The sequence below is a fragment of the Mytilus trossulus genome, chromosome 8, assembly GCF_036588685.1.
Source record: "Mytilus trossulus isolate FHL-02 chromosome 8, PNRI_Mtr1.1.1.hap1, whole genome shotgun sequence".
Classification (NCBI taxonomy): domain Eukaryota; kingdom Metazoa; phylum Mollusca; class Bivalvia; order Mytilida; family Mytilidae; genus Mytilus; species Mytilus trossulus.
Genome location: NC_086380.1, coordinates 57947956 through 58228725, shown reverse-complemented (window position 1 = coordinate 58228725; position 280770 = coordinate 57947956). Strand labels below are relative to the sequence as shown.

Genomic DNA, 280770 nt, shown 5'->3' with positions numbered 1-280770 from the left:
ATATCACTAAAATTCATATTAAATATTGACACAATATAGTTTGAGACATTTAAGTATTTAAATGGTATAAGCTTCCAAGTCTCAAGTTTACCATTTACCAATCTATTTACCCATGATGCTTTTAAAGCCACAAACTAACTTTTAAAGTCTACCATTTTAAGACCCCCCTTCTCATATGGACCAATCATCATGTTTCTTTTAATCTTGTCTGGTTTCCCATCCCAAATATATTTATAGCTACTGTTTTCTATTTCTTTTATATAATTTTCTGGGGTTAGACATACGCTTCCCAAGAAAGTAAACAAAGGCAATATTAAAGTCTTTATAATTAGTTTTTATTGGTGGAGAAAGCCGAACTCAGAGAGCCCAGAGAAAATTACCGACCTTATGAGAAAAACTTACAATCATTGAGAAGTGAGTCGGGCGCACCTATCACTTGCGGGATTTGTATTCACACCTCAGAGTTGACTTTAGTTTGACTACTTATACCACTCAGACGATTTCATATCTGGAAAAGAAAAAACAAGTTAAACAGCTCATACACATTTGCAACAAATATAAAAGAACCAAGTAAAGGCAATAGCTGTATACCATTGTATCGTCAAAACAAGAATACACGACCGTTCTCTCAATATGGGGTAAGATTTGCGAAAAATAAAAAACCTAAAGACTGAAAATAAATCAAATCCACAAGAAAAAAGTACAAAAGATGGGCAACAAAATCCATGTACTAATACCATTATTATTACTATGGTATATATACTAGTAAGTAATCTTGCAAATTGATCGGCATCTTTATATGTACTTTAATTCCTGTCAAACGGGAAGATTCTAGGTGATAATTTATCAGGTTTTTATTAGTAAACTGTTTTTAAGTTGACGACCAGGCAGATCTGCGCAAATTACAGATACCAAACCTCGGCATACATTCTTTCATTTAAAACTGATATGAAATCAAACGTAGTTTACCCATTTACAAATCTCTTAAATCGACTGAGAAGAGACACTATCAAGTAACAATAAAAAAATGATGGAAGGTGTAATCAATAAAAATCTGGCAATAATTGTATACATGAGAGCGCTAACAAAACAATTTATTTATAATTCAAGAGGCATAGCTCTTATTTATCATGCTAAATTACGGAAATCTTCAAATTTTTATCATTTTAGTTAAATTTTAGACGGATTTCGTGTAGAACGAAAGTGGCCGCATTCGTGTTCATCCTTAATATTGAAATGTAAGTTGTATTTCATGATAATACATAACAGGTGTTATCCATTCGTTTGATGTGTTTGGACTTTTGATTTTGCCTTTTGCCTTTTGATTTTTGATTTTCCTTTTTGAATTTTCCTCGGAGTTCGGTATTTTTGTGTTTTTACTTTTTATCAGCACTGATTTTCGAATCGTTACAGACATTGCTAATATAAACCTATGATATAAGTTTTTAAAAAATCTGGCAAGAATTGTATACGTGAATGCGCAAAACAACTGGACGTATGGACGAACTCCAGGGATTTCTAGGCCTCCCTAGCAACTCGTTCGCGGGAGACAAAAATAAACCACCATAATTTTAAAAATACAGAAGAGCATACCTAAAGTTGGATTTGGTACGAAAAAGTGAGTTCATATGGAGAATTGCATTTTTTATATCTTAAACTAGACTAGACTAACATACACACGAAACGAAGCTACATATCATCGAGCACATGTAAATTTTTTTACGTGGAAAAATGATTTATAACATTGTTATAATTAAGTATGGGAATTTGATTCAAATCTTTGAATATGAAATTGACAGCTAGTGCCGGAGAAAAAGAGTTGCAGTGACGAAATAGGACTGGTTACATATTTAATCTGTACAGTATTTTTGAGATGTGACATTTATAAGAACACAAACGCTTTTCACCACAAACATGTTTATACAAAGAAGTTCATGTCAGTCATTGTAACAATTCATTTCGAAACGTCATACAGAAATGTGTCATTGTATTGGTTTGCAATAAGTAACTTGCTACTTTTTTTATCAAAGCACAAAGCTTGTGGGTTTTTAATACCATCTTTCTTTGACAGTGGTTTCATCTGGTGAAATAACGACGACATTGTTAGCCCGATACGTAAACATATCCATAGTTGTCCACTGTAATACCTCGTGCCGTTTTAAGAAAAGTGTTTAATTTTAATTTCCATTTAACTACCTCTTGTAGATAACAGCATGTTAATGAATCATCATGACCTATAACATAAAGTTGATCTGACCATATTGCAATGCTGCTATGTCGTTACAAGGTATACTAACTGTGATGTAGAGCCATGATCTCAACTTGCAACACACAATCCTCCCGTGAGGTCATTATAGAAAAATTTCCCATCTTTATGAACTTTTCTATAAATCGCTGATCCAACATCAATCGATTTCTCGATTTTTCTGTTTTTTATATTAATTATTGTCATGACCGGATGTTACAACGAGTCTTTGGCTTTCATCAATATAGCAGATATGCGTTGTTCGTGATGCCGATTTAAATATAATATCTAATGACTCGTCAGTTTTCAGATAGTTTTGTTAGCTGCAAAATCACAGTCTGCCTTAAAGTAAGTTTTAAATCATCAATGGTTTGAGCATGTACAATAGGCGGCATTGTGTGTGCTTGTTGTTCTTGTTTCCCATCTTTTTTTTATTGTGGTAGGTAAGGTCTCCACAGCGTTTTCATTTCCCAAATAATAGAAGCATGGTTCATTTTTTCTTCTTTTATTGGTGATTTTAGAAATTGTTCGTAGTTGTGACATCCCGTTGAATGTGCTTCAAAGCTAAAAATGTCTGTAGGTCTGAAGCATGCTGTTTTATTGTATCAAGAGTACTGAGATAGTCTGTGATCATTTTTAGTTCTTTTGTATTGATGATATCAAATTACCTATAATCTTGTGTTCCTTTCTTCAGCGGCACACAGCTCTTTCATAAGACTTTCCTGTATCTTATCCAGATGATCGTTAATCATCATTCGTGTCTGCAATCTCCGGCGCATAGTTCATACTCGTTCCATACATGCTTTGCAGTACTAGGTATTGCACGGAAAGGATATGTGATCTTATACCAAGTTGGAACTACAAGCTTTTGACTTTCCACGATAAAGTATATATACGATGTGTATTTTCCTGTTAATGTAAATTCCAAAGTCCTGTCGGTTTTGATTACGCTAATATTTTTTTTCTGGATTTTGTAATTGGGTAAACATGTTTTTTTTTGTTGGTCTTAATGATTTTAATGTGTTTTTGCCCGTTAGTCAGGTTTCATTATACCTTGACTTTTTTATGGTTCCATGAACAATGTTAAATTTATGTAATACTTTTATTAAACTATGTCTCTTACAGATCTTCAAAATAAATTCAAAATTACGAACATTCAAGCAGTCACTACATGTCAGTGTGTACACTCTTGTATAAATAATACATAGTATGATCTTATTAATGCTATTTGTTTGAAATGTCCTTATTTTACCCAATTACAAAATCTAGTTGACCTATTACTTATAATTGTATTATAGATACGGACTTGTGTTACATATTTGTTTTTCTCGTTTGAATTGTTATAAATTTGTGATTTTGGTGCCTTTTTTAGCTGAATATGCGAAATTTGCCTAAATCATTGTTGAAGCCGTATGGCGATCTGAAGCTGTAAATTTCTGTGTTATTTGGTCTGTACTCATTGTTTATCATACCACATTTCCTTTTTATTTTTATATTATATTGAACACAAAATGTTTACCTTGATCATGAATATCAACCATTAAGGAACAACCATTTAACTTCCAGGAGGGGGTATGGTATGTTTTCTTCTCTAAAAAACTTATCTTATCCCCAATTTGATGGGAAAAAATCTGAGTCAAGCAGATTACAAAATAAAAATATTCTGAATGCAGATTCCCCCCTAACTTACAGTGTTCAATATTTAAAAAAAATCTGATTGATAGCATTGAGATAACAGAAGAAATCTTTTCGCAAAAAAAGGTCAATTACGGGTAATGTCCATATGACAGATAGAAACAACGTAAGGCATAATATACGTGTGCGAAGTTTGTTGCAGTCATGCCTTCTCGTCTCTGACATATAAAGGCTTATATAAATATTCAAGCCGCCATGAATTTGCATCCCTTGGTCTCGCATTTCGACGAATCTAAAATATTAATATGAATTTTAAGACTTAACATGATAGTCCTTCTCACATACATTCAGTTTCGCGGGTTAATTTATTTCTTAAAAAAATCTAAGAAGGTATACGATTTAGATATATCATATTTGTGACGAATCTAGGCGGCTTATAGGTCACACGATCCTACCACACCTGTGATGGCCCTAAAACAATAATTATTGTTTTCAATAATTATTGTTTTAACACTTTTTTTGTGCTTAAAATCGTCTCAAATATATTTGTATTCTTATCATGTCTTACAATAAACATTTAGCCTTGAGAAGAACTATTTAAATCGATCATAAGAAAGATTACACCCCTCGGTATCGGGGAGTTACGTTTGCGCAAATTTGTCCTACGTTTGTGCCAGTAGATTAAATTACTTTTAATGATAGCCATCATGTTGTGCAAAGACCTCAAATGTGCGTGTTCAATTGTTAAGACCGTAAACTGTAACTTCAAGTTTGATCACTCACATTTACATAGTTCATATAAAAAAACGTATAGAAAACTTAAATCTCAATTAGCGTGATAACCTTCATTTCTATAAATTTCGCATTTAAGATTGTTTTATTTTTACTTCCAATAGCAGGAATTCAAGTGTTTAAAAATTCAAATAAAGTGATAAGTTTTCCTTTGAAAGAAATTGTTTTCCAAAGAGCCATTAAACGCCTAAGTTCAATTATGTTATGCAATTATGCATTTTATTTCTTTGACAGGACCGTGTTCTACCTTAAGAAATATAGGACCAAACCGGGTTGTAAATATTGCCCGAATCGGCCTCTTCTATTTTAACATCTGACCAATTTCTTTCATTCCATACACATAAACACAGGGATGGGTCCGATTACTTTCAATGTAATTGATTAAATTACAATTACTTTGTCATTTGTACGATTAAATTAAAATAATGATTACATCATTTCTGAAAGTGTCTGATTAAATTAATGATTACATTGGCAAAGTAATCATGATTACATCTGATTACAATGAATTAAAAAAAAAAACATTTTGAATGATGTGAATGAATTAACGTTTAATATAACTATAGTTCTTTCGAGAAAGTTTTTTTTTTTACATATTTTAAAATGATAACTTCAAACTTGATCTATTTAATAAACCACAAAAGTTCACTACAGGCATACATGAACATTGTGCCACCCATTAAACTTTTATCATCATTGATCTCTAAATTATTTTGTCTTCAATGGAATATGGCTTTATAACATGTATAAAGAGTTTGGTGGTTGTCGTTTGACCTCTTTCAGACTTTATATGTATTTCAAGGTGCAGTTTTTGGAAGTTAAAATATGGATGAAATAAAGTTACCAGATAAAATTATGTAAAAATTTAATAGAATTGTTTAAACAAATTGTAAAAAAAATACAATAACTATAAGTCAATGCATTTTACATTTCCAGGCCAAGTACATACAAAAATTTGCTTATTTTAAACAAAATATTTGTCCAACTTTTAATTTAGTTTGTGCTAATTAGATAAATTGTCACATGTCTGATTAATCTTTTATCATATACATCCTACAGCTATACTCAATTGGAAATTGCAATAAAAACAAACCTTAATTGGTTTCCTACCTGACAATTCAAAGTTGAAAATAATCACAAAATTAACAAAACATTATTATTCAGGGTTAATGAAAACAGCTTTTTTTTCATATCAAATATATATATGTACATCTTTAAATTGTGAATAAATGTACATGTCTTTTACTATTAAGGCCTTTTTATGCTAATAATGACTTTTTAATATTGTAACAGTTTTTTTTTACTGAAGTATACAAATCAATTAAAATGCTTGATAAAGTTAGACACAGTGATATACCCCTATAATGATTGAGGCTAACTTCGGTTTAATATTAGCCCCATGATTTTATCAAATACAGACGACTTTTTTTAAATTTTACAGAAATTACCAATAACTTCATTGAAATTGTACAACATGACTTTATAAGGAGAATGAAAAATCAGCTACAAAGTAACATTCATCGGTTAGCTCTTTAAAAGAAACACTAATACAAGGTTTAGTTTAATTCCATGTAGTGGTTCTCTAGAATGTAAAAAGTAAATGACGACGACGAAGACGGACACCAAGTGATGAGAAAAGATCTTTTGGCTCTTCGGACTAACAGAACAGAGTTTAAACTTGTATTGAGAGTGACAACGAACAACTATCCGTACAATTCCCAAATGTATAACAAGTAAACATTAGTAAACAAGTAAAGGTCAAAGTGTTAGTACGGCCTTCAACACAGTGCGTCTTTTGAAATGTGTTTTTTTTCAATTCTTAGTATGATATTTTCAATTCTTAGTATGTTATTTTCGATTCTCTGTGTTTTCATTTTTGGTAATATAAGTTCGTCTTTAGAACATCAATCTAAGTGAGTGATTTTCAAATCTCGTTGTGTTTTGTTTTAAAAAAATTTTAATTTCAATTATTGTTGACTTATGACACAAAATAAATTGTAGATCAGGATAAAATATGTATAACGGATATTCACACCTTCAAATCATTCCATAGCCACACATTATTTAATTTTTTATCTATTATAAATTTCATCATATGAGACAAAACAAAAATAATGGGTATAATTCGTCATTAAAGGACAACAACTCAGATAACGAGTCCTCGTACAATTTCTGGCATCATTTGTCTCAATTGTTGAGCTTGTCTTGTTGGTCATTTTGAAACGTCATAAACAAATGCGTTAGTTTGTTGATTTGCAATAAGTAACTTGTTGTTTTTTTCGATCGAAACACAAAGACTGTGGAATTATAAGGCCGTCCTTCTCTGACAGCAACTCTCTGTGTGTGCTTCCATCTGGTGAAATCACGACGACATTGTTAGATGTATAGCATGATACGTAAACACGTCCGTAATTGTCCACTGTTATACCTCGTGCGTCTGTAAATGATGTTCTCTGTTCTAATTTCCATTTAACAACACCTTGAAGATCACAGCATGATACTGAATCATCTTCGCCTATATAATAAAGTTGATCTGACCATATTGCGATGTTGCTATATCGACTCAATATTATGTTTACTAGCTGTGTTTCAGAGTAGTCATCTAAACGTACAACACATAATCCTTTAATATATGCATTATAGAATAATTTCCCATCTTTGTGAACTATTCCATATATCTCTGATCCAACTCTAATAGATTTTTCTATTTTTCATATTAATAATTGAAATGCAAGTGTGGTCATGACCAGATGCTACAGCGAGATTTTGGTTTTCTTCAATATAGTATATATGCGAAGTACGCGATCCTGGATTTAATGTAAAATCTAATGATCGGCTAGTTTTAAGGACATGGATTAGTTGACTAATGTAACAGGAAAAAATCATCCTGCCATCGGGAAGAAAGCAGCAATCTGTGATATCTTGTCCAGTTGTTTTCACTGTATGTCTTAAAGTAAGTTTTATATCATCAATGGTAGGGATATGAACCATAGGCAGCTTTATCTGTGCTTGTTGGTTCTTCCTGTTGGTTAATGTTACTTCACCTGCCGTCGTATCTAATATTATGGTTCCCATCTTCTTGATTTGGACAGGGAAGATTTCCAAGGCAGTTTCGTGTTTCCAAGTAATGGAAACATTGTTCATTTTCCTTTCCTTTATCAAGGATTCCAGAAAGTGTTCGTTGTTTCTCACTTCTTGCTGGAAATGTGTCATTGCCAGAAACGTCTGGAGGTCTGATGCATGTTGTTTTATTGTATCTAAAGTAGTTTTGCATTCGGTAACCTTTCTTTCATTTTCTTGAATGGATGATATTATGTTTTTAATTTTTGTGCTTTCCTTTTCCTCAGTGTCATACAACTCTTTAATCAGACTTTCCTGCAACTTATCCAGATGTTTGTCAATCAGGATTCGCGTTTGCTGAACTTCTTTTTCTATTTTGGCTCTTTTCTCCTTTAGGCTTTCAATGTTTTCATGTCGATCTTTTCGTATTCTTTGCAAATTTTCTGAAAGTTCTGTAAACATTTGTTCCATCTCTAAGAATGCACTTGAAGATTTTACATTCCTAATGACGTCATCTATCGCGTTTAAATCTTTGCAATCGTAATGGGTTTCAACAATACATCGACTACAGCACGGACAATCATGCTTATTACAAAATATAACGTATTTTTGATCGTGTTTTGAACATGTTTGAGCAATTTCCATTAAATTTGAAGGAAGCTTCTGGTACTCCGAGATTTGAACGATCCTATGGTTTCTGGACCCTTTTGAAGCTGAATGGTGCACTTTACATTCTTCACAAAGTCCTTCGTCACATTCAAAACACCAGACTACTGATGGCTTGTTAATGTGCTGATAACTGCATACTCCACAGACAGTATATTTACTCGACATGCTGCAAAAAAAAAGGAATGTAAAAAGTAAAATATTGCTTTTAAAAGTCTGTAAAAGGTTAGACAAATCCTTGGCTTTGATTTTTCCCATTCTTATAAACATTCAACGGATGCTGGATATACATATCCATTAAATTTCATAACAGGACCGATACACATATCTAATTAAGTAAATGCAAATAAAGGTTCTATGAAATCTTGTTGATGCCAGTCATGTAAGCTTATATGCTTTGCACAAAATGTGTGAGAAAGCATGTTTTTCCGTGTCACTGATATTTTCTCTGTTTGTTTAAAACTATCAGGTGATATGGGTAGTTATGCCAACTAGGAAATTCTTTTGGCGGGCTTTAATTTATCGTCATTGAAAATCCACTGTAATTTCCTTAACGGTCGTTCCTCCTACAATATTTTGTCATAAAAACGTAAGTTATTCTTATTACAAGATAAATCTGTATCGCCTATATTTCACATGGACTGTTCTTTTTAAGTGTAACCTACGAATATCATAACTTATGATTCAAGTTTACATTTTTTGGTATTATCACGGGATAAAACATGTTAAAAATCTCAAAAGTACATTTTGAAGCAAGTTCAAAGGGCATACATGAGTGTTTGAAAAAAAATTGTCCACTGACAACTTCAGGTCGAAATAAGGGACCTATAAGACGAATTTTAAGTTATCAGCAAGTTATTAAAAAAACTCTCTGAAAAAAACTATATGTGGCCTGTTATAACACCAAATCAGTCACCCCAATCACTCATAGCATGTTCCTAGTTGCGTCATTTCAAATGTCCGGCCCTTGATAGCGATTAGCCAATCTTAAAGAACTTATTTATTGTAAACATGGTTAAGCTCCACAATATTCAAGTACTAGTATAAACGCTGTAGGAGATACATACATCAATGTAACACAATGAATTTATAATTGTCAAATAATGATTGTATATGCTACTCTTAAGATCTAATTAAGGATGTACTTAGGTGCTCCATAACACCCCATTTATTTTTTCATAGAAGTATTAATAGCTCATCAAAGTTCATTCACAAAAAATTTATAAGATGCTTAATTTTCTTTGGTTTTTTTGAGACTTAAATAATACCAATGCAAATATAAGGTAAACTTCATATTCAGCTTTTTCCCGCCATATTTTAAATCTGATATATCCCAAAGGAGATGACATTTTAATATCTTTAGCTTAGTTTTATCCTTAAAGAATGCTCTTCCAGCTTTTAGTATCAATTCCAAATTCTTAATTTATTAATTTTCACCTAACCTCACCTTGATGCACCTAACCTCACCTTAACATTTTACATGTTGACATATTTGTCTGTACTCAAAATAACATTTGTGGTTAGGGTAAAAAAAGTAAAATCACAAAAACTGAACTCCCAGGAAGGTCCATAATCAAATGGCAAAATCAAATGACAAAACACATCAAAAAGGAATGGACAAGAACTGTCATATTCCTGACTTGGTACAGGCATTTTCAAATGTAGAAAATGGTGGATTAAACCTGGTTCTAAATCGCTTACCCTCTCGGAAGAAGAGCATACATAAATTAAGTTCGATTAAAAAAAATGTATTAAGATGGATACAATTTTATATGTGAAAAAAAATGGATTATTTACATAAAAACAGTCGTTTAAATATGTGTCTCATTGTTAATTCTTACTATTATAACCTATGCTGCTCTTAACTTTTATTCGTAACTGCTTTGGAATAATTAACTGCAATACAAGGGATAAGTTAGACTTGCACTCGAGGACATGATTGTGTTTGTATCTATTGGATTAACAATCACCTGTTTTTAAAACACAAATTCATATTTTTTTTATCATTTTTAATCATATCATCACAAATGGCAAGTCCTTTCTTTGGATGTGCAATTAGCGTATATTGTTCATGTTTAATACTTTGGGGAAAGAATAATTGTATGATAACAAATGTTGTGATTACATAATACATCTGTATAGTTTTTGATATGTTACATTTATAAGAACTCAAAGAGCACAGTCCAACTTTTTTTAGCACACGCATATTTTTTACAGATAAGCTCACCTCAGAGCCAGTGTCTTAATTCATTTTGAAACGTCATAAATAAATGCGCCTTTGCATTTGTTTGCAATGAGTAGCTTGTTATTTTTTCGATCAAAGTACAAAGGTTGTGGATTTTTAAGACCACAATTCTCTGACAGCAGCAATCTGTGTTTGTTTCCATCTGGTGAAACCACAACGACCTTGTTAGATTCATAGCCCGATACGTAAACATGCCCATAGTTGTCTACTGTAATACCTTGTACTGTTTTAAGAATAGTATTAAGTTCTACTTTCCATTTCAATGTCCCTTTAAGAGCACAGCATGCTACTGAGTCATCTTCGCCTATAAAATAAAGTTGATCTGAACATATTGCAATGCTGCTATATCGATTCAAGGTAACGTTTACTAGCTGTGTTATAGAGGCGTCATCTAAGCATACAACGCATAATCCTTTATTATATCCATTATAATACAATTTTCCATCTTTGTGAACTATTCCATATATCTCTGATCCAACTCTAATAGATTTCTCAGTTTTTCTATTTTTCATATTAATAATTGTAATGCAAGTGGGGTTATGACCAGATGATACAGCGAGATTTTGGCTTTCTTCAATATAGTATATATGTGAAGTACGCGATCCTGGTGTTAATGTAAAATCTAATGATCGGTCAGTTTTAATGACGTAAATTAGTTGAGTAATGTAACAGGAAAAAATCATCCTGCCATCGGGAAGAAAGCAGCAATCTGTGATATCTTTTCCAGTTGTTTTCACTGTATGTCTTAAAGTAAGTTTTATATCATCAATGGTAGGGACATGAACCATAGGCAGCTTTATCTGTGCTTGTTGGTTCTTCCTGTTAATTAATGTTACTTCACCTGCCGTCGTATCTAATATTATGGTTCCCATCTTCTTGATTTGGACAGGGAAGATTTCCAAGGCAGTTTCGTGTTTCCAAGTAATGGAAACATTGTTCATTTTCCTTTCCTTTATCAAGGATTCCAGAAAGTGTTCGTTGTTTCTCACTTCTTGCTGGATATGTGTCATTGCCAGAAACGTCTGGAGGTCTGATGCATGTTGTTTTATTGTATCTAAAGTAGTTTTGCCTTCGGTTACCTTTCTTTCATTTTCTTGAATGGATGATATTATGTTTTTAATTTTTGTGCTTTCCTTTTCCTCAGTGTCATACAACTCTTTTATCAGACTTTCCTGCAACTTATCCAGATGTTTGTCAATCAGGATTCGCGTTTGCTGAACTTCTTTTTCTATTTTGGATCTTTTCTCCTTTAGGCTTTCAATGTTTTCATGTCGATCTTTTCGTATTCTTTGCAAATTTTCTGAAAGTTCTGTAAACATTTGTTCCATCTCTAAGAATGCACTTGAAGATTTTACATTCTTAATGACGTCATCTATCGCGTTTAAATCTTTGCAATCGTAATGGGTTTCAACAATACATCGATTACAGCACGGACTATCATGCTTATTACAAAATATAACGTATTTTTTATCGTGTTTTGAACATGTTTGAGTAATTTCTAATAAATTGGAAGGAAGCTTCTGGTATTCCGAGATTTGAACGATACTATGGTGTCTGGTCCCCTTTGAAGCTGCATGATGCACTTTACATTCTTCACAAAGTCCTTCGTCACATTCTGAACACCAGACCACTGATGGTTTGTTAATGTGCTGATAATCGCATACTCCACAAACAGTATATTTACTCGACATGCTGCAAAAAAAAGGAATGTAAAAAGTAAAATATTGTTTTAAAATTTCTGTAATAGCTTAGACAAATCCTTGGCTTTGATTTTTCCCATTCTTATAAACGTTCTACGGATGCTGGCTATACATATCCAATAAATTTCATAACAGGACCGATTAACATATTAAGTAAATGTAATTAAGATTCTATAAAATATTGTTGATGCCAGTCATTTAAGCTTATGCTTTGCACCAAATGTATGAGAAAGCATGTTTTTTCCGTGTCACTGATATTTTCTCTGTTTGTTTCAAACTCTCAGGTGATATGGGTAGTTATGCCAACTAGGAAATTCTTTTGGCGGGCTTTAATTTATCGTCATTGAAAATCCACTGTAATTTCCTTAACGGTCGTTCCTCCTACAACATTTTGTCATAAAACGTAAATTATTCTTATTACAATATAAATCTGTATCGCCTATATTTCACTTGGACTGTTCTTTTTAAGTGTAACCTACGAATATCATAACTTATGATTCAAGTTAACATTTTTTTTGTATTATCACGGGATAAAACATGTTAAAAATCTCAAAAGTACATTTTGAAGCAAGTTCAAAGGGCATACATGAGTGTTTGAAAAAAAACTTCAGGTCGAAATAAGGGGGCTAAATCCATGGAATCGTATAAGACGATTTTTAAGTTATCGGCAAGTTATTAAAAAACTCTCTAAAGGAACTATATGTGGCCTGTTATAACACCAAATCAGTCACCTCAATCACTCATAGCATGTTCCTAGCTGCGTCATTTCAAATGTCCGGCCCTTGATAGCGATTAGCCAATCTTAAAGAACTTAATTATTGTAAACATGGTTAAGCACCACAATATTCAAGTACTAGTATATAATATAGTCACATGATTAATGACGTATTTTACTTTCATTTTAAAGTCTTTAACCAGCATATTTCTTGAAACGAAACCAAAACTCTTAATTTGGTTAAACGCTGTAGGAGATACATACATCAATGTAATACAATGAATTTATAATTGCCAAATAATGATTGTATATGCTACTCAAATGGCAAAATCAAATGACAAAACACATCAAAAAGGAATGGACAAGAACTGTCATATTTCTGACTTGGTACAGGCATTTTCAAATGTAGAAAATTGTGGATTAAACCTATAAAACTATATAAAATAGTCAAAATATGGGTACAGCAGTCATCATCGTGTAACAATTTTAAAAGGAACAATTTAACCATGTTAACAGAACACAAAAAGATCTATCTACAAATACATGCATTAAAAAATCCAAAAAATATAGGTGTTGTTAACAATTAAAAAGAGGGACGAAAGATACCAAAGGGACAGTCAAACTCATAAATCTAAAACAAACTGACAACGCCATGGCTCACATTGAAAAAGACAAAGTAACAGAAAAAAACAATAGTACACATGACACAACATTGAAAACTAAAGAATAAACAACACGAACCCACCAAAAACTAGGGGTGATCTCAGGTGCTCCGGAAGGGTAAGCAGATCCTGCTCCACATGCGGCACCCGTCGTGTTGTTTATGTGATTACAGATTAAGTTTCAAATAAGATAAAGACGAACAAAACTGTCAATAATATACTATGTTCGTGATTTTGTTTAATTATCAATGTGTGCTATTAAATTACGTACCCAATATTTGGATATTTTAACCTTATATGTTCTTATGTTGATGTTCTAAGTAATAGATTAGAAAGGTCATCTCTGTGTAAAATTAGATTGAGTGCACACAATCTTGCTATTGAAAAGGGGCAATATTTAGGTTTAGCCACCGACGAACGAGTTTGTAATGTATGTAAATCAGGTGAGGTAGAAGATGAAAATCACTTTTTACTGAAATGTGATTTTTTTTTCAAACTATAGATTTAACTTTAAAAATAAGATATTAAATATACTTCCTACATGTTGTAGTGAAAATCAGCTAAATATTAATAGTTGTATTAATAGTAATTCTTTAAAAGTCCTAAAAGTGACTAGTTCTTATATATATAAATGTCTGATGTATAGAAACGAGATTTTAGCTTCTTAATTATAACATATTTAAATACTAGTAAATGTATGCTGTATTCATTGTTGTAATGCACTGTAATATGGGCCTTTGCCAATTATTGTAATTGTGTTTGTGCCAATAAAATATTTGTGTATTTGTGTATGCAATGCGATAACGAAAGTAGAATTTATAGTCATTGTTTTTATTGACTTGCATTAGATATGAAAATGAAAAGATATAATAACTGATTCAATATGCAAGAAAAAATCAACTAATTATCAAGTATGCCATTGCAAGTATTCAAAACATCGCTTTACCTGATATCCAGAATATGTCTATCAACTGATCTTTTGTTGGTATGTGCACACGTGACCGGTACATACTTTCTCCTAAGTATAATACCGCGGTAAATTCAAAATAACGAGCTTATCTGTGATTCTTCTATATTCTGTTTTGAGTGAAAACTGTAAATTTTCGCTATACATTAAATAGGAATTTTGCACTGAATACTTATTTAAATGTGTGATCTCATTTTGAGATTAGATTAATAATTTTTTGATATTTAAATGCATCTCAGTGCAGGCACTTGTCTCAGAAAAAAATTCTCACTATATATATCGGGAAAAATTTCTGAGACACGTGTCTGTGATCATTACTTTTTAATGAGTGCGTATTTTAAAGTCTTACAGTGATAGTTGTTTATAATACGTACTGCCCGTTGACCCTTACATACAATGGTACATGTGGATCAGAATTTACTTTCGAAACAACTGAGATCACACCAATATACCGTATAGCGGGTTATTTTCGCGGGTGTAAAATTTCGCGATTTTCATTGAATAAGGTATACGAAATATTTTGGCGGTTATTATTTTGGCGGATTCAACATTTTTGACATTACCTTTGCATGTACACTTTTAAATTGGCGGAATTTATTTTGGCGATTTTGTTCTATCCGCGAAAATAAGCGAAAATTTACACCCCGCGAAAATAACCCGCTATACGGTATATTTGTGCGTTTGTTATGCTCAGCTGTATTGTTTTAAAGACACTCATTTAATCCATAATGTGTCTGAATCACTTTGCCCCTTATAAGAAAGCTATATCATTAAATTGTTCAAGTCAGAAAATAAAAACAAATACTTATTGAAAGAATAGAAATTGTAATTGTCACCATGGCATAGTAAAATCTTTAAATAAGATGGTTAGACTAGTTTATAGTTTTGACAAATTGGATTAATAAATCTTTCAAAAGAGAGACAAAAAACACATTAGGCACAGTCTAACTGATAAGTTGTAAAAGAACTGACTTTTCAGCACAAATGATAGACAAAACTTGTATCATTATAAATATCACAGACGTAGAACAAATAAAAGCACAAAGAACTCTAAAGCAAGGGCATGACGAATTCATATAAAACGAAACTAAGGATGATATCTACGTTCTGTAAGGGTAATCCGAAAGTTATTAAAAATTATAACACCTTTTTTTAACACTAGGACATTTCTCAAAAGCTCTTCAATTTTTTTTATCTTAAATTCGCACGATCATAGACAGAAGCGTGTACTTTTATGATTAAACAACTTTTTTTTTAAATTTAATTTTTGAAATGAAGTTTCTGTATTCCGAATGCAATATTTCTAGTTTTTTGTTTAAAATATCCTTTGGCCTTGTTCGAAAAAGCTACTGGTTCTAGAATGAACTATGAAAGATCAAAATGCTGACTTGTATTGGCTACTTAAAAAGTTCATAAAATCAAATGGGCCACAGGTAATGTTTAAACATAAGGAGCGTGGCATGGATATGAAATAGAAATGAATACACGTATGGAGAGATAGGCAGCTTACATTTACAAGTAAAACACTAATAGATAAAATATGATATGTTGCCTCTTTTCTAACGAGATAGTAATACGAGGAATTACGGACAATTTTACTAAATATTAGCTAAATATCATAATTTGAAATTCAATATGGGATTGAAATGTGAATCAGGAACATATGTCTAAGTATAGATAAATATAGATAAATATCATCAAAAATTGTCACGAAAGAAAGATATAAGCAAAAAAAAACAATTTTTTATCAATTTTATTAAAAAATCATATTGGTCAAAATAGATATGTCTTTTTAAAACTCTACTAGGCTTTCATTTCCTGTTTCAACATTTTCAGCAGTTGTTTTACCTGTCTGTTTACTATATAACCGTGATGTGTATGTATCATCTATCTTACACTAATAGTTCCTACCTGGACAGGTTGAATTCAGCAGACAAACATCAAAACAGTAACAGCTCTGCATGATTTACAATTATTGCAATTTTTCGAAAATTTCCTTTTATCTTACTTTTTGATTATTTCTTTCCTCAGCACAGATGAGTGATTTGAAAAAAGATTGCTAGAAACTAATTGCGCACCTGTAGTTTTCATTGAAATTGAAATTAACAACGTAATCATTGGGAAAATAGCGATTAACAGATTTGGTTATCTCAACTGGATTGCTTTTTAACCTGATGAATTGGGCCACATATTGTTTTTTTTAATTTTTATAAAATTCCTTAAAAGTTAAAAAAAAAAAAAAATAGGCAAAAAGAAATACAGAGTACTAAGCTGTTTCACTTCATTATCAATAAACTGGTATTAACACATTATCAAGGAGACTAGTTAACAGCTATCTGTTTGATGATTATATTTCTACTTGTGATTTCTTATGTCAAACACAGACATTTGGAGAAATTATCTCTGGAGTTTTTCCCTGATAACAGGCACATTGCTAACCATATAATACACATGCAGCAGAGTGTCCCTTGTTGATGAACCTTTGGTTTCATTCAAACAGTGTTGTTGTAAACTGTATCTATCTACGAAATGTTTTTTGTCGATCGGTTACCGTCTCTTTCAGTATTTTTAATGTTTCGTTTCATTCAAGACTATACGCCCACTGGATTTGATATTGATATGAATAACAATGGACTGTTTTTTTCGGGTTTTCGAACCAAGAAACCCCCTTGTAACACCCTGAAGTAAAAATGCATTGTTATCTGAACAATAGATCTATTTTGTTTGTTTCAGAAATAGAAACAATGAAATATAACAATGGAACTGATGTGTAATTTTGAATCTACGACATTACTAAGTCTGATTAGAAAAGTCTCACGAAAATCTGCACAGCTAAGAAGTGATATGCTTGGGAGTTGCATGACCTCTTTTTCACTTTTTGGGGAATGACGTTGTCAGTTTCCCACTATCAATTAACTAATCAAATGTTTAAATGTTCAATATCTATTGGTTGGTTTTGTGGTTTGTTCTTATTGACAAATTCCTCATACCATAATTTACATCTGTCTTATATATATTATTTTTAAAGTCCTTTTGGTATCTTTCGTCTTATTTATATACATCATTGATCATTTTTGTTTTATCTAGAGAAGAATGTTTGAACACATAAAATTGACGGATATGTTAACGTACTTAAAACGAGTCTTTACAAAACTTGGTTTGAACAAAATACGTTTCTGTAAAACATGGACAGATATAACTGAAAAGCTTTAGGTGCCCAAAAATGACCAATCTTACCGATAAAGTACTAATCAGAACATTCCATAACACATTAGCATGTTATCATAATGTATATAACTATTGTTTTTCAACCTGGTTAAAATTCGACTATTTATTAACCAATCAAATTTTAGAATGTTCAAAATCTTTAGGATATGTGTTTCGTTTGGTCTCAATGACAATGAGTGGTATTTGCGAAAAATTCAGGCCGAGAGAATGTTAAATTTCCCTCGCCGTAATCAAGAACATGCAATATCTGTTAATAAATTACACCGAATGTTAACTTTCAAAAACGCTTGACGATCCTTGTTTTTGGCACATACCACAGCAGAGAGAGAGTAAAAAAGGCAATATCGTTTTTGCATATACCCAGGTAGCGTTAAGAAATGAACGATTTTCATTTGATAACAGTACATTGGTGAAAAATACACTGACTATCAACCACTTAAAACCCAGGATTATTACATAAGATGTAATTATATCTCAAATTTGATTTCAATTTTTTGGTTTAAACTTTAATCAACTATTTCGTTTTTTTATAAATTGATGGCCTTCTAATATTCTGCTTTAACTGTTTCTGCACTGAAAGGTAGATCCCCAAACACGCTTCGGGCACTTGCCATTTTTAACGTTTTGTTTTTTTATTTTTTAGTGATTGCATGCCGATCATATACTGCCTTTTATAATTGATCATATATACCAGAATTAAATTTTGTATCTACGCCAGACGAACATTTTTTTTTATGTCAACGATAAAAAGGATCAAGTTGAAGTAACCAATCGAGATGGTAGTCTATTTTGGAACCGGAGATATAAATATTGTCACTTGGGTGACATTATGTTTGATGTTGATACCTCCAAGAGGGGCTTCAATGATGGTAAATTGACGGATGATTTGAAAATGCTGCCTGGGGCCTAGTCAGAAAACGTTAGGACATATGCATGTAAAAAGGATCCATTTATCCATATACTAGTATCGTAGCTCCGTTTGGGGTCGGTGGCCCCTTAAATCCGCTTTTTTTTTAAATAGCGACTAAAAGAAAACGGTGAGTATTTTTGCATTAATATGAATAGTTTCGTATTTGTTCTTTTTGCATTCTTAATGTATCGTACGACAATCAACTTTGAGCAAAGTACAAGGTGCAGTCCACATGGTGTGTGTTAAGAGAGTCATACGCTGTCTGTGCTATGATTTAGCCGTTTTGACCATTCACTAATGTTGCTGTCGAAAAAATAGGACATAATTAAAGAGATAATCGTAACTGAAATTACGACTATCCCAATATGGCGACGGCAGATATAAATATATATATATATATATAAAATCTTTACAGTCATTTTTCTCAAATGTTGCATGTTTTGGTCAATAGTTACTCAGGCTGGGTCAGCTGCAAGTTTTTTTCTATACCATTACATCATATTTGAATCGTAACGGTGCACTGGAATTGTCTAAGCGCTTTGAAATTTGCAGTTGAATGCATGTTTTTGTAACTTCATAGAGTTGTAAAAGTCGGTTGACCATGCGCACATTTTTCTATGTCTTGTTCTAAGCAAGGTTTCAAAACTGAACAGGCACACTCTAGTGGTCGTCTTTCTAGGGAAATATATCCATGCAGACAAATGGATGTTGAGATTGTGCCTATGTTCTGATTATAAGTTATCACGATATTTTGCTGTTTTATCATTTTCAACAGATCGAGTGTTCATGCAATGTATAATTAAATGTGACTTTTTTCCCAACCTTACCTATTTGTCAAATTATTGTTGTAAATATAATGTAAATGAACTACCAAAAAGTTGGTCATCAGTAAATAAACACATAGGAAAGATGTTAACATACCTGGAATATCACTTTATATGATACAAGCTAGAAAACTCTCTTTCTAAGAAATGAACGCCATGGAACTCTTGATTTAATTGTAACATAATCGGAGTTTTCATCTCCAGAACTTCCACTTGCTCGATTGTAATTTATAATTACCGTTTCACAGATAATATCGGATATGTTCCTTATGTAGTAACAACAATCCCCTTCCGTTTTCACGAATGTGACTTACCGAATTATACTATATACTGAATTTGTAACAATAACATAAGTACCACGGTAAGTGCCACATGTGGAGCAGGATCTGCTAACCCTTCCTGAGATCACTCCTAATTTTTGGTGGGGATCGTGTTGCTTAGTCTTTAGTTTTCTATGTTGTGTCTTGTGTACTAGTCTATTATTTATCTGCCTTTTGTCTTTTTTTTTTTTTTATCCATGACGTTGTCAGTTTATTTTCGATCTATGATTTTGACCGTCCCTTCGGTATCTTTTGTCCTTAATTCATTCTTAAACAAATAGGTAGTCACATAACAATTATGGCCGGTCTCGTAAGAAAGTTGATTGCGAGGGAGTGTCTGTTTGTTTTATACAAAGTCATGGTCTGGTCGGAATGGGAACGTTGTCTTAATTCGTAAAGCTGGCGTTCGGAAATTTCCGATTACTCTTCTCCTGTTCTAGATGTCCATTTCTTACCATTGTGCCTACCAAAATTGAAACACGTTGAAATATGCTAGCGTCGATGATTTTGGACTTTCCTTTTTGAATTTTCCTCGGAGTTCAGTACTTTTGTGTTTTTACTTTTAGCTATACGCTAACGTGTAATTCGACGGCAAACTACTATTGCCTTCATACCTATTTTTAAATTCATGAATGTATTTCGAGGTTTGCTATCTTAAATTTGCAGAAAAATACATTCTCGAAATACATTCTTTGATTTAAGTTTGTTCTTATTAGGGAGCTACCATTTGATTTTTAAGGGGAAAGGGGTTGGCTAGGTTGAAAAATTTTGTCCTGCATTTTTTTAGCTGTAATTTCTGTCCTGCCTTTTTATTTTTCTCTCTGTTCAGTCCTGCCTTTTTTTTTAGTTTAACCTGCCTTTTTTTTGCAAGTATCTTATCCTGCCTTTTTTTTTTACTCAAAACTCCTGTCTTGCCTATTTTTTCAAATTTCATCCTAGCCCCCCAGACCCCCCCCCCCCCCCCCACACCCCACCCGCTCCATAAAAATCAGATGATAGCTCCCTTATATCGCAAATCGACAACGAATAGACAAATTCAGGTAACAATAAAATACCGACGGAATTCTCCAAAATGAGTAAACAGAATAAACATGCACAATGTTCAATGTAACGCATTTTTTTTCAGTTTAATTTTCTGTGGTTGCGTTTGAAATACATTAAACTGTTATCCTAACTATGGTCCTGACACAATGCAATTAAACTAATGTGGAAAGCCGAACTGGGATAAAAATTTGTTAACACTCTTCTTCTCCGTTTTACTTTAATTAAACTATTGGACAGTCATAATCCACATCTCCTCTTTATTATAACAATAGATCACGAAATATGCAATCTTACTCTAAGCCGATGTCTATTTCTTTGAATGATCATTTTATAGTTTGGTATTATTATAGATATAAAGAAGCCTTTCAATAGACATAAGAAGATGTGGTGTGAGTGCCAATGAGACAACTTTCCATCCAAATGATACTTTATAAAAGTGACTCATTATAGGTCAATGTACGGCCTTCAACATGGAGCCTCGGCTCACACCGAACAACAAGCTATAAAGAGCCCCACAATTACTAGTGCAAAACCATTTGAACGGGAAAACCAACGGTATAATCTAGGTAAAAAAATCAATGCAGGAATACAATGTTAATACAACGAAACGTCCATTTGCGATGTTGCTACTAATGTAAAAAAAACACTCAAAGAAAAAAAGAAAGGAAGATGCAATAGAATAGAATAGAGCAATGAAAAACAAAGAGGAGAACAAATGAATTTGGCATGAACTTTAGTATGAGAAATTTATGAATTAATGTCTAAACAAAAGTGCACAAATATTCAGCCGTGCCAGACAGATATAATCAACTTAAAATCATTAATATAAAAAAGAAGATGCATAAAATAAATTATTAAAACATTTTTAAGCATAACCCTAATGGCTTTATCTTTTTGTGTTGTTGAATGGGAAAACAAGTTATACAACTTTTTATAAATAAATAAAAAGGAATTTGAGCGACTACAGCTGACTTGATTACATAATACGTCTATAAAGTATTCAAATATATAATATCTTTCATTCAACAGAATTGCCGATGTTCATTTGTAAGAAAACAAAGAGCCCAATCCAACGCTTTTCACTACAATCATTATATTATAACTACTAAGAAGCTAATTTATGTTATGTTGTATCAATTCATTTTAAAACGTCATAAATAAACGCGTCATTCTGTTGATTTGCAATAAGAAGGTTGTTGTTTTTTCGATCGAAGCACACAGACTGTGGTCTTTTAAGGCCATCTTTCCCTGACAGCAAAACTCTATGTTTGCTTCCATCTGTTGAAATCACGACAACATTGTTGGATTCAAAACCCGAAACGTAAACACGTCCATAATTGTCCACTGCTATACCCATTGCGTTTGTAAGAAAAGTGTTAAGTTCTAATTTCCATTTCAATGTCCCTTGGAGGTCACAGCATGTTACTGACTCCGCGTTTATAAAATAAAGTTGATCTGACCATGTTGTTATGCTGCTACAGAGAGTTAAGGAAACGTCTGCTAACTGGGTATCAGAGCCATCATCTAAATTTACAACATGTAATCCACGACTTTCCCCATTGTAAAAAAAATTTTCATCTTTGTGAACTATTCCATAAATCTGTGTTCCAACAGCAATAGATTTCTCGGTTTTTCTGTTTATCACATTGATAATCTTAATGTGATTGTAGACACAGCCAGATGTTACGACAAGTGTTTGACTATTCTCGATAAAATCTATATGAGATGTTTTCGATCCCGGCTTCAATGTAAAATCTAATGATCCGTCGGTTTTCAAGACGTGGATTTGATCATTAGCGTAACAGGAAAAAAACATTCTGCCATCAGGAAGAAAGCAGCAACTAGTGATATCACCTCTAAATGTTTTCACGGTCCTTCGTAAAGTAAGTTTTATATCATCAATGGAAGGAACAGGTGATGTAGGTTGCACTATCTGTGCTTGTTGCTTCTTCCTGCTTGTCAATATCGTATCACCTGGCCTGGTATCTAATATGATGGTTCCAATCTTCTTGATTTGGTTAGATAAAATCTCCACAGCATTTTCGTTTTTCCAAGAAATAGATGCATTGTTGATTTTCTCTTCTTTCATCAACGATTCCAGAAATTGTTCGTTGATTGTGACATCTCGTTGGATATGTTTCATAGCCAGAAACGTTTGGAGGTCTGATGGGTGTTGTTTCACTTTATCTAAAACAGTTTGGCTTTCGGTGATTTCTCTTTCTTTCTCTTCTATTGATGATATTATGTTTATGATGCTTTTGTTTTCCTTTTCCTCAACGTCATACAACTCTTTAAAATTTATCAAAATTTCCTGCAGTTTATCTAGATGATTGTTAATCAGGCTTCGTGTCTGCTGAACTTTTTTTATTTGTGTTCTATTCTCCCTTATACTTTGAATGTTTTCTTGTCTATCTTTTCTTACATTCTGCAAATTTCCTGAAAGTTCTTTCAACACTTGTTCCATCTCTGAAAATGCATTTGATGATTTTACATTCTTAATGACATCCTCTATCGTGTTCAAATCTTTGCAATCGTTATGTGTTTCAACAACGCATCGTCTACAACATGGAATATCATGTTTCTTACAGAATATAACGTATTTTTCACTGTGTTTTGGACATGTCTGAGTAATTTCCAATATATTGGTAGGAAGCTTCTGGTACTCAGAGATTAAACAATACCATGATCTCTGGTCCCCTCTGAAGCTGCATGATGATCTTTACACCCCTCACAAAGTCCTTCGTCGCATTCTGAACACCAACACACTGATAGTTGTCTAATGTTGCGGTAGTCGCATACACCACATACAGTTAATCTACTCGACATGCTGCAAAAAAAAAGAAATTTAAAGAGTAAATATTGCCTTTAAAGTTTGACAGAGCTCGAGGTTACACAAATCCTTACATATGATTTTTTCCCCATTTTTTATAAACAATCAACGAATGCTTGATATACATATTCATTATTTTTTCAGAACAGGAGTAAGTTGTGAAATGTCAGGTAATACTGCTGACTAAATAATTATTGTGGCAGGCGTTAACTAATTGTCATCCTTTTATTTCTGTAACAGAAGTTCCTGCATCAACTATTTGTCACAGTATGTAAATAAAACACCAAGTAAACAAGTATATTAAGACAAGTATACAAAGTTAATTTGACAAGATAAATCTGGAACATTTATCTTTGACATAGAAATGTACTTTTTCGTGTGCCAAACTACAAATATCATTACTTATGATACAAGTAAACATTTGTTTGTATAATCACAGGATTAAACTGGGGATAGGGTAAAGACCAACAGAAGTACATTTTGAGGCAAGGTCAATTATCAATTGTCAATGCAGCTTTTAAGATTTTAACATTTTCAAGATGAACAGTTTAGTGTGTACTCAAAATAACATTCAAATAAGTCGTTTGAACAAATTCAAATTTTCATTTAAAAGAAGATACATGAAATACAAGAAAAATGAAAATGATTTTATCAATACTACATGTTCGTGGTTTTTTAAGTAGTTATTTCTACTATTCTTTCGCACACCCAATGTTTAGATATGTGATAAGTAATATAAACTATTTAAACCGTATACATGTTATTTGCTAAGCGAAAACGAAAGAGGAATCTTTAAGTCTTTGATTTACTTGACTTGCATTAAATATGAAAATCAAAAATTATAAAACTTGATTCTATTTGCGAAAAACAAATCTACTACTTATCAATCATGTCATTGTAAGTGTTCAAAATGTTGTTTTACCTGAGATCCAGAAAATGTCTATCAATTGATCCAATGCAGATATTTGCACACGTGACCAGTACATACTTTCTGATGAGTATAATATCGCGGTTAAATTCAAAATGACAAGCTAATCTATGATACTTCGACTATGAGCGATTTGAAATATGCATTCTAATCTAGATCTTTGTGTTCTTTTTGTTTTTGAACAGTTCGTTTATTTCTACTGTAGTATGTTTTTGAACAGTTCGTTTATTTCTACTGTAGTATGTTTTTGAACAGTTCGTTTATATCTATTGTAGTATGTATTTTTATAATGAAATGTGTTTACCTCAATCATCACTGACGATATTTCATTGTCAAAAAGTTATTGGCAATGAACATATACTAGTATATAAATTTGTGGACTGAACTCTCCAATGATTTTGAAAATAATTACAAAATTCTAAATATGTTTTACATGATAAGCAACGTTTGTTCCAGGTTTTTGAAAGCGAACTGAAAAAAAAATGAAGACACCATTTGCAGCATTTCTGGTTTTAATGAAGGTCAAGAATTTACAGGTAGCGAAATATGATTTATCGCGTTGATAAATTATATATTAAAGACATTAATGTTTTGTTCTTTGGGCGTCCTGAAATTGAGTCTAAGATAGATTAAAGATACCAACGGGACCTCTAAACTCTAACATGGAATTGATCTGATTACGCCATGATTCAAAAAGAAAAAGACATACAGACAAACAATTGTACACAAAACACATTTCAGAAAACTAATGACTGCCATTTAATACAAAATTGTCCGTGTCGAATTATCCTTCGAGTTCGATATTTTGTTATTTTACTTTTGATGAATTTATTCATCATAAAGCTCATAAGGATCAAAAGTTAAATGAACCCTTGACACCAAATGTAGTTGACGTTTTGGGTATAGTGTCAAAGAAAAGAATTGTATCACGAAAACTTGTCGTTGACCAATAGACCATTAAACGTTCGTTCTCAACTTTGAATATCCAAAATATTTATTATGAGCTGAAAATAATAGTCATCCTTGTAAGACTATACCACTTATTCCCCATTGACCCAATGCTAAAGCCGCCATTTTGTTTGGAGGAGGGAATTTTCGACAAGGGTAGAGTGGTCATTTTTTTTAAATTAGTTAAAAATTAAGGAAATGTTGTGTTTTCTTAATTAATAATATATTATGACAATAAATAAAATAATTAAGTATATTGATTAAATTTTAATCAATATACGAAACAGGTGTAATGTGAGCTGTTGCGAGCCATTCCTGTGTTGGGATCGCAACAGCTCACATAACACCACTTTCGTAGCCTCATACACATACAGCTGATTTTTAAAGACACTAACCAGTTATTGCCTATATAAATTGAAACACTGGAAAGATATATCAGTTAACAGCTGCCTTCGTACGAGAATAGATTGATGATAAAATGTGTCCCGTATGTAAACTTAAATTTCTAGAAAAGACGTTATGATGCGGCATCATAGAAACAAACATGGAATCACTGAACCATATCCGCTGACCAGTCATGCGGACCCGCCGCCGCCGCAGAGGGAAAGAATATCACCTCCTCCGCCGCCGCCCCAGGAGGAGGAAACAGAACACTTGGTTTTTAAGCATCCATTCACAATGACAGTAAGTGGACCAACATCATGTGGCAAAACATTGAAATAACTTCTCCAAAATTCAAGATTTATTCAGCCTACTATTCAGAGAATAATATGGCTATACAGACGTTGGCAACCACTCTACAACGAAATTCAAAAGACAGTTAGACCGTATATCGAATTTATACATGGGATACCAGTTGAGTTAGAGAAGAATAGCTTTATTGATCCAAGTGTAAGAAATATGATAGTTTTCGACGATTTAATGTCAACATCAGCAAAAGATCCTAGAATCACTGACTTGTTTACGGAAGGTAGCCATAATAGGAAGTTATCAGTTGTAGTATTAAATCAGAATCTTTACTTCAGTAAAGATCCTACACAAAGAAGAAATTGTCATTACTTGGTATTATTTAACAAACCTGTAGATAAACAACAGATAATGACTCTAGACAGACAAATGTATCCGGGAAAAGTATTATACTTTTTAGAAAAAATTGAAGAATCAACTAGTAAATCATTTGGATATCTTCTTGTGAATTTAAAACCAACGACATCAGAATCGAACCGATTGCTTGGAAACGTTTTAGAGCAACAATTAACAAAGACCAATGATGTAATTCCTTCTTCAAATAATATAAATACAGAGCAACTTTCAGCCGCTACTTATTACGAAGACAACCCTGGTAAACAGACGTATGACAATATGCCCTCTTGTGACGATTGTGGAGTAGTGCTTGACAGCATGCGCGATTTACAAAGACATATCAAACATTGGTGTTCAGAAAACGAATCTTTCAAAAGAAAAAGAGACAACGAAGACCTAGATAACGAAAATCCTTAAAAAAAGTCAGCCTTAGAATGGATTGAATATGATAGTGGTTCAGACGATAGTAGTGAATATGTTAATATAGACGACAATGAAGGATACAAAACCATATTACATGCAGCCATTGATACAGCGAAAGATACCGTACTTGGGATAAAAAATACGAAAAGTACGAGAAAGAGGGTATGAATGAGGAAGACGCAATTCAACAAACATGACAAAGCAATAAAAAAATAAGCCCTATAGTTCAAGGTCAGTTTTTTAAACGCTATACTGAATTGTTGAAACTGATTGTTCCCCTAGATAAAAGCAATGTGCGCTCTGACATTGTACGACAAATTAAGGATGTTGTTGAAAACAATACAGATAACGAAATTCAAATTCGGCGTATTCTCATTAAAAATCGACATCAATTTAATGAATTATTTGATGATGATTACCTTGAAACGTATAGTGACACTGAGGATAAAGACGATGAGGACGATGAAGAGGACACTGACAAAGATGTACAGGAGAAAGACTAATCCTTTAAAACATACTGTATCACACGGATTTCATTATGACCATTTCAATATTTGTATTGACAACATGTCTGCATTGGAGAAACATCTAAAGGAAATCTACTATATTCCATCAAATCCTGCTAGTTTTTCGGGACAAGACAAATTTTATAATTATATACAAAAAGATGGGAAATTCAAAATTAGTAAATATAAGATAAGAAAATGGTTACATAGCCGTATTTGACACAACCTTTTTCAACTTTTGATCTTCAGTGCTGTACAACTTTGTACAACTTTGTACTTTTTTCACTTTCGATCTTTTATATCTGGATGTCACTGGTTAATCTTGTGTGGACGAAGCGCGTTTTTGGCGTATTGAATTTTAAACCTGATGCTTTTTGTTATCTATTAATCATGTGTTTCTTTGTCTAATATGTTCTCCTATTTATTTGTATTGTAGTCCTGTAATATTATGTTGTCATTTCAATGTTATATTTAACATGACCATTAAAGTGCGAGGTTTGGCATGCCACAAAACTAGGTTCAACCCACCATTTTTTCCGCTTTAAAAACATTCTGTACCAAGTCAGGAAGATGGCCATTGTTATATTACTGTTCGTTTCTGTGTGTGTTACATTTTGACGTTGGGTCGTTTGTTTTCTCTTTTTTTTTTAGTGTAAATTCACATGGCAATAAGACGTGTCCCGGTACTTGTTTATCCCAAATTCATGTATTTGGGTTTGATGTTATATTTGTTATTCCCGTGGGATTTGGTCTGATGCTTGGTCCGTTTCTGTGTGTGTTACATTTCAGTGTTGTGTCGTTGTTCTCCTCTTATATTTAATGCGTTTCCCTCGGTTTTAGTTTGTTACTCCGATTTTGTGTTTTGTCCATGAATTTATGAGTTTTGAACAGCGGTATACTACTGTTGCCTGTATTCACAAAGCCAGGAACCATACAGTTTACAACGAACATTTAGGAAACCACAGAATAGAACGGAAATCGTTGTTGCCGGCATAGATGACCAATGGTCTGCTGACCTTATTGATATAGTGAAATTTTCAAAATACAATAAAAAATATAAATACGTATTAGTAGTCATTGATGTGTTTTCAAAGTATTTATAGATACGTAAACTAAAAGACAAAAAAGGAGAGTCCGTGGCAACTGCATTTCAAGACATATTTAAAACAGGCCGAATCTTAAATAGAATAAGAACGGATATAGGACAGGAGTTCAAGGCAAAGAGAATTTAGACAGTTTTTAAAAAGGAAGAGATTAATCATTTTTATGCGTTTAATGAGGTAAAAGCATCAGTGTTCGAGCGTGTTATAAAATCAATAAAAACGAAAATATTTCGCTACTTTTCGTACAATCAGTCTTACAGATACATAGACAAGCTTCAAAGCTTTGCAAATGGATATAACCATACTTTTCATAGCACTATCGACATGTCACCTCTAGAAGTGAAAAAGGAAAATGAAGAAGCTATAAGCTTATCGACATATTTTTCAAGACCGCATTCTTGAAAGTTAAAGAAACACTACCACTTCAGGTTTAAACTTGGAGGTGGAGATAGACTTATATATTTGAGAAATATTTTTTCTCGGGAATATGACAAAAAATGGAAGGGTGAATATATTCACGATATTCGGACGATTCTGGAGAAGCATGACATCGTTATATCGCATCAAAGATTACCATGGAGAATTAATTACTGCAAATCAGATCAATAATGCATTACCATAAACATAACATGTTATAAACTATCATTTATAAATGGTTAGGAACAAATATGCAGTAAGAGAGGAAACGTGTTGTGGTCGTCCTGAAAGCCTTTTGAACTGTCAATCACTTTAAAACATTTTTCATAACATTTTCAATCAAATCAACACTAATGACTAGTCCACAATTAGCGTAAGTTTTTATGTTTATATAAAAATAATTGTTGCGATTACAAATGTAATTAGAACATACCAAATTTGTACCGTATTTCACATGTTTCATTTATAAGAACACACAGAGAACAGTTCAACGTTAATCGTTGATAAAACATACTAAAACAGCCCATCTCAAGAATAGTGTATTAATTCAGTTTGAGACGTCATAAAGAAATGCTTCATTGCGTTGATTTGTAATTAGTAGCTTGTTATTTTTTCGATCGAAGAAAAGAGACTGTGGTTTTATAAGAACATCTTTTTCTGACAGCAACACTCTGTGTTTGTTTCCATCCGGTGGAATCACGACGACATTGTTAGATGCAAATCCTGATACGTAAACACGTCCGTAATTGTCCACTGTTATACCTCGTGCGCTTGTGAGAAATGTTTTCTGCTCTAATTTCCATTTCAATGTCCCTTTAAGATCACAGCATGTTACTGAATCATCATTACATATAAAATAAAGTTGTTCTGACCATATTGCAATGTTGCTATAGCGAGCCAAGGAAACTTTTACTAACTGGGTATCAGAGTCGTCATCTAAACTTACAACACATAATCCTCTTTTATATCCATTATAGAACAATTCTCCATCTTTATGAACTATTCCATAAATCTCTGATTCAACTTCAATCGATTTCTCTGTGTTTCTACTCTTCATATTAATAACCATAACACACTTGGGGATCATCCCAGTTGTTACGACAAGTTTTTGACTTTCCTCGATAAAGTATATATGCGATATACGGAATTCTGAATTCAATGTAAAATCTAATGACCCGTCGGTTTTCAGTACGTGGATTTGTTGACGAGTACTGCAGGGAAAAATCATTCTGCCATCAGGAAGTAAGGAGCAATCTGTGATATCTTGTCCGTGTGTTTTCACCGTCTGTTTTAAAGTAAGTTTGATATCATTAATGGTAGGAACATGTGTAGTAGGCACTTTTATCTGTGCTTGTTTGTTCTTTCTGTTGGTTAATATTGTATCTACTGACCTGGTATCTAATATTATGGTGCCCATCTTCTTGGTTTGGACAGGGAAGATGTCCAAAGCATTTTCGTTTTTCCAAGAAATAAATGCATGGTTCATTTTCTTTTCTTTTATCAACGATTCCAGAAATCGTTGGTTGATCGTGACATCGCGTTGGATGTGTTTTATAGCCAAAAACGACTGGAGGTCAGATGCATGTTGTTTTACTTTATCTAAAGTAGTTTGACATTCGATAATTTCTCTTTCTTTCTCTTTGATTAATGTTATTAAGTTTGTGATGCTTTCGTTTTCCTTTTCCTCAACGTCATACAACTCTTTAATCAATTTTTCTTGTAGCCTATTCAGATGATTGTCAATCAGGCTTCGTGTCTGCTGAACTTCTTTTTCGATTTTTGTCCTGTTCTCAGTTAGACTTTTAATGTTTTCTTGTCTATCTATTCTTATTCTCTGCAAATTTTCTGAAAGTTCTTTCAACACGTGTTCCATCTCTAAAAATGCACTTGAAGATTTTACATTCTTAATGACATCCTCTATCGCGTTTAAATCTTTGCAATCGTTATGTGTTTCAATAACGCATCGTCTACAACATGGAATATCATGTTTCTTACAAAATATTTGGTATTTTTCATCATGTTTTGAACATGTTTGAGTAATTTCCAATAAATTGGAAGGAAGCTTCTGGTACTCCGAGATTTGAACGATACTATGGTTTCTCGACCCTTTTGAAGCTGTATGGTGCACTTTACATTTTTCACAAAGTCCTTCGTCACATTCCGAACACCAGACCACTGATGGTGTGTTAATGTTCTGATAGTTGCATACTCCACAAACAGTATATTTACTCGACATGCTGCAAAAAAGAATAATTCAAAAGTAAAAAAATTGTCATTGAAAATCTCCTTTTATTTTTGAAAGAAAAGATCCGGCTTCAACTATTTCTAATAGTGAGTTAAAAAATACAATTAGTAAGTATGAAAATACACGTAAACACAGTAAATTTGACATAATAAATCTAACATTGATCATTTACATGGAACCCAAGTGCCATGTTACAAATATGATTACTTATGATACAAGTAAACCTTTGTTAGTTTTTATCACGGGATTAGATTGAAGACGGATCAAAGGTCAACAAAAGTACATTTTAAAGCAAGGTTAAAGGGCATACCAAAAGCATTTGCCTAGGTATAGAAATATGCCCATCCCTTTACTACTCCCGTTCAATAAGTAGCATCCTCTCTAATGATGAAAGCCCAATTGGCTGTCCAGTGTTTACTAGCACGAACACCACATCTTCCTATATCTAATTAGTTTATAAATACACTGACAACTTCAGGTCAATGATGGCGCTAAGTCCGATGACTCGTGAAAGGCGAATTGTATGCCTGTAGCACGTCATTGAACCCTTGCAAAAACTCTCTAAAGGGACTATGGGTGGCCTGCAGCTGTTTATACATCATTAAAGCTGTCACTTTAATTCCCTTTCCAAACTATCATCCAAAGGTCTTTCAAATTCCTGCTCTTGCTAAGGAATGCATTTATCTATTGAAATTATTTGGCCTTCCACGTTAACATTAAAAAGCGTGAAATAAATAATAAAGCAACACAATACTCAAATATACAATTAATTTATTAATATATTCATGACTTGAATTATTTTAATTTTGCATCTTTACCTTTTGAAGGAGTAAAGAATTTCGTATTTTGGGTAAAAATGGATAGGAGATGTTCAGTCAGTGTTATACAATGTATTTTTAATTGTCAATGATTTTATATATGCAGTAACATTTTCAAGGTGGCCATATTTTTCTCAACTCAAAATACATGTAACATTGGTGGTGTTAACAAGTTGGATTTTTATTTGAAATAAGATAAAAAAAGAAAAGAAAAGAAAACAAGAATGTGTCCAAAGTGCACGGATGCCCCACTCGCACTATCCTTTACCATGTTCCAAGGACCGTGAAATTGGGTAATAATCTAATTTGGCATTAAAATTAGAAAGATTATACTATAGGGAACATATGTACTAAGTTTCAAGTTGATTGGACTTCAATTTCATCAAAAACTACCTTGACCAAAAACTTTAACCTGAAACTCCCACTTTCATTTTCTGTGTTCAGTGGACGGTAAAATTGGGGTCAAAAGTCTAATTTGGCTTAAAATTAGAAAGATCATATCATAAGCGACAAGTGTACTAAGTTTCAAGTTGATTGGACTTCAGCTTCATCAAAAGCTACCTTGACCAAAAACTTTAACCTGAAACTCCCACATTCATTTTCTATGTTCTGTGGACCGTAAAATTGGGGTCAAAAGTCTAATTTGGCTTTAAAATTAGAAAGATCATGTCATAAGCAACAAGTGTACTAAGTTTCAAGTTGATTGGACTTCAGCTTCATCAAAAACAACCTTGACCAAAAACTTTAACCTGAAACTCCCACTTTCATTTTCTATGTTCAGTGGACCGTGAAATTGGGGTCAAAAGTCTAATTTGGCTTTAAAATTAAAAAGATCATATCATAAGCAACACGTGTACTAGGTTTCAAGTTGATTGGACTTCGACTTCATCGAAAACTACCTTGACCAAAAACTTTAACCTGAACGGACGCACAGACGGACGGACGGACGGACGAACGGAGGCACAGACCAGAAAACATAATGCCCCTCTACTATCGTAGGTGGGTCGTAGGTGGGCATAAAAAAGGAGAACGAAAATGATTTTGTCAATGCTAAATGTTCGTGGTTTTGTTTTTGTTATTCATTTGTTCTATTTATTTACATACCAAATGTTAGAATATTTTAACCTTATATGGGAGGCGGAGACGAAAGTAGATTTTAAAGTAATTCATTTTATTGACGACTTAATTGCGTTGAACATGAAAATTAAAACATATAATAATTGATCCAATGTGCTAGAAAGAAATCAACTACTCATCAAGCATGTCATTGTTAGCAAGGAATTGTATATTTAATATATACAATTCCTTGTTGTTAGGGATAAAATCGTTACTTCTTTGACTGAGTATTTGAAATATGCCATGACTACTCCGGTTAAAGTATTAACTTCCCTTCTTATGAGGAAAGTCCACATGGTCGTGCAGTGATTACTAAAGTATTTATAAATACATTGGCAACTGAAGGCGCTATATTTGATGACGCGTATAAAGAGACTGCCAAGCTCGCTGCAAGCTATTGAACCCTTTCGAAAACTCTCTGTAGAACGGTAGGTGGTCTGTTACAACACTTAATCTGTAACTTGTTTTTAATCTTTACCTTGTATATTTTTTGAAGGAAAGAAATTCGTATTTTGGTAAAAAGCGGTAGCAGATACAAAGTGTTCAATCAGTGTTTATACAGAGTATTAATAATTGTCAACATACTTAGTCTAGTCTATACTCAAAATAGTATTGGTGATGTTAACAATTTCGAATTTTCAACTCAAATAAGATCAAGGAGAACGAGAATTATTTGGTCAATGCTACATGTTTGTGGTTTTACTTTTGTAATTTATTTGTGCTATTTTTTTTACATGCCTAAAGTTTGAATATTTTAACCTTATATGCTAGGCGAAAACGAAAGTAAACTTTAAAGTCAATGATTTTATTGACTTCGATTAAATATGAAAATTAAAACTTATTATAATTGCTTTAATATGCTAGAAACAAATCAAGTACTTGCATGTTATTGTAAGTGTTCAAAACGTTGCTTTACCTGAGATCCAGAAAATGTCTATCGCCTGATCTAATGTAAGTATTTGCACACGTGATCAGTACGTACTTTCTGATAAGTATTAAAACGCGGTTAAATTCAAGATCTGTGTTTAATGATTATGTCCTGGAATTTCTGACAAGACGTGCAATGGATTCATATTATATAGACGTTACGCGCGATGTTCGTATCGTTTACGTTTTTTGTATGTTTCGTTGTTAAAACTGCGCTGCAGGTGCAGGAAAAAACGTATTTTAATGAAAACAAAGATATCAATGTGATGGATATAAATGTCCTTGTTCATTTATCTCCATTAAAATGATTTAAAACGCATTAGTTCGAGTTGATAATCATTTCATTCTGGATTTTGGAGAAATAATGGGCTGTCCCGGGTAACATTTGCTGATGAAAACTGAAGTATATACCCTCTTTTCGACCTTTTTTTACCGATTTTTATTGTTATTTTTTGTTTGCCGCGTATTGCCATGAAATGACAACACATTATGATGTATTAGTTTGATGGTTAATGTCGTCTTATTCTGTTACACCAGGCAAATCTTCAAAATATCAGTGTGTCCCATCTCCATTTTCGAAAATACTTAAACGAAAACAAATAAAAAATACGGATAACTGATGTTATTATGTGAGAAAATGATTTGGCTAGTATAATGTTGTTTTTCTATAATTAATTAATTTCAAAGACAAAATCTATCAAACACAAAAACAAAAAAGATTCTTAATCTTTAAATTTGGTGAATACAATGTCACACGTTATTTTTTTTGCAAAAACGTTGCGTACAGTCGTAATTAAAGTAAACTATGTTTAGTTTTGCACTTGGTTGTCGACAATGAAAATCTAATATAGACATGTTATTTGTCTAGTCTTTTCAAAAAATCTATATTGTTCTCCACAGCATTCGTACTTTCCAAAAACAGAATGTTTAAAAAATGGTGAAAAAGATGTCCCACGCATAAAATTTCTTACGGCGGCAACCTGACGTCGTTTCGAAAAGTCAAAACAACAAAAAAGGCGGCAACAGAAAAACACAAAGAAAACTTATTCGATTGTCGGTGCATGCATTGTTCAACTTCATATATAGAGAGAGACCTTTTGAACTACGATTTGATTTATCTATTTGTTACTGATTTTTCGGATGATTCTTTTTGTTATTCCGTGAAATTTATAAGTGTTGCCCTCAACCCGGAACAGATTGTATGTGTTATTTTTACTCGAAACTTTTAAATTAAGTGCAGAGCTTTCAAAGTTTTAAAACGAGTAAAACTTTGGTGCGTAATTGTACGAGCATTTCTTTTATGCATTTTAATCTTATAGCGCTAAACAGGCGTCTTTAAAATTTACGGACGATGAGTTAAATGTTTTGGATGATGTTCTAGACTACATGTATCTTTGGAACGGTACTAATATATTACTGTGAAATTTAAGAAAAAACTTACGGTTGTCAGAAAAAGCACTAAACCGAGTGAAGTGTTTAATTACTTTGGAGAACTTTTAGACAATTCACCAGACATCATTTCCGTGCATATTGGCAAAATGCACAACTTGAATGTTTGAAAGAAAACTTATTATCTAATAAGTGTATTAAAATGGATGACTGTTCCGAAAAGTATACAGTTGCAAAGAAAAGTTTGAACTTCAACAAACTTATTTTCAGCACACCGAGGTACCTATACATGTGTCCGTAATTTATCGACAAGCAATGCTGGAGGTAGACGGAGTGGAAAGTTTTCCAGATATTTCGTGTATGATCACTTAACATTTCTTTGTTATAAGCCCGGATGAGAAAAATGACCAATTGTTTACACAAAAAGTTCAAATCCTAGTCAAGGAGTATTAAGATTCGATGATGTAAAAGTATTCATGAGATAACTGACGGTTGCCCGGTTCAGTATATATAAGTCACGAAATTGTTTTCAAACACGGATATGAAATTATTTCGAAACTTCGTGAAAGGGACCTCAGGACGCAGGCAGGGGCTTTTTAAAGAATCAAGTAGACATGGTAGGATGTCGGGAGTATAGATCGTGACACAATATCTTTCAAATCATTCCTGGTATTAGAAGTCAACACCAGGCGTTTTCTTCTTTGAAGATGCTCATTTGACAGTTTTGTACCTGTCATGCTATTCTTGTGAAAATGCTTTGATTGGTACTTACAAAGACTACATAAATAATTTCATTTCAAGTTTAAGGGGACCATATCGATAGTTGTCGAGAACAACTTATTCCGCCATTCGGGTCCCGCACAAGAGACAAAAAAAAACCAACAACACAGAAATTAATATTTATTGGTCAACGTATGGCCTTCAATAACGAGCAAAGCCCATACCGCATAGTTAGCTTTAAAAGACCCCGCAATGACAATGTACAACAATTCAAACGGGAAAGCTAACATCCATATTTAGAATGAACGAAAAACAAATAGACATAAACAAATGAAAACCACTGAATTACAGGCTCCTAACTTGGGACAGGCAAATGCATACATAATGTGGTAGGGTTAAAGATGCTAGCGGGATACCAACCCTCCCCCTAACCAGACAGGTACACGGCTAACTTAAGTTATTCTAGAAATATTTTTGTAGCGTCTAAAACATGAAAAACGTTATATTTTACCGATAACGTCTGTTACGCCTATAGGTATGAACATCGCGCGTAACGTCATACAATTTCTCATATGTAAATAGATAATGTAACATAATTGGTTTAAATTATACATGTACTATGTATAATTGAATTTGATATTGATGTTTTGAGATTGAAGAATTGAACTTGAAGAGTCTACGAAAGTACTTTTATTGATATTGTCTAGTTGTTTGTTTCAGGCGGAAATAAATTGTTATTTGGGAAGAAAAAAAAATTTCTGTATCAGTTTGTCTTTTTATGGGGAAATTCATTTGTTGTTCTGATTGCAACTTTTCTATGACATATAATGTATAACCTAATTAATCCTGATTCCTTTCTTCAAATATTAGAGAGACTACGCCATTCAAGGCTGATCTGCCATTTCTGTATTTAGTGGTTACAAACGAAAACAGGGAGCTATCATTTAAACTCTACCAATGCTGTCTTTGTTTTTTTGTAAGCACACTCTAGTGATCATCTTTCAAGGAACTTAATCAGACGCATGATTTTTTTATTAGTTGTTAGATGCTTTGCACTAGCTCTCAATTAACTGCGAGTACTCTTAGATCTGTACCTAGTGTCTTTTTGTGGTGAGAATATATAAGTACCCGTCTACGTCCACTTGTATTTTTGTACAAAAATTAGGCTGGTAGTTTTCTCGTTTAAATTATTTTGCATTGTCATTTCGGGGCCTTTATAGCTGACTATGCGATATGGGCTTTGCTAATTGTTGAAGGTCGTATGGTGATCTATAGTTGTTAATTTCTGTGTTATTTTAGTCTCTTATGTAGAGTTGTCTCATTGACAATCATACCATATCTTCTTTTTTATAGTATTGAATTGTTTACATGAAAACTTTTTATAACATGATAACATAACCAGTTGTACACTCTTATTCATAACTGTTAATGAATAAAACTGCAATAAGAGGGGATAGGTTAGACTCGCATCATTGTTTACTTTTTGAGATCCTGAGTTCGTCTCTGTTGGAGTAATAATAACCTGACTTAAAACACTAATGCCTATTTTATTTAACATTTTCAATCATATTAACACGTATGGCTAGTCCTTTCTTTGAATCTTAATTAACGTATATTTTTTATGTTTAATACAACAACAAAAATGACTGTAGCGATTACAAATGCAGTTGTTTCGTAATAAATCGATCTGTATAGTATTTTAGATTCTCACAAAAAGTACGTGTTTTCATAACAAAAACATTTATCACAGCTAAGATCATCCCAGGGATAGTGTATCTATTCAATTTGAAATGTCATAAAGAAATGCGTAATTGCATGTATTCGCAACAAGTAACTTGTTATTTATTCGATCGAAGAACAAAGACTGTGGTTTATTAATACCATTTTGTTGTGACAGCAACACTCTATGTTTGCTTCCATCTGGTGAAATTACAATGACATTACTCGTCCAATAGCCTGATACGTAAACACGTCCGTTATTGTCCACTGTTATACCTCGTGGAACTGTAAATGTTTTCAACTTAAATTTCCATTTAATTCCTCCTTGTAGATTACTGCATGTTACTGAATCATCTTCGCCTATAAAATATAGTTGATCTGACCATGTTGCAATGCTGCTACATGTAGACAATGCAACGTCAACTAACTGTGTTAAAGAGTCGTCATTTAAATTTACAAAACATAATCCAGCTCTTTCTCCATTATAAAATAATTTCCCTTCTTTGTTAATTATCCCAAAAGTCCTTGTTCCAACTCCAATAGATTTCTCAGATTTTCTACTTTTCATGTCGATTATCTCAATGCGTTGGTTGTTTTCCCCAGTTGTTACGACAAGTTTTTGACTTTTTTCGATAAAGTGGATATGAGATGTTGTGGATCCTGTCTCAAGTGTAAAATCTGAAGTCCCGCTTGATTTGAGCACGTGAATTTTGTTACTTCTATAGCAGGAAAAAATCATTCTGCCACCAGGTAATAAGCAACAACTTTTGATATCCTGTCCAATTGTGTTCACGGTTTGTCTTAAAGTAAGTTTTATATCATCAATGGTAGAAACAGGTGTAGTAGGCATCATCATCTGCGCTTGTTTGTTCTTTTTGTTTGTTAGTGTTGCATCACCTGCCCTGGTATTTAGTATTATGGTCCCCATCTTTTTAGTTTGGACAGGTAAGATCTTCAAGGCAGTTTCGTTTTTCCAGGTAATGGAAACATTGTTCATTTTGGTTTCTTTAATCAAGGATTCCAAAAAGTTTTCGTTGTTTCTGACATCTTTCTGGATGTGTTTCATTGCAAGAAACGTCTGGAGGTCTGATGCATGTTGTTTTATTGTATATAAAGTACTTTTGCATTCGGTAATCTTTCTTTCACTTTCTTGAATGGATGATATTATGTTTTTAATTTTTGTGCTTTCCTTTTTCTCAACGTCATACAACTCTTTTATCAAAATTTCCTGTAGCCTATCAAGGTGATTGTTAATCAGGCTTCGTGTCTGCTGAACTTCCTTTTCTATTTGTATTCTGTTCTCCCTTATACTTGTAATGTTTTCTTGTCTATCTTTTATTATATTCTGCAAATTTTCTGAAAGTTCTTTCAGCACTTGTTCCATCTCTGAAAATGCACTTGAAGATTTTACATTCTTTATGACATCCTCTATCGCGTTTAAATCTTTGCAATCGTTATGTGTTTCAACAACGCATCGTCTACAATATGGAATATCATGTTTCTTACAGAATATTTGGAATTTTTCATCATGTTTTGAACATGTTTGAGTGATTTCCAATATATTGGAAGGAAGCCTCTGGTACTCCGAGATTTGAACGATACTATGGTTTCTGGTCGCCTTTGACGCTGCATGATGCACTTTACATTCTTCACAAAGTCCTTCGTCGCATTCTGAACACCAGACAACTGATTGTGTGTTAATGTTCTGATAATCACATACTCCACATACAGTATATTTACTCGACATGCTACAAAAAAGACATTTTAAAAGAATAAAATTGCTTTTAACAAAAATCTGTCTTATGTAAGACAAATCCTTAGATATGTTTTTCATTCACCAGTTGTTACCTTAAATAGGTAAATGCAAATAAAGGTTCTATGAAATCTTGCTGTCGCAAGTCATGTAAGCATAATTATGCTTGGCACACAATGTGCGTGCAAACATATTTTTTCCCATGTAGTTGATATTTTTTTCTGTTAGGTTGCAAATTTGGATGTAATACTGTCGACTAAAATATATTGTTGCGTTTTTTAATTATCATTTAAAATCACCCTTTTTTCTTAAACACAAGTTTCTGTTCCACTGTCACGGTAATTTTAAAAATACAGGTAATTAATAAGTATCATCAGTTAATTTGACAAGATAAATCTAACATTGATATTTCACATAGAATTGTGCCATTTCAAGTGTCATGCAACAAATATTGTTACTTATGAAACAAGTAAAAATTTCTTCGTATTATCACGGAATTAAACTGAGGATTAAGGGTCTTAGATCAACAAAAGTACAATTAGAAGCAAGATCAAAAGGCATACTAAAAGGGTTTGACTATGCATGAAAACATGATTATTCCATGGCCTCTCCCGGTCAAGTAATAACTATCCAATGTTTAAATATTTTAACATTATATGCGAAGCGAAAACGAAAGTAGAATAAAAAGTCATTGTTTTTATTGACTTTCATTTTATATGAAAAATTAAAACGCATTATAATTAATTGCATATGCTAGAAACTCATCAAGCATGTGTTAGTGTTCAAAGCATTGCAGTCATATACACAGCCTTCGGTTATGAATATATGCTCATCGCAAATAGATATAGGAAGATGTGGTGTGAGTGCCAATGAGACAACTCTCCATCCAAATAACAATTTAAAAAAGTAAACCATTATAAGTCAATGTACGGCCTTCAACACAGAGCCTTGGCTCACAACGAACAACAAGTTATAAAGGGCCTCAAAATTACTAGTGTAAAACCATTCAAACAGGAAAACCAACGGTCAAATCAATATAAAAAACCATGGCTTTCATATAAAAAGCCATCGAAAAGGTATTGAAATATGCTCATCCCATGACACCTCCCTTTCAAGCAATACATTCTTGCTTATGATGAAAGTCCACTTGGTTATGAAGTGATTACTAGAGCATGCACAGTGTTTATAAATACAATGGCAGCTGAAGGTACAACATCCGATGACGGGTATAACATGTATAAGGAAACTGTCAAGCTCTCGGCATATGTTATTGGACCCTTTCGAAAACTCCCCGAAGAACTATATGTGTTCTGTTAAAACACTTAATCTGTTTATTATTAGTCTTTACCTTGTATATGTTTCGAAGGAAGACATTCGTATTTTGGTACCGTAAAAAGCGGTAGAAGATACAAAGTGTTTACTCAGTGTAATACAAAGTACTTATAATTGTATCAATATCAGTCTATAATGTATTTGTATACATAGAATTGGCTCATGACTTGTTACATGAATCTTTATTTCATTTATATGTTGTTTTAATATTATAATTGTCTGTATTTGGATCACGCCTCTATTGTGCTCTTTCCAATAAAATATTGAATTGAATTGAATATAATTGTCAGCTGAGCATACCTGCCTGTGCTCAAAATATTATTGATGATGTTAACAATTTCGAATTTTCATTTAAAATAAGAGAAGAACAAGAATTATTTGGTCAATGCTAAATGTTTGTGGTTTTGCTTTTGTTATTTATTTGTGCTTTTTTTTTTTTTACATACCTAATGTTTGAATATTTTAACCTTATATGCTAGGCGAAAACGAAAGTAAACTTTAACGTCAATGGTTTTATTGACTTCGATTAAATATAGAAATTAAAACTAATATCATGTGATTTAATATGCGAAAAATAAATCAACTACTAATCAAGCATGTCATTATAAGTGTTCAAAACATTGCTTTACCTGAACTCCAGAAAATGTCTATCTCTGATCCAATGCAGTTATTGGCACACGTGACCAGTACGTACTTCCTGATAAGTATAATATCGCGGTTAAATTCAAAATAGTCTCTGACGATTATGTACTAGAATTTCTGACAAGACGTGTATTGAATTCATATTAGATACAATTTCTAATATATAAAGAAATAATGTTACAAATGTATAATTGGTTCAATATACTATGTATAATTGCTTCAATATACTATGGATAATTGGTTCAATATACCAGCTAGTACTATGTAAAATTGGTTCAATATGGTCGGAAATAAATTGTAATTTGGGAGAGAAAACAAAAATTCTGTATTGTGCTCTCAGATTGTGCTATACAAGATGGAATGAGGAAACTGTTTGATTTTTGATGTTTAGTATGTCTTTTCATTGGGAAATTCATTTGTTAGATATAGGAAGATGTACGTGGTGTGAGTGCCAATGAGACTACTCTCCATCCAAATAACAATTTATAAAAGTAAACCATTATAGGTCAAGGTACTGCCTTCAACACGGAGCCTTGGCTCACACCGAACAACAAGCTACAAAGGGCCCCAAAAATGAGTAAAAATGTAAACCCATTCAAACGGTACCGGTAAAACCAACAGTCTAAGCTATATAAAAAAGAAACGAGAAACACGTATGAACTGCATAAACAGACGACAACTACTGTACATCAGATTTCTGACTTAGGACAGATGCGGCAGCGGGAATAAATAGATTAATGGTACCAAATAGTCTCCCTTTTCTGAAACAATAGCATAATATCACAACATAGAAACATACACTAATATGAGGAAGGCGCTACCTTAAATGCCAGCTTTATACTAAGACAATGTCCTATGTATTGATGGTGGTTTGTTGTTTAACGTCCAGTGGCAAATATATGATGCATGTTCAGAACGAATGTCGAAGGCTACATTAACGTATTGTTTATGTCTAAAAGAAAGTTCAGATGGAAAATGTTTAGGGAACAAACATAGAACTTGAAAAGGCATGAGGGGTTATGCTATTTTTCCTGAAAAAATATTCTGATTCCAAAATTGATGAATAAAAAATCTGTTCAAGCATAGGACAAAAAAAATATTTTGAATCCAGATAATTACCAAAAATGATTTTATCTATCAGGTATGCAAAATAAATTTAACTTTTATGTATCTAAAAACATAAAAACTTCCCAAACTGCACATATGTCAGTTTGTACACAGTATTTTTTTAGGTGATTATTATTATTAAGGTCATATTTGCCAATTTGACTGTTATGATAAACCTTAATACTAGTGTTAAATTTTGACTAAATAATTTTAATTGATATCGCTGAAGGGTTTCGGTAATAAAAATCTGACTCGAATAAAAACCATTTGTATTTCTGATCATCTCAAGTTTGTGAGTTCTACATAAATATCATGTACTATTAAATTCTGAGTCGGTTTTAGGCCATAGTTATTATATTTTTAGTTTTACGAAATTTTTTGACAAAACCAATGGGTAGGAGGACGAAAAAAAAAAAAAAAAAAATGCTGCTGCTGATTTTTTTTTTAATACCAACCGTCAATATCAAAAAAATTTTTTTTTTATTTCACCAGGAGATTTTCTACTAGTGTAACAACTATTTTTTTCTTTTCTTGACAAAGTTTGAATTGAAAATCAATGTGCAACAACTTACTAAATCACCAAGAGCATAAATTAAGATTCTTTCATGCAGTTATGAACTTTTTTTGCATGAAAAACACTGGGTCAGAGGAGAAAAAAAAATAAAAATCAATATTTTTAATTTTTTTTTTTTTCCTATTTGGCAAAAATTAGGGTAGGAGGGTTCGTAAAACTAATAATAAAAAACCTATGGCCCAATATGGTTTTATGTCCTTTCTTGCATATATTTGTTTTTGTTTATACATGTACATGATGTAGCTTACTTTTCAAGTTCTTATATGACAGCAAAATAAAATTGAGAATGGAAATGGGATATACAAGTATGTCAAAAATTTGCTTTCCAGTAATGCTTAATCATGTCATAGTTGTTTTCAAGAAGACACATTTGGTTTTAGACAATAACTTGAGTATAAGATAATGGATCTCCATGAAATTTCACTAGGAGGTTCAATACACAAAAGGAAGATTAGAATTGATTTTGGGGTTATGGTACATTATTATTGGGGGTATTTTATTTTTTTATTTCGGGATTTTCTTCCAAAAATTACCTTATTTACATTGATTATACTTATCTAGTATATATATAGATACAACAAATACTGATTTGGCAGGAGATGCACTTAAAATAGGGTGTTTTTAATATTTTATCTGTAATTTGTGTATTTTTCCTATGATATGTACTTCTTGATAATGTCTCTGTGAGTATCAAGATAAAGAAAATATATTTGGTAAGTATATATTCACAATTGACATGCGCCAGTGCAAGGCAAAAAGGATCTTCTTTCCCTTTAATTCCAAATATTGCACAAGATTTTTTTCTCTCACAAAAAACACACGAGTGGTAAATAAAACACTTGTCATTGTTTGACACTTTCAGCAATAAAAATTTAGTTTAGCCTGTTTAAATGTTTCACTGATTGTATGAAAATTATAACAGAAAATGTACAAAACTCTTGATAAAATTGCATTATCTGCAGATTTATTGATAATTACTTTCCTCAAGATATATTCACAAGGACATAGAACTAACATATTGTATTGAAATTGAAAGGGGGGTTCCAGGGGTCAGAACCCCCCTTTTTTGGCCAATCAATGCATTTGAATGGGCCCCCCTCCCCCCTTTGTCCTGTGTTGGGAACCCCCCTTTTTAAAAATTGCTGGATCCGCCCCTGTATTGTCCATGCTATTCTGATCTGAGTTTTTATTCATACATACATGTATACTGGCATGGCTGGTGCTGTTTCAAGTTGCCCCTTTTTCGGTTTCTTCAGAAGTATTTGTTTAACCTGTTCGGTCACTATGAAGTGTTACAATTCTTATTTAGACGCAACACATAAATAGTGACCAAAAAGGTACTGCTTTCACATGAGAGAAGCTACAAAAAAAATTAAATGTACACATTTTCAATATTTTTGTAGGACTTATTATCATATGAAATTAAGGAGATATGTAGTTAGAGACTTCTGCTGAATAGAAATATTTGGGTCTACCTGCTAACTGTTTTCAAATTAGTCCATATTGAAGTTTAAAGGATCCAAAATTAAAATATGTTTGATTTCAACTGACAAAAAAAATTGTGTTATTTAGGGACAACATCAAAAGTTTAATGTAGGATAAAAAACTAAATTCAGATAGTTTTATTTACTGACCCCCCATCCCCCCTCTTAACTTAATTTGGTAAAAATTGATTGACCCATATGGATATATGTAAAATCAATGTAGGTTAAACAAAACTTGCAGCAAGTTTAACCCCCCACCCCCAAACTATTTGAATTCAGTTTTTTATCCTTCATTGATCTTTTGATGTCGACTCCCTTATATGCTCAATATACATCTGCGGTCGTATCAGGCTGTGCATGGCAAAGCATTTTATTGCCTTTAAGTTTGTACTTTTTTGTTTGTTTTGGTCATAAAAATAAATTTGCAGTTCTGTTGTGAAGTTGCTAACATGAAAGTACACACATTGCATCTATATTTTTACAATATAGTTACACGGTCACCAATTTAATTTTAAGTTCATCCAGAGTCATAGAAAAATGGGTTCCGACTGACCTCCAAACATTCCATGATTCTGTAATGAGGTCAGTACCCAAATTTCATACATCATTACATTTTATTTCAAATCCTTAAAACTGGAATTAAACAAATATTTTGTTTTATTAATTTATTTCTTCAAATATTTCAATAAATTTGACATTATACCATGCTTAAACTTTATGTTTTGAAGAAAAGGATGCTGGTAACAAATTTAATTTACTCATTATAAGAAGATGATAATTAGATAACTTCACATGGTGAAAGAAAACTTGTAAGATTTCCAGGTTTTTTTGTTGAATAGGTGCAATTTTAGTTACTGAGACAGAGTACAGTTTTGGTACTGTAATGTTATATAACCATAAGTGTGTATTGCTAAATAGGTTCAAATGTGAACCTGATACAGATAGTGATAAAGTACTTGGTAGAGTGAAAATGTTTTTTGATCAGGTTTAAACTGATGCATAAAATATACAGGTGACTGTTGCAGCTTGAATGTTTAAGGATGTAGCCCACAAATATGATAATCTCCAAAGTAATGTATGCCCTGTACATGTATATACCTATCAAAGTCATGGTATTATCATGGGTTATATTATGAAATTAACTCCCATCTTCCCATAAATCCAATTTTGGACAATATGAGAGCATACAATATATAGTTTGTACTTAAATGTACTACTCAGACTCAAGTCTCCAAGTCTCCTTTTATGATTGAACTTAGAAAGAGAAAACAAAACAGTTTCCATCTCCTGGGACTGTATCTATTAAAGGGATCTATGTGACATAATCAGTGAAAAGATTTGTTGAGAGTTTGCCAAAGGAAGTTATGAAAATAAATTTGTAGCTGTGAAGTTGCTAACATGAGAGTACCCAAATTACAAATTGTGAATTAGGGGGGGGGCTAATCATTAGTTTTAAATTAGTCTGTGGGTTTCATGACTTACCGTGATCAACAGTATAACCAACGTCATTATCACTGTTCTTTGGTATGGGGAATTATGTGGCAGGTGAACATAAGTAGTCATGGTCAACCACAACCGGTGCACTGGAGTCTACCCCGCATGCCGCATGGCCATTATAAAAAAAAAATCCGAAATGTATTACTTGCAGAGTTTTTTACTGTGTTCCCATGACTGGACGGAACTTTTACACTAAATATGTTATCGTTTACTATGATTTTGTGACTTTTAAATGCAGTACCTGTTCTTATTTAGGTGATTTGTTTTGACCTCACTGATAATGGAATGTTGTAGCAGACGAAACATGGCGTCAGATGTTGTTGTCCTAACTTCGGTAATTTCCGTGGTACGATAAACTTTAAATAAACTACAAAAGTTACCAAAATTTCTGAATTCTTGTTTTTGCAAACAAATAAAAATTCATGACGTAATTAACATCGAAATTATTCCGATCTGTCCCGTTTTTTCAAGATCGCGTTGAAACGAGAATTTTGGCAGCCATTAAAAAAAAATAATCGTACGAGATTTAACGAGAGTGACGAAACTTTTCAGATGGGTCGTCTAGCAAGAGTTATCGTTCTTTGTCCCAAAACGATGCTTCTACCATAAGTGCCAGCATAGCTGGCATATAAAATATCAGTTGGAAGGCTAACTCAATAAAAAAAAACGCGATATATCACACAATAAACGATTAATTTGATCTACGATACCTGAATGCTAACTCATAGTTAATAAAATTTATAAGGGATAAAAAATATATCAAAAGTAAATAAACAGGTTTAAACAAAGTTAAAGTAAAATATCACTGTGAAATAGTAAACAATTTATAGAAAACCATCACTTTTGAAAACAGCTGCGTCATATCCTACACAGGTAAATGAAAATAATTAATTTTGTCATTACGTATACTTAATTGTCTGTGTGTATAACATCTTTCGTTTAGAAATACCAGAGAAATACCAAGATATTTCTGTAATATCAATAAAACTAATCTAACACTTGGTACATATGGGGTGAATATCAACAATAAAACTATACAATTAGAGCTAGATAAAACTTCCTGTACAGGTGCAAGAACAGTATTTGAGGAGAAAGGAAATAATGTTGATGTTCATAGTACGAAGAAGTGAAAATTGGTAGTAATTCAAAGCTGGTATATAGACACGCTCTTTATAAACATAAAATAACAAAAAGCATTACATATAGTATCATATAACCTATTTAATCATGAATATGTTCTTTAAATATCAGAGAGTCAATCAAGGCTGAGATGTCATGTCTGTATTTAGTGGTTACAAACGAAAAAGTGGAACAACCATTTGAACTCTGCCAATACTGTCTATGTGTTGTTGTAAGCACACTCTAGTGATCGTATCCTTGCTGGTAAATGGCTGTTGAACCCTGATGTTGAGCTTATGTCCATTAATTATGATTATTACCACGATTAATCTTGCTGCTTCAAAAGAGTGATAATGTAGTGTATAATTGAATTTTCTAGTGACTGAAATTGCATTGAATTTATCCGGGTAAAATGTCATTGTGCATGTTAAGTCCCATGTTACCAATTTGTCAAATTCTTTTTGCAATGTAAATGAGTCAGAATTGGATTTTTGTACCAACATTGCTTTGTTGTCATCAGCAAATAACCACCTGATCATTTGTACATGTTATTGAATACAAGAAAATTATCTGTCTAGGGAATGAACCCGATGGAACCTCCGACTTAATTGCTACATAATCAGAATTTTCCTCTCCAGAACTACAATGAATTACTACTTGCTTCATTGTGATTACTTGAAAAGAAAAATCCTTCCGATTCCGTAATGGTAAAGTTTATTCATGAGAAGATAAAGTGAAGATGAGTGGTTACATGGCAATCATGATCGCTTAGACTAGTTTAAAAGGAAGGTTATTTTCGAGGGGATGTCTGTTTGTTGTTTTACACAAAGTCATGAGCTGGTCGGAATGTGAACATGATTTGTTTCAATTCATAAGCTTGATTTTCGAGATTGTCAGCCCCTTTCTCTTTTTCTAGTTGTTTGATTCTTACCCTTGTGCCCACATAATTAGCCTACAAAATTGAAATACTGTAAAATATACCTGCGAACTAAATTTTGATGAGATATTTCTTAACAATGAACGTAGAAATAAGATAAACAGCAACAATGTTTTTCGTTGCGATCATGTCTTGGTCGATCGTTAGATCTTTGGTTCTGAGTTTAAAGTATGTCAGCAGTTTTAACATATACATATATACACATGTATTTATGTCTCTGGTTTGTTTTAGCACATGGCCGTTTGAAACCTTATTTTGGTCACTGTTAAAAAATCTGACGAAGATAAAATCCTTTATTTACTGAATGCCTATGCTTAGCAACAGTACGCAAACCATATTTTAAGCAATCAAAAGTTAATATAAATTCTTATACACTTTCAGATGAAAAGAAATTAATTTGGATGTTATGCAACGAAGATATATATATATATCATTTATGTTTTAATAAACTTTAAAAACAAATGTCAAAACAAAGAGAGCCACTATTATTGAAAAAATTACTTGATAGCTGCCCCCTTTTATTATATTTCTATTTTGTTGGAAATTTTTATGTTCCAGGTGAAATCCACATGTCTGGGTTTAATTAGTCAGTTTTGTATATTTTATGCAATTCTTTGCCTAAAATAATGTATATCTGTTCCATGATTGAAACAACTAAATCATTCAAATCATGTTCAAAGTATTGTATGTTTTGTCTTGTAGTCATAATTTAACTGTATTCTGCCCTAGTACTGGCACTGTGATTAGTGAATAAAAAGAATATGTGTATTTGTACTCCAAAGGGAGTATACAGGAAAACTTGCAAAGTCGCTGCGCTAGTTCAATGCTATATGAATGCAAGTTAAATTAGTTTTCTGTTGTTGTGGTAGAATTACAAAAACATGGTATTATCAGGTTTTGACAGATTGCAATTGAACTTAATACTTATGTCAAGATTTAAAGTTGTTAACATTCCTTACCATTGTACTTTGATCGAAACATTGAACATTTATATCACATCTCGTTATAATTTGTGTATCAATAGTTCACGAGATGTCGTGACTATAGTTACTGGTGAACATGTGGATATGTTAATGATAGAATAACCGCTTCACAGATGATATCGGATATGTTCCTTACGTCGAAACAACAACCCCCTTCCCTTTCATCAATGTGACTTACCGAATAAGACTATTTGCCGGATTTTTTAGAACATGAACAACACGACGGTTGCCACAAGTGGAGCAGGATCTGTTTACCCTTCCGGAGCACCTGATATAACCCCCAGTTTTTGGTGGAGTTCGTGTTACTTATTCTTTAGTTTTATATATTGTATCATGTGTGTTATTTTTTGTCTGTTTGTCTTTTCATTTTTAGCCATGGCGTTGTCAGTTTATTTTCGATTTATGAGTTTGACTGTCCCTCTGGTAACTTTCGCCCCTCTGTTAAGCTTGTTATTAAAAAAAATACCCTTGTATGTCGACTTCAGTTAAATTAGAATATGTGCATACAGGAGATTAAATGAGCAAAGCAGACAATTTTGAGTAAATAATTAACATGATCAATAAAATTGAGAAAGGAAATATAAGAACATGATAGATTAGCAAAACTTTATTTGTTAAAGCAACCCACATTCTGCCTGTTTCTGTCACAAGTCCATTTGTTGCCGTGTTAAGTTTTTGTTTTTCTTTCATTATATTTTACTTAAATTAGGTTATTAGTTTTCTTGTATGAATTGTTATACATTTGTCATTTCTGGCCTTTAATAACCGACTATTCGGTATGATCTTTGATTAAGAAAGTTGTTTATTTCTGTGTCCCGTGGTCTTTTGTGGAGAGTTGTCTCATAGGCTATCACAACAAATCTTCCTTTTTTATACATATTTATATATATAGATGCTTTAAATGCAGGAAGGCACGATCCTGTGCACTACTTCTACACTGTATGACATAGTTAAACTTTAAAACCAGCATAATGGGTCAGCTGCAGATCTACAGGGATGTTCTTGTTGTATTGAGACCGATCAGTGGCCTTTGGATGCTTTCTGCTCTTTGATTGGTTTAATGTCTCTTTGAGACACATTCCCCGATTCCAGTCCCAATTTTATAATTTTAAAACAATTTTAAACATAACATGATGTGTTTTTTTAACCAATCTACCTTTACTTGTACAAAAAATTGTAGCGACCTAAACTGAAGTGATAGCATATTGAATCCGTATAATGTGTGGATGTACCATAGCCTCAATTTAAACTCATTTATAATTATGTGCATTAAAAAAGAGTGCAATTCATTTTTTTTTCTCAATAAGAACAGATTTATGTCTAGATAACAGAGAAGCTCATCTTAATTTTTATTGAAACGTCATTACGAAATGCGTGATTTTGTTCTTTCACAATTAATAACTTGTTCGAGAGAAATTTATAACAGTGTTGAGGTTGATATTGTAACAATTTATTTTGAAACGTCATAAATAAATGCGTCATTTCGATGGTTCGCAATTAGTAACTGGTTATTTGTTCGATCAAAGCAAACAGCTTGCGGATGTTCCAAACCATCCTTCTCTGACAGCAATAATTTGTGGACCTTTCCATCTGGTGAAATTACGACGACATTGGAAGTTGTATAGCCTGATACGTAAACACGCCCAAAAGTGTCTACTGTAATACCTCGTGCCGTCTTAAGAACAGCTACAGGTCCTAATTTCCATTTCAAGGTCCCTTGGATATCACAACATGTTACTGAATCATCATTGTTAATGAAATAAAGATTATCTGACCAAATTGCAATGCTGGCATATTTTGATAATGAAACTTTTACTAACTGGGAAACAGAGTTGTTATCTAAATTTACAACGTTTAATCCATCGTAATAGCCATTATAAATCAATTTCCCATCTTTGTGAGCTATTCCATAATTCCGTAATCCAACATCAATCGATTTCTCAGTTATTCTGGTTTTCATATCGATCATTTGAATGCAGTAAGCATTGCCTGATGTTACGACAAGCTTTTGGCTTTCCTCAATGAAGAATATATGAGATGTACGTTGTTCAGTCCTTAATGTAAAATCCAAAGTCCCGTCACTTTTTAGTACGCTTATGTGTCCGCTTGTGCAGCAGGAAAAAATCATTCTGCCATCAGGAAGTAAGAAGCAACAAGAGATATATGTTCCAATAGTTTTTACAGTCTGTCTCAAAGTAAGTTTTATATCATCAATAGTAGGAACGGGTGTAGCAGGCATCAGTATCTGTGCTTGTTGATGCTTACGGTTTGTTAATGTTGCATCACGTGACTTGGTTTCCAAGACAATGGTTCCCATCTTCTTCATAGTGGTAAATAGGTTCTCAACAGATGTTTCGTTTCTCAAAGAAATGGACACATGTTTTATTTTCTCGTCTTTTATTAAAGATTCCAGAAATTGTTCGTTGCTCCTGACATCTTGTTGGATGTGTTTCAAAGCTAAAAATGTTTGCAGGTCTGAAGCATGCTGTTTTATTTTATCTAGAGTGGTTCGAAATTCTGTTATCTCTTTTTCTTTCTCTTGTATTGATGATATTAAATTGCTTATTTTCTTGTTTTCATTTTCCTTGGCCGAAAACAGCTCTTTCATCAGACTTTCCTGTATCTTATCCAAATGATTGTTAATCAATACTCGTGTATGCTGAACTTCTTTTTTTATGTTTGTTATGTTCTCCCTTAGACTTTCAGTGTTTACTTCTCGATCTTTTCTTACTCTCTGCAAATTTTCTGAAAGTTCTTTCAACACTTGTTCCATCTCTAAGAATGCACTTGACGATTTTACATTCTTAATGACGTCATTTATCGCGTTTAAATCTTTGCAATCGTTATGTGTTTCAACAACACATCGACTACAACATGGAATATCATGCTTCTTACAAAATATAACGTATTTTTCTTCGTGCTTTGGACAAGTTTGAGTGATTTCCAATATAATAGAAGGTAAATTATGGTAGACGGATCGTAGTACAATACTATGGTCTCTGGTCGCCTTTGAAGCTGTATGATGCACTTTACATTCTTCACAAAGTCCTTCGTCACATTCCGAACACCAGACCACTGATGGCTTGTTAATGTGCTGATAACTGCATACTCCACAAACAGTATATTTACTCGACATGCTACAAAAAAAAATATACTTCATAAGAGTTTTTTTTTTTTTTTTTTCTTTAAAGTAAATGCAAATTAAGGTTAAACCCCGCTGCATTTTTGCGTGCTTGCACCAAATTAGAATCCTCTGGCGTTTGTTATTCTTGAATGATTTTTAATTTTAATTTCTTTGATGTTTTTCGGAGTTAAGTATGATGTCCATTATAATTGAACTATTACACATTTTGTTAAGGGGCCAATTGAAGCACGCCTCCAGGTGCGGGATTCTCTTGCTGTATTGAAGATCCATTGAAGGCCTTCGACTGTTATCTGCTCTTTGGTCGGATTGTTGTATCTTTGACACATTCCCCATTTCCATTCTGAATTTTATCTATTTAATCTTGTTGTTGCAAGTCATGTATGCATATGCTTGCCACACAATTAACGAACAAATAGTATTGTTTCCGTGGCACTACATTTTTTTTCTGTTTCAAACTTTATGTTAGTACTGTCGACTGGAAAATTAGTGTGACGATCTTTGATTTATCTTCATTGATCTTCCTTTATTTACGGAATAGAAGTTCCTCCTCCAACTATTTGTAACAGTATTCAAAGAAAAACCAACAATTAAACATGTTGAAAAGTATGAAAAAGACAAGTAAATAAAGTTATTTTACAAGACAATTATTGATATTTTACATGAAACTGTACTTGTGCACAGTGGTGTGCTACAAATATCATTACTTAATATGATACATGTAAACATTTATTTGTTTTATCACGGGATTAAACTGAGAACGGATCAAAGGTCATTAGAAGTACATTTTAAAGCAAGGTCAAAGGGCATACTAAAAGTGTTTGACTAGGTATAGAAATATGCTCATCCTATGACTTCTCCCGTTCAAGTAGTAATGTAAAGCTTGCTAGCGAATGCATCTATCTATTGTATGTATTTGCCCTTCCACGTTAACATGATAAAGCATGAAATAATCAATCAATCAAAACAATACTCAAGTGATCTCAAGTATATAATGCATTCATTACTTGTGTTTTTGCGTATTTACTGAAAGAATTTCGAATTTCGGTAAAAAGCAGTAGGAGATACATACTGTATAATCAGTGTTATACAATGTATTTTTAATTGTGAATGATTGTATAATTATGCAGATCTTAAGATCCTAACATTTTCCAGGTGGACATATTTGTCTGTACTCAAAATAAAATTAGTGGTGTTAAAAACTATGTTCTTGGTCTTTTTTATCATTAATTTTGTGCTTTTTATTTACAAACCCAATGTTTGGATACTTTAACATTAAACGCGAAGCGAAAACGAAAGTAGAATTTAAAAGTCATTGATTTTATTGACTTGCATTTAATATGAAATTTAAAAAACATAATTATGATAATCATATTTGTTAGAAACAAATCAACTACTTGTATTACAAGCATGCCATTGTAAGTGTTCAAAACATTACTTTATCTGAAATTGTCTAACTGATCCAATGCAGGTATTTGCACATGTGACCAGTCCGTACTATTTGATAAGTGAAATATCGCAATTAAATTCAAAATAACAAGCATATCCTTGATAATTCTTTTTGTTTTATATATTAGACATAGTTACTACCTTTAGCAAATTACTGATTATGTACTAAAATTTCTGACAGGACGTACATTGAATTCATATTATATTCATTTTCAAATATAAATAGAATTAATGTTACAAATGTAAAATTGGTTTAATATAATATGATAAATTTCATTTAACATTGATGTTTTGAGATTGAACATTTGAACTTGAAGAGTCTACTGAGGTACTATTTATGATGTTGTCTAGTAGTTTGTTTCAGTCAGAAATAAATTGTAATTTTTGAAAGAGAAAAGAAATAATTTGTAATTTGAGAGAGAGAAACATATTTTCTGTATTTTGCTAAACAAGATGGAATTAGAAAGTTGTTTGAATTTAAATGTCAAGTTTGTCTTTTTATGGGGGAAATTCATCTGTTGTTCTCATAGGTATTGGAATTTTTTAGGTTCTGTTGTGTATAACTTGAAAAATCATTTTTTTTCCTTAAATATCAGAGAGGCTGCGTCATTCAAGGAGATGTCATTTCTATATCATTATATATTTATAGCATAATACCGTATATTGGTAATCTAGCAATTTGGACGACAACCTCATTCGTTTTTTTTTTAATTTTCTGTCCGATAGAAGAAGTAACGTTTTTTATTTTTCTGTTTTTCCAGTAAACATTTTGAATGACGGCCAGAAAAACTTTCTTTCAAACTTAAAAAATTCACAATTCATGTACCAGTATAATGGTACTCGTCACCAATGTCGTTTGAGTCACAGAGACGGCAGATTCTGTCTTCTTTCGCTAAATCTTGTCACCTTCCATGCAGACTCAACCGGCAAGTGGTGACTACCACATATATATTTGAATAATGTAAAAATGGATTTGTAAGGTAAAACAGAAAAATATTTTTTAAATTTTCAAAATACGATAACATAAAGTTTTAAGTGATTCTGCAACAAAAGCTTTCATTCTTGTTGAAACTGGTCTTTGAGTTTTTGTTCAATACATTCAGTCACCCATTTATGAGCAAACTGTGCATTCCATATATTGGACATACCACAACTATCAATGAATATTTTTGATATATGATATCTACTTAGTTTCTATTCCGTTATCATTATAATATAAAAATACAAGTATATATGTAATACAGCACAAATTTGACTTTCTTTTCCATTAAGTAGTCTACTCCAGAAAATAATCATTCGCAGTTTTACAGACACAGTAATGGGATATCTGCTAAGTTCTGCATACATCATGCAATTTGGAGTAGACTGTTTTAAATGTAAAATCATTTTACAAAATTGTAAATGTACACGTTCAAGTATATCTATATTTTCAAAACCCCATATTTCTGATCCATATAACAGTATTGGTAAAACCATTTTGTCAAATAAATCAAGTTGACATTCTATTGACAAATTGTTTTGTAAGACATACAATGCGTTGTTCGGCTGTGCGGTTTCTATGTGCTAATCTAAGTTGTTTTATGTATTCTTTTTTATTCTGGAATTAGTCCCCACTTCGTTGTTAACAAATATATCAATTATATGGTAATTCTACTGATAAATTTACTGTTTGCAAAAATATGAATTATTCTAAATACTAAGGATTTTCTTATCACAGTCAGATAACCTTAGCCGAATTTGGCAGAACTTTTTGGAATTTTGGGTTATCAATGCTCTTCATCTTAATTTGTTTGACTTTCTTTGCTATTTTGACATGAACGTCATCGATGAGCCTTATGTAGACGTAAAACGAGTCTGGCGTTTTAAATTATAAGCCTGGTACCTTTAATAACTATTAGCTTGTCGTAATGTTCTATTGTATTGTTTATGTGTGTGTTTATCTGTCCTGTATGTTCTTCTATTTATTTGTAATGTAGTCCTGTCATGTAATGTTGTCATTTCAGTGTTATATTTAGCCATAAAAGCGGGAGGCTTGGCTAGCCACAAAACCAGGTACAGCCTACCATTTTTCTTAAAATGTCCTGTACCAAGTTACGAAAATGGCTATTGTTATCTTATAAATTATTTCTGTGTGTGTTGTATTTTAGTGTTTCTGTTGTGTCTTTGTTCTCCTCCTATATTTGATGTGTTTCCCTCAGTTTTTGTTTGTAACCCGGATTTGTTTTTTTCTCAATCGATTTATGAATTTCGAACAGCGGTATACAACTGTTGCCTTTATATACCGTGAAATAAACGTGCACAAAAGCATTGCAATTATTTGACCGTTAATCATCAATTTTATGAATGTTAGTAAGTATCCATTCTTAATTTTATTTTCTGATGTGGTAGAAATACAAAATAGTGTTATTCTAATGTTCTGAAAATTGCACTTGAACTAATGTGGAAAGTTAACATTCTTTGCCATTGTTCCTTGATCGAATCATTGGTTCGTATTATTTACATATCAATAGTTCACGAGATTTTAAAATCTCATGCAAAGCCGAAGTTATTTATTTGAAGGACCATTTAAAGTTGGATATAAATAAAAGTAGACACGAAGTAAACGTTGTAAAATAAGTTTAACAATATCTTGATATCATAGATTATTTTCTCGAAACAAAAACTAACGACATCAAAAAAAGATATGAGCTAAGAGAAACACCACACACGACTTTCGAATTTATAAGCTAGTGAATATGTCAGTAGATTTGTTCTGTTTCTTTTTTTATTATTTTTATTTTCATTTTACCTTGATTGTACTTTCACTTTCACTTTAAAGTTACTTTTACTTTCATATTGTTGATTTCTTGTTTCCTTTTATGAATTGTAAACTATTATGATATTGGACTAATGTTAAACTTGATCGAGCTACAACTTTACCATCTGTTTTGGCAAACAACTATGCAAGTTAATTTTTTATGAGCAAGGTTTGTATTGTAAATGTGCAATCTTTTTTTTTATACAAATTAGTTAATCATATGAATCACTAAACTTTGCAAGCACGTTTTGCATATATTGCCCATGCTCAATACCGGGGACACATTGACTGTAGCGATGACAAATGCAGTGGTTACATCATAAATCTGGTCAGTATTTGAGATTTTTCATTAAAAAGAACACAAAAAGCATATTTCCAAGTTTAACAATATAAACATATTCATGACAGATAAGCTTATCTGAGAGATAGTGTATCAACTCATTTTGAAACGTTATAAAGAAATGCGTCATTGCATTTGTTTGCAATAAGTAACTTGTTACTTTTTTGATCGAAGCACAAAGCTTGTGGGTTTTTAATACCATCTTTCTTTGACAGCAACACCCTGTGTTTGGTTCCATCTGGTGAAATAACGACGACCATGTTAGATCCATAGCACGATACGTAAACACGTCCATAATTGTCCACTGTTATACCTCGAGCCTTTGTAAAAATATTTTTCTGCTCTAATTTCCATTTCAATGTCCCTTGGAGATCACAGCATGATACTGTATCATCATAGGTTATAAAGTAAAGATTATCTGACCACATGACAATGCTACTATATGTAGACAATCTAACGTTAACTAGCTGTGTTATAGAGTCGTCGTCATATAAACCTACAACACATAATCCACGACTGCCTCCATTATAGAACACATTTCCATCTTTGTGAACAATTCCATAAATCTCTGATCCAACTTTAATAGATTTCTCAGTTTTTCTATTTTTCATGTTAATAATTGTAATGCAGGTGAAGTCATGACCAGGTGCTACAAGGAGTTTTTGGCTTTCTTCAATATAGTATATATGCGAAGTATGCGATCCAGGATTCAATGTAAAATCTAAAGACCCGTTGGTTTTCAGGACGTAAATTTGTTCACTATTAAAACAGGAGAAAATCATCCTGCCATCATACAAGCAGCAACTTGTGATATCAATTCCTATTGTCTTCATGGTCTGTTTTAAAGTAAGTGTTATATCATCAATGGTAGGAACATATGTATTTGGCAGCATTATCTGAGCTTGTTGGTTTTTCCTGTTTGTTAATGTTGCTTCACCTGCCTTCGTATCTAGAATTATGGTTCCCATCTTCTTGATTTGGTTAGGTAAAATCTCTAAAGCATTTTCATTTTTCCAAGAAATAGATGCATTGTTCAATTTCTCTTCCTTTATCAACGATTCCATAAATTGTTCGTTGTTACTGACATCTCGTTGGATGTGCTTCAAAGCCAGAAACGTCTGGAGGTCTGATGCATGCTTTTTAACTTTATCTAAATTAGTTTGACTTTTGATAATTTCTCTTTCTTTCTCTTCTATTAATGATATTATGTTTGTGATGATTTTGTTTTCATTTTTCTCAACGTCATACAACTCTTTTATCAAATTTTCCTGTAACCTATCAAGATGATTGTTAATCAGGCTTCTTGTCTGCTGGACTTCTTTTTCTATGTTTGTCCTGTTCTCTCGTAAAATTTTAATGTTTTCTTGTCGATCTTTTCTTATTCTCTGTAAATTTTCTGAAAGTTCTGTCAACATTTGTTCCATCTCTAAGAATGCACTTGAAGATTTTACATCCTTAATGACGTCATCTATCGCGTTTAAATCTTTGCAATCGTTATGTGTTTCAACGACACATCGACTACAACATGGACTATCATGCTTCTTACAAAATATAACGTATTTTTCATCGTGTTCTGAACATGTGTTGGTGATTTTCAATATATCAGAAGGTAAATTCTGGTAATCGGATTGTAGAACAATACTATGAATTCTAGTCGCCTTCGAAGCAGCATGATGCTCTCTACATCCCTCACAAAGTCCTTCATCACATTCTGAACACCAGACCACTGAAGGTTTGCTGATGTTTCGGTATTCACATACTCCACACACAGTCAGATTACTCGACATACTACAAAAAAGAAAATTTAAAAAAACATAAAATTGCATTTTAAAAAGTCTGTCTTAGGTTAGCATGGTTAGACAAATTTTCAGATATGATTTTAATCCATTCTTATCAATATTCAACGGATGCTGGATATACATACTATCGTGTTTCATAAAAGGACCGATTAACATTATTTAAGTAAATGCAAATTAAAGTTCTATGGAATTTTGTTTGTGCAAGTCACGTAAGCAAATGATTGCCACACAATGGGCGATCAAACAGAAACTGCCAACTAGAAAAATAATGTGGCGGGCGTTAATTCATTATCACTGAAAACCGTCATTTTATTTCTAGATCGAAGTTCCTGCTTCAACTATTTGTAACAGTATTTAAAAAAGTATGAAAAGAGAAGAAAACAAAGTTAGTTTGACAAGATACATCTGTAACATATAACTGACTGTACTTTTCCAGTGCCATGGTACAAATATTTTTACCTTTTGTACAAGTAAAAATGTGTTCGTATCATCATGGTCTTTAACTGAGGAATGGTTAAAGATCAACATTAAAAATCCAGGTCAAATGACATATTAGAAGCCTTTGACTAGGTATAGAAATATGCTTATCCCATGACTACTCTCGTTCATGTAGTAACGTCCTTGTTTATGAGGAAACTCCATTTGTCCGTGCAGTGTTTACTAGAGTGTCTATAAATACACTGGCAACTGTATGAGCTATTATGATATCAGATGACGCGTGTAAGGCGACTGTTAAGTTCTCGGCATGTTATCGTATCCTTATAAAAACTCTCTTGAAGAATTATAGGTGGCATGTTACACCACTTAATCTGTCACTTTATCCCTTTTCCAAACTATCATGTGTACGTTACATTTCAAATGTCCTGTCATTGATAGCGATAAGCCGACCTTGAAGAACCCATGTGCCCTTCCACTTTTTCATGGTCAAGTACCACAATACTCAAGTATATTTATTCATGACTTGTTTTATTTTTATTTTTGAGGCTTTACCTGGAATATTTTTTGAAGAAATTCGTTTTTGGGTAAAAAGCGGTAGGAGACACAAAGGGTTCAATCAGTGTCTATACAAAGTATTTATAATTGTCAACATAGTTGTGGACATACTTGTCTGTACTCCAAAAAACATTGGTGGTATTAACAAATGTCGAATTTTCATTAAGAATAAGATATGAAAATGATTTTGTCAATGCTACATCTTCGTGGTTTTGTTTTTTGTTATTTATTTGTGCTATTTATTTACATACACTATGTTTGGATATTTTAACCTTATATGAAAGGGGAAAACGAAAGTAGAATTTAAAATCCTTGATTTTATTGACTTGCATCAAAAATGAAAATTAAAAAATAATAATAAATCATTCTATTTGCTAGAAACAAATAATTTTCTTATCAAACATTTCATTGTAAGTGTTTAAACATTGTTTTACCTGAGATCCAGAAAATGTCTATCAACTGATCCAATGCAGGTATTTGACACGTGACCAGTATGTACCTCCTGATCAGTATTATATCGCGGGTAAATTCAAAATAACAACCTTATCCGTGATCATTCTCTGTTCTGTTTCGAGTAAAAACTTGACGCTATACAAATGTACATTTAAAAGGGATTTTTGGCCGAACACTTTTCGTGGTGTTTAATTTAAGTTTAAGATTAGATTAACTATTTTTAATATTCAAATGCATCTTTACTTTCTGATGTGTGCCATTTTTTATATGCTGTTACAGTGATAGTAGTTTATACGCCCTGTCTGTTTATTCCTACATACGATGGTATATATGAAAAAGAATCTACTTTCAAATCACCCCCAGATTTTAGTGTGTTTTCATTGCTCAGCTGTGTTGCTCAAGGCCTTCATATATTATTAAGCATACCTCTATTTACTTGAAACCCTAACGGATAGTTAAATTGCTCAAGTCAGAAAATGAAATCAATCACTATTTTGTATAGAATAAAAGCAGGTTTACATATTTTTTTGGCTTCTTCTAGCACATACTAGAAGATTTTAGTAGTACATAGTTGTATTTAATCTCATACACATAAACTTGATTACAGAACTTTATTTTTATGAATTTTTTGTTGTTGCTGTTTCCATGTAAACAACGGCTACTCTAAATGTTTCAAAGACAGATAACATTTCAATAACATTTAACCGGGGTCGAACTTAAAATTTGCTAGAAAATGTTCATTTGACGTTTTATCTGATATGGGTCAATATTACACTTTTAGCCTAATCTCCATGGTAAAGCAGCAATCTTCAAAATTCAAACGGAAACCAGTTCTACAGTTCATATTATTATTACGGCGGGGAAGGTTTGGGTTGTATCTGTTACGGTTGGGTTGATTAACGATGAGTTTATAAGGATTTTTTTTTCTTTCATTTTTTCACATTTAGACGGTTTCCATGGTAACGACGGTTATCTTGAAAATTCAAAAGTCTATGTGCACCTCTACAGATGGGGTATGTCTTAATGGCGTATTTTTATCCATGTGTGTCAAGTAATCTCCGAGAACTAAGCTGGACAAAAAAGTGGAATGTAAAATCGGACCAAAAACAATAATATATCAAACTTTTAGGAATATTGGTATTCAATGCTCTTCAACTTCGTACTTTATTTGGCCTTTTGAACTTTTTTCAGATTCGAGCGTCACTGATGAGTCTTTTGTAGACGAAACATGCGTCTGGCGTTAATACAAAATTTAAGCCGGGTATCTATGATGAGTTTATTCACCCCTATTAACATATGGGTGACATAATTATCATAAGATAGGAAAGTGGATTTCGTGAAAAGATCCAAATCCACAAGTTGTGTTAAATGCAATTGCAACAGCGTCGGGTCATTGCAGTCAGAATGTAATAAAAAGGTATTAACAAAGAACAATTTTTAATGTAAATTCGAAAAGGGGAATGAAGTTCGTAAAAACTGATTAAATCAAACGTTTAACATTATCAACCAACATTTCCACTTTGCCAGATAAATGAGTCTGTTTTGTGTCATGGAGACTTCTTAATCAATTTTATTTATTTGAACAGAGAAAACCGTCATGAACGAATACGGTCCACAATTAAATTCTGCCCCATAATGACAATCATTACTTTGAAAACATATGAAACGATTTCCTGGAAATTTTAGTGTTATCGAAATTATTGAACTAATGCATGCATTTATACTTAACTAATTCTTGCATGCATATTTTTTTTATATTTATTACACATCTGTAACGTATCATTGACATATAATATGTCATTTAGTGGTTGTTGATCTCAAGCTTATCAAATCTGGAGTTTTTTGTCAAAGTTTACCAGATCGTGACAATGATAAACAATAGATACAGAGCACTTTTAAAGTGTGACAGATAAGTGAACTGAATGAGCCATGCCATTTGTTTTTATATTTTCCATCTGTTCCCATTTGCTATTTAGACTATTACTTAACAGTTGTCAATGATTTGCTGTATTAAATTTCTCTAAAGATGTCCTTGTTCTATTATTAATATTACTTTTACTGTTTGTGTTTTTTTATGATATCCATTTGACCTGGCTCGGTAATGATGCATCCTGTCAATTTGATGTTTGTACTATCTTTCATTTCTGCCGGTGTGCTTTGTATGTGTGACTTTATGTGTTTCTTTGGTACGTATGACGTGGCTCTGTTCTTTTAAACATCCCGCCATTATGTTATTGTTCTATTATAATTTTGAAAATTCTTTGAACGACAAAATTATTTGATATTTCTACCTGTGTGACGTTTGTAGTTATGCGATTCTATACCAGAGTTGATGTGAACCTAGACATTTATTCACAGGACTCCAAATATTTCAATCCTTTATGGGTCGATTTAATATTCAGAAATAAGTAAGCTATGAACGTGGTTGTTAACTTTACTTCTTATTTAAATATTGTTTGTTTTTTTAATTGAGATTGTGACATGGTAATAACTGCTGTACCCTGATTTTTGCAATTTGACCTATTATGTCTGTTTTGTTCTCGCATCGTTTTAAGTATAACGGAATTGGATACGACTGTCATACAAGTGAGAGTTTTGGCACTTTAAAACCAGGTTCAATACATCATTTTCTACATTTGAAAATGCTTGAACCAAGTCAGGAATATGACAGTTGTTGTCCATTCGTTTGATGCGTTTAATCATTTGAATTTTTCATTTGATTAGGGACTTTCCGTTTTTAATTTTACTCGGAGTTCAGTATTGTTGTGATTTTCCTTTTATCCCTAAATCTGGAATATTGGAGTGTTGACCACCAGAGTATTAGGTAACAACTTGTTCGAATACCGAAAATATTTTTTTTAACCATGGCATAGTCGGTTATTTTCGGTTTTGACTTTGACTACCTCTGGTAATTTTTTTCGTTCCTATTTAATAGGTTTCATTACGAGTAAGAATTGGGTATCGCTTCATCTCAACTCGAGTTCTTTAATTTTTCAATGATAAACGACCCTTTACTACTGTAATTAAATGAGTTGATATCATTTAATATCAGATTTTCACAAGTTGTTACTTATTACTCTGGTTGTCAACACTCTCATTGTGTTTAAGGAAAATGCAGCGAATCTCTTTATCAGCAGACATTTAAAATCTTTTTATACTCCTCAGAATGTACTAAAATGTGACAAATAAAAGATCTGTATCTTTGTATATTATTTTTGAAATCACAACTGTCGTTTGCCACTTTACCACTTTCCTAAAAACGTCATCAGTGACCTAACCAATTATTCAAATAATCTTATGAAACGGGATGAGCCAATGCAATTAACGCAGAGTTTCGAAATACACTCCGTGCAGAAAAAAATATACACACTGAGATTATTATGCACATAACTAATGATCATTCATGAGATGAGAAATTCAACCGATTAATATCGATGTCTCAAGAAATCTCGACGTTTATATGAAAAGCGTTTTTTTCCAACAAAAAAATTCTAATAAATTTCAAAACTTAACATCGAATTTAGCTTGATCATATACATGTATACATAAGTTTGATGTCTACAATTCAGATTATTACTAACAGTGTATTTATTAATTATTATCATTATTTTTTGCTTTAAACTGCTTAAGCATTGGTCTTTTTTCAAAAATCTGTATTAAGGGTTTTTTCAGCTGTTACCCTGATTTCGCTAGGTATTTTTATTTATACTTTTGTTACGTTATATGCTATAATAGGCACTTAGGAAATATTTCAATCCATTTGACAGATTGTTTCAAACTTTTTTAAAATTTTCCCCATTTGGTTGTATCTTGTAGCATGTGTAATGAGAGTAGAGAGGTATTTTTCTTGTTCTATTGGTAAATAATTACGTATTTTTGCTCTCCGTTGTATTTTTACTGTTTTAAATAAGCATTTGGCGCACAGTATAGGATTTACATGTTCTGTACATAAGTGGTTTTGAGCTTGTAATAGATTAAGGATAAGAATGCTAATAAAAAATGTGCACAAATCTCAGTGTTTAATGTTAATGTCCACTGTATGTTTACACCTTACAATCATTATATAATAGCCATATAGTGTTGAGCCAAGGTGTGTACCATTTGTTACATACGTAAATGTCTGTGCCAAGTCAGACATTTGACAGGTGTTTTCCATTTGTTTGATGGGTTAAGGCTTTTGATTTTCCATTTGATAAGATTTTAATTTTATTTATAGTTAATTATATTTGTTTTTACATCGAAATAAAAAAAATCAAAATGACAAAATCAAAAGTTCAAACGAATGGATAACAACTGCCATATTCCTGACTTATTACAGGCATTTTATAATGTTGAAAATGGTGGATTGAATCTGAAATTAGTTCGAGATCAGGAAAACTCTCTTATTTAAAGTATTCAGGTGCGTATTGTTATGCGTTTACAGTACTTTTCTACATTGGTTAGATGTATAGGGGAGGGTTGAGATCTCACAAATATGTTTAACCCCGCCGCATTTTTGCGCCTGTCCCAAGTCAGGAGCCTCTGGCCTTTGTTAGTCTTGTATTATTTTAATTTTAGTTTCTTGTGTACAATTTGGAAATTAGTATGGCGTTCATTATCACTGAACTAGTATATATCTGTTTAGGGGCCATCTGAAGGACGCCTCCAGGTGCGGGAATTTCTCGCTACATTGAAGACCTGTTGGTTACCTTCTGCTGTTGTTTTTTTATTTGGTCGGGTTGTTGTCTCTTTGACACATTCCCCATTTCCATTCTCAATTTTATTCATTGTTGTCTTGGTTTACACAAAATACATTTGAGATATTGATATAAGTCAATAAGTATCTGAGATTCGATACTTATCAAGAAAACGTAACCTTGATCACTGACTCATGATTTGAAAAAAATAAAAGCCATATGATAAAAAAATCATCGGTCTATATGTATATCCGTCCTTCCTTCAGCATTGTAGACGAGAAAATATTTCAAAAGAAAAATCTCTGCTTTGTTTAGTTTGTATTGATGATAATTTGGTCTGTTTAGTTTCTATCTATCTTCTTTGGTTTCTGCTCAAAACATACAAAAGAGAGGAACAATAACCTGACTTAATGACAGGTACTCGGATAAAGATTGACAGTCTTCTAACTATCGACCTGTCAATAGATTTTGTCTTTATGATAATTTTTATTTATTTAAATTTTTGATCTAAGATGATTTTATCATATATAAAAAAAAACGCAAAAGTCGCCGCACGATTTCCACTATTCGTCTCAATTGTAGAGCTGGTCTTGCTGATCATTTTGAAACGTCATAAACAAATGCGTTAGTTTGTTGATTTGTAATAAGTAATTTGTTATTTATTTGGTCGAAGAACAAAGACTGTGGACTCTGAAGACCATCCTTCTCTGACAGCAGTAATCGATGTTTGTTTCCATCTGGTGAAATTACGACTACATTGTGAGACCAAAATCCTGATACGTAAACACGTCCGTAATTGTCCACTGTTATGCCTCGTATGTTTGAAAGGAATGGTTTCTGCTCTAATTTCCATTTAACACCACCTTCAAGATCACAGCATGATATTGAATCATCTTCGCCTATATAATAAAGTTGATGTAAACATATTGCAATGCTGCTATTTTGTTTCAAAGTAACATTTACCAACCGTTTACTCAATTGGCCATCTACACTTACAACACGCAACCCACCATGATATCCATTATAGAACAATTGTCCGTCTTTATGAACAATTCCATAAATCTCTGATCCAACAACAATAGATTTCTCAGTTTTTCTGTTTTTCATGTCGATAATCTTAATGCATTGGTTGTAAGGCCCAGTTGTTACGACAAGTTTTTGACTTTGTTCGATAAAGTGGATATGAGATGTCATGGATCCTGTCTCAAGTGTAAAATCCAAAATCCCGCTGGTTTTGAACACGTGAATTTTGCAACTGAGATAGCATGAAAAAATCATTCTTCCATCAGCTAATAAGCAACAGCTTTTGATATCATTTCCAATTGTTTTCACGGTTTGTCCTAAAGTAAGTTTGATGTCATCAATAATAGGAATAGGTGCAGTAAGCGCCATTATCTGTGCTTGTTTTAACTTCCTACTTGTTGATATTGCTTCACCTGCCCTGGTTTCTAATATTATGGTTCCTATCTTCTTGATTGTAGTTGGTAGGGTCTCCGTAATATTTTCGTTTTTCCAAGTTATTGAAATATGGTTCAGTTTCTCTTCTTTTATTAGAGATTCCAGAAATTGCTCTTTGTTCGTGACATCTCGATGAATGTGCTTCATAACCAAAAATGTCTGGAGGTCTGAGGCATGCTTTTTTATTCTATCAAGAGTAGTTTGATAGTCTGTAATCTCTTTTTCTTTCTCTTGTATTGATGATATTAAATTGCTTATTTTCTTTTTTTCCTTTTCCTCTGCGGTAAAAAGCTCTTTCATCAGACTTTCCTGTATTTTATCCAAATGATTATTAATCAATATTCGTGCCTGCTGAACTTCCTTTTCTATGATTGTTTTGTTCTCCGTCAGACTTTTAATGTTTTTCTGTCTATCTTTTCTTATATTCTGCAAATTTTCGGAAAGTTCTTTCAATAATTGTTCCATCTCTAAGAATGCACTTGAAGATTTTACATTCTTAATTACATCCTCTATCGCGTTCAAATCTTTGCAATCGTTGTGTGTTTCAACAACACATAGCCTACAACATGGACAATCGTGCTTCCTACAAAATATCTGGTATTTTTCTTCGTGCTTTGGACATGTTTGAGTAATTTCCAATACATTAGAAGGTAGATTTTGGAAATCGGATTGTAGGACAATGCTATGGTTTCTGGTCGCCTTTGAAGCTGCATGATGCACTTTACATTCTTCACAAAGTCCTTCGTCACATTCTGAACACCAGGCAACTGATGGTTTGTTAATGTTCTGATAATCACATACTCCACATACAGTTAATTTACTCGACATGCTACAAAAAAGAAATTTCAAAAGAATAAAATTGCTTTTAACCAAAATTTGTCTTATGTAAGACAAATCATTAGATATGTTTTTCATTCACCGGTTGTTACCTTAATTATGTAAATGAAAATAAAGGTTCTATAAAGTCTTGCTGTCGCAAGTCATGTAAGCATAATTATTCTTGGCACACAATGTGCGTGCTTAGGTTGCATATTTGCATGTAATACTGTCGACTAAAAAATATTGTTGCGTTTTTTTTAATTATCATTTAAAATCTCCTTTTTTTCTTGAACACAAGTTTCTGCTTCACTGTCACGATAATTTTAGAAATACAGGTAAAAAAGTTAATTTGACAAGATAAATATAACATTGATATTTCGCATAGAACTGTGCCATTTCAAGTGTCATGCAACACATATTGTTACTTATGAAACAAGTAAAACTTTGTTCGTACTATCACGGAATTAAACCAAGAAGGGTCTTAGATCAACAAAAGTACAATTAGAAGCAAGGTCAAAAGGCATACTAAAAGGGTTTGACTATGCATGAAAATATGATCATTCCATGGCCTCTCCCGTTCAATTAATAACTCATTCACTATTAAGGCTTGGCTGTGTAGTGTTAATACTAGAGTGTTTATAAATACAAATTTACATCGACTGACAACTGCCGGTCTGAATGAGTGCACTAAATCTGATGACTATGTTAAGGCGAATGTAAAGCTCTCGGCACATTATTCAACGCTTTCAAAAACTCTCTGAAGGGACTTTAGGTGGCTTGTTACAAGACCAAATCTGTTACTTCAATCCCTCTACTAAACTATCATGTTCATGTGACATTTCAAATGTCCTGTCATTGATAGCGAATGTACATATCTATTGTATTTGTTTACCCTTCCACTATAAACATGGTTAAGCATGAAATATCAACCACGCAACACAATACTCAAGTGATCTCAAGTTTGTAATTTATTCATTACTTGTTTTGTTTTTCTGTATTTACTGAGTGCATACTTTTTGAAGGATGAAAGTATTTCGAATTTGGTAAAACATCAAATTGAATAGGAGATACATACTGTATAATCAGTGTTCTTAATTAACAATGTAATTGTGAATGATGATATATGCAGATCTAAAGGTCCTTAAACATTTTAAAAATTAAGTGAAACTTCGTGGTTTATTTTTATCAATAATCTGTGTTTTTTATTCACATATCCAATGTTTGAATATTTTAACATTATATGCGAAGCGAAAACGAAAGTAGAATACAAAGTTATTGTTTTTATTGACTTGCATTAAATATGAAAAATTAAAACTCATTATAATTAATTTCATATGCTAGGAACTCATCAATCATGTGTTAGTGTTCAAAGCATTGCAGTCATATACGAGACAATATCTGAAAAAGTCGATTTTTTGGCAATGAGAAAAAACCCAAAAAAAATTTTTTAGACCCGGTATTTTAATAGCACGAATCGAAGAACACACATTGTAGATCTAGGAACTGTTGTCTGTAATTCAAACAATTGTTTAATAAGAAAACAATGGCTATTTTAAAAATGGTTAAAAAAAAAATCCAGTTCTTTCCTGTTACCAAAGTGAACCAATTTTAAAAAGTTTCTAATGGGAATAAGGAATAAGTTTAAGACATTATTTGTGGTTTACTAGTATATCCTGCAATAGTTTATCAAATGCCAATTATTGATTTTAGCATTTGCAATACAAAAGGTTTAGAAATATACTTAAATATAGTCAAATATGTCGGTAACATGAAAGAGTCTTGAGTAACAGGACAACGGTAACAGGATAGAGTTGGTAACAGAAAGGATTTTTCTGCTTTATTTTAAAGTTTAAGAAAAAAACATCATTATAGATTGGTCACAATTGGAAGATAACAGCAAACAATGTCATTTATCCTTTGAAACTGTATTTGCAAGATGAAAAATCTGCCTAGGTAATGAAAAATTCTAAAATAAATTCCTTGCTGTTACTATCTACTATACTAGAATTGCACAATGTTCTCTGCTGTTATCAAAGGGAAAAACCCTATTTATTTATTCAATATACTGTATATTATTTTGAAATTTATTTGATAAGGTGGTGATAACATAAATTAAATGAAATGGTTGGCATATAGTAGATAAACTTTTTGATTCTTTAGTGAAATTGTCTTTAGCATCCTTCCTGTTACTGATGATGGTTATGCTGTTACTTTTTATCAGGTAATATGACAGAACGTAACAGAAAGGAATTACGCGATAGTTTTTGTACTTTTTATCACATTAAATGTAAGTGTATTTCCTGTGACATATAACATTTAAAAAGATGACATAAAAACACACCTCATGTTGTGGTGCACACTTAAAATTATTCTCAGAAAGTGTAAAAAAAGGTTATAACAGGATAGAACACCATAAAGTATTTTCCTATAAATTCGTACCTTGGATGGGCTTGAATTTTCAAACCTGGCCGCCTTTCCATCTATTTCTTTGTACTAATGCATTCAGAAAATGATGCTCTTCAAAATACATAATGGGAAAATAACTCTTGGTCTTGTAAACGTTTCCACTGGTAAAAAAGACCTAGTGGTAACAGGAGGGAAATCACCCCTGGGGACAAATTTTTGTTCTCTTAAAATTTGCAAAATTTTATTACATGCTCTAGTTATAATATAAAAAGACAAATTAGGGGCAAGTTTATTATATAATTTATCATATATGTGAGAATCGGACGCCTGTTTAATAAATTTGGATATTATTTGAATGATTTAGTTTTCCAAAAAACACAGGGGACAACATGATTTTAGGGGGGTTGAACATTTAAATTACAATATTTTATTGGAAGAAATATAAGAATGAGTGTTTAATTGTCAGGGGTTGGTGCATTATATAATTTAGTTTATACTGAAACTTGAAATTTTCAAAAAAGATGGTTAAATAAAAAAATAATTGCTGGTGAAGTTGGGGACATGGAAAATCGACTTTTTCAGATATTGTCTCATACACAGCCTTCGGTTACGTATTGAAATATGCTCATCGCATGTGTTTGTGTTCAAATAGGTATAGGAAGATGTTGTGTGAGTGCCAATGAGACAACTCTCCATCCAAATAACAATTTAAAAAAGTAAACCATTATAAGTCAATGTACGGCCTTCAACATAGAGCCTTGGCTCACACTGAACAACAAGCTATAAAGGACCCCAAAATTACTAGTGTAAAACCATTCAAAAGGAAAAACTATTAAATTACTTAATTACAGTATCTATTTAAATCAAAGTCTGTTTTACATATTAAAAAATTGTGTAACTACATAAAATCTGCGTGGTCAATCAGATCACATATTGTTACTTAATAAAATTTGCTTTCTTGTAATGATTTATAAGTATTGTTCTCTGCTGTTTATCATTTGTCATGTTGTAAATATGTTTTTCGTTGCTATAGCATATGTAGTATTCATTCATTCAATACAAAGTATTTATATTTGTCAGGCTAGCATACTTGTTTGTACTCAAAATATTATTGGTGATGTTAACAATTTCGAATTTTCATTTAGAATAAGATAAAAAAGAAAGAGAATTAATTGTCAATGCTAAATGTTTTTGGTTTTGCTTTTTTTTTATTTATTTGTGCTAATTTTTACATACCTAATGTTTGGATATTTTAACCTTATATGCAAGGCGAAAACGAAAGTAAACTTTAAAGTCAATGATTTTTTATTGACTTCGATTCAATATGAAAATTAAAACTGATAATAATTGATTCAATATGCAAGAAACAAATCAACTACTTATCAATCATGTTATTGTAAGTATTCTTCACAACTTTGTTTTACCTGAGATCCAGAAAATGTCTATCCCTTGATCTAATGCAGTGATTTGACACGTGACCTGTACGTACTTTCTGATAAGTATCATTACGCGGTTAAATTCAAAATAATCTCTGTTCTTTGAGGATGATGTCCTAGAATTCCTGACAAGATGTGTATTGAATTCATATTAGATACAATTTCTAATATATAACGAAATAATGTTAAAAATGTATAATTGGTTCAATATACTATTCTATAATTGGTTCAATATACTATTGTATAATTGGTTCAATATGCTATTTATAGTTGAATTTAACATTGATGTTTTGAGATTGAATATTTGAATTTGAAGATTCTACTGAGTACTGTTTATGGTGTTGTTTAGCAGTTTGTTTTAGTCGGAAATAAATTGTAATTTGAAAGAGAGAAAAAAAAATCTGTTTGGTGCTATACAAAATGGAATAAGAAAGCTGTTTTAATTTTGATTTACAGTTTGTCTTTTTATGGCAAAATTCATTTGTTATGCTAATTGCAACTTTCATATTATATTGTGTATAACCTAATTAATCACGAATCCGGAATCGTTTCTTAAAATATCAGAGAGACTACGTCATTCCATGTTAAGATGTCATTTCTGTATTTAGTGGTTACAAAGAAAACTGGGAGCCATCATTTGAACTCCATCAATGCTGTCTATGTCTTGTTGTAAGCACACTCTAGTGATCGTCTTTCAAAGAAACGTGATGTTGAGCTTATGTCCATGTTCTGTAGGGTAACATATGATTATGACCACGAGATATCTTGCTGTTTTAAAAGAGTGATCATGAAATGTATAATTGAATGTGTTTTTTGTTAATGACTGAAATTGCATTGAATTTATCCGGGTGCTATGTCCTTGTGCATGTTAGTTCAGTCCCATGTTACCAATTTGTCAAGTTCTTGTTGTAATGGAAAATGAGTCAGAATTAGATTTAAATACCAACATTGCTTTGCTGTGAGCTGTCTAGGAAATGAAAACGATAGAACCTCCGACTTAATTGCTACATAATCAGATTTTTTCTCTACAAAATTACTACGTGGGTGTTTGTTATTATTCAAAAAAAATATTAATATAATTTTAACTCCCTTCCTATCCCCTAAGAGTGAAGTTTATTTCATGAGAAGAGAAAGTGAAATTGTGTGGTCACATGAGTGTCACAATCATGGTCGCTTAGTACAGTCTCGGGATGGGGATTTTAGAGGGGATGTCTGTTTGTAGTTTTATACAAAGTCACGAGCTGGTCGAAATGTGAACATGATTTGTTTTTAATTCATAAGCTTGATTTCCGAGATTGCCAACGTCTTTCTTCTGTTCTAGTTGTTCAATGCTTTATACCATTGTGCTAACATAATCAGCCCGCACAATTGAAACACTATAAAATACACTTACGTGCTAAATATTTATGATGAGATATTTTTAAAAATGAACATAGAAATAAGATAAAGTGCTGCAAATATTTCGTTGCTACAAGAGATGTACAGGAAGATTGATATTAGTATAACCTCATTGGTTAATATCTTTGGCGGAAGTACATGTGATACATCCTCATTCTTTCAATATCCAAGCTGTGGGAAGGTCGTGCTCCACGTGTTGTCGGCAAAGTAACTATATTCTTTAACTTTTACTTACATTTGCCTTGGTGGCTTTAAGACCTTGGTGGTCATTTATATATGCCTTGGTGGCAATATACCTAGGTGGTCATTTATATATGCCTTGTTGGCAATAGACCTAGGTGGTCATTTATATATGCCTTGGTGGCAAAAGACCTAGGTGGTCATTTATATATGCCTTGGTGGCAATAGACCTAGGTGGTTATTTTTATAATTTTTCATATTTGCTTTGATGGCAATATTAAATTAAAAATACTAGCCTTGGGGGCGTCAAGACCTTGGTGGACATTTATATTCGCCTTGGCGGCTACTTGATAGAACTAGATGGTAATCACGGTTTGACCTTGGTGGCAAAATGTTTTGGGATTTGGACCTTGGCCGGTAGTTATTATCAACCCAGGTGGTCAGATATATGTTATGCCGTAAACGCAAGGCAAAGTGCTATCGCTATATAGAATATATGTGGAAGTGGGGGCTCTGGCCATTTTGGAGACCTGTAATTGAAAGGAGAATAATAAATTGTTTATAGCGTAAATAGTTACTTTTGTTTCTTTTGAGTGTTTTGGACTTTTCATTGATAGAAAATGCTCTTTAACGACTGTGTTAGAAAAGAATAGAAATATTGAGAAAGTGGAATAATTTAGTGTGACATGTCACTTGATATTATTGTTGTTTATCGGAGTGATGTGTATTGAATTATGAGGTGTCTTCATCGAGGTCCGCGTTCAGCGGTCTGTTTGATTGTACATAAAATTGAATAGAATGTTTTTGTTTCCAGATTGTGTTACCTCTGATGAATGAATAAGAAGCAATATGACATTGCACGATGATTCATGTCAATGAGTTCTAATAACCTAAAAGGAAAGCATTTTTTTTATCAGAATATGGTGAGAACAAATTGCAATTAATATTGAAGTAATGTTTTGCTTTCTGATAATTATAAAAAAAAAAAAAAAAATGAATGGGAAAAATACGGATATAACACTTAATTATGCATGTCTGTGTTGAGAAAGGCAAAATATGTCAATATGGCACGGTACTTAAAAACAAATGTGATGGAAGCAGCTTTATGTTCAAATGAACCTATTAAGTAATTCTAATAATTTGTCCGTAATTTCATGTTTACTATTGGATGTGTATATAATTTCATTGATGTGTTAAAATATGTCACATAAATCTTTTGTCTTGGCAGATTAAATAATGATTGAACTATTTTTTGTTTTGTTTTATTTAATAAATATGATGTTGAATGATTTTGTATACTAGTACAAATGTATACTAAAATTTTATGTATGGTTAATTTTTTTAATTTAAATGTCTTTGTCTACAGTTCGAGGGACACTGATTCCCTAGTGGTTTTCCACGTGGATTGTAGGCACAGGGATTTTTCCTTTTCAAAGTGTGACTAATGCTGTCTTTAGTACAAATAAACAATTTGTTATTGGTTAATATTTTTTCAGCAGACATGTGAAGAATCGAGTGGAAATACAATTGTCAATGTTCCTGATTATGAAGTAAAGAGTGTGTTTGATTCAACAACAGTAAAGAAAGAGACAAGCCAGCATAGTTTACACTTGGAGGTTAAGTCCCTTTGCTTACAAGCTTTCCACATGCTGAAGATGTTATTAAAATAATGACAATGTTCATTTTGATATGAGTTCATTGCCTTAACTCAACTTTTAAAAGTCCGTATGTGGTCAAATTCATGAGAATTTATTGAATTATGAACTATTTATAAAGAACTGTGTACATGTATCTTTAAATGTTTAGAAGTGTTTAAAGTAATTTTAAAAAGAAAAATATTTAATAAAAGTGTTGAATTTGTTTTGAGTATTGGGAATACTATTCCTTAAGGGAAAGCCTTGCTATTGGTGTATTTTGAGATTGGCCTGCAAATATGCTGTATTGACTATAGAGTTTTCTATGACCATAACTTAACATGAACTGGATGCAAGATTATATCAATCACTGAGGATATGTGTATAACCTCATTGGTTGATATCTTTGGCGGAAGTACATGTGATACATCCTCATTCTTTCAATATCCAAGTGGTGGTTGGTTTAAGGGCTATGTTTGGTCAGGCAATACATATTGCCTGTTATTGCCTGTTTGGGTTGATGAGGTTCTTGATAAGTTCCCCCCTCTCCCACCCATAAGTACCAAAATGTGGATATGTTTTTATATTTATATTTTAATATTGGTATTACATGTATGCATTTTGGGTTGATGAGCACAAGACAACATTAGAAAAACATAAGCATTATCATGGGATCATGTTGACAAAACAAACCTTCGCTTTATCGATTTTCAAGGGAAAGGTCAATTAGGGCAAGTGTATTGGTATGTTTGTGTTTGCTTTTTCATTACAATGGTAAAAATAAAATTATATATCTCGGATGACAATAATTTTGATTATAATGCTTCATTTTATGAGCTCTAGAGTAGTTTTATAACTGAAAAACAACTGTGCACTATATCCAGTGAGCTCTTCTGTATTGCATTGTGCATAGTAGTCCACATTTTGGTTTCTGAAACGTTAAGATATTATCTTGTATTCGGTTCTTTCCTCTAGAGTTTTCTATGCCCATAACTTAACATGAACTGGATGCAAGATTATATCAATCACTGAGGATATGTGTATCATCTATTCGCCAATCGTTATATTTTTGGGTCTGTGTTTAAAGTATGTGGAAAATTTTACCAAAGACATGTATATGTATACATGTATTTATGTCTCTAGTTAGTCAAATTACATGATCGCTTTAAACCTTATTTTGGTCAGGGCCCGGGTTTGTTCTTGCTATTAAACCAGGTATAATCTACGGTATTTAATATAACTTCATAAAAGACTGCCTCTACCACACCAGGAATATGACAGTTGTTATATTCATTCGTTTGATGTGATATGAGCTCTGTTTTGCCATTTGATTAGGAATTTTTCCGTTTTGATATTTCTTCGGAGTTCAGTATATTTTGGTAATTTACTTTTGGCAGGTTGTACTGTAAGATTTAGTTGTTCCCTTGCGACATTATCACGGTAACCGGAGATATAAATGACTATTAAAAAAATTCACAAACGTTTGCAACAAATGAACTAAAGCAGGACTACACAAGTACTGACAAAATCGGACATTCGATACTAATAGGGCAATCAAAACCACAAGAAAATCTTATAACAAACTCAATATAGATACCAGCACTAAAAGTTTACACTTACACCAGACGCGCGTTACGTCTACAAAAGACTTCTCAGTGATTCTCGAATAAAAAATGTGTAAAAGACCAGTTGAAGAGCATATAGGACCACAAATACCTAATGCTTTGCCAAATACATCGAAGGTAATCTATTCCTGAGGTAGAAAAGCATTTCAAAAATTCAAAGTTTTGATGTTTTAAAACGGTTAATCTATTTTTGTCAACGTATTCTATTTTTTTATGCCCAATTTATGGGCATTATGTTTTCTGGTCTTGGCCTCTGTCTGACCGTTTGTCCGTCTGTTCGTTCATTCGTCCCGCTTCAGGTTAAATTTTTTGGTCGAGGTAGGTTTTTTATGAAGTTGAAGTCCAATCAACTTGAAACTTACTAAACATGTTCCCTATGATATGATCTTTCTAATTTTAATGCCAAATCATGGATATTATCCCATTTTCACAGTATACTGAACATAGAAAATGATAGTGCAAAGTTCAGGTTAAAGTTTTTGGTTAAAGTTTTTGGTCTAGGTAGTTTTTGATAAAGTTGAAGTCCAGTCAACTTGAAACTTAGTAAACATATTCCTTATGATGTGATCTTTCTAATTTTAATGCTAAATTGGAGATTTCACGGTCCATTGAACATAGAAAATGATAGTGCGGATGGGGCATCCGTTGTACTTGGGACACATTCTTGTTAAGTAAACATTTGGGATAACGATCAGTAAAATCTGTACCAATTTGATATAGAATCGGCTTTTACTCTTTGGTTTAAAATTGATATAACGGCGAAAGTAGTGAAGTGATGTTAAAGTCTCGCAAATCGTTTTAGAAGAGACAATAGGTAACGTTGAAATTAAAAAAACATAACATGTCCATGAAAATGAAAGAAGATTGTTAAAAAAATTAAGAGTAAGCTCACATAACCTTAATATTCAAAAGGGAAGACATTACAACTGGGATATTAGTGAAACAAAATGTAACGTATGAAAAAATACGGTCGATGATGAAATCCATCTTTTAATTCAATGCCCATTGATAATATCAGTCCGAAAGTCATATTTGATAAGTTAATAAGAATTTAAATAGTTATCAAAAGTACCAGGATTATAATACACTTTCAAATGAAAAGAAATTAATTTGTATGTTATGCAACAAAGATATATACATCATTTATATTTCAAATAAACTTCAAAAACACTTGTCAAAACAAAGAGAGCCACTATTATTGAAATTTTACTTGACAGCTGTCCCCCTTTTATCATACTTGTATTTTGTGGATTTTCTTTTGGCTTTAGGTTGAATCCATAAAGCTGGGTTGAATTCACCAGTGTTGTATATTCTATGCAGTTCTTTGCCTTAAAATTGTATACTAGTATATGTTCAATAATTTAACCAACTTATTAATTCCAATCATGTTAAAATTTGTATTTGTACTACAAAGGGTAAATAGTCTCATTCGGTAGGTCACATTTATGAGAGGAAAGGGGATTGTAGTTACGACGCAAGAAACATATCCGATATCATTTGTGAAACGATTATAACATAACGTTCAACCAACTGCAACTCGTGATGGCGTTAGTAAAATTTACGATGGGATGATTTCAACTTCACCATTTAAGAATCTTAATTTAATAGCTATCTTGTGAGCAACAACCCTCTATCGAGAATATCCTGATAGGACGTGCAAGCACGGGAATATCGTATCAATTCGGTGATATATACCACGTGTGCAGGTGCTACTGGAATGTTGCTACTTAGAAATGGAAAAGTCACAATTGGAAAGCTGATAAAAGCCTTACTCAAACACAAATACGCACAAACACATAACAGAACACAATAGCTACCACTTTATCCTAGAAACTTCTAACTTACACCGAACACTGAAGTGACAAATTATAATTGGAAAATACCAAAAACATTTTTAACTTTTCAGAAAAAGACTATAAATGAAAACAGAAATATATCACCTCCCCATATTAATAGAATGTTATGAAAATTGAGTTATCTTACACTAATGACAGTGAGGGGCTAGCAAACAATTTTTAAGTAAAGCCTAGTTAACGTTAAAAAAAATCAGATTAAAATCAATGTTACTTTATTCAAATATAAGGACTTTTTTAAGATAACTATACTAATTTTATTAGATGTTATGAATTTTTATGACTTACAATAGAGGAACATGCTAATACATGTTCGTGTTTTTCTTTAATTATTTATTTGTGCTATTTATTTACGTACCCAATGTTTGGATATTTTAAACTTAAATATGCAATGCGAAAACGAATTTCAAAGTAGAATTTAAAGTCATTGTTTTAATTGACTTGCATTACACATGTTACATATGAAATTGAAAAAGATACAATAATTGATTCAATATGCTAGAAACAAATCAACTTCTTATCAATCATGCCATTGTACGTATTCAAAACATTGCTTTACCTGAGATCCAAAATATGTCTTCAGGTTGCAGTCTTGTTATTGACTGCTCCAAAGGCATGATAGGCTTACATGCTAAACAGCTGATCTTTGAAAATAAATAAATGAAAAATGCTACATAGAAAAAAAAATCATCTTCATATCATGTATGTACTAATGTGAAATTGTGATTTAATCGAAAAAAAAAGTGGATCATGCCACGAAGATTATAAAGATATGTAACCCTGAAGTCAAAACATTTTTGTCTACTTTCTGTTTGCTGTTTTAACTAGGTCGCACCGCTTCCAGTAAACATGATATCCTTTCACTTTCCTGGATTGATATCCCCAAAAAGATGCAAGAACTTTTGTAAACCTATATCTATGTTTCAATCCAGCATAAACCTATTATCAAAAAGAAAAAAATGAGTCCAAAATTTTTTTTTAGAAAAAAATGGACTATTTTGTTTCAATCCATGTTTTGACAAGCACCGGAAACTGGAGTTGTAATACAAGACTGGTACCTACATCAACTGATCTATTGTCAGTATTTGCACACGTGACCAGTACGTATTTTCTAATGAGTATAATACCGCAGCAAAATTCAAAATAACAATCTTATCCGTGTTTGTTTTCAGATTCTGTTTTGAGTAAAAACTTTTCGCTATACATTAAATAGGTATTTTGGACTGAACACTTATTTAAATGTGTAATGTCATTTTGAGATTAGATTAATCATTTTTTGATATTTAAATGCATCTCAGTGCAGGCACTTGTCTCAGAAAAAAAATCTCATTATATATATCGGTAAAATTTTCTGAGGGGCTATTTTTTAAGTCTTTCGGTAATAGTTGCCCATTTATCCTTACATACAATGGTACATGTGAATAAGAATCTACTTTCGAAAAAAACTGATACCACACTCATATTTTGATGCGTTCACTTTGTTATGCCCAGCTGTATTGTTTTAAAAGACACTCATTTAATTCATAATATATTTGAATCACTTTGCCTCTTATAAGAAAGCTATATCATTAAATTGTTCAAGTCAGAAAATAAAAACAAATACTTTTTGAAGGAATAGAAATTGTAATTGTCACCATGGCATGGTTAAATCATTTTAGATGGTTAGGCTAGTTTATAGTGTTGACAAATTGGATTAATAAATCTTTCAAAAGAGAGACAAAAAACACATTAGGCACAGTCTAACTGATAAGTCGTAAAATAACTGACTTTTCAGCACAAATGATAGACAAAACTTGTATCATTATAAATATCACAGACGTAGAACAAAGAAAAGCACAAAGAACTCTAAAGCAAGGGCATGACGAATCCATATAAAACAAAACTAGGGATAATATCATACGTTCCGCAAGGGTAATCCGAAAGTGATAAAAAACACCTTTTTTCAACACTAGGACATTTCTCAAAAGCTCTACAATTTTTTTTTATCTTAAATTAGCACGATCATAGATAGAAGCGTGTACTTTTATGATTAAACAACTTTTTTTTTTAATTTCATTTTTGAAATGAAGTTTCTGTATTCCGAATGCATATTTCTAGTTTTTGGTTTAAAATATCCTTTGGCCTTGTTCGAAAAAGCTACTGGTTCTAGAATGAACTATGACAGATCAAAATGCTGATTTGTATTGGCTACTTAAAAAGTTAATAAAATCAAATGGGCCACTGGTAATGTTTAAACATAAGGAGCGTGGCATGGATATGAAATAGATGATGATAATATTTGGAGAAAAAACTAAATGACGTTAAACATTGTATACACGTATGGAGAGATAGGCAGCTTACATTTACAAGTAAAACACTTATAGTTAAAATATGATATGTTGCCTCTTTTCTAACGAGATAGTAATACGAGGAATTCCGGACAATATCACTAAATATTAGCTAAATATCATAATTTGGAATTCAATATGGGATTGAAATATGAATCAGGAACATATGTCTAAGTATAGATAAATATAGATAAATATCATCAAAAATTGTCACGAAAGAAAGATATAAGCAAAAAAACTACTTTTTATCAATTTTATTAAAAAAAATATATTGGTCAAAATAGATATGTCTTTTTAAAACTCTACTAGGCTTTCATTTCTTGTTTCAACATTTTCATCAGTTGTTTTACCTGTCTGTTTACTATATAACCGTGTTGTGTATGTATCATCTATCTTACACTAATAGTTCCTACCTGGACAGGTTGAATTCAGCAGACAAACATTAAAACAGTAACAGCTCTGCATGATTTACAATTATTGCAATTTTTCGAAAATTTCCTTTGATCTTACTTTCTGGTTATTTCTTTCCTCAGCACAGATGAGTGATTTGAAAAAAAGATTGCTAGAAACTAATTGCGCACGTGCAGTTTTCATTGAAATTAACAACGTAATCATTGGGAAAATAACAGATTTGGTTATCTCAACTGGATTGCTTTTTAACTTGATGAATTGGGCCACATATTGTTTTTTTAAATTTTTATAAAATTCCTTAAAAGTAAAAAAAAAAATGATAGGCAAAAAGAAATACAGAGTACTAAGCTGTTTCACTTCATTATCAATAAACTGGTATCAACACATTATCAAGGAGACTAGTTAACAGTTATCTTTTTGATGATTATATTTCTGCTTGTGATTTCTTATGTCAAATACAGAGATTTGGAGAAATTATCTCTGGAGTTTTTCCCTGATAACAGGCACATTGCTAACCATATAATACACATGCAGCAGAGCGTCCCCTGTTTATGGACCTTTTGTTTCACACACACATGTACAATACTGTTGAAAAACTGTTTCTATCTACAGATATGTTTCTTGTCGATGGGTAACCGTCTCTTTAAGTATTTTTAAGAATGATTTTCATTAATATGCAATTTGAATTTCAACAAGACTGTACGCCTACTGCATTTGATATTGCTATGACTATCAATGGACTGTGTTTTCGGGTTTTCGAACTTATTGACAAATTCCTCATACCATAATTTATATCTGTCTTATATATATTATTTTTAAAGTCCCTTTGGTATCTTTCGTCTTTTTTATATACATCATTGATCATTTTTGTTTTATCTGGAGAAGAATGTTTGAACACATAGAGTTTGACGGATATGTTAACGTACTTAAAACGAGTCTTTACAAAACTTGTTTTGAACTAAATGCGTTTCTGTTAAACATGGACAGATATAACTGAAAAGCTTTAGGTGCCCAAAAATGACTAATCATACCGATAAAGTACTAATCAGAACATTCCATAACACACTAGCATGTTATCATAATGTATACAACTATTGTTTTTCAACCTGGTTTAAATTCGACTATTTATTAACTAATCAAATTTTAAAATGTTCAAAATCTATAGGATGTGTGTTTCGTTTGGTCTCAATGACAAAATCTACATATCTTAACTCATATCCGTCTTAGGTCTTTGTAAAAATATTCAAAAGTTTTCAAATTAAAGATTTTTGAAATATCATAATTGAAAACTTTTGAAAATTGCGTTGATATATTTGATAGTTTAGATATTTGATCAAACTTTTGAAGTAATAAACTTAAGATGCAGTTTTGATTATGTCGCTCTTTCAAAATATGATTAAAATATCAAACATAGAAAAGGGGCGAATAAAGGGGTATCTTTAAACTACGAAACAGAATAAAATCGGAACGAAACGAATACTTCAGAACTATATGGTTTTCCCATTGGCCATCATTTAGAAGTAACAGTGAATACTGATGAACTCACCGTTAGCCAAATAGTAATAGTATGGTTGATTATCTATATATCTCTATTGAACTTTAAGCAAGGAAATGATTCAATGCACATGTGTTATACAGATGAATCATGTTAAGGAAGGGTATTTGCGAAAAATTCAGGTCGAGAGAATGTTAAATTTCCCTCGCCGTAATCAAGAACATGCTATATCTGTTAATAAATTACACCGAATGTTAACTTTCAAAAACGCTTGATGATCCTTGTTTTTGGCAAATACCACAGCAGAGAGAGAGTAAAAAAGGCATATCTTTTTTGCATATACCCAGGTAGCGTTAAGAAATGAACGATTTTCATTTGATAACACAACATTGGTGAAAAATACACTGACTATCAACCAATTAAAACCCAGGATTCTTACATAAGATGTAATTATATCTCAAATTTGATTTCATTTTTTTTGTTTAACCTTTAATCAACTATTTCGGTTCTTTATAAATTGATGGCCTTCTAATATTCTGCTTTGACTGTTTCTACACTGAAAGGTAGATCCCGAAACACACTTGCAATTTTTAACGTTTGGTTTTTTATTTTTTAGTGATTGCATGCCGATCATATACTGCCTTTTATAATTGATCAGAGATACCAGAATTAAATTTTGTATCTACGCCAGACGAACATTTAATTTTTTTTGTATGTCAACGATAAAAAGGATCAAGTTGAAGTAACCAATCGAGATGGTAGTCTATTTTGGAACCGGAAATATAAATATTGTCACTTGGGTGACATTATGTTTGACGTTGATACCTCCAAGAGGGGCTACAATGATGGTAAATTGAAGGATGATTTGAAAATGCTGCCTGGAGCCTAGTCAGAAAACGTCAGGACATATGCATGTAAAAAGGATATGCATTTATCCATATACTAGTATTGTAGCTCCGTTAGGGGTCGGTGGCCCCTTAAATCCGCCTTTTTTTAAATAGCGACTAAAAAAAACGGAGAGTATTCTTGCATTAATATGAATAGTTTCGTATTTGTTCTTTTTGCTTTCTTAATTTATCGTACGACACTCAACTTAGAGCAAAGTACAAGGTCCAGTCAAAATGGTGTGTGTAAAGAGAGTCATACGCTGTCTGTACAATGATTTAGTCGTTTTGACCATTCACCAATGTTGCTGTCGATAAAATAGGACATATAAGTGCTGAATTTTAAGTGAAGCATTTAACTGTGGAACGCTGAAAACCGAATATTGAAAAAATATTAAAAATTTAAAAGTCGTACAATAACTTAAATATGCATTAATAACAAATACGGACCTATCTCTTCGTTAAAAAAACCCCTTTTCCTTCTATTTGCTACTGGTCAACAGTGGCGGATTTAGGATCCCTTATAGATTAACATATATGATAAATACATCTATTTTTTTTATAAATATCGGTCCAAATATGGTCGAAGGGAGCGACCATTGACCTTCAAGAAGGGGATATTTTTGGGTCGATGTGAGAATTTTGTTATCGCGTGAATAATTTCTTTTAGTTTTTCAACGCTACCAATCAAATTATTTGGTTCAAAATTTAAAACTGTAAGGTAGGGTGAACATTGATTTTTGTTTTTGTTTTGTCATCTGATTGAAAAGAACATTTCTTTCATCAAATTTGGGATAATTTTTTTTTTTTTTTTTTGGGGGGGGGAACCATGTCCCCCACCATCACCACCTCATAACCTTATACATCCGTCTTGAAGTTTAATGGTCGTTGTCTGACTAGCACCCCACTTTTTCAAATTCAATGATCTGCACCTGAAAGATGCACCATTTTTGAAGCCCATCGTGCAAGTATCCAAGTCAAAATTAGTGTCACCTTATTGAAAATAAACTCATCATAGATACCAGGACTAAAATTAGTATATACGCCAGACGCGCGTTATATCTATTTCCGATTCTCAAATAACTTACCATTTATCGTTGATATAAACTTTTAAAAATACAATTTTCCAAAAGTCAACACCTACAAATGAATAGATGGGCTTAATGTCACAGTACAGCGGAAACCATTAAATTATTTTGCAGGCTGAAAATAAGGTTTATGGTATACTTTATATATGATATGAATGTATTCATCTTTTACAAAACCAGAACGATGAGTTGGATATTAACGTTTACTTTATTTGACGTTTTTAATAATTTTTCACTTTATTTGGTCTTTTTTTATTTAATTTGATTCGACCGTCACTGATGATTCTTTTGTAGACTGGCGTCCAGCGCAAATACAAAATTTACATCCTGGTATCTATGGTGAGTTTTTAATGTCTGTGTCATTTTGGTCTCTTGTGGACAGCTGTCTCATTGGCAATCATACCACTTTTTTTTTTTATTATTATTTATATACCTTGTAACAGTTTTCTTAGAGCCAAACTACCTTGATTTGATCTTATTCTTAAATTCGTCGAGTATAGAGGATAGCAGTGTAAAATAGATATCAACAGCATCCTACAATCGCGGTTAGCGCAAATTTCATTTCCACATAAATGATTTATTATTCCTTCCACACCTATGTACTTTGAACTAAGGCCCTATATAGCCTGATGTTCGATGTGAGCCAAGGCTCCGTGTTGAAGATCGTACTTTGACCTATAATAGTTGACACTAATAAATTATGACTTGGATGGAGAGTTGTCTCAATAGAATTCATACCACATCTTCCTATATGTACAATATATGATCGTCATGCAATCTATATAAAATGAAAAACAAAGCGTTAACAAATGTATGCGTCCGAAGCGCTTTTCCATAACTATCTTCGTCAGTCACGATACATGGTGATTATTAGAAGGCTAACAATTCATAAAGAAATAGTTGGTTAAAGCTTAAAGATGATCGTTCAAAATGTACAGTCAATGATTTTATCTGCCGATATGGTTGCAGATAGTAAGAAGTTGTTAAGCACAACAAAAATAAAACACGTATATATTGACCATTTTGTTGATTAAAGTTTGAAATAGAAATATATACATACTCAACCCTACCATACTATTTTGCTAACGGCGAGTTAATCGGCATTCACTGTTACTCCTAAATGATGGCCGCTAGAAAAACCAAAAAGTTCAGAAGTGTTCGTTTCGTTTCGCTTTTACTCAGTTTCGTAGTTTACAGGTACCTCTCTATTCGCCCCTTTTCTATTTTTGATATTTTAATCAAAATTCAAAAAATCAAATGTTCAAAGAGCGAAATAATCAAAACTGCATCTTAAGTTTAGTACTTCAAAAGTTTGATCAAATATCTTAACTATTAAATGTAAAAACGTAATTTAGAACTTTTAAATTTTAACTATTTGGTGAAAATTTCAAAATTTCATAATTTTTCAACAATTTTCAGTTTTGATATTTCAAAACTTTGATGAAAATTTCAAAAATCTTAAATTTGATTTTTTTTTAATATTTTGAATTGATACGTGTTAAACGGACCGTCAGCTGTATAACCCAGTCAAACAAGAATGTGTCCAAAGTACACGGATGCCCAACTCGCACTATCATTTGCATGTTCAACGGACCGTGAAATTTGGTAAAAAATCTAATTCGGTATCAAAACCAGAAAGATCATACAATAGGGAACATGTGTTCTAAGTTTCAACTTCAACTTCATCAGAAACTACCTTGACCAAAAACTTTTACCTGAAACTTGCACTTTCATTTTCTATGTTCAGTGGGCCGTTAAATAGGGGTCAAAAGTCTAGTTTGGTTCAAAATTAGAAAGATCATATAATAAGAAACATTTGTACTTAGTTTCAAGTTGATTGGACTTCAACTTCATCAAAAACTACCTTGACCAAAAACTTAAACCTAAAGCGAGACAGACGGACGAACAGACTGCCGCAAAGAGTTTAAGACTAGAAAACATTATGCCCCTCTACTATCTTAAGTGGAGCATTAAAAGTAAAACGATAAACAAATTGTAAACTTTATTAAAAAGTATTCACTTGTTTTGTTTTTGCGGAAATGCAGCATAAAAACTTAACGTTACATTTGAATTAAGGTGACTCAATTTTAGCTACAGTGAAAGTGTTATAAACATCAAAGAGAGTCGATGCCTTGTTGGTCATTTGCACCCGAATCTGGTCTCCCACTACCAGTGTCATGCTGACAGTTTGGGTTGCCATTTCATATTTTTCACCAGTATATAGCCACACATAAATAGCTCCATTCTTCATAAGAGTAGTGTGAGTGCTATCATCGCCTGACATCATTGTAACAGACACCAAGTAAGTACCCGCCTGTCCTGCAGGAACAGTATATATTCCACCACTGTAATTCGGATCCGAGTTAAGAACGTTGTTGTGATTATTGATAATAGCATTCTGAGCATATGAATGCAGACCTGTGGGTAGTGTCCCTGTAAATGCCGCTGTAAAAATAAATCAATTATATTTTGATTATGTATACTATACATATAAACATACTGTGCATATTAAGTACTTATTATATAGCATATATATAAATATGTTAAATTTTGCAAAGGTTCATCTGGACGCACGACAAAAGTGTTAATTTCAGTAACTGGTCGTGAGTTGAAACTACTGCTAGTGCGTTGATACCACTGCTAGTAAGTTGATACCACTGCTAGTAAGTTGATACCACTGCTAGTAAGTTGATACCACTACTAGTAAGTTGATACCACTGCTAGTAAGTTGATACCACTGCTAGTAAGTTGATACCACTACTAGTAAGTTGATACCACTGCTAGTAAGTTGATACCACTGCTAGTAAGTTGATACCACTACTAGTAAGTTGATACCACTGCTAGTGTACTACTTGAATACGGGAGTGTACCAATTCATTAATTAGTGTGTCCGAACTGGCTTAATTCATAAAAAGTTTTCTAAGATTGATTGATTATAAATTTAGTAATTTACTTTTGCAGAATTGTGATATTTAATAGGTCTCGTTTGGTGATTTTGTTTAAAACGCATTTTTAACTAGTCTTCCTCTACTTTAAAATTGTAACGTTTCCAATAGCCTGATAAAGGTCAGCCTTGTGCTTTAAATTTGGATGTTTAAAATTATGACTTTATTTTCGTATAGTCCAATTGTTCATTTCATTTTTTTTAACGCTATCACATGTGACAATGGATCCTTCCTACTTTTCATCCTATTGTTTTAACGCTATCGCATGTGACAAAGGATCCTTCCTACTTTTCATCCTATTGTTTTAACGCTATCGCATGTGACAAAGGATCCTTCCTACTTTTCATCCTATTGTTTTAACGCTATCGCATGTGACAATGGATCCTTCCTACTTTTCATCCTATTGTTTTAACGCTATCACATGTGACAATGGATCCCTCCTACTTTTCATCCTATTGTTTTAACGCTATCGCATGTGACAAAGGATCCTTCCTACTTATCATCCTATTGTTTTAACGCTATCGCATGTGACAATGGATCCTTCCTACTTTTCATCCTATTGTTTTAACGCTATCGCATGTGACAATGGATCCTTCCTACTTTTCATCCTATTGTTTTAACGCTATCGCATGTGACAAAGGATACTTCCTACTTATCATCCTATTGTTTTAACGCTATCGCATGTGACAATGGATCCCTCCTACTTTTCATCCTATTGTTTTAACGCTATCGCATGTGACAAAGGATCCTTCCTACTTATCATCCTATTGTTTTAACGCTATCGCATGTGACACTGGATCCTTCCTACTTTTCATCCTATTGTTTTAACGCTATCGCATGTGTCAATCTCAATCTCCGGCGCAGAGTTCATATCCGTTCCATACATGCTTTGCAATACTGCACTTAATATGACGAGGTCATATTGAGTGTAGTGTTACAAAGTATTGAACAGAACGGATATGTGATCTCTGCGCCGGAGATTGTGTCAATCTATCAATACAAATAGTGACGTTTGTGTAACTTAAAATCATAATTAGCACAAAACTTACCATTGCTAGAACGACACATCAACACAAACAAGAGGAAAGTAAAAATGTGAGTCATTATCATTGGAATTGGCAAGCGTATCTGCAAAACAAACAAATAGTATTATTATCTTATTCAGTATAAAAATTATCAACATAAAAGTCAAAAATGAAGTACTGAAGGTCAATTAAACCCAAAAAAATCTAAATCGTGACCATTTCAAACAATGTAACGAATTTAAGAAATGTCAACTTTTCGACTTTGAGTTGTGACGATGAAGGTTAATCCAGACAGGCGCTTCGAACATGTATCTGTTATACTATAAAAATGATTAACACAATATCACATTATAGAAAGATCGTTAACAATATTTTTATTGATTGAGACCATGACTGCTACATTGGAAAGAAAGTATTTTATTTAACATTTTAATTTCTAATACACCTTATGTCTGCTTCTTTGTGCGTTATTGCGGTTTTTTTTACATTGAATGTTGGACATCCATATGATTGTCTAATTATGCTACAAATAAGGCTAACATAATGTGTACGAAATAATTATAATACATGCATTCCAAACAAAACAAAGTTCAAAAAGAAGAACTAAAAGGTGTGTGTTTTGCTAGCTACAAACCCAGGTTTAATTCACCTTTTTACTAGAATTCATTGGAAATACCTGTATCAAGTTACGAATATGACAGTTATTTTTCATAAGTTTGATGTTTTTGATTTTTTTTCCGATACGAAAAGGGACTTTCCATTTGAAATTTCCTTGGTATGTTTGTTGTGTTGCTTTTTGAAAGATATTTTCATCAAATAAATAAGTTGGAGTTGAGTACACTCCAGTGTTGACTGGCTAGTGATTACAGTAGTAAATACTAAGACCACTCGACCACCGAGGCCCTATGTATTTACATAGAAAAAATCAGAAAATATACCGCCAATAAGCGTATCCATTATATTCTTATGTCAACGAGGGAACTCTGGTACTTTGCGTTAGACAAGTCACAACAGTTTGGAGACCCATTGCTAGCCTTCGGCTGTTGTTTGCTCTTTGGTCGAGTTGTTGTCTCTTTGACAGATTCCCCATTTCCACTCTTAATTTTATAGTATATTAAAAAAGCGTTTTCAACCAACAATTTCAGATATTTTAAAGAAATAATTTAAGATAGAAAAAAATGTTACGAAATTGACAATGTTTGTTAGTTTAACATCTTCTACTCAACTTTGAACAGGTATGTTAAAATTATCTAATATAGCATTCGTATAAACAAAAAAGCGTAATGACATAAAATGTGAAAGAAAAAACAAATATAGGTGAACAATCTTTTTTTTTCATATCACCTGTTTTCTAAAATAACTAGTTTCGCTTAATCAATCAATGCTCTTAAATTTTTTACTTGTTTGGCCTTATAAATATGTTGATATGAGCGTCACTGATGAGTCTTATGTAGACGAAAAGCGCGTCTAGCGTACTTAATTATAATCCTGGTACTTTTGATAACTATTTATGTCCATTTAATTTTAACTGTTAGCAATCAATGCAGAAAACACACTTACCTTTAAAAATAATATAAGAGGCTGTGCTACAACTCTGAAGTTGAGAAGTTTTATCAGCCAAACAGGTGTGGATGAATGTTAAAGGGAACAACAGTTTATATACCGTAAATCATTGTCATGAATTAATTTTTTTCAAAAAAGATCAAAAGAATAAAATAACAGGGTGTAAATGTACGCAATTTAAAAAGGAAATGGAAATTATAATTCATAGGAGGCATTTAAAGATATATATCAGTGAAAAGTCTTTACTTCTAAAACAAGTGAAAAGCATTGCTTTACACCATAGATGTAATCATGAATCATGAAAATGTATAAATAAACATTTCAAAGGTCGGATGTTATAAATTGAAGTATATGTGAATTTTCAATCAGAGAGTGGGTAATAACTTTCAATGTTTGAGTATATGGTTACTGACAGTAATGTTTTTTTTTATTTGAATTGCACTGGTTTAAAGACAAATATCGTATTGAGTGTTATACCTATACTTTATCTCCTTTGAAAAGACATCATCAAATTACCTCTAAAAGAAAATGTGTTCTTATGCTATTAATACAGTACGTTTATTAGAAGTGGCCATTTGACGCAATACGAAAATCCAGATTGTGGAGTCTCTCTGAAGATTATAAAGCGAATTATAGCAATATTACATTATCGTTGACTGACTGGTGAATTTTTAATTGTGGTTTGCTTAAAAAGAATTAATGGGGGATTCCTTGCAGAAATTTCAAACTCTTAAACCGAGAAATACAGGCAAAATAGCGACATAAAATTAATGGCATAAAAAACACGAACAAGTACTAAAATCTATAAAGGAGACTAAAGATTAAGCAACACAAACCTAACTAAGTTAAAAACCGTTCTAGATAATGATCTTGGTATTGTTATATGACATCTGGATTAAATTTTTTTTAGAATTGAAAGGTTTATTACTCATTATTCTGAACTGCATATTTTATTAAAAGTGAAACCCAATTCTTCAATACAACTCAAGAAACGATAGCCCTCCTGTTTTAATCTATTTATAAAAAAAGACATACACCTAATAATATTGACCCTTAAACAAGACTTTACGTCTTCTTTGCGCAATATTCCTATGCAATTTAGGGTTTAATCATTTATATATACTTTAATCCTCAAAATTGAATACTTATTATTTTGCTATAAAATCAACTAACAAAAACTAAATTTAGAATATTTACTTCGAGAATGAGAGTGAGTATTCCAAATGAAAATTAAGATCAGTAGTTTTTGTCAGTTCGGTAAGAATTTTCTGTACGTGTGGCAAAGTTGGAATAAGTACAAAGAAAAAAATCCCACAGGTGAAGATGGAATGGTTACAGATCAGTTGAATTATTGTAAAGATCATACAAACTATTGTAAGATGCAGTCACAGAAATAATTATATAAAATTATATTTATAAATAAAGGCAACAGTAGCATACCGCTGTTCAAAACTCATAAATCCATGGACAAAAAACAAAATCGGGGTAACAAACTAAAACCGGAGGAAACGCATTAAATATAAGAGGAGAACAACGACACAACACCGAAACGGACCAAGCAACAGACAAAACACCACGAGAATAACAAATATAAAATCAAAACCAAATACATAAATTTGGAAATAGACAAGTACCGTGCCACGTCTTATCTCAATATCTCAAAAATAAGAGAAAACACAAACGACTCAACGTTAAATGCAACACACACAGAAACGAACAATATTATAACAATGGCCATCTTCTTGACTTGGTACAGGACACTATTAAATGAGAATAAAAGTGGTGGGTTGAACCTGGTTTTATGGCATGCAAAACCTCGCACTTTAATGGCAAAGTTAAATATAACATTGAAATGACAACATAATATTACAGGACTACAATACAAATAAAAAGGAGAACATATTAGAAAAAAAAAAAAAAAAAAAAAAAGCATGATTCATAGATAACAAAAAGCATCAGGTTTAAAATCCAATACGCCAAAAACGCGACTTGTTCACACAAGACTCACCAGTGACGCCCAGATATACAAGATCGAAAGTGAAAAAAGTACAAAGTTGTACAGCACTGAAGATCAAAAGTTGAAAAGGTTTTGCCAAATACGGCATTGTTTGTATGCCCGGGATAAGAACATTATTATAATATTACAGGACTACAATACAAGTAAGACGAAACAAGTGACGACTCTACGATTAGGAAACACCCGCCACCAAAAGTTGAATATGTTAGAGAAGTCTGTTTGGCTTGTGTCTTATCCAATTAGTACTATTAAACCTTATCGTAAGATAAGTCATACGATTTAGTTTTGTTCCACTAATGGGTGTTTTACAAAAATCTTGTGATATTCAAGCTGCAATTCGTGTTGAAGTATCACCGACAAGTTCTAATACCAGTGTCCCAGTTAAAATCAATGCACGTTTCCATAGCTGTCATAAGAGGTACCAACAAGTTTATAAACACAACTCAATTATTTAATTCATAATCAGAGTAATATCAACTAACATTGAGATGAGGAATAGAAAGATGTTGAGGGGGAGGCGGAGGGGTTGAGGGAGGATGAGGAAAAAAACTTCTAAAAAATTTATAACTGTCGTAGTGTCATCGTTCAATTTCCCCTTTATTAGTTACGGAAAGTATCATGTGCGATAATAAAAATTCGCTTATTCAAATACAAATCTTTGTCTTGAATTAATTTTATACCAAATATACCTTTAAAATTTAGTAGCTTTAATATCTCATTCATTCAAGTACAAATGTAGCATGTGGCATTTTTGGGCATTTACATGACCTTGTTTACAATTTATTCTAATACGGCCACAACAACTTCTCAACACTGTATTGTATAAAATATTTATTGCAAATATTATAAATCTACCCAAAAAGCATATGAATTTCGTGTTATACAAAAATCTACCCAAAATAGACGGTGTTTTGATGACGTAAGTTACTGATTTTCCCCCTGTTCAAATGATTTCTTTGTACTTGTTCCAACTTTGCCACACGTACAGAAAATTCTTACCGAACTGACAAACAAGCCTTATCTTAATTTTTTATTTTGAATACTCGCGCTCATTCTCGAAATAAATACCCTCAATTTAGTTCTTGTTAGTTGAATATCAGCATAATGATAAGTATTCAATTTCGAGGATTAAAGTATATATAAATGATTAAACCCTAAATCGCATAACAATATTGCGAAAAGAAGACTTAAAGTCCTGTTTAAGGTCAACACTGTTATGTGTATGCATTTTTTTTATATAAGTAATGTAATTTAGCTAGAATTCGCTTTATTATTTTCAGAGTGACTTAACGATCTGGATTTTAGTATCGTATGAAGTGGCCACTATTAATAAATGTACTGTATCATTAACATTAGAACAATTGATCTTTGATCGAGGTAATTTGTTTAAGTCTTTTCAAAGAAGGCATAGTATAGGTATAACGCTCAATACGATATTTGTCTTTAAATCAGTGCAATTCAAATAAAAACATTATGGTCAGTAACCATATAGTTAAACATTGAAAGTTATTACCCACTCTCTAAGTGAAAATTCACATATACTTCAATTTATTACATCCGACCTTGTAAATGTTTATTTATACATTTTCATGATTCGTGATAACATCTATGGTGTAAAACAACGCTTTTCACTTGTTTTAGAAGTAAAGACATTTCACAAATAAACATCTTAAAATGCTTGTTATGCATAAAAATTTCAATTTCATTTTTAAATGCGTACATTTGCTTAATGCTTTTTATTTCGTTTGGTCTTTTTTGAAAAGAATAAATGTATGACAAGGATTTAGGGTATATTAACTGTTGTTCCCTTTTACATAAATCCACACCTCTTTGATTGATAAAACTTCAACTTCAGAGTTGTTCCACAGCGTCTTATATTATTTATAAAGGTAAGTGTTTTTCTGCATTGATTGCTTACAGTTGAAATTAATTGGACATATATAAGTGATTAAGCAAAACTTATTATTTCAGAAAACAGGTGATATGAAAAAAAGATTGTTCACCTAAAATTGTTTTTTCTTTTATATTTTATACCATCACGCTATTTTATTGATACGAATGCTATATTGAATTATTTTATCATACAAACCATACATAAATGTTGTAAGTTCAGTAGAAGATGATAATCAACAAACATCGTCAATGTCGTAACATTTTTCTATCTTGAATTATATATTCAAAATATTTAAATTGTTGGTTGAAAACGCTTTTGTTACATGCTATAAGATTTAGAATGGAAATTGGGAATGTGTCAAAGAAACAAAAATCTGATCAAGGAGCAGACAAATCAACAACTCGACCAAAGAGCAGATAACAGCCGAAAGTCACCAATGGGCCTTCAAAAAAGCAAAGTGTCAAAGCTCCCGCGTTGACATGAAATATTATTAATACGCTCGTTGGCGGTGTATTTTCTGTTGATTAACCAGACGTAGTTTTCAAAACCATATGGTGTTTGTACCACTTGGCTTAGATTGACTTTGCCAGATTTGCTCACATCTCTTTGATCTTTTTGGTTGAATTATCTTTTCTTATATAATACAGAGGAGCATGGGTGGCCGAGTGGTCTAGTTAGGTACTACTGTAATCACTAGCCAGTCAACACTCAGTATACTCGATTCATTTTTTTTTGTTTTTTATGAAAATATCTTTCGAAAAGCAACACAACAAACATGGCAAGGAAATTTCAAAACGGAAAGTCCCTTATCAAATCGGAAAATAAAAAAAATTCAAACTAATGAAAAGCAACTGTCATATTCATGACTTGACACAGATATTTACCTATGTATACTAGTAAAACGTTAAATTACATCTGGGTTTGTAGCTAGCAAAACATATACCTTTTACTTTTTTCTTTTTTCTTTTTGTTTGGATTGCCTGTATTGTAACTAATTCGTACACAGTATGTGAGCCATATTTGTAACACCATTAGACAATTATATGGATGTTTAACATTCACTGTCAAAAAACCGCAATAAACTTATAGAAGCAGACTTAAGGTGTATCAGAAATTAAAATGCAAAATGAAACACCTTTTCTTCCTGTCATGGTCTCCGTCAATACAAATACTGTTTTTACATAACAATTTGTCTATTTAGTGAAAGTGTGCTAAAAAGATTTTATAGTAAAACAGAGGCGAAGGTCTGGATTCACCTTTATCTGGACGGCTCATAGCCGAAAAGTTGACATTTCTTACATTCGTTTCACTGTATAATATGGTCGAGAGTTTTATTTTCTTTTGGTTTGATTGACCTTTTTTACTTCATCTTTTACTTGTTTTGTTGATAATGTTTAAACTGAATAATAAATTAATACAATTTATTTTGTTTGCAGATACGCTTGCCAATTTCAATGATGTTGACTTGCATGTTTCTTTCCTCTTGTTTGTGTTAATGTGCCGTACTAGCAATGGTAAGTTTTTATGCTAATTATGATTTTACTTTCTTTCTTACAAAACGTCACTGCTTGTTTTGATAGATTGCCACATGCGATAGCTCTGATAAAATAGAATGAAATAATCGGAAGGATAAATTGTCACGTGCGATAGCGTTGAAAAAAAAGGATGAAAAATTGAACTATATGAAGGTGAAATTATAAATTTGAAGGTTCCACATTTAAAGCATTAGGTTGACCTTCATCAGGAAATAGGAAACATAATCATTTCAAAGAAGAGGAGTTATAGTTCAAAGTGCGTTTCAAACAAAACGAATAAACGACACCCAATAAATATCACAATTCTTCCAAAAAAAATTACGAAAATAATCAGCGATCAATTTAAGAAAACTTTGTTTTGAATCAAGCCAGTTTGGACACACTGATTAATGAATTGGTTACACTCTCGTAAACAACGACCAGTAACACACTAGCAGTAGGATCGAATCACGACCAGTTACACACTAGCAGTAGGATCAGCTCACGACCAGTTAAATAGTAGCAGTGGTATCAACTCACGACCTGTTACACACTCACAGGGGTTTTAACTCACGACCAGTTACACACTAGTAGTGGTACCAACTCACGACCAGTTACTGTAATTAACACTTTTTTGTGCGTCCAAACCGTTTCTCTTGATATTTTTCCTCAAGTTCTACTTACAAGGTCTACACAGGCACCGGATTCTGGTATTCCTTTCTTAGTCTGAATTTTTCTGATTATACTGTCACAACTTTCTTAAAAAATTGTATAGATTTTTCCAATTTTTCCAATTTTATGATGTGTTATTTTGATTTATAATGTGAACAAGTAACAAAAAAATACTCACGTCTAATAACAATACCAGATATGTATTTTTTAGGGAAAAAAGATTATGCTTGAATCATAAGTTTGTAAAATGTCAATTTGTTTTCGAAGAATACGCCTTTCTGGTTTCGTAAACAAAATGATGTTAAGCACTTTAGTTTTGAATTTGTTTTAAAAATTAGACGAACATTTTTTTGTGACGATTGACACATATTTTTTATTTATAAATCTTTTACATATATACTGAGGAGCCATCTGTGAAAGTCTTTTACATTTTAATTATATTTTTTTTTATCAAATTGTAACAGTTGCAATATATATATTATATAAACAGTCATATTACTGCAAAACGCTAATGAGAAATCTACACTGACATTGAATTTAATTCTTTATGAATCTATTTAACGGACATTCTATTGAACTATTGCCATGGCGTTGTCAGTTTTTTTTCGACTTATGTGTTTGAATGTCCATATGGTGAAATTTCCATCTCTTCAATTAATAGATACGTTAATCATATTATAAAATACTTCACTTTTACATATATTTTTTTTAACTTTCTGAGGGGGGATAAATCTAAGAATCTTTGCTTCTTGGTTTTTCTTTGATTTATATTGACTAACAGAATCTGTAACATATCTAAACAGAAGTTTCTCTACATACATGTATCCTTGGATTAAAAATTATATATGCATATTTGTACCATCTGCAAATATGTGTCAATTGTTTAAATGTCGCACTACATCTAATATATATCAAATATCATCATGATTACATGAGTGGGTTTTAACAAGGACTAAAACAGGTGACTGCAGAATAAATTGTACAAGAGATTAAGTAATGAATTTTCCTCATGCAGTACTTAATATGTGGTGTATGTTTGTGTGTATATTATACATTTATAATTCCTTGAATTATTTTTACAGGAGCATTTACAGGGACATTAACCACAGGTCCGCATTCATATGCTCAGAATGCTATTATCAATAATCTCGACAACGTTCTTAACCCGGATAATTTTTAAAGTGGTGGAATATTTACTGTTGCTGGAGGACAGGATGGTACTTACTTAGTGTCTGTTACCATGATGGCAGGCGATGTAAACACTCACACTACTCTTATGAAGAAAGGAGATATTTATGTGTGGCTATATGCTGGTGAATAATATGATATGGATACCCTAACTGTCACCATGCAACTGGCAGTGGGAGACCAAATTTGGGTCCAAATGAACAACAAGGCATCGATTATCTTTGATGTTTATAACACTTTCACTGTAGCTAAGATACCTCAAAATTCAGATGCAACATTAAATTTTTTAAGATGTTGCATTTTGGCCAAAAAAAAGCAGTGAATACTTTTTTAATAAAGTGCACCATTTGTTTATCGTTGTACGTTTTAAATGAGTTATACAGCTAACGCACGCATTTGATGTGTTGTTTTTAGTTTTACATGTACCTTATACATGTTATACCTAAAACAAGATAATATTCATTGTTTGATCATTTTTATAATATAATCATTCAATTGTATCAGGACTTCCACATGAAGATATATAGATCCAACCAATGCATCGATTGTGATACGATATTCATCTACTCGAGACACTTAAATTTTCATTTTAAAACGAGGGGCTCGGCAAGCGTTTAAAATATTTAAAATTTAACTGTCGAGAGTGGATAATGCATAAATATCTTATTACACGAGATTTGGTGGTAGAATCTGTTTCTCTTATAATTTTCAAACAATATACAGGCACACTTATTTCTTCTCTCCGCATCACCTGCAACAAGATGTGTTCTTTCTATGTGACGTCATGCCGTAACAATAGGTAATTCAGAGGAAAGCAAGAGAATTCGACGTCATAATCGGATTTTAACCAATGAAGAACTGAATTCAAAAGAGCCACAAGTTGATTGAATTTTAAAAGAATGGTTGTAGAAAGCGATAATTGACGAAGAATTAGAGAAAAGTGTATATATAAGACATATACGAGTTAAGATATGTGGAATTTGTCAATGAGACCAAACGAAACATACATCCTATAGATTATAAACATTTTGAAATTTGATTGGTTAGTAAATATTTGAATCTAAACCAGGTTGAAAAACAATTGTTATGAACACTTGATAACATGCTAGTGTGTTATGGAATGTTCTGTTTTTTTTAATCAGTAGGTAAAGTCTTTTTAGGCAACTAAACCTTTTAAGTTATATTTACCTATGTTTAACAGAAACACATTTTTATCAAACCAACATGTTTAAAGACTCGTCTTACGTACGTTAATAATAAATAAACTCATCATAGATACCAGGACTAAATTTTGTATATACGCCAGACGCGCAAATATCCCTCAAACCGTATATGTACAAACAACCTTCTTCAAATAAAACAAGAATAATCGATGGTGTATATAAACAAAACGAAAGATACCAAATGGACTTTCAAAATTATATATATAAGATGGATATAAATTATGATATAAGGTATTGGTCAATAAGACCAAACGACAAAACCAACCAATAGATATTGAACATTTGAAAATTTTCATTAGTTAATTTATAGTTGTAAACTGACCGTCATTCCTAAAAATGAAGAAGAGGTCATGCGCATCACTAGTATATCACAAATGAAGGGATGCGTAGCTTTATGTGAGACCTTTCTTTTTAGACTTGGTTTTCCCGTTTGAATGGCTGTACACTGTTTTTATGGACCTTTATAGCTTGTTGGTCGGTGTAAGCCTAGGTTTCATGATAAAGACGGTACCTTGACATATAATGATTTACGTTTATAAATTGTGACTTGGATGGAGAGTTGCCACATTGACACTAGCTTATATCACATCCTCCTATACCTAATAAGTAATGTCATAGATTACATATAACACATCAGTTCTTTTATGCTTCATTGTTTCTATTTTTGAAACAAATGAAATAGATCTATTGTTACGGATAACAATGCATTTCTACCACAATGTGTTCCGAGGGGGTTGTTGGGATCCCCTGCGGTTTACATATCCCGACAACATAGTCCATTGTTAGTCATATCAAAATCAAATACAGTAGGCGTACATACTTGTTTAAATTCAAATTGCATATCAATGAAACGAAACTTTAAAATACATATTTGTCGATAGATACAGTTTTTCAACAGTTCTATTTGAGTGGTCCATCAACAAGGGATACTGTGCTGTATGTGTATTATTTTTACTTTATTATTGATAATATCTGTTTAGTTCAAGCATCATGGTAAATATAACGTAATTTAATAAGACTGTCAACAAAGTGGGAGGTTCAGCGCTATAAAAACAGGTCTAATCCACCATTTTCTACATTTGAAAATGCTTGTACCAAGTCAGGAATATGACAGTACCTTGTCCATTCGTCTTTGTGACTTGTCATTTGATTTTGCCATGTGATTATGTACTTTCCGATTGATTTTTTCAGTATTTTTGTGATTTGACTTTTTTTTTATTGTTAGCAATGTGCTTGTTATTAGGATGAAACTCCAGAGATAATCCCTCCAAATCTCTGTGTTAGACATAAGGAATCACAGGTAGAAATAGTACCATCAAAAAGATAACTGTAAACTAGTCTTGATATTGTGTTAATACCAGTTTATTGATAATAAATTGAGGCAGCTTAGTGCTTTGGATTTCTTATTGCCTAGTATTTATTTTTTGAATATTTACGGAATTTTTAAAACGTTTGACCCAGTTAATCAAATTTAAAAGCACTAGAGTTGAGATAACTAAATCTGTTTAGTTTGGGTAGTTTTTGAGGTCGCTCTATCGTACAGTCCAATAAAAAAATCTCAGTTTTCATAATGATTTATATAAATAACATACATCTTGTCACTTTTGTTACAATTTCTAATGAAAGATAGAGCAAATTGTCACCCGTCGAAAAACCTTGTCAATCTGGGCTCACCTTGGTTGACAATGTTGTTTTGAAGTAACAAGCTTCTCTATTACCCTCTCATATTATGTCCTATATATATATAATGTCAAAAGACATTTAAAAAGCATACTTTATAGTCGTTCATGTTTGTGTATTTTTTTTATAAACTTTTTCTAAATCTTTTTTTTTCTAATCTTTTTTTCAACTGCATTGACAGTGATATAACCATTTGGTATCTAATCAGGGTCGGTAGGAAATAAAGTCATAAACAACCAGACCATTCAAAATACCACAACTCGTGGATATGATATCCCCAGATTCTTCAAAATACCTAAACTAGTAGATATAATATCATCCGATCATTCAAAATACTGCAATTGGTGGAAATGATATCACCAGATCATTCAAAATACCGCAACTAGTGGATATGATATCACCAGATTATTCAAAGTACCACAACTAGTGGATTTGATATCATCAGATCATTCAAAATACTGCAACTATTTGGTATTATATCATCAGATCAATCAAAATACCGCAACTAGTGCATATGATATCACCACGGGTATTTTTACCGTTCCAGCAGGTGGAAATGGTGTATACTCAATGCTTGTTTCCATGATGTCAAGCCTTCAACCCTCTCACAATGGTTTATGGAGGAATGGAAATATTTTGGTATGACTATTCACTGATTGGCAGTTAAGAAAGCCTAAATATAACATAATAATATCAGATTATTACATGGCATTTTTCATATCGCATGTATTATCAGCCCTAGGTTCAATATCAGCCCAAGAGTCGCATGGCTCGAGGGCTGATATTGACCGAGGACTGATAATACATGTGATATGAAAAATGACATGTTATGATCTTTTTATCATATGCTTCAACAGTAGAGAAAAATAACAGATTCATATATTGATACTTTTACGTGGTTCCCGAAAAGAAGTTGAAATATTAAAATGTTCACGGACGTCGGACTCAAAACTTGATACATTCAATATGAAATCTTTCTATCATATGCCTCAACAGAGAGATAAAACAAAAAAAACACATTTTAGATGGACGAATCGACAAAAAATAATTCAACAATATATATAATGAACATTGTTTGGAAAAGTCAACTTTTTTAAGTAGCTTTCTAAATTATGTTTCAGAAAAACTTAAAAAATGCATTTATTTAATATATTTTTAATTTTTGTTTTAAACTTATTTAATTATTTTACACAATATACTTTCCAGTGTTCAAATAATTGTTTTGTACACTACTTTGTAATGTTTTTCACTGAAAACGTAGCATTGAGGTGTATTTTACGGAATTTGCCGAGTACCACCGGAATGCCATGTGATAACGTTACGGAAAGGCATGTGATAACAATCGAAGCATGTGATAACAATCGAAGCACGTGATAAACTTTTCATATCAGCCCGCTAAGCACCAATTCGAAAAAGATGGAAAATACTTTAATTTAATGCTATTATCATACGGTAAAAATCATATGTTATTTAGTCTAAGTATATGATAATTCATTATAGCAGCCTAAAATAAACAATCGGTCTAAAAATATAAGCGGTGAATGCTATGAACATATCATTCTACACATCACTGAAAGGAGGGATTAAATTTATTGTTTTGATTCGAGCATGCCGATGAGAGCGGACGTGAAAAATTTTGCAGAGAGAATCCTTCAACATCAATGAATTTGTTATGTCAAATTGGTTTTATGGATAAATATTATTATCCTTACATCGTATAATTTGGATCATATTTTGTTGTTGAGGAAGGTTTCTGCAGATATTTTCAGGTTTGTTTGAGACATGTAGTCAGATGGGATCCATCAGTAGTTTCCATATGGGAAACTATCAGACCAATCTATTTGATGTCTGAGGGTTTTAGCTGTTCCCCTAATGGATCGGTAGTTTCTTTTTCAGATCCTTTATCATAGGATTTTCGGCTTTCCTCTACCAAGAATACAGCTGGGTATTTTGTGGTATCGGTTTGGATTCCAAGTATGTCCTCTTCGGTTTCCCGTTCGTTGTCTAGGCAGTTGGGCGGCATCCGGAGTGACCTTATCCTTTATTTTGCATTATTTTGAATCAGGTGAGTGGATGTGTTCGTCTGCTTTATTACTTTGTACTTATTATTTTGGGGAAGGTTAACTTTCTGGTAGTAAGACCCGTCACGGTCAGGCTGGGAAACTGGATAGGCAAATGCTCACATTAAATCTGTACCGATATAGTCTTCCTTTTTACACCATAATCTATGGTGATGCTCCTACTAAAGGAGGAAGATACAGAGCATACATACATATTGTTCAAAAATCATAAGCAAAACAGATAAAACCACAAACTATTTTGCAATATGTTACTTCTCCACTTCCGACAGTTAATTTTTTTAATATTCAAAACACTCGCGTTTGATTTTTTTTTAACTATCACGAATACATGGGGTCATTAAATTCCGATATGAACAGATTGATGCCCGATTTATATAATTCCAAGGCCGTAAGTCGGCATTAGAAGCGACGAAGCATCTATTTTGGGTGGGCAAATATCCACTTTTTGATATGGGACGAGCTCTGACGTCCCACGGTCCCATCTTGTCTTGCAAAACAGTTGTTGGACGTCAGAGTAATCATTGACTATTTTCTATGTTGTGTCTTTGTGTACTATTGTTTGTCTGTCTTTTAATTTTTTAGAAATGGCGTTGTCAGTTTATTTCGATCTATGAGTTTAAATATCCCTCTGGTATCTTTCATCCCTCTTGTATAGGTAGAGCGTATGCACAAGAACAAGAACACATTACAAAGTAAAGAAGTTAAAGTTTAAATCTTGAATTAAATTAAATGCTTAAAAAGAGGAATTCATCCGAAGTGCATCAATATATGTCAATTAGTTACTTAGTGTGTAAAATAACAAAGAACAATCACAAAATTAATAAGATAAGAATTTTGAATTTTACCGCGATATTATACTCAGTAGAAAGTCTCGAAAATACGTACTGATCATGTGAATAAATACCTTCGTTTGAGTGGATTTGTCATTTTTGTGATATCAGGTATAGTTATCTTTTGATCACTTGTAATGACATTCTTGTTGTGAAATGATTTTTCTTATCATTATGAATCAAGTATTATAAGTGCTTGAATTTTATATTTAGTGCAAATAAACGAAATCAAGTATTTTGAATTCTACTTTCATTTTCGTTTTGCATAGGCCGGCTTTTATACGGGTACATTCAGTAAAACATCTCCCATTTACTTTTAAATAATGCTTATCTATGTCTTTAATTAGGTTCATACCTGATTTACCTTAAGAAATTTGATTTTTTCTTATATCATTCATGAAAGTACAAAAGTACTTCTATCTTTTGCAACAATAAAAACATATATGGTCATGCGGCAATTTTGGGAATTCACATGACCTTGTTTACAAACACTGTAGATTCGTACTTAATTCCTTCACTGACCCCCATAACTTTTCAATCCTGTAATAAAAATATTTAATAAATTCAGCATTCGTTCTTTTTTTTTTAACTAAAGTGTTGATCAATCTATCAAAAAGTATTTGTTACAAACATTATCTTCCAATCAGAACACAAACAAATGGAAGTTTTTAATGACCTTGACTGCAACAGCCCTTGCAAGGTCGGTCCAATCAGAATAGCACAGGACTACAATTTTATACAGAAAGCTCTCCCCCAAATTGGCGGTCCCTGATGACGTATATTCATTTACTGAATTTACCCCTATGAGGATTTGGATGGGGTTAAATGATTAAAGAATAATGCCCTTAAAAATGAAGATTAAAGATTAACGGGCCAAAAAAAATGAAGATTCGAGAAATGCGTTGTCTAATTTTTTGAAGATTAGAGAAAAGAGGGGTGAAAGTTAAATGTTTACAGACCCTCCCCTATAGAAGGTTCATCTTAAGATATGATTATATGGTTGCAAGAGCGCAATTATTCGTAATGCATTTTTCCATGGGGTACCGATGGTGTTTCGTATTCTATTTCTCGAAGACTTCACAAAATTAACTGAAGAGAAACGGATAGCATTTCCTGTTACTAGAAATGCAAGTGTTGCATTATAGTCAAACCAATATATATGGTTATGCATGCAGCAAAAATTGACTGTAAATGCAGTCTAAAGATCGTCTATTTTTTGCTTCATGAAAAGGGCATATTTTTAATGGCTCCGACATTCAGAAATGAAATATATTTTCTATACTTTGTAAAGTGTGACTTTGATTTTCACGATTTTTGAAACATAATTAGATAAGCTTTCGATTTAACTTCCAATCCTGTATCATCCAATATGTCCTATCAGACGCCGTACATGATTTTATTCTGAGAACCATCTTGTGCATAAATAAGTAACAGGTAAAATGTAAACAAATAATTGTGCTTTTATTACCAGATAAAGAAGCGGCTATTTAACTTCAAGAGGGATGGGGAGGGAGTAGTTATGGCATTTTTTAATACAAATATCCCGATCCCAAATTAGATTAAAAAAAGAAATTATTCTAGTCAAGCAGATAACAAAAAAAAATCCAAATTTTTAATTGCGTGCAAAAAAGTATTAAAATGTTCGTTCTCTGTGTAAAATAAAAACGTCTGACATTGCAATACAACCCTATTCCCTGAGGTTAAATGTTTTCTCCCTGAGGTTGTAAAGAATTATAACATTCAAATAATAAGTTTGTAACTAAATAGCAACTATAAACAACACAACAAACAAATTACTTTCTTTGATCTTGATTACAAGTTTTTTGAAAATTCAAAATTCCTATCTTCTGAAATTGACAAAAATGGCACACAACCCAGCCATCCTTGTTTCCCTTCATTCGCCGGAATGGGAGGACGCCTCCCGGTGTGGGAGATTCTTGCTACATTGAAGATCCATTGGTAGCCTTCGGCTCTACGGTTTGGTTGTTGACGCTTTGACAAGTTCCCCATTTCCGTTCTCCATTTTATTTTATTTATTGACTATGTTTCATATGATGGTGATACGCTCATTAATGTGATTGTACTAACCATTGTAAAAGAGAGGCAAAAGATATCAGAATGATATTAAATTTCAACATTTTGAAAATAAACTGACAACGTCATGGGTAAAACAGAAAAGACAAACAGACAAACAATAGTACACAAAACACAACATAGAAAACTAAATACTGAGCAACACGACCCAACCAAAGACTTGTTGTGGTCTCGAGTGCACCTGAAGGGTAAGTAGATTCTTTCGCATGTGACACTAATTGCGTTGCTTTGTTATAATTAGTGAGAACCTGGTTATAAGTTTAATTCGGTAGGTTACATTCGGAAAAAGGAAACAAGATTGTATTTACGAAATGTTGAACATATTATCCACAATCATCTCAAACAGATATTCAATAACGGTCTTCAATCTCGTGTCGTGATAGCGCATGTAAACCCGTCATAAAATAAATCACGTGGTAATACAAAAATCAGTTGGCCTGTATGATAAGTTAATTTATATAGACTTAAAAAGCCATTTTTCACTTTTTTTGTAGCATGTCGAGTAAATTAACTGTTTGTGGAGTATGTGAATACCGCAACATCAACAAACCATCAGTTGTCTGGTGTTCAGAATGTGACGAAGGACTTTGTGAGGAATGTAAAGAGCATCATGCAGCTTCAAAAGGGACTAGAAACCATCATATTGTTCCAGTCTCCGAGTACCAGAAACTTCCTTCCAATGTATTGGAAATTACTCAAACATGTCCAAAACACGATGAAAAATACGTAATATTTTGTAATAAGCATGATAGTCCTTGCTGTGGCCGATGTATTGTTGAAATACATAATAATTGCAAAGATTTAAAAGCGATAGATGACGTCATAAAGAATGTAAAATCTTCAAATGCATTCTTAGAGATGGAACAATTGTTGACAGAACTTTCAGACAATTTGCAAAAGATAAGAAATGATCGAAATAAAAACATTGAAAGTCTAAAGGAAAACAGAACACAAATAGAAAAAGAAGTTCAGCAGACACGAAGCTTGATTGACAAACATCTGGATAAGTTGCAAGAAAGTCTGATAGAGGAGTTGCATGCCGCTGAGGAACAGGAAACCACAAAAATTAAAAACACAGTATCATCCATACTAGACAAAGAAAGAGAGATTGCAGAGTTCAAAACTACTTTAGATAAAATTAAAAAGCATGCATCAGACCTGCAGACTTTCGTAGCTATAAAACACATCCAACGCGATGTCGCAAACAACGAACAATTTCTGAAATCGTTAATAAAAGAAAATAAAATGAATCATGCATCTATTTCTTGGAAAAACGAAAATGCTGTGGAGAATTTAGCTACCCAAATCAAGAGGATAGGGACTATTATATTGGATACCAGATCAGGAGATGTAATATTAACAAACCGGAAGAACACACAAGCTCAGATAATGATGCAAACTACACCTGTTCCTTCCATTAATGATATCAAACTTACTTTAAGACAGACTGTGAAAACAATTGGAAGTGATGTCAATGATTGCTCCTTACTTCCTGATGGCAGGATGATTTTTTCATTTTACAATAGTCGACAAATTCACGTCCTTAAATCCGAAGGATCATTAGATTTTACATTGAAGCCGGGACCAATAATATCTCATATAGATTTTATCGAGAGTAGTCAAAAACTTGTTGTAACATCTGGCTTTTACAACACACAAATTAATATAATCAATCTTATAAACAAAAAAAACGAGCAACGTATTGATGTTGAAACAAACAGTTTTGGAATAGTTCACAAAGATGGAAAATTATTTTATAATGGGGGACGTTTTGGATTACGTGTTGTAAATTTAGATAACGACTCTAATACCCGGTTAGTTAACGTTTCATTTTCTGAAGATGCAAGCGTTGCAATTTGGTCAGATAATCTTTATTTCATAAACAAGGATGATTCAGTAACATGCTGTGATCTTCAAGGGACACTTAAATGGAAATTAGAACTTGCAGCAGTTCTTAAGACGGCACGAGGTATTACAGTGGACGCGTGCGGGCATGTTTACGTATCAGGCTATACAACTTCAAATGTCGTCGTAATTTCACCAGATGGAAATATTCACAAACTATTACTGTCAGAGAAAGATGGTTTAAAATGCCCGCAAGCTTTGTGCTTTAATCGAAAAAATAACCAGTTACTTATTGCTGACAACCAAAATGATGCATTTCTTTATGACGTTTCAAGATAATTTGTTTCAATACAAGTATCACTGATATAAATTTCTCTCTAACAAGTTATTCATTTCGACAGAACAATAAATGCACTTATAGTTAACACTTCAGTTGAAGTCGCTACAATTCTTTTTTGTAGTCGCATTCTACTTGAGAACATTTGGGTAATTTCAGATGTAATGGCAGGTTAAATAAAAATTAAAAAAAATTATTCTTTTCTTATTTGTTTCTTGTGTATAATTCGGAGTTTAGTATGATGTCCATTATCACTGTACTAGTATGCATAGTTTTAGGGCCATCTGGGGGACACCTACGGGTGCAGGAATTCTCGCTACATTGAAGACTCATTGGTGGCCTTCGATTGTTGTCTGCTGTATGGTCGGGTGGTTGTCGCTTTGACACATTCACCATTTCCTTTCTCAATTTTATTTCCATGTTTAAAATTGTTTTTTTTTTAAAACACGTATTAAATTGAGAATGAAATCGGTGAATGAGTCAAAGAGACAGTAAGCCTATCATAGATGTCATCGCTATGCTATTTTGTCTGCATGTGCACTGCTTAAAGCTATACGGTGATCGCTATGTTATTTTTTCTATATGTGCACTGTTGCAAGCCGTACGTTGATTTATTTGTTAATTTGTCTTTATGTGCACTGTTGAAAGCAGTAAAGTGATCGCTAGGTTATTTTGTCTGTATGTACACTGTTATAAGCAGTACGGTCATCGTGATTTTATTTTGTCTGAATGTACACTGTTATTTTGTCTGTTTGTGCATTGTTGAAAGCCATACTGTTACTTATGTGCTAGTTTGTATGTATGTGCTCTGTTGAAAGTCGTGCGGTGATCTCTCCGTTACTTTGTATGTGCACTGATGAAAGCCAGTCGGTGATCTCTATGTTACTGTGTCTCTGATAGTAAGGTGTCTCATTTGCGTTCATACAACATCTGCTTATTTTTATATATATCCAAATACCATGTTGAAAACTTCAATATTAAGAGGGTTACATCGGCTAAGTTGTCAATACGTTTTATATTTTTTTTATTATTATTACAAACCTTCATAAAATTATCCATTCATACATCTGGATATTTATAAAGAAATAAAGGTTTCCACTACTTTAGATGGATTTGGCTATTTTTATGTGCATGTGTGGTCAAATAACTCTTTAACTATTTTGGTTCTTAAGCAGCCTTTGTTTTCAAATATTTGGCTTTGAGCGTTCCTGATGAAGGTTATTGCAGAAAAGGGCTTTGTACGCATGGAATTTATAACTTGTTTTCATTTTTACAGCAATGGGTCGATACCTCTGCTGGTAGACTATCATTTCCTAGTGTATCATTAGCTCTGTAGTCAATACTTCGGCACAGATATTGATTTTTTAACAAACATTATTAAAATTGCCCATTTATAAATTTTGAAATCATAAAGGAACTCACACTTCAAATTCTTCAAAGAAAATAAACCTAAGATGATTTTGATTACCGGTATTTGTTTGGTCCTTTCTTGTCTTATTACTGTTTAACTCTGTTGGTTCTTATACGTCATCGGCTTTAAAATAATTGGCTTGGTGTGTTACAGGTGAAGGTTAATATCCAGAAATATTAGTTGTTTTAATTTTTTAAGGAGAAGATGAAGAGCAGCATTTAAAGCGGTGTTTCTTTTGCCTTTTCTTTTGTCTGTATTTATTTGGTGTAATGAGTGGTTCTTATCAAGAACAAAATATGTCCCTATTTTTTTCAATACTTTGAAAATATGACTTTTATTTCAATACTGTCTACATAGTACAACGGCTTTAGTAAATGAAAATGCAATGATGTTTTTAAAACAAGTTCCGCCTCATGCCATTATCACAGTTAGAAGGTCTTTGGCAAACTGGTCTGTTATAGCGCCGATGTCTTTTTGTTTTTTAATAGTTGTCCCAGCACCCGTCTGTTTTTCTTTTTTCCCTTTGTTAGGTGGTATGTATCCGGGGATGAAATTCCGGTACTCTGTTGGAACAAACTTTGCGATGTCTTGCATTAAATCTGCTATTCCATTTTTCCCAATGCCAGCTCCTGGTGTTGGCAAAGCAAATGTCAGACACTGAATGGATATTAGAATTATGAAAAACTCTTTATACATCTTGAATTATCGTTTTTTAAGAATTCTAGTGCCTAGATGAAAAACAAAAATTGAGTGATTAAAACATTATTTTAATTCATATAGTTTTCTTTCATACAACATTTTTAACGTTTGAAATCCCCTTTCACAACAAAATTGACAATATCAGATTGAATAAAATCACTAGTATATATTTATCATAAATGAAAGGTTATATTAAGATCGACAGGAAGAATAAATTCCCATGGGTACAAAGTTTTTCACCCTTTTCAAAGAATGTGTTATAATGCCAAACGACGTTTACATTGTGTTAAAATATTAAAACTGTTTTAAGTGGCATTGAACACCAATCAATCAATAAATTATAGTCTACGTTGGATAACATTGTAACTAGTTTGATGTTCAATTAGCCTTTTGTGTTTATAAATACCAACTTATATCACAAATGATTTAAACAATAAAATAATTTGCCTTGAAAAACTAAGAGAAATAATTTTTTTTAAACTTAACATTACACAAATTTTAATGCAGCTATTACAGATTTTTTTATAAACATATCTACATTACATTATGATAAATCGGTTGTTATATATCAAAACGTATTGATTGACACATCAAAGTGACTTATTCCCAAAAGTTATTTATAAAATATGTTGAAATATCTTTTATTGTCTTTTTCGCCAAATCAATTATTTTATTAAGATGTATGCAAACATTTCATGCTTTCTAACCTCTTTGACAAAATAAATAATTGCGAAAACTATACAGGGATCAATTGTGAAAAGTAAAATCACAAAAATACTGAACTCAGAGAGATACTCTAATCAAAAAGTCCATAATCACATGGCAAAATCAAATTTCAAAACACATAAAAATCGAATGGACAAGAACTGTCATATTCCTGACTTGGTACAGACATTTTCAAATGTAGTGGATATATAGCATTAAACTTCTCCCTTTGATGACAATCTCATCAAATTCCGTTATAATTACAATGATGCGTGAACTAAACAGAATACATAAAATAGTCAAAATATGGGTACAGCAGTCTGAAACTATCTTTTATTTTTTTATGGTGTTCTAATAGATATACAGAGATTGTGAAAACATGGATTATTTCTGTTCTTTTACCGATTGAGTGAGATATTAATCATATTTAAAAAAAATATGAATGATAATAATTTCAATACTCGCTCGAGACCACAATTTGGAAACCAATTAAGTTTAAAAACCAAAGTAGCCTAAATAGAAGAGCGAAACAAACAAAAAATATTTAAAATTAAATTTTGTATTGTTTTACCAGAGAGCAAAATGAAAATATGAACACTATTAATTAATCGAAAACTATTCAAAAACTAAACGTAAAAGATGCATGGAAAAAAACAAAAGTTGTAGATCGTATTTCAGAGACATTGATTGTTATTCATTTTATAAAGACTGATATTCTCTATTGCCATAAAGCATAATTATGTTTGCCAAAATAATTGACTTGTTCTCATAGAAAGAAAAAATGCAATATCCATTCTCTATTCTACATGAAATACATTATAACAAATTTTACAACAATCATAATATCATGAATATCAAGTGCCATTTATTTCAAGTTCATTGAACGATTTCTAAAGGTCCTTACATTTTGTAATATTAAAAAAAACTGTAATAAGAATACTAATATATTTATCTTTTTTCTAAAAATAAAACACATAAAGTCATTTTTTTTTAGAGCCAATTTTAGACAAGCTTCTTACATTAAAATGAGGAATAAAAAAAACGTACCTGTACATGACAACCAGCTGATCACAGTCATTCATTTACCTGTACATTATTAAGTACATTGTGGTTAGATATACAAATTAATGTTATGCGTTTTCTTTACCTACGTACGTGTTAGTTTTAGATAATTCTTATATATAATTTGTTTTAAAATTGTATAAAATAGGTTATTGGTCATGAATTGTTACACATATTTATAAATAATGTCGGCTGATGAATTGTGTTCAAATATAATCTAGCTAATTAAAGGTTGCGTCTTCCACTTTCCGACCGTAATGTAAAGTTGCTACAAATCATTTTTTTTTTCATTTTATGTCACTTATGTTTTTCAATAACGTCTTCCATATAATAATTTACTGTGTCTTTGACTTTTTTTGAGTGCATTGATTGATTAATATAGGTGTTTACCGCCACTTTCAGAACTATTGTGCTTTTTCGTAGAGGCGAGTTTTTATTGCTGAAGGAAGCCCATGTGCCCGGAGAGAACGAACCATCGACATTCGATAGGAAAACTCACAATCCTAATCAACTAAGATTGGAGTTGAGTGCTCCTGTCCCGTTCGGGATTCGAACTCACAACCTCAGTGTGATTGGCTAGTAATACAGTACTTCAACTGCTCGGACCTCCCAGCCATCATTGAAGCCCCTATGGAGTACATTGAACGCTATATTTTACTTTAAAATATTCATAGTGGATTTTAGTCTCTGATGCATGATTTTGTTCAATTATTAATTAGATTTTTGTTTGTTTTAACTAACTTTCAGTAACTGCAAGTACTATCAAATCGTACTTTTCATGTTAATTTGATTTGTTTGTGCTATTTGTAATGCATTTTTGTTATTTAATGCTTACGTATCTAGTGTTATATCTCTTTTCGCTATTGTTAATACATACCAGATTTGATAAGTGTTTGATATGACTATACATTTTCACTTCTGTGCTTGTACTATAAACAACAAAATCATCTATTTTGCAAAAAAAACAATTCCGAAACTCCATGACTTTATACATTACAACAGTTTTATTTTTTTAACTGTGTACGCTATTTTATATATTTTAATATTTGGCTACACTTTTTGAATTTTGGATCTCAATGCTCTTCAACTTCGTACTGTATTTAACTTTTTAAACATCTGTTGATTTGAGCGTCACTGATGAGTCTTTTGTAGACAAAACGCACGTCTGGCGTATATATAGAATTTAGTCCTGGTATCTATGATGAGTTTATTATACGGCGACATTTTTGTCCTAGTTCATGGTTGTCTTTTTGATATTGTTTAACATATCACCCCTTATTTTATTAATCTTGTATTTACATTGTGTCATAGAACAATTATTTTTTCGATCAGTGTATAGACACTTGTTTTTTGTTTCAATATGTCTTTTGGTTGAGTTAAGTCATTTCAATTTCTATTATATAGTGTGTCATTCTATGTTGACGTATTGTTTCAGGTAAGGATGAAGGTTGGTACTTTTTAAAACGTGTTAACCCGTAACATTTTTTTGACTTATTATTTTCAGTGGTTGTTGTTTGTTAATGTGGTTGATACGTGTTTCTTGTTTCTCGTTTTGTATATAGATATGACCCTTGGTTTTCCTTTTGGATGTTTCAATCTATTTCTCTTTATATGTAGCTTGTTGTTCGGTGTGAGACAAGCCTCCGTTTTGAAGACCGTACTTTGATCTATAATGGTTTACTTTTGTAATGAAATTAACGGTACCAATTTACTTGCACCAGATGCGCATTTCGACAATACATGTCTCTTCAGTGATGCTCGTGGCCAAAATATTTGAAATCCAAAGCTTATATAAAAGATGAAGAGCTATAATCCAACTTGTGACTTGGATGGAGGATGTTGGGTACTTGTCTATCCCAAATTCATGTATTTGGTTTTGATGTTATATATATTTTATATCTTTATTCTCGTTGGATTTTGTCTGATGCTTGGTCCGTTTCTGTGTGTGTTACATTTTAGTGTTATGTCGTTGTTCTCCTCCTGTATTTAATGCGTTTCCCTCGGTTTTAGTTTGTTACCCCGGTTTTTTGTCCATGGATTTATGAGTTTTGAACAGCGGTATACTACTGTTGCCTTTATTGATAACAAAAACCATTATGTGACTGTTTGTCCAAAACTATGTATAACTGGTAAATCATTAAGTCAAGGATTTCGTTACCACAAATTATCAAAAACTTTCACTAAATTTTTCCATAGATATAAAGGTTTAGTTTTCACGTTCGTTTGTACCTGTAGAAAACTTATTTCAAACGGAAAACACATCCTCATTTCTACGGATATGGTGTATACCGTTCCCTGAAATTTAGAAACGATCCTAGTAAACTTATCGATTTACTTAATAAACTTATTTTTTCTAAAATGTTCCCAATTAAACAATGTCATTAGATTTTTGAATGTTTTTATTTGTATCAGTATTGAACTTCTTATCGATGAATTAAAAGCAAACTAAATATAATTGTTATATTCATATTAAATGTACTTTCATGGATCTATAATATGTCGACTCCTGTATCTTGGTATTGCACAATATCATGTTTTCTCTGACAGTTTATGACGTCTTTACATTGCATTCATAGGATGTTGGATATGTACTGATTGATAATTTAGTCTCGGATGCATGCTTTTTTTAAGTTGTTATTGGCTTTGAACTAGCTGTCAGTAAGTTTGAGAACCCTTATGTCTTTTTAATTCAATACTATACTTCGTTCTTATATCATACTGGTACATCACTGTCCCATGTTAGTTGAAGATTGGGATCCTATTAACTAATTTGGTCTCTAAGGGAGTTGTTTCATTGACAATCATACCACATCTTCTTTATTAAAAATGTTCAGTTCAAACTGAATTTCTGCCTCGATGAGATTATGTTTTCTTTGAAAAAGACGTGAGAGAGCCACAAAAGGGTAGTGGGTTGTATCTAAAACCATAAGTTTGATATAAGATGACAACACCGTGACACGAAACAATTCCATTTTATAATTCGAATGTTGTCGTCTGGGTTTTTAATAATTGCCTATGAATGACCTCGTAAATTACTGTACTAATAAACTACTAATACTTTTGAAATTAATGAAAATGATTCATAAAAACATAACCTAATACGTGTCATAAATATTTATACCTATATAAGGGTGTGGATGGTGGTTTACAGAATCGAGAATAATTGAGCAAAACATAGTAGAAAAAATGCATATGAAATAAAGAATAAAGAAAAAATGGCATAAAATTGAAGAAACAGAAATGAAAGCCCCATATCTAGAGCAATTGTTGTTAAAATCAAGGAGATACCTGAAAAAGATTGTTTATCCATTTCATCTGTCATAAAAAGTTCCAAAAAGGAAAAACTATAAGTAGTTAGACTGCAACAGGTTTTGTGTTTTTTTTTTTTTTACTTTTACGACATTTGGTTAAGGGTGGGTTGTATGCATAAACGACTAGTAAATCGACGTCCAATTATGTATTTTCGTCAAGTCAGGCTTTTTTTGGTTAGGCAAAATAGAATAGTATGTGTGGTTCAACTTACATCTATAAAAAGTTAAGTCAGATAGGTAGGTAGATATCTTTTATTTTATGTTTTTTAACTGAGTCTATGGGAGCAACATTCTGACTGTGACAGTGCTTAATGATTGATGACCAACAGATCTTTGGTGTAGGCTATTATTAGGAGTAAAATGTTGGGAAGGTAGGGTAACGAGAACTACACATATATTTTTATTTGGCCTTATGTGTATTATAACATTTTGTTTGAACTTGTTTGCCCATATCTTTTTTTCGGAGAGTTCGAGTGTTACCTTGTTGTGTTCTGTTGCACCTTCCAAAATGTTAGGCTTTTCCATGTGCATTGTATTCATATTCTGGGCCACTAAAGTAAAAGGAACATTTCAGAGTAGACAGATACATTCAAAAATTACACATACTGTATTGATATTCAATTCTAGGACACAAAAGTAAAAGGAACATTTCATAGTAGGCAGATAAATTGAAAAAAATTACACATACTTTATGTACGTATTCGTTTTAAATCACAGAATTAGGTAGGTGCATTGCTTGCAAAAGGTCTTGGGCAAACGTTTTTGCCATTTGTCCCATTGTATTTATGTATTGTGCTCCGGTGTTAATTCCACCTTGGCCAGTTCCTGGTGCTGGTTCCCAAAAAGCTGGTGGTCCATTGTTTTGTCCCTGTGGGTTATTTCCTGTCGTTTGACCAGAGGGACTATTCCCATGGGTTTGACTCGATGGACTATTTCCTGTTGTGTGTCCCGATGGACTGTTTCCAGAAGATTGACCAGTGGGACCGTTCCATTTCGATTGACCCGAGGGGATATTTCCTGTTGAATGACCAGATTGACCAGGTGAGCCATGTCCTTGCATGTTTCCGGGTGAACCATTTCCTGTGTTTGAATTTGTTGGTCCTTGTTGAAACCAGTTAGGAATTTTAAGATTTGGCACGGGATTATTATTTGAATTGCTTGCAGGATTCGAACCGGAAGTTGGTTGATTGAACCCAGGCACCATATGTCGGTACTCTTGTGGAAGTGAATTTGATATCATGTTTACAACATTGCTTGGTATCATATTGTTTAGTTCCGCCATTCCACCGGAAGGAGAGCCAGCCATTATGTTACCAAGTCCGAGTTGCTGTGATTCACACTGTCTAGCTAGAACATCAATCAAAATGGCTACTACTGACAAATACATTATTGGAATCTGTAAAACAAAATATTGCTACAAGTTTGATATCAAAGAAAAACAAGTTTAAGTATAGATATTTTGTTTTGCGCGTTTTAATATGAGAATCATACACTACGACATAAGATATTTCTGTGCAATGTCAAGGACTCTCAAAATCTAAACAAAAACATTCTGTTGATTCGAAAACACATAGAGTAAACAAGACTAAACAAGCTGAAATGGCTCGCCTTCTTTACGGAGCATACACATCAATTTATTAGCAAGGTTGCTGTCCATCAGACTGTTTTTATTCTGAATTTCTCCGTTTTAACAGTTTATATTGAAATACAGTTAAAACATTGAACAAAGGTGCACACGCTGACCTGTCTCACTTTCTTTACTAATCATCATTGATATTAAGTCGATAGTCCTAAATATAAAGCTTTTGAACAACTATCCCATCAACTGAACATGATCTAAGAAAATGAGGTCAAGGTCTGATGAAACAACCTGGCAATGCATGTACACCTTACAATCATTCCATACACTAAATATGCAGCAAATGTAGTTAACCTACTGCGCATCAAAGAAACGACTCGCCCGAATCCACAACTCCATGTCATAATAAATGAAAAAAAAATCATATTTAGACATATATAAAATTCCAGATATTCTCATGAACCATTGAAATATAAGCTCAATCCAAAGTTTCACAATTCATCTTGTGCGGTAACAACTATTAACATTATCAGTGGGGTTTTTTTTCTATGGAAGAGGCATAGGGATTATGATATTAAAGAACCTTCTATGAAACCTACAAATAAAATCCTCATACATACCAGGATTAAAATTTTACATTTACGCCAGACGCGCCTACATAAGACTTATCAGTGCTGCTCGAATAAAAAATGTCAAAAAGAAAAGCCAAATAAAGTACGAAGTTTAAGAGTATTGAGGACCAAAAGTCCTAAAAGTTATGCCAAATACAGCTAAGGTAATCTATTCCTGAGATTGAAAAACCTTAGTATTTCAAAAAGTCAAAGTTTGTTAACAGTTGATTTATAATTATGAACATATCAATAATAAATCAAGTCAACACAAAAGTGCTGACTACTGGGCTGGTGATACCCTCGGGAAATGGAAACTTCACCAGCTGTGGCATCGACCCAGTGGTTGTAAAGAAACTCATCATAGATACCAGGATTAAAATTTTATATTTACGCCAGACGAGCGTTTCGTCTACAAAAGACTTATCAGTGACGCTCGAATAAAAAATATGTCAAAAAGACTAAATAAAGTACGAAGTTGAAGAGCATTGAGGACCAAATTTTTAAACGTTTTGCCAAATACAGCTAAGTTAGTATATTCCCGAGGAAGCAAAACACCATACCATTACTAGTATTATATATTATTCTTCAGTCCAACAAATAATCAGTGCTTTTCCTACTTTTGCTGTTAGTCGCATGTTCATAAAAAAATGGGAACAAAATATTAAAGAGTTTCCTCTAGATATATTATCATTTGATTGTAAAAAGCTTCCGTCGATGTTTGATAAAAATCCAGGATGTTTTATGAAACTAACAAATGTTTTAAGAAATGTGTTATGTTAACTGGAAAAAAAACCAGTCCATTTATAAGTAATATAGTGAAAACAGGAATTAAATATTTACCAAGTTTACTTTTGGATAATCTCTTATCATTATAAACAAACATCTGTCTAAGTTTGGTAGAAATCCAGGATAGTTTAAGAAAGTTTGTAAAATTTCAAAAACTTTAACCGCATAGGGCATATTTGTGGAAGCCGCCATCGACATTGACGACGGAATGTAAGATCGCTATGTGTCACTTTTGCTCAACAAAAATGGCAATGACTCGAGCTAATAAAACATTGAAATGGACTTTGAGGCAAAATATTTATGTCACATGAGATATGTGTATGACATCTAAATCAAGTGTTGGGCACTATATGACCAGGTCCTGATAATAATTTGGAGTATTCGTTAGATTATCATCTATATTTAGCACAACTTTTTGGAATTTTGGGTCCTCAATGCTCTTCAACTTTGTACTGGTTTGGCTTTATTACTTTTTTGAACTGTGCGTCACTGATGAGTCTTATGTAGACAACACGCGTGTGTGACGTATTCAATTATAATCCTGGTACCTGTGATAACTATTTCTATGTTTGAAATACAAAACTTTTTAAAATCTTGTTTCTATGTCCCCATCTGAAGTCAGAAAAATTTGAAAACCTCTCTTCCATTCCCGATTTTTTTCTAGCCCTCTCAATCCCCCTTCCCACCAGGTTATGAACAATCTCTTAATCAAATCCCAAATTATGGTAGAGGTAAAGCTGTCTTCTGTCCTTTGATTACACGTTAATTTATTTTGGTAAGAGTCGACTTTCGAAGCAACATCTTTAAAACTAGCGGAAAATTTAGTCTTTATTGTTGAGCGCTGAATAACAGTTTTGTTTTAATGTAATATGTAAATTGTTAATGATTTGTGTGATAAATATTCAATACACTTTAACACTCTTAATACAAGTTTTAATAACTTTCAGGTCAAACAAATAGTGGGGGAAATTCAGTCAACGTATTTCGTGTCTGTTTTAAAGAATTTATTGCAAAGGCTGATGTCAGCTTCAAAACCAAACAATCCATCAGCAGTCTTGTCAAATAATTTAAAATGGAAGAAAGAATTACCTGAACTTTCGTAATATTTCAGCATTTATAAGGCCGATGTTTTAATATCACACAAGCCACCCTACTTTTCATCAAATATAAAATATATTTACTCCAAAATATTTTTACATAAAAGACATATTCAACCTCTTTGATCAGTAATTAAAATAATACACCCAAGTATATGCCTACACTTTGGAGAAAAGTTAATCTTGATTGTATTGATATGTATAAAGTTACTTCGATTATATGATATATTCAATATTGAATATTGAATTAAGTGCGTATTTAAATTAGTAGACAAACCTGTTAGTTGTATTGCTTCCAAATTTTCAAAATTATTCTGTAAATAAACAATGCATCTTAGTGTCGTTATGAAATGTTGACAGGTGGAGCCATAAATAAGCACATGACAAAGACATGTTATATTTAGTATGATTATTATATTAATACCTCCCTGAAGTTCTTATATGCATACAACCCAAAAGAAAATTATAATTCTTCAATTATATCCCATACCAACATCTTATTCTCATAAGATCAATAAAATACGAAGATAATAGATACCGTTAATAATACTTATGTTATGGCAAAATACAACTAGGTTTGTTAGTATTAAATCCTTTTTCTTAATCATTTTGGGGCAACTACACACAAAATACAAAAAATATTTTCATTTTCTTTCTTCACACAGAAGAAACCTGAAGCTCTTAGTTAATTTCTTTAATTATTTCTCGTGTTGCTAACCAAAAGGTTAATTAGGTTCATTATTTTCTGAAATTAAACGAAGATATATGATGATACATTATAAATTATGAAGAAGTCATTTATCATAGTGTATATACATCATACAACGATCATTTAATAAGATGGATCAGAGGTGCTTTTAGTACATATTATATTGTTTGTTCTAGTCTATGAAGATATTACAACTGGTGACAAATTTTTAAAATACATATCTACGGTCTGAAACATATAATGTAACTTTTGTATTTTGTGTTTCGTTAATGAGAATTCAGAAATCATTGCGCACATTTAGTATTTATTATTGGTCAGTTTTTGCAGTTATTGAAGCGTGGACAAAAATTATAGATTCATTATTTCGATTTCAAGAAATCTGATTAGAGATCTATTTATCATATATATTGAAATAAGAGTTCTTTACATAGCGATACTCACAAAGTAGCATTTTTCTCATTAAGGAAAACAACAAGCAAAGACCCATCAAAACAATATCTGATAAACAAATTAAATAATACTTTTAGATATTTGGATGATATTTTGGCCCTCAATAATGACGACTTCAGTATGTATATTAATGAAATTTATCCTGCTGAACTTACTTTAAACAAAGCTTATACTAACAATGACCACTGCCCTTTCCTCGATCTTGATATCTATATCACTAACGGAAAGCTGAATACTAAAATTTATGATAAAAGGGATGATCTTTCATTTCCTATCGTTAATTATCCGTTTTTAGATGGTGACGTTCCCTTGTCACCATCTTACGGTGTTTATATATCTTAACTTGTACGATTCGCTCGTGTATGTAACAATGTTTTAGATTTTAACGAGAGAAATTTATGTATTACTGAAAAATTATTACACCAGGGTTTTCGATATCACAAACTAGTCAAAACATTTACTAAATTTTATCATCGGTATAAAGACATCATTCGTAAATATAGCTCAACATGCAGACTTCTTATACGTCCAGGTATTTCACATCCAATTTTTAATGGAAATATTCTTTATAAAGCACAAAGGTGTCAGTATTCACCTCAGAAACTTACAAAAACTTTGAATAGACTTATTAAGAAGGAATATAATTACGATACTGTTGTCAAGTCATTAAAGATTCCATATTTTGGCGTTAATATTGAGTCACTGATAAGGTCTTTGCATCGGAACTAAACACATTTATTCTAAAAACAGTTGTTGGCATGACACGGGTTATGTTCTTCTCATATATGTTATGATGGTATGATACTAAACCCCTAACGGGAAGGATTGTGCCTGATGTTCATATGATGAAATCATTATCTTTCAGTCAGTTTAATTGAAGTCTGGAGCTGGCATGTCAGTTAACTGCTAGTAGTCTGTTGTTATTTATGTATTATTGTCATTTTGTTTATTTTCTTTGGTTACATCTTCTGACATCAGACTCAGACTTCTCTTAAACAGAATTTTAATGTGCGTATTGTTATACGTTTACTTTTCTACATTGGTTAGAGGTATAGGGGGAGGGTTGAGATCTCACAAACATGTTTAACCCCGCCGCATTTTTGCGCCTGTCCCAAGTCAGGAGCCTCTGGCCTTTGTTAGTCTTGTATTATTTTAATTTTAGTTTCTTGTGTACAATTTGGAAATTAGTATGGCGTTCATTATCACTGAACTAGTATATATTTGTTTAGGGGCCAGCTGAAGGACGCCTCCGGGTGCGGGAATTTCTCGCTACATTGAAGACCTGTTGGTGACCTTCTGCTGTTGTTTTTTATTTGGTCGGGTTGTTGTCTCTTTGACACATTCCCCATTTCCATTCTCAATTTTATTTTATTTGGATGGGTATGTTTTTTGTTTTTTTTATAATTCTGATATACTGTACATCGAACAAGGATTTTGTCATGATTTATGCATACTTCTTCATGTTTATGTCCTGCTTAATATGTCGAAATGTACTATTATATTATTTATTTATGTATTTATCCGTCTTTGGTGTTCTTGCATGTTTTTAAATGTATTCCTGTCATTTAATGTTGTCATTTTAGCGGCATCTTTATTATTGCCATAAAGCGCAGAGGTTTGGCTAGCCACAAAACCAGGTCCAACTCTCCATTTTTTTTCCAAATGTCCTGTACCAAGTTATGAATATGGCAGTTGTTATCTAATATTTCGTTTCTATGTATTATGTTTGTTTTTTGTTGCACTTCTGTGTTCTGTTATTTAATTGTTTTCATCTTTTAGTTGATGTGTTTCCCTTGGTTTTAGTTTGTAAACAGGATTTGTTTTCTCTCAATAGATTTATGAATTTTGAACAGTGGTATACTACTTATGTTTTTATTTATGACATCAATTGTCATAATGGAATTAGTAAACTTGATTTTTCTTTTCAAGATTGGTATTTACACAAAATTCAAAATAGATATATTGGCTGTATCTATACTCAATTAACTGATTTTTTTTTAATTTTTTTTATTATGGTTAGACATCCATCATCTTATGGCAATTAGATTTTCTAACATTCAATCATAGACTGCTTCAGTTAAATAAAACAAAACTATGATATATTAATTGTTTATTAATATATGAAAAAATACGATGATTATTTTGTATTTAGACAATAAAAACAATCAATGAGGTAAATAAAATTACGTTTTTTAAGCATAACAAAAAAATGCTGCCAACAAATAGTAAGTTACTTATGAAAGTGATATATGTATATAAATTATTTTAATGATATTCTTAAATATCAGCTGCAGGTCACTTTGTGTCCAGTAGGTAGTATTTTACAGAATGCAATGTCAAATGATGCGAGGTGTAGGACTTTTATCAGGACACCAGGATCAAGTGTTTTTAAGCTCGGGATATCAAGATTAACCCTTTCAGGAACAAGGAATTTGTTTTTTTCTAGTTTCAGGATGGCAAGATTTCAATTTTTCAAATTTGGGACCTCAAGACAAGATTTCATGTTTTTAAGTCTGGGAATTTGGGTGAGGACCCCTCCTACCCCTCCCCCCAATGATGACTCCTTATTTTATATGTATTTAGTGATACAATGTATTATGTTAAAGTGGTTCTTAAAAGTGAGGATGAAAAAAAACTTAGAAAAGATAAATATTCATAACAATAACATAACAAAAACAACTTCATCTATTAAGTTAGAAAAAGAACTATTAAGTGATAACGAAATCCAAAAACATCCCATTTACCATTTTGTAAAACATGGTTTTTTGACATAATATACAATATTGTGATATGTATTATGATAGTAAAAAGATAGAGACTGGACGGCATCTTACAATCACATAAAAATGTCAAGTATGAAGAACAGACAGAAAAGATATACTGGAGGGTTTCTCATATACTGACAATACAACACTGATTGGATGGACATTTAATGTTTGCATAGATCTTCTAGCTTCCTTTGGTCATGCATCGTTTGTATGTGACACTCATTGTTTTGTTTTACTCCAAGGTCATCACATGTCAGTCATTATTTATTATGTGCAATATTATTCTATTTTTCTGTAATAAATCATCCTTTCCCTTGTAACATTCTGACAAGTTTGCTACAATGTGAATACACAACACTACTTGATCCATTGTTACTATGGAAACTGTTTATCAACAAACTTTGGCTTTTAGATGACCTTGACAATGGTCTTGGTGTTGTGGCAACTGATATGGCATTTAGTTTATCTACAGCCTTCTGATTCATCATTTCCTGAAAAATAAATAGCAGTAAATTGTTTAATCTTCTTTAGAAAACAAAATATCTAGGATGTTGTTGTCTGTTCATTATTCAGACATAAGAACAATACCCAGTAATTAAGATTCACAAATAAATGAAGAATGCTCATGGGACACAGATGATGCCCCCTTTGCATATAATGTTATAAAGGGACATAACTAAAAGTACAGTAAAAGTGATGCCACCCAAATTTTTAACTTGATTTGAGTTTTGTGGTTATAAGTGTTATTTTCTTATACTGGATGTCAATTTAACAGCAATAACAATTGTAACAGAAACAGAAAATGTCCAGTTTAAGTTGTTCTTTTCACTTTCATTCCTTCAGTAAATAATTGAGACAATTACATACCAGTTATTTTATTTGATGTATAAAGCTTGCAAATGGATACCTAATTTTTGCATCTATGTGTTTAGCTGTAATGCCACCAAATCATTGTACCTTACATAAGAAAAAAAATATTCTCTTGATTTGCCAGGTGTAGGAAGTTAACCCTGCATTTCATTAAGGAACAGGGAACATTTCTGAGAGATAAACATAATGTGGATTCATTATTATTCGTTGGATACCAATTTTCGTAGATTTATTGGGTATAGGTGAACCATGAAACAAAATGTTCAACAAATGACAAATTTCCTATAGGCATATATGCAAACTTCGGCAAAACCACGAAATCAAATATCCACAAAAATATAAGTTTTCCTTAATCTACTAAAATTGGTATCCATGGAAAATAAGTGCATCCACAGTATATCTTTGGTGTTTAATGCACCATTCTTTCTTTATTTGTTGTTTATATAAAGCATTTTCAAAACTAGAAGGAAGTCTATTTTACGGAATTCCTCAGAATCAGGCAGATTAAAATTGGTGCTTGTTAACTGTTGAAGATTGTCTGGTGACTTCTAGGTCTGTTTTTTACCCAGGTTGCAGTTAAAAACATTTATCAATTATCTATATTTGAAAGACATTGTACATGAATGACATGGACTGCAGATAAAATGAATCAAATATAATAGCCCATGGTCTTATTTCTATTTGTCAGTTTGTTGGTTGTAAATACCTTGAATAGAGTTATAACTCTTTTCGAGTAACAAAAAATCCAAATTTCTGCATAGAAGGTTTATAATATTTTTATTGATGCTTTAAAAAATGCAAATACTGACTTATGTTTAGAAATGTCATAATATATGATGAATATTACCTTTTTAAGTTCATCTTGTTGAGACAAGGTACGTAAAGCAAGTATAGCATTAACTTGTACACCCTGATTCTGGTCATGACAGGCAAGATCTAATAACCTAAAATAAAATAGAAAATGATGGCATATGGTTACCTTTAGCTGCTTACATCAACATCATTTGGTGTATGGTGATTGGATGTATTATTTGCAATCATACCATACCTTCTTTATATCTTAACATGAAAGTATGTATACACAAAGTGGAGCCTCAAGGGGCAAAATTGAAATGACAAAAGTCAACCAAAAATATTTTCAGATAATATGTATATAATAATATGTATTACTATGTGTATCTAAAATGTATAGCTCTGTGTATCTAATATGTATAAATATACGTCTTTTAAATGTATATCTATGTTAACTCACCCTGCAAGACCGTTATGGGAAGTCAAGGTCATAAAACATGCCCTATATATGCATCTTATATATATGTATAGGAATGTGTTTCTGATAACTATGTGTATCTAATATGTATAACTATTTGTAACTTATATGCATAACTATTTGTATCTAATATGCATAACTATTTGTATGTAATATGTATAACTGTTTGTATGTAATATGCATAACTATTTGTATCTAATAATTATGACTATTTGTATGTAATATGTATAACTATTTGTATGTTATATGTATAACTATTTGTATCTAATATGTATAACTATTTGTATCTAATATGTATGACTATTTGTATGTAATATGTATAACTATTTGTATCTAATATGTATAACTAATTGTATCTAATATGTATAACTATTTGTATGTGATATGTATAACTATTTGTATCTAATATGTATAACTATTTGTATCTAATATGTATAACTATTTGTATCTAATATGTATAACTTTGTGTATCTAATATGTATAACTATTTGTATGTAATATGTATAACTATTTGTATCTAATATGTATAACTTTTTGTATGTAATATGTATAAATATTTGTATCTAATATGCATAACTATTTGTATCTAATATGTATAACTATTTGTTTCTCATATGTATAACTATTTGTATCTAATATGTATAACTATTTGTATCTAAGATGTATAACTATTTGTATCTAATATGTATAACTATTTGTATCTAAGATGTATAACTATTTGTATCTAATATGTATAACTATAAATATCTTACCTAGGAATGATTTTTTGTTTCTTTAATTCTAAACATAGAACATTAGAGTGTGCACCTAAATTGCCACAAGCACCTGTAAAACAAAGTCATGAGGAACATGTGTAGTAGATCTTATTTCTTTATGTTAGTGATGACAAACTTATCAATACCATTTTACTGTGAACTAACGAAACAAAATGTTCAAAGTTGGATAGCATTATAAAATTACATCAAAAATAAATGTACATTTTACCCCAAAATATAAATTAATACAATATAACCTAAAGCAAATTCAACATGAGGGTAGAAAAATTCATACGTATTAGATTTTAAAGGAATAAAAGACAAAATGGTTGATTCTTCCAATACATATCAAACAAAACAGACTGAACAGAAAAACTTTCTAAGCTGCATTTCCTCCAAAGACCATTTTTAACAAGATTAATACATTTCAAGCACATTCAAACCGAACACCAGTCTAAACCAATCATATTCTTCGGTCCTGAAGAGGTTTGGTGATAACAGCTTTCACTGTACAATATAAATATAAGATTTAACAGTACTTCTTTATTAGTACTTACTAGCAGCATTTGCCTTAGTTTTAGAGACAGGATCTCTCAGAAGTTCCACTAACAATGGTATACATGGTTTTAACTTTACATAAAGGTCTCCATTGTGGTAGGCTGCATTACCTATGGCATAACTGGAACCCTAGAAAAAAGTTAAAACAATTAACCAGATGCTCCGCAGGGCCTTTATACGACCGCCTAGCTCGAACCCTAGAAAAAAGTTAAAACACTATTAACCAGATGCTCAGCAGGGCCAGCTTTATACGACCGCATAGCTTGAACCCTAGAAAAAAAGTTAAAACACAATTAAAAAGTTTACAAGTCCAGAAAAATAGGTATCTGGACGAAGTTTATTGAAGATGTCAATTCAAAATTTGCATTCAAAATCACTTAAATTCTAATCAGCAATAGAGGTCCATCATATCCACTTGTCTCTTTCTGGTTCCAAGTCAAGAACCAGCTAGGTCAGTTATGCTTAAATAAGGAAAATAGTTTACATTTTATAATTCATCATAACTTTTGATTGAATATTCCTTTTTCTCTAATTCTTCGTCAATTTATCCCCATCTGCACCCATTGTATAAAAAAATTTAATCAACTTGTGGTTTGTTTGATCTCAGTACTTCATTGGCTAAAATCCAATTATGACTTCCAAATTTCTTGTTTTCCTCTGAATTTCCTATTGTGACGGCATGAAAAAAGGCGACCATGCCTGATGACGTCACATAGAAAAACTTTTTGTAAATCAGTCGAAAAGAAGAAATAAGTTTGCCTGCATGCTGTTTGAAAATCATTAGAGAAACAGATTCTACCACCAAATCTCATGTAATATGATATTTATCCACTATCGACAGTTAAATTTTAAATATTTAAGATGCTCTGCAAGCCTCACATTTTAAATTTGTCTCGAGTGGATAAATATCGTATCACACTCAATGCAGTGGTTGAATCTATATGCAGCAATGATCTAATCATTTTTTTATTTTTTATATTTTTATTGTTGTGTTATATGAGGGTAGTAATGCCCTTTACTGCAGGTGTGAACAGTCTTTTTCAGATACTATTTGTGTCAAATTGGTTGAAATTTTACCTTGATTTATCAAAATATCATTGTCGTGATTCATCAGAAGTCTCAAATAATTATGTTACCATCAATTTTGGAAAAAATAACAGGTTTTGTCAAAATCAGTTGATTTTTTTATCGTCTAAAAGAAAGTTATTTATTGTCTTGCACCAAAAATTACAGTTATGTCATTTGGCAAGAATATTTACCGTTATTTGTGTTGAAGGTTCCCCCATTACAATCCTCTTAAATCCCTTGACAAAATTATACTGATGTGATGAGTAGATTTTGTTACAGCGGATTCCATTGAGTGTGTAGCCAAAGGTAATATCTTTGGTTAGCTTGCTTGTTAGCTGAACCGTGAAGTCATTGTTAGGTTAGGTAAACTATCCTACCTTAAGAATAGACTAGTCCTACAGAAAACAAATCAATCTGTCTGTTGGATTATGCAACTTCGAAAGGAGGGTAGTTTACCTAACCTAACAATGACTTCACGGTTCAGCTCACAAGCAAGCTAACCAAAGATATTACCTTTGGCTACACACTCAATGGAATCCGCTGTAAATTATACTGATTTGTTATTACTATACCTTCCTAACGTTTGGATCTTCATCCTTTAACCCAGCTATTAAACCATTCAATAACTTTTCCCTGTTTAAAAATAAGAAGAAAATTGTTCAATGAGTATTTTCTAAAGCTATGACTGTAATGTTTTTCTGATCTTTTGTTTGTTCACATATTTGACTGTCTTATCTTCTTCTTGTGTGTACAATGTACATGTGATTACTATTTTTCATTACTTTGTAAATGCTTCCCTTTCTTTGTTTAAGTACACCATACATATGACTGTTGTGTCTTTACCTTTGTTTAAGTACACCATACATGTGACTGTTGTGTGCCTACCTTTGTTTAAGTACACCATACATATGACTGTTGTGTCTCTACCTTTGTTTAAGTACACCAAACATTTGACTGTTGTGTCCCTACCTTTGTTTAAGTACACCATACATGTGACTGTTGTGTCTCTACCTTTGTTTAAGTACACCATACATATGACTGTTGTGTCTCTACCTTTGTTTAAGTACACCATCCATGTGACTGTTGTGTCCCTACCTTTGTTTAAGTACACCATACATGTGACTGCTGTGTCTCTACCTTTGATTAAGTACACCATACATGTGACTTTTGTGTCCCTACCTTTGTTAAAGTACACCATACATGTGACTGTTGTGTCTTTACCTTTGTTTAAGTACACCATACATGTGTTGTGTCCCTACCGTTGTTTAAGTACACCATACATGTGACTGTTGTGTCCCTACCTTTGTTTAAGTACACCATGCATATGACTGTTGTGTCTCTACCACTGTGTAATTACACCATACATGTGACTGTTGTGTGCCTACCTTTGTTTAAGTACACCATGCATATGACTGTTGTGTCCCTACCTTTGTTTAAGTACACCATGCATATGACTGTTGTGTCCCTACCTTTGTTTAAGTACACCATACATGTGACTGTTGTGTCTCTACCTTTGTTTAAGTACACCATACATGTGACTGTTGTGTCTCTACCACTGTGTAAGAACACCATACATGTGACTGTTGTGTGCCTACCTTTGTTTAAGTACACCATGCATATGACTGCTGTGTCCCTACCTTTGTTTAAGTACACCATAAATGTGACTGTTGTGTCCCTACCTTTGTTTAAGTACACCATACATATGACTGTTGTGTCTCTACCACTGTGTAAGTACACCATACATGTGACTGTTGTGTGCCTACCTTTGTTCAAGTACACCATACATATGACTGTTGTGTCTCTACCTTTGTTTAAGTACACCATACATGTGACTGTTGTGTCCCTACCTTTGTTTAAGTACACCATGCATATGACTGTTGTGTCTCTACCACTGTGTAAGTACACCATACATGTGACTGTTGTGTGCCTACCTTTGTTTAAGTACACCATGCATATGACTGTTGTGTCCCTACCTTTGTTTAAGTACACCATGCATATGACTGTTGTGTCCCTACCTTTGTTTAAGTACACCATACATGTGACTGTTGTGTCTCTACCTTTGTTTAAGTACACCATACATATGACTGTTGTGTCCCTACCTTTGTTTGAGTACACTATACATATGACTGTTGTGTCTCTACCTTTGTTTAAGTACACCATACATGTGACTGTTGTGTGCCTACCTTTGTTTAAGTACACCATACATATGACTGTTGTGTCTCTACCTTTGTTTAAGTACACCATACATGTGACTGTTGTGTGCCTACCTTTGTTTAAGTACACCATACATATGACTGTTGTGTCTCTACCTTTGTTTAAGTACACCATACATGTGACTGTTGTGTCCCTACCTTTGTTTAAGTACACCATGCATATGACTGTTGTGTCTCTACCACTGTGTAAGTACACCATACATGTGACTGTTGTGTGCCTACCTTTGTTTAAGTACACCATGCATATGACTGTTGTGTCCCTACCTTTGTTTAAGTACACCATGCATATGACTGTTGTGTCCCTACCTTTGTTTAAGTACACCATACATGTGACTGTTGTGTCTCTACCTTTGTTTAAGTACACCATACATGTGACTGTTGTGTCTCTACCACTGTGTAAGAACACCATACATGTGACTGTTGTGTGCCTACCTTTGTTTAAGTACACCATGCATATGACTGCTGTGTCCCTACCTTTGTTTAAGTACACCATAAATGTGACTGTTGTGTCCCTACCTTTGTTTAAGTACACCATACATATGACTGTTGTGTCTCTACCACTGTGTAAGTACACCATACATGTGACTGTTGTGTGCCTACCTTTGTTCAAGTACACCATACATATAACTGTTGTGTCTCTACCTTTGTTTAAGTACACCATACATATGACTGTTGTGTCCCTACCTTTGTTTGAGTACACTATACATATGACTGTTGTGTCTCTACTTTTGTTTAAGTACACCATACATGTGACTGTTGTGTGCCTACCTTTGTTTAAGTACACCATACATATGACTGTTGTGTCTCTACCTTTGTTTAAGTACACCATACATGTGACTGTTGTGTCCCTACCTTTGTTTAAGTACACCATACATGTGACTGTTGTGTCCCTACCTTTGTTTAAGTACACCATACATATGACTGTTGTGTCCCTACCTTTGTTTAAGTACACCATACATATGACTGTTGTGTCCCTAACTTTGTTTAAGTTCACCATACATGTGACTGTTGTGTCCCTACCTATGTTTAAGTACACCATGCATATGACTGTTGTGTCCCTACCTTTGTTTAAGTACACCATGCATATGACTGTTGTGTCCCTACCTTTGTTTAAGTACACCATACATATGACTGTTGTGTCCCTACCTTTGTTTAAGTACACCATACATGTGACTGTTGTGTCCCTACCTTTGTTTAAGCAGGGTTTTAGCTAGGATTTTGAGGGCTTTAGTCACTTTTGCGCGTGATAAAAATCAGCCTTATTTTTTTATAAAGCAAGGGATCTAGGATGTTTATCAAACTAGCTATACATATATGTCCAAGTCCTTCAAGGACTAGTCTAGGATCTTTGAAGACTTTAGGATTGCTAATGTAGGCAGTTATTTGCAATATTGAATGAATTGACTGATGTGATGATAAGATATGAAGATAAGAACAGGGATCTGGTAATATGGTCAAAACTTCACTTCAGTTATTTTCAGGGCACACCCCTTATCAACAAAAGTTGGGTGCCTTTATTTTTAACCACTGCACAAATGAACTTGTAACTACTTTTTCACTTCACAATCATTTATATCCTTGAAAATACGTTTTAATATCTATTTGGGATCAATTTCTTTAATATTGGATAGAAGGATCTGCATCTATACTTAATGGGACAATTCTAATGACTGTAGACTGTAGATCACGTTTACTTTCGATTTTTAAACGAAATGAAATGAAAACGGGAAGTGACAATTGAATAATAATTTTAGAATAAAACTGGATTCATCTACGAACTTTTACGCATGCGCAATGCATTGAACAGGAAGCACCTGTTTGCAAGTGACAATATTTACGTTTTGAATAAAGTTCATTCTTTTTAATCGAAGTTGTCGAAAGTTTTTGATGAATATATTTATATAAAGTATGACGAAAATACGTTGAAATGACGAAACTACGACAAGCAAACTGCAAATTATAATCCTAAGGGAAATATTGAAATTTAAATAAAGTTGAAATGTCCGGGAAGTTTATCAATCTTGTTCAAATGACGAAAATACGACTGAACTGTGAGAAATGATTAAAATGAAATGCTGACTGACTGATTTAACTTAAATAGATTATTATGATGGTCATTTATGAGGTTTTATAATGATAATTAAGGGATTAGTGACCCATCTGATTGGCGATAAGCGGATTACTTGTCATCACAACTTTTAACACCTTTGGTAAACGTTAATTACCTGAGGGCCTAGTCCAAATAATTATGACGTCTGGCAAGGCTATTTTAATTTTTTTCTGGGACGCCTTCCTACGACTGTTGTAGGAAGGCGTCCCAGAAAAAAAATAAAAATAGCCTTGCCAAACGTCATAATTATTTGGACTACTGAGGGCCATAAACTTGTCAGAATCATAAAGACAGGTAGAATTCAAGTAATTTGATGTGTAAATACTTTTACACTTTCCAAATTTAAGTGACAAAATTGATATGAAATATTTTCGTCATTTCGAAAACCTTTTCGTAAAATACGAAAGTGACGAGCGCTAGCTAAATCACTGGTTTAAGTACACCATACATATGACTGTTGTGTCTCTACCTTTGTTTTAGTACACCATACATATGACTGTTGTGTCTCTACCTTTGTTTAAGTATACCATACATGTGACTGTTGTGTCTCTACTTTTGTTTAAGTACACCATACACAGGGTTTCCCCTGGGTCAATTATTTTTTTCGCCACCTCTTTCGCCAAAACAATATATTTTTCGCTACTTTATTATTTTTTTCGCCAAGTAACACAAATTTATATTTCTTTTCCAATTTTCCTTTTTTCCAGCCCCTCCTAAATAGGAAGTGGTTTTTACAACAAAACGAAGCATCTTATCACTTGGAAATGATCCCTCGTGTAAAATGTAGTCATTACTTTGAAGGTTTACTATCATGCCAACCTTTTGAATATACTTCTTCATAACAACAATTTTCTTTTCCAGACCATCGTAAATAAGTAAAACTATATGCTCGAAAAAGTTATCAAAAGTTTTCTTAAAACACGTGTGTCACTGAAACGACTTTGAAGTACAAAATCAAATCAATGACCTATATGAACATTAAATGATAAAGTTTTAAATCAAAGACCTTTTTTGCTTTTGAACATTTTTCATCATAACAACAATTTTCTTTTCTGGACTATCATAAAAAGAAGGAAAGGAAGCGTAAAATTTTTACTTCAAACACGTGCGTCGCATAGTGGTTAATAAATCCCTTTTGTGACATGTGACAGAAGCCATTTAACCATATCATTTTGTCATATCATACAATCAACACCTTTATTAATTAGTTCTTTGATGTCGATAGCTATGAATGCAATCAGCTGATTATTGATTTTCTGTCAAAATCTTAACGAGTTTAAGGTGAATTCCGAGTATTGTCTGATCGGTAAAGTTAGAGAAACCCGAAAAAAGTAAATAAACAAGATGGCTGAAAATAAATCGTAATATATATTTCTTTCGCCAATGACGAATTTTAATCGCCATAATTATAATTTTTTCGCAAATTGCGAAAATGGCGACCGCCAGCGGAAACCCTGCATACATTTGACTGTTGTGTGCCTACCTTTGTTTAAGTACACCATACATATGACTGTTGTGTGCCTACCTTTGTTTAAGTACACCATACATATGACTGTTGTGTGACTACCTTTGTTTAAGTACACCATGCATATGACTGTTGTGTCCCTACCTTTGTTTAAGTACACCATACATGTGACTGTTGTGTCCCTACCTTTGTTTAAGTACACCATACATGTGACTGTTGTGTCCCTACCTTTGTTTAAGTACACCATACATATGACTGTTGTGTCCCTACCTTTGTTTAAGTACACCATGCATATGACTGTTGTGTCCCTACCTTTGTTTAAGAACATCATACATGTGACTGTTGTGTCCCTACCTCTGTTTAAGAACACCATACATGTGACTGTTGTGTCCCTACCTTTGTTTAAGAACACCATACATGTGACTGTTGTGTCCCTACCTTTGTTTAAGTACACCATACATATGACTGTTGTGTCTCTACCTTTGTTTAAGAACACCATACATGTGACTGTTGTGTCCCTACCTCTGTTTAAGAACACCATACATGTGACTGTTGTGTCCCTACCTCTGTTTAAGAACACCATACATGTGACTGTTGTGTCCTTACCTTTGTTTAAGTACACCATACATGTGACTGTTGTGTTTCATGAGATTCCCCACCAGACTGCAGGCTCTAGATCTGACAGTCGCTGAGTTATGCTTTATCAACTTTAATAATGGATCATAATCTCCTACAAATAATGAAAAGCTTTGAAAAATTTTGAAATTTTGATGAATGTTCATAAAATTATCATAATCATCATACAACTTTAGTTGATTCAATCTAATTTTCATTTGTGGAATGAAAACAAACTTCTCTAATTTTTGTGCTATTTTCACATTTCCTGACCGGTGTGAGAAAAATATTTCTCCTCACTTGTGAAAAATCTGTTCTCGTGCAAATGATTAGTCGAAATTTGATTATGACGTCTAAATGTTTTGTTTTCTCCTGAGTTTTCCTATTGTCACATCATGAAAAAAGGCGACAATGCCTGATGACGTCGCATATAAAGAGCACAAGTTCTTGAAAATCTTTGAAAATTAGAGAAACAGATTCCGACACTATAACTCGTGTATTTCAATATTTCTCCACTCTCGACAGTTAAATTTCATTATTTAAAGAGCTCTGCAAGCCTCGCGCTTTAAATAATAAAATTTAACTGTCGAGAGTGGAGAAATATCGTATTACACTTGTTGCAGTGTAAGAATCTATATATCTCGAAACATGACAATCTTTACAAAACTGTTATTGTTACTTTAAATCTTTTCTCAATTAATCATTATTTTTAATTCTTAATTGTATTACCACAGAATACAGAAATAACAGATGTAACATGCTGACACAAATAATACACCTAAAACTGTTTGTACTGCAGAGGACACCCTTTATGTACCTCTTGTTGTGTAAAGTAGATAAATGTGTTGTGTTTAGATCCTGGTCACAACTACACTATAAAATGGTGTGTAAAGTAGATAAATGCATTGTGTATAGATCATGTTTATTCAAAGTCTAGTCATTGCTATATAAGTAACGTCATAATGCATAATTGTCAGGTAGCAACGTTAGCATGTTTATAATCATGCTAAATTCCTGACACCTCTCTCAAACTTACCTTTACTGCCATGAAACACAGACTTAACGAATGGAGCATGCTGGGGCGACATTCTGACAAGATGGCTACAGATAGACACTACATCACTGACAACAGTTGAGGAAGTTGACTGTGTACACTGGGTTAACAACGATACAGTCTGCCAAAATAAACGACAATTGTATAATGTAAATTCAGAAATTATTCTGTACATTTGTTATTGTGATTTCTTCAGTTTAAAGTCATAAGAAACGAGTGACCGTTGAAAAATAATGTTCTTCCAATTCTTGAACCAAGGCATACAAACATCATTAACTTAGTCTTCTATGCACGAATTTATCATTTTTTTCATGTAAATTTTGTATAATTGTCAATTCTTTTTTTCAATCAGTCAGTGTTGTGAAAATATGGCAGGTAATTAAAGTTCGTGTTTTGAAGCCTAAGTTTAACGATTGTCACCTGTTCGTCAACAATCAACAAAAAAGCATGCAAATTGAGCACGCTTTTAACATGTAAATTCTCAGATAATAGTTTATTTTAAGGACATCCATGTGTATTGTGATCACCGGATTTTTACAAGATGGGTCACACTGAGGACACTTTGAATACAGAAAATATGTGGGCGGAATTGCTTCCTGAAAGAAAGCAATTAAAATAAAGTAAACTTCTTCTAAATATGAATATATTAAAGAATTTTCTTTAGAAAAAAGTATATGTACATAAGTTTTATAAAGAAAACTATCAATTGATGCAAAATTGTCAATTTTAATATTTTTTTTGTATTCAAGAAAAAGTCTTTGACATGTTACCATCCGCCTTTTTATGATTTTTAATTAGTCCATTAGTAGAAAATAAAAGGTGAATGTGTCTGAGGATATTAATGCCCTACTAAGGATTTGCAATTTTCCAAGTTTAAAAGGGACGTAACTCTATAACTTTACATGACTCAATACCAAATTTCTGAATCTGCTTGTTGTGGTTCATAGCATTGTGTATGAGTTTCATTGTGTATAATTTTTCATTGTGTATGAGTTTCATTGTGTATAATTTCTCATTGTGTATGAGTTTCATTGTGTATAATTTCTCATTGTGTATGAGTTTTATTGAATTTAGATGAGGCAAACGTAAGTAAAGGTGGAAAAGAAAATGGGAAGGACAGACAGAAGGATAGTCAACACTAAAAACTAAATCATGTGATCAGAAAACAAGTGTGTAGAAATTTGAAGTAAATTTTGCAAGAAAAAGGATTTACCATTCTTGTTTTCATGCTAATAAATATACTGTGGATTCATTAATATTCGTTGGTTACCAATTTTCGTGGATTTCGTGGGTACAGGAGAACCACGAAATCACATGTTCAACAAAATACAAATTTTGTAAAGGAACAAGTGTAGACTTTGCCAAAACCACGAAATTAAATATCCACGAATATGTAAGTTTTCCTCAAACCACGAAAATTGGTACCCACGAAAATAAATGAATCCACAGTAAGTAACAAATATTCTTTCATGTTCTATGAATTTGACCAAAACTTTAAAAATACATGCATACAACATTTTTTTCTTAAAATGTGATGAATTTTATTTTTCAAATAGAAATTAATAATTTTTCCATATATCAATCTACATTCAGAAACAAGACCTCTTACCTTCTGCTCTTTGACACATTTACAAAATTGTTTGAGGAACTGCTGACTGCCGAGAACCAGTCGTAACATCAGATTGATAGGGATTTCAAGTTGTTCATTCTTCAGATACTTTGTACAACAAAATATCAGTCGTGGGAGGAGACTGGCATTAAATAAACACCTAAATAATAAAACAAAATATCAGTCGTGGGAGGAGACTGGCATTAAATAAACACCTAAATAATAAAACAAAATATCAGTCGTGCGAGGAGACTGGCATTAAATAAACACCTAAATAATAAAACAAAATATCAGTCGTGGGAGGAGACTGGCATTAAATAAACACCTAAATAATAAAACAAAATATCAGTCGTGGGAGGAGACTGGCATTAAATAAACACCTAAATAATAAAACAAAATATCAGTCGTGGGAGGAGACTGGCATTAAATAAACACCTAAATAATAAAAAAAAATATCAGTCGTGGGAGGAGACTGGCATTAAATAAACACCTAAATAATAAAACAAAATATCAGTCGTGGGAGGAGACTGGCATTAAATAAACACCTAAATAATAAAACAAAATATCAGTCGTGGGAGGAGACTGGCATTAAATAAACACCTAAATAATAAAACAAAACATTTATATAATGTCAATGAATAAAGAAAATTGTCTGTCAAATTTGGAAGAGTTTAAAACTTGTCCTATGATGTTGATGCTTTTCCATAGTTGAAGTATGAAGACTAGTTCTCTTCATGTCTATTTGTGATAGTTGGATTGCTGTGTTTTTAAGTTTATACCACATCATTCCATTAAGTTTTCAATATTAGGCCCAGCAAAAACATTAAATTTCACATGGTAAGAAAAATCTGAACTGGTTTCCTGTCATTTAAACAATTTGCTTTGTCCTTTAAAAAACAGATTGTTTTTGTTTTACATTTCTTTTTTTAAATAACAAACTTTTTGAAATTGAATAACCATTTAAAAATTTTCAACCTAAAAACAACTTTAGGAATATTAAAAGGATTAAAAAGTTACTGACTGTTGGACTTGATGAAGCAGCTCCTCTGCAATATCTACAGCAAATGGAAAACAACATAACTGTGTGACCTCTAGTATCATGTCAGCAGTCAACTGGGGACCATCACAGTGAAACCTGTAATAAAATATACATGTGTTAAACAAATGTGTGACCGCAAATATTATACTGTAAATTCAGAATTTATTACGAGTTTTTTTTTTATTGCGTAAAATGCAACAGAGTTGTAAACACAAAAATTTGAACTTGCATTTTTAAAGGATTTTAAATGAATTAAACAGTATGATTTGTTCTGTGTTCTTCAAAATAAGTTTTGTTTTGTTCTGTTTGTTGTTTTTTTGTGTCAAGTAAATAATCAGTCCTGATAATAACAACTATAAAGAACACAACTTTCTGCAAATCTTTTGAAAAGGAAGAATAAAAGTCATTAAAGAAACAGATTCCATCACTATAACTCGTGTATTACGATATTTCTGCACTCTCAACAGTTACATTCTAATTTTTTAAAAAGCTTTGCAAGTCCTGCCCTTTAAATATTGAAATTTAACTCTCTCAAGTGGAAAAATATTGTAACACACTTGTTGCAGTGATGGTATCTATATGTAATCAACATTACAGATCTACATAAACTTACCCATTATATACAGATGATAGAAAGTCTTTATGTAACAGATGAACTATTGTTAACAGTATGATACTATCAGGGACAGCAAGGTTAGGGATACACTGGTTAGTTTCCTGTAAAATTATACATAAAACAGACTCATATTAATATTAACTTTAGAATTCAAAGCTGACATCAGAGATTTTTTAAAGTATATGATATCAAATATGCATATTTTGATGTTTACTAAACTTCAAGAGGTGTTTTTTTTTTACTATGGACCCGTCTAAATGGACAAGAACATGTTAACTATTACTGAGATATGAATATTAACCTGCAATATTGAATATACAACATTATATAAGTTGTACATACTTAGTAGGATATTTAGCATGCTTGTTCACTAGGTACACAAGAAAATATGTCACCCTACCTGTACACATTATTTTACTCCAAAATTTGTGTGCTAGGCTGAGAAGAAGCAAATACTGTAAACCAACTTATTTTCGTGTATACTTAATTTCATGTTTTACCCTTCCTAGACCACTTCACGGCTTTTTAATTTCATTTTCTGAAGTTCCATAAGGAATGTTCCAAGTATGACATATTCGTGACAATAAGTATTTGTGTTATTTTTCTACTCGGGAAAGTCACGAAAAAATAAATCGCTCCGGAAAATAAGTTGGTTTACAGTACCACTTTTAAAAACTACTTTGGTTTGACAAAGGCAGGGATCAAAACCACTACTTCCTGTACTGGAGACAAAGATGCTTCCCTAGGCATTAATCAGATGTAATGTTTCAATTTACTATTATCCATTGTTCTCATTTACATGTATATTGATGGTAATTTTATTTTTTTCCATCCCTAAAGAAACTTATAAGTATCGATATTGGACCCATTTTCTTCCATCCCCTTTCAATTGAGTGTTTATTTTATATAAACCATTAATTGCAGGTTGAACACATGGATATAGCCTTTTTTCTCTCCTTGAGCTAAAAAGCACCAACATTCAATCCATCTATCCCTTTTTCATTAATCTAAGCATAATGATTTATATTACCAACCTTAGTAAATACAGTAACAGCCATCTGAAGAACAGCCATTAGACCTTGTGGCGAGACAAGGGTCCAATCAGGAGGATTGAACCCCACTACATTCTCCCCATCTTGGTCTATATCGTGTATGGGGGTGTCGGTCTCTAGATTGATGACCTGTAAGGCCTGGGCCACACGGTGCCATAATGTACCCCATATACCAGTCTCTATGTACATCTGAGCTACAGGACCTTCAGTCTAGAATATAGTTCAGTTTATTAAAGTGTAATAAGTTGTGTTTTTTTCATTAGATTGCATAGATCAGAACTTTGATCAGGAGCAACAATAAATATCATATATTGTTTTTATCATTTATAAAAAGAATAGAAGATGTGGTATGAGTGCCAAGGAGACAACTCTCTCATCCAAGTTATAATTTTTAAACCACTATGCCAAAATAAAGTCTTCAACACGAATCATATAAGTTCATTTGCATATCAAGAATTCACTGTTTAATTTAAACAGTATTAACATCTTGCAAATACAGAGTTTATTTGTACTAGCTTTTGCAGCAGGCACCTCTTTTACCTATTTCCATTCATTACATATTATTTCGTTTTTGCCACTTATTTAAAATTAATTTTATACACAAAATTCAAAAAGATAACCTTTTTTACATTTGGACAAACGTTGGATAAATTACTTGCTGTCTGAACACATTTTTTCTTCAAAAGTGAATATTATACATAATAAATGTGCATTCTGAGGATTGTTGCACTCACAGACATGCTTTATTTTGTAAAACTCTTTTAAGACATTTGTACACACCTTGTAATTGATTACAGTACAAACTGACTTACCTGTGCCAACATTTCACACAGTAACAATAGAAGTCCACCTAATACTCCATTACAGTACAAACTAACTTACCTGTGCCAACATTTCACACAGTAGCAATAGTAGTCCATCTTATACTCCATTACAGTACAAACTAACTTACCTGTGCCAACATTTCACACAGTAACAATAGGAGTCCATCTACTAATCTATTACAGTACAAACTAACTTACCTATGCCAACATTTCACACAGTAACAATAGTAGTCCATCTAATACTCTGTTACAGTACAAACTAACTTACCTGTGCCAACATTTCACACAGTAACAAAAGTAGTCCATCTAATTACAGTACAAACTAACTTACCTGTGCCAACATTTCACACAGTAACAATAGTAGTCCATCTAATACTCCATAATCAAATGGGCACCTGACACATATCTGAAAAATAAAAATAAAACAACTTTGACAACAAAAACCTCTAACAGTTTCCAAAACAGTGATTTCCAAATGTATTACCATATAAAAAAAATATACAAGAGGTAGTCTGATTGATAATTTACATATTAAAGCAAAGCAAAATAATCCTAAATTTAAATCCCCAAAAATGAAAACCACTACAAAACAGCAGCAAAACAAGCATGCAAAAGGTGCAGTTCCTTTGGCAATTTATAAACATATAACAGGAAAAATTAAAAAATATCTTTTTTTTTTTTATATATTTTCAACATTGAGTTTTAATGATTTTATCATAAAACATAAGAAAATTTTCTTGTAAAAGATGTGGTGAACAACATTATATGTAAAGATTGTTTTAACAGCTAACAGCCAATACGAACATGATATTCTTCACTAAACATGTAGAAAGATGAAATTATATATGTCTTTCTATCAGTACAGTGAGAAATTAATCAATTTCTTTGAAAACAAAGTGTACAACATGCACTAAAAGAAAAGGTGACAGTTCTGAAATAATATTGTAGTTGTGATGTCTATTTGATTTAGGAGAGGGGCTCAGTTGCTAAGTGGTCTAAGTTGTTCATCTACAGTTATCACTACCCTGTCATCCCTGAGATTGTGAGTTGGGACAATGCTGGTAGCAAGGTGTGATTGACTCTGATCTTAATTGACTTACATTGTCAGTTTTCAGACTGAATGTTGGTGGAGTCTGATACCAATAAAAACATATGGTCATGATTAGGCCAAGGTCACTGAAGTTGCTTTAGGCACCAACCAACAAAATTATTTTCCATCTTGTTTGCCAAATCAGCAAGAAAGCATCAAAGATGAGAAAGGATTATGTATTTATGTTTTGTCACTGATGAAGTCTATTTGTTTACTGTATCATTTTGGAGAAATCTAACAAAACTAAGTAAGAAAGATAGAAGCTGCAATTCAAACATGCCCTCAAGATAAACATAAAAAAACCAAGAGAGGCGTGCAACAATAACTACTTGAAAAGCAAGAATGTAATAATGAGTAATCATACTGCACCAGGATTCCAATATTGATTTACCTCTTCCTGTATGTAGATTATCTTTTTGTTAATACATCATGTACATTGCAACATTCATTAACTGTGTATTTAATGACAGAATTCATTCTCCTCCTTTGTAAATATAAACCCTCTGGATTCATTACTATTTGTTGGAAACCAATTTTCAAGGATTTCATGGGTACTAGTAACCATGAATATAAAATTTTAACAAATTACAAAGTTTTTTCAGAATTGGGCAAAAACCACAAGGTTAAATGAATCCACAGTACTATAAATTCAGAATAATTTTTATTTTCATTTCCCCTAACTTCCCCCTTCATTTCCTTTAACTGGTCCCTTCATTTCCCCTAACTGATCCCTTTATTTCCCCTAACTGTAACCTTCATTTCCCTTAACTTCTCCCTTCATTTACCCTAACTGGTCCCTTCATTTCCCCTAACTGATCCTTTTATTTCCCCTAACTGTAACCTTCATTTCCCTTAACTGATCCCTTCATTTACCCTAACTGGTCCCTTCATTTCCCCTAACTGATCCCTTTATTTCCCCTAACTGTAACCTTCATTTCCCTTAACTGATCCCTTCATTTACCCTAACTGGTCCCTTCATTTCCCCTAACTGATCCCTTTATTTCCCCTAACTGTAACCTTCATTTCCCTTAACTTCTCCCTTCATTTACCCTAACTGGTCCCTTCATTTCCCCTAACTGATCCTTTTATTTCCCCTAACTGTAACCTTCATTTCCCTTAACTTCTCCCTTCATTTACCCTAACTGGTCCCGTCATTTCCCCTAACTTCTCCCTTCATTTCCCCTAACTGATCCTTTTATTTCCCCTAACTGTAACCTTCATTTCCCTTAACTGATCCCTTCATTTACCCTAACTGGTCCCTTCATTTCCCCTAACTGATCCTTTTATTTCCCCTAACTGTAACCTTCATTTCCCTTAACTGATCCCTTCATTTACCCTAACTGGTCCCTTCATTTCCTCTAACTGATCCCTTTATTTCCCCTAACTGTAACCTTCATTTCCCTTAACTTCTCCCTTCATTTACCCTAACTGGTCCCTTCATTTCCCCTAACTGATCCTTTTATTTCCCCTAACTGTAACCTTCATTTCCCTTAACTTCTCCCTTCATTTACCCTAACTGGTCCCTTCATTTCCCCTAACTGATCCTTTTATTTCCCCTAACTGTAACCTTCATTTCCCTTAACTTCTCCCTTCATTTACCCTAACTGGTCCCGTCATTTCCCCTAACTTCTCCCTTCATTTCCCCTAACTTCTCCCTTCATTTCCCCTAACTTCTCCCTTCATTTCTCCTAACTTCTCCCTATATTTACCTGTTGTAGATCAGTAAACACAGCCAGACATGCCTGTAGCATCTCCTCAGGTTGTACCTCTACAGTCAGTCCACAGTATATCATCTGACTAAATACCAAAGCTGCAGCGGCCTATAAAACAAAATATCCAAAGTTTATAATTAAACAATGGATATTGGGTATCCATTCATGATACAAAATCAGTACATTCACAACAAAAAAACATACAAAAAGCAATGGAACAATGCTTTCATTACTGTTCTTCATTTCAGAGACTCTGTGAGGCCTAATTTTTGCACATTTTAAGAAAATAACTAGATGTGTCAGAACGACACAAATACCCCGCTTGCAAAAAAGCTTTCAGCAATTTTTATGAGTTGAAATTTGAATGAAAGCCTTATATAACTGTGATTTTCACCAAATTTTCAAAGTCTCATGTTCAACAGAAATCAGGAAAGCGGAACCTAATATAAACTCAATCTTTAACTCATCATAGTCGTCTTGCATACTAAAAATCAGCTCAATATGTGAAGGCGTTTATAAAAGTCTGTGTAACTGTTAACTGTTCATTGCGGAATGACCAAGAGACCGGCTGATTAAAAGACCGAATGACTGAATGACAGAATGGTGGATAAGAGTAAAATTATATAGCTTTGACAAATTCAACCTGCAGTGGAAAATACAGACTAACAGAAAAACGAACAAACGAATGACGAAACAGACCCACAAGACCAAAATACATACGGTAATGCCTGTTAAGGGGCATAAAAATAAATAAATAAATGGTGTATAAAATACTTACTGTATGACTAGCTATTGTAGATTCCAGGAAGATTGAGATCATCACACTAGCTGCATCTGTTATTCTACAAATACAAATACAAATATAATATATTATAACAATAACAGTTTCCTTTAAAAGTCCTTTTATTTCAACATCCCAAATTTGCTAACAATAAGATAATCTTCATTCTGATACACAAATTTTAAAATAAAAAACTACTGTAGAAATTTCATAACATTTAGTTGAGGCAAAGTTAGAGAATGGCAACTAAAAATTTTATGATTTTTCCATTTATAAAGGGGCATAATTCTAGAACAGTGAGAGTGATGCTATCAAAATTCATACTTGATCTGTATTTTGTGATAATAAGCATTGTGTATAAGTGAGGCAAACTTCAGTAAGGAACGACATCAAAAGTTAAATGAAGGATAAAAAACTTAATTCACATAGTTTTTTCACTGACCCCCACACCCCCCTCTTAACTTAATTTAGGAAAAATTGATTGACCAATAGGGATATAAGTAAAATCGATTTTGGATAACAAAACTTGCAGCAATGGGGATTTTAAACCCCAATAAATTTACAAAAAGAAGCATTCAATTCTTAAGTAAATTCCAATAAAAGATAACAAGAATATGTCCACAGTACACAGATGCCCCACTCGCACTATCATTTTCCATGTTTAGTGGACCGTGAAATTCGAATAAATTCTCTAATTTGGCATAAAAATTAGAATGATCTTATCAAAGGGAACATGTATACTAAGTTTCAAGTTGATTGGACTTTTACTTTATCAAAAACTACCTTGACCAAAAACTTTAACCTGAAATTTGCACTATCATTTTCTATGTTCAGTGAACCGTAAAATTGGGGTCAAAACTCTAATTTGGCATTAAAATTAGAAAGATCATATCATAGGGCACATGTATACTAAGTTGTAAGTTGATTGAACTTCAACTTCATCAAAAACTACCTTGACCAAAAACTTTAACCTGAAGCGGGACAGACGGACGAACAAACAGACGAAAGGACGCACAGACCAGAAAACATAATGCCCCTACTATCGTAGGTGGGGCATAAAAACTTACGCAGTTGGCATAGTTTGTAACTGTATGACTATAGTACTGTATATATGAAGAATCATCTCTATTACAGAATTAACTTCCATGTCTTGGATCTCAACCTATAAATAGTATTTTAACATTGGTATTTATAACATTGACATATGAGCAGAAGGTTCGGCTAGTCATAAAACCAGGTTCAATCTACCCTTTTTCCTTAAAATGTCCAGTACCATATAAGGAATATGCCAGTTGTTATCAAACAAGTCTGTTTCTTTGTGTGTTGGCGTTTGTTTTTGTAGCAGTTCAGTGTTTCTGTTGTTCATTTCCCCCCTGTTTAATCTGACATGTTTCCCCACGTTTTTTGGTTTGTGACCTCAATTTGTTTCTGTAAAAATCGAATTATGACTTTTAAACAGAGGTATACTATTATTGCCTTTATTTAGTAAAAGAAAATCTTATTTTTTTCTTTTTATTGCTCTATTTACTGTTCCCTAGATTATCTCTGATGTGTATGTAGTTTCTAGTACTAAAAGAAAAAATATATAAATGAAAGATATGTATGTATAGATAAAATTACCTTGCCCATAAGGATCCCCATTAGAGAATCCATATGCTGCACTTGATTAGAAATATATGAACACAATGTGGTAGACACTTGGCAACAGGCATACATTATCTGAAATACACAAAAAAGAAAATAACTAGAACTTGAATGTTTAAAAGATATTTATTTGTAACCTTATGTTTGAAACATATATTTAACTGGAACACACCTGTATCGCTGGTCCGTGACTGAATTCAAGTATATAACTATGCGTAAGCCTTATTTTAGTATTGGTATTGCCGTCTGATAAAGTCATGCCGATTATAAGATACACAGTTTCCTCTGCTATCAAACTCTTTCTTTGTGAACCCATCGACCAAGAACTTATTGATAATATTAGTTATTTGAAAAGAAAAGGTCCTGGAATGGAGTATTTTTTCTAATCAACACTACAGCATTGCAGGGTTCTCACTAGGAATTTTTCATGGTGAGTCCTGGGACTCATCACTTTTAGAAATGGTGAGTCCCAAAAAATTTTGATGAGTCCAGGATGCAATGTATTTTTTTTGTGTCATAAAATAATGAAATTTGACGAAATACAACTTTAACCATTTGGTCGGGTTGGTAGATTTTATTAAATCAATAAAAAATATGACCTCTTAATAGTTATTGTTCAAAATATACATGTAACAGACTTCTTTCTGGGTCTATATCATATCCTTAATGTGGGGCCACATTGAAAAAAAATTTGGTTTGCCAAAGCCAGAGTTCCGTTAAAAAGATCAAGGCGATAGGTAGGGTTTTAGTTTTTTTTTTTTTTTTTTTTTTATATGAATGGACTATTTAATAATAAACCCAGTTAAAGAATTTGTCTTGTCATTTTTAGTTACAAAAATTTATTTAAATTAAAAAAAAAATAAAAAAAATTACAAATTAACCCCTTCCCCTCAACCCCCTTTTCCCAATTAAATTAGTGTAGATTGAATTTATACACCAGGTTTCCCTACTTTCATGGCACAACCATATCATCTGTTTATTTTGAATGTCTATAAATATCCAGACAGAGTTGTCTGTTACTTAGGTGTTTGCCCAAGTATTTTTCCTGCCTAAAATGATCATGTGACATATTTGTAAACAAAACAAACCATGTGGTCAAGCAATTCATTTATTTTCTGGATTATTCTGCTTTTCATAATTTAGTTTGGATTAATATTCACTTCATTTAAGGTACAGTCATGCATTTGTATTTAAAAAAATTAGTTTGCAAAGAATTTTTACTTTTCAATTTGAGAAATGTCTCATGATCGCCGTTCATTGGCTTGTTCAACCATGCAGACAATGTAAATTATGTAAATTATAAATCTATCAGCTGTCAAAAATATTGATCTACGCATCACATCGATGTTTTGACATCGACTTCCGGTTTAGTTTCTTGTCAAAACAATGTCATATCATTAATCTTCTAGGCAAAACGATGTTTCTGGGACTCAGGGGATACAACCAGGACGCGTCCCAGGGACTCACGGGTTTCAAAAATGACGCGTCCACCTTGATTTCCATGCGTCCAGGAAGCGTATACGCGTCTTAACGAGAACCCTGCATTGTCCTACATGTATATTAGTTATCAATAAAGTTGAATTCCTTCATTCGCTGTTTTACGCCATGCCCGCTAACAAATTGAAAACTGAACCTATGCGCCTTATTTTTAGTCCAGTTTTTTAGGATTCGTTTTGTTATCTTAGAAATTCTTACTGATTAAAATACTACAATTTTTTAGGTAACAATTTGGCAATTAGTAGAGTCAACCCTGTGATTATGACCCGTGCATACTGTTACAGCATATTAATCCGGAATACACCGTTTGTTGGTGCTCCTGTCAGATGCGAAACGTACAGATAAGGTAATAGGCAACAGGTGAATATACTATTGGTATCGGTATTGGACTCGACCCGGAACTTCTATATTATTGGCAATATTAATTATGTGGAAAACAAAAGGGCCTGGAGTGGTGTAATTTTTAATCTACACCTTTGTACTATATAAGTTATATATAAATTTGAATTCTTTGATTCATCGTTTTTACGTGATGACGGCTGACAAATTGGACCTCGTAATTTTAGTATTATAGATATATCATTATTACATTAAAATCAACAAGATCAAATTTTATAAATTTAACTGTACCTGGCTCAACCTAGAAAATCAATCTCGTTGAGATGACCAACAATAATCTATAAATATTTTTTTATTTCTATTGTAAAATTTGTAATTGGAATGAAAGTGAAATTTCCACTTAGAGAACATTTTCATTTATCTTGTTTTGCTTCAAATCGACTTATAAAATACACTTAAAAATTTATCAATCTTGCCATTTCACATTGTTATCCACTAACTATAACTTTTATATATAGCTAGGTGTCTAGTTCTTCAATTTAATGAAAATAAGAATAAAGGAAAAACAACACAGACCCCCCCCCCCCCCACCCCCCCCCCCCCCCAATATATATCTATAACAATGAAGTTGCATATATATATATTTGATTAATTATAGTGCAACCTGAATATATACATAGTTATATAATTTACAATACAAATATCAGCCAGCATATAAATAACGAATTTGGTAACTAATTTTACTCCTTTACTAGATAGAGTTTTAAGTTTGTCCATATTGGATAGATTTATTTGTAAGATCAAAGTTATATTTGGTTTGAAAGTCTGTTCACATGGTAAATTGTTGTGCTGCATATGTTGAGCAATGGAGTACAAAATGAGTCTTGTCTTCAACTGACCCTGACTTGCATATCTTACATATGCGTCTTTCTGCAGGAATTCCTCACTAGTGTCCATGTTGATTTCTAGCTGGAACACTAGTCATTTTAGTCATCAAAGGACACCAGTTACAAAAGTGATATATATTATATTTTCAGTACAAACACTTACTTTGAGTACATTTGTACAGAAGAGGGGATGTCTCAGTAACATAAAGAATTCGTCTGTCTGCTTTTCATTTCCTTTACATGCCATCTTGTCTCCTAAATAATGTCCAATCTGAAATGATAAAAACAGCTCAGGGGTTGTCTCTTTTTCCCATTCCAATTTCCACTCTCAATTCTATTAAAAGTTGAAAGATGCATTAAATGACACACAATAGCAGCATATATTTGTCATGAATAAGCATGAAACATTTGTGAAGAAAGTTAAGTCAATAAATCCAGCATAAACTTTCAGTACCACTCTTGTTTTTATTTTGCTTAACTATTTGAAAACTATTTTCAGAACTCAATATGCTTAGCATCCCCCCTCCCCATAGCTTGCCATTTATATAGTTTAGCTCTCTTCTCTTATGTGCTTTATTTATTCTCCATGAATTTAGTTTTGTTTCCCTCTGACTTCTACTTGAACTCTGACATATAAGTTTATCTCCGCTTTGCCCTCTTTCTTTGAGCTCCATGACCTAAGTTCTGCTCCTCTTTGAGAAATTACATCAGATGACAAAAAAGATTGAAAGGCCATATTATTAGTCTTGTCGTTAAACTTTATTTTGTCACTTTGTACTAGAATAATCACAAGTTCTAATGTAGTCATTAAGGGAGATAACTTTACCTTTCTACGACCATCAACAGCATCATCAGCAGTAAGAGGCAGATTCACCATGGCAGCCACTGTGGTAACCCCAAGAGAGATAAGCATGTCCATTCTTTCCCCTGCCATATCTTCATTTCCATCCGTTAGTTCTATAAGAAGATTATTCAACATTTTATTTAACACAATCTTTGTAAAGAGCTTATTATTTTTTTAACACAATGTATACTGTGGAATCAATTATTTTTATATTGGTTACATATTTTCGTGGATTGAGGAAAAAGTTGTATTTTGTGGATATTTGATTTTGGTATTTTGTCAATCTACATTCAACCCTATGGAAAATTTATAATTTATTGAGCTTTCAACTTCCTAATTCACCTGTTCAAGCAATTAATAATAACGATGTTGATCCAATTGTTTTTGCAGCCTTGGCAAGGTGTTTGACACGATCTTAATTGACAATGATTGTCAGTTTTTATACAGAAGATTGATGGTCCTTGACCAAGCATTTTGGTTTTGATCAATGAAAAAAATAGCAACCATGATAAGCAAAGGAAGCTGATAGTGGAACTCAGCCCCAACAAACAAACAAACAATTTGTTTTCTCTCTCAAACAATACTAATAATACCTAAACTGTTGCAGAATAATATTTTGGGAAAATACAAAGAAATCTAAAAATTTATAAAAAGCAACACAAGCATCGAAAAGCAAACATTTTCAAGACATTTAAGAAGTAAAACCTATCAGGTATCAAGTCAAGCATCAATTCCCTGCTTACATGCTTTCTTGGAGTTTTATCTCTTACACACATTGCTTGCATGCTTTTAACAACAGACTTGTCTCAAGTATTTTCACAACGTTCAGATCATCTTAGATTTTCTAATGATGCATGCAGGTAAGCAATGCTTTTGTGAAGTATTTTGAAGTGAACATGTTCTTCATTTTCAATAGAAGACATAAAATCAAGAAAAGGTCAACGGCAAAGCACTGAAGGTCAAAGGCCATGCACTGAAGGTCAAATGTGATGCACTGAATCTAAATGTGAAGTAAATAATCATAAATATCTGTTGAACGAGAAACAGTATATAATAAGATACAGTGTTAGTTTTATACCATAGATATAAGAAGATGTGGCATGAGTGCCAACTCTCTCATCCAAGTCACAATTTGGAAAAGTAAACCATTATAGGTCAAAGTATGGGAATCAATATATGAAATTTACCACACATTTATCTACAAATGGATTCCTCAGACCAATAACCAGATATTTATAGAGGTTGGTGAGTAATTCACAGGAATTTCACTTTATAAGACACTTATATGCACTTTAATCTCAATGTTGATTGAACAGTAAAATACATTATTTCAAAATGCATTAAAATCATTCCTTTCTTCATTTTTTAAATCAAAGTCATACTTTTATATAATTAAGCAAACAATATAAAAAAAAAATGATTTGTAAATTATCAGCAGATAAAAAATTTCTTCTTTATTTGATTATTTTTCTTAAAATATTGCTTAGCAGTTTCTCATTCTAATATTGAACAGTACTCAAAATCATCATGGAACTCTACAATTAAAATTAAGGTACTATTAAAAATAATTTTTTATTCTAAAAAGCAACACATCTTAAGGATGTACTTAAGTGAGGTTTTGGCATATGTGTCAAATGTTCAGACTCCTTGGTATTTTTACTTTATATAATACAAGGTAAAATATTGTACCCCATAACACCCATTTATTTTTTTACACAAGATTTAATAGCTCATAAAAAGTCATTCTCCAAAATCATAGCAGATTGTTGATTTTCTTTCTTTTGATTTGAGACCCAAATAATACCAATGCAAATATAAGGTAAAAGTTCTCATTCAGCCTTTTCCCGCCATATTTTAAATATCAAAATCTGGAAAAGGAGCTCCATGACCTTATTTTGTTTCTTAGCTGATGCTCTTCCGACTATCTAGAATATCCAACACCCATGCAAATGTATTCAAATATGCAAGGAATGTTATCTTAACTAAAACCATCCATGCTGAAATATTAAAAAGTAATTTTAAAACTTCCAATATAATTTTTTAATGGAATGGGTCTAAGTTAATCATCGTCATAGAGAAATTAATTTGTTTATTACATAGATTTATACACCATCATCAAAATTAAAAATATAAAGAGGCCTGTTCATAAAATACGTTTCATGCTAATGCTAAATAATTGTAATAAATTACTTTGCTCTTCATGGACCCTTTAATTGTAATAAAACATTTATCTTATCTAATTTGATGACTGTTTCAAAGCTTTTTTCTCCATTCATAATCAGTTCATAAATATAAGTCATCCGCATTTTTTGTGTTTCAAAAGCTTTTACTATTTGTTATGTAACCAGTTTAAATTTTTATTATCATAATTTTTTTATTTATCTATGTAATAACTAAATTTAAGAATGCAGTAATAATAAATGTTGTGCAATAACTTCTTACCTTCCAGTATATCCCATTCTATAGAAACCATTTTAGTTACAATCAGTATAATAAGTATTAGTACAAAAAGAAATTCTAAATTTTACCATATTTCATAAAAAATTATAATTTTGACTTTACATTGAATCTTTCTTATAGCTTCTTAACATTTGAACTCATTCTTTCCTTTAAAAACAAATGAATAGAAACAAGAATGTGCCCATATAGTACGCACTTGAACTATAATTTTCTATGTTCAGTGGACTGTGAAATCAGAGAATAAACTCTAATTTGGCATTAAAATTGGATATAATCATATCATAAAAGTGGTATCGTTAGCCCAAAATAGAAGGGTGCCGCACCCTTGGTGCCCTAAGCTGCGCCCTGGGTGCCCTCAGCCTTATGATAAGGAACACAAATACTAAGTTTCAAGTTCATCAAAAACTACCTTGACCGAAAACTTTAATCTGAAGCAGGAAAGATGGATGAATGAACAGACCTACAGACCGAAAAACATAATTCCCTCAGGTGGGGCATAAAAAATCAATTCCTTTCCACACTGTTGAATCTAATCTACCATCAACCCTGAAGGGATGACCCATCCCAAGTGACCAGAAGTGAATGTATTTATTAGATTTATTGAAAATAAGTCACATTTATTTAAAATATAAGATATTTTTAAAAGTGCTGGGATAGTGGATATGGAATACCTAAAAAAAGTTTACAATTTACAAAACTATTTTCAAATACTGTAAATTCAGATATCATTGCATAGATTTTATAAATGTGACTTTGAGAGCAACCCAAAAAAAAGAACTCTCATTCTGAAATATATCCCTGTATGCAGATTTTCCTGAAATCACAATAATTAATCATACATTATCGTGCTTTCTCCAAAATGGCAATAATAAATGCACACAAAATTTCTGAATTTACAGTAGTCAACTCTTCTTGAACAAATTAAAATTTAAACTTCATTTTCAAATTATTGTAGCTAATTTCAATAAGGTGTAAAAACAGTTTAAGGTCACCCAAGGTCACCTTTAGAAAAAATCATTAAAAATCTAAATGTGTCTACATCCAATCTAGTATTGCCACAACTTTAAAACAGTTATCTATTTGCTTCAAAACAGTAACTAGATAAATATTTCTATAAAAGTAAAAATTTGTTTACCTATTAACTTTTTTAAGCGAGCTTCTTCTAATTTACAGCAAGCAAGTATGGCATCAATCGCATCAGTTTCTTTAGCAGCCAGATGAGTAAAATACTGGTTCCCAATCTTTAATTTGTCTCTTTCCATTGCCTCACATGTATACATTGAGCACTGCAAGTAAAACAAAACATCTTAGCATTGCATGCGCTTTGCATTATAAAAACTTATAAAAAGAGTCGCAGTGTAAAATTTCAATGAGACAGCAACCTAACCATGTCGATAAATAAAGGCTGCAATCTGTGTAAAAATTTCGAAGTAACTTATAGTTGCCAACAGTTATTTTTCTAATTCAGTTATCTTACAATTTTGGGTAATATTTGTAAAAATCAACTGAGAAAATGTTTACTAAATGTTGCCCTAGTCCAGTTCATCATCACTTTACTAGCACATATTTAGGCGAGCTGAAGCCCACCTCCGGTTATGTGATTTTCCCACTGTGTTGAAGGCCCATTGGTGGCCTTCGACTTTTTTCTACTTTTTGGTCGGTTTGTTGTCTCTCTGACACATTCCCCATTTCCATTCTCAATTTTAGCTAGTAATACCAACTACCTAATCAACATGTTCACAAATCTATACATCATGTACATAAAGAAGTATCAAACATGATAAAGTAATTAACACTTACCAAAATAACTTGTTCTCGGAGTCGTAAATCTTCATCTGATGACACATTCAGTAACTTTGGAACTAAAGACATATATTCTGTCATGGCATTTAAGTACAGTTGTCCTCTGTATAAAAGGAAAATGTATAAATGAAACTGCTGTTTACAAGGAAGAGATACAAAGTAGGGAAACTGTTTCAAATTTTTTTCTTGGAAAAATAAATTTTTATTGTTTGTGTACAAAACACTTTTTTTAATTGGATTGCTGTTTTCATGGTTTGTTAACAAGCATTGAAACATTTTTGATGAATTGCTGTTTTGTCTGTTGTCAAATTATTCTATTTATCAGTTTAAATGTCAGTCTGGTATCTTTCACTTTTCATTTTCATAGTTTGTGCACAAAAACTGTTTTGATGGATTGCTGTTTTCATGGTTTTGTGTACATTTTATTCCTGTTTTTTTGTTTTTTTTTAGAAAAAACACATTATTGCCACTAATTGCAGTTCTTAGTGGGAAAAAAATGTTATTTTCTAGTATTTAGAATGAATGGTTTATGAACAAATCAATAACAACTATAATGCAGAGAAAATAAACTCTTAACGTCAAAACCAAAACCTACCTAGAAATTGTTCTGTATCTTATTTTTATAGCATTGTATTAGAATTTTATAAGATTTTGTAAAATGGCACTTTCCCTATAATTTAGCATGCTATATATATAGCATTTCCCCTTCTTAACTTATAATGATAGAAAGGCATAACAAAAATATTTTAACAATGAAACAGAAAACTCTATCAATGCTTCATCATACAAAGAAAAGTTGACAAGTTGGTTTTCCCATTTCACACTAGCAATTTTTTAGGCCCTTTACAGCTTTTTGTTTGTTGTGAGCCAAGGCTCCGTGTTGAAGGCCGTAATGGTTTACCTTTTTAAAATTGTTAGTTGTCTCATTGGCACTCACACCACATCTTCCTATATCTAAGTAAATGCAATTATTTATATTTCTTGTGTTCACTGAAATTAAAAGAGAGGGATAAACACTTACACTTCTTTATCGATGTCCTCGTTCCAGCTGACCTCACTAGCAAAGTAGGCATTAACTGTTATCACTAAGTCTATCAGTATCTGCTGGCACCAGGGTTGCTAAAAATAGACAAAGTATGGTATGTGAATTGTTTATAGATTCAAATTGTATTACATAGTATAAAACCTGAAATTACATAATTAAAGACTGCTGCATTCAGTGTAGGCCCGAAATCAGGAGCCTTGTAATTTAGCAGTTGTCATTTGTTACTTGTTAATCTTATTGGTTTTATTGACACCAGGTCATTAGTTTTCTTATTTTTCTTGTTTTACATTTTTCATGTAGAGGCCTTTTATAGCATGCTAAATGGGTTACTGAAAATTCAGAAATTATTGCGATGTTATCTTATTGCGAAAAATGCAACAGGATTATAATTGCAATAATTTAAAATCTCATTTTGATTTTTTTTTATATATATATTAAATAGGATTTTTCTCAATATTGCTCAAATTAAAAACGCACTTTAGTTGAAAATGTCAAAATCGCAATAATAAATGCATGCAATAATTTTTGAATTTACAGTATGGATTTTGCTAATAGACAAATTCATACTGTGTTCAATAGTTTTACATCATTTTGTCTTTAGAGGAAAGTTGTCCCATTTGCAACAATAGCAAATCTTTTGACATAGCACATCTTCTTATTTTTATACAAGAAATAATCATAACATCTTTATGTTTGATGTGTTTGAGCTTTTGATTTTGCCATTTGATTAGGGATTTTCCGTTTTTAATTTTTTAGTTTTCCTCAGAGTTCTGTATTTTGTGATTACTTTTTTCTTGAACTCGTCAACAAAGTAAGTAAATTGAAAAAAAATTGGAAAACTGCTATATTTAACGTCACCAAGAAAGGGCTCAACATTAAAAAGTATCTTTTTTTACAAGAGTGTGACCTTGCTTTTCAGTACTTCAGTCTTCAATACTAACCTGCCTGACTGTAGGTTTACTCAGAATATTATGAATCATTTTAAGTGGCTGCTGAGGAATTGATAAAGCCTTCACAAAAGTCAAGATCCACTTCAAATCACTGGAAATATAAATCATTTAAATATTCATTTGTTGATGCAATAAAATATCTTAATCAATTTGCCATTAAAAAAAGTTTCCTTTGAATCACTGTATTATAATTTTAAACATAATACCTTACTTAAAATTTGGTTAATGAAAAAGTGACAGCTACCCTTTTTATGGAACGAATGTATTCCAACATACTCTCTATAAGTAACTGCAGTATATAATAAATCCCTCAAATATAGTTATTATTAATATATACAAGTATTAATTCAAATGGTTATTGCAAAACAGTATATAGATGCCACTCTAAAAGAGCAGGTAAAATATTTTTTAAACATCAGTAACATGATTTAGATTTCATGCAATGACTTTTTGAAGAAAGCTATACTCCCAAGTCAGGAGCCTGTAATTCAGTGGTTGTCATTATTTGATGTGTTACATATATACATTAGGCCATAAGTTTTCTTGTTTGAATTGTTTTACATTTGTCATTTTGTGGTCTTTTATAGCAGACTATGTGGTTTTGGCTTTGCTCATTGCTGAAAGCCATTCAGTGATCTATAGTTGTTAATTTCTGTGTCATTTGGTCTCTTGTGGAGAGTTGTCTCAAAGGCAATCATACTACATCTTCTTTTTTAATATATACTAACCATTTCAGTGTAATTAAATTAGTTATAATTCTGAGAACTGATTTTAATTTCGCCGCTCCTTCCAGCATGCCATCTAATACTTGTGTAGAACTATTCTGTATCCTTGTGTTCAGTCGAGCATGAAATTTACTGTCTTTGAGCATCTGTATAGCCTGCTCTGGATCCCCTTCCTGATCAGTAGCATCAATTAGTCCTTCCCATTCATCATCACTACAAACCTCCTACAACAGCAAACATTTCTTGTCTTTTTTTTTATTTTGTGCTCTGGACATTGAAAAGAAACTTTACATTCAATAACAATGAGTTTAACATGATGTTCTTTAAAAGCTTTGCGTTCATACTGGTGGTAAAATATGAATTCATTGTTTGGGCTATTTCAATTATATAATCCCACGAGATATGCATTTTTATTAATGGGCTGCTTGAAGTCTTTGAATGATGACATAAGAATATCAGCATTTTAAGGGGAAACCGACATCACAATAGGGAAATGTTAACAAAAGATGCTCAAATTTGATATAAGCCTCTCTTTTATTTCTCCTTTTTTTTTACATAGTAAAATGTAATTTAAATTTATCAAAATCATTATTGTATGTCACAGATTCAGCTTGCTCAGTTCTTTCACTTTAATGTAATCGTGTCCTTATTTACGGAAACACTGTTGCTCGTGGTAAAATATTTATTCTAATATGACAACCTATTATCGTCAACCAGTATAATCACAATATATCTGCTTTTAGCCCAAATGCAGTAATACACAAACATTGCTGTTCCGAGTTACAACCATCTTATTTATATCTCAATAATAGTAAATTTGTTTTCAAAACCCCAGTTTACGTAGGCCAATGCTAACGCTCAGGGTAAAATAATCGAATATAAATGCCCAAACAAATCTACGGCTGCCAATGAATTATTTCTTAAGCATAAGGTGCCAACCCATGGTAAAATCAGTTCATGGTGAAGACTGTACAAAACCTTTAATACATGTAATTACAGACTCACCTCTCCATCCAGTTTAACATTTTCAATAGTTTTAGTTTTCTCTTTATTTCTATCTTTCTCTTTATTCTTATCTTTCTCTCTCTCCGGTATCCTGCGTACTGTTGTACGTCCTTCAATCTCTATACTGGGATATTCTTTCTCATAGTCTTTACTTATTCTATCTGGTCTTGGTGTTGGACTTATATTCTGTCAAAATCAAATTAATATTTTACAGTGAAACATACCTCCCATGTAAAATACAGCATTTCAACAAACAGTGAAACCTGTCTTCTATTAACCCTGTGTGAAAGGGAAACATGTTTAAAGTGAACTTCTTTTTTTTCTCAAGACATATATATATATATATTTGATAAATATATTTTCTAAGGGCTGTTTCCTACATTTTATTGGGTTGGGACAGGAAGGCGGGATGATGAGAGGCACACAATTTAAATTAATATGGGTGGTTGCATTTATAAGGATAATGAGTAAACTGAAAATATCAATTATTTGGATGGTTGAGGTCTTAAAAAAGTGTGTCCCATTCCTCTTATTCGTCTAATTCTCAAACAGTCCTTAGATATTTTAAACAAATTTTTGTCAATAAGTAAGAAAATCATCAGTTAAGATAATAACATATAATTTATAAAACAAATGTAAAGAGAATTTGTTTTTCTGTCTAGTAATTATCAACTTATTTTAAACAACAATGTTTATTGTCATAAATAAATATATATTCAAATCTATCGCTAATATTACTGTATGTATGTTTGATGTGTTGTATTTGTTGTAAATCTTGAAAATAATAAAAATTTAAAAAAAAAAAATTGTTTTAAACACATGACATATAAAAATGGTAGACGTTGCTAGAGTTATATATATATATTCTTAGTTTCTAAATTGTTTTTTTATTTTTATTTTAGTTTTGGAAATAGGTATATCCTGTTCCATACAAATATCTATATCATGTCAGTTTAGAATTTAAATACTACACTAGCCATTACAGTACACAATATATCTTGGTCAATCTTAACTGAACCCTGTGTTAACATGTCTAAATGTGAACTTGTTTTACAAATATATTCAAAAATGTTTCAAACCTAGCCAATCCTGTACACAAAATATTTTGGTGAACCATTGGGTGAAACAGATAACATGTCTAATGTGAATTTAATTTACTTTTTATATACAGACATATTACAAAGCTAGCCACTCTAAAGTATTTTGCCCAAATATAAATAATATTATACATCAACATGAATTGGTACTTTACAAAACTAGCCTTTCCTACATAACAAAATCTGAAACAGACACTTCAATAGTATTTCAAAATCTAATTAGCAGAATAATAATTTAAATAGACTTATTATTAGTGAAATTACATTTAAAAATTGGTAGAAAATTTCCTTTAAATACTTAGACTGCCTATCTGGGTATTAAATAATAAATTTCATTCTTAAAAAGCTGTTGACTTTAATGAATACAACCTGATGATGAATAGAGTTCTATAATTCAATCTTACTACTTAAATTACCTCCACCAATACTTATGAACAGTTTTCATCAACTTGATTCAAATTTCAAAATGTAAAAGTCCATCACTTTTTTTTTAAGGTGGTACCCAATACTTTAACTAGAATTAATTTGGCTCGTTTAATTTTCATAAAATTTTGTCAAAGTATTTATTTTGACACTTTCACAAAAATATAAAAATTTCAAAAATTTTGAACCAACCGTTTTGTCAGAAAAAATACACTGGTTATATAGCAATTTGACAAACACCAACTTTGATCATTGAGAAGCTTAATATTCACTTTACAACACAACGTAATTAAAACCTTTATCTGACTTTACAGAGTTATCTCCCTGTAGTGTTAGGTACCACCTTAAATATTATTTATTTAAAGCAGACAGGTGCTACCTTAAATTTCTCATGTGTAATTCCAATAACATACTAAAGTATTTATGAAATATTGTATCTAAATCAGCCACGAAATGACAACAACAAATTTAGAGTGCATCATGACTTACTGGATAGGAATCATTCTTCTTCAACTAAAAACATATAATCAATTATAGAGTGTATGTGTATATATATGTCTATATGCGTACATAAGTGAAGGATAAACACACATGAAGTATAAAATTTCATAATCAGGTTAGTCCAAAATTTATTTATTACACATTCAGTCTTTAAATATGAATGTCTACCTGCTTTCGAGTCAGTTTAGATCTATAGTAGAATCTTCATGTATCTGTGCTCAAAGGAAAGATCATGACAAAACATGTCAATAGAAGATAATTAAAAGGATGAGGTTATAAATAGAACAAGAATGTATGGTTTGTTGTACTAGTAATTCCATACTGGTATTGGAAAGAATTGGAAAGGGTGAGAATAAGGTGTCTAACAGAATTGAAAGGCTTTCACATTTTAACCTTATCACTTAAAAGCAACTGACAGAATATGAAGTAACTCTCTTGTGATGAACATTTTCAAGTTCATTCATTCAAAGTATCATCAACAGGAAGCATGGGTCTGACAAATTTTTATAAGTCTTCGACACGAATGTTTCCGTCCCAAAAGTTGAAAAATCTGCAATTTCAATATAAACACATGTGTACACAAACATGATGGTAGTCTCTCATATCAAAAAACAGCTCAAACTCTGGAGGGGAATAGAGGTAATCAGAATAACAGTGATTTTCAATAATCTATCAAAGTCCAAAGCCCGAAATTTCAGTGAAAATAAGCGGAGCGGAACAAAACATAAGCTTTACCTATCATGGTTAACTCACATACCAAAAATCAGCCCAATATCTGAATGCGTTTAGAAAAAAGTTTGTATGATACTGTGATTTTCAACAATTTCTCAAAGTCCAAAGCCTGTAATTTACGCAAAAATTAGTGGAGCAGAACGAAACTTAAACTTAATCTGTAACTCATCATGGTTAACTCACATACCAAAACAAATCAGCCCAATATCTGAAGGCATTTAGAACAAAACTCTGTATAATGGTTTGTTGCTGAGTGACAGAATTACGGAAAGAATAAATTTAGGACAAGGGTAAAACTATATGGCACCAACAACTTCGTTGCGGGGCCATAAAAACTCTACCGCAAAGCAAATTCTGTAAGCTTTCACCATTCCTGTCCCAAGGATAATAGAACCAATTAGACCTTATGCTGGTGTCATTATCTTATATAATTATTAGCAAGTTTACTGCCCATGCCTAGAATAACCTCATTTTCAAGGGAAAAAAGGAAAGGATTACTTAAAAGATAAAACCTACCTCAATTTCTGGCTCTTTATCCTGTTAAACAAAGAGTTATTGTTAGTTTACACTTCAAACTTTAAGCACAACACAAAACATTTATGATTTGTTATTCATATAAAGCTTAATCTTTGATAATTATGTTTTAGTCTCAAATATAAATCAAATTAAAAACTAAAACACTAACTTGCTTATAAATGTTTAGGAGATATTAATTAAAATAAGAATGAATTTTCAAATTATTATAAAATAATCTACAATATGTCAGTTTTATAAGCATGCAACATGTGCAAATTGCTGTACTAAAAATTAGATCTGAATTAGAAATACACAGGGCTATTCCATTAAAATGTTTGTGGAAAAGGGGGAAAGGAAGTTTTATTTTTGACAGTGTTTGTGGCTCATGTCTGGTTGTTTGTTTAATGTATGCAACATTACTTAAAAGTATGATGTTTGTAGGGATATGTACCAAAAAGTCTCTTACTACCCTCCCACACCAATTTTAATGGAATAACTTTAACATAAATAAATAAAGCTATTTTCCTTAACACATATAACCTACTTCACTTAGACTAGCATCCTGCCATTCCTCGGAGTGATGTCTTTCTTGTTCCTGAGGTGGAGGAGTGGGGTCCTTTTCCTTTTCTTTGTCTTTCTCTGGTCCTTTTTTACTTGGACCCCATGCCTCTTTACTAGATGATATTTTTTCTCCATTTGGTGCTGGTGGCTCTTTACCTTTCTATTAAAAAAAAATATTATATGCTATGTTTATTCAGATATCTTCACCATATTTTAAATTATGGAAAATAATACAAAACATATGCAAAGACATTTATTTCTGCCCATACATTTTATATGAAAAATGCAGACATCTTTTAATTTACTGCCTTAATTTTTTTCTTTCAAAATGCCTGTATTTCACAAAACAAGCATACAGACCTATATCTATCAATCTTTTGAAAAATAAATCATTTATGATGAGTTAATTTTCTTTTTCTTTCAGTAACATACATCTTTATGCCAATTATGTACCTTTTTTTGTGATAAAAAAAAAGTTTAAAGATCAGAGTTTAAAAATTTATCAGGTTTGTGCTGACCTTTGACCTTTCAATGTCAATCACAAAGTCAACCATGTGTAGTTGACTTTAATTATGAGATCCAATATATTTCTCTATTTTCACTATTATTTTTTCATGAATGACATGATATAAATTCTGTGCTTATTTTAAAACATTTTTGTTAATACCAAGTATAACACCAGATTTAACAGTATGGCTGAAAAATCCCCCCTCCTCCCCCAAAAAGGTTATTAGAAACTTGAAAATTTACAGTGATTTGAAAATAAGTGTTACCCTAATGCCAATGCAGATGACAAAATCTACAAAATTGTGGTGAAAGATATAAAACACCTGATAAATTTGTAAAAAATAATTATCCAACAGTTAGATGTGGATTTAAGAATGTCAGCCATGTTAGTAGTGCATGGGGAAAACAATTTGTACTTACATATAGTTGTCCATCTGTGTCAGACTATAAGGAATGGCTTAGTTATTAGAATGATATCAATTGTAATCAGACAAAGACTGGGATTCTGTTTTTTGAATTACATATAGAATAATAGGTTGTTTCTTTTTTGATACTGACTATATCATGTGGAATATCTTAGACGAGCCCGTCAGGGCGAGTTAAGAATAAGATATTCCACATGATATAGTCAGTATCAAAAACGAAACTACCTATTATTCTGTTTATCGGTTATTATGACATCACACAATGTATTGCCTAATATTTTCAGTGATACAGCCAGTACGTTGATACTCGAAAATATTAGGCAGTAAGATCAAAGGGAAAATAAACGAATTACCGATAATAATAAATATGGTCATTTCCAGTAAATATGAGATGAATAGTACACATTTCTATTGAGGGGTCAGCTGAGGACCACCTCCTGGTGCAGGTTTAAAGAATCATTGATGGCATTTGGATGTTATCTGCTCTTTGGTCAGGTTGTTGTCTCTTTTAAATATTCCCCATTTCCATTCTTAATTCTATTTCATATAATTGCTTTAAAAATACATCAACTTCATTTGAACTTTGGTGGAAAGTTGCTTCTTTCAGATCATACCACATCTCCTTATTTTTATATAGATGAACAGAGTGTTGGAACAAATTAGAACCAATTATAACTTTTTGGATTCAAACAAAAAGACTCTGATCCAAAAACAAATAAAATATCAAGATTGGATTATAATCCTGAATGATGAACATAACTTGACATACCTTTTTCTCTTCCTCCATAGCCTTCTTACGAGCCTTAGCCAGTATTTTAGAGGTTCCGGGTGGGTGTGCTTTCTCTTGTGCCTGCTTTTCCTTTCTAAACACCATAGAAGCTGTGAGGGGTTGTGTAAAGGGACTTGGTAACTTGGTATCCTCATCTTTAACTAGAAAGGATTTTGTAACATGGTTAATTAATGTAAATTCAAGACAACATGTTTCTTGTTTTTATATAGATTAGACCATTGGTTTTCCCATTTGAATGATTTTATACTAGTCATATTTTGGGGCGATTCATAGCTAACTTTTCATTGTATGGCAAGGCTCTGTGTTGAAGAACATACTTTGATCTATGATGGATTTTCTTATACAAATTGATGGAGAGTTGTCTCATTGGCACTCATTCCACATCTTTTTATATCTAAAACATTGTATCTAACTTATGAAATTAAATTTCAATGATTCCAATTTAAATCATATACATGTAATATGAACTAATAATATGGTTCTCATTTTCCTGAATTTTGTCGCATAATTAACCATATTTCAAAAATTATAATTCCGATTGGCTTATTTCATGTATTTGGAGAATTTGTTATAACCACAGAAATATAATCTTCTTCCACCATGAATATTGTTTAAAAAGAAAATAAATGAATTTTCTGTGAAAACAGTTAAGTAGAAATTGTTGTGTGTATTTGTTACTGTGATTTTTTGATAATAGTGTTAAATGTGAGATTTATTATTGCGATTTCAAAAAAATCTGCATAAAGAAGAGAGGACATGTAATTTGTGTTTAACTGCAATTGGCAATGAATACCATTATTTATTTGAATGCAATTCTTTATTAGTAAAAAATATCAGATATCAGCATATTCCAGACTACTTTGTGAAATATCCGAGTGAAGCAAAAATGAAAGGACTACTGTCATTGACTAATATTAATGTACTTAAAAATGAGTCTTTATTCATTTCAAAGTTAACTAAAATATTATAAAGTAAAGTAATTTTCTATATATTTCATTTCTAAGTTGTTTTATTTCTTTCTTTAATTGTATGTGATTGTATTTTGTAATTTACCTCTTGTTTCACATGTCAATGTGACAGAGTGTTTTTGAAATAAAGCATAATTGTATTGTATTGATTGGACTTTAATTTCATCAAAAACTACCTTGACCAAAAACTTCAACTTAAAGTGGGACAGACGGACGCACAGACAGAAAAATTACTATACCTGTAACTCCATCCCCAACAAATGGATGCATCAGTAAATCTGGCCAGGCCAACCTTGACCTTGGATTCTTTGTCAGTAGACCTTGTAAAAAGTCCTTGAATATTGATGACATGTTTTTAGGCCACTTGACTGGATCCTTAATGATCAGACTAACTAGCTGGAATATACTGTTAGTGTAGAAGGGTGGGGTACCAGTAAACAACTCATACAGGATACAACCTAAAGCCCTGAAAAATATGCAAATTGTGTTAACTAGTGAGTTCATACCATTCTTATAATGCATGTCAATATATACCATGTCTATAATATGCTGTTATTAACATGCCCTCAAAAATGTCCAATATACCTTAAAGCGGGTTATTTTTGTAGGGTGTAAATTTTGCCTTATTTTCGTGGATATAACAAAATTGCCAAAATAAATTCTGTCAATTAAAAAGTGTATATGCAAAAGTATTGATAAAATACTTTGTATACCTTATTCAATGAAAATCAAGAAATTTTACACCAATAAAAATAACCTGTTATACGGTAGTCTTCAAAGCTATGCCTACATTTAAGAATGAACAGTACCTACTCTTTGCTTTGGTTATTTTTAAATATGAAAGTTTCATATACCTTGTATGCTATGTGACCAATTAAAAGCTGACATTTTTTTTCAAGTCTTGACACAATATTCATTTCATAATCTATTGATGTCATTTTCATTTGCTTTCATTCGAAAATGAAAATTATTTATCTCAAGTAAAATGGTGTAATTGAGGACATTGTTATGATAATCTTACATTCATTTGACTTACCGTGAAGGGGAACGTCTTTAATTGCCATATTGGTAAATAAGGTCTAAACAGCTCATAGTATATCTACTTTTTTTAAACAATTATTTTCAAGCAGACATTTTTTTTGTAATCCCTTGTACATACATATCCTATTTTCAACACTTAAAAAGTAGGCTATTATTAAGTACAAATTTACCACAAGTCAGCTGTATGATCATAAGGTTTCTCTTCAACAAGTTCTGGTGACATATACAATGGTGTACCCTGAAACAAAGCATGACAGAAATAAGATAAAATAAACACAATATTCCACACAAAAAGGCTTGTAATTAGATATTTTTTTTATTCTAAATGTTCCCTAGTCTGTATCTGTGTGAAATGGTTGAATTTTAAACCGACATTGCTATGCAGTATGGATTTTGTGCACAGTTTAAGTCCATACAATGATCTATTGTTGCTAACTTCTGCTTCATTATGTCTCTGGTGCAGAGTTGTCTTATTGGCAATCATATCAAATCTTCTTTGTGTTCTAATTTTATATACATATCATACTGTAACATAAGATATTGGACTAAATCAATATCAGAAAAACAGACATTAAAGATCATACTTGAATGGTAATAACATGCTTAGACCAACACAATAAATCCTAAACAAAAGTAGTTCAAATGACAAATGAAGGTCACAGTGATTTTTATCTTGATACTTTACTGATCTACACTCAAGTTTCTGATTTAGTGGTGTTACAATTTCCAAAGTGTATTTGAATTGTTTTTCAAAGAATTCTGCTCAACTGATACTCTGCATGTAGGCTGTCATAAACTTTCAATTGGTTGAGTGTTTATTTGCTTGGTGTTAAGGTCTTCACTGTGACTTTGAGATGAAGAACAGCAATAAAATCATTTGAGATGAAGAACAGGGATTATATAATAAGCCCTGTTTCTTTGCTTATAATGTGTTTTTGGCTGTGCATGTACTGATGTTTGTGTTATGGATGGATACCCCATATCCTTTTTCTACTCATACACTTCTTTACACAGTGACGGAGATATCATCTAGGATATAAACAAATCAAAGTCAATGAAGAAGAAAATGTAGGTCACAAAGACCTAATTTGTAAAGATACCAACTCTAAATATGTATGTCAGCCCTTACAAATTGTTAAAGTGCTTTTCAAAGTCTCATTCAATGGCTACCAGAGCAGAGCTCACCTTGATGGATGTTAGAACCAGAGTGTTAAAACTCATAGCTCTGGCAAATCCAAAATCACAAAGCTTGATTATCCCCCCTTTTCCCAGTAGGATATTCTGTGGTTTCATGTCTCTATGGAGTATCCTGTGTGAGTGGAGATAATACAGAGCTGATACCAATTGACAGGCAATTACCTGTACCTGTAATGATACAAAAATAATTAGATTACGTTTATGTTTTATTAGAATCCACAATTTTGATTGGGCAATAACCATCCCTAGCTATATGCATGTAGGTGTACTCAAAACTTTTTTTAATTTTTTTTTTATTAAAAAATACTCAAATTTTATATTCTATTTCTGTTTAAACTATATATGTCAGAACGACACGAATGGCCCCGTCTCAAAAAGTTGAAAAATCAGCATTTTCATGTGGACACTACTGGTTGTTAGAAGATCCACATTTCTATTCCCCAGTCACCCTTTGGGGAAACCAAAAATAAAGCGTCACAATGATAAAAAATTTCATATATATATATATATAAAGGTTTGAACGTAGTTTTCAATTTAGAGTCGTATATAATATGCGAAATCAAATTTACAGATCTAACATTGTTGGGTTGATGTTAATACGAGTTGTATATACATTATGTACACAGCCATGTATCACCATCATTGATGGCGATCCGATGGATATATATAGACTGCTAATCGTAACACCATGATAAGTACGGGAACATCATTATGGTTGACATCTATATATACTGCTAATCGTAACACCATAATAATTACGGGAACATCATAATCGTTGACATCTATATAGACTGCTAATCGTAACACCATAATAATTACGGGAACATCATAATCGTTGACATCTATATATACTGCTAATCGTAACACCATAATAATTACGGGAACATCATAATCGTTGACATCTATATAGACTGCTAATCGTAACACCATAATAACTACGAAAACATCATAATCGTTGACATCTATATAGACTGCTAATCGTAACACCATAATAATTACGGGAACATCATAATCGTTGACATCTATATAGACTGCTAATCGTAACACCATAATAACTACGAAAACATCATAATCGTTGACATCTATATATACTGCTAATCGTAACACCATAATAATTACGGGAACATCATAATGGTTGACATCTATATAGACTGCTAATCGTAACACCATAATAATTACCAGAACATCATAATGGTTGACATCTATATAGACTGCTAATCGTAACACCATAATAATTACGGGAACATCATAATGGTTGACATCTATATAGACTGCTAATCGTAACACCATAATAATTACGGGAACATCATAATGGTTGACATCTATATAGACTGCTAATCGTAACACCATAATAATTACGGGAACATCATAATGGTTGACATCTATATAGACTGCTAATCGTAACACCATAATAATTACGGGAACATCATAATGGTTGACATCTATATAGACTGCTAATCGTAACACCATAATAATTACGGGAACATCATAATGGTTGACATCTATATAGACTGCTAATCGTAACACCATAATAATTACGGGAACATCATAATGGTTGACATCTATATAGACTGCTAATCGTAACACCATAATAATTACGGGAACATCATAATGGTTGACATCTATATAGACTGCTAATCGTTACACCATAATAATTACGGGAAAATCATAATGGTTGACATCTATATATATATGTTAATTAAGAAAATACCTGTTCCTCAGGCAAACTTCCATCATCTTCTAAAATCTGGAATAATTCTCCTTCAGCATAATCTGTCACAACAACAACCTATAAATAGATGAAAAAGACTTATTTATTAACATCAATAATCAAAATATAACAATGGTACACATTTTAACAGCTGATTTTTCACAGTGGCAATCCTTTTTAATCAATTTTCACAAATTTGAAAAAAATGATATAGATATAGGAAGATGTTGTATGTCAGAGTGCCAATGAAACAACTCTCCATCCAAGTAGCAATTTATTAAAGTAAACCATTATAGGTCAAGGTACAGCCTTCACCACAGATATGCATATTTAGAACAGGAACATGTTAATGTAATATGAATATCATACCTCTTTGTCAGTTTCAAAACTGTCCAACATTTCAATTATATTTGTATGATGTAAGTTTCTCATAATCTCTATCTCTCTTCGTAAGTTTCTCAACTCCTTTTCTGGTTTTCCTACTTTTGGAATGAATTTTAAGGCCACCACCTAAAATAAATACAAGATATTATTTTACTGGATATTACTACATAATTGTTATTCTAAATTGTGAAATGGATAAATTCTGAAGCTCTTCTATCTTTATAAATTCAAATATATGCATGGGTTATTCTTTTTTTTTTTAAATAATTCAGGTGGTACCTAACACTTCAGGGAGATAACTCTGTTAAAATCAGCTAAGTGCATTGATGAGTAGATGACATTGTATTGTTAAGGAAATATTAAGCTTCCCATAGATATTTTTCTGATAAAGTGGTTGGTTTAATTTTTTTTAAATTTTTATATTTTTGTCAAATGGTCAAAGTAATATTTTGTCAAAATTTTATCGAAATTAAACGAGCCAAATTAAGAATTGTCAAGGTGTTAGGTACCACCTTAAGATGATTGATTGTTGCTTTGATAAGGTTCATTTTTTAATGATTTTATATCGTCAAACATGTGCTTGTTATTTGCATCATTAATATATTCCATCATGTTATATAAAATTGAGAATGGAAATGGGGAATGTGTCAAAGAGACAACAACCAGACCAAAATAAAAAAAACACAACAGCAGAAGGTCACCAACAGGTCTTCAATGTAGCGAGAAATTCCCGCACCCGGAGGCGTCCTTCAGCTGGCCCCTAAACAAATATATACTAGTTCAGTGATAATGAACGCCATACTAATTTCCAAATTGTACACAAGAAACTAAAATTTAAATAATACAAGACTAACAAAGGCCAGAGGCTCCTGACTTGGGTTAAACATGTTTGTGAGATCTCAACCCTCCCCCTATACCTCTAACCAGTGTAGAAAAGTAAAAGCATAACAATACGCACATTAAAATTCAGTTCAAGAGAAGTCCGAGTCTGATGTCAGAAGATGTAACCAAAGAAAATAAACAAAATGACAATAATACATAAATAACAACAGACTACTAGCAGTTAACTGACATGCCAGCTCCAGACTTCAATTAAACTGACTGAAAGATTATGATTTCATCATATGAACATCAGGCACAATCCTTCCCGTAAGGGGTTTAGTATCATACCGTCATAACATATATGAGAAGAACATAACCCGTGTCATGCCAACAACTGTTTTTAGAATAAATGTGTTTAGTTCCGACGCAAAGACCTTATCAGTGACTCAATATTAACGCCAAAATATGCAATCTTTAATGACTTGACAACAGTATCGTAATTATATCCCTTCTTAATAAGTCTATTCAAAGGTTTTGTAAGTTTATGAGGTGAATACTGACACCTTTGTGCTTTATAAAGAATATTTCCATAAAAAATTGGATGTGAAATACCTGAACGTATAAAAAGTCTGCATGTTGAGCTAGTCTTATGTATGCTTTTCTCCAACTAAAATAAAATCAAAATCATCTACCACAAGCATTTACATTGCTCTACAAACCTTTAATATAGAAAGGTATTAAAAAAGATGCAGTTGATAAATTTTTGCAATAATTATGTCTTTTCTTACATTGACACACACATTTTCTATATGGAAATGTGTTGTGCATGATTTTTATGTGTACTGAAGACATGTTTTTACCTGTGATGAAAACTTTTTTCTCCCTTTATACACTTTACCAAAAGATCCTTCACCAATAATTTCCAGAACATGATAGTTGTCCATTTTCTATTTATTCTCTCTGGAAAAAAGGTTAAATGTATAATTAGGCAATATAGGAAAGGTGTACTGACATAATAATCCAAATGTAGCTTTCCTTAGTAGAAGCCATATTAGCTATGTGTATCAGCATGATCAGTGAGAAAAATGTAAAAGCATAAATATATAGTATATATACCAATACACATAATTAACAGTGCCTGGTGATGTTTTATAGCCTGACCAATTTCGGTCCAAAAAGGACCTTCATCAGAGGCAGAATACTATATATTTATGTTAAATGTATAATTACTTTTGATAACTAATGTTTGTACCCTAATAAACTATTTTCATATAAATTTCTATTTTTTTTTACTCCAGATTTTATAATTTTTAAACAGGTAACATACTCTGTAGCTAATGACAATGTTAATGAGCTTGTACTTTATACCAATCCATACCATTATGCTTTTCTCCATATCTCAAATACTAAAGAATGATTTTTTCAGTAGTTTAAGCAAGAAAAAAACCAAGAATGTGTCCATAATACGTCTAGTACAGGGATGTCCCACTCACACTATCATTTTCTATGTTCAATAGACCATGCAGGTCTGACCTTGAAATTGGGATCAAAACGCTAATTTGACATTTAATCAACTTCATCAAAAACTACATTGTACCCTAATCAAAAACCTTAACCTTAAGCGGGACAGACGTATGAACAGATGCACATACTAGGAAACATAATGCCCCTCTACTGTAGAAGTTGGGACATAAAAAAGAAGGAGGTCTGGTCAGAATTATAAATTATCACTAAGGCCAGTCCATGAGTCCTGGACTCATCAAAATCTGTCTGAACTTATCATTTCCCAAACTGGTGAGTCCACAGGTGCATCAAGATTGAAATATTTTGTATAAACTGAATACAGTTAAACACAAATATCATCATTTTATAGCTTTAGTTTAAAAGATCTCTGAATTTAATGTCATTTCATTGTTGTGGTAGGCCATAGAGACTAAAATATTACATTATATTGCAATAAATTATCATCTTCTTGCTGTTGGACTCACCATGGCCAAAAATGACGAGTCCCTGGACTTGCCTTCAAAAATCCTTAGCGAGAACCCTGCTGAGGTTTATAGTTGATACAATGAAGATATAATTCCAAGTCTTACAAAATGGTTTATTTACTTCAATAATGTAATATATGTTCCTTATTGCAATTAATCAAGTCTTAGTGTAATTTTTACTTGTTACTTTTTCAGTGCTCCAGCTAGAATTCAAAAGGGGCAGGGTGCCAGTGGAGGGCAAGGCACTTTTTTATGATAGGAGAAGGCACTGCTAATTTTTTTTGTCTACGTCCCTGCCTGTATCACAAGTTCACATATTTTTTTACTGTATGTATTGTTCGATTGTCCAGAAATTTGGGTCTGTCAAATTTTAACAGATTTTAAATTTTACTTTGACCGGAAGTGACGTTTCATTGGAAATTGTGGGAAATCATTTCCAAACAAAATAAATTTTCCTCCACTTCAAATGGAATCGTATCTTATTTAATCCTTTCTTTTGGATATTTCTGGAAATATTTTACATCAAAAACCACAAAAAAGGTAGGATTTTGTAACAACGTAAAATTTTCTAACCGGCAATGAAAATTTCTTGTCAAATTACCCAAAAAATTTGCTCTCAAACTCCAGACGTAAAATATGGCTTCAGCGTCATGACGTTGTAGGAAGGCGTCCCAGATTTTTTTTTAAAAATAGCCTTGCCAGACGTCATAATTATTTGGACTACCAAGATACCAAACTCATAAATCGAAACATGATGGCAAGAAAAACAAAACAACTTGCATAAACCCTGTACAAATTATAATTTGTACAAACTTACAAATGATACATCTTGTGCACAATACATATTTAACAAATTTAACAAGGGTGTCGAATTGACTACATCAAGTGCCGAATTAACCAGGTGCCGATTTGACTATACTGGGTGCCGATTTAACTAGAATTCTGAGTGACAGTGTCTTCCCAATCTGGCAATCACTGTCTGTTAGTGTCAGAGCCAGTGAAGCCTTCGTTTTCTAAGAGACAACAATGTATCCAGTGTCTTGGGTGAATGTATATGCATGATCGACAAATTACCTGCCAGGTTAAGAGTTAATTTGTTGTTTTGTCGTTTTTTTTTAGATTGTTTACATCGTTGCTGCTTGTTTCAAGTTCCCCTCTTCCGGAATTCCTGCGCTTGCGTACCTTTGTTGAATTTATTTTCGTATAAAAAAAATAAAAAATAAGATAAGATGAGAGAACAAAAAAAAACAAGCCTTATTTTAAATCTATAATAATCAGGTTATAATATGATACTGTAATTTTCAACAGATATAAATTTTACAAAAACATACTAAAATAAGGCTTGAATTAATTAGCTACTTATATTCTGAAAAATGGCATGTTGTGAAAACGTTGATGATAAAATTCCATCAGAAGCACGACCAGAAGACAATACAATGAAAAAACCTACTTGCATTATAGTTCTTGGGATGGCAGGATCTGGAAAAACAACATTTGTTCAGGTGACAGTCGTCGTCGGCTAAATAATCGCACTTATTTTGCCTTGTTTACACATTTTTAAAACCACTGCAAAGCCATATCATAAAACAAAAATACAATACAATACAAGAATGTTATATGAATGTTAATTGAAAATCTTTATACAAAGAATTAACTGTTGTTACTGATTTTTTTTAATTAAAAAATAAACTGCATGTACAATTAGTCCAAATAATTATGACGTCTGGCAAGGCTATTTTAATTTTTTTCTGGGACGCCTTCCTGTCAATGTGGGATCGAAAAATACCCACAGCAGACGGCATGATTATCTGGACTACATGTACAATATACAAATACATGTTGAATTTTTTTTTGTAATACACCTAATCGCTAATCCCAGCTGAACTTGAAGCAGCGGCTTGATCTTTTGATGCATACAACAATCACTTTTCCATTGTGAAGTCAAAATTTTACTGGAACCTGTGTGATATCTAGTAATGGGGGACAAATAGCAAAAAGGTGTATTGAAAAGTATACTACATGTACTTTACCTGTAAAAGGGGATGAAGTTTGTATGATTTTTTTTCAATTCAAACATATTTAATCTTCAAAATCTGTGAAAAAAGAAACAGAAATACTGTGACGTTTCTGATTTTGGTTCTGTCATGTCTTTTGTTAGGGATTTTAGTTTTCACATTATTTAAGTTATGACATCCATGACATCAAACTCAATGTAAACAAAGAAAGATATTATCAGATAATGTTATTTCATATCAAAGAATTATTAAAAAAATAAAATTTGTATTAAGTTCCTTCTTATATTTTACTAGACTGATAAATATATATATTTTACTCAAAGTCTCATAAAAACGAGACTGTAAAAAGGAAGAAGAAACATGAATTCTGTCCAGATGCAGGAATAGAATAAAAAGTGACAAAATAGTTAGGCCAAATAAAAAAGCATGTGTGTTTCCTGTTTCCCTACCTACCCTATATTTTAAGCTTAGAAATAGCCTACCCTAAAGTTTTTTTGGTCATTTTTCAATAAGCACTGTTAAAGTCAGGATTTCTCTCCCATAGACTCAATGTAAAAAAAAATGGTAAAATAAAAAAAAATCCCTACCTACCTATCCTATTTTTTTCAAAGAGGAAACAGGAAACACACATATTATTTTATTTGGCCTTAACAATGGGGTTGAGTTCATTTTAACAATAAAAAATTCGGGAAACTTTCCTGATTTTTTTTTTATTGATTTTTGTCGAGCCTGCAATTTTTGTTGCAGAAAGCTCTACATAGGGATAGTGATCAGGTGGTGGCGGTGTAAGCTAGCTTCTTAAAAGCCTTATATTTTAGAAGGTGGAAGACCTGGATGCTTCATTCTTTGTATATAGGTGCCTCATGTTACGAAGTTTCCGTCAGTAACATGTCCAATGTCCTTGACCTCATTTTCATGGTTCAGTGACCACTTGAAAAAAAAGTTGATTTTTTGTAATGTTGAATTCTCTCTTATTATAAGTAATAGGATAACTATATTTGGTATATGCGTACCTTGTAAGGTCCTCTTACCCGTCAGACAGTTTTCACTTGACCTCAATCAAAATTAGCAGAATGAAAAATTCAGGAAATTTTCCTTTTTTTTGGTGTTTTTTTTTCTACTGTAATCATTGAATTGGTAATAGGGGACTTTGTCCCCATACAAATGCTTTTGAAAATCTTGTCCATTATAAAAAAAATGATGTTTGTGTTGAATTTTTTAATTACAACAGTACAGTACAGTTAAACGAACATGTTACCAGACTCCACAAGCTGCAATTATTCACTGAGTTACACCAAGACACTCTGACATGTCTGATATACCTTTCTCAATTCTAGTAGAAATTTGAGAGTATCCCCTCTGACATGACTGACTTGCTCTAGACTAAATCTGGCATGGTATCGTGCCATGCTAAATTGCTTTAGATAAAATGCCTAAACAACCCTAAGAGTAGATAACAGCCAAAAGCCACAAATGGGTCTTCAATGCAGCAACTGGAGATAGGCCTCAGCTGGACCCTCGATAAAAATGACAACTAGTTCAGTGAAAGAGGACGTCATGCTTAATTAACTCCAAAACATTTAAACATGTTAAATGAACTAAAATATAGTTTTATACTTGTCCGTCGTTCCGTTATTCTGCAACAAACCATTATACAAACCTTTTTTTTAAACTCCTTCAGATTTTGAGCTGATTTTTTATATCATGTTTGTGAGCACATGGTGTTTTTGAAATTGCAGATTTTTCAATTTTTGAGACAGGCCATTCTTGTCGTAAGGACACATCTAGGTTTATTTATTATTTAATCGAACTGTTTTCACCATTATATTTTACAGAGAATTACAGCTTGCCTTCATGCAAAAAAGAAGCCTCCTTATGTCATTAATTTAGATCCTGCAGTCCATGAAGTACCTTTTCCAGCAAATATTGGTATGTGGACTTTATATGTGATATATTTTTGTAATTTTTAAATACATTTAACATGTTTAACATTATATTTCTGTGACACCTGTCCTGTTTCAAATTTTACTAATATAATGTCATCACAAAAAATTTTGGAAATTACAGTTTTTGGGTTTGGTCAGAGAAAAAATGTTATCATCCTATTATTTTTTTTGTAAATAACTTCATATGATTATTTTTTTCTATAACTGGAAGAAATTATAATAATTGGATCTCTCATGTATCATCATTGGATCATGTACATTGTAAATGTCTCAAAGAAGTTAAATTGAGGAAGTCTTGAAAAAGAAAGATTTAGATCTGCTAAAAAAGTATACGTAATGTTTTTGAAATTTGCAAATAGTGTAAAAATTTTCCTTAACAATTCAACTTAATATTTTTATTGTAAGATTATTTTACACTTAAATTTTTTTTGTGAAAAGGGCTACTGACTACAAGGAACCCATTAGATCACAATGTGCCATGAAGACACGAAAATTGATGATCATAAAACATGACCAGTATTACAGACTAGATACATTTTCATGATTGTAGTATAAAATAACAATGCAACATGTTATGAAATCAAAAAGATTGTGGTATGATTGGCAACTCTCAGCCTGAAATCAAATGAGGTACAGAAATTATATGGCAACTAAAGCAAAACTCTTAAAGCATAGCAAGCTATTGCTCATTGTTGCTGTATGTTAATTTCTATGTCATCTTGGTCTTTTGTTGAGAGTTGTCTCATTGCATTGGCAATCATACCACATTCTTTTTTTTTAACAGGTTTAAAGATACAATAAAAAAGACCCATTTTCAGTCAGAGATATAATTCTATAGGGTTATCACAGAAAATAACTTCCGTGTGTTATTACAGATACTTTCATGAGTTGTCGACTCTTTATTTCTTAAATTTTCTAAATCTGTAAGAACATATGTTTGTTATTTGTAAAATATTTTGATTTATAATGTGTTCTAGGGAACTCTTGAGACTTTGCGCAGAAACTAAATGCATAGCCTTGATAACTTATTTGTTATTAAATTATTACATTTTGGGTTCACCATGATAAATCAATGAGACAAGGCTTTTAAGAGATAAACTTAGCTGTAGTAACAAGGCTCAGTTATTAAAGGAATGTAACTTATTATATGAGACACTTGGGAATTACTGGGAAGCTTGCGCAGAACCTCATTACATGCTCCGGTAAATATTTCTTACAATAAATTAAAATACATTGTATTTAAGCATGATGTATATTTGAGCAAATGCTTTGGAGTGATATATAGAAACTGTGATAACACCCTTTAGTTATTACAGGTGTATTTTTTCTGTAATAACATAGGTTTTCTATGCAAAATTGGCAAACTATGAACTGTTATATCTTTCTATAGTTAAGTATACATAAGGACAATAGTAATACCAATAGACTTGTATACATTTTAACTAAACTAATGATGTATATTCTCTTTGAAACATGTAACATACATATGTTATCACAGTTGACAGTTCTTTGATTTTTTAGTCCACAATAACAAATTTATGTTATTTTTCTGTAATAACCCTATTGAGTTATATTCCTGACTGATTTTGACGTGTTATCACTTTACATGCACACACTTTTTTCATAATGAAACACTTTCTTTTGTATCCCTATGATAGTGTGTAATTTCATATATCATGATGCTAAAACTGATAATCTCTTTTCAGATATCCGAGACACAGTTAATTACAAAGAAGTGATGAAACAGTATCCTTGGTTACAAGTGTATGATATATAGGTTGTTTCAGAGCATTGAAGTCATGTGATTGGTTTAAGTGACGTCTTTGTCTGTGTTAGTATGACTGTCGGTAGGCGAGCAGTTCTGGAAGGTACAAGTTACCTGTGCTTTGGTGTATCAAGATTTGAATATTACATTTCCATGATAATTGTTGTAAATTTCAAGTTTATAGAATTAAAGAAATGCGGTAAATCTAAGGGAGTGAAGGTTACAGTTCAATCAGGCAAAGTTGATCTTATTTAGTTTTGGTGGTTCTATTTAGACCTGTTGTTGTTTTATACAACTGCAAAAGATTTGTGTATATAGTTTTCATGTCGTCATACAAAAACTTGTAGTTTTCAAACAATCTCTGAATACAAGGGTGTGGATCTCTATAAAATTGAACAAAAGGTTCAATACCAAGAAAGGAAGGTTGAGATTGTTTTTGGAGGTGATGGTCAATCGTTTAGGAATTAGGGGCAACAAATATATATGCATTTTTGAAATTTCAGGACAATAACTTTTATATAATTGTATTTTGATTGCTCTGAAATTTCCACAAGGGCACAAGGTTCAGTTCCACAAGTAGAAGTTTGGAACTAATTTTGGGGGTAATTGCCCAAACCTTTCAGGAATTAGGGGCCAAAAGTGTCCAATACAAGCTTTGTTCTAGTTTCATTTATTCTGTGTCAGAAACCTATAATGTGTCAATTATTTAATTACAATACAAATTCAGACCTGTAGCAAGCTTGAATAATGTGTCCCTTTTTGCCACAGCTGTTCAGGGTTGGACCTCTGTGGTTGTATCCAGCTGTGTTTGGCAAAGCACATTTTTATACGACCGCAAATTTTGAAAAAATTTTCGTCGTATATTGCTATCACGTTGGCGTCGTCGTCGTCGTCGTCGTCGTCGTCGTCGTCGTCGTCGTCCGAATACTTTTAGTTTTCGCACTCTAACTTTAGTAAAAGTGAATAGAAATCTATGAAATTTTAACACAAGGTTTATGACCATAAAAGGAAGGCTGGTATTGATTTTGGGAGTTTTGGTCCCAACATTTTAGGAATTAGGGGCCAAAAAGGGCCCAAATAAGCATTTTCTTGGTTTTCGCACTATAACTTTAGTTTAAGTTAATAGAAATCTATGAAATTTTGACACAAGGTTTATAACCACAAAATAAAGGTTGGGATTGATTTTGGGAGTTTTATTTTCAACAGTTTAGGAATTAGGGGCCAAAAAAGGGCCCAAATAAGCATTATTCTTGGTTTTCGCACAATAACTTTAGTTAAAGTAAATAGAAATCTATGAAATTTAAACACAAGGTTTATGACTATAAAAGGAAGGTTGGTATTGATTTTTGAAGTTTTGGTCCCAACAGTTTAGGAAAAAGGGGCCCAAAGGGTCCAAAATGAAACTTTGTTTGATTTCATCAAAATTGAATAATTGGGGTTCTTTAATATGCCGAATCTAACTGTGTATGTAGATTCTTAATTTTTGGTCCCGTTTTCAAATTGGTCTACATTAAGGTCCAAAGGGTCCAAAATTAAACTTAGTTTGATTTTAACAAAAATTGAAACCTTGGGGTTCTTTGATATGCTGAATCTAAAAATGTACTTAGATTTTTGATTATTGGCTCAGTTTTCAAGTTGGCCCAAATCGGGGTCCAAAATTAAACATTGTTTGATTTCATCAAAAATTGAATAATTGGGGTTCTTTGATATGCCAAATCTAACTGTGTATGTAGATTCTTAATTTTTGGTCCAGTTTTAAAATTGGTCTAAATTAAAGTGCAAAGGGTCCAAAATTAAACTAAGTTTGATTTTAACAAAAATTAAATTCTTGGGCCTCTTTGATATGCTGAATCTAAACATGTACTTAGATTTTTGATTATGGGCCCAGTTTTCAAGTTGGTCCAAATCAGGATCTAAAATTATTATATTAAGTATTGTGCAATAGCAAGTCTTTTCAATTGCACAGTATTGTGCAATGGCAAGAAATATCTAATTTCACAATATTGTGAAATAGCAAATTTTTTTTTAATTAAGAGTTATCTTTCTTTGTCCAGTATAGTAAGCAAGAAATATCTGCAAGAATTTTTTTTAATTGGAGTTATCTTTCTTTGTCCAGAATCAACTTAAATCTTTGTTATATACAATATACAATGTATATTCACTTTTTACTACCAACTGATAAATTTAAATAATCTTTACCATTCAGTGATAACAAGCAGTTTTTTTTACATCATGTATTTAAATGAGTAGTAATTGTTGCAAACTCCATTAGAATATTTTAATTGAAATTAGTTTTGGAATAAGGGGATGTGAATAAAAAATTGGGTTAAATTTTTCTCATTTGAAATTTCATGAATAAAAAGAAATTTCTTCAAACATTTTTTTGAGAGGATTAATATTCAACAGCATATTAAATTGCTCTAAGAGAAAACAAAAATTTTAAGTTCATTTGAATACATTCATTCTGTGTCAGAAACCTATGCTGTGTCAACTATTTAATCACAATCCAAATTTAGAGCGGAATCCAGCTTGAATGTTGTGTCCATACTTGCCCCAACTGTTCAGGGTTCAACCTCTGCGGTCGTATAAAGCTACGCCCTGCGGAGCATCTGGTTTGTTTTATTATCAGCTTAGTATCTTATAAATTTGGATTTTCAAACTTTTGGTTGTGAGTATTCCTCGTCAACATGGGCAAAATTGTTCAAAAAATAAATATACATTTGTTGTGTGCTCAGGAATCAATTTTGTCTTTTAAATGTTTTTACCTGCGTGAATTTTCTTTAACAAATATCAAGGTATTCCTTAGGACCAAATGGAGGGATAGTGACTTCACTTAATTTATTTGCTACAAGATTTGATCAGGTAAGAGTTTTCATATCATATTTATGATAAGTTGGTTATAGATTTATAAATGGTGGATAAGAAAGGAGATATGAAAAATATACATCAATTAGACAGCAACCTAACAACACAAAACAAGAAATGTCAATAAACAGTCTTCAAATATAGACGCAAATCTACAATGGGGTTAAGAAATGCTGTGATCTGATTTAACAGAGACTTCCATAACACTGCTTTCAACAGGGAAATATTCTAATGGACAAAAAATATTTTAAAAAAATAAAATCAATGACATGATTCTTGACTCAGAAGTCAGGACTGGGCAGAACTTCATGACCTAAGCAGGGCTATTAGTTTTACCAACATTACCAAAAGCGAAAGCAGGTCTTCTAACCAATTGATAGTGTTAGTCTGTCTAAAACACCTTGCCTAGAAAATTTCTGACAAAGTTATCTTGGCTTTTACAAGCGATTGATTTAATATTTAGTCTGCAGCTTGATAATTGTAATTATGTTGAATTGTTGTGTGTAACCATTATCCAAATTTGTAGCACTGCACACCTGGTATTTGTCTTGTTTTAATTCTCTACCATATGCCATACATTCATCATGTTCATGTGATATTAAGAATTCTATAGGCAGTATATTAATAGATAGCAAAAACAAAGGTAAAAATGAAATAATACTTAATGATACTTCTAAATTCTAAAACAAATGCTCATAGATTTTGCAGAAGTACTTCAACTGCTGATAAAGTTTGATATTTTTAATGCCATGTTTTAGAATTCATTAAAGATTTGATTAGAATGCATGAAAGGAGATGTAGTGCATTTGTTTATATACCCATAGTGTATATATAGAATGATCAGGTTATGGTCAAATTGACTAATAATTCTATTTAGATATAGGAAGATGTGGTGTGAGTGCCAATGAGACAACTCTCCATCCAAATAACAATTTAAAAATTAAACCATTATAGGTTAAAGTACGGCCTTCAACACGGAGCCTTGGCTCACACCGAACAACAAGCTATAAAGGGCCCCAAAATTACTAGTGTAAAACCATTCAAACGGGAAAACCAACGGTCTAATCTATATAAACAAAACGAGAAACGAGAAACACGTATATATTACATAAACAAACGACAACTACTGTACATCAGATTCCTGACTTAGGACAGGTGCAAACATCTGCAGCGGGATTAAACGTTTTAATGGGCCCAAACCTTCTCCCTTTTTCTGAAACAATAGCATAACATCACAACATATAAAAACATACGATAAAATATCAATTAGCAGACTTAACTCAATCAAAAAATTTGCCTGGTTTTATTAAAGTTTTCACTTTATATAATGATAAAGATATAAGAAGATCTGGTATGAGTGCCAATAAGACAACTCTCCATTCAAGTCACAATTTGTCATGTTTACCATTAATACCATGTTAACATGTATACTTCATTTTTTTACATTGTCTTATCGGGGCCTTTTATAGCTGACTATATGCGGTATGGGCTTGGCTCATTGTTGAAGGCCGTACAGTGACCTATAATTGTTAATGTTTGTGTCATTTTGGTCTTTTGTGGATAGTTGTCTCATTGGCAATCATACCACATCTTCTTTTTTATATTGGTTGAATTGATTAATTTAAACATTCCAAAGATATTGACCATCGCAATTACTGTTGATACATATTCTATGTCAGATTTTTCATCGTTTGTTGCTACTTATACTAAATCTATTTCTATTCACTCAGGTCATGAAATTTGTTGATGAGAAAAGTTCAGAAACTGAGTAAGTAAATTATTGGGAATAAAACAAACTTTTCTATTTTAAGATTATCAATTATTTTAAGATGAGAAAATTCAATTAAATGAAAAATGACCCTTTCTCCATCTGCTATGGTTTGTAGAACTATATGAAATATTTTGTTTTTGCTGCTTGTGAGGTGATGTGAGTGCCAATGAGACAACTCTCCATCCAAGTAACAATTTATAAAAGTAAACCATTATAGGTCAAGGTACGGTCTTCAACAAGGAGCTTTGGCTCACAACAACAGCAAGCTATAAAGGGCCTTTTTAATTACACTTTAAGATATTATTGGTCTCATTCGGTGTTCAGAAACTATAAGCTCTCATGCAAATATTTAGATCCATATATGGACCATAATTTGCTATTGGGCTCCGTTTCCTATAACTATAGAAAAGTGATAAAATGTGAATTACTGTAAGAAAAGTTACAATACATCTAAAGATGCCATTTTTTTTATCAACATACAAGTATATGCTACTCTTCCCATAGAAATAAAATTAAAATATACGAATTTCAAAGATTCTACAACCGTATTTTTGTGTCGTTTCTCGCGTTACTTATTGCTTCCGAAGAGCATAACGCTGACTGATTTATAGATAATCGTCACTGGCAAATTCGTAACTTTTGCTTTCAAATAACAAAGAACATCGACCAATAAGAATAGTGAGAAGAAAATGCAGAGAACTATAAGTATTTATGTAGCAGATGTAAGAACAGTGGCGTGATTTTTGTGTCCGATTTCGTAACGCAATTTTTAGATGATGTAATCTGCTTTGTTGTAATAGAATTCTTAAAAACGATATGCAAATATGAACTCTCGCGAGATGTTCAAACAGGTAAATCCGAGATGATTTACATTCTTGTTTTGATCTTCGTTATAATTAAGTAAGAAAATTACGTTGTCGTTATGCGTTACATTTCACACGAAACAGAAGTCCAGTTATTTATTAAAATTGTTTTTGTCCTTAAGTTCTAACCATTCCTGGTCATACGTGACTAACATGTGATAACGCCATTACGGCCGGATGTACGAAATACTAGGTCTAAACATTGTTTTTGTTTCCAAGGGATGTTAACAAACATAATCTGTAGACTTGTTTCGTCTTGTTTAAAAGAGGAAAATACAATTGTCAAAGAGATTGCGCCTGTGGTCTGTTATTTTTCCTATGTGCATAATGTTACATACAATCTCGTGTGAAAATAAATGCCCAATGACTTGACAAAATCGATTTCATATTTGACAGACGTTAGATCACACTTTGTTTCCCGATAATGACGTGAAGAGTCCATGGAAAAATCAATCGAAATACGTCTCTTATCATTGTACCAATGCTCGTTGGATTGATTTAACTTCAGCAGTAAATATTACTGGATATTTTAGGTGAATAAATATAATTTAATAACAAATACATGTTAATATACCGTTACACTTAGAATATACAAAGTTGGAATCCTGTCACAGTTTTTAATTAATATTTTTTATTCATGTTCTGCAAACACTTATCAGAAACGCAATAAACTTGTCAAAGGAGAAGTAAACTTTTACCATGCATGACTTGAAAGGAAGTACTTTATTGATTTTAGCCCACTAAAGTAGGTTAAAATGTGGAAACCATGTAGATGGTGTACAGGTCACAAGTATCACATTGTGCCTATTTTAAAGATTTTAATTCCAAGTTAAAAGTTTTTTTCTTTACTGGATTTAAAGAATGTTACATTGCCAATGATTTGGAATAAATTGTATATAACTGGAATATAAAAACCAAATATAAATACATTTTTTTTGCTTAAACATCAAGATACAACGATTATGGTATCCTGTATCAATGGAGAAAATATGGAAAATTCTGAATAAATTGTACTAATTGTTTTCAAAACAAGCACATATTTAGGAGTTTTATAATACTGTTACATTTAAGATAGATTTTAAGAAAAAGTATATTGTTCAGATTATTTTAAGCAGATTTTGCAATAAAATAAAACTAAAAAAATGCTTTCGATTTCTTATGGTTTCCTGTCAGGTTTAAAAAAAAACTTTAATATAACATTGAAAATAGATTTTAAATATTAACATGAAGCAAGTAACACTAGTAATGGTGTTTATTTATGCCTTTTGAATTATATTGTGCAAAATAAAGAAAATAAAGATTGGTTTCCTGTTTGGTTTCATGTCACGTAAACGGTGAATCAAAATGTATTATTTTTTTCTCGAAAAACTCAATTGTTCCATTCATACTTTTCTAACACCAACACAACCCACAAAATAAAAGTTAAAATTTTAGAACTTATAAAAAAGGATACAAAAAGAAACCAAAGGCCGAATACCAAATTATGGTCCATATTGATATAATCACTAACATGACTGAAGACATGTAACTTTTACAAATGCATGAAATGCAGAGATAAAAGAACCACTTTTTATACGACCGCAAATTTAGAAAAAATTTTCGTCGTATATTGCTATCACGTTGGCGTCGTCGTCGTCGTCGACGTCGTTGTCGTCCGAATACTTTTAGTTTTCGCACTCTAACTTTAGTAAAAGTGAATATAAATCTATAAAATTTTATCACAAGGTTTATGACCACAAAAGGAAGGTTGGTATTGATTTTGGGAGTTTTGGTCCCAACATTTTAGGAATTAGGGGTCAAAAAGGGCCCAAATAAGCATTTTCTTGGTTTTCGCACTATAACTTTAGTTTAAGTTAATAGAAATCTATGAAATTTTGACACAAGGTTTATGACCACAATAGAAAGGTTGGGATTGATTTTGGGAGTTTTGGTTTCAACAGTGTAGGAATTAGGGGCCAAAAAAGGGCCCAAATAAGCATTATTCTTGGTTTTCGCACAATAACTTTAGTTTAAGTAAATAGAAAATAATGAAATTTAAACACAATGTTTATGATCACAAAAGGAAGGTTGGTATTGATTTTGGGAGTTTAGGTCCCAACAGTTTAGGAATTAGGGGCCAAAAAGGGACCCAAATAAACATTTTCTTGGTTTTCGCACCATAACTTTAGTATAAGTAAATAGAAATCTATGAAATTTAAACACAAGGTTTATGACCATAAAAGGAAGGTTGGTAATGATTTTGGGAGTTTTGGTCCCAACAGTTTAGGAATAAGGGGCCCAAAAGGTCCAAAATTAAACTTTGTTTGATTTCATCAAAATTGAATAATTGGGGTTCTTTGATATGCCGAATCTAACTGTGTATGTAGATTTTTAACTTTAGGTCCCGTTTTCAAATTGGTCTACATTAAGGTCCAAAGGGTCCAAAATTAAACTTCGTTTGATTTTGATAAAAAATTAATCGGTTGGGTTCTTTGATATGCTGAATCTAAAAATGTACTTAGATTCTTGATTATCGGCCCAGTTTTCAAGTTGGTCCAAATCGGGGTCCAAAATTAAACTTTGTTTGATTTCATCAAAAATTGAATAAATGGGGTTCTTTGATATGCCAAATCTAACTGTGTATGTAGATTCCTCATTTTTGGTCTTGTTTTCAAATTGGTCTACATTAAAGTCCAAAGGGTCCAAAATTAAACTTAGTTTGATTTTAACAAAAATTGAAATCTTGGGGTTCTTTGATATGCTGAATCCAAACATGTACTTAGATTTTTGATTATGGGCCCAGTTTTCAAGTTGGTCCAAATCAGGATCTAAAATTATAATATTAAGTTTTGTGCAATAGCAAGTCTTTTCAATTGCACAGTATTGCGCAATGGCAAGAAATATCTTATTGCAAAATATTGTGAAATAGCATTTTTGTTTTTAATTAGAGTTATCTTTCTTTGTCCAGAATAGTAAGCAAGAAATATCTAATTGTAAGAAAAAAAATTATTTGGAGTTATCTTTCTTTGTCCAGAATCAACTAAAATCTTTGTTATATATACAATATACAATGTATATTCACTTTTTACTACCAACTGATAAATTAAAATAATCTTTACCATTCAGTGATAACAAGCAGTTTTTTTACATCTTAATATTTTATGATGTATTTAAATGAGTAGTAATTGTTGCAAACTCCATTAGAAATTTTAATTGAGATTAGTTTTGGAATAAGGGAAAGGGGGATGTGATTAAAAAAAATGGGTTCAATTTTCTCATTTGAAATTTCATAAATAAAAAGAAAATTTCTTTAAACACTTTTTTGAGAGGAATAATATTCAACAGCATAGTGAATTGCTCTAAGAGAAAACAAAAATTTTAATTTCATTAGAACACATTCATTCTGTGTCAGAAACCTATGCTGTGTCAACTATTTAATCACAATCCAAATTTAGAGCTGAATCCAGCTTGAATGTTATGTCCATACTTGCCCCAACCGTTCAGGGTTCAACCTCTGCGGTCGTATAAAGCTACGCCCTGCGGAGCATCTGGTTAAATTTTATTTTGAAAACTTTTTTAGATACACGACTCAACATATTTTTGAATAAGACATGTTTGATCGAATTGAACGATGTGATATAGTCATGTGACCGAGTGACATATTTCTGACTTTATTATATAATTTTTCTACAGATATATAATATTGGACACACCAGGTCAGATTGAAGTATTTACCTGGTCAGCGTCTGGAACTATTATAACAGAAACATTAGTAAGTTTGAAGTATTAATAGGGTCAAATTATTCACAAGGCAAACAAATTAGGAGTTATCCTTCAAATCTTTGTTCACTTGATAGCGATGGCCATATATTGATAAAGTTCATAGTAGTCATGGTAGTGTTGTTGTTGTTGTTTTTGTAAGGAATAAGGAACAAAAACTATTTAAATTCAAATTGTAGTTTAATTTTAGAATAATGTGTGCTGGCAAGATTAAAAGGTAAAATCACAAAAATACTGAACTTAGAGGAAAATCAATTCAGAAAATCCATAATCACATGGCAAAATCAAATAACAAAATGCATCAAAAAAGAATGGACAAGAACTGTTATATTCCTGACTTGGTACAGGCATTTTCAAATGTAGAAAATGGTGGATTAAACCGGGTTTTATAACTCTAACCCTAGGCCTCTCACTTTAATGACAGTCTCATCAAATTCTGTTATATTTACATTGATGCGTTAACTAAACAGACACAATAAATAAAATAGTCAAAATATAGGTACATCAGTCAACATCGTATAACAATTTTAAAAGGAACAATTTAACAGAACACAAAAACATCTACAAACACATTCATTGATTTGAGTGTCTGACGTCAGAAAATTTTATACGTCACATAGATTTGTCTTTCAATGTGCATACAAACAATTTTAAAATTTACATAGGCAATGTTAGCATATGATACACAGTTAAACATACCTTTACACTCAACCCACATTCAAACAATGAACTTATGTGTTAATCAGCAAAAATGAGGGGGGATAGGAGGAGTCCTGATCCCGAAATCCCGGTCCTAAAAACATGAAATCCTGAAATCCGGGGATTAAAAATACGAAATCCCGAGGTCCCAAAATCCGAAAAAAAGAATTCCCAGATCCCAAAAGGGTGTATCACGAAATCCCGAGCTTAAAAACACCCGATCCCGGAGTCCTGATAAAGATCCTATCCCCCTCAAAAATAGTGATACTGAGTAAACATGTATACTGTATACATTTAAATATATATTACAAACCATAGTAACATTGTGAAGTTTAAATTTTTAAATTACGATTTTATGATGATGGTACCAAGCACAGAAACATGTCGATCAATAAAATTTCTGCAGTAGTCCATAGAGTGTTGTTGTTTTAAGACTCTCTACAAATCAAATATAAAAAATAGATCATTTTTATATGTAAGGTCATGAAAATATTTGATTTAGCATTTCAAATTAATTCTAACTGTAAAAGATTACTGTGTATCATGTTTATTGATCCATCTGCAGTCTGTACCAAAATTTTAGACCTGCAATAACAAGAATAGCGCTAACAGTGATATTTCTGATTTATTTTCAGGCATCCTCTGTACCAACAGTTATAGTTTATTGTATGGATACGTCCAGAAGTGTCAATCCTGTTACATTTATGTCCAATATGTTATATGCCTGTAGTATTCTGTATAAAACAAAGCTTCCTTTTATAGTTGTTATGAACAAAGTAAGTAGTCTAAAGGTAGGGGGGGGTGTAGTAGTTTATTGTATGGATACGTCCAGAAGTGTCAATCCTGTTACGTTTATGTCCAATATGTTATATGCCTGTAGTATACTGTATAAAACTAAGCTTCCGTTTATAGTTGTTATGAACAAAGTAAGTACATGTAGTCTTAAAATAAGGGGAATGCATGCAATAATTTATGAATTTTTTAGTTGCTTTGGAACTTATTGATTAATAACGCATTAATGCTGAGTTCTCAAGTAATTCGAATTTCGAGTTAAATTTGCATTCCAAAAGTTTTACGTCCTAACGTCTATTCTAATGCAAATTGCAATGCGCGTCAAATCAGCTTTACTGTCCTGATGACGTTAACTTTTAATTCATATTAACAAACATATTTCCAATGTGAATTAGATAATTTGAATGAGCCAATTTGAATCAATTCGATTTAAAAAGAAGAGTTTGTGAACACAATCAGCGAATTTGATTCACATTCGTTTTAAATTCAATTCGAATTAAATGTACATGTGAATGAGGCATAAGAATCACCAAACAGCCTTAAAAGACCACATGAAACAAATCCTCCAACAAATAAACAAATGAACTGAAGGACAAAGACATGCATGTTTCCTTTTGATGAACAAATCAGCTTAATCTGTATATTTTACAGTTTCCTCTTGTATTTTTAGATAGATATTGTGAACAATAGTTTTGCAGTAGAATGGATGAGAGATTTTGAGACATTTCAAGAAGCTTTAGAACATGAGACGTCATATGTTTCTAACTTAACAAGATCCATGAGTCTGGTGCTAGATGAGTTTTATAATAATTTACGGGTTTGTTCTTTATTCATGTTATACAATGATATTGTGTAAGTTGTCTAATCCAACACCTGAGTTTTCCAACACATTTTCATGGTACCAAAATAGGCATGTCCTTGCAAAAAAAAACTGAGTATTTTTTTTCTAGTCCCCTAGTGTGTCCGATTAGGCACAATTTGCAATTTGCCGTCAGTGTATTGAAGACGAATTCCATTTCATCTTAGTGTGTCCGAAATATAAGGAGCTTAGAGTAAAATTTATAAAGAAATACTACTGGTCTAGACCAAGTGTGTTTAAATTTATTGAACTTTTAAGTTTAAAGAATATCAAACAGTTAACCAATTTAGGAAAATACATTTTTAATGCATTTAAAATCAGAGACAATATTACATGAACATTCTCTGTCTGTTTACTTGTTTACTATGAAAAATTGTATTTACACCGATGAACTGTAAAGTTCAAGGTAATAAAGAATTTGAAAGTTCCACTGTAACAGCAACTTCTATGGAAATCAGCATTATTTTTAAAAATATTGGACTTTTTAAACTTATGTGTTATCATGGTTATTTCAACCTCTGTTTGGCTCAGTGGTCTAAATGCTAGCCGGTCAAGACTGAGATTGTGGGTTTGAATCCTTTCAACTCCTATATAAATTGGATTAGGATAAGCAGTTTTCCTGTTGAAGGTAGATGGTTCTCACTAGGTATTCTCGAACTCATCCAAGCAATAAAAACTTGCCCACATGGTACATAGGTCAGTGCTGAGATTTGACTTACAAAACCAAATCAATCGGTCATCTACATTCATTACATACTTTGATGGATAAATTCATTTTTCTTGTCAAGCTTAAAATAAAAATTATGGCAAATCATGGATACCAAAATTGTTTGTAGATATAAGTTTACTAATGATTTCATAGGGTTGTAAAAGAGTTGACCTCCCAAACATTTTTAGAATGAAGTGCTTCAGCCCTTCATACAAAATATACTTTGGAAGCTTTTACACTTAATGAAATTACAGCAAGAGGCATTCAATTCTTAAATAATATTTTTATTTCAGAATGTTGGTGTGTCTTCAGTGACAGGTGAAGGTATAGAGGAATTCTTTAAACTAGTAGATGATGCTGCTGAAGAATATGAAAGGTACATTTAACACTAAGATTTCAAGTGAAATGTCACTGATGAAGGGTACAGTACACTAGGTTTTCAAGTGAAAAATCACTACTGAAGAGTATGAAAAGTACAGTTTACACTAAGATTTCAAGTGAAATGTCACTGATGAAGGGTACAGTTCACTATGTTTTCAAGTGAAAAATCACTACTGGAGAGTATTAAAGGTACAGTTTACACTAAGATTTCAAGTGAAATGTCACTGATGAAGGGTACAGTACACTAGGTTTTCAAGTGAAAAATCAGTACTGAAGAGTATGAAAGGTACAGTTTACACTAAGATTTCAAGTGAAATGTCACTGATGAAGGGTACAGTACACTAGGTTTTCAAGGAGAGTATTAAAGGTACAGTTTACACTAAGATTTCAAGTGAAATGTCACTGATGAAGGGTACAGTACACTAGGTTTTCAAGTGAAAAATCAGTACTGAAGAGTATGAAAGGTACAGTTTACACTAAGATTTCAAGTGAAATGTCACTGATGAAGGGTACAGTACACTAGGTTTTCAAGTGAAAAATCACTACTGAAGAGTATTAAAGGTACAGTTTACACTAAGATTTCAAGTGAAATGTCACTGATGAAGGGTACAGTACACTAGGTTTTCAAGTGAAAAATCACTACTGAAGAGTATGAAAAGTACAGTTTACACTAAGATTTCAAGTGAAATGTCACTGATGAAGGGTACAGTTCACTATGTTTTCAAGTGAAAAATCAGTACTGAAGAGTATGAAAGGTACAGTTTACACTAAGATTTCAAGTGAAATGTCACTGATGAAGGGTTCAGTACACTAGGTTTTCAAGTGAAATATCACTACTGAAGAGTATTAAAGGTAGTTTACACTAAGATTTCAAGTGAAAAATCACTACTGGAGAGTATTAAAGGTACAGTTTACACTAAGATTTCAAGTGAAAAATCAGTACTGAAGAGTATTAAAGGTACAGTTTACACTTAGATTTCAAGTGAAAAATCAGTACTGAAGAGTATTAAAGGTACAGTTTACACTAATATTTCAAGTGAAAAATCACTACTGGAGAGTATTAAAGGTACAGTTTACACTAAGATTTCAAGTGAAATGCCACTGATGAAGGGTACAGTACACTAGGTTTTCAATTGAAAAATTACTACTGAAGAGTATGAAAGGTACAGTTTACACTAAGATTTCAAGTGAAATGTCACTGATGAAGGGTACAGTACACTAGGTTTTCAAGTGAAAAATCACTACTGGAGAGTATGAAAAGTACAGTTTACACTAAAATTTCAAGTGAAATGTCACTGATGAAGGGTTCAGTACACTAGGTTTTCAAGTGAAAAATCACTACTGGAGAGTATTAAAGGTACAGTTTACACTAAGATTTCAAGTGAAATGCCACTGATGAAGGGTACAGTACACTAGGTTTTCAATTGAAAAATTACTACTGAAGAGTATGAAAGGTACAGTTTACACTAAGATTTCAAGTGAAATGTCACTGATGAAGGGTTCAGTACACTAGGTTTTCAAGAAGAGTATGAAAGGTACAGTTTACACTAAGATTTCAAGTGAAATGTCACTGATGAAGGGTTCAGTACACTAGGTTTTCAAGTGAAAAATCACTACTGAAGAGTATGAAAGGTACAGTTTACACTAGGTTTTCAAGTGAAAAATCACTCTTCCTGGTAATGACTGATTCACTATGCACTATGTAATATCACTTTGATTTCCAGCTTAGTTTCAATACTGAGATTGTGATATAGAACCCTGCATGTGGCCAAGTGTGTTTGGTTCCTTTTCTAGTTGATCAGGATTGATAGTTTTCCTGCCAAAGGCCAGAGGAAACTCTTTTTTGTAGACTTTGTCATTCTCAACCTATGAAAAAAGATCTGCCATGATTTACTGCAAGCTGCTTTAAAGACAGATAATCTATTAATCTTGTATGGCATTTGGAATACGAAAAGTTTTATGCGAGTCAAATTCCCCAATTATAAATATGTACTAAAAATAGATATTATTGTTTATAGGGATTACAGACCACAATATGAAAAATTAAAACGAGAGAAAGAAGAAGAGAAACTAAAACAAACACAAGAACAGTTGTCACAGTTAAACAAAGATATGGATGAAAAAGGTAAAAATAATATTATGTTCTCATGTAGACAATTATTAGTTACAAGAAATCTAAGACTTTTTACTGCACAACATACTAAGAGAGAATTGAACACATGAGCTTATCTCTTTGGTGTGGTCTCAAAGAATTAGACAATGTTAGACAAGTTATAACTAGTATGGGAACTAAATGCTATTAATTTTAATACTGATATTTCACGTTAAATTGATATTTTTCGTTGGTTTCAACTTTCTAAGACATATTGTATTTTGGTGGATAATTTATAACAAATCTTCATAATATTTGTACACTTTAAAAAGTGGTCCATTTTATATAGCCATCAAGTCAAGGAAATTGATTATCACACAAAACATAAAGCATCCACAATAGAGAATAGTAGGAGGAGTCCTGATCCCAAAATCCTGGGCTGAAAAACATGAGATCCCGAGGTCCTGATCTTAAATAAATTAAATCCTGAAATCCCAAAATCAGAAGGAAGAAAATCCAGGATCCGGAAAGGGTCAATCCCGAAATCCCAAGCTTAAAAACACCTAATCCCTGAGTCCTGGTAAAGGTCCTATCCTCCCTCACAATATAAATGTTTTTATATCACCTGGATATAAGGTAGCCATTACAACATACCCGTAGCCAGGGGGGTTCGGACGAACCCCCCCTTGAAAACAAATAAGCACTGTTAAAGTCAATGTTCTTTTCGAATTGTGACTGTTAAAGTCGAGTTTGTGAGTCAAACGAATCCCCTCTTGGAAATTCCTGGCTACGGGCCTGATTACAAGTAACTTATAAGGTACAAATATCTTAAAAAAGATATAAGATTCCGTTTAACAATTTTATAACTTTTTATAATACCAGTGCAGGTATATTTATTGGAGGAGTTATATGCATATCACTGTTAAACATGTATGAGATGACAAAAGCTGAATAGATTTATAGATTATCGTTGATTATCTCAATGAGATTGATTTTCTCGCTTAAGCTGGTACAGCGAAAGTGAGAAAAGCAATCGAGTTGGGATGACCAATGATAATCTGCTTATCGCTGTTTTACCTATGACGAGGTTGTCAATTTCAATGTTAATTTCGTTAGCAACGCCACGTGGCCTCCTTAGTTTCTAGCAATAATTTTTCCATCTCAAGCGAGAAGCATGATATGAAAATTATCACAAAAAAAGATCAAAGGAAAAATGCACAAAATAGCGATAATTATAGATTATTGTTGGTCAAATCAATGATATTGATTTTTTAGTGTGAGCCTGGATGGCAAAAGGTGAAAAGCCATCTAGTTGAAAAGATAATGTGTTAATTCCTATTTTACCTACAAAGGCGTTGTTAATTTCATTGACAACTGCACTTCTGCCCTTAATTTCTAGTGATAATTTATCATATTACTCTTCTGTACTGGAAAAGGAAATTATCAATTAGTTCCCTTCTGGAGCACCTGATTTCACTCCCGGTTTTTTAGTGGAGTTCGTGTTGTTTCTTATCTATTATTTATAACTGTTGATGTAAATGTCCTCTTGTTTTTTTAGTCTTTGTTTACTCCTTGGTTTTGATTGTTATTTTCTTTTAATAACAACAAACATGTCAAATGAAAACTTCATAAAATAGTAAGAAGTAAGAAATATATAAGGCATCGGCTTACAATTATAATTACAGGTATTAAATATGACTAAGTAAAATTTATTACTCTTTGACAGGTAATATAAGTATTGGTATACAAAACACCTGGATATGAAACATATATATACTTTTTTACAGGTAAATTAAGTACTGGTATCACAATAACACCTGGATGTCAAGACGAAGATAGTGATGAGGAATTACAATGTACTATGGAAGAAGAAGGTCAGTATTATAAATTTAAGTCAAGTGTAAAGTATATAGGGGTCCTAAGTTAGGACACTTATCATTGGCTGTCTTATGTCACATGTCTGTCCAAAGTCGGGGACCTTGTCATTGGTTGCCTTATGTCACATGTCTGTCCCAAGTCAGGAATTTGTCATTGGTTGTCCTATGTCACATGTCTGTCCTAAGTCAGGAACCTTGTCATTGGTTGTCCTATGTCACATGTCTGTCCTAAGTCAGGAACCTTGCCATTGTTTGTCCTATGTCACAAGTCTGTCCTCAGTCAGGAACCTTGTCATTGGTTGTCTTATGTCACATGCCAGCCCTTAGTAGGGAAATAGTTAACTTGTCATTGGTTGTCCTATGTCACATGTCTGTCTTATGTCAGGTACCTTGTCATTGGTTGTCCTATGTCACATGTCAGTCCTTAGTCAGGAACCTTGTCATTGCTTGTCTTATATCACAAATAGGCACTATGGCAGGAACCTTTTCATATTTGTCTTATGTTACAAGTCGGTTGTTAGTCAGGAACCTTGTCATTGGTTCTCTCCTGTAATATATCAGCATGCAATTTGTAAAATTTGGTTCTATTGATTGCAGAATGGTAACATTTGATTTGTTAACAACAACAGCAGACTCTTCCCTATTCAAAACATGAGATATGGTCACCTGTACAGTGAGCACAATTTACCTCTCAGTCCAAAGATGCAGGGATCCAGTTTGCCTATAAAGCATTTAAGTGATGTTAAATGCAATGTATAATGAAGAGTTTTCTGGTTATGGAACTGATATGAATCCAACATATTGACAACTTTGATTATTTTTTTTTTAGATGAAGAAGAAAAAGCGGAGTACCATTCATTTAAAAGATTTCTACAAGCACAAAAAGACAGACAGCAACAGAAATGTGATACAAAAACAGACATTTCTCAAAATAAAGATGAAAAAACATAAATTAAGCTTACTTTTATGTATAAAATCAAAATAACTAATGAACACTAGTGGGATATAATTTTGCTGATAAATTTTTGCAACTGCTGATAGGTTTTTACTTTCAGATGAAAGCAGGGTTGGCAAAGTATTTCCCGCCCAGCCAGGGTTTTCCAGGGCTGGGCAATACTCCCTGAAATGGGTATTACTGGGCAATATGATTTTTATACGACCGCAAAATTTGAAAAAAAAATTGTCGTATATTGCTATCACGTTGGCGTCGTCGTCCCAATACTTTTAGTTTTCGCACTCTAACTTTAGTAAAAGTGAATAGAAATCTATGAAATTTTAACACAAGGTTTATGACCACAAAAGAAAGGTTGGGATTGGGAGTTTTGGTCCCAACATCATAGGAATTAGGGGCCAAAAAGGGCCCAAATAAGCATTTTCTTGGTTTTCGCACTATAACTTTAGTTTAAGTAAATAGAAATCAATGAAATTAAAACACAATGTTTATGACCACAAAAGGAATTTTGGTATTGATTTTGGGACAAAAAGGTCCTAACAGTTTAGGAATTAGGGGCCAAAAAGGGACCCAAATAAGCATTTTTCTTGGTTTTCGCACCATAACTTTAGTATAAGTAAATAGAAAATCTATGAAATTTAAACACAAGGTTTATGACCATAAAAGGAAGGTTGGTATTGATTTTGGGAGTTTTGGTCCAAACAGTTTAGGAATAAAGGGCCCAAAGGGTCCAAAATTAAACTTTGTTTGATTTCATAAAAAATTGAATAATTGGGGTTATTTGATATGCCAAATCTAACTGTGTATGTAGATTCTTAATTTTTGGTTCCGTTTTCAAATTGGTCTACATTAAGGTCCAAAGGGTCCAAAATTAAACTTAGTATGATTTTAACAAAAATTGAATCCTTGGGGTTCTTTGATATGCTGAATCTAAAAATGTACTTAGATTTTTAGGCAGTTAAGCTGCCTTATGGGAGCACCCTGGATTTGTGTGCTATCCAATAAATGCTGAAATACGTGCCATTGTTATTATCTAGCTGTCTACTATATTATTTATAACTTATTGGACAGTTTTTTCATACTTTTCATTCTGGATTACAAAAAATATGACCAGAAAAACCTTAAATAATCGTTGATTTTCCCAAAAGTTTTCAAGTTGCACATAGGAAGTAGAGCACATTAGAATCCTTATGTAGTTTATTATCCCCTGAGCTTTTGGCTAAGATGGCAAAGAACAAATGTATGAAATATTTCATCAACGAAAATTTCTAAAGACAAGCAGTTAAGATTTCCCAAATTGCAAAACTCGTAGGAATATTGTTTGTCGTCAATACGTAGTCAACTACGTATATAAGTTCAACTGATCACGCTGTTGACAGCAATTTTGAATTGGAAGACGAAATTTTCGTATCTTTTTAATTTGGTTCAAATTAGCCATGGTCCGGGGTCTGTGATACATGACCTTCCACTTTTGCAGTCGGACTTTCTACTTAATTACTAGCTACGCCCGACGGACCTTGAGAGAAAATAAAAATATAACTTTGCAAACATTTTTACCAAAGTTTCCTAAAAAACGATCTCAAACTTATATTCATCATTACTATTCATGACAGCGATGTTCAATTTGTTTAACCGCTAGCTTTATACAGAAAATCGCCGATAAATAATGTGTAAATCCGAGTAAATTCGTATCTCACTTTCTGACATAAACAACATTGTAAACAAAATGGCTGCCGCGAGACTACAATATCGGATCTGATTCTGGAAGCGGATAAAGGTAATCCCGGGTTATTTAACTAAAAAATCCAGATAGGTGACATACAGCTATGCATGGTAAATAAATTAAAACATTATAATTGAAAACCAAAATTGTTTAAAAGAAAGAAAAAGCAGAAAATATTTTGTACACCAATTTTAATGTCAAAATCCAATACAAGCATTGACAAGTGACAGCTGGGAAAAGTTTATCTAACAATATATATGTTCCTGGGAACAGTATAATTTTTTTTATCAGTGATAAATGTTGGTAATGCATGTTAAATGCTTTTCAAGTTAAACATATTGCTGCAATTTCAAGGGGAATTTTTTTCTCCTCAATTTTGATAGGTCAGTTAATATAGCTGGAAGTTTCTTCAGGAACATACATATTGACTTTATAGATATACTGTTCCCAGGTTTCTCATATATAAAAAAAATGATGGCAATGAGACAACTATCCACAAGAAACCAAAATGAGCAAAACTTGGTAATGGTCAAGATCCCCACCCTAAAACAATATAACAAATCATATGAAATATAGGTGGAGTTCGTGGGGCCACTCTACCCCTTTCTGTTTTTGAATTTATAACGGTCGAGATCCACAATCTTAAACAATATATATTTATGTATGGGACAATATTACAAATCAAATAAATTATAAGGGGGTCCCTATGGTCACTGTACACCTTCATGAGTGAGAACTTGGAAAAATTTGAGATCATTATCCCTTAACCATATATACTCATGTATAAGACTATATAACAAATCAAATGAAATATAAGGGAAGTCCCTGTGGTCACCCTACCCCTCATGTTTAAGAACTTTGAAACAGTTGGGATCCCCCAATTCTAAATTAAATGAAATATAGGGGGAGTCCCTGCAGTTATCTGATTGATAAAATTGGAAACAGTCGAGATCCTCACCTTTTAAAATAAACCATATATATTCATGTATGAGAACTAATCAAATGAAATATAGGGAGAGTCCTTAGGGTCACCCTACCCACTCCTGTTTGATACTTAGAAACAGATGAGATCCCCACCCCTCAACCATATATATTAATGTATTTGACAATATAACAAATCAAATGAAATATAGGGGAAGTCTCTAGGGTCCCCCGACCCTCCTGTTTGAAACTTGATAACGGTTGAGATCCCAAAACCCATAAACCTTATATATTCATGTATGGGACAATATAAAAAATCAAATGAAAATAGGGGTAGTCCCTAGGGTCACCCCACATCCTCTTGTGTGTGTTTTGAAAACTTGAAAAAAAGATTTAGATACCAACGCCTAAACCATATTCATTTCTGTTTTTCATTTCAAAAAGATTGAATGACATACATGGTTAACTGCCTTCAGTGCTTACAGCGCTTTGATTTATTATTGGCCCAGTTTTCAATTGGTCCAAATCGGGGTCCAAAATTAAAATTTGTTTGATTTCATCAAAAATTGAATAATTGGGGTTCTTTGATATGCCAAATCTAAATGTGTATGTAGATTCTTAATTTTTGGTCCCGTTTTAAAATTGGTCTACATTAAAGTCCAAAGGGTCCAAAATTAAACTAAGTTTGGTTTAAACAAAAATTGAATTCTTGGGCCTCTTTTATATGCTGAATCTAAACATGTACTTCGATTTTTGATTATGGGCCCAGTTTTCAAGTTGGTCCAAATCAGGATCCAAAATTATTATATTAAGTATTGTGCAATAGCAAGAAATTTTCAATTGAACAGTATTCAGCAATAGCAAGAAATCTTCAATTGCACAGTATTGTGCAATAGCAAGAAATCTTCAATTGCACAGTATTGTGCAATAGCAAATATTTTCAATTGCACAGTATTGCACAATAGCAAGAAATATCTAATTGCACAATATTGTGCAAAAGCAAGAAATTCCAATTGGATTCCAATTGGAGTTATTTTCTTTGTCCAGAATAGTAGTTAAATCATTGTTTTATACAATATACAATGTATATTCACTTTTACTACCAACTGATAGATTAAAACAATCTTTACCATTCAGTGATAACAAGCACTTTTTTTACATTTTGATATTTTATGATGTATTTAAATAAGAAGTTATTGTTGCAAACTTCATTAGAAATTTGAATTGAGATCAGTTTTGAAATAAGGGAAAGGGGGATGTGAAAAAAAAATTGGGGGGTCAATTTTTTTCATTTCAGATTTTATAAATAAAAAGAAAATTTCTTCAAACATTTTTTCATTAGTTCATTAGACCACATTCATTCTGTGTCAGAAACCTATGCTGTGTCAAGTATTTAATCACAATCCAAATTTAGAGCTGAATCCAGCTTGAATGTTGTGTCCATACTTGCCCCAACCTTTCAGGGTTCAAACTCTGCGGTCGTATAAAGCTGACCCTGCGGAGCATCTGGTTCAAGCTTATTTAAACACAAAAGAATAAAGACTTGTGGTAGGTTCATAGTGTTATAGCTAAATTTATACATTTTATTCAGATAACCATAGAGAGTCATTGCTAGAAGATTGAAAATTCAATTTCATTCTCTTTTCCACTAATTTTATGTAGGCAGAATACCAGATTAGTACATTTTAGGATACTGTAATAATTTCCTAGCATTGTTTCAATAATTCAAACTATTCAAAAAAATACATTTTATTGCAGTGTGGTAAACTCAAATAGATATACAATCATATTGCTAAATAAACACCCTACATGGTCATGTCATTAACACTTATAGAAATGATAAGCCTGATTATTGTTATTTAAAGATATCTGTGTCTAATCTAAATACTTACTTACTAATTAGTGATGTACAATGTACATAGATATTGTTTAAAAGGATTTTTTCTTACATGCAATTGTTAATTCTTAATGTTAGCTATATATATTTGAAATACATGGATTCCTTGGCTTTACATGAATCTTGACAGTTTGACCAATCTAGACACAAGGGTGATTTAATACATTTTTAGTTTTTAATTAATTGCATTTGTGTTTAATCACTGACTCCTCTTCAAAATTCAGGCCAGTATTTCATATTACCTAGTATTTTCCAGTATTGCCCGGTAAAACCCAGTAAAACTTGGGTTTTCCCAGTATTTCCCACTGGGCTGGGCAATACTCATGAAACATGAACACCCAGGGTAAATGTCCTACTTTAGAAGTTAAGGTTTAGAAAAAAAATATATTTAAATCAGATTATATAATTTAAGCAAAATGCTCTTTCATATGTTTTGAAGGCATATTTTTACCCTGGCTTATATCTTAGGAATGCAATATGTTTTCTTGTTTATTTGTCCATCAATTAAAGTCTCCTGTTTCAGATTAAAATTTAAGTTTAGGAGAGTTAGTACTGAGTACACTTGCACATTATGATTTGAACTTTGAAAAAAGATATAAGCCAAATGAGGGTTTTGACCAAGATTACACTATTTACTGATCATGAAAATTTGATAGTGTCAGCAGGGCATAGTGTCCTATGTGTTTTTTCTGTTACACACCTTTTCAGGGTAATTATAGATGGTACTAGAACACACCCGTGATATTGCAGGTCTGTGACTCAATTAAAGAATATAACTATGCGTAAGCCTTGTTTTAGTATTGGTATTGTCATCTGATAAAGTCATGCCAATTATAAGATGCACAGTTTCCTCTGCTTTCAACATCTTTCTGTTTGAACCAGTCAACCTGGAACTTATCAATTATTGGTATTATTAATTTTATTTGGAAAACAAAAGTCCCTGGAAAGGAGTATTTTTTAATCAACAGCATTGTCCTTTATGAGTTATAAATAAAGTTGAATTCTTTGATTTGCTGTTTTACGTCATTCCGGCTAACAAATTGAAAACTGTACATGCTGTACCTATACACCTTATTTTAAGTCCAGATTTTTATCATTCGTATTGTCATCTTAAAACGTCAGACTGATTAAAATACTAAATTCTGGAACAATGTGACAATGATTGAATTTAGTAGTGTCAACCCTATGATTTCGACCCGTGTATATATCAAAATCCCAAATACAGCGTTTGGTAGTGCGCCTGTCAGATGCGAAACAGACAGATAATGTAATAGTTAACAGGTGAATATACTATTGGTTTCGGTATCCGATTCGACCCGTAACTTCTTAATTATTTGCAATTTAAATATGTGGAAAACAAAAGGGTCTGGAGTGGTGTAATTTTTAATCAACAGCATTGTACTATATTAGTTATATATAAAGTTGAATTCTTTGATTCATCGTTTTTACATGATGACGGCTGACAAATTGGACCTTGTTATTTTAGTATTATAGATATGAAGGCTACATATTTATTTAAGGAAGCTGGCTTGTCAGCTTTAAGATTGTTGTCCGATTTTCGGAATCCTCTTGATTTATCCATTTGAATGCCTTGAAAAAATTTGCCCAGTGATCCCATTGTTCTTTTTGTAAATCTTTTATATGTATAGTGAAAAGCCATCTATAAAAGTCTTATAAAATTCTAATTACTTTTTAACAGTTTTCGAGAACTTCAACTTGTCAATGATAAAGCTATGAAAAGTCAAGAGAGAATATTTTCCCACCAAAATTTCAATGGCTAATGTCTCGAAAACAAGCACGGTGGCAAAAATATATTTTTTGCCCTTTGGATCCCTTTATTAATCCCCTATCTATATAAACTAGTGTTTTGAAAAGTTAATTACGTTGAAGCTGAGAAGCGAACTCCCTTAATAATGCAACAAAACTACTACCAGGTTTTCCAACAATAAAGATGCCATCTCAGCAGATTTTTGTCTGAACTGTGAATTTCTTGGTATAAAACAAGGCATAGGGATTTTTATCTGGCGGCTGTAGCTATGCATACATTATTTTATTTACAAGGTAGATATCCTGGATGCTTTATACCTTATATACAGATGCCTTTTGTTAAAAAAGGATTAATATATTTGTAATGTCCTTGCAAGGTCTACTTTTGTGTTAAAAAGGGTTCATCTGACATTGTCCATAATCTTATTTTTATGGTTTATTTATTAATGTTAAATTATGGTGAACCTATTTCTGTTTAACAATATACCAACCATATTTAGCGTATGGAATAAACGAATGCCCCTCTTTATTCACTCTTAATATAATTGAATTTAAAGCATCCGTCATCTCGAATTTTCCTGGGAGTTCAATATTTTTGTGAAATTACTTCTGACTGCAGTCATCTGACCTTGAAATTGTTTTCATGGTTCATTGGTCTACGTTGAGTTTTCAAAGCTAGGTCAGTTTCTTGAATACTATTCGCTATATTTAGTGAATGGAATGTTTATAAAGGGCCCAATTTGTTTGGTCAAGGTTCATCTTAAGTTTACCTTTTTTGCATGTATCATTGATTTTGTCAAGTGTATGTAAAACTTGCAGTGAAACCAGTATCCTAAAGACCCTACATAAATTCAATAAAGCAGGTGAGATATTTTTTAGTATACATGTATTGGTTTAGTGAATAATTTAGAAAAGAGTGAATAAATTTTTTAATAGATGATATTTTCATGCCAGAAATAATGATTGTTGAAAATGCATATTGATCTAGCTGAGTGACGAGGCTCTTTTAAAACCTCTAGTGATCCTTCATTTTGATGATGCGACCAGATGTAAGCTTCACTATTAAATAGAATACTATTAGACATCACTATAGGATCAAATCGTCATGGAAATTTATCAAACCTTGTCAGAAGCTATTTGGAGATCTAGAAATAGCATCTGAAGCAAAAATATATTTTTTGTTTTATTATTTTATTAATTTCCATGTTTAACTGATGAATGGACGTACATTTTGGCATCACAAATGCTTTTACACTAAAAGTAGCAATCATAGTCAACACACACGGTTCCAATGAAATGTTAAGTTTATTTTTCTTTTCTTTTCAATTTTAAATTATCCAATTTCTAAGAAGCAATATCCCATCAGTGAATGCATGTGAAGTGTATATCTCTCAGTTGAATCTTTTTTTCTAGAGCTTGAGTTTCCTTTCATGATCTTCTCTGTAGAAGATTGCTACTTACAATGAAGTTTTTGTAATAATGGAATTTGATGCGACTGTCATACAAGTGAGAAGTTTAGCACTATTTAACCAGGTTTAATCCACCATTTCTACATTTAAAAATGCATGTACTAAGTCAGGAGTACGACAGTTGTTGTCCATTCGTTTGATGCATTTTTTCTTAAACCATGGGTTTTAATAATGTGGTCATTTTTATAAATTTCCTGTTTACAAAAATTTTGATTTGTTCGAATAACTTAGGATTTTCTTATCCCAGGCATAGATTACCTTTAGTTGGCCGTATTTGGCACAACTTCTTTGGAATTTTGATCATAATGCTCTTCAACTTTGTACTTGTTTGACTTTATAAATATTTTGTTATGAGCGTCACTGATGAGTCTTATGAAGACGAAACGCGCGTCTGGCGTATTAAATTATAATCCTGGTACCTTTGATAACTATTTAACTAGGAAGTTTGAAGTCATCTCTCAAATAGCTACGGTCGCAATTTTAATTTCGCTGACCTTTTTTTTAATATCAAACTCACAGATGACCATTCATATGTTCCAAATGCCGTATGCACAATCCTGTCCTCTTTCGCTTGTTACAAAATTATCAAATGTCACTTATCACCTATATTTATATTGCCACAATTAACAGGATTGGTACCATTAGGAAAGAATCAGCTCGTCTTCTTGAGCATCGACTATTACCTTTATTCGTCTATCTCAGTCTCGTTTTCTGTGTATACTAATTGTTTCCATCTTGAGAATAAAAAAAATCCTTTGACAGAATATCAGACTGTTTTTCATCAGTGGTTGTTTTTCGGACACACATTGGACAGATAAAAAGTTAAATCACGAAAATACTGAACTCAGAGGAAAATCTAATCTGAAAGTCCATTATCACAATATGGAATATGGCAGTTGTTATCAGTAGTTCATTTCTATCGACAACATATTTGTTGAGTTTGGAGGTAGACTTTTCCAACAAATTGTCTGCATTTCTATGGGAAACAAACTGAGCGCCTCTTTTTGACGACCTCTTCTTATTTTCGTATGAATCGGAATTCCTTCAGACACTTGTCAAAAGCAAGAGGATCAAAGAAGCCAGATTATTTAATTTCACTTCCAGATATATTAATGATGTTCTATCCATAAACAATCCAAACTTTTCTAATTGGGTTCCAATAACATACATGTATCCCCCAGAACTAAAAATTAAAGAAACAAAAGACACGGCTTCCTCCGCTTCATTTTTATACGACTGCAAAAATTTTAATTTTTCGTCGTATATTGCTATCACGTTGGCGTCGTCGTCGTCGTCCGAATACTTTTAGTTTTGGCACTCTAACTTTAGTAAAAGTGAATAGAAATTTATGAAATTTTAACACAAGGTTTATGACCACAAAAGGAAGGTTGGGATTGATTAAGGAAGTTTTTATCCCAACATTTCAGGAATAAGGGACCAAAAAAGGGCCCAAATAAGCATTTTCTTGGTTTTTGCACAATAACTTTAGTTTAAGTAAATAGAAATCTATGAAATTTTGAATCAAGGTTTATGACCACAATAGGAAGGTTGAGATTGATTTTTGGGAGTTTTGGTTCTAACAGTTTAGGAATTAGGGGTTAAAAAGGGCCTAAATAAGCATATTCTTGGTTTTAGGTTAAGTAAGTAGAAATCAATTGGAGTTATCTTTCTTTGTATAGAATAGTAGTTGAATCAACTTTAATTATTGTTTTATGCAATATACATTGTATTATAATTTTTAGTACCCACTGATGAATTTAAACAATCTTTACCATTCAGTGATAACAAGTTCTTTTTATTACATTTTAATATTGTATGATGTATTTAAATGAGCAGTTATATTATTGTCAAAAAGGGCCCAAATAAGCATTATTCTTGGTTTTTGCACAATAACTTTAGTATAAGTGAATAGAAACCTATGCTGTGTCAACTATTTAATCCCAATCCAAATTTAAAGCTGAATCCAGCTTGAATGTTGTGTCCATACTTTCCCCAACCGTTCAGGGTTCAACCTCTGCGGTCGTATAAAGCTGCGCCTTGCGGAGCATCTGGTTAGACCTATCTCGGATTTGACTTGCACAGTCATTTCAGTACCAGAATCTATGACAAACAAGACGATTTTAATTTTGAAATTATAAATTTCCACCACCTTAGAAGCAATATACCAACTTCATATATATATTTCCCAACTTATTCGATATTCATGAGGTTACAGTCCCTACCCAGACTTTGTAAAACGTCATCAATGTCTGATTAGAAATTTGATGAACCAGAGGTATGTCAAAGAACGTCTCGTCCCTTTTCTAAAAACGTTCATCGGAAGGTACCAAGACCTTGTTGATAAATATTCCGTATCAACTTCACAAAAAATACATGATGGTCTTGATGGATAGATTCTGCGTACTGATGTTGTTTATCATCTTAACAACGTGTTATATTGTTCTGTCGTTTGTCTTTGTTCTATTATTAATATTACTTTTACTGTTGAATTGTTTTATGTGATTTCCATTTAACGTGGCTCGGTAGTTAAACACACCGTCAATATGTTTGTATTATCTATCGTTTTTTGCTAGTGTGTTTTGTATATGTGACTTTTTGTGTTTCTTTGGTTCTTATAACGAGACTCTGTTAAAAGATCACGCCAGTATGATATTGTTCTATCATTTTTCATTATGATATATTTCTATTAGAAATTAGAAAATACATTGAACCAAAAACGTCAAAATTAATCAATCGCGTATTGTAATTAACTATATGTGGATTCTAATAAATTCTATATAACTTTTATCTCGGTCTATTTCTGAAATTAATTCTTACATACTTTTGATAGCTTGCTATAGCTAGTTTCCTTAGGCGTTGGCCTCAACTTCTGGGGAGACAGACTATCGCAATGTTATTCTCCAAGATAATGTAGTACTAGTGTTCGAATTCTGATTCTTGGATATTTTGAGTTGCTACTCTTGACTTTTGAAAAGATTATAGCTTGAATTAAAAAGGAATGAATGTTCACCGACAATTCAGATGAATTTAACTTTATTTTGAAAATAAGTATCACAAACACTACTTTGCGGTCGGCCATTGGCTGTAGAGAAAATCAAAAGAAATCTACACGAGACAGCGTTTCATTCATGAATATTTCATGAATGAACATTATCCCGCATTATTTTTTACTATATACGATATTCACAACTGTTTGTTTTTTGAATGAGTAAAAGCCCGAGTGTATCGAAAGAGTCCGACATGCGAGAACAAGTTGATATTTGACCAAGTTGTCGGATAATTGACAGGTGATAATGGTTTGATTGGACTTCAACTTCATCAAAAACTACCTCGACCAAAAACTTTAATCTGAATGGGACAGACACGAACGGACGAAAGGACGAACGGACACACAGACCAGAAAACATAATGCTCATAAATGGGGCATACAAAGTGATTTTTGGAAATTGCTGGCGAAACAATGGTTTAGTTTGAAAAATCAAAACTGTGATTAAATACATATTTGAAATAATGCACGTCTATAACCTATTTGAAATAATACACATATACAGTTGCAAACTTTCCAGAGGTGCTATCCAGCACTTTGATTAAACACTGTATGCCAACATTACCCATGTGAAATTTTAAAATTGTTTGTATATATATATTGAACGACAAATATATGTGACGTATAAAATTTGCAAACGTCAAACACTAGAATCAATGAATGTGTTTGTAGATAGATGTTTTGGTGTTCTGTAAAATTGTTTCATTTAAAATTGTTACACTATGATGACTGTGTACCCATATTTTGACTATTTTATTGTTATGTCTGTTTAGTTCACGCATCATTGTAAATATAACGGAATTTGATTAGACTATTATCAAATTAAGAGGTTAACCGCTTTAAAACAAGGTTTAATCCACCATTTTCTACATTTGAAAATGCATGTACCAAGTCAGGCATATGACAGTTCTTGTATATTCGTTTTTGTCGAGCCTTCAACTTTAGTCGAAAAAGCGAGACTAAGCGATCCTACATTCCGTCGGCGTCAGCGGCGTCAACAAATATTCACTCTGTGGTTAAAAGTTTTAGAAATTTTAATAACTTTCTTAAACTATACTGGATTTCTACCAAACTTTGACAAAAGCTTGTTTATGATCATAAGATAGTATCCAGAAGTAAATTATGTAAAAATAAAATTCCTTTTTTTCCGTATTTACTATAAATGGAATTAGTTTTTTTCTGCGTGGTAACAAAACATTCACTCTGTGGTTAAAGTTTTTAGAATTTTAATAACTTTCTCAAACTATCCTGGGTTTGTACCAAACTTGGACAGAAGCTTGTTTATGATCATTAGATAGTATCCAGAAGTAAATTTTGTAAATAAACAAGTATTTTAAGCGCAAAATAAGTCAGTCTAAAAGAATTGCGAAAAAAATATTAGCAAAACTGTAAGAATGCTTTCAAAACATAATTCAACACATAGTAGAAACCAAAACCAATAAAAAAAAAAATGTTAATTTTTCAGAAAACCCTTATTATGAATTGGACAGGCTGTTAAAAGTTTGATTTTAGTTTCAGGCCTCCTCCTTTTGATTTTCATCAATGGAAAAAGAAACGTGTATGTAACGTACAAAAAGTAGGGTAAAGAAGCAATAAGCTCTATAATATTGGTATCTAAATATGAAATGCATAAACTAAACAAAATTAACCATTTCCATATCAAAGAACGGTTTAAGCATTTAATCAACTCTAAAGTACTATTAATTTAAAAAAAAAACACAAAGTATTTTATGTGTCCCGTTGCAATTGCATAAACTGTACGTACCTGTAGCTTTAAAATGTCAAGAAAATGAATATGATTTGATAAATTAATGGTGTTGTTTTGTTTAAGCAGGTGTTTGATGCAGACAGTTTAAGATGAAGACATGATCTGATAATTCAAAGAGCAAAGATGGTAAAATGTAGATCTTCTGCAATACCGCAGTGATTACCTTTAGATGTCCAATATGAAACTGTAGTGGAAACAACGCAGGAAGCAACAGTTTCATGTGTATTTAATTTTGATGTCGAATCACACCAGAACCAAGTTATACAATGATAGTCCGTCTGGCGTACTAAATTATAATCCTGGTACCTTTGATAACTTTTATAAACCTTAATCCCACCCTGTTTTCCTCCAATGTGAATAAGACTTATCACCGTATTCGTACTTTCATGAGCAAGACGTGCAACATGTAAAGCAGGATTTATTGATAATTCTCCCACGTTGTGGTGGAGTTCGTGTTGCTTTGTCTCATTGTGTTTAATTTGTGTGATGTTTTGCAGACTGTTGCTCGTGTCTATATCGTCTTTTGCTACGGCGTTGTCAGTTCCCTTTTCGACTTCAGACCTTGGGACAGTTGACGTAGTTTATGCATGATGCATTTTAAAAAGTGTTCATATAAGCTGCTTTAATAACATATAGTTGACATGCAGATTAGATAACGTTAAGATTTTATACCTAGACATTTGTTTGAAATAAATGGCCGAAATGTTTTAGAGTAAATTTTGCCTGACGTTATTGCAATCATAGCTTTTACCTTACTTAAACACGTAATATTTATCTATATAAACATGTAAATCCTGACACTTCAAAAACAATGAATATTTAGTATATAGTACTCCGATGAATGACTTTGGAACAAGCAGAAGTAACGACCCAATGGTTATAATATAAAACTATGTTAGCAATAGTCAATATTCATCAAATAACAATATCACGGGATGCCAAATAAATGAAACATATGTACACATCAAATAAGAACAAAAAAATAAATCATTTAAAATTAAACAAGAGTTTAGACATCATATATTAAATTAATTGGAAGCTTATTTTGTCTTTTTTTATGAATTTATCATTTTTAATTATTTGTTATGTGTATATATACTGTATTAAACTTGAAACGAGGAATCATTGAAAACCAATTATTGACCAGAACATTGCAAGATAAGATGTTTTTATTTCTGACATTTATAACACCTCGAAGTATATGCTTATAAGTCTACTTATAAATAAGTAAATATTGAAAACTTTTGTTTTTTTTTGTTTTCATTACCAATCTCAACTTATATATTGCAATATGAAAAAAAAATAATGCTTCTGATTTAAGAAATTTACAACCTACAGAAGTAAGCGAAGTGTTATCCTTAAAAATGAGTTAACTGCACATTTTTATGAGGTCCTCTTTTGCTTTGTTCTGATTTATACAATATTCCAGAAAAGTGTCATTGGATTCAGTTTTGTTTGTAGCTTGAGTTTGTATCTACCTTTCGAGTTCTTAGATTTGAACATCGATAACATACTGCCGCTTTAATTTAACAACAATAGAACATTTTCTTACTTCATTTTGAAAGTTGAGAGTAAAGCAATTCACCGAAGTTCAAATATAATAAATCGTTTTGGAAGAGAAAACAAAACCAAAACAATAAAGTATTATAAGTAAAATTACAATGACTATTTAGAAACAAATACATTATCGCAGTAAACCGGAAAACCACGGATGAGAATAGATTTTCCGTTGTTTGTTTTCCGTTGTTTGTTTTTTGTCATGTATATATACCTTTGTAATGCGTTAAACAAATAACTAAAACATTGAAATCATCTGCAAAATATTAAAGGGTGAGTTGAATTATTTTTCTTTAGTATAATACATAGATATTTAAATCAACAGTATTTTAAATCTCACTAATCGATAAAAGAAAAAGAGGGGCAAAAAATACCAGAAGGACAGTGAAACTCATAAATCGAAAATAAATGGACAACGCCTTGGCTAAAAAAGAAAAAAGACAAATAGACAAATAAAAGAACACAACACAAAACATAAAAAACCTAAAACCTTAGGAACACAAACCAATGAAAAGGAAATATCCCTCTAATAGACTAGCATTTAAATCACAGTTTTCGAAAATGGAAGCTAGGTCACCGTGGAACCTAGAACAAAAAAAAGGGAAACAATATATCTTAAATATTTCAAATGCATGTACATGAAATAATATTAATCTCTAAAATTCACCATATTGTTACCTTTTTTATCTTCTGTTCGATACTGTATATCCAGTGGCGAATCCAGAAATTTGCTAAAGTGGGAGCCCACTGACTGACCTAAGAGGGGGCTCGCTCCAGTCACGATTCAGTGATTCCCTATATAAGCAACCAATTTTTTTCTCAAAAAGCAGGGCCCCCCCCCCCCCCCTAAATCCACCTCTGATATCAACCTCTAGATGTCTTTCAATTACATTCAGTTTAGTGTGGGTTGATGTTTGATTGTTGTACATGTTACAATGAGCAAAGCCCATACCCAGTCAGCTATAAAAGGCCCTGATAAGACAATGTAAAACAATTTCAAACGAGAAAACTAACATGTCTGTTTAAGGTTACATCATCAAAATATGTAGGGTAGGTAGGAAGGTCGGTATTTTCTTTTTATTATTTTGTCCATTTTATTTCTTGTGCCATGATTTTGAATTGTGTGGTCCGAGTTGTCCATTGGGCGAGAGTTCCCCTATTTATAATGATTGGATTATTTCTTACGACGGCAATAAAATGGCTTAGGGTGGGTGCTAAAAATAGGATCGGTCAGGTACCCATAATCAAACAAATATTTTTTTGGCCATACCGAGAGCACCATTGATTGAAATATATACAAATCACGGATCGGATACGCATCGACTATGTAAGACCTAATTTCAACACCCCTAAACAGTGAATATTTTTATCGCAAACAGTAGAATTTTATTACATAATGTGAAATGTGTGGGATTGTGCAGCACGTGTCATCATGACATGTGTCCCTTCGCGGCCTTCAGTTTTGATTATAGACTAGAGAAGAGACTAAATGCGTACAAACCTGATGTCAAATGAAGATATACGGAATTTAAATAACGTTGATCCTTTAAATGTATGAAAAACAAAAACATATGACAATTGTTCACATAAAATAGATAGTAAAATTTTCCAAATGAACGTCCATTAAAATTATTAAAGTCTCTGATGAATATTTCCCGCGCAAATGTCATGGAATAGACCAAAACGAATTTTAGGTGTGTGTTGTCATTAAAAATTCGGTTCAATGAACACAGTTAGATTAAATATATAAATATGTTAACTATATTTATATTGGTTTTTCAGAAAAGTGACTTTACCAGATTTTTTTTGTGGCAAACAACGGTAAATAGCCTATATCATCTTGACATGACATATGAAAACCCCTTTAGCATAATGGTGTGTGTATGGAATAGTCCATGGAATTGTCCAAACCGATACAGGTGAAATACGTAGAATAATATTGCTGTGTCTATTGTGGACACAGCAATAAAATCAGATTTAAGATCCTTATGAGCCCGTAGTAAAGTAAAAAAAACTGTAAAAAGCCTTATTAAATAAAATTTGCTCGATTAACCTTGAAGTGAAGACTAATAAAAATTTGTGTGTATAGTGAACCCCCTAAATAAAATAATACTGTGTTCTAGACCACTTCCCCTTTCGGTGATCTACAGAAATGATTTTTTTCTATATAGTATGTTAATAAATCCATTTTTTCCATATTTTACTTTTAAATGGACTTAGTTTTTCTGCGGGGAACCATTACATTCACTCTGTGGTTAAAGTTTTTAGAATTTTAATAACTTTCTCAAACTATCCTGGGTTTGTACCAAACTTGGACAGAAGCTTGTTTATGATCATAAGATAGTATCCAGAAGTAAATTATGTAAAAATAAAATTCCTTTTTTCCGTATTTTTCTATAAATGGACTTCGTTTTTTTCTGCAGGGAAACAAAACATTCACTCTGTGGTTAAAGTTTTTAGAATTTTGATTACTTTCTCGAACTATCCTGGGTTTGTACCAAACTTGGACAGAAGCTTGTTTATGATCATACGATAATATCCAGAAGTAAATTTTGTAAAAATAAAATTCCATTTTTTCCATATTTTCCTTACAAATGGAATTAGTTTTTTCTGCGGGGAAACATTACATTCACTATGTGGTTAAAGTTTTTAGAATTTTAATAACTTTCTTAAACTATCATGGGTTTGTACCAAACTTGGACAGAAGCTTGTTTATGATCATTAGATAGTATCCAGAAGTAAATTTTGTAAATAAATAAATCCATTTTTTCCATATTTTACTTTTAAATGGACTTAGTTTTTCTGCGGGGAAACATTACATTCACTCTGTGGTTAAAGTTTTTAAAATTTTAATAACTTTCTTAAACTATCCTGGGTTTGTACCAAACTTGGACAGAAGCTTATTTATGATCATAAGATTGTATCCAGAGGTAAAGTTTGTAAAAAGATTACTCCGTTTTTTCTGTAATTTACTTTAAATGGACTTAGATTTTCTTACAATCCTAAAATAGTAACAAGAGGAATATTTTTATTGATCTTTTTTCCTCATTATTGTTGAGCCTGCGATTTCAGCAAAACTAGGCGAGACACTGGGTTCCGCGGAACCCTTACAAATTTTTGATGTGGTTTGTCATTTGATTTTGCCATGTGATTACGGACTTTCCGATTATATTTTCCTCTGAGTTCAGTGTTTTTTTTATTTTACTTTTTTCTATGGATGTTGACGGTTGCTCTTCTTCACTGCTACTGGCGTCCGTTGTTTTCTCTCTGGTGCATGACTTTTAAACAGCGATATACTTCTAGTACTGTTACCTATATTTCGAATAGATTTCTTAGCCAATGTCGAAAAATACTTGCACACAAGGATTTTTTTTCTACAAAAAATCGAAGAAATGGGATTTACATATCATCTTCAAAATTAAATTTTTCAAAATCAAAATGTCAACATGTTTCGGAAACTATCACTTTAAACAGGATACAAGCATCTAAAATTGACAATGACTTGTTAAAAGTTACTTATATGTATGGAAATTATGTGATGTCTTGTAAATTTCTACGGTTGACTTAGTTAACAGAGTTTATCTTTGTTTATTAGGATTTTAAAATATTTGTTGATGAAATCTTGACAAGCCATCATTTATGATTATTTTTCTGTCATTGTGTGTACAAAGTCAGAAATATGACAGTTGTGATCCATTCGTTTGATGTGTTTGAGCTTGTGAATTTGCCATTTCATTAGGTACTTTCCGTTTTGAATTTTGCTTGGAGTTCAGTATATTTTTGATTTTACTTCATTTTTATATGGCCAAACATTTTATATTTTCGCAGATTGTAAAATTAATCAGAATTTGCTAAAATGAAAATTATAATTTTGAAAGTTGTGTGTCCCGTGTCCACATTTTTGGAAAATGACGCAGTCATTGTTCCATAACTGCCGACCTGATTTCTCTGCCTACCGCGCTTGGTTTCGTATTTACTAATTTCAATACAAACTGGAATGTGCTTGTATTATCATTATGCATGAGCATTGTGTAGTAATCAGCCAGGAACCAGTTTACAAACTAACTAGTTTCTGTTTGTATTCCACTACAGTCGAACAAAGTGTTGTAGTTTGACAGGATTCAGTCCAGAATTTTGTAAACTACAAAACGTAATCGGTTATTATCATTCCGTTTTGGTGTTTCAAACCGACTTATATGGTTTGAATAAGCTAAAGACCCTTCAAACATTAATGTGATAGGTATATTTAAGACTGTTTTTCAAAAGGATGAAACTGTTTTGCTTTAAAAGTCGTACTATAGTGATATATGTTATGTACGGATTTCCACTCTCACCGGTTAATTTCTTCTTTTACACGTGCTTTTGAAACTTCCTGTTTAAACATCGCAAGTTTTAAAATTGTTTTTTGAGTGAATTAAACTTATTTTAACAATCACGAAGCGTTCGGGAATCATTTCAAGCAGTTTCTTTTTCTCTTTGATGATGGAAAATAGGTTTTCTCAAGAAAATACCGCAAACGATCGCAGAGGAATTGAAACGTACAAGTCAAGTCGGCACCTGGTTAAATTGGCATCTAGTCAAATCGGCACCTATTTGACGTCAATTCGGCTTCCAATAATATTTATTATAATATTTTCTATTCAATTAATTAATAACTGTTACCAAGTGCATAGTGAATATTAGGTAAACAACGAAACCAAAGTGAATATGTTGTTGTGTATAAAAGTAAACAACGAAGCTATTGTTTTAACCATTAGACAATTATTAAAATTAAATGGAAAACTATGAGTCCCTTTCAATAAATCAAACTTTCATGCCAAATAATTAGCAAATTTAAGGTGTTTTTTTTTTCAGTAATGTTTAAACAGCATTAAACAAACAATCCTGTAAAAGATTTATAGGTTAAATAATGCATAAAAATATCCAATATCTCATGTATTAGTCCAAATAATAATGACGTCTGACAAGGCTATTTTATTTTTTTCTGGGACGCCTTACTTAGACGTTCGTAGGAAGGCTTCCTAAGAAGGCGTCCCAGAAAAAAATTAACATAGCCTTGTGGTCATAGGAAGGTGTCCCAGAATAAAATTTAAAAAGCCTTGCCAGACGTAATAATTATTTGGACTACTCATATATATCATTAAAAATACACCAAAAAATTCATGTAGTTGAGAAAAATAAATACATACAAAATGTACATGAACATCCAAAAAAAGTGAAAGTTAGTATTAACTCTTTTTGCTTTAAAAATTTACAACTGCATTTAAGTATTGAATGCTTTTTATACGACCGCAAATTTTGAAAAAATTTTCGTCGTATATTGCTATCACGTTGGCGTCGTCGTCGTCGTCGTCGTCGTCGTCGTCGTCGTCGTCCGAATACTTTTAGTTTTCGCACTCTAACTTTAGTAAAAGTGAATAGAAATCTATGAAATTTTAACACAAGGTTTATGACCATAAAAGGAAGGCTGGTATTGATTTTGGGAGTTTTGGTCCCAACATTTTAGGAATTAGGGGCCAAAAAGGGCCCAAATAAGCATTTTCTTGGTTTTCGCACTATAACTTTAGTTTAAGTTAATAGAAATCTATGAAATTTTGACACAAGGTTTATAACCACAAAATCAAGGTTGGGATTGATTTTGGGAGTTTTATTTTCAACAGTTTAGGAATTAGGGGCCAAAAAAGGGCCAAAATAAGCATTATTCTTGGTTTTCACACAATAACTTTAGTTAAAGTAAATAGAAATCAATGCAATTTAAACACAATGTTTATGACCACAAAAGGAAGGTTGGTATTGATTTTGGGAGTTTCGGTCCCAACAGTTTAGGAATTAGGGGCCAAAAAGGGACCCAAATAAGCATTTTTCTTGGTTTTCGCACCATAGCGTTAGTATAAGTAAATAGAAATCCATGAAATTTAAACACAAGGTTTATGACTATAAAAGGAAGGTTGGTATTGATTTTGGAAGTTTTGGTCCCAACAGTTAAGGAAAAAGGGGCCCAAAGGGTCCAAAATTAAACTTTGTTTGATTTCATCAAAATTGAATAATTAGGGTTCTTTAATATGCCGAATCAAACTGTGTATGTAGATTCTTAATTTTTGGTCCCGTTTTCAAATTGGTCTACATTAAGGTCCAAAGGGTCCAAAATTAAACTTAGTTTGATTTTAACAAATATTGAAACCTTGGGGTTCTTTGATATGCTGAATCTAAAAATGTACTTAGATTTTTGATTATTGGCCCAGTTTTCAAGTTGGCCCAAATCCAGGTCCAAAATTAAACATTGTTTGATTTCATCCAAAATTGAATAATTGGGGTTCTTTGATATGCCAAATCAAACTGTGTATGTAGATTCTTAATTTTTGGTCCAGTTTTAAAATTGGTCTAAATTAAAGTGCAAAGGGTCCAAAATTAAACTAAGTTTGATTTTAACAAAAATTAAATTCTTGGGCCTCTTTGATATGCTGAATCTAAACATGTACTTAGATTTTTGATTATGGGCCCAGTTTTCAAGTTGGTCCAAATCAGGATCTAAAATTATTATATTAAGTATTGTGCAATAGCAAGTCTTTTCAATTGCACAGTATTGTGCAATGGCACAGTATTGTGCAATGGCAAGAAATATCTAATTTCACAATATTGTGAAATAGCAATTTTTTTTTTAATTAAGAGTTATCTTTCTTTGTCCAGTATAGTAAGCAAGAAATATCTGCAAGATTTTTTTTTAATTGGAGTTATCTTTCTTTGTCCAGAATCAACTTAAATCTTTGTTATATACAATATACAATGTATATTCACTTTTTACTACCAACTGATAAATTTAAATAATCTTTACCATTCAGTGATAACAAGCAGTTTTTTTACATCATGTATTTAAATGAGTAGTAATTGTTGCAAACTCCATTAGAATATTTTAATTGAAATTAGTGGAATAAGGGAAAGGGGGATGTGAATAAAAAATTGGGTTAAATTTTTCTCATTTGAAATTTCATAAATAAAAAGAAAATTTCTTCAAACATTTTTTTGAGAGGATTAATATTCAACAGCATAGTGAATTGCTCTAAGAGAAAACAAAAATTTTAAGTTCATTTGAATACATTCATTCTGTGTCAGAAACCTATGCTGTGTCAACTATTTAATCACAATCCAAATTTAGAGCGGAATCCAGCTTGAATGTTGTGTCCATACTTGCCCCAACTGTTCAGGGTTCAACCTCTGCGGTCGTATAAAGCTACGCCCTGCGGAGCATCTGGTTTATCTTATGTTAATTCATTGAGGTGTAAAAGCGTTGACCGAAGTACTTTTTGTATGAAGCGCGTAAGCGTAAGCGCTTCATTCTAAAAATGTGCACACGGTCAACGCTTTTGCAACCCTATGAGGTTACAAAAAGAAACATTCAATACTTATAATTACTTTTTTTAGCTAGGATCATGAAAACACGAATTTTATAACTTTTTTATTCAATTCATCTGTGCACTTTATTGTGGGACCACGTGTTATCATGAATGAAAAGTTTTATTGAGTGATGCAATTGCTTGAGGAATAACATGTGATGTGCAGTTAGCCAATCAGAATAAAGTATTATAATGAAACATATATCAAATGTAATTATAACAAAATACATTATGTTGTAAGAGTTATCTCCCCAAACACTGTTTTTGTTGTGGCCACCTCTCCTTCGTAACCGTAAAAGATTTTATTTTACCAAATTGCTCGTTACATATTTAGGATAAGAATATTCGTTTGAACCATAGCTCTATGGGGACTCCATATGAGAGTTATTCCCCCTTTTTCATTTGATTCAAGCGATATGCATTTTCAACTGGTAAACCATAACTGATAGAGACCTAAGGTCTTCATGAGGTCATTGGTACTAAAAATGAAAATGAGGTCAATGTCAAAGGTCAAGGTCATATTATAAATTTTGATTTTGGCTTATTTTCACTTCTTTTCAAATACTGTATGACATTTTGACAAATATTTTTTCATAAATTATTAGTTGCGACATGTCCTTACTTGTATATTTTGGTTGAAAGGCTGCGCATACAATAAAAGGGAGTTTTTGTCCATCTTACATTTAAAATTGCGCGTCAAGTGGTAGTACTCATTAACCAAACATATTAAAGACCTAGGATATTTTGATCCAAGGTCCATGGTTTGTGACCTTGAAATTGAGGTCAAGGTCATAGGTTAATAGGACGTCATAAAGCCATAGGAACTAACATTTTAAACTGATTTTTCATATTTCAATATAAAAATAGATCTTTTCTAGTGGAAAGACTTCAATTGTTCTCTGAACAATTTGTTTTTAATTTACTTCATATTTTGTGGGAGAAGGGGGTTCAGACTATGTGGTATCAGGTCTGTTTGCGCCCAATACACTTTCGCACCTCGCACGTTCACACCCAAGGTTCGTTCGCACTCTACTCATTCTCGCCCAATTTTAATTCAAATTCAAGTTGAATAATTGGAAAATCATTATTGTTGTTTTAAATTGCTTTGGTGTAAATACTGAATGTATTTATAGCTTGGTATGAGTAAAACATTGAAGATTTTAAAGGAAAAACACAAAAGATAATTGTTTTTAAGCCCTTTGATCTGAAACAACGAAACAATAAAATATAGGAACCAAAATATAGCAATCCACTATTATAACCAAAACATGATAAAATTTATTCAACACACAGAAAAAAAATTAGTCAGAATCTCACTTCATTATGAAAGAGGTCAATGAAACAAAGTATAGCAATACACTAACCAAAACATGATTAAGAGTTATTCAACGCTAAATAAAACGTTGACAAAATACCACTTTATTTAGAAAGGATTATTATTATCTTTAACAATACGCTATCCAAAACATGATTAAGATTTATTCAACACAAAAAAAAATGCTGTCTCACTTTATTTTGAGACAATGACAACAATTATACTTATAAGAAAACACTTGCTTACAGAGTTATTAAACACAAAACCAATTAAGATTAGTTGCGAACATGTAGGTTGTGAAAGTGAAAGGGGGTGAACATGAGTTGGCGCAAACGTGAATGGGCGCGAATGGACCCGGATTCAGCCTATGTACCAGTGAGAAATATAGAAGCCTTTCCACAGGATTTATTTGTACAATTCAGGTAGTCTTGACCTATTCATTTGTCTTAAAAAAAAACCAGCCAGTTGGCACCTTCACTTCACACACACACATATACGAATATCAATTATATGCTTACGAGACATGTTGCATTGTTAAACAAATTACGGTATGTGAAAATCAAGACTTGCATAAAAACTATCCCAATATTAGAGACAGTGGCGTCATTTTTCTTCAGAGCTTTCAGCTCTTTGATTTTTACAGTGACTTGACTGTTAGTGTTGCTATCCAGCAATTGCAACTCATTCAAAATTTTGACCAAATTGCAATTTGTTTTATTAAACCAAATTGTTCAAGTGGTCAGAATATTGAACAAATTGGACAGCCAAAATGTGAAAGTGCAAGGTGATAAAATATAACATACTTACAATCCTATAAGATTTAACTCCACTTTAGTGAGGTTGTGACAAAATTGGTCTATCAGTTTGTATATGTATATTATAGTCATTTCCATGCTGAAGGAACTGTTATTATTTTGAATTGCTATAAAAATGTCCAAACTAAGCTTTCATATAGTTTTTCTTTCTAAAAGTATTCTATATTCATAAGATTTGTTTGTTTCAATTTTTATTTTTTTCTCTAATGAGTATTTGGCAAAGGGAGGGGTAATGGTTTGTTTTTTCTAATTGCAATTTAACGGATCTTGGATACTACACAAACAAACAATTAAACTCCCCCTTTTTTAGTAAAGCATTAATGAATGAATCGTTGTTTGAGTAAAGACCACTGGCAAATATTTTTGTCAGTGTGTTCGTCCAGTTAATTCGGAAAGATCTTTTCAAATGTGTTCGGCAATTATGATGGATGAGTCGATAAGGGGTTAAAAAGGCTACGTTAAGTGTTTTTTTCTTTGTAACAAATGAATATATCAAGGGTAGACAAATACTTCTGTTAAGAACTTTATTAATAAGTGTTTTACGTATCAATTTTGTATACAAAAGAGCGTTTTAAATATACATAGGAAAATTAAAGTTCGGAATGCCTAGTTTTATTTACACTTAAACTACACAAGACCTACATCGACTATCATGTGCATGTAGACAAAACATGATTTAAACTACATGTAAACATTGAGTTTTTTTCAATGGAAACGTAATTATGTTTAGTTTATGTGTGAGTTACACTAACACAACACCGAGTTTAGGTCAATGTGAACACGGCCGTCTACAGTAAACATGTTTACAATTAGTTTAATGTAATGAACACTAGTTTCACATACGATTTGTTCACATCTATACACCTTGTTTAGTTACCTGTACATAAGATTTGTTCACACTTGTAAACTATATGTCAATTTTAAAAATGTTCATTACGTAGAACTGAACTGATATTTTCGAACAATTTTTCTAGCAGTACGGGAATGACCATTTGACTTTAAAAAAAAAAGGGGTGATGGATTTTCCCACAGTTTGATAAAAAAAAACAATCGGGTCATACAGATGCATGATTAGAATGAAAAAATATTCTGAATCCAAAGTTTCTCTATACATTGTAGTGTTAAATATTAAATTGGTACCGTCGAAAAAAAAATCAAATATATACTTTCGCGCGAGAAAAAAATCGGTCTTCATAAGGGCCCGGGCCTAATAAGGCTACGTAAAGTGTTTTTATAACAAATAAATATATCAAGTTCAGACAAATACTTCTGTAAAGAACTTTATTAATAAGTGTTATAAGTAACAATTTTATATAAAAATCGTTTCTTTTTTTTACATATAAATGGAAAAATTACAGTTCTGAATGCCTAGTTTTGAGTACACTGAACCTTCACAAGGCCTACATCGACTTTTGACTGCATGTAGACAAAACATGATTTAAACTACATGTAAACATTAAGTTTTATCAATGGGAACGTACTTATGTTTAGTTTATGTGTGAGTTACATTTACACAACACCGAGGTTAGGTCAATGTGAACACGGCCTAAGACTTTGATAAAATCTTGCGGCTTGAATTTTCGTCATCAAAAATAAGAAACAATTAAATGCCGTACCCTTGTAACATGATATTTAATTATGAACAAACTCATTGATGATATTTTTCAGTATCAGACCAATAATATTCATGATTTAAAAAAGAATTAAGCTGAGTTTTATAGAAATTACTTGGCATATTAATTTTTGTTTGTTTCTCATAGTTTTTTAAACGACGGCAATTTTTTTTTGGGATGTCATATAATGGTACGATGTCGTCGTTTGCGTCGGCTGTGTCGTCGTACGAAGACACATTGATTTCCGGACAATAACTTTAGTTTAAGTAAATGGATCTCTATGATTTTTTTTGAGAATATTCAATACTAAAAAAAAGGAAGGTTCGGATTAATTTTCGGGATGATAGTCCAAACTGTTTATAGTCCGGCGGATTTGTGAAAAATTGTGCACATCCTGTTACAAGCATGAAATTTGGCATAGACCTTCCTCAACTATTACTCTTTTATTTCAGATAGGGAGGCATTTAAAAAAAAATCTCACTTCCGGTAAAATCCAAAATGGCGGATGTCATACTTAAATCAGCCCAATATCGAAGGCTAGCGTGTAAAATGTGTTATTATCATGCTACTTTCATAATGTTTGGTACAGACCTTTGTTTTTTACTACTTTTGGATAAATTTAATAGATAAGATGTCTTCAGAAACCCCACTTCCGGTTAAAATCCAACATGGCGGACATTGTACTTAAATAAGATAATTTTTTAAGGAAGGTAATTGAAATGTGTTTTAACGTATTGCTACTATCATTACATTGTGTAGGAACCTTTCTTTGGTGCTTCTGGTGGCTAGAATGTATAAGACATATGTCTTAAAACCCCTTACTTCCGGTAATATCCAAAATGGGGGACATAGAAATATCATTTTTTTATTCAAATTTTAACTTTTTTTTAAATGTAAAGAAAATGATTTTATTTTGTGTTGGTCATTAAATTTTTGGCTTTAAAAGATTACACGTTTGCTGGAAAAGGAACTGCGTTGGTGACATTAATGGAGTTTGAAGATGTGATTTGCACCGGTCCTAAGTCAGGAATCTGATGTACAGTCGTTGTCGTTTGTTTATGTAATATAAACGTGTTTCTCGTTTCTCGTTTTGTTTATATAGATTAGACCGTTGGTTTTCCCGTTTGAATTGTTTTACACTAGTAGTAATTTTGGGACCCTTTGTAGATTGTTCGGTGTGAGCCAAGGCTCCGTGTTGAAGGCCTTATTTTAACATATAATGGTTTACTTTTTAAATTGTTATTTGGATGGAGAGTTGTCTCTTTGGCACTCACATCACATCTTCCTATATCTATAGCATTTAGAATGATGATTGACCAGCCAACATCACAATATGGATTTGATAAGTTTAATGTCATTGAAAACGATACGTGGTTTTGTTGTAAGATCGAAAAAAAGAAACAGATTTGGTTAACAAGGCAAGAAAATATGTGTTTTTGGAATTTAACGATGTGAGAAACAATACCACAGTCTTTGTAAATGTTGGGAATCAGCTCTCCGATTGTAAATTGCGGCCTTACGAGTATGCTGATTGGGTATAATGTCCTTACCTTAATAAAATACATTGAAACTGAAATACGAGTGGATGAAGTCTTGGGTGCGTATGGTAGTTATAGCAACAAATGGTCGGGATATTCTATCTTATCCACCACGTGATGTATTTCAAGTTCAGCACCAAGTTCACATTTAGAGGCAGACACTAAAATCATGGTGCATGTGTCTGATGCAGTCAAACACGATCGTAAACGAGTCATAATTCGAACAGTCGTTAATGATGATTCTGTCACTACTGTTTCACTATTCTGTCACATCGGGGTAGACGAACTATGGATTGTGTTTAGGAGGGCAAAAGACTTTAGATTAATATCTATCATTGGCCTTTCAAATGCACTAGGCAATGAGTGATCTGAGTGATCTGACCCACTTATAGTTATCCATGCCTTTACCTGTTGTGATATGGTTCTCTCTTTGCTTGAAAGGGAAAAAAGACTATGTGGGAAACATTGATTGCATTTGAAGATGTGACTTTAACAAAAAGAATGATAATAAATCAGACTAAACCACCGGGGTTTTACTGTAAGATCGCACAAACTTAACAGATTGGTATAACATTGTTAACGAAGCAAGAAAATAACTATTTGCGCAAAAGAGAAGGCTTTTTGATGCTATCCCTCAACTTGGTCATGTCTTTTCCAGCATGAAAATCATGCAATATACCGAGTTAGGTAGGTGTTAAGGGAGACGAGCTTGGGATTGGCTCTTATGCTACCCACTCAAGGCGAGGATAAAGAGGATAGCTTTTTAAAAACTCTTTTTGAGACCTCATCATTTTGTCAGAATCTTTTACATTGTGGATGTAAGAAAGGATACCGCGGTTATTTTTAATGTTGAAAATCGGGTATCCCGTGCACTGCGATGTGTGCATGTCATGGTGACTGTGAATAAAAATTTATTCTTGGCCAAATAGTAGTATCTTAAAATATTATTTAGTATTATGGTGATTTTATTTTGTTTTAATCAATCTATCCAAAACTCTACATCGAAGAAATAGATTGAGGACCCATCTTTGAAATTTAAGTCATATTTTTACCGGAAGTGTCAACTTTATATCTAAACATTTACAACATGCTAGGATAAGTGGTTTTGGGGATAACTTAAAGCCAAAAGTTTAATGACCAACACAAAATAAAATCATTTTCTTTACATTTTGAAAAAAGTTTAAAATTTGAATAAAAAAATGATATTTCATGTCCGCAATTTTGAATATTTAAAGAAGTAAGGGTTTTTAAGACATATGTCTTATACATTGTATCCATCAGAAGCACCAAAGAAAAGTTCCTACACAATGTAATGATAGCAGCAATACGTAAAAACACATTTCAATTACCCTCCCAAAAAAATAAGCTTATTTAAGTGCAATGTCCGCCATGTTGGATTTTAACAGGAAGTGGTGTTTCTGAAGACATCTTATCTATCTCATTTATCCAAAAGTAGTAAAAAACAAAGGTCTGTACCAGATATTGGGATGGTAGCATGATAATAACACATTTTTACACGCTAGCCTTCGATATTTGACTGATTTAAGTATGACATCCGCCATTTTGGATTTTACCGGAAGTGATACATTTTTTCAAATGCCTCCCTATCTGAAATAAAAGAGTAATAGTTGAGGAAGGTCTATGCCAAATTTCATGCTTGTAACAGGATGTGCACAATTCGTCTGAAATATGCTTGTAGCCGCCGGACTATTAGGAATAACGGCCCAAAAGGAAAAAAAATCAAGCATTTTTCTCGTTTCAGGATAATAACTTATGTAAAAGTAATTGAATTGCTCTGAAATTGTACCACAATGTTAAATACCTCAAGTAGAATGCTTGGATTCGTCTAAGTGGTTATGGTGCCAACAGTTTAGGAATAAACGGTCAAACAATTTTTGTAATTTCCAGACAACATCTTGTGTGTATCTATATGGATCTCTCTGACATTGTACCACAAGGTTCCATATTACAAAGGGAAGACTGCGAATGAATTTGGGGTTAATTGTTCAAAATATGTAGGAAAAAGAATTAAAAAATTGCTAAACAAGTGGGGTTTTTTTCTAGTTTCTAGACAATAACTTGTGTTAACGTGTATGGATCTCTCTGAAAGTGTACTACAAGGTTCTGTACTACAAAGAAAAGGCTGGGATTGAGTTTATTTCGTCAAAAAAAGTGAGGGTTATATATATTTTGTGTCAGAAACCTATATCATGTTAAAAATGTGATCACAACCAAAATTTAGACAGTATCAAGCTTTAATATTGTGTACAAATTAGCCCCAACTGTTCTGGATTCGACGTCTGCGGTCGTGTCAGGCTGCGCTCAGCGAAATATGTCATCTGGTTTACATCTGCTCTTATATTTTAGTTCTACTCACTGGTTTATTTATATACATCAGTTAGCTCAATCATTACAGGTAATTTTGGCAAAGTAAAATTCCATTATGAATCACGAATAAAGCGATATTTTCATTATTTATTTCTTTTTCTTGATAATACAAATTGTAAATGTACAATGTCCTATATAAATTTAAGAGTGGAAATGGGGAATGTGTCAAAGAGAAAACAAACTGACTTAAGAGTAAAAAACCCTGCCGAAGTCCACAAATGGGTCTTCAACACAGCCAGAAAATCTTGCAGAGAAAGGCGGACTCCCGAGCGGACTTTAGCTGGCGCTAAACAAAAATATGAACTAGTTCAGCGAAAATAGACGTCAAACTAAATTCCAATAAATGTACAGATACCTTTCACTTAAATATTTATCTTTCTAACTAAAACACGTGTTTGATACATTTCATTCATTTCTAGGTAAACTGGTTAAAAATGAAACCGAAAGCCTTCATGTTAATGTTAGAGTTTTAGTACTGCAAGTTATCGTCTGTATCTGCTCAAAACAATGTTGGGAACTGTTCATTAGTAACTTTCCCTCTACTTTAAGTTTGAATTTGACAAAAGAGAAGGACAATTTATAACAATTGTCTTTCCTTCAAACGGGAAGTTTTCTCTTTGCTTTTTGATTTTTACTAGATAAAGTGTTATCTATAGCTAGCCATCCTCGATGAAAAATAGTAGATGCGATAATTTTTGTCGGAAAGTTTTATCATGTATATCTTCAAATGATCTCAGGGAATTTAAGGACATTTTTTATCTACAACAATCAAAAATCTATCAGGACTACCAATAGTTTTATATTTGCAAAGGATTGTCACCCCTTTTTCTTGTTATCGCTATATCTCTAAAACCGTAAAAGATTTTTACAAATTGTTTTCACCAAATTGTTTGTCTACTCTTAAGAATGATTTGTTTTATTTTGACTGAGGTGATCAGAAGACATCTTATGCATATTAATTTATGGGAGTTATTTTCCTTTGAAAATCTAAAATAAACGATATGTTGGGTTAATTCATACGGTATTAGTTGTAGAGGCCTACAGTCTTTTGATATGAAATCCTTGGTCCATATAAAGTAAATTGAGGTCAAGGTCAAAGGTCAAGGTCATGTTATAAATTAGAATTTTGCTTGTTATCGTTATTCAAAAGAAACTGTAGCAGTTAATGATATGATATGTTTGCAAAATCACTGTTTACAATAAGGCGCAACTTCAACTTATTCAGTCGAAGTGTTTTGGTTAACCCTTATAGGAGTTTTCTCCCCTTATGTATTTGAAATCATTATTTCTCAACTACCATACAAGTGATTGACCTCGGACCTTCTAATTTGAGTTCACTGACCCATGAATTTGAAATTAAAATCAAGGTCAAAGGTCAAGGTCATGTTATAAATTTTGAAATTTGGGTTTTTAATGTTATGTGTGTTTCTTTTAAATGTTAAAGAATTATGACAAGTAATAACCATTGTCGGGTACGGTGAAGTTAATTCAGTTAATTTTTATCTGCAACAGTGCTAACTCGATAAACTCAAACGTCGACTGGGAAGAAAATATTACTTTCAGTTATAGTCAATAGTTATAATGATTACCAATCATACGTTTTTTGGTATATAAAAAAGAAGATGTGGTATGATTGCCAATGAGACAACTATCAACAAAAGACCAAAATGACACATGCATTAACAATTATAGGTCACCGTACGTGTATGTCCGTTATGCTTACTATATTTACATATGGAGAAATAAAGAAGTGACAGTTTTGCAAGGTACATTTTTTTTAAATGATGATGTAAATCAAGTTGTATTGTAAATCATGATGTAAATTTTTTTTATATGGCCGTCAAAATTATCCTATGGCCGGGGCCCGTCTGTCCGTCTGTCCGGCGTCCACATATCGCATATTAACTTGAAAACAGCTTATCTTTTTTTCGCATGTCGCGCTGTATCTCAAAAATGATTTCTGATTATGGCTGTTTTGATTTTTTTTCGGTGTTCGATATTTTTCTATTTACTTTTCACACCAACTTTCGAGCGGGAATTATATTATAAAAGATGGGTAATTGGTGATGAAGTTTAAAATTTTTCTACCGTGCCATAAACGAGATATTACTAATGCAATCCAAGAAAGAAAACTATCATGACAAGAACTTCATATTGACAATAATGTAAGATGTACTATCAATGTTTCAAAATTAATGGGTAAACTTCGAAGGTGCTAAATGTGTCCAAAGACTGTTCAGCCACATGTGTTACCAATCAAGAAAAGTTAGCCAGACTCTACGGAATACAAAAATTACAAACACTTTTAAGTTACTTTCAAATTATTGTGACGTGTGTTCAAAATCTTATTCATCATTACTCTTAACACAAATAGTGATGGCTAGGTGTTCATTGGTTGACAAGTTTTATTTCCTTATTGTTACCATATTAATACATAGGAGCCTGGAATGTCATGTTCTTTCATTACTGTTAAAATAACATACTGTATTGTTTAAGTGTTGTAGTAACAATATAATGGCTGAACTTCAAGAATATGAAGAAGTAAGACCAGTAAGACGAGATGAGAAACATGTCTATGATGACTTTAAACATGTTAATAAGATGGACAATGTGAGCAGTCCCTCATGGAAACAATATTTAAAAATGTTTACAATAGTAATAGCAGTTTCTTTAACGAGTGCTATTGTTACATATTTTACGGTAAATGGTAAGTCCATATAAATAGAATTTTTAATTTAAGTGCACACTTATGGGTGTTCCTAAAGGTATTACAGGCTCAATAAAATAAAATACGGGAATTCTTTCATATGGTTTACATCTTTTACGGAAATGGTCAAAATATTAAAATTAAATTTTCAAACAAAAAACTATAACAAAATTATATAGAAGCTTAAAGTGAAAATCTCCATTTTTCTATGTAACTTCTCATCAAGTCAGGAATATGACAGTTGTAATCCATTCGTTTGATGTGTTTCAGCTTTAGAATTTTCCATTTGATTAAGGACTTGCCGTTTAGAATTTTCTTTGGAGTTCGGTATTTTTTGTTAATTCACCTTTTTGTTAAATGTTTTTTTACGAATTTTAAATGGCAGTGTCTTTGAACGCTATTAACACATGATATTTTGTCGAAGTTTAGGTGCAGGTCAAAAGGATGGTTTCTATTTTCGACTCCGTCTAAATAATCATGCTAGTTGGGTCAAAGCATGATAACATTTTTGTGTGGTTATGCTAACCGTACTAGGTATATAATTAATTAAACGTTTAATACACAAGTGTCCTAGATTTCACTACGCAACATGTTAACTCCGCCCACTGACCTCACTCTTAATGTGTATCGTGTAACCTGATGATCTATTGATTTTCCATGTAGTGCATACTTCATGTGTTTTTATGTTAACTGAAGATGGAGTCTGGTAAAAGACGATTTGTTGATACTAGTGATAAAGAAATTGAACAAAAACGTTTGAAAATGAGTGCTGACAAAACAATAAATCAGAATATAGCAGCAGCCACTATTTTCAGGGAGTATTTAAAAGTAAAGAAAATGGATCCTGGATTTGAACAGTATGACACCTTAAAACTAGATGAAGTGTTGGGTCATTTTTATATGGATGTGCGTAAAGCTGATGGAAATCGTTATAAAACAAATTCACTGCAATGCTTGAGATACTCATTGAATAGATATTTAAAGGCTCCACCGTACAATAAAAAAATTGACATCGTGAATGATGAAAGTTTTAGCGCTTCCAGAGAAAATTTTAAAGCGGCAATGGCAGAACTTAAGCGCATGGGATTAGGAGACGTCGAGCATTATCCGTCTATTGACGAAACTGACAGAAGAAAAATGTATACCTCAATATATTTATCACCAAATACTCCATTTGGACTTCAAAATAAAGTTCAGTTTGATATTCGCCTGTATTTTTGTAGACGGGGAATGGAAAATATGCCACAAATGACAAAATCCACGTTTTCTGTAAAAAAAGATCCGAAGACGGGGCTTAAATATGTGGTTAAAACTTTAGATGAGTTGACAAAAAACCATCGCAGCAGTGACAAAGAAAAAACGTCAGGGATAATGCCAGAAAATTCCGGTTCTGAATATTGCCCCGTGTCCTCCTTTGAAAAGTATGTAAATAAATTAAATCCAGAGTGTGACAAACTATGGCAGAGACCAAAAGATCAGTTTTGGGAAGAGGACCCTTCATGGTATTATAACATTCCTGTGGGCGAAAAAACGCTTGGCAATTTCATGTCATACCTGAGCAAGAAGTGCAACTTGTCTGAAATTTACACTAACCATTCAATCCGTGCTACCGGGGCTACTGTTCTAGCTAAAAACTCATATTGCAATGCACAGATCATGGCCGTAACTGGACATAAGTCAGTAGCATCCCTTTCTTTGTATCAGCGGGTTGATAATGATGATAAGATACGTATGGGACAGACGTTAACAGAAAGCATCACTGAACCTTCTAAAGCATTAGCTTTAACTGCTGGTGAAACATCATCAAATATTCGTGCTTTACCAAGCTCAGTGCCTCCTAAAACTTTTGCAATTGGTCCTTCTTCCACATTTTTTCCTCTACCGAATATTACAACAGCCAGCAACACACTTATGAGCACAGAACGTAGTTCCGTTACTTACAACGTTGGACAAAAGACCCTGTATATATCTGCTAAGGAACACAAAGCGCCTCCGTTGCCATTTAGTGGACCTTTGCCATGCAATACGTTTAAGCCAAAACATTTAAGTACAACCCAACAAGGAAACAGCACACAGTCATTTAATGAATCATTGCAAGGTGTTAATCTAAATGAACTGTTTAACGATTTTTCTGAAACTGCCGTAAACATAAATCGTACTACACTTTGTCCACAAGTTTTCAACAACTGTTCCGTAACTATTGTTTATAAAAAGGAATGACTTTATTTTAAGAAGAACAGATCTGATAGTTTAGAACATTTTTTAAACCGTTTTGTTTAATGTGATCGGGAGCATTTCACTGTGTTTCATTCCATCTTATTTATTTTTTTTATTTATATTTTTAAGTGTTTTCTGGACGAAAACCTTTTTTTAAAACTCTGTTATTACTGTTTAGTTTGTATAATATAATACACAGATGTATATTAAATATGTTTTATTTGAATTTCTCTCGATTAATAAAGGCATTGATTGCGTCATATGCATGTATAGATGTCAACCAGTGGAAATTCCACAAGCGAACAGGCTAACAAGTCAACTGGCTTTATGTAGGGCAATACACGAAAGTTATCACACAACAGCGTGTACCTCACTTTGTTCTTTTTATAGCACACATGATTTCAGGTTAATAGTTTAAGCACGTTGGTTAAAGGTCAACATATTACAACGCGATTTCTGATTGGCTACAGGCACATGTTTTGTAAGAAGGTTTCTTCTATTGGGATAATTTGATTGGGTTGTGTACGGCGAACATGGTTATTTAGCAGATGGCAAGGCAGCCAGTAGAATTCAAGTTTACAACTGCATAACCACACAATCAACAATAGATCGTAATATAAACAGATACAGTGTCATGAACAGGCTTTACAAGTGTGCAAAATATATATCGTATAGTAAGTTATACTGACACGTGCTTTTCATGATATGAAACTGCGTGGCTTTTTTTTAAAATAAATATTGTGTTGTTATGCAGTTGTAAACTTGAATTCTACTGGCTGCCTTGCCATCTGCTAAATAACCATGTTCGCCGTACACAACCCAATCAAATTATCCCAATAGAAGAAACCTTCTTACAAAACATGTGCCTGTAGCCAATCAGAAATCGCGTTGTAATATGTTGACCTTTAACCAACGTGCTTAAACTATTAACCTGAAATCATGTGTGCTATAAAAAGAACAAAGTGAGGTACACGCTGTTGTGTGATAACTTTCGTGTATTGCCCTACATAAAGCCAGTTGACTTGTTAGCCTGTTCGCTTGTGGAATTTCAACTGGTTGACATCTATACATACATATGACGCAATCAATGGCTTTATTAATCGAGAGAAATTCAAATAAAATATATTTAATATACATCTGTGTATTATATTATACAAACTAAACAGTAATAACAGAGTTTTAAAAAAAGGTTTTCGTCCAGAAAACACTTAAAAATATAAATAAAAAAAATAAATAAGATGGAATGAAACACAGTGAAATGCTCCCGATCACATTAAACAAAACGGTTAAAAAAATGTTCTAAACTATCAGATCTGTTCTTCTTAAAATAAAGTCATTCCTTTTTATAAACAATAGTTACGGAACAGTTGTTGAAAACTTGTGGACAAAGTGTAGTACGATTTATGTTTACGGCAGTTTCAGAAAAATCGTTAAACAGTTCATTTAGATTAACACCTTGCAATGATTCATTAAATGACTGTGTGCTGTTTCCTTGTTGGGTTGTACTTAAATGTTTTGGCTTAAACGTATTGCATGGCAAAGGTCCACTAAATGGCAACGGAGGCGCTTTGTGTTCCTTAGCAGATGTATACAGGGTCTTTTGTCCAACGTTGTAAGTAACGGAACTACGTTCTGTGCTCATAAGTGTGTTGCTGGCTGTTGTAATATTCGGTAGAGGAAAAAATGTGGAAGAAGGACCAATTGCAAAAGTTTTAGGAGGCACTGAGCTTGGTAAAGCACGAATATTTGATGATGTTTCACCAGCAGTTAAAGCTAATGCTTTAGAAGGTTCAGTGATGCTTTCTGTTAACGTCTGTCCCATACGTATCTTATCATCATTATCAACCCGCTGATACAAAGAAAGGGATGCTACTGACTTATGTCCAGTTACGGCCATGATCTGTGCATTGCAATATGAGTTTTTAGCTAGAACAGTAGCCCCGGTAGCACGGATTGAATGGTTAGTGTAAATTTCAGACAAGTTGCACTTCTTGCTCAGGTATGACATGAAATTGCCAAGCGTTTTTTCGCCCACAGGAATGTTATAATACCATGAAGGGTCCTCTTCCCAAAACTGATCTTTTGGTCTCTGCCATAGTTTGTCACACTCTGGATTTAATTTATTTACATACTTTTCAAAGGAGGACACGGGGCAATATTCAGAACCGGAATTTTCTGGCATTATCCCTGACGTTTTTTCTTTGTCACTGCTGCGATGGTTTTTTGTCAACTCATCTAAAGTTTTAACCACATATTTAAGCCCCGTCTTCGGATCTTTTTTTACAGAAAACGTGGATTTTGTCATTTGTGGCATATTTTCCATTCCCCGTCTACAAAAATACAGGCGAATATCAAACTGAACTTTATTTTGAAGTCCAAATGGAGTATTTGGTGATAAATATATTGAGGTATACATTTTTCTTCTGTCAGTTTCGTCAATAGACGGATAATGCTCGACGTCTCCTAATCCCATGCGCTTAAGTTCTGCCATTGCCGCTTTAAAATTTTCTCTGGAAGCGCTAAAACTTTCATCATTCACGATGTCAATTTTTTTATTGTACGGTGGAGCCTTTAAATATCTATTCAATGAGTATCTCAAGCATTGCAGTGAATTTGTTTTATAACGATTTCCATCAGCTTTACGCACATCCATATAAAAATGACCCAACACTTCATCTAGTTTTAAGGTGTCATACTGTTCAAATCCAGGATCCATTTTCTTTACTTTTAAATACTCCCTGAAAATAGTGGCTGCTGCTATATTCTGCTTTATTGTTTTGTCAGCACTCATTTTCAAACGTTTTTGTTCAATTTCTTCAACACTAGTATCAACAAATCGTCTTTTACCAGACTCCATCTTCAGTTAACATAAAAACACACTACATGGAAAATCAATAGATCATCAGGTTACACGATACACATTAAGAGTGAGGTCAGTGGGCGGAGTTAATATGTTGCGTAGTGAAATCTAGGACACTTGTGTATTAAACGTTTAATTAATTATATACCTAGTACGGTTAGCATAACCACACAAAAATGTTATCATGCTTTGACCCAACTAGCATGATTATTTAGACGGAGTCGAAAATTGTTGAACGGTTCGGGCTTTCGCCCTCACCGTTCAACAATTTTCGACACCGTCTAAATAACCATGTTAGTTGGGTCAAAGCATGATAACTTATAATAGCGAACGGTTACTTTATGACAACTATATCAAATCTCCGTTTTTATATACTTCCAAATATGACTAAAATAATCAGTTTTCATCTGAAAATAATAATTGAAAAGGGTGATAGCTACAACCAAAATTTTTAATAAATAAATTGCAATCTAATTAATAGTTGCTGATAAATACTATTAAAATTACATGCTCTTTGCAGTTATACGGATTTCCATTGACTTAAAGGATTTTGTTTTTTTATAATTTTAGCTCAGATTCAGCAGAAATTAACCTTAATAGATACAAGATTAGCCGAAATTGAAAAGAAAAATGAGGAAACTGAAAAACGAAACAATTTAACGTTTTCTCATTTTGAAAAGAAAAGCATGAAAACTGAAAACCGAAACAATTTAACGCTTGTTCATTTACAAAAACAGATTGATGACAGCACAGAACAAGGTAAATATGAATCATTATCAACTCTACTTATTACTATTGCTATGCATATTAGACATTTTCGGAAACTGTCATACTCCTACGATTAGGATTCCAAGTACACTTACGTGTCGCATTTAAATATTGGGCTTTCTCAAAGTGTAAAAATAAACCGTCGATCCAAAACAATATTATGATAGGAATGTTTTCTGTAATTGAACATAGATTTTTTTTCAAATATATGTGCAGCTATGTGTTAACATTAATCATTGTAAACAGTGTTATCCAAGGTTTCAAATGCTGCAATTGTACGCAGTATGATAGAATGAACTAACATTATTTTAGATATAAATTCAACATTAGACCCACAAAATATCGCAATTATCGTTTCAGTTGATAGATTGGGACAATGCTGAAAAAAGTCAACAATACTTTGTGTAAGCTTAAGAAAAGTGCAATCAAACATGGAGCATGCTAGTATGTTTATGCTAAGACATACTTTTTTCTCTTTTATTTTGTTTTAAAGAGAATGAGGAAATACAGGGGGCGGGTGTTTTTGAGCTATTTATTCTTCATGAAATTTCACTTGCCGTTCAGTATAATTTTGAAATCTTTTATTTTTCTGAATAAACAAACACTTTTGTCTCCGTTTTTGGTTTCAATAGAAAAAAATCACAACTATTCGAGAGAAAAAAACAACACCAAAACAGTTTTCGACTTTTTTTATACATATTTAAGACTGTTCGCCAGACTCAGTTGAAATGTAAAATAGCTGTACTCAAATAGTTAAAACTTTGCTATCTATGTTTTCAACAGCAACAAACAGAAAATAACAAACGAGTTCCAAGTTGTTTTTCTTTCATGCAATTATTATAAAAAGATCTTTGGAATCAATAAGTATGGACGTTTTTTTTTTCGCGGTGTCCATGAACATTGTGGGACTGGTACTATGCTCGAAACATGAGCTAAATTGAACCCCTGTTCCGAAACTGGTACTATTGTCATGGAATTGTTATATAGAGTTCATTGACGACACAGAGGTCAATCTAGCCATTTTCCAAAGAGGATCCCAACCCAAGATAAAAGGGGAGTGGCTTACCAAATTTCCCTAATCAAATGCATTGATCGGCAAGAAAAGGGGTGTTCCAACCCCCGGAACAGTCCGTGATCTCTCACTGCGACGTTGTTCATTTCAACACAAAGTTTATACCCAAATCTATTCAATTATTTGTTGGGGATAAAAAAAAATCAAGTGTAGCAGGCCAGAAGAAATTGTTTAAAAGATCACAATCCATTTAAATCGGCAACGTAACAGTTGTGGATAAAAGTTGTAATCGTACATAAAGTATCATCTGAACATTATTTTTTACAGGTTTTCGTATACTAACCATTGTATTAAAACTTTCAATATTTGGCTTTGTGCTGTCCTGATGATAAATTCAGAAAAGCGCTTTGGACACACGAAATTTAACGTGTTGCTTACATCTTTTTTTTATTTTCATAGAAGACACCAATTGCTATTTTGTATATGCATTGTCGGTTTGTTTTTTGTATTTTGACATGACCCCTTGTTTGAACCACTTGTAATCGTGATTCTAAAGTGTAATCCAAGGCATAGACCTTATAGTTTCCGCAAATGTCTAATAATAAATACTAAATACTATTTATAGCCGATAGCCCAGCAGTAGTGGTGGACCCCCTATTTTATTAATATAAATATAATTGATATACACAATATACATGAAGCATAAGTATCAATGCACGATCAATAAACTTTCATTTATGAATTCAACCGAAAAAACTAGTAAATTGTGTTGAAAACTATGGGCTCTGTCATTAAAGATCTCGCCGGCCAGGAAAAACCAACAAATCGAGTTACCTCGATTCAATCCATTTAAACTGCAGTCATACGACTACATTTTAAGTAAAAGTGTAAAAATGTGGGAAACCTGTGTCCAAACCAAAATGCTCGGAAGACCGTCTGGAGAGTTACACTTGGATTGTATATAACTGAATTAAATATATACTGTATGCAATAAGTAATAAATCAATTTACTTACTAGCAAGATATCTAAACCCTACATAAATACAAATTAGAATAACAATTCAATAGAAAATGAAACTGTTGCGCAGTCTGATGCTTGGATAGAAGTGACCAACAAGAGAAAATATTCCCGCTAAATATCAGTATCACGTGATATGTATATACACGTGTACATAAGAAGTATCCGTAACAATAGTATTCACTAGTACCGTTATTACAATAATTTCCCACTATACTATCGAACTGTTGGAAATTATCAGTATCAATTTTACTAATAACTATTGCTAGGCTTATTAATAAATACTACATACTATTTATAGCCAATAGCCCAGCAATACTTGAACCATAAGGAAAGGGCGGGGAAAGTTCAGTTTTTGTGAAACTGACATTCTCTTTTCAAATGTATCATCGATGTACCCGTCCTTACTTGTGTCGGACTTCCACCTCCTGTGTCTCTTAATGCACCTTTCGTTCAGATCAGACTGGGCAGCAGAGGTAGCACCGCCTGAACGAAGAGAATGTTAACCTGTTCTTCCTTTTGATGTCAAAATTGTATTGCCCTGCTTTACTACGTGAAACATGTATCTCTATAGAGTAATCATCGAACACTGTAATATTTTTATATTTAAAGAGCTAAGCTCATCGTAACTCAAAAACTTTGGCCTTGAAGGCATAAAACTTTGCTCAGTGCTCTGAGCAAAAAAATCATGCTCAAAACAAGAAATTCAGCATTTTGCGTATTAGTTGATTTTCGAGTACTAGTACAAAAAACTGATTTGAAAGTTTTATGACCGCAAGGCCTGAATAACCTATCAAAATCATGGTCAAATCACGAACTTTCAATAAATCTTCTGAACATAAATCAATAAGAATAATATTGTTAAATGGATCCTTTTTGGCTACTGGTTTACCGTTCAATCGTTTTACAGATTCGGTCAGTGATTTAACATACGAATTGTTAGTAGGATCATTTGATAAAATATACAGCGGAGTCTATTACACTGGGAGAACAATGTTTGTCAATAAGATATATCAAATAAAATGCAACATGAACTGGGTTAGCACGTTATTCTGACTTCTGCCATGTTGCGTTCATTAATAAAAAATTTCCATCGTTTGAAACCATAAACGTACTTTTTACTGGTAGTTTCGGCTTTGGATTCGACAATAAAGCTTGACAACTTGTTGGCTTAATTCCTAAGTTTGTTGACCGGGGATGTACCGCTGTTGTCTATGGCAGCCTAGACGTTTTGTTCCAATCTTAAACCTGCAAATAATATTGATTACATTAAAATTCTAGTTTGATTGCTAACATTTAAAATCTCAGAATACGTTCTCCAAATAAGGCATTTTGCCACTACCTTTAACGACTGAGTGCTCTTTTGGTAAAAACTTTGTTCCTTTAATAAATTTGGTGAGATTGTTAGATGCGAATAGCAACGGCCAGAATGGAGCTGATTTTCATTCCGGTATAACGAGCGTGTTGTTGGCTTCGTTGTTTTCTACTTTACGTACGACCATGGAAATGAGTAATGGTGGAACTAACCGATTTGTTTCTGCGTTCCAGTTTTGATTAAATGCGTCAACTGCTTCCGTACCAGGATACCATATTTTTAAACGAGTTAAATCGTTCACACTGTCACGGAATAGAAGTTCCTTCATAATATAAGGTATTATAGTGTGTGGCGAATCTGTCTATTGTATATGGACCCCATAAGCTATTGATTTCATCAATTATATCAGAATGAATAGCTCAATCATCGTGATCAGTGTGTCTACTGAGATTGTCTGCGTGTGTTGTTCTCATTCGGAACCCATTGTGTAATTATGTTTATATTGCTATCAACACAAGTTTGTTTAATCTCAATAGCTATATCTTGTAATTTCTGTTTCTTACTTCCTACTCTCAATATAATATAATAAATATGTGAGATACGTTTTGATTGCCTGTATAAATTTTGACGGTTTTGTTAATAAATGTAATATCAAAAGTTTGTACAAACCTATTGACGCATTCTAATTCGCGCCATGTGGAACTTCGTTCCTTTCTCGTAATGTCCAGTTACCGGACATTTCCTTGCAAAAAAGTTTTACATTCAAATCTGAGGTTAAATAACCACCACAGCCTTCATCTGAGGCGTCAAAAACATTTCTATATCAACCATATCAAGCTGATCGAATTTACAAACGTCGACTCCAGCATCATTGAGCTTTTGCAATGACATAGACCAAAAATGTATTTCATAAATATATTGCCTTTTTGCAAATCTTGACTGGTGCATCCCAACTTGCTCTACCCATGATACAATCATAAAGGTATCTAGTGCTCAATCTAACTAAGTCATCAATGACTATCTGCATAGATATCAACTGACCAACAATGCTAGCTAAAAATCTGGATCCAAATATTTCTACCCCTTCGTTTGTTTCTTTTATTAAAAATCTAATCTTTTTCTCAGTTTTCAATATTCTATCTTCATTAACAAACATTTTACCTATATTTGTATCCCAAGTATACCCTTGCCATTTTAATCTCTGGCTTGGTAACTAAAAACACTTCTCATGTGCGATAAAAAATCACAAATTTTCTAGTTTATATATAACTATGCTCTCAATGCATTTTTCAAAATTGCTATCTCCACCCAACCCATCGTCTAGAAACATTATTATCCTTTTGCCTTCTGATCGCAAATGCTTAACTACTTGTGTAAATATGTACCCTGCAGTTGATATATCGAAAGGAAGAACATTGAAAACGAAATATCTCGTATTTCCATCAAAATTCCAAGCAAAATAAAGTTCTGTGTATATCTGAGATTTCCAAATGATCTAATATCTAGACTAAATAAATAATCTCCTTTTTGAGAGAGATCTCTTGCTATCTTAGTATCCTCGTACTTGTACCTTAATTCAAACAGATATGGATTCAAATGCCTACAATCTAGTACTATTCTTGGTTTATTTTTTTATTAAATGCTACTGAAAGTGGATTTACTACAGTTGGTTTAGAATAAACAAGTTTCCGCAGAAACGCACATTATTTTAAGAAGTTTGTAAATCTCTTCAACAAAACATTCTGCATTGTTTAACGATGATCTGTTTTTTTCAAATATTTAACTTCTGGTTCCGTTTTTAACGGTAACTTATACCTGTTTTCAATAGCATCAATAATATGTACATTCATGTAATTTTGACCTCAATTTACCTAAAGACGAGACAGGTATATCAACTTCTAGTAAAAAGTGATCACCAATGACACTTGGTTATGATTGAGTAATTTCTATCGCATGTTTATCTTCTGCTTTGTTTACATTTGCACTGAATGAATTTTCAGCTTGACCAATACAACATTCTTTCAAATTATTATACAAATTCTGACATTCAAAATCTTTAAATATACTTATCTAATCTTTCTTTTCAGGATAATCATTCGCCCAATGGCCCTAGCCTTGTTGCCACAATTAAAACATCTCCAAGTTCTCCATGTAGGGGTTGGATCTCTCTCTTTGGTGGAATAGGGCACTTTCCTGGCCGTCTTCGTTGACTTTTTTTAGCTTCTCTGACTTGCTCCTACGTTCAGCTCTATTTTGCGCTCTTATCACCTTATTTTCATCTTCGGAGTCGTCGGCAATTGCGTTAGTTGTGTACTCGTTCACGACTCCCCAACCCAATTCGGATGAATCAGCGAGTTTAATGAGTTTCTGTCTGTCTCATTGAATTGCTATACCTTCAACAATCTTGTCTCTAGCTTGATAAATGGAGTCTACTAAATCTGGACCGTCTAACTGTGCTTTTACTTCCATTAACTTTGTAAAGCTTTAACCTCATTCTTGTACTGGTTTTCGTTCCCCTTCTGTTGGAAAGTAGAGTTCTCCGACAAAGTCTCCTCAATCTTGGACATCTGGAATTGACTGATATCTCGCTGAGACTGCTGGATAATTCCCTGGAATGTGGATAGCCTGTTATCTATCAAAGCGGTGATTTGGTAAGGCGTATCTTGTTGTGCATTGTGTACTTCTTGGACAATAACTTGCTTTACGGAATTATCTAAACCGGGGTCCGTCATATTCCACTGCTAGTCTGATGCTTCCATATTAATTATTATTAGATCAATGCATGTACATTAGGAAAAATGCACGATCAATCGATGACTTATGTGAATTTTGCTTCGTCGTTTGGTCTCAAATTTCAGGTTCATCTGACGAAAGATTTTGGACAGTTTTTAAGTACAGCTATTTATAAGATACAGGCAGGGGGTGATTCATGTATGTCTCAGAACTGCTTTATTCTTTTATATAAAAGGCAGCTAAGATTGAAATAAAGTTTGCAATCTTTTTTATTAAATTTTCTTGAACGGTTGCTATGGAAACATGCATCCATTTTTTTTAGGAACTTATGAGGAAATCAGGCATGAAAATAGGAAAATGTCTACTTTTTGGTTGCAGTAATTTCATGATAATGACAATTTCAAGAAAAAAAAATCAACATATAATTAGGCATTATTAGAAGTTTATATTTTGATGTTGAGTTTGTGAAAAAAATAATTGATATTAGGCTAAAATGGTATTTAAAAAGGTGCAAAAATCTGTATTTTGACATTTTCTGAAAATAGCTTAAATATCATACTTTAAATCAAGAAAAAATGACACTGAGCAGACAAGTTCATTATAAACTATGATTGCATCTTAAAGTTCGTACATTGAATTATTAAAAACAGGAAAAAAACATCTGGGTGTTTTTGAAATTTTTTGTTACCATGGCAACAAAAATTGGTAAAATTCTTTAAAATGACAAAACACAATACTTGTTCATTATTAAAATTTTTGCTATTTTGTTTGTATAAATGTAATTTAACAGACAATAAAACTTATGATTTGTTTGAAATGATAAAAAAATATATAAGCTTTAATATAAGTGGCTGAAAGACTATAGCAACCAAAAGAAAGCTCTAGCAACCGGTCTGAAATTGCTAAATTAATTCAGAATCAGCATCGATACATGGTTTTCTAGGTATTGGATACATACAAATAATGTAGTTTGAATAATATACTCAACAGTTAGATAGTTAATTTACACTTGATCTGCTTTAGGTTACCATGGGAACAAAAAAGTTCAGATTTGATACAAACCATTATGTACCTTATAATATCTGTTTTGCAGCCCTGTAAATTGACTTCTTTCATATTTCTCTATATTTACAACTCATATCTCTTGATTTCATGAAAGGGCCATTTGTTTATTGTAATAACAAAGTATGGCATAGAAATTTTAGATGGAGAGACAGAGTTAATAATGTAGGACTATGGCAAGCCGTTCTCGTCAAAACTATGTTTAAACCCTTTTTTCGAAAAAAAATACACACTGAGATTTAAAAACCTAAAATAACACACTGAGAAATCAAAATTACACACTGAGATTTAAAAAAAATAAAAAACACACACTGAGAATTCAAAATTACACACTGAGATTTTAAAAAGACACACTGAGATGAAATAAATTGAAAAACATACACTGAGAATTTTTAATTACACACTGAGATTTCAAAAATACACACTGAGATTAATATGCAAATTACTAATGAATATTCATGAGATGAATAATTCAACAGATTAATATCTTGATCTCAAGAACTCTTGTCATTATAATGAAATGCGATTCCTTCAACCAACATTCGTAATAAATTTCAAGACTTAACATCGCTCATATTCATAAGTTTGTTGCCTATAATTCAGATCATTACTACCAGTGTATCGGGATGATTTTTTTTTTACTTAAAACCGTGGGTCCCTTTTCAAAAGTCTTCCAACTGTTTCCCTGGTTTCCCTAGTTAATCTTTTATATTTTTGTTACGTTTATATGCTATAATAGACTCTTGGGTAAAAATTTCATTGCATTCTTTTGCAGATTGTTCCAATGTTTTCTTATAATTTTAATAAAGTTTTTCACCATTTGGTTATATTTTGTAATAAGAGTAAGTGGGTACTTTTCTTGTTCTTGTTGTTTTAAGCTTGTAATAGATTCAGATTAAGTATGCTAATTAGATATGTGCGCATAAAAAGTGCTCACAAATCTCAGTGTGTAATTTTAAATTCTCAGTGTGTAATTTTAAATTATCAGTGTGTAATTTCAAATTCTCAGTGTGTGTTTTCAGTTTATTTATACTCAGTGTGTTTTTTTGAAATCTCAGTGTGTAATTTTCAATTCTCAGTGTGTAATTTTCAATTCTCAGTTTGTAATTTTCAATTCTCAGTGTGCGTTTTTCATTTTTGTAATCTCAGTGCGTCTTTATGAAATCTCAGTGTGTAATTTTTAATTCTCAGTGTGTAATTTTCAATTCTCAGTTTGTAATTTTCAATTCTCAGTGAGCGTTTTGAAGTTTTTAAATCTCAGTGTGCTTTGTTGCAATTCTCAGTGTGTAAATTTTTCGAAAAATGGTTTAAACATAGTTTTGACGAGAACGGCTTGCCATAGGTATTGGCACATTCGGGTATTATGACGGTCGACTTATATATATCTTTATTCTCAATAAACCATATACATAGGTATAGAGAAGACATGCAATTATGTATGTAATATTTACACCAAGACAGAGCAAACAAAATAGTTGCTAAATAAATATCTGCAGTCCATTTTAGCCAGGAGCACATACACCTGTGTTAATATTTTTTTTGAATTTACATAATTTAATCAATACTGATTTGTTTTTTGAAGACATAATCTGTTTGTATTTGCATTTTGTAAATAATAATGTGACAGACAATGTTTCCTGTTTTCTTTAAAGTATTTACATTCTAATATATAATGCAATTCATCACCAATATCATTTTTATTACATAGAAGACAAATTCTAACTATTATATTGTTCCATCAACCCTGTTCAATAGGGAGCTTGTGATTTGTGGTCCTAAATCTACACAAATCAATAGACAGTTTGTTCCCAAGAATTTCAAAATAATCTTCTTTTCCAAAAAAATCTTTAAAAAGTTTGTAATTTTGTGCTTTTGGCGAGTTTTCAAGTAAAGAATGCTAGACTTGTATATGCTGATCTTTAAGTCTAAGTTTGATGAATGAAACTAACCACTTGCAATTTATAAAAGATTGCGTTTCCCATACATTTGGGATACCACATTCGTTCATAAAAGTCTTTATTCTGTTTAACCATGAAAAATTCACATTGTCATTAATAGACATGTGATAACACAATTTATATAAAGTATATGATAGTTTTGTCTCTCTACCAGAGTTTAATTTTCCCCAAAATGAAATCAATCTAGTTTTTATGTCCAAGTTTATAGGATATCTCCCAAGCTCCCCATAAATCATATAAGTAGATGTTTTCAGACTTAATAACAATTTACAAAATTTTAGATGTACCCTTTCAATCATGTCGTTATTGCCAATACCCCATACTTCACAACCGTGCGGTAGTATTGGCTTTACCATTTTATCAAATAAATCTAGCTGGCTACATATAGAAAGATTATGTAGACGACCTAGTCTTAACACTTCGTAAAGACCCTTGGTAGCTTTTTCTACATTAAACTGTTTTGTTTTATTAAAATTGCCTGTTCTTGTTAGAACTATTCCTAAGTTGTTAAATTCATCAACAATATCAAGTTTTTTGCCATTAAATAAAAATTGAAAATAACATGATGGTCGTCTCCTTGAAAAAAACCACGACCTTTGTTTTATCTACATTAACTTTAAGCTTCCATACATCTGTGTAGTCTCGGAAACAATCTAAAAGTTTTTGGAGTTCAATTTCTGATTCGGCAATCAAAACAGTATCATCAGTGTACAGAATGATAAAAAGTTTAAAAAAAATGTCAAGTTTTTCCTCAAGCTCTTTTTACACTGATTTAAGGCCCTCAAGGATACAGTTTTGTAAAAAAGAATCAAGATCATTTAAAAATAATGGAAATAAAAAGGCGAAAAATATTCGCCTTGTCTAACCCCGTTACTACATGGGAAGAAATCAGATAAGGCATTGTCATATGAAATACATAACTTTGTACCTTGATACATATTTACAATTACATTATATATATAATATAACGAGATTAATATAACGTTAAATAATTTTTCGTATAATTCAATGAGTAAACTAGCTGTAGACTTGATATATTCGTTTATTATACGATCATCCCCAAATGCTTTATCATTTTTAAGGTTTTTGATGCCCTTAAGAATTTCGTCTTTAGAAATTCCTTTATATAAATTTCCTTTAAGCCTATCGGCATCATTCGGGTTTAGAGTTGGAATATTTGTATTTTTGCAATTTTTGGGGCGGCGTTCAGATTTTTGAAAAAATCGAATGATTTGTTGTTTGGGATGTCAGGTTGGTCTCTCATTTTTCTACTGTTAAGTAATTTCAAATATTCTTTAGAGTTATTGGATCTCAATGTTTTAATTTGTTTTGCCATTTTCTTTCTTTGTGCAATAATTGCTTTATCTAAAGTTTTTTTATATTGTTTCTCCGAAGATTTCATAATTTGACGATTTTCTTCAGAACTACTGTTCTTAAATTTTCTTTTGAGTTTGCGATAATTGTGGCGAGCAAATTTACAATCATAATCAAACCATTCTTTATCCAAGTTTACAGGTTTGTTTTTATATCTCTTTAACCCGCTAGTTTTGGTTACCCAAAATGTTGCCCTAGCAGAATCCAAAAATAAGTCACACATGTTATTAACAAATCAAATCAAATCAAATATTTTATTGTCATATAAACTTTACAGTTTGTGACCAACATATATTAATACAATAAACACAATAAACATATATACATACATATTAAACATACAAAATATCAACAGCATTAAAATTTATAACAACAAACAAGTTGTTAAGAGTCCCCTACCCTCAGTTCTAATGACTTTTTCAAGAAGGATCCTAACTTATTTGTTTGTAAAGGCGATGATGGATTATTAAAGTTATTATTTTCTGTACATATGTGATGAAAAAAATCATTTCTTAGAGTTTTATTATACTCTCAATATAGTAAAAAATGTTTCTCATCCTCTAGTTTTTTACATTTATGGCAAAGACGTTCCTCTCTTGGGATTTTAAAATATCTCCCCTTTTCAATCAAGAGGGAGTGATCACTTATTCTAAATTTAGTGATAAATCTCCTTATCTGAAAATTAGATGTATTTAGATAATATTCTAGTTTGTAATCTTTTTTAAGTTTTTTATAGAGAAAAAATTTACTTTTATCATCGATGTTTTGAAATTTATTTTGAATTAAATCTTTATATAGATATAGGAAGATGTGGTGTGAGTGCCAATGAGACAACTCTCCATCCAAACAACAATTCAAAAATTAAACCATTATAGGTTAAAGTACGGTCTTCAACACGGAGCCTTGGCTCACACCGAACACCAAGCTATAAAGGGCCCCAAAATAACTAGTGTAAAACCATTCAAACGGGAAAACCAAAAAAAAATTATATCTATTTTTCATTTTTAACTTTATATCGTTTTTTATTTTATTTACATCTTTTATGTCCTTACAAGTAGAAAGAATATTAAGGTCAACTTTAGTCTCTTTAACAATATTTTTAGCATATGTATACCATGAGTAAGTTCCTGTCAAATCTAGAGACTGTGCTAGAGAAAAAGCTTCCTTTAACAATGGATTAATATTATTATTATATAGTCTAGCTAAATATAAAAGGGTTTGTGTTTTAATAAAACATTCTATAGGCCATCTTCCTAATTCAACTCTTGCTCCTAAATTGGATGCATTTTTTCTTATCCCTAGAGTAGATTTACAAAATTTAAGATGCATATTTTCTATGGGGGTTTTGTCTATAAAATCAAGTTGATTAATTTCTTTTCCTGAAGTTAAGGCTCTGCTTTTGGCTCGATGAAAAGAAATATATGTATCCAAATATGTTACTTCTGAATTATAGGTCATAATTGGTTTTACTAAAGAATCAAAAAGATTATTTGCTACTTTTATAGGTAGATTATTCAATGATTTAGTATATGATTTTATTGCAAAAAATACTTTTTTTGCTTTTTTTGTCAGCTCTAAAGTACTTTGTGATAAATTTCAATTACATTTTATCAACATTCCCAAAAATGAATATTCTGTTACACTCTCTATGGCTTTATTCTCATAGTAAATATGTGATGTTTTACTTTTATGTTTTGACTGACTAAAAATCATGGATTTAGTTTTGTTTGTATTCAAAGAGAGTTGCCATTTGTTACAATATAATTTAACGTTATTTAAACTGTTTTGTAGACCCTCTTTTGATTCTGACAGGATTAAAAGATCATCTGCAAAAAGAAGGCATCCTACCTTACTATTTATAAGCTGAAGGGGACTTGAATCATTTCCCTCAAAATTTTTTACAATATCATTTATAAAGACATTAAATAAAGTGGGACTTAGTGTGTCTCCCTGTTTAACCCCTCTAGCAATATTAAAATATTCTGATACATAATCTTTATATTTTAAAGATGATTTAGTATTTAAGTATTGTTGTTTTATAACTCTATAAAAAGACTTGCCAACTCCCATTTTACATACTTTATAAAGTAAAGCAGTTAACAATCAGGTTCATTTCATTTTTGTCCATATTTGATTCAACTTTATTAATATCTTCAATCGGTCATGCAACCTCTTATACTTTAGAACACATAACCACAAGATCACCATTGGGATCGATTATACAACCTCTCATAATTTAGAACACATAACCACAAGACCGCCATTGGGATCGATCATACAACCTCTTATACTTTAGAACACATAACCACATAGCCACAAGACCACCATTGGGATCGAACCTACAACCTCTTATACTTTAGAACACATAGCCACTAGACCACCATTGGGATCAATCATACAACCTCTTATACTTTAGAACACATAGCCACAAGACCACAATTGGAATCGATCATACAACCTCTTTTACTTTAGAACATATAGCCACTAGACCACCATTGGGATCGATCATACAACCTCTTTTACGTTAGAACACATAGCCACAAGACCCCCATTGTGATCAATCATACAACCTCTTATACGTTAGAACACATAGCCACAAGACCACAATTGGAATCGATCATACAACCTCTTTTACTTTAGAACATATAGCCACTAGACCACCATTGGGATCGATCATACAACCTCTTATACTTTGGAACACATAACCACAAGATCACCATTGGGATCGATTATACAACCTCTCATGATTTAGAACACGTTGCCACAAGACCGCCATTGGGATCGATCATACAACCTCTTATAATTTAGAACAGATAACCAATTAGCCACAAGACCACCATTGGGATCGAACATACAACCTCTTTTACTTTAGAACACATAGCCACTAGACCACCATTGGGATCAATCATACAACCTCTTATACTTTAGAACACATTGCCACAAGACCACCAATGTGATCAATCATACAACCTCTTCTATACTTTAGAATACATAGCCACAAGACCACAATTGTGATCGATAATACAACCTCTTATACTTTAGAACACAAAGCCATTAGACCACCATTTGGATCGATCACACAACCTCTTATACTTGAGAACACATTGCCACAAGACCACCAATGTGATCAATCATACAACCTCTTCTATACTTTAGAATACATAGCCACAAGACCACAATTGTGATCGATAATACAACCTCTTTTACTTTAGAACACATAGCCACTAGACCACCATTGGGATCAATCATACAACATCTTATACTTTAGAACACATAGCCACAAGACCACCAATGTGATCAATCATACAACCTCTTCTATACTTTAGAACACAAAGCCACAAGACCACCATTGTGATCAATCATGCAACCTCTAATACTTTAGAACACATAACCACATAGCAACAAGACCACCATTTGGATCGAACCCACAACCTCTTGTACTTTAGAACACATAGCCACTAGACCACCATTAGGATCGATCAAACAACCTCTTATACTTTAGAACACATAGCCACAAGATCACCATTGTTATCAATCATACAACCTTTTATACTTTAAAACACATAGCCACAAGACCACAATTGGGATCAATCATACAACATCTTATACTTTAGAACACATAGCTACAAGACCACCATTGGGATCGATCATACAACCACTCATACTTTAGAACACATAGCTACAAGACCACCATTTGGATCGAACCTACAATCTCTCGTGTTTTAGAACACATAACCACAAGACCACCATGGGAATCGATTATACAACCTCTTATACTTTAGAACACAAAGCCACAAGACCAACATTGGAATCGATCATACAACCTCTTATACTTTAGAACACTTAACCAGAAGACCACCATGGGAATCGATTTTACGACCTCTTATACTTTAGAACACACAGCCACTAGACCACCATTGGGTTCGATCATATAACCTCTTATACTTTAGAACACATAGCCACAGGACCACCATTGGGATTGATTATACAATCTCTCATAATTAAGAACACATAGCCACAAGACCGCCATTGGGATCGGTCATACAACCTCTTATACTTTAGAACACATAACCACAATATCACCATTGGGATCGATTATACAGCCTCTCATAATTTAGAACACATAGCCACAAGACCGCCATTGGGATCGATCATACAACCTCTTATACTCTTATACTTTAGAACACATAGCCACTAGACCACAATTGGGATCGATTATACAACCTCTTTCACTTTAGAAAAACACTAAACCAACATTGGGATCGATCATACAACCTCTTAAACTTTAGAACATATAACCACAAGACCACCACTGGGATTGATCATACAACCTCTTATACTTTAGAACACATGACAACAAGACCACCATTGGGATCGATTATACAACCTCTTATACTTTAGAACACATAGCGACAAGACCACCATTGGGAGTGATCATACAACCTCTTATACGTTAGAACACATAACCACAAGACCACCATTGGGATCGATCATACAACCTCTTATACTGTAGAAAATGTAGAAATGCCAACATTGGGATCGATCATACAACAACTTATATTTTTGAACACATAGCCACAATACCACCATTGGGATTGATCATACAACCTCTTATACTTAAGAACACAAAACCACAAGACCACCATTGAGATCGATCATACAACTTCTCATACTTTAGAACACAAAGCCACAAGACCGTCATTGGGATCGATTAGACAACCTCTTATACTATAGAACACATAGCCACTAGACCACATTGTGATCGATCATACAACCTTCATACTTTAGAACACATAGCCACAAGACCACCATTGGGATCGAACCTACAACCTCTTATACTTTAGAACACATAGCCACAAGACCAACATTGGGATCGAACCTACAACCTCTTATAACTTAGAACACACAACTTCTCCTATTTTAGAACACATAGCCATAAGACCACCATGGGAATCGAACATACAACTTCTCCTATTTTAGAACACATATCCACAAGAACACTACAGGGATCGAACAAACCCACGCTCATACTTTAGACGAACACATATCCACAAGACCACCACGGCAATGTTTTTGACAGTATAATTATAGTCACTCGCCGTATAAAACTGTGTTTGGTGTGAAAATAATTTGTTCGTTGAATTTAGCTATGACGTTGTAAAATGAAAATTCACGGAATGTTTAAATCTTCCTCTTACTATACTGAACGACTTTAGAAACTAGATTGTTATTCTTGAATGAATGTGCCAACGTCAAAAGCGATGACTGCCTGTTACTAACACCAAAATGATTGTCAGAAAGGTCAACAAATTCTGTCTGACATTTTTTAGGTTCTGTTTTACACCTTCTGATTTTGCATTTGTTCAACCCATTAATTGGTTTTGGCAATCATGCGATTGGAACTTGAGGGCTTTACAGGTTTTCCTTCAGTCAATTCCTTGGCAATGCAGTTCATGGGAAACATTTATGGCATGGATCTGTACTCAATGGCACTCGGCAATTTGGTTAGCAGTTGACGTTGCGGCCTTTAACATGATTGGCAAATGACGTTGCATAATCTAATTCTGTTGATGTTTCATTGTTACTACACGTTAATCTGTTTATTGATGGCCAGCAACACATCTTGTCTACTTGTATCGTTGTCGGAAGGACAGTAGAACGAGTTTCTATGTCATACGGTATGGTTGCAGCACATTTATGTTTTCATGTTTGCAGTATTCTTAAGAGCTAATTCAGTTCTTTGGTTTTTTTATTTCTCAGACTTTGCAAAATGGAGATGCAACATTTAAAAAAAAAGTAAGTAAGGTAAAGGATTGAAAGAACTGTTTCACAAAGCAAAAAAACTGAAACAATCTTTCATGGGACCAAAATTTCGCTTTAAGAAATTCGTGCGACTTCAAAAATTCGGTCTGTTCAATAACCACAGGTAAGTCAGATTTTGATTTTTTGTAAGGAGAAAGAAGCGTGATAAGCATGAAAGTTAGTTGTAAGATAATCTAAAAAGATTTGTTAAAAAAAATCAGCAAAATGAGTGTTGCGTTTCTAAAGTCGTTCAGTATATTAATGTTCTTCATTTCTACGTAAATTGTCTAAAGTTGAAGAGTTTTTGTACATATACTGAGTGCCAATGAAAACGCAACACTTAGTTTTTCAAAATAGAATTTATATTATAAATGATAATCTTTCAAAATCAGTTGTTCTTGAAAATTAACAATTCTAACAATAGATCGATATCAAACAAAAATGTTCCATTGTCATCTTTCAGACGCTATAGGTAAACGAAACATCCAATGTCGAATCATCAACTCACAGTCCTAACAAAAAAAATAACAACCCCGTTGTGCAGCGCAATCTCGACAACGCCGTGGAATTGATCATCCCTCACATTTAATGTGATCTCAAGGAATGGTATTCCACTTGTCCCGCAAAGCAAACTCAAGCTGACTTTATAATATTGGTGATGGTTTTCATCGTCTAAACCATGTCAAATCTGATGCAAAATTTGCTCGATCGGACCAAAATTTTGTAAAACGCATGACTTTTAGCCAATATGGGTGCCAAATGTCTATGTAACCACCCCTGACGTTTTTTAGTACTGTTGGTCTACAGAATTCGATGTTTACGTCAGACGGCCGTTTAGATGTCACTAAAGAAAAACTGTGGTGCACTTTAACAATTTCTGCGCAAATAGTGCTTTACTGAAATTGCTCCAAAAGATCTACCGTGACCACCATTGAACTCTCGGCACCTTTGGACAGACATCAGAGTCAATATCGGATATGTTTAAGACCAAATATATCGGTCTTGCTGAGCGTTTCTTGCTTTTTGTACCCGGCCGGGATGTGGCTTATCATTGAATGCTCCATTTTTGTTGAATTTATTGATGATTTGGGTTATTGAAGAGGCTACAACTTCAGTCTTTTCGTAATTGTATGCTGTGAAAGGCTTAATTGGATCATGCCCCAAAATGCATGTCGCTGGTTGTCAGAAAGTCATGGCATTTATTCAGATGTTTATTGCAGTTTCCTCACAATAAGGGCGGGAAAATTTAAAACATTAGCCAAGCTTTAAATGACAAAATCGTGAAAATGGTGCGTATGTTGAAAAGCGGCGAACTCGGTGTATGTCCGTTCAAAATAACCCTTACTTCGCATTTGTTCCAAAAATCACTCAACCTTAAAGTTGTCGAGAATAGTCTTAAAAGTCATTTTCAACCAAAGTTCTCATATAAATAAAATAAAAATTATAAGATTTTTTTGAAAAACAAAAGTGTTGCGTTTTCATTGGCACTCAGTATAATATAAATAACCACACATTGTCACAAAACATAGATGTACCAAAACTCTTGTTAAACTAAAGTATTGATTTGATTTCATGAAAATGAACACACTTATCCTTTCCTACTATTTACCTGTATTTACCTGTCTAATTGGTGCAAATGAAAGGTTTTGTTTTAGCAAATGAAAAAGGGTTTGTGACGCAACTTAAACACTTGTAAGAGCTCAAGGGAAATAATGATTGGCGCTAGAGTAATGCACCGAAACAATAGGAATAATCCTATTTTTGTTTTGTTTTTTTGCGGGTATTATTTTGTATCGTTAAACACAATACTTATTTTGATTATTTGAAATTTATCTATGATAATCATTGTATTTTTTTTTTCATTCGGAACATCTTTTATTTGTGCATCAGTATTTAATTTCTAGAACCTAATTCTTTTACCGTCAACAGTTATTCATTATACTTTTGCACCCCATTATTTTCTTTGCTTTATTTTGTTTTTGTGCTCATATATGCTCTATAATCTTTTTGAAGTTGTTCTCTATTTTGTAAATCCCATCTAGACTCACACAAGTTTACAAATAATATAATATACACAGTACAAATATGCAACCAATTATAATATACATGTTTGCTGAATTTTGCTTCACTTTTTATTCAAAACATAATAACTTAGATTCATAACCAAAGTAAACGAGTTTAACGAAATGAAATACCATAGCCAGCAGGTTAAGTTATTACTTTAGTCGTGTGTAGTCGGTTATTCACGAAAACGCCGGACATTTCATATACATATTTTTGATGCATATCTATCTATTGATTTTTATATATATTTTACAGTGGCCATTACAGCTCATCCTGCATCCACTTCAACGTTACAAGGCATAATAAAGTTTGACTACGTTACGTTTAGTGTTGGCATCAACAATCTGCCAACATATAAAAGTACTGGGAAGTTTGTGGTGGAGAAGGAGGGACTTTACATGATATCGGTAGCAATCTACTCCAAAACCAATGATGCTTACTACTGCATTTACCTAAATGGTAATGTGATATCGTACACAAAGATTGCTCATACCAGTAGTCCTCCTTCTTCAATGTCCCATACCGGCACTGTTGTTGTAGTACGACAGTTACGTCCTAATGATAGTCTGTGGGTATACTTTCCTGGTAACTATTATACAGAAGGCGGAGTCTGGTCGACACTTACAATTGTAAAAATCAAATAAATCATTAGCTTACATAATCACAACAATTTTCGGCTTACAGAAATTTAGTTTATTTTTTAAATCACATTTGTGTGAAATAAAACACTTCATTCCTAATGGTCGCTTTATTAAAGAAGAGCGGGTGGTAGAATAAAAAAGTAGAAATAATGTCATATCTATCATGCAATAATTTAAAAATATAATAAAATACATTTCGTGTTGATAAAACAAAATTTCTCTTATATCTTTGTAGTTATAGAACATAACCATCTTAACCTTTTTAGTGTAGTTGATATTTCTTGTGTTTGGTTGATTTTTGTTGACACAAATCCTTCTTTTTTTTAGTTAATCTAAAATTAATTTTGAATAGTGTGTCAATATTTAGTGCTTTTGTCATATGTCAATGATAATGGGACCACAGTCAAATATAAAGATTAGAGAATGTATGTTTTTGAACTAAATGCATATATCACTTAAATCCCCGTATTCTTATCGTGCCAGATTCATTGTGAGTGCAAATAGTTAATCTGTTATTAGTTGACTTAAAATGTATATGCCGATATTTTATTAATTTTTACATTTGAGTTTTTTCGAGTATATATGTAATTTACTAAAATTTGACTACTTTTAATATTATTGATTTCCTGTAACGTAAGATGTAGCGATAGGAAGTTTAGATAAATTAACGAAAATGTGAAGGATAAGTCAAAGATGCAGCAACCAGACAACGCTGTAAAACCATGTGACTTCTAATGATAAACATACGATTGACAATGTTGTAATACTTTTTTTTTTATCTAATTGACTATTTTTGTTTGTTTAATATATCTTATTACTTGGATTCTTTTTTCAACGGCGCGGGACGTTTGTGCTTTTTCATAGGACATTTATGCTTTTTATTTTGGACACTTGCGCTTTAAATCATAGGACATTTGCGCTTTTTTAAAAAGGACATTTGCGCATTTTACATAGGACATTTGCGCTTCTGCAATGTTTGGAGTTTTATGGTTTGACCTGGCAGAGTAAAATTCATATGTTTCTATATGGTTAAAAGTTTGAAATATTTTTATAGTACATTTCATAGCACATTCAGGGCATAGCACATTAATATGTTTAAAAGTTGATATACAGCTAAAAATTCTAAAGATATAAAACATGTACAGTCATCACAGGTCAGTTTCGCTTAAAAATCTGCTTGGGGTCTGTTTATCAATATAACGAATCTTGTAATTCACCGACTTTTGTTCAATGATACTCTCCAAAAAGATAAAATGATGAGTCAAATAAAACTGTTCATTATAGTGGGCATGAAAGGATTCTGGACCATTTGCCGTACGCTTACTGTGTGATGGCTGGAAATCGAGATTCAGTTGTCACATAATTTTCTGCCAGATAGTCTGCAAATTTAGAATACCTAGGTTCACTTACAATGTATATATAGATAAAAAGCGCAAATGTCCGATCATTTTTATACAGGTGAATCAAAATCTAAAGCGCAAATGTCCAAAGTATCGGATGCGCAAATGTCCTATCGTTTTACAGGTGAAAAAGCGCAAACCTCCTGTGCCCATTTTCAAATACTGAATAAGTTTTAATGCAATCATTTAAGGAGAGTTTTCTTGGAAATAATAGTAGATTAAAAAAAACTAATGGAAAGTTATTAACATATATAGAATAATACATGAAAAAATCCGTATCGTAATTTTCAGATCGCATTGAGATTTTTTTTAACTTTCTGATGATAATTCAATATTAACCTAAAACACAAGGACTTTCGGTAAAACAGGCAATTTTTTCCCCAATTTTCAATTTCAAGTATGAACTCGTCTGATCACAATTATTTCAGTTACCATGCTAGATATAGATGAATATCATGTTATTTTACATTGTCCTTTTTATAATGATCGTAAACAGGTTCTTTTTAGTGAGTCTCTTTAAATTCATGAACATTTAAATAGTTTTACAGATTGTCAGAAAATGGTGTATTTATTTTCGAATCATGATATTATAAGATTATGTGCAAAAATCTGTAATTTTATTCTGAAAAGTCGCTGAGGAGTTTTGAATTGTAAATAATAATTGAAAAAAATATGTTTGATAACTGTACCATTAATGTTTAATATTTATTATGTACATACATATTGTTTTAGTTGATTATCATCTCTCATAAATCTGTACAAATCGGCTTATGTATACAAAATGTATCATTTATAAAAGTATTGTGTAATTATATACATAAAATGAGACGTAAATAAAATATTGAATTGAATTGAATTGAAATGCTATAATATTTTTCTTTGGTAAAATTGTTCTGTTGACTAATGTAAAACTGTTTTGTATTATTTTTTGCAGTGACTTTCTGTTGAATTTAAATTAGATTTGTTTTAATTCTTGATCCTAAATAATAAATTTGTTGTAGATTATATAATATACTGTTTGTGATAAAAACTTCTCTGACGCTGTTAAGTGTACCTGAAATTGTTCGTCTTTTTTTTAAACTCTGCTGATCATATTTTGACTGTTTTTGCCATAAGTTTTTTTCTTTAAGATTTAATTACATGTAGTAATTAGAAGTTTAGTTTTCATTGTAATTTACTACCATTAAAATATTAATTGATTGCCAAATAAGCTGTATAAAATTTAAGATTTATCATGATAGAAATTGCCCAATTGAGAATACTCTAATGAGAAAACAATCTAACAACACAAAACATAATTGGATCTTGAGACCAATATGTTTCGCAATAATTTGATTTGCTTATACAGTTAAAGTGTATTTTCCATCAGCTCATATATATATAAAATTTTGTCATGTGACCGAGCATTGTTTCATTAACTTTTTATTCATGATCTACTCCTTAGAAATGGAGTTTATCATAAAATTATATGATATGACTGTACCACATTTGTTATGTTATTTTTTCACAGACAGAGAAAAAATATTACTGTCATTACTCAAGTAGAATCCATCGTTGTCTCCCTGGTTACCATTTTAAATATTAAAATATGATAAGGTTTTATGGAATTTCCATTCTTTTATAGAAAAAGAGTAGGTAATGAGTCAGTAAACCAACGACAAAATGACACAAAAGAGACACAGAAGGCAATATATGCTGTCTACAACAATAGAAGGTGTCAATACAATATCTCATTTTCTAGATCCTTCCCTAGTCTGTGAAAGTAGTAATTAAATAAGCAAACACAACCAAAGATCCACGATTAAGCCCAAAATCTTAAAAGCATCCAAAACGCTTTTCTGGATCTACCTTCATCAGGAATGCTAGAAGCTAAATATTTGAAAGTCAAAGAAGTATAGGCACCGGTACACGCGGAGAGCTATATGAATGAAAGGGGCTCAAATATAAAGCCAATTTCGTCTAAGGTAAACTTATCTTGAGGGAAATGGAACCTTAGTTTTTTTTAATGATTTATAAATTTATAAACGAACATTTTAAAATGGGTACCTTATACATTATGAAATAGCAATCACAAGTACCAGGCTTATAATTTAACACACAGCAGATTCGCGTTTCGTCTATATAAGACTCATCGGTGACGCTTAGATAAAAAAAGTTATAAAGCCAAACAAGTACAAAGTTGAAGAGCATTGAGGACCCAAAATTCCAAAACGTTATGCCAAATACGGCTAAGGTAATCTATGAATAAGAAAATCCTTAGCATGATTTCGAAAAATTCATAATTTTGTAACAAAGTGCTAACTACTGGGCAAGTGATACCATCGGGTTACCTTTGATAACCAGCAAAAACCGACCACTGAGGTAATATTATCCTCAGAGAATAATAGTCAAACAGCAGCAGTAACGAACCACTGAAAAAATAATACTTTATAAATTTCATACTTCCGAAGCGCTTTCCTGGATTAACCTTCATTTGGAACACTCAAGGCCAAATATTTGAATATTTGAAAGCGAAGAGGGTATAAGTACCGACAAATTAAGACACATTTGTATAAAGATAATAAGGTTATACAAACATGACCCCAATTGAAAGATTTCACATCTAACACGAGTGACAAATAAATCTGAAGGAGCAAAGTGATTTTTATAAGATTGGGTTAAACTAGTATTTTAGAAGTAAATAGTTACCTTTTTATACGACCGCAAATTTTGAAAAAATTTTCGTCGTATATTGCTATCACGTTGGCGTCGTCGTCTGCGTCGTCGTCGTCGTCGTCGTCGTCGTCTGCGTCGTCGTCGTCGTCGTCGTCCGAATACTTTAAGTTTTCGCACTCTAACTTTAGTAAAAGTGAATATAAATCTATAAAATTTTATCACAAGGTTTATGACCACAAAAGGAAGGTTGGTATTGATTTTGGGAGTTTTGGTCCCAACATTTTAGGAATTAGGGGCCAAAAAGGGCCCAAATAAGCATTTTCTTGGTTTTCGCACTATAACTTTAGTTTAAGTTATAGAAATCTATGAAATTTTGACACAAGGTTTATGACCACAAAAGAAAGGTTGGGATTGATTTTGGGAGTTTTGGTTTCAATAGTGTAGGAATAAGGGGCCAAAAAAGGGTCCAAATAAGCATTATTCTTGGTTTTCGCACAATAACTTTAGTATAAGTAAATAGAAATCTATGAAATTTAAACACAAGGTTTATGACCATTAAAGGAAGGTTGGTATTGATTTTGGGAGTTTGGGTCCAAACAGTTTAGGAATAAGGGGCCCAAAGGGTCCAAAATTAAACTTTGTTTGATTTCATCAAAATTGAATAATTGGGGTTCTTTGATATGCTGAATCTAACTGTGTATGTAGATTTTTAACTTTTGGTCCCGTTTTCAAATTGGTCTACATTAAGGTCCAAAGGGTCCAAAATTAAACTTCGTTTGATTTTGACAAAAAATTAATCAGTTGGGTTCTTTGATATGCTGAATCTAAAAATGTACTTAGATTCTTGATTATCGGCCCAGTTTTCAAGTTGGTCCAAATCGGGGTCCAAAATTAAACTTTGTTTGATTTCATCAAAAATTGAATAAATGGGGTTCTTTGATATGCCAAATCTAACTGTGTATGTAGATTCCTCATTTTTGGTCTTGTTTTCAAATTGGTCTACATTAAAGTCCAAAGGGTCCAAAATTAAACTTAGTTTGATTTTAACAAAAATTGAAATCTTGGGGTTCTTTGATATGCTGGATCCAAATATGTACTTAGATTTTTGATTCTGGGCCCAGTTTTCAAGTTGGTCTAAATCGGGATCTAAAATTATTATATTAGTTTTGTGCAATAGCAAGTCTTTTCAATTGCACAGTATTGCGCAATGGCAAGAAATATCTTATTGCAAAATATTGTGAAATAGCAATTTTGTTTTTAATTAAGAGTTATCTTTCTTTGTCCAGAATAGTAAGCAAGAAATATCTAATTGTAAGAATTTTTTTTATTTGGAGTTATCTTTCTTTGTCCAGAATCAACTTAAATCTTTGTTATATATACAATATACAATGTATATTCACTTTTTACTACCAACTGATAAATTAAAATAATCTTTACCATTCAGTGAAAACAAGCAGTTTTTTTACATCTTAATATTTTATGATGTATTTAAATGAGTAGTAATTGTTGCAAACTCCATTCGAAATTTTAATTGAGATTAGTTTTGGAATAAGGGAAAGGAGGATGTGATTAAAAAAATTGGGTTCAATTTTCTCATTTGAAATTTCATAAATAAAAAGAAAATTTCTTCAAACATTTTTTTGAGAGGAATAATATTCAACAGCATAGTGAATTGCTCTAAGAGAAAACAAAAATTTTAATTTCATTAGAACGCATTAATTCTGTGTCAGAAACCTATGCTGTGTCAACTATTTAATCACAATCCAAATTTAGAGCTGAATCCAGCTTGAATGTTGTGTCCATACTTGCCCCAACCGTTCAGGGTTCAACCTCTGCGGTCGTATAAAGCTACGCCCTGCGGAGCATCTGGTTCATCATTGATCTGTAGATTAACAAAACGTAAATAAAGGTTCACACAATAATACCAGTACTGTTAGTACAGGAAAGTAAAATTGAGAATGGAAATGGGGAATATGTCAAAGAGACAACAACCCGACCATAGAGCGGAAAACAGCCGAAGGTCTTTAATTCAGCGAGAAAATCCGGCACCCAGAGGCGTGCTCCATCTGGTCCCTTAATAAAAATGTATACTAGTTCAGTGATAATGGACGTTATACTTAACTCCGAAATCTATAAAAAAAAAACAAAAAAAAAAACAAAAAAACAAAAAAAATTAAAAATCATACTAGACTAACAAAAGCACTCCCTTGGGACAGGTGCAGAAATGTTACGGGATTTAACATGTTTTTTTTAGAGATCTCAACCCTCCTCCTAAACATCTAGCCAATGTAAAAAAAAAACACACAGCAATACGCACAGTAAAACTAAGTTTGAAAGAAGTCCGAGTCCAATGTTAGAATTGATAACAAAAGCAACTAAACAAAATGACACTGATACATAAATTAACAAAGAACTACAAGCAGTTACTGACATGCCAGCTCCCGATCTCAAGTAAACTGATTGAACGGAAAGGCAAATTATAAACGGTATAATAAGTATCAAACACACAAAATAAATAACAAAATATAAGGTTTTAACACATCACAATTACAAAATATTAGCTCAATACAAGTCAACAAGAGGAGGCACCCTATCTCCTTATTTGAATGTCAGAGTGCTAAATTCTACAGCTATATTATCAAAGCTGATTTCACATATATATATATCATTATTACCAGTACAGGAAGACATGTTGTTATGCATTGATCATATTAAACTATACAGAAAAGTAAAGAAAACTTTTGATTTGAGCTTCAGACTATAGTTTAGTTTAAACATATTTATTTATAGTGGATTGGGAAACAAATTATTGCAGCTTATATCAATTCCTTTCCACTTTTCGGGTGCAAGTGCTGCCTTAAAGTGGCATTAAGCAGCTCTTTTTCGAATCTACAAGCCTTAGGGTGTCTTTTACGTGCAAGAGATATGGCTGTCTCTTAACACGGGTCACAAATTTATTGTCCCCGACTGACTATCATCGTTTCTCAAGACCATACTCGCAAATGGTGTCAGGGAAGAACGGAAATTTCTGTCACTGCAATTTTTCTCCGCGAAACGGGAATAAAACCAGGTACCTTTGTGTTAATATTCCAATGCAATAACCACTTCACCACGGCTCTCTAACTATACTAAGCGTTTAATTAATCCAGGAATGAAAGAGTACAACATAAGAACAATTTTGGCTCGGAACGTTCGGCAGTTGTTCAACGGATGCTTTGTCTTAGGTATAATACCACCATTGATTTTCATTGAAGTATTCTATTTCAAATATAAAATCGCATTGTTCATATATAATTAAGTTGTCCTTTTGTCAGTTCAAGAAGGTTTACAAATGTGTTCAGGAATTAGGCCTTTAACATTTCTGGTGCACCATACTTCTCGTCAAGTTTTTGCCATAGTCTGTGTGCACATGCCTCTTGTTGGGTTGTTGTTGTTTGTTGCCATTATGCTAATGAAGCGTTTAGAGGACTCTTGATCGGCTAAACACCTTGTTCATAATCCGAATACTACGCACTTGTAACTGGCTTTCCATGAATAGAAAAAAAATCATTTTGAACGTTAAAGTTGGTTTACTCGGAGAATAAATGGACATTACGTAGAGGAAATCTTGTTATGTCCGATTTTGGATTGGTATTATGGCTGTTATTTTCTGTATATTCGCTTTTGATAAACGAACGTAACCTTCCTTATACAGCTCAGTTTCCCGATTTGACTATATATTAGACTCCTTGATGTTTTATCAGCTCTTTAAAATTTCTTAAATGATTTTGAATTTCACATATATCCTGGCTTGAGCATCACTTAAGAGACATTAATTGTCGAAATACGTTAATGCCTTACACGGTTTTATACATTGCCATTGCGATACCAAAAAGAACTTTTCGTCGGTTTCTGACCCTTACATCTTATCAGATGATTTGTTACGGTTGTAGGAAGATAGCATAAAGGCAGGTTATTTTAATAACTTATTTTATGCAGATGACGGAAATCGTTAGTTTTATTCTAAGTTAATTTGCCTTTCCCTTTGGAGAGCCCCTGCACTAGATAATGTGTGTCAGTATTTACACTACACGTCACAGTTTACACATTGTTGATAATCAACACGGTCGATATTTATGTAAACCAGATTTTATTTGGGATTTTATCAATTTTCCTTCCTCCATCCCCTTTTTCAACTCCTTTTCTTTATTTAGAAATTTGGTTGTTTTTGTTTTTGCTTCTTTTTAAAAAAATGTTTTATACTAGGTGATTTGTTTTGGCTAACTATGACTTTTTTGGCTTGGCTTAGTTGACCCCTTTTCTAGGCCAAGCTTCTGTATTATGTAATATGTTATGTAATATGTTATTATAGTTTTTATGTATTTTCATTCATTATTATCGTGTTGTACAGATGTATATATATTGTGTATTTTAATATGAAAGAATTTTTTACGAATAAGTAAAAATTTTGCAACTTACCTTTTAGTTTCTCCATTCTTTTATACATTGCCATTACGATACCAAAAAGAACTTTTCGTCGGTTTCTGACCCTTACATCTTATCAGATGATTTGTTACGGTTGTAGGAAGATAGCATAAATATAATGATTAGGAAAATAGATAAGCAAATTATACAAAGAGATGAATGATGTCAGGCATAGCTGCATAGAATATACATTATTAGTTCTAAGATATTCGATCATATTATCAATATCAAGTTGAACATGGTTATTTTCAGTTTGATAATATTTGTTGATAATGCTTCCTGAAACGATGTAGTAGTAACGTGTAACCAGTAAGGTGTTTATATATCAAGCGATTCATCCAAGCTGCATACACAATACGGCAATACCAAACATCTATAACTTTCTACTAGTAAATGCAACGTACAAAGAACTCAAATATACACACTGACTCTTAACCAATACAAAAAGTAACAATTAACTATAATTTATTCAAGTATTATACAACATAACTGCCTGCCAACCAGATAGGACGGTCTGTCACTATAAGACAGTGCGGTTGGTACAGCTTGTTCTCCGAGTGGGACAGTCTGTCACTACCAGACAGTGCGGGCTGGTACAACCTATTCTCCCAGTGGGACAGTATGTCACCAGTATACAGTGCGGGCAAGTACAACTTGTCCTACGAGTGCGACAGTATGCCACTGTCAGACAGTGTGGGCTGGTACAGCTTATCCTCCTAATGGGACAGTAAGTCAATACCAATTCAAACAGTTCGGACTGGTACAACTTGTTCTCCGAGTGGGATAGTCTGTCACTACCAGACAGTGCGGTCTTGTGCAACTTTTCCGACGAGTGGGACGGTCTGTCACTACCAGACAGTGCTAGCTGGTGCAACTTGTCTTTCGATTGGGACAGTCTGTCAATCGGACAGTGAGGGCTGGCACAACGTGTCCTCCGAGTGGGACAGTCTGTTATTACTAGACAGAGCGGACTGGTACAACTTGTCCTTTGATTGGGACAGTCTGTCATTACCAGAGAGTGCGGGCTGGTACAACTTTTCCTGCGAGTGAAACAGTCTGTCACTACAAGACAGTTTAGGCTGATATAAACTTGTCCTCTGAGTGGGACAGTCTTCCTACCAGACAGTGCGGACTAGTGAAGCCTGTTCTTCGAATCTGTTTTGTCAAAGTATAATACACAAATCAACCTTTACGTTTATTTTGTAACCGGTACAAAATGTCCTTTCAATATAATTGGTTGTACGCAACTAATATCTAACGTAATTATGTTGGCTTACTTGATTTCTTCTGTATGAGATCATCGACAGCTCATCGACAGCCAATTGACAGCCTCGAGTTACGTTTTTCGTTCACTTATATGCTCCCAGTCCAACAAATTATTTCCTTGAAAGGTGGTCTCTAAACTTTCCCCTTACGGAACGAGGAGAATACTTACAATTACCTCTATAACATTTGACCCCGCCAAACGTCCGATGCACATACCACTACACCATTACTATACTCTATACTTGGTGTTGGGGTTTTCCTTCTAGCACACACGTCGCTACCAGCGACACACGCTCTATTGTCTGATTTCCAACCAGGCCGATAGTAAGCTTAAGACTGGCGTATTTTCTCAAGAGTTTAATGCACACAGAAGTTACACGCAGTATGAGAGTTTGTAAAACCTGTTTGCGCTCAGACATTGGAACTACCACTTCTAATTTCATAACGTTCGATTCGTTGTCGTCAAATTGGCTGAATACAATTTCATTTTGGAATTACAAACTATAAACAGACTCTATAATGACCTTATGAAGATACTTCTACCAGATACCTCATTGTGTCAGCTACTGCTTACCAAGATTAAGGTCCGAGTCATTCGATTGTCATCCCATTAAAGACATGTCTTAACCTTTGTCTGGCATCTGACTTGTAACTATGATGACCTGACTTTGTTCTCTCTTAAAACAATCAAGGTTCGTTCTTGGTGAAAGTCTGATTCAACTTCTTTTTTTATTCACTTTCAACAAGTCTAGTTGATGATTACCATTTATAAGGGTCAAATCTCCCGCCAAAATTGTATTTTCAAATTTAAAATATTTCGCCTTATATATTTTTTGAAGGACTAGCGATTCCACATATAGAGATGGTTTCATAATGAAAGAGGGACGAAAGATACCAGAGGGACAGTCAAACTCATAGATTGAAATAAACTGACAACGCCATGGCCAAAAATAGAAGGAGGTTAATCATGTGTTAATATATCAAACAAAGGTATATACTCTTCAGTTGCGTCATGAAAAAAATAATGTACTATTTTAAAGTTTTAACAAAATATAGTCATTGGTTTTGTGTTTCAATAATGGTATCCTTTGTTTAACTTTTAGTTTACATTAACTCAAATTCAAACTGATTTTTTATATTATTGTCATTTTTTCCTTGATAAATTCATGAAAATAAACCTATCAATATTTAAAGACTATTCCTGTGTACAATGCGTTCCCAGTATACATACACTACCCTAGGTTTCTTGTTTTCTATATAATCTAGTATTATTGTACTTATTTTACAATTTGATTTTAAAATAATTAATATCCCAGGCCAACAACGCATATTATGTAATTTGGATTCTTTGTGAATCAAAACATTTCAGCCTCAAAAAAGTTTTAGATATTCTACCATTGGCTAACAACATAAACAAAGACAAATAATAATAATGCTCTAAGAAAGATAACTCTTGCATTCTTCTTGACATGTCTCATGGACTGTACTGATAATTTTTCAAGGTATTCTAGAACACACCCGCGAAATCGCAGCAATTTACAGTAGAGCGGGGTTAAGAGTATGTAAAATGTTGTAGGATAAGGAAAGGTTTCAAAAGTCATAGGTACTTGGAGTCAGGACAATTTTGTTTTAGCCCTCCACGTTTTTTTCCCAAAATCCGTAATTTTTTTTAATTATTTTTAATTATTTTCGCGTTTTTCTGTATACTATGAACATAAATATACTATGAAATAAAGTGTATTTTCTATTTACTTTCAATTCCATGTTTACTATCCACAGCGGTCATTGATATATTATAAAGAGACAATTTGCTATTAACTACAAGTTTACTATCCACGGTGGTCACAGATATATTATAAAGAGACTCTCTATACAATATATCAGTGACCGCCGTGGATAGTAAACTTGTAGTTAATAGTAAATAGCAAATACACTTTAGTTATAGTTTATTTATGTTCATAGTATACAGCAAAACGCGATAATAATTGTCTTGTCCCCATGTACCTGTAATTAACAGTCTTAAACTGAAGACTTGCTTATGCGGAAACAATATCCGGACGGCTTTGTTTCAATTTCCCCCCAAAATAACCTAAACGGAATAATCATAAGCGAGAATGACAAATGCGACAATGCAGGGTACATATAGGACACAGAGGCATGTTGATTAATTTATTGTGGAATGAAGAGAAGCGACACACAAAATGAGGGCTTCTCGTTTAATAGTATAGATATGTTTTTTTTAATGTACAGTGTATTTAGTTGTAGTGTGTCCCTTCATTACTTTTTGTGGAACTTCTCAATCATAATTTTATTGAACAAATACTTTCCTCAATTTAACTATATAATGAAGAAGATGTGGTATGATTGCTAATGAGACAACTATCCACAAAAGACCAAAATGACACAAACATTAACAACTATAGGTCACCACACGGCCTTCAACAATGAGCAAAGCCCATACCGCATAGTCAGCTATAAAATACCCCGATAAGACAATGTAAAACAATTCAAACGAGAAAACTAACGGCCTTATTTATGTAAAAAAAATGAACGAAAAACAAATATGTAACACATAAACAAACGACAACCACTGAATAACAGGCTCCTGACTTGGGACAGGCACATTCATAAATAATGTGGCGGGGTTAAACATGTTAGCGGGATCCAAACCCTCCTCTAACTTGGGACAGTGGTATAACAGTACAACATAAGAACGAACTATAAAAATCAGTTGAATAAGTCTTAACTCATCAGATAGACAAATAATACAAGTGGACGTGGCCGGGTACTTATACATCCCGACACAAAAAGACACAATGAACAGATCTGGGAGTACTCGCAGTTATCTGACAGCTAGTTCAAAGCCATTAACAACTAATTAAAAAATCATGCCTCTAAGACTAAGCAATCAATCCGTACACATCCAACATGCAATGGATTTAGTGTAAAGACGTCATAAACAGCCAGAGAAAAACATGACATTGTGCAATGCCAAGTTACAGGTATCGACAGATTGTAGATCCATGAAAATGTAAATGCATATAACATACTAGTAATATTTAGTTAGCTTTTAATCAACTGATAACAAAATCAATATAGTAAACACTTATTACTATCTATCTACAAAATTTTCACTGAATATAATTCGTCTTTCTAAAAAAATTACTAACAATTACTTAAAACTTACATCAATTACAAAATGAATCCGGAGAGTCATGATATAATCTTAAATACCTCAACGATATGGGGAAAAAACAACTAATAAGAATAGACATATATAAAACTTAAATTAGATATGAGAATCACCTACAAATTGTACTTGTTCATTGTAACACACGTTTCATACTTTAAATCTTCAAATTGGTATTCGATTTACATTTGCAAATTACAATGACCCTTAATCCATCCAATGACTGACCTTAATGTACATATGCCTTCAACATATGAGTTTGAATATCCCATTGGTATCATCGATCTCTCTTTTACTTTAATTACGAAATTAAGACATTTTCTTTAGTTACTGAACCATGAAAATATGGACAGTATCGATGAGCATATTTCAAATGTAATTGGATGAAATACAAGGTGTCTGTATGAAAAAGTTAAACTATGTCTTTTAACTACAGAATTGGAAAGAGATAATGTCGCCGCTTGAGCATCTACAAATAGACCACATTTGCTGGTTTTCTAATAATCCATTCACTGTAAGACGTACTAGTCGATGCTATGTTGATTTATACCTTTGCAGATAGTCGTTATTTATCGCATGAAAATGGTGAATTTTAAAGCTAAATGTCATGTTTGATGTGGAATATACGTCAGATGAAATCAAATATCAACTATTGATCCTTTGTTTATCTTATAAATACTTTCTATGTGTTTGCAAAATTATGAATTTTATTATAGAACTTCATGAAGAGCTAAACAATATTTAGCATTTATTCAGAATGTAATCAAACAACATCAGGTGTTTGTTAAATGTAACATAATATTGCAAATGATTTTCAAACGAGAAACAACTGTTCGTTCTGTTTGAAATATAAGTAAAAACGGGTTTCTGTTTCTAAAGATGAAAGGATTTAGCCGTGTCTTCTAAAATATATTATAAGAAAGCAGAAGAAGTCATCTGTCAACAACACAAATTATTTCTTAGCGAAAGCTGTTTTATTGTATTAAATTTGGTTGATGTTCAACAATGGTCTCACTTTTTCCCCACACTTTTGGTTCATAAAGTACATGGTCCGGCTTTTGATTTGAAATTCAAAGTAGCAAAGTGCTGATTATTTAATTTTTTGAAGGGCATGTAAGTATTTTTGTTCCATGAATGAACAGAACATATATTTTTTTACCATACCATATTATATCAATGAAAATTAGAACCCAGGTTTAGTTGTTGCTAAGAAATAGTGTGCAATAAGATAACATTATTTATTAATTCTAGTGTTACAAAAGAAGGAGAATTACTAGTCGTAGGAAGGCGTCCCAGAAAAAAATTAAATTAGCCTTTCCAGACGTCATAATTATTTGGACTAGGAAATTACTAAATTATAAACCTTCTGTTTTGGCAGAAATAACAAAAGTTGAACATAATTACTGGTTTTCTGAAATTGAGTGAAATCCATGGTATATTATCTGAGAAAGATCCTGATTTAAATAATGACCATATAAAAAAGAAGATGTGGTAAGATTGCCGATGAGACAATTATCCACAAAAGACCAAAATAACACAGACATAAACATCTCTAGGTCACCGTACGACCTTCAACAATGAGCAAAGTCCATTCCGTAAAGTCAGCTATTAAAGGCCCAGATAAGACAATGTAAAACAATTCAGGAAAAAACTAACGTCCTCGTTTAGGTAAAAAATGAACGAAAAAAAAATATGAAACACATAAACAAACGACAACTACTGAATAACAGGCTCCTGACTTGGGACAGGCACATACATAACTAATGTGGCGGGATTGAACATGTTAGCGGGATTCCAATCCCCCTTACCTAGGAGAGTAGTATAACAGTACAACATAAGAACGAACTATAAAAATCAGTTGAAAAAGGCTTAACTCATCAGATGGACCAAAATACAAGTGGACTTGGCAGGGTACTTATACATCCCGACACAAAAAGACATACTGAACAGATCCAAGAGTACTCGCAGTTATCTGACAGCTAGTTCAAAGCCACTAACAACTAATAAAAAAATCCTGCATCTAAGACTAAACTATCAATCCGTATACATCCAACATCAATGGATTTAGTGTAAAGACATCTTAAACAGTAAGGGAAAACATGACATTGTGCAATGTCAAGTTACAGGTATCGACAGATTGTAGATCCATTAATATGTATATGTATATAACATACTAGTAATATGTAGTAAGCCTTTAACTTACTGATAACAAAATCAATATTTTTACCAATAGAACAATATTTAGTGATCTTATTACAGTGTATTGTCTGCAAATTTTATAAAAATGTATTTGTCAGTTTGCCTCCTGAATGGATACATTTAATCAATGAAAATGTTAATCCAGTTTCAAAGCGGAGTTACAAAAAGAACCATCCAATACTTATAGATAACTTAGGCTTACGAAAACACGATGTTTATCATTTTGTTTTATTTAATTCACCTCTGCACTTTATTGTGGAACCTCGTGTTATCATGAATGATACGTTTTACTGTGTAATGCAATTGCTTAAGGAATAACACTTGTGCAGTTAGCCAATCAGAATAACGTATTATAATGAACATACATCTAATGTAATTATAATCTCATTATAAAACTTGTTGGAAAATCGTCTGTATCAGAATATCATTTGATTGAAAAGTATCCGAAATAAGATCTTTCAAAGTGCTATATTTTTTCCAACTTACATCTCTTACCTAGTGAATGCAGGGAACTTAATTTTCAAGTACTTCATAGAAATTTGTTTACTAAAGTTAAACTTTTAAAATGTAACATGTCTGATAACGACACTTGTCCAGTGTGTGCACAATCAAGAGAAGATTAAGAACACAAGAGAGCCGTGGTGTAGTGGTTAGTGCATCGGACTACTAACACAAAGGTTCCTGGTTCGATTCCCGTTTGGGATAAAAATTTCAGAAACTCAATTTTCGGCTATCCCTTGACACCATTTGCGAGTATGGTCTTGAGGAAACGATGATAGTCCGTCGGACGGGGACGATAAATGGCTGGCCCGTGTTAAGAGAGAGCCACATATCTTGCACGTTAAAGACACCCTTGTAGATTTCGAAAAAGAGTAGGCTAATGCCGCTACAAGGCAGCACTCGCACCCGCAAAGTGGAAAGGGATTAATATAAGTTGCAAAACTTGTTTCCCAATCCACTTTAAATAAATATGTTTAAACTAAACTAAGAACATATATTTATCAATTTTGTCAATCTATCAAAATTGATTGATTTTTTGGTAAATTTTATGTGCAATATTCATGATACTTTTGTAAATACGCTTGATTTTGACCGAATGATGTTTTTGTGTTTTATGAAGAGATGTAACGTTTTTTTTTTTTAATTTTGTTTTGGGAATAGCAAGATATAGTATCTACAAATGACAAAATAAATGTATTGTTGAATCCGGAAGCTTAAATCAATTTAATAGACTATTTGAAAACAGTGTAAAGAAGATACGTATCTCACTATCTTTATCTATTAAATCAGAGGAAAACACATTTTGTTTGTTTTCTCTTATATTTGAGTGTGAATTCACATTACTCTAAGACGTGTCACGGTACTTTTCTATCCCAAATTCATGTATTTGGTTTTGATGTTATATTTGTTATAATTGTTATTCTCATCGGATTTTGTATACTGCTTACTCCGTTTCTTTGTGTGTTATATTTTAATGTTGTGTCAACTTCTCCTCTTATATTTAATGTGATTCCCTCAGTTTTAATTTGTTACCCCGATTTTTTTCCCATCGATTAACGAGTTTTGAACAGCGGTATACTATTGATTAGATATAGGAAGATGTGGTGTGAGTGCCAATGAGACAACTCTCCATCCAAATAACAATTTAAAAATTAAAGCCTTTATTTTTCATCTACTTACCAAGACGTTGTAATTTAATTTTTTTTTGAAATTTTTTTTTAGTTTAAATGTCTTTTAAGTATCTTTAATTTTGTTGTTGTCGACTACCAGTCCGAAAAAGTATAAACAGTCAAATAGTCAGTGATTGTGTAGTTATTAATAGAATACCTTTCTCGAATTTTCTGCTTGCAGATTTGTTTCAGAAACTAGCAAATTCTAACTCCACTAGTCAAATTTGACTTTTCATTGCTATTGCAATTCTTTGTTAGTACCGTGAGGACTATTTCATTGATTCTGTCTGTTTTATTCACGCATCATTGTGAACATAACGGAATTTGATGCGACTGTGAGAGGTTTAGCGCTATAAAACCAGGTTCAATCTTCCATTTTCTATATTTGAAAATTATGCATCTTTAATTGGAACTATTTATAAAGATTAGTTTTCTTAAGTCTGATATATTTGGACTTTAATCGACAAACTCTTCGGTAATATAGTATCATTATATTGTTAAACTTATTATTAATCTATCGAATTTATTTTATTTACAATATTTGTCCGTCAAAAGTAAAATCACAAAAATACTGAACTCCGAGTAATTTTATTACTATGTAACGATTTTTCTTTATAAAGCATTTTGTGTTCTTAGTAACAGTTAAGTGTCAGTATGTATTCTTTAATTTTAGTGGATTAATAGCGAGTATTCTCAGGCAAGCGGCTTGGTTATTGTCATTGTGTAACGTGGACATCGCCAACGTCTGCAACCGATCGTGTGTTGCAACTCTTTGTCATAATCAAATCAGTAGTCAGTTTCCCAATGATTTTTGGCATACACTTTTTGTATTCTTCTTACACTAATTAAGAAGTTATCCAAAAACTAGAGTTAAACTCAATCATGCAAAGTTGACGCATTGAATATTTGGCTTTTTATATGATATCCCTTTCAAACAAGATTTCATATGAATTCTAATGAATGCTAGATTATCTCAAAACTTTGTTTATTGAAGCTAAATTAAAAAAGCTTCGAATGCCCCAACCCAAATCAAATATATTAATTTAGTTCACTTGGTGCGAGTTTCGTCTACATGATAATCAGTAGTAGCTCTAGAATCAAAAGTGTTGAAAACCTTAACAAATTCAGCAATTGAAGACCATTCGAATCCCAAATTCCAAAATGTTTTAACGAATCTGACTAACATTATCCACGCCTGGGTTGGAAAACCAACATTGTTTTTCAATTCTATGAACAGTATTTTACATTATATACGATATTTCTATGGCAGTGTAGAAGTGACGCATACTGGGCTGGTGAAACCATTGTGGACAATTAATCTATCCACAGTGACATCGTCCGTCCCAGGGGTTACAAAAATCATTCACAATACCACACTTTAAATATAGTATCACCATACACGTATTTCGTCTTCATAAGACTCATCAATGTGCTCGAAACAAAGCAGTCATAAAAATCAATTAATAAAACTACACATTTTAGGAATAAGGTATTTATTACAATTTTTTTTATAATCCCTGTGAAAGACCTTACGTTTTTAGACTCGGTGCGATCCAAATAGAGACACAAGTCTTTTGGGGACGATCTGAGTTGGACCCTTGTATATCTTTTGGGGTCGTTCATTTTTGCTTTCCATTTATATATGAAGTATTTCAATTCATAACCATATCAATATGATCTAATAACAAAAGATTTCTGTTCAGCTTCGTACCTTAGGTTATTTGTTTTTTTTTCCTTTTATGATTCGAGATTCCCTGATGAGTATTCAGTAGACAAAACGTGCATAAACTGCATACAAAAGTCAGTATTTACCAATAGATAAAAAAATGCTATATACAACTTTGATTAACAGAAAGATTTAAATGCATGCAATATATACATGATATATGGCAATTATAGGGAAAATGACAATAAACCCAGTTTTGAAATGTTCATGTAAACATTAGTGATTGACAATAAATTCGAGTTCTGATGCAAAGTACTTTATTTGCAAGAAATACAAAATAAATACAATATCAGAGACGTCTTAAAACAAACAAAAAAAGTATTTGAGTTTGCGATATCAATAACATTGGCCATTACATTGAAAAATATCCCTGACATTATAATTTGTCAATGATCGGCAAAAGTCAACATCTCCTTATAATGCAGTGATTAGTTGATATACTTTGTTGTGCTTTAATTCATACAACCACTATGCAGTTCATATGATTATTATGAGTACAAGTTTCTCCAAATGCTCGAGATGTTTTTTTCATATCAATTTATCTCGAGAGAATAAATTCCATACAAACATGGCAATTATCTGAGACAACTAGTTGTCTCAGTTTATGTTTAGACTGAATTAACTGGAACAAGTTTTCACTTATACGGAAATGTTTGTCAGTTTCATTAATGAATCGGATTACCTCGATATGTATTTTTTCTTTGAACCAGAGGTACATTACTGAAAAAAGTAAGATCACAAAATACTGAACTCCCAGAAAAATTGGAAAAAGAAAGTTCCTAATCGAATGGTAAAATCAAAAATAAAACACATCAAACGAATCGACAAACAACTGTCATATTCCTGACTTAATACATGCATTTTAAAATTTAGAAAATGGTGGATTGAACTAGGTTCATGACGATTAACCATGCATAGCTGTCTCAATCTTGTGAGCTAATCACAGAAATTAACAACCTTACACAGTACGGTCTTAAACAATGAGCAAATTAACTGTTTGGAAATCAAAGTTGCTAAATTCTATTATAAATCAGTTCTTTCGTTTAGGTTGAATAATAATCTTCAGATCATCTGAGTTTATCAAATGCCTTGTTGCTACTAGAATGAGATTATCCCTAGAAAAATGTTATCCTCATTGTAACCACCAAGCCGTTTATATACATTACTTACAATAAAGAACAGAGCTAATACTCATGTTTCTAAATTTTATCATAAATCTGGTTATTTTTTTCAATGCTTCGCTGCACTGACATTCTTCTCTAAGATGTAGTCCTTACTGTATCCACCAAGCCATTTATATACATTACTTACACTAACGAACAAAGCTAATACTCGTGTTCCTAGACATGCTTTTAGTCGTTTGATCCATCGAAATGTGTCCTTTTCCTGATTGATCTTTAGACGCATGCGGTTTCGTGCTATAGAAGTTCATGACACTATTTCAAGGATGTTCATGATGTGTTAAGTCTAAGCAAATCTTTTAAATTTACATTTGATTTAATAAAAATTAATATCACAAAATTACCAAATTTTGAGGAAAATTCAAAACAGAGAAGTTCCATTATCAAATGGAAAAATAAAATGCTCAAACATATCAAACGAATGGATAACAACTGTCATATTCCTAACTTGGTACAGGAATTTTCTTTCGAAGAAAATGGGGGATTAAACCTCTCAAGACAGCACTTTGATTGTCGTTTTTTTTAAACAAATCAAGACGTGTTTCTCCTCGTGTCTTTATTTTTGTCCTTCTTTAATTGTGAAATGGTCAAAACAGTGAACCATAAGTTACTTCTTTAACAATAACTAAATATTTATATATAGATTAGATTTTATTTTATTTAGTGCAACCTGATACAATATACAATATACATAAAATTACAATTACATTTCAATACATTAGCAATAGTATACCATATCGGCCAGCCTTTAGAGGCTTATGAAGCACTAACAATATTCATACAAGATTATATATATATAACTATTATAATACATTGTAACTAAATCACACGCCTAATGTATAACACGACCAAAACATCGGGAAAATTCCTTCATGATCTGGCTTTGGTTACATATTTACGGCATAATTTCCATAGTGATTTCTTGAATATTGGGATTCTAAGAACTGTCAGAATAGGGTTGATAAGCGATGTGAGATACAAAAACAATATGCAGCTAAACCTTACACATCTATCATAAAGATAATTTTTGTGAAGCTCCTTATTTGCTACAATTAAAAAAAGAGGGAATCCACATAATGTGTATATTCCTACGTGCATCAAAACGGTCAGATATGCTTTAAAATTCTTCGATTTCTTGAAATCGTACTTATTGCCATTCTTTAAATGCGGGTTTTCGGATTTAATATCTTGGATTTTATTTTTTCCTGATGTATCTTTAACAGATTTCCCAAGCCGACGCATTCCAATATCTGTACTGCTTTTAGAATTTTCTTGTGCTCCTACTCTATTCCTTTTAGTTATTTTCAGTAGTATGAATGAATTGAACAGTATAACTCCAGCCACGAAAACACCACTCAGCACATATCCTAAACTTACAAACTGTTGAACTTTATCATGATATACCATTCTAACACCACATTCTTCGTTAAAAAAAAAGGTTTTTTGTCTAGCCCAGACAATTGAAGGAATAACATTAACGACGTAAGATAAACTCCAAACTGCAGAGGATAGAGAAATTGCAGCGTTGCGCGTAATGAACCGTAGACTTTTAAGAGGACACACGATCGAAAAACACTTCATAGCGGTCAATAACAGCAGAAGATATCCAGTGGTTGATATTCCAGCGGAAGTCATTACAATGACACCAAAACATACATTGTAGTATTGGAAAATGCTGGTATTTACAAAATAAAATGAAGCAGAGAGTAGCAGAAGATAAACGCCATTCATTAGGTCTGAGGCGGCAAGAAAAGTATAAAATATGTGCAGCTGATTTCGAGCTTGTGCCGGTATAATAACACACAATCCAAGAAGAAGTACATTTAGAATAATGGTAATAAAAGCTTCCAATACAGCTGTTACAAAAAGCCCAGTCCTGTTTGAAATTAAATTCGTAGTTATGTTGGTGGCAATCTCGTCGTCGGTTGAATTCATTGCAATGGCAATCATCGTTTGATAAATATCTTATTCTATGTTAAATTCAATATATATTTATCAAGTAGTCGTCTAGTGTAAAACTGTAAAGGAAAATGAAACTATATACAAAATTTAAGCTTTATGTTTCAAACGTATTGATTATTCACATCTGTCTCGTGTTTGGGAACCAGAAGAACACTCAGAAATCTAATTGGTTTGACGATTATAATTTAAAAAAACAGATTCTCTTTATACATATGTTTCCGAATTGAATGAAGTCTATTGATTATTCACATCTGTTTCGTGTTCGAGAACCAGAAGAAGTCTTAGAATCTGATTGGATTGACGATTCTTATTTTAAAAAAACGTGATTCTCTTTAAAGATATTTTTCAACAGAAAAGGAAGTCGTGATTATATGCGAAAAATTACATGGCTCATTCTTTCATTTGATCTAAATTGGATCCCTTTATGCATTGTCATAGGAAATAATTATTTGTATGTTTTCTGATGTCTCTTATAAAAAAGTTAATATTTGTACATGCGCTAGCTATAGGAATTACTTCAGATAAATGTTTTCTTCGATTGAAGCAATTACATTCGCTTAGAACACATAATAGTTTGTTATTACACGTTTTTATCGATGATGCTGTTAAATTCTGCCCTAAATAGTTGTCAAACATGTCAAAGGTGACATGTTTATAATTTGCTACGCCAGACTTCTGTTTCGTATACATGAGACTCATCAGTGACGCTAATATCGCAAAAGTGAATTTCTACATCCACAAGGTGATGCTTGGACTTATATTTATTTCGATTCCATCAGGACGACACATGAATTTGCCGAAAACGGGTCCATCTCTACGGGTCCAGAAAGTTAGAAAAATAGAGCGAGTTGGAATAGAATGTAAAGGTAGATTGATGGTATACCGCCATCTTGGATTGTACAATTACAGTACAACATCGGTCTAGTTATTTGCCTTAATCTGCAAATTTGAAGACAGATTTGAAATTCAATTGTTAGAGGTTTTTTTCTATTTAAAGAAAACTTGTAAATTAATTGTATTATACAAAATATTTCAACAAATATCATTTTCTTTGGTCTTAAAATCATTTTTTTCAAATGAGCCATTTAAGGGGAGATAACTCTTTTAGTACATTGAATAATTATACTGGGCCAATAGGGAAATAATTTATATTTACTTGTAGCAAGAAAACAAGTTCGGTGACACCATGTTTTCTTTTTATTTTCTTAAAACATATTATGAAACCTCTCTTCTCACAATTTTTTTCAAATATCTATCTCATAGATTTTTTTTATGCACACTAATGTGTTTTTTCATGAACAAATTAACCAAATTTTTGCAATTTTCAACGACTCATAGCTTGAAAAATAGCACGGTGACCCTTACTTTTTATTAAATTTTTGAAAAGAGTATAGTAAAATCTTCATTTTGGCAAATTATAAAAAAATTCTGTCTCAAAAAATATATACTGGTGATTTACCTTAAATCCTCTGTTTTATCATAACGGAACGCAGCTACAAAAAATGGATATATCCAATAAGGACCAGAAATGATATATCCAAAGTATACATTTAAGAAGATATGGTATAAGTGCCAATGAGGCAATCTCTGTCACACTTTGTAAAACGTAAGTTAGTACAGCTCAACGTAACGTCGTCAATCCGAAGCCTAGGCTTAACACGAACAGAAATCAATAGTATAGTGGACCCCAAAATGACAAGTGCAAAACCATTCAAAAAGGAAAAATAACGGCCTAATCTATATAAAAACGAAAATCGAGGAAAACTAATGAACCACAGCTACAAACGACAATCACTGAACAACAGGCAGGTTCGGGACTTACGACAGCTGCAAACAAATGAATTTGGACCAAAACGTTTCAACAAGTGCCATATACATGATATACACGTATTTTCAGTTTTGGTATTGAGATGAACTTTATCTTTATCAACAAGAAGAGGATTATGATCACTTCTTTATACTGTGTCCGTATTTAAAACTTTTTTGGAATAAAATAGATGAAGTTTTAAAGAACAGTAAAATAATGTTTAAGATAAAACTAAGACACTTGGTATTTGGATATAAAACTTCTGACGAAGGATATTTTGACTTTAATTATCTTTTAACAATTGTTGGTTTTTCAATTTACAAAGCCTATTACATATCTGATCAAAAGACGAAAAATGTCAATGTTGTCTCAATTTTTCTCAATGAGTTTAATAGAAGAGTATGTTTGAAAATTAAAAGTATGTTTAGCAACTATTAGAAAACATATGAATAGTCATACTCAGTGATATCACTTAATATATATTTGATATACAAATGTAATATGTATTTTACAACTATTCACTACCCTGAGTGATTAGTCGATTGTAACAGGGAACATCAGGCCTCACGGTCATAAAACTTTCGAGCATGATTTTTGTACTCAGACGCGAAAATCAACCAATCAAATTGCTGGATTTCATGTGCTCTAAGCACTGAGCAAAGTTTTATGACCGAGAGACCAGGAGGAGCTTGCACTCTTGAAGGGTATTGTAACAAGCCAATATTTTAAATAAATATTTACTTATGTTGCTTTACATTTTAATGCTGACGTTAAATTTTCAAATCGTTATGTTTATATTTATGGGAAGCTGATAAATGCTCGTGAAATAGGTGCTTAATTCTGTCTAAACATATAATGCAGACCTTTTTGTATGTCTGATTTATAATCCTGGTACTTTTGATAACTATTTGCTAAGGGTTAAAATTGAGAAAGGTCATGGGGAATATGTCAAAGAGAGACAACAACCCGACCAAAAAGCAGACAACAGCTAAAGGCCACCGATTGGTCTTCAACGCAGCGCGAAAATCCTGCTCCCGGAGGTGGTCCTGTGCTAGTCCCTAACTGAAATTGTTTACAAGTTCAGTGAAAATGGACATCACAGTAATCTCCAAAACATACGTTGGTTTTATTTGAACATATTTTGTTCATTAAGATTACTTTATAAATGCTGTTTATAAAAATTTTGCCAATGAAGAACCTCTTTCCATTCTGTATTTACATTTTTAAACATTTATTCATTTTACTTGCATCAACAGACATGCTATGTTTAACTTGTTTGGGATGTGTTTGTAAATTTTGTTCATTTCAACTTGTTTGCAAGAACCTTTTTTCATATCTTTGCTTATCTGTTAATGAATTTATTTTTATAGTTTATTGATGTTTCAACGGAAAACAAAAGTAATGTACATAGCCCGTATGCATAAATGATAAAGCTAATAGAGCCTTTTGTTTTCAGGTCCTTGGATAATGCCCTTGAAATTGAGCTCAAGGTCATAAATACATTTAACATTCTAGATTTTGACCTTTGCTTTTACCTCATATGTTTACATGATAAAGCCATGGGACTTTTTGCATTAGGTTGCAAGCAATATCAGCGTACAATAAGCTGTAATTTGACGCTAAAATGGACATTTAAAACCAAATTTAAATATTTTTCATATCAAAATAGATCTTTACTAGTGGAAAGACCTTTAATTGTTCTCAGAACAATTGGTTTTTAATTGTTACTTTTGTTTATTCTCAATTTTGTTTATTGTTACTTTTGTTTTTAACTGCCTTGCCTAAATGGCACGTCTTACGAAACATTTAACGGACTGAAACAAAAACTCAAATGTACATTATATATATGTATATGTATATTGATAAATTACCTCAGAAGGTATAACATGTAGATAATCACAGTCGGAACTGGTTTAATTACCAAAAAATATATAAACAAATACTTTATGCTTCAGAAAAATGCATGACAATTAGATAAAGCTCATTTTTGTTTTCATTAATAGAAAAGTACTCAGTATATGGCAAGTATGCAAGTACACAAATGTTCCTTGTTTAGTACATTCAATAATTTTTATCTACAATAACTTCCATGAATATGTCTGCAGCATACTTTTTTCATATATCAAGTTTTTATGATTTTTTTAAATACTTTGCGCTATTATTTCTTAGGGCATACGATACAGTTTTGATCTCGTATTTACATTTTGATAATAATTTCCATATAGACTGTTTGACCTGATTAAAACAAATATGTCATAAAAAATATGTCTTCATCTGCTACTTTTTGATTAAAATGAGATCGCAATTCTGTATATTTGCTCAAAATTTGGATTTGTGGCCGTATTTACACTTTCGAAAGAAAGCCGTATTTTTTTGTTTTAAAAGATAAACACAAATTGTGTTTTGTTAAATAATTTGTACTTTCCGTATTTTATTAGTGTCTTTAAAATTTATACATTTCTTATTCAGAAATAACTCATATTTATCAAATGTCCATGAATGTAGAAAACAACATCATTTTTGCTTTATATTTATCAACTTTAAAAACAGATTGCACTATTTTCGTTTTCATAAATATAGGCACACATAATCTTCTCGCGTAATCAAACCAAATGGCATTTGAAAAAAAGTGGTCCATGAACTCGTTTTCAAGTTAGATAAGTTTGAATGATAAAAATCAGTCGAAAACTGAATCTTTTCCCGATAGGTCATAGTTTGACGTCGCGAGAATAACAATTTACGTTAGCAACGTCATTACCTCCCCTGTAACTGTATCTTATGCCCTTTACGTTGCAATCATTCTTTGAATAAGTATATATTGTAAAAAAAATTAAGGTCACATCAATTTGATTTCTTGATATTTAGACTTTTGGCCAAACTATTAAAGAACACAAATCCATGTTTGCCAATGAACTCCACGTTATAATATGCTTATAAACTGCATAACACACAAAGCATTCCAACCTTTCTCTAGTCGTATATAGCATTAAATGTTTTAATGATGTCATATTATCATAATGCAACATTAAATTGGTGTAGTTCATGGTTAATTTCTGAGATATCAATATGTCAGGGACGTCATAAAGTAGCTAAGCAATTTATAGTATTTATTGGCTATTCAACATTTTATACAATCATAATGGTGCGACCTTTGTTTTAAAGTCCTTATTTAAATAGAATATTACACGATATTTCTTTTTAATTCTTAACAGGAAGAGATCATGACGACATTTTTTAAATTTAAAACTTTAAGGCCACATCAATTGGATTTTTGCCGATTTTCGGACTTCATTATGGCTCAATAGACTATGGGTTAGAATTGAATCAGTAGTGGTGTCCCGGGGGTAGAAATAGCACATAAAGCCACCTGCAATAATGAATTTAAACAATATTTACTACATTTACGATGTTTTTATTCACGATAAATCAATGTATTTAACAGTCAATTATGCAATATAATTAATATCATAACTTCCTTTAAAATTGCCCCTTCGCTCATTCCAATATTTTATGCCATTACTAGTTTTCTGTATTTTAAATAGTTTTGTTTTACCCCATATCCAAATTTCTTGAAGTTTGTTCCTCCGTCCAATTTTATGAAATACTAGTATGTAGCTGTTTTCATTAAATCTATCAATAATATATGCACAAAAAGAAATGTCATAAGATGTTGGGATGTTTTTGTGATTTTATATTGTTAACCATAATTTCATCATATACTACCAGAAATCCGTTTTTATTGTCAATATCAATAAAACACTTTTTATTAACAATTATGTTTTATTCCGAGTTACGATTATCATTCCGAATTTTTCAACTGCAATTTTCACAGCGCTTAGAAAATTACAGTGCAACGTTACGATTCAAATACTATGGAATGGTATAGAAAAACCTTGCAGCTGAGTAACTTTTGACAAAAACATGCTACATTTGAGAAAAACGACTGTAAAGATTTTACCTATATCTGCCTTCGCCATATTGGGATAGTCGTAGTTCCAGTTACGGTTATCAGTTAAATACCAGTGTGTACCAAGTTAGGAAAATGACAGTTGTTATCTTATAGTTCGTTTCTGTGGTGTTTCATTGTCGTTTTTTTTTGTTGCCGTTCAGTGATTCTGGTGTTTCGTTGTTTTTTTCTTATAGTTGAGGTGTTTACCACAGTTTTAGTTTATAACCAGGAATTATTTTCTCTCTTTCGATCTATGACTTTCCAACAGTGGTATACTTATGTTGCCTTTATTTATTATTTATTACATTTTTAACCAATCATAACCTTTTTTGTGTACACTTTCGAAAACATACACACAATTCACTCGTTCTGAAACGATTAACTGTGTTGTTGGAAAATATATGAATCTTTCAATTTTCAATACAGAGACTTTTATAACTTCATTAATATACATTCATATTCAAGACATGCAATCAAATGTATTCTGAGCAGGGACAAAGGGGAGTAAGCAGTTATAGTTTCTAATCAAGTAACAGTATGCCAATCTTGATAGTACTATATATTAAACAAAACAGGTCCATCGGCAAGAAGAATCAAACGAAACAGAGATCTCATGAAGTCCTCATAAATTAAAAATGTCATCATGCCATTATTTTCGTTCTTGAGAATACAAATACTCAAAAACGAAATTAATATTGTATCAACTATTTTTTTGTTTTAAAGATCTTACTGAGTATTTGCCGCAGAGCTTTGTTGAACCCCGGAACTCTGAGTATTGTCAGAATAGGATTTGTAAGCGATGTTAGAAACAAAAGTAAATTACACAAAAACCTTACATTTCTGTCATTATCGTAATAAGTAACTTTCAGTTTCTTGTTAACTGAAATTATAAAGAAAGGGAATCCGTTTAACAAATGGATTCCTACATGCATTAGGACCGTCACATATGCCTTAAAATTCTTAGATTTCCTAAAATCATAATTACGAGTTTCTTTCTGCCAACTGGCTCTCGTAGCTGATGGCTTTCCAGAACGAATATTTGATGAATTTCTTACAGTTAAGTTTGTCGTATTTGGAACTTCATTTATTCGAATTGTTCGGATTTCGTTAGATGGTTTATTGGACAGTCGAAATCCCATGGATGTGCTATCTGTATCATTACTGTTTTCCTGAACTCCAATTCTGTTCCGTTTTGCAATTTTTATTAAAATAATAGAATTAAACACCAAAACTCCCACTACAAAACCTCCACTTAGTGCATAAGCTAAAGATAAAAATTGTTTGTGATTATCGCGATATGCTATTTTTATATCACACTCTTGCTCGATCATAAAAGCAACTGTTCTGCTGCCCCACACTATTGTTGGAATTATAATGACGGCATAGGAAAAAATATAAGTTGCAGCCGCGAGAGAGATTGCAGCTTTACGCGTAATGTACCGCAAACTTTTGAGAGGATATACGATTGAAAAGCATTTAATCGCCGTCAGTAATAACAGCAAGTACCCAGTGGTATTAGTTCCAACGGAATTTAATGTCATAATAGATAAACAAACGTAGTAGTATCTAAATATGCTGGTGTGAACATAAAAGAATGTTGCAGAAATTGGCAAAAGATAAATTCCATTCATCAGATCAGATACTGCAAGGAAAGTATAAATTATGTGCAGCTGATTCCGATTTTGTATTGGTACTTTTATACATAATCCTAGTAATAATACATTGAGTAGAATTATAATGACAGCTTCTGTAATAGCGATTACAAACACTCCTGTTCGGTTTTCAGCTAAATTCCATGTTATATTTTCTAACGGGTTAACAGTTGAATTAAACTGAACCGTTGACATCTTCAAAAGAAAGATTTTTTTCAAAGCTTTTGGGTTCCAGGTAACTGCATCTTAGATCTTTACTAGAAAAGCCGATGTCTGAAAAAAAAATGAAAAATAATGAAAACATCGTGTTACAACCCACATTGAAACAATATATTCAACTGTCAAACAAAAGTACCCCTGAAATAAGTAATAAATATGAAGACTGTCTACATCCAAACAACAGTACAGTTGTGAGAGATTTAAACAAAATACAAAGATAATGATTTCAAATAACTTTCACTCGTTATTCAGAAACTAGAAAACAAATGTCTGATTGATAAAAAAAACTTGTAAAAAATAAAATTTGCATTTGTTTTAGGTTTTAACTAAGACTTGTTTACTCTAGATCGGTCCATGGCATTTCAACAGTACTATGCTATTGTTGTCTTATTGACAATGTTATATAGAATGTTTGCGCCTCTACTTTTCCAATTTTTGACAGATTTTCGGAACCCTCTGGTTTTAACCATGTATTGACATAAAAAAAGAACTACCCACTAACCTCTATTTTCTTTTCATATTTTTATTACATATTATTTCAAAAGCCGAATTTCAAAATATTTTGAAATCCTTGTTATTTTTTCATTGTTTTTTAAACAAAAAATCTGCCAATGTTAAGTGAAAGAAAATCTAGAGATAATTATTTCCCGCCAAATTTTCAACGGCTTATATCTTAAAAACAAGCACGAGGACCTTTGACTTTTTCCAGCTTTTTTAGTTTCTTTATTTATATACTTTCAATTTATAACAGTCTTTTAAAAAGCTTGTTATTTTCAAACGGAGTAGCGAACATCCTTTACGGGTTATGATTTATGATTTTTTACAGTACTGTAGGTCTAATTTCATTGACGGTACCAATTTACTGCAAGAGATTCGCATTAAAACAATGAATTAACCTTAGTTAGGCTCAATCCCCCCTAAAAAAATGAAAATTCACAAACTAAGAGTTTTTAAAACAAAGAGGAAATCATGAATTCGCCCATGGATACAGAGATGAGAGCGACATATTTCTTAATTCAAATTAATTTTCATAATTGTGTAATAGCATATTAAAATAACACCATATCCGTATTTTTATACCATCACTAGTGCACTGGCCTCTTGCACTAGTGATACTCTCAATACTAACACTCCACCAACAGATGTATTTCAAAATGTCAATGAACTCGGAATACTTTAACCCGGTTATGCTCTCTTTAAACACATTTTCATGTTCCTGTTACTTAGTCTCTAGTTTTCTATGTTGTGTTATGTGTACTATTGTTTTTATTGTTTTTTTTCTATTCAAGCCAAAACTTTGTCTGTTTATATAAAAAAGAAAATGTGGTATGATTGGTATGATTTGGTATGATGGGACAACTCTCAATACCGCATAATCAACTATAAAAGTCCCCGAAATTGCAGTGTAAAA

The 280770-nt window shown here is 32.3% G+C and overlaps 11 protein-coding genes and 1 long non-coding RNA gene across 20 annotated transcripts; 4 read left to right on the top strand and 8 right to left on the bottom strand.

Annotated features, from left to right (window-relative positions):
• Positions 1 to 29798: 29798 nt before the first annotated feature.
• LOC134727796 (uncharacterized) lies at positions 29799 to 31487 on the bottom strand. Its single transcript, XM_063592186.1, has one exon. The coding sequence runs from the start codon at positions 31485 to 31487 to the stop codon at positions 29799 to 29801; it is 1689 nt and encodes a 562-aa protein (XP_063448256.1).
• Positions 31488 to 38054: 6567 nt separating this feature from the next.
• Positions 38055 to 39932, bottom strand: LOC134682001 (uncharacterized). The gene has a single exon (XM_063541608.1). The coding sequence runs from the start codon at positions 39930 to 39932 to the stop codon at positions 38247 to 38249; it is 1686 nt and encodes a 561-aa protein (XP_063397678.1). The 3' UTR covers positions 38055 to 38246.
• Positions 39933 to 51063: 11131 nt separating this feature from the next.
• LOC134727795 (uncharacterized) lies at positions 51064 to 52749 on the bottom strand. The gene has a single exon (XM_063592185.1). The coding sequence runs from the start codon at positions 52747 to 52749 to the stop codon at positions 51064 to 51066; it is 1686 nt and encodes a 561-aa protein (XP_063448255.1).
• A 4690-nt stretch (positions 52750 to 57439) lies between these two features.
• On the bottom strand, positions 57440 to 60605 carry LOC134727794 (uncharacterized). The gene is made up of 2 exons (XM_063592184.1): positions 60568 to 60605; positions 57440 to 59129 (listed from the first exon to the last, which is right to left on the bottom strand). Exon 2 carries the CDS (start codon positions 59126 to 59128, stop codon positions 57440 to 57442), a length of 1689 nt encoding a protein of 562 aa, XP_063448254.1. The 5' UTR covers position 59129; positions 60568 to 60605.
• A 5254-nt stretch (positions 60606 to 65859) lies between these two features.
• On the bottom strand, positions 65860 to 67548 carry LOC134727793 (uncharacterized). Its single transcript, XM_063592181.1, has one exon. It carries the CDS (start codon positions 67546 to 67548, stop codon positions 65860 to 65862), a length of 1689 nt encoding a protein of 562 aa, XP_063448251.1.
• An 18717-nt stretch (positions 67549 to 86265) lies between these two features.
• Positions 86266 to 89921, bottom strand: LOC134682000 (uncharacterized). The gene is made up of 3 exons (XM_063541607.1): positions 89807 to 89921; positions 88271 to 88349; positions 86266 to 86721 (listed from the first exon to the last, which is right to left on the bottom strand). Exons 2-3 carry the CDS (start codon positions 88329 to 88331, stop codon positions 86348 to 86350), a joined length of 435 nt encoding a protein of 144 aa, XP_063397677.1. The 5' UTR covers positions 88332 to 88349; positions 89807 to 89921; the 3' UTR covers positions 86266 to 86347.
• Positions 89922 to 93614: 3693 nt separating this feature from the next.
• On the top strand, positions 93615 to 97280 carry LOC134681999 (uncharacterized). The gene is made up of 3 exons (XR_010100754.1): positions 93615 to 93715; positions 95157 to 95234; positions 96989 to 97280. It is a non-coding gene; the product is annotated as an uncharacterized LOC134681999 (long non-coding RNA).
• Positions 97281 to 102988: 5708 nt separating this feature from the next.
• Positions 102989 to 107336, top strand: LOC134681178 (uncharacterized). Its single transcript, XM_063540666.1, has 2 exons — positions 102989 to 103019; positions 105497 to 107336. The coding sequence occupies exon 2, from the start codon at positions 105498 to 105500 to the stop codon at positions 107184 to 107186; it is 1689 nt and encodes a 562-aa protein (XP_063396736.1). The 5' UTR covers positions 102989 to 103019; position 105497; the 3' UTR covers positions 107187 to 107336.
• A 7628-nt stretch (positions 107337 to 114964) lies between these two features.
• Positions 114965 to 119614, bottom strand: LOC134681191 (probable GH family 25 lysozyme 3). 2 transcript variants are annotated; one of them, XM_063540690.1, is made up of 3 exons: positions 119596 to 119614; positions 118723 to 118759; positions 114965 to 115768 (listed from the first exon to the last, which is right to left on the bottom strand). In XM_063540690.1, exon 3 carries the CDS (start codon positions 115757 to 115759, stop codon positions 115079 to 115081), a length of 681 nt encoding a protein of 226 aa, XP_063396760.1. In that variant the 5' UTR covers positions 115760 to 115768; positions 118723 to 118759; positions 119596 to 119614; the 3' UTR covers positions 114965 to 115078. The 2 variants fall into 2 exon arrangements, with proteins under 2 accessions (XP_063396760.1, XP_063396759.1); XM_063540689.1 differs by lacking the exon at positions 119596 to 119614 and having other exon boundaries at positions 118723 to 118822.
• Positions 119615 to 121697: 2083 nt separating this feature from the next.
• Positions 121698 to 171112, bottom strand: LOC134681175 (serine/threonine-protein kinase 36-like). 5 transcript variants are annotated; one of them, XM_063540658.1, is made up of 36 exons: positions 171010 to 171112; positions 168808 to 168907; positions 167111 to 167251; positions 166742 to 166819; positions 165019 to 165198; positions 164004 to 164071; positions 163032 to 163258; positions 161804 to 161964; positions 161030 to 161053; positions 160086 to 160262; positions 159542 to 159562; positions 156273 to 156458; positions 155271 to 155491; positions 154534 to 154633; positions 153569 to 153666; positions 152545 to 152650; positions 151880 to 152030; positions 150727 to 150744; positions 148267 to 148397; positions 147604 to 147711; positions 144694 to 144792; positions 144141 to 144235; positions 143071 to 143134; positions 142290 to 142400; positions 139822 to 139896; positions 138649 to 138876; positions 137612 to 137715; positions 136981 to 137094; positions 135960 to 136119; positions 134333 to 134471; positions 133288 to 133411; positions 127466 to 127526; positions 125825 to 125954; positions 125265 to 125337; positions 124090 to 124186; positions 121698 to 122863 (listed from the first exon to the last, which is right to left on the bottom strand). In XM_063540658.1, exons 2-36 carry the CDS (start codon positions 168889 to 168891, stop codon positions 122675 to 122677), a joined length of 4143 nt encoding a protein of 1380 aa, XP_063396728.1. In that variant the 5' UTR covers positions 168892 to 168907; positions 171010 to 171112; the 3' UTR covers positions 121698 to 122674. The 5 variants fall into 5 exon arrangements, with proteins under 5 accessions (XP_063396728.1, XP_063396729.1, XP_063396730.1 ...); XM_063540659.1 differs by lacking the exon at positions 150727 to 150744; XM_063540660.1 differs by lacking the exon at positions 159542 to 159562.
• A 113-nt stretch (positions 171113 to 171225) lies between these two features.
• Positions 171226 to 193280, top strand: LOC134681183 (GPN-loop GTPase 1-like). Its single transcript, XM_063540675.1, has 12 exons — positions 171226 to 171437; positions 173786 to 173879; positions 175603 to 175642; positions 178457 to 178523; positions 180257 to 180294; positions 184833 to 184911; positions 186254 to 186394; positions 187081 to 187227; positions 188272 to 188354; positions 190378 to 190484; positions 192239 to 192325; positions 193158 to 193280. The coding sequence occupies exons 1-12, from the start codon at positions 171309 to 171311 to the stop codon at positions 193277 to 193279; spliced, it is 1134 nt and encodes a 377-aa protein (XP_063396745.1). The 5' UTR covers positions 171226 to 171308; the 3' UTR covers position 193280.
• A 14359-nt stretch (positions 193281 to 207639) lies between these two features.
• LOC134681185 (uncharacterized) lies at positions 207640 to 252228 on the top strand. Of its 4 annotated transcripts, none has more exons than XM_063540681.1 (5): positions 207640 to 207701; positions 222165 to 222272; positions 224985 to 225195; positions 230843 to 231031; positions 249634 to 252227. In XM_063540681.1, the coding sequence occupies exons 3-5, from the start codon at positions 225003 to 225005 to the stop codon at positions 250020 to 250022; spliced, it is 771 nt and encodes a 256-aa protein (XP_063396751.1). In that variant the 5' UTR covers positions 207640 to 207701; positions 222165 to 222272; positions 224985 to 225002; the 3' UTR covers positions 250023 to 252227. The 4 variants fall into 4 exon arrangements, with proteins under 4 accessions (XP_063396751.1, XP_063396750.1, XP_063396749.1 ...); XM_063540679.1 differs by lacking the exon at positions 222165 to 222272 and adding an exon at positions 209211 to 209347 and having other exon boundaries at positions 207654 to 207701; positions 249634 to 252228; XM_063540680.1 differs by lacking the exon at positions 222165 to 222272 and having other exon boundaries at positions 207644 to 207701.
• The last annotated feature ends 28542 nt before the right edge of the window (positions 252229 to 280770 follow it).

Bases quoted from the DNA above. Each gene is read 5' to 3' on its own strand.
- LOC134727796 (XM_063592186.1), bottom strand. From the start codon at position 31,487: ATGTCGAGTAAATATACTGTTTGTGGAGTATGCAACTATCAGAACATT.
- LOC134682001 (XM_063541608.1), bottom strand. From the start codon at position 39,932: ATGTCGAGTAAATATACTGTATGTGGAGTATGTGATTATCAGAACATT.
- LOC134727795 (XM_063592185.1), bottom strand. From the start codon at position 52,749: ATGTCGAGTAAATATACTGTTTGTGGAGTATGCAGTTATCAGCACATT.
- LOC134727794 (XM_063592184.1), bottom strand. From the start codon at position 59,128: ATGTCGAGTAATCTGACTGTGTGTGGAGTATGTGAATACCGAAACATC.
- LOC134727793 (XM_063592181.1), bottom strand. From the start codon at position 67,548: ATGTCGAGTAAATTAACTGTATGTGGAGTATGTGATTATCAGAACATT.
- LOC134682000 (XM_063541607.1), bottom strand. From the start codon at position 88,331: ATGATAATGACTCACATTTTTACTTTCCTCTTGTTTGTGTTGATGTGT. The intron at 86,722-88,270 runs GTAAGTTTTGTG...TTATTTTTACAG, and splicing joins GATGTGTCGTTCTAGCAATG to CGGCATTTACAGGGACACTA.
- LOC134681178 (XM_063540666.1), top strand. From the start codon at position 105,498: ATGTCGAGTAAATTAACTGTTTGTGGAGTATGTGAATACCGCAACATC.
- LOC134681191 (XM_063540690.1), bottom strand. From the start codon at position 115,759: ATGTATTTGTCAGTAGTAGCCATTTTGATTGATGTTCTAGCTAGACAG.
- LOC134681175 (XM_063540658.1), bottom strand. From the start codon at position 168,891: ATGGACAACTATCATGTTCTGGAAATTATTGGTGAAGGATCTTTTGGT. The intron at 161,054-161,803 runs GTATGTCAAGTT...CATTCCTTATAG, and splicing joins CTATGGAGGAAGAGAAAAAG to TCTGACACAGATGGACAACT. The intron at 127,527-133,287 runs GTAAGGACACAA...ATTTTTAAACAG, and splicing joins TATGGTGTACTTAAACAAAG to GGAAAAGTTATTGAATGGTT.
- LOC134681183 (XM_063540675.1), top strand. From the start codon at position 171,309: ATGGCATGTTGTGAAAACGTTGATGATAAAATTCCATCAGAAGCACGA. The intron at 171,438-173,785 runs GTGACAGTCGTC...TATATTTTACAG, and splicing joins GAAAAACAACATTTGTTCAG to AGAATTACAGCTTGCCTTCA. The intron at 184,912-186,253 runs GTAAGTTTGAAG...ATTTATTTTCAG, and splicing joins CTATTATAACAGAAACATTA to GCATCCTCTGTACCAACAGT.
- LOC134681185 (XM_063540679.1), top strand. From the start codon at position 209,324: ATGGAATTGTCCAAACCGATACAG. The intron at 209,348-224,984 runs GTGAAATACGTA...GTATTGTTTAAG, and splicing joins AATTGTCCAAACCGATACAG to TGTTGTAGTAACAATATAAT. The intron at 231,032-249,633 runs GTAAATATGAAT...TATATTTTACAG, and splicing joins TGATGACAGCACAGAACAAG to TGGCCATTACAGCTCATCCT.